At 41.1% G+C, this 238,901-nt stretch overlaps 2 protein-coding genes and 2 long non-coding RNA genes across 6 annotated transcripts; 3 read left to right on the plus strand and 1 right to left on the minus strand.

The window, feature by feature from the left end:
- Positions 1-4,573: 4,573 nt before the first annotated feature.
- On the plus strand, positions 4,574-39,745 carry LOC129179401 (uncharacterized). The gene is made up of 4 exons (XR_008569959.1): positions 4,574-4,596; positions 5,287-5,397; positions 6,966-7,061; positions 39,075-39,745. It is a non-coding gene; the product is annotated as an uncharacterized LOC129179401 (long non-coding RNA).
- On the minus strand, positions 22,255-168,513 carry LOC129179399 (nuclear receptor subfamily 6 group A member 1-A). Of its 3 annotated transcripts, none has more exons than XM_054772602.1 (10): positions 168,206-168,513; positions 144,359-144,406; positions 41,735-41,965; positions 39,330-39,385; positions 38,511-38,671; positions 34,415-34,645; positions 33,568-33,822; positions 31,485-31,600; positions 31,246-31,398; positions 22,255-29,902 (listed from the first exon to the last, which is right to left on the minus strand). In XM_054772602.1, the coding sequence occupies exons 1-10, from the start codon at positions 168,270-168,272 to the stop codon at positions 29,772-29,774; spliced, it is 1,449 nt and encodes a 482-aa protein (XP_054628577.1). In that variant the 5' UTR covers positions 168,273-168,513; the 3' UTR covers positions 22,255-29,771. The 3 variants fall into 3 exon arrangements, with proteins under 3 accessions (XP_054628577.1, XP_054628576.1, XP_054628578.1); XM_054772601.1 differs by having other exon boundaries at positions 22,500-29,902; positions 31,485-31,606; positions 168,206-168,510; XM_054772603.1 differs by lacking the exons at positions 144,359-144,406; positions 168,206-168,513 and adding an exon at positions 56,907-57,143 and having other exon boundaries at positions 22,500-29,902; positions 31,485-31,606.
- On the plus strand, positions 118,113-131,811 carry LOC129179400 (uncharacterized). Its single transcript, XR_008569958.1, has 3 exons — positions 118,113-118,593; positions 130,763-130,950; positions 131,692-131,811. It is a non-coding gene; the product is annotated as an uncharacterized LOC129179400 (long non-coding RNA).
- Positions 168,514-178,068: 9,555 nt separating the features above from the next.
- On the plus strand, positions 178,069-218,521 carry olfml2a (olfactomedin-like 2A). The gene is made up of 8 exons (XM_054774599.1): positions 178,069-178,306; positions 198,437-198,700; positions 201,024-201,131; positions 201,200-201,376; positions 202,622-202,865; positions 208,381-208,674; positions 210,858-211,043; positions 215,440-218,521. The coding sequence occupies exons 1-8, from the start codon at positions 178,238-178,240 to the stop codon at positions 216,042-216,044; spliced, it is 1,947 nt and encodes a 648-aa protein (XP_054630574.1). The 5' UTR covers positions 178,069-178,237; the 3' UTR covers positions 216,045-218,521.
- The last annotated feature ends 20,380 nt before the right edge of the window (positions 218,522-238,901 follow it).

A 238,901-nucleotide genomic window follows, 5' to 3' on the forward strand; every position in this document is an offset into this window, starting at 1 on the left:
ACATGCAAAGCTGTTAAATATATTTCAATAATTATTGTTTAGTATGCGATATCTTGTTCAAACAGTTGATTCGCGCTAATCCTCCTTCGTTGTGTCGTATATTTCATTGTATGTATGTAGAATATTCCCCTGGCGCCAATAAAAATCAAGCTGCGGTCTGCGAAAGGGCCCCCAGGCTACACTTTGGACACCCCTGGTGTCGCCTCCATACTGTACGTTCACATTAAACGCAAAAATGAAATTCAATGTACGTGGCGCATTCATTTATAATTGAGTGTTTAAACCACAATAACAAAAATAAATAAATAAAAAGTGTTAAGAAGATTAAATCAAAATATTTTTTAAAGTAACCAAAATACAAATAAATAATACAAATAATTAAAATAATAATAACATAAATTACATTACAATAAAGAGATTATTAAATGAACAAATAAATAAAAGCAGACAGACTCAATGTATAATGTGCAGGAAATAGGCTAAGCAATGACTTATTAAATCATAAAAATGAAGGATAAATTATAGCTTGAAAAATCCACGTTTCTTCCGTGTGAACATATATATCTCAATAATATTTGAATGAGCTTGATATAAATCATGAGGGTGACAGGGCCTTTTGAAAGGGTGCAGATATCTATTGTTGAGGGGCAGGAAGTGCTGCTGCTGAGAATCTGTTGGCTGCTGAGGGTCATTGTGTGGACAGTGGAAGCATGGACAAAGCTGAAGGTCCTCAACAACCGACCCTGTTAACATATTTCGGGGACTCTTAAATTGCATATGGAAAATAACAAAACATGTATGAGAAAGGAAGATTCAGTAGTCACAGTCATCACAATCGGTGTCATTTATTTGAGTAATGAAAATGCCTCAATAATTGTTTTACTTTACTATATCTGTTTGTGCAGACTTTTACTTTGACTTTACTATATTTAAAAAAAAAAAAGACTTTTGCTCCTATACCTTCCCAGTGTACATTGTTACGACTCGTTGCTGTTCGTTTCTTTTCGGCAGCCAATGGCTGTGACAAACACTCTGATGCCGCTCGCCAATCAATCCAAGGAAGACCAAGAAGACGCTGTGGGATTGGTTGGTTCTGTGAGGCGCCAATATAAACAGGAAGTGACGGCCCGATTTGCAGGCACTATTCACGCGACACGGACAGCATCGCTCCACGGTGTGACATTTTAATTTTGATTCGATTTTATTCGACAAAACATATTTTGTTGGTTGAGTATTGTCAACTAGTTGTTAGAGAGCCAGCTTAAACGTGTTGTGTTGTTTTCCAAAACAGGCTGCTAGAAGCGCAGTGAAGGCACTTTATGTTTATCATCCTCATCTATATTATTTTATGTTGACCTAAGGCTACTTAAATAAACAACCACTTTTTAAAAGGTCAACTTGACTGTTCTTTAATGACAGATTTACATGTATGTTTATTTTTGTTTATTAGAGGTGGTTGATACCACAAATGTTGGTATTGATCCAATACCAAGTAAATATTGGACGAGTTTCGCTGACATCTCTAAATTTTACATTTTTCAGGATCATTGAATGATTTTAGACATCAACACATTTGTAAACAATTTAATATATACCTCCAACAATGTAACATAATGTGACAATATATATATTTTTTTTAAATCATGAAATTATTCCATTCGACTGCACACGATTACAAAATAAGTCAACTCCAGCAACAAGTTCCATTGACTCCATGGATGAAATTTTGATTTCAGAGGCGGGGGTTTGTGTCAAAGAGCGCACAATTTGGACGAGCACACAGACTGAAATGTTACGTTAAATATATTGTTAAATGAAATTCAAATCAGTTTAGCTGGTGTGTCCCAGGCAGAACAAAAGTCCAACATGTTAACAACTTACAGTGGCAGATGAACACGAGCTATTGCTAACCCACTGGCGTGCAGAGCCAGGCGCTCATGGAGTGACAGCGGGGACGGCCAATCACACGCTGGCAAAAAAACGAAAACAGCTGAGCCAATTGATGAAGGCCCTTCTCTCTTCAATATGCCTCGCAGTTATTAAACACATTTAAAGTACAGAAAATAGTATGGAACAATACATACATACATCTCTTGTTTCTTGTGGTTAATTGGTTCCACACTTGGCCACTATAAGTGAATTTCCACCAAGTAGGATTCCTTATTTATACATTGAAGATTTTTGTAATGAGAGGATAAAAACTGTTTATAAGCTTCTAAATATTTTTTTAAACATTATTAGAGCCCTCTAGGCATGAAATAGCACCCCTATAGGCACCTTTACACTCTTATTGCCCAATATAGTAGACATAATAAGAGTAAATAAGACATAAATAAGACTCATGCTTGTGTGTGTTGCTGTCAGTGGGTTCCGATGCTAGGGGAGGAATTGACGTCGGGGATTCAGAGTTGAGTTTTAGCTTGGTGTGGGTTACAGCCACAACAGTAGGTGTTAGGGATGATTGTGCCTGTTGTGAGATCATTCGAAGCTGCAATTAAAAGCCTGTTGATCCAGAGATCGAGTCCGGTGTTTGTGTGTCTCGCCAAACATTACAGTAACATTACTGACACCTAGTGACCAGTGGAGAATACTACATATCATCATAATGTCTTTGAATGAGTCTTTGGAATGCCTAATATTTTGATTTTACTTCATATAGCTTGAAAATGCTTAATTAGGCAAAAAATATGTAAAATTTGCTTTAATATGCACATTTTTGGCTAATAATAGGCCATATTCAACCACAAAACAGAATGATTCATGATTCATTTATTTTTGTAAAACTGTATTAGAATTCCAAGCCCGAAGTGGCGAGGGATTACTGTACTATTTTATGATTTTATTATCAGGTGTGAATGCTGAGTCGTGAATATGCGGGCATCCGCTGGAGTGTCTTCTCATGAAATTATTCATGACATATGCTGGTCTCTGACTTGACTTAATTTGGACTTTTGCCCATTGAAGTGCTTGCGGTTTGACTTGTTTGTTTTGTTTTTTTCTAAAAATGGTTTGGGTTGAGCTTTTAGTTGAGGTTCTTCTGGTGAGGAGGACGCATAGTTCACACAACGCATAATAACAGATAGACCTGACGACATGATTTCAATATTGAAGACGTCTCATATCCCGCCCACAGTCGGGATGGGCCTGCCTCTTAAGAAAGTTGCCGCCAGACTGTTTGCTCAGCAGAAGTTGCAAAGACGGAACGAGGGAGAGAAGTATATCTAGCAATCTGTCTCACCCCTGACCTCCCGGAGTCACGGCAAGGTCCTCAATTAGTCTAAATGTGTACCCTCGGCTAATGGGAGAAAATAAGAGGAGGGGGTCCCCATCACTCGGGCCAAGAAAAATGGCCTATCTGCTGTTTGTCTCTAGCATGATTTTGTTTTGCGAGTGTGCTGTGGCTACAGGTCAGTGGAGCTCCAGCGTCAGACAAGCTCTGTCTCTGTCTCAGAGATATATTTGTACAATAAATAAAGGGGTAGGGATAAGGCCAGGCTCATGTTTTGACTTCATCATATTTTTTCTTTATTGTATACCAACCACCCCGCCAACTCTCCTCTCCGCCCCCTTTTTTAAAACACTCAATGACATATCAACATCCACATCAACCCAGTCCAACATTCACATTGAAAATGAGTGAATACGTCACATTGTTCAATTGATTCAAGCCATTGTAACATTCAGAACATTCGGACGAGCAGTTGCCCACGTCCCAAAAATCCCCACTTTACCCAAAATCCCAGATTTCATCAACACAAATGCCCTTTGATTTGAAAAATTCTTACAACTTCCACATTTCTCAAATGATTCGAACCATTCTATGTCAAAACATTCAGCTCATTCAAAACAGCCAGGCTATCCCTCACCACTTAATGCTTTGAAGTTTGCAGCTTCACTCCATCAGGTTTTCCAAAAGTATATTAATAAATCATGCTCTTTTGTTGTGGAATACAGTCTATTATTAGTAAAAAAAAAAAATGCATATTTAACAAAATTTTACATATTTTTTCCTATATAAGCATTTTCAAGCGTGAAAGTGGTTATATGAAATCAAATATCAAGTAAAATATAAATATAAGACATTCAGAAGATCCACGTGATGACCTTTGATAAATATCAGTCCAATATTGGCATAAAAATATGATATCGGCCAACATTGGTAACGCTTTTTTCCTACTTTGTAAGTAGGAATAGAACTTTAACATTATCACCTGCAATATTGCTGCACCACGTAGTTAATACTGTGCTGCTGACAAACCTGAGGGAAAGAACTAACTCTTTATTTAGTAAGGAGAGTAAACGCAAAGAAATCGCGGGGGAGTTACCATTCCACATACCATTCTTACTCACGGTGTCTTCAAAGGAAGAGCTAAAAAACCATCACACAGCAATGCAATAGGTAGATAACACCACTACCAACGAATAATGCAGAATAACCCACAACATGCAACTTAGCAGCCATTTACAACAACAGTACAGCAAAGCACGCTGGGAAACAGGAAGCGCTGTTGTCAAAACCCACATACGTGGACGCCGCATCGAGCGTCGAGCCTTACGTCAACGTCACCGCCGTATTCGATGTGGCGAGGCTGCGCTGTAAGTCAATACAAACAAATGTACTTACTTTTATAAAGCGACTTTCTACAAAGACATTTAAGTCAATGCCTCTCGTTTATACAGTCACACGCGCACTAATATACTTGGGAAACAGGTAGGCACCAAAAACAATGTATTTCATCGTCTCAGATGGCTAAGATAAGAACTAGCACACAGGTAGTAATTGACATTACTACATCAGCTATATAGCAAGTATTGCTGAAAAACCATACACAGTGTATATATATATACATATATACACAATATAGCTATATATACAATGCTATCTCTACAGAATTTGCTTTCTGGAGTGAATATTATTGCTTCCATTTTGTTTGTAAGTTTGTCTGCATAGAGTTGGCGGGCTAGTGTGATTTTAACATAAAGTGAGTGGTACTTCGGGATATCAATACATACGTGCTTCTTCTATAACTCCAAGTGTTGTCAGTACATTTCTTCTTCATAACAAACACTACCTTAACTGCACACTGTGTGTGACTCGCTGATCTCACCTATGAGAAGATATCTTCCACCTCTGATGCACAGTCATAACCTTAGCATCACTGAAGTACTTTGTTAATGTATACCAAGAGAGAGCAATAGCAAGCGTGGAAAGAACTGGAATAAAGGTGAAATATTGCGCTACACTGCCTGCATTCACTGTCGTTGCGTCTGTCCTTGACCAAACAGGGCCTCAAAGATGACAAACCACTTGGAGAAAGGAAATTACGTAGAATGCCCCACGATAGCATGGAGAGAAAGCAGGCATAGCAGGGGTTTTCCTTACAGTCATTGAACAAGGTAAAAAAAAAAATACACTAATCTATCTCTCTGCTACTTAGAACGCACAAGCTGCGTTTCTAATTCAGGGGGAATTGTTTTATCAATGATTTTTATTTGTGCTGCACTGTAAGCTGGACGGACCAAGCAGGGTAATAAATCAAAGCTTGTCTGACTCATGCCCCCTGCTGGTAGAAAGTGGGGGAAATAATCTTCTGATAACCCCTGTTATTTTGTAAGTTTACCAGCTCTAATTTGTATTTAATTGAGTGACTCAAGCATACGATGCAGCAAGAATTCTAGCCCCCACAACACAAGTTTTGGGAAAATTACTTTTAAAAAGTAATTATAAATACAGTGGTGTGAAAAAATGTTTGCTCCCTTCTGGATTTCTTTTTTTTTTTGCATGTTTGTCACACTTAAATGTTTCACATCATCAATGACAACACAACTGAACACAAAATGCAGTGTCTAAATGAAACTTTTTATTATTAATGGAGAAAAAAAATGCAAACCTACATGGCCGTGTGTGAAATAGTGATTGCCCCCTAAACCTAATAACTGGTTGGGCCACCCTTAGCAGCAACAACTGCAATCAAGTGTTTGCGATAACTTGCAATAAGTCTCTTACAGCGCTGTGGAGGAATTCTGGCCCACTCATCTTTGGAGAATTGTTGTCATTCAGCCACAATGGAGGGTTTTCCAGCATGAACCGCCTTTTTAAGGTCATGGCACAGCATCTCAATAGGATTCAGCTCAGGACTTTGACTAGGCCACTCCAAACTCTTTATTTTGTTTATCTTCAGCCATTCAGAGGTGGACTTGCTGGTGTGTTTTGGATCATTGTCCTGCTGCAGAACCCAAGTTGGTTTCAGCTTGAGGTCACAAACAGATGGCCGGACATTCTCCTTCAGGATTTGTTGGTAGACAGCAGAATTCATGGTTCCATTTATCACAGCAAGTCTTTCAGTCAGACCCAGACCATCACACTACCACCACCATATTTTACTCTTGGTATGATGTTCTTTTTCTGAAAAGTGGCGTTACTTTCACGCCAGATGTAATGGGACACACACCTTCCAAAAAGTGTTGTTGTGGGGTCTTTGGTGACCTCTTGGATGAGTCATTGCTGAGCTCTTGGGGTCATTTTGGTTGGCCATGTTTTTGCCATTTGTGGATAATGGCTCTCACTGTTGTTCGCTGGAGTCCCAAAGCTTTAGAAATGGCTTTATAACCTTTTCCATAATGATAAAGCTCAATTAATCTCAGTTATGTTTTAAGGTTTTTTTTTTTGGGGGGGGGGAGGGGGGGGGGCAATCACTCTTTCCTCCCTTAGTAAAAAAAGTTTCATTTAAAAACAGCATTTGTGTTCAGTTGTGTTGTCATTGACTAATATTGAAATTTGTTTGATGATCTGAAACATTTAAGTGTGACTGTACTACTTTTAATTGATTATATAGTCAATTCAAATCAATTACTGTAGAGTAATACATTTTGCAATGGAAATATTCCTTTGTAAATGTAATTAGCTACCATGGGAAGTAATTCATGCATTAATATTGTCACGATTCGGCGTTATGGATCTCAAGATGCAGAGGCAACACACTCAGATGCAGGCAAGGAGCAAGGAACAATCTGGCACCGATGTGTTCAATATGTTCAGACGCCCTGCATAAGAAGGCCAGGTGAGTGATTATTTGCAGGTGTGCACCAGTGGCTCCGCCTCAGCAGGACAGCTTGCACTGCAACAACATGGCAGATAGGCGGCAGCACAGCGACAAACACGGAACATGACAAATATGTTGAAAAACCTTCAAATAAAGTGGAACCCCGGTTAGCATGTTCTTTCAAAAATGTACGCAAAAATTTTACCTCAGTTTGCTTACAATTTCTGGTTAGAGTACAACATAGCGCGCATTTTGTTGTGTTATTAATACACGAGTCTATCTGTGGTCCTAATGTACAGTATGTTGTCACCCAACACAACATAACCTTGTTAGGATCCTATTAGCTTGCTAAGACATGGATGACCACCGGAAGTCAGTGCCGTCGCCCCGTCTATGATGTCATCAGAGGTTGACTCTGTAGTTCTTTGCAAACTAACACAGTTACGCCACAAGTCTCAGCTTTTCTTATAATCACAGTTGCAAAATAACCCACATAGCAAAACATGAAGGTGGTGTCCTTGTTGAGCTCGCTGCCACATCGTGTCTTTGGCAACAATCACATCTTTAATGAAGGTAAAAGTAACCTTAAACGTTCGTTAATGAAAGGGATAAATTAGCATGATCCCGTTCATTATCTTTTCTATGTATTTTTGTTGTTTTCTGCATTTAAAACCAAAATTGTAAACCTATAAAAACGTGTTTTAACATTCAGGAATAGATTAATTGGATTTCCATTATTTCTTATGGGAAAATGTATTTGGTTAGAGTATGTATCAGTTAGAGACCCTTTGGAACAAATGAATGACGCTATCCGTTGCACTGTATGTCAAAGAATTTTAATTTAAATAAAATAAATATTAAATATGCATTTTTTTTACTAATAATTGGACGTATTTAACCATGAAACAACAGAATTTAATAATTAATATATTTAAAAAAACGTAATGGAGTGAAGCTGCAAAATCTGAAGCGCGAAGTGGCGAGAGACAACTGTATCCCATTGAAACTGCTGGACGGAAGCTGAAACAAACATATATCCTTGCTACTAGTCTTCAGTATTCATTCATTCATTGGCTAACTCAAACCCAGCTGATTTTGAGCGAGAGGCGGTGTAAATGTATTAGTCCTGTGGCAGTCCTTCATCTTCAAGGGTGCTTGACAAAGACTTGAGTTTTACAGACTCACAGGTGCTTGGCAAAGACTCAAGTTTCACTGACTCACTGGTACTCGGGAAGACTCGAGTTTCACTGACCCATGCGTGCTTGACAAAGACTCGAGTTTCACAGACTCACAGACATTTGACACAGACTTGAGTTTCACTGACTCCCGGACATTTGAAGACGACTCGAGTTTCACAGACTTATGGGTGCTTATCAAAGACTGGAGTTTCACTGACTCACGGGAGCATGATGAAGGCTGGAGTTTCACTGACTCACGGGCATTTGAAGAGGATTCCAGTTTCACAGACTCAAGAGTGCTTGACGAAGACTCGAGTTTCACTGACTCAGGGGAGCTTGATGAAGACTTGAGTTTCACTGACTCACAGGCATTTGAAAAAGACTCGAGTCTCACAGACTAAAGGGTACTTGACGACGACTCGAGTTTCAATGACTCACGGTAGCTTGACGAAGACTCGAGTTTCACTGACTCACGGCAGCTTGATAAAGACTTGAGTTTTACTGACTCACAGGCATTTGAAGAAGACTTGAGTTTCACAGACTCACGGGTGCTTGACAAAGACTCGAGTTTCACTGACTCACAGGAGGTTGATAAAGACTTGAGTTTCACATACTCATGGGGGCTTGACGAAGATTTGAGTTTCACTGACTCACGGGCATTTGAAAAAGACTCGAGTTTCACAGACTAAAGGGTACTTGACGACGACTCGAGTTTCAATGACTCACAGTAGCTTGATAAAGACTTGAGTTTCACAGACTCACGGGGGCTTGACGAAGATTTGAGTTTCACTGACTCATGGGCATTTGAAGAAGACTTGAGTTTCACAGACTCACGGGGGCTTGGCGAAGACTTCACTACCCGAGTACCAAAATTCACACAAGCATAGGGAGAACAAGTCTGAGCCATGCACCCAAAGTCTGCTAACAATGAAGAGGTCTTTCAGCACTTGCCAATGTTTATTTCTCCATTGTTGAAACAGGAAGGGTAATATACTGTAGTAGACTGCTTGCCGTACTATCATTGCAAACTGTGCCAAACATCCAACTCCCACAAAAAAGTCCTTGACTGTCACGCAAAATTTGGGAGGAGATCTTACAAATACTTCAATACATTTCATAACAATTAAAAAAAAAATCTTCTCCCTGCCAGGCTTATCACCATTTATGCCTGATAGAAATTTGTTAGGGCGCGATTCTGGTGTTGAGGCTTTTTTATTGCACGGACACCAGATGTTCAAGTATAGATTTATGCCAAAATCCCATTCACTCTCAAGGCTACTGCAGGCTTGTTGATAATTAAGTATTTTAAAAGGAGCCTTTACCAGACAAGAGAATGAGAGGATAAAGGCAACGCTGAACACATTAACTTTCAAAACATAGTGACAAAATGTGGAATTAATTAAATCCTTGCTAATCAAATCTGTGAGCAGCTGTAGGCCCAACAATGAATGTGTTGTCATGTGAATGTCAGTGATAACCATAATCCCAGGATCTTTTATTACAAAGAATGTTTTCACCTGCGTAAAAGATCTATGGAAATCTATGTTGCGTTGCTGTTTTTTTAACTTAAGCAAATAGAGTGGCGCTTCGGTTTTAGTTATTAATTTGCTCCAAAAGTTCAGACAAAAACTGACGCAATTTTGCCCATAGGACATCACCATCACGTAAATCTAATTTATCAATTTGAGATACCCAAAAATATGAACAAAAGATACATTTTATAGACAACAATTATATTTTACATGCACAAATTATAAATGGGGAATGAAATGGATAAATTAACATTTAACATTGAGAAGGGTTCTTTCTTGAATTCAAGCCTTGAACGTTTCTCAACTTTATCAAATTGCTGGCACTCGCTAGGTCCTTTGGCTCCACGGTGGGTTGTTTCGCAGTCGCAGTCAATAAATGCACAGACAGCGGGTCAGCAACACATAGGGTGCTTTTTTGGGCAGACAATTCTACGGAATGATACGGCGCAGGATAAACGGACCAGTTTGTTATGCGCATTACTGTACGGCAACGGAGACAGTGTAGAAAAACCGAGGCCAAATTTTGGTGAACATTTTTTGTGGAAAACCGAATCATACAGAAATTATGCTGTTTGAAAAATGAAGTTTGACTGTAAATAGTGAATACTTTGTGACTGGTGTTTTTTATGGACAAACTGTGGTTAGCACAGAAGTCCTGTAACATAAAACCACACGGGTTTGGATCGAAACTGTCATTGCCTACGCGGGACTACAGGGGAGATTTTGCCTGGCTTTTTCGGGCTGGGCCCAGTCAGGCTGCACGAGTGAAGGCCCGACAACCAACCCAGCCCCCCACCTCAGGTCTGGCTTCAGGGTGAGGCGCGGTCTTTCCTTTCAGCTTTTTTCAAGGGTCTTCTGAATCACTCTTTGTCTGGCAGGTCACCTCCGACCTGCTGGCCTTGGGAGACCCTAGCAGGAGTATATAGCCCTGGACAACATACAGGAGCTCTTGGGATCACTCGGACACTTCTAAACCTAAACCTCCGAAACTCCTCAACATCAATAAGGTGGTGATTTGCGAAGAAGGTTTGCAGTAGATGCAAATCCTCATTCCTCAGTACACGGACTGCCACTCAAAAGTTCCCGGGCAAGACCTAAATGTAACTAGGAACATTTCGGGGGAAAGTAAGTTTGGGTAATTTTAGTGTAAACGGTACAAGGTTTTTCAAAATCCCAGGTAAATAGAAAAGTTCCTGCAGTGGAAAAGGGGCTATTTTGATTTCTATATAGTCAATCATTCAGATATGCTGGCCTCTACATGTGACAACATACCAAATACAACAATTTTCAAACAAATAACACCATTTAAATGCCTTGGCGTGTCCAATACAAAAGTATGCTGCCTCTACAAAGCACATCTAGTTGTTCAAATCCATTTGTAAATGTTACTCTAGACCTGCCCTTTGTGGACTCGGACAAGACTTTCAGTTGTACAGCACTTTTCTACCTTCAAGGTACTCAAAGCACTTTGACACCACATTTACCGACTGATAACACAGCATTAGGAGCAACAAGGGATTCAGTATCTTGCCCAAGGATACAGCCAGATGGAGGATCGAACCAGCGACCTTTAGGTTGCTCGGCCACTCTACCGCATGAGCCATGCCGACACTGTGCCGTGCTTCTAGACTCGTTTACAGCAGTCTTCATGTCTCTGCCAAAACTAATCAGAATGTTTTAAGGACGTCTGATAATATCGGCCACTGATCATTATCAGCCTGATATTGGCACATAAATGTGAGATTCAAAATTCAACATTGGTATCGTTTTTTTCCCCTACATTGAAAGCCAATACACTAGGTCCCCAACTTACAAACACAATTGGTTCCAGATGACCGTTCGCAGGTCGATTTGTTTGTAAGTCGAACAAAAGGTAATACTACCAATGATATAGGTACTACATGTACGTGTATACATATACAGTATATGCGTATGTATGTAAATATGAGTTTGGATGCAGTAGTAATATTAAACGAGGATAATTAATGAAAAAACAATAATAAAAATGATATAATAATACGTAATGATAAATGTTATTTACCTTTCAAGAGGAGTGGTCGAGCATACGTCGTTGTGGTGGAGTTGGAGGAGGAGTTATTGAAAAAGGACAAATGGTCGTCGTTGTTAGACTCTTCTAAAAGAGGTAGTGTTCTGTGGGTGGTGTAGAATTAAGCAGGCCTATTAACTCTTCATAAACTTTAATCACACGCTCTGTCCGGGTTGCATATTACAGCTACAATTTAGCTTTCCATTTAGCTTTCTCTCCCCAGCGTCTTACTCGACCTGATGGTCCCATTAGCAGTGTCACAGTGCCCTCTACTGGTCAAGCCTGTAGCAGTATAAATACTGATGGAGCGACTAGAAGGCAAAATAAAATAAAATATAGACCAGTCGGCTTGTGTTCGTAGCCGCGAATGTTCGCAAGTCGGATGTACGTAAGATGGGGACCTAGTGTATAGAGATTTTAGCACCACTGTCGCAAAATTTCAACATTGCTGAGCCATGTCGTAATATTGTTTCGCTCACACGTCTGTGAGGAAAAAGTAACTCTTTCTGTAGCAAGCAGAGTAACAACAGAGCTCACGATGAACTTACCAGCTCCATAGAAATCTTTTTTCTCATAACAAGCTAAAAAGTTCATTTTGATTATTCTTCAGCAACAGATTATTCTATATTTGCCTTAAATTAAGACCAAAACCTGCTTACCTAACTTTCTAAATTTAAGAACAAACTCACACTCAGAAAATATACCTAAATCTCAAGATTTGCTGATTTCGGAACAACACTGCAATTTTTATTCGAGAAAAATAATCTTATATTAAGAAAGTATAGCTAGCCAATTCTTATGAATATATTTTTTGCCAGAAATGTAGCTTGCTATTTTTTTAATAACAAACTAAAAACTTTATTTTGATTATTCTTCAACAACACTTTCTACATTTAAGGACTCACACACATAAAATAAATGTAATAAAGGTGTAAAAGTATTAAACTTGATTCAAGAAAATATTACTCTCTTTTTTATCTAGTTTATAAATGTAAAAACTAGTGAATTTACATGCAAATCATCCCAAGAATTCTGATAGTTTTTATGACAATAGGTTTTCCTGAATTAAGTGGATCTTAGATACAATTACACTCTTTCTATCATTTGCTTCCTGCTTGTTGAAAAGAAGTAAGCAACATAACTAACATGCCAACAAGGAAAGCTGTTAGCTCCACGGTGGCCGAGTGGTTAGTATGTTCAAATCCCTGTTGGAACACATCTCTGTGGAACTCACGCTCCCCTGTGGACTGGCTTTCTTCCATAAGCATGATAGGTTCATTGGCGACTCGAAATACACTCCGGATCAAAATCTTAAGACCAGTTGAAAAGATCTTTCAACTGGTTGAGAATTTGCATTTTGCACATTTGGATCTTAATGAGGTTTTATGTAGAGCTACAATATGCAAAAACAAGAAGGGGGAGTGAGACAAAAAGCACTTTGAAAAAGTAATTTATTGAAAACAACAATTAAACTGAAATAGACTGTTTATCAGCTGATCAAAAGTTTAAGACCATCACTCAAAAAATAACAAAAAACTCTCCAAACCAGAACAAAAAATGTTCTCAGTAGGACTCAGTAATGAGTAGCTCTACTGTTCTTGTTAATCACTTCAAAAATGTGTTTGGGCATGCTTGATGCGCGTGTTTCCAGGAGGCTAGTGGGAACATTGCTCCAAGTGGTGAAGATGGCTTCACCAAGGGCATCAACTGTCTGGAACTGATGGTCATTTTTATAAACTTCCCTTGCCATCCATCCCCAAATGTTCTCTATGGGATTTAAATGAGGGGAACATGCAGGATGGTCCAAAAGAGTGATGTTATTCTCCCTGAAGAAGTCCTTGGTCAAGCCAGCATTGTGAACTGCAGCGTTGTCCTGTTGAAAAACCCAGCTGCTACCACACAGACGAGGGCCCTCAGTCATGAGGGATGCCCGCTGCAACATCTGCACGTAAGCAGACGCTGTTTGACGACCCTGCACGGTGTTCCACTGAATGAAAAAGCACCCCAGACCATGATGGACCCCCCTCCACTGTGCCGGGTAGAAAACATCTCAGGTGGGATCTCCTTGTCATGCCAGTAACGTTGGAAGCCATCTGGACCGTCAAGGTTACATTTTTTCTCATCAGAGAATAAAACTTTTTTCCACCTTTCAATGTCCCATGTTTGATGCTCCCTGGTAAAGTCTAAACGGGAAGTTTTGTGGCGTTGAAGAAAACGAGGTCTTTGAATTTGTTTTTTGTTTTTTAAACCCTTTTCCCGCAGATGCCGTCTGATGGTTATTGTGCTGCAGTTGGCACCAGTAAGGGCCTTAATGTGGGTCCAAGACCGCCCTGTGTCTTGATGGACAGCCAATCAAAAAATGTAGAATGACTGATTTACTGCACCCAACCTCAGCAGCAATGGCACGCTGCGAGAGGCCTTGCTTATGCAGCTCCACAATCTGACCACGTTCAAAAAGAGAAAGCTTCTTAGCTTTAGCCATCAGGAGGGCATGACAGTGTGAATGCCTGACAGAAAATGAACATTTTGACCAGATTTTGGCTTTTAGAGCCTGTGGTCTTAAACTTTTGATCAGCTGGTAAACAACCTAATTCAGTTTTATTGTTGTTTTCAATAAATTACTTTGTCAAAATGCTTTTTGTCTCACTCCCCCTTCTTGTTTTTGCATATTGTAGCTCTACTTAAAACCTCATTAAGATCCAAATGTGCAAAATGCTAATTCTAGCAATTTTTCAACTGGTCTTAAGATTTTGATCAGGAGTATATTGTAAAAAAAAATAGAATAGTACTCCTACATCTAGAATATGCAAAGACATTTTTTGCTTAAATGTAGCCTAATAAAAGTAAATGTCTCAATTTAAGAATCTTATAAGATGTGTTAAGAAGTGTTAAGAACATTTTACTTAAATTTAGCTATGTGATTAAGAACAACTTGCTTATTTTAGGACTTATTTTAGGACAGAAAAATATTGTAGTTATAAGACTTCTAGCCAAGCAACTTTTGCTTTCCCCATTGGCAGAATGTTTTGCTTGAAATCAGAAAAGTTGTTTCATTTGAATATCATAGGCTTCTTTCATGTATTGCTGTTTTTGCAGTGTAGCCTCATTCAAATATTTGTTGGACTCCTGTAGTACAACTGTACACAACTCCAAATGTTACCACTTCCTGTCTGATTTGAGTGGTCTGGGTAGTGTAATTGTAGTTTGTTTTGCTTTTTGTTAACGTGTTTTGCACAACATTAACCGGAACAGGAAAGTACCAACTCCCCGGAGCTGATTGGGCCAAACGTTATCACTTCCTAGAACTCTGGGATTTGGTACATTTCCCTTCCAGGTGGTGTAATTGTCATTTGTTTTGCTTTTTTTTTTTGTTTAGTGTGTTTTGCACATCTCTGCCACCAAATAGGCCGGTGACCGAGCTGACCTCCACTTCCTGTTTCCAAGTATTAGCAAGCTAATAAGATGCTAACGAGGACGTTTTGTGATGAAAATACATGAAGAGCACAGCTGGGCTGACGCCGTATTAACAACACGTCAAGCTGCTAACTGGAAAATGTACGCAAACAGAGGCAAGAATTTTGTACATTTTCAATGTTAACTGAAAACCACGCTAGCTGGGGTGTGCGCTAACCGAGGTTCCATTGTAATTGAGAACCACTGACTTAGGGTAAATGAGATGTGTTTTGGAAAAAAAAATTAAATTTTTTTTTAGCAAAACTCACAAATTTTTAGGACCGTCAATGTTGAAACGCGAATGTTTGTTTTTTTTTGTTTAAAAAACAAAACAAAAGCCGATTATAATAACTGCTTTGATTGTATGGAAGAATAATGTAAATAGTGAATTAGTGCATACAGGAAGTGAACATATGTATCAGCTATTGATGTGATATGGAGAGGGGGTAGGATTAAATAAGCTCTGCTTCTTCCTACTCCTTTTCGGACATGTGGAACTGTGAATTGTGAATTGTAATTGTCTGCATGTTCGAAATAAATGAAACCATTACCAATGTGCGGGGATCCACTGCATTGACCTACACTGGATTGGTTTTAAAACCATGAATGTGAAAAATGCATCAAAGTAGCCCCCACAGGCTGTCATTTTTCTGTGTGCCGCCCTTGCTTGACATCGTCTGGACACCCCTGTTTTACAGTGAACACATTTTCACTTGTTGTGTGTGTGTGCTGGACACGTTGCTTGGATCTCATTTCGAGGAGATTGAGTTCAGGAAGCAAAGGCAGGGGTTTTGCGAACATGAACGTATTTAAAATGTTTGTGTTTAAAGTTTTGAGAAAAGTGGAGAGTTTATTGATTGTAACGCGGAGTGGACTTTTGTACTGTAACACATCATGTGATGGCAATTAAAAGTGAGCTGAAGCAGGCCGAGAGAGTCAAGGGGAGAAAGAGCAGAAAAATGGCAGAAGAGGCATCATAGAAATGTAAGGGAACAAGGTCTTTTCACTCTGGAAGTGTGTCAGTTGGCGAGGGTGAGGAATGGTGGGCCGGTTATCAGCGGCGAGGTCACAGCGTGTCAGGGTCAAGGGGAACGAGATGAGAGGGATGAGAAGCGGAAGAGGCGGGGGTGTCGGAGGGGAGGAGGACCACACCTGGTGAAGGCACACTTCTGGAGCGTGCTGGACTGCATTCTCTTGCAAACACCAGCCAAGAGAAGCTTAAGAGGAAGGGATGAGGCGGACTGCACCGCCAACGTGTCCTTGACAGATGTCCCAGCTGACGTTAGCACAGTAGGTCCAAACCAAACCAAGGAGTGTTTACACGACTGTGGGTGGTGGGAGATGATGGGGGAAGGACATCAAGAATACTTGTTTAGTGGATCAGCTGCATAACCCAATAGTGCGTGCAGCATTTAAATCTTCACGGTTCCAAGGCAACACAGCAAATACAAGATATGAATCATGCAAAGACACACTAGCTTGTATTTTGGTGGGGAGGTACAAATTATTCTTTAAACAAACCGCTGAACTCCAGTTTTTTTATCTGCTGTCACAAGTTTTTCCATAACACACAATATATTTTTTCTAAACCCACACAAGGTCCTTCCTTGAAACAATAACAAACAATCTTGACAGCCTTTCCCACTTTGTGATGCTGAACAAATAAATGTGTTTATTACCATTCAGTGCAGATATATTGTAATGCAGCGGATCCCCGCACAGTCGCCATTCAGCACATTTACGGCCCTGCGAATTTTCTGATTTTTGCTTAAAAAAAAAAATCTGTTTTGTGTTTATTTTTTGCAGAAAACACATCTCATTCACAGTAAGTAATAATGTATAAAGACATGATAATGTGGTTAGCATGTTGGCCACACGGATCGGGAAGACCTGGGTTCGAATCTCCGCTTGGGCATCTCTGTGCGGAGTTTGCATGTTCTCCCCGTGCGTGTGTGGGTTTTCTTCCGGGTGCTCCGGTTTCCTCCCACATTCCAAAAACATGCATGTTAGGTTAATTGGAGACTCTAAATTGTCCATAGGTATGAATGTGAGTGTGAATGGTTGTTTGTCTATATGTGCCCTGTGACTGGCTGGCGACCAGTCCAGGGTGTACCCCGCCTCTCGCCAGCTGGGATAGGCTCTAGCATACCCCCGTGACTCTAATGAGGACAAAAAAATGGATGGATGGATGCATGATAATACCGGTAAATTGTACAGCATACATGTACCACTGTGGAAAAAGCCCACACATTTCACATGTTTATGCCTTTATGCTTCACGAAATTCTTTTTTTTTTTTTTTCAAACGTTGAGATTTAGTACTTCGTTCGGCCTTGAACACACCGTAGTTGTTTGTTTGGCTACGTTAGCATAGCATCGATAGTCAATCAAGCCTCAAAATTTGCAGTGAGGTGAACACAAGTTAATATTAGGGTTGGTTGTTTCGTATCGGATTAATCACAGTTTTCAAATGAATTAATCATAATTAATCGCCATTTGCAAATTGGTTTTACTGTATTTTATGAACAGAAAGATAAATGACAGGACATCATTTCACATATTTGTACGTATTAACAGCTCCAAATGAACTGGAAATGTAAATCATGCTAAAAGATAGCACACGTCTGAAACTCTATTTGCCGAACAATAGTTGTTGTTTGTTTTAATAGCAGCAGAACATTTGACTCACACTTTAACCGTCTTATTATGAGCCGTGAGCGTTTGCGTTCAAAGTCACCAAGTCATTTTATAAGTTGAATTCACTGTTTTGAGAGTAGATGTATTTTTAAGGGATTTCCTGAAAATACATCTACTCTCAGTGTTTATTTAGACCACACATACACGCATAATAAAAACGTTATTTTGATGTTCAGAGTGCCCCTGAACGCACCTCACTGTGGTCTGGTGACAATGGCGGAGTAAGGCATTTTTCATTGAGGTGGCCAAGGTGAGACCATTACTCACATAGGGGTGGCAATAAGCTGATACCTGAATTGTTTAGATGGTCCATAGAGTGACCAGGGGTGGCCACGGCCACCACTGGCCATCCCGTAGCTCCTCTACTGCTTTTGGACCGTCTATTAGAGCAATTAATACCTGAGCAGTGTGCCGAGGACATGTTTTTAATGTATAGTTTCTGGATTCTGCTCACCATTATTGCGGCCAAACCACGCAGGACATAATACGGAAGTGGATGCCGATGGACACTCCTGGTTTAACTCTGTTCTCCCTGGTTTACATGCCCACTCATGCTGCTACAGAGAGCTTCCATTGTTAACACGAGGAAACGACTGTTAGGCTGAACTAATGTTCCGCAGCACAGAGCCACGTTTGTCTTTTACAGGCAGGTGAGGTATTGTAGCGCTGGATGGCGTGTGGAATAAATGAAGTCCTGTAGCGTTTACTGTGGGAACGGAACTGGAAGAGTCTGTTGGAGAATGAGCTCCACTGCCCTTCTATTGTCTGATAGAGTTGTCCATGATGGAGAGCAGTTTGTCCAGCGTCTTCCTGGATCTGTTTGTCCATCCAGTTTATGCCCTTTTTGCTGGTTAGTAGGGGTTAGAGGTTAGGTTTTGGGTGAGGGTGTAATGTGGCTCCTGTTCATGGTTGCAGGTTGCAGTAGGTGTGTCTCTATTGGGGGGGGGTCTTAGAATAGTCGACTATTCAACGATTAGATTTGGCGGAGTCTTATTTGACTATCAGTCTTGCTTTGGAATCAAATAAAAATGTCCTGCGATCAAGACTGTACCGTTCTGACGACATGGGGGGTGCCCACGGCTGCTGCTGAGCACACATTTTTACACAGAATGTCTTTGTTTTTGTTATAAATAGTCTATTTTGATTCAAAAACGGCCTAATGTGATTGATAAACTCACCCACTTAAGGGGCACAGTCCATAGGAGCTGAGGCGAGCGCTAGCTTGGAATGCTGTGAATGCTAACAGAGTTTTGGCACGTTGCTGTTTCGTGCACTTCCTGATGTGTGCCGGCAGCGACTTTTAAATAAATTAAGGTACCGTTGTTGCACACCTACTTTGTTTAGTGTTTGAACTGTTTTCTTTGAGATGGACAAGTTGCAAATATCTTTTTATTTGTCGGGATTGCCATTAGCTCTGCTCTGAAAAAAAACAACAACAACAACAAAAAGAACACTTGACTGTTAGTTAACTGCAAACAAAATCTAACAGATCGGATTTGACAATGAAAATCTTTAGTCCAAGACGGCCCTAGTTTTTACTGTGACATTTAAATGTGGTCGAAGTGGCCCACTAACACGACTCATTTAGCAAAAGTCTAATAACTTTATATGGTACGACTCATCAGCATGTTTTATCGCAGAGAAAGAGTATGTTGAACATTTGGCGCACGCAGATAACACAAACGAGGCAGTTGGCACTGCTGTGTGCCAAAGTGAGACCGCAGAAACCGACACACCAGACAAATAATCACAGTTCATAAACATGTCGTATCTCCCGCTCGATGCTTATCACTCAGCTGATAGTGGTTCTCAGGTCCTGCACTCTTAAATATATTAACGTGCGAAATCCAGTCTCGGACCGCCCACCCCCTGCCCGTCACGGGTGTTGTTGTTCTCAGGGGGATCCACAGCCTTGACTGGCCCTGATCTGATTAGAGGCTTGTTGGGTGGGGGTTTATAGGATAGCCTGTCAAAAGCCAATCTGTCAACCTTGAGGAAATAAGAGTGATGCATCCTGGACCACTGGCGTGCACCGCAGGCATGATGTAGGTCTGCTGACAACCATCAATCACTGCCAACACGACATGGATGTTAACCTTTTGAAAGCACAGGACCGCGGCGCTAGGGGCAGCTGGGTTGCATCTGTATTCCTCCACGACTCGTGTCAATAAACCCATGCCGTACGTACACGTAACGCCAGCTAAAAGCTCAACAAAAAAACATTTCAGGGCAACGGAAGACAACCCAAACCACAACACATGCCAAAAGAGACCAGCGTGTGTCGTTCCAATTTCCCTGAACGCCTCCGTCAACCCGTTAAATGCCTTGATCAAAACAAAGCGAATTCAAGTTGGTCATTTCCATTGATGCACGTCAACTATGATCCGCTTTGGTGGCAACAACGCCATCTAATTTTTAATGTAGGAATATTTTAGTCATACGTATTACTATGATGATTAGAGAGTATTTCTTTCTAATCGTCTTGCATACGTCGGTGGTTCCTAAACTTTACACACTCACAATAAAACATTTTATGATTATATGATTGATTATTTTGGAGTAAGAAATCTTTGCTGTTTTAGTCCTAACAAGAGTTATGGATAGCTCAAATAGCATGAGATTATGCACCAAATAAAAATGCCCACTAGAACAGCACAGAACAAACTACATTATTCACGCTGCCTTCAATGCACACAGCGTTTGTGAGCACGGACGAGGTGAAAGGAAGAACAGAAAATACACGTCAGGGAAAGTCATACACGAGTCTCAACCTGCGTCACGCAGCACACAACTACGGTGTGTTCAAGGACTGCCATGCAAAGTGGCCGCAGCGTCTGAAAAAGACATGCGGTCCTGTAATATTCGTGATGCATAAAGAAAATAAACATGCAAAATTGTGGGCTTTCTAGCATAGTGAGTGCATTAGTCGCCTCCCATTAAGCACACGAATATTGGAATCTTCAAGATGAAAAAGCCTTATTGCACGTCATCATCATCATCAAACTTATGTTTTCATGTAATTCTTCTGCACCCTGCAGGGTTGTTCATTTGAGGCGTTACACAACTCTACGTGTTAGGACTAATGTAGTCAGTATGTTTTATTCACATACACCAGAATTGATTGGGTTTTTTAGATTTGGACCTGTCCCAAAATCTCATTTTTTCTGGTGACTTCAGCTCCCACGCCCTCATCGGGGGAGAAATGATAGAAAACGTCCCTTTTTAGAGGGCTTGACTTTTTGAAAAAATGTTTTCGGGTTCTCACCTGCTTTTCTTCTTGATCTTGGCTGTACGTTTTGGGTCATTTTCATGCTGGAAGACCCATTGAAACCCATTTTCGGTGTTTTCGGTGTCATCCAAGATGCTATGATATACGGCCCCTCCTTTATCGACCCCTCAATGTGGCGAAGTCTTTCTATGCGCTCAGCAGAGAAGCAGCTGCAAAGTACGATGTTTCTACCGCCACCTTTGACACTTTGGGTGGTGTTGTTGGCTCAGATTCAGCATTTCTCTGCCTTCAAAACACGGTGAGTGGAGGGCTTGCTTTTTTTGGTATACAGTCATTCCTCTCTATATGACGGTTCAAATATCGCTCCCTCACTATATCACAGTTTTTCTAAACATAATTAATTAAGAAATTATGATTGTTTCGTGTTTGACTATGGCCTATCATTGGTCAAGAAACATTGAAAGACAAGTTATATGCAGTATTATAGTCACCAGGCATCAGTAATGTTATGGCACATGATGTTAGATTACATACCGGTACCTTCCACCCTGCATGGAGACTGGATACAGAGTTCTCCTCTCATCCCATGTGGAAGTGGTAAGTTTTTGGCGTCTTTGTCCTTCTTCCCCACTGTTTGAATCATTTTAGATTAAGTAAATTACAGAGGCTAACTACAGGTAGTTAGCTAGCAGCAGGAGTCTTGTCCCTGCAATGATCCCGTAGCCTGCGCAATGTGATGTAAAGAAAGAATAATAGGAGTGTAAAAGTGACTATAGGGGCTCTAATAATGTTAAAACCCATATTTAGAAAGTCATAAATAGGTTTTCCATGCTCTAAATACAAAAATATTCGGTTTATTAATACTGAATGCAACTTCTCATGGTCGCACATTTGTGATTCAGCATTCACAGCCCCGCAAATTTGTGGATTTTTGTGAAAAAAAGTTGCATTTTTTTTCCTGCAGAAAACGCATCTCATTCACCATAAACGGTAATCATTTACAAATGGGTGATAATACAGGTAAGCATACAGCATGCATGTGCAACTGCTGAAAAAGCCCACAATTTTTACGTTTGTCTTTATGCCTCACTGATCATGTTTTTTCATCAAGCGTTGACATTTCACACTTTGTTCAGCGGCCCTTGAACGCGCCGTAGCTGTGTGCTGTGACTCCCATGTACATATGACTCCCATTGCATGTGTCCATGGATCAGCTTACAGTTATCATTCATGAGTGGTGAGCGGATACATTTTACCTAGCAGGAGGGCTTGGAGGGGGAGGAGCGAGCCGTGCGTCGGCGTGGGACGCTGTACTTGGCTCCTTACAGTGTAGCGCTGTCCCTAAATCAACATCGGTTGCACACTTACCGCACTTTGGACACTCCTGATCTAATCAGTTTCTTTTATCATGTTGTGTGACAAAAATAAATGGAACACACTGAAAAGTAAATCAATCAAGGACCGCATGGGTACGCTTGCATAACGTTCACATTTATTAGTTTTTTTTTTATTTTATCTCCTAACACATTCTAAACATGCTTGAAACACATAATGGATCACATTCTTAACAGGTAGTTAAAGTAACAAGAGCAGACAAGATTCCCAAAGAGAAAAAAGACGACGCACTTTCATTTGTCTGTTCACAGTAAACAACAGTGTATAAATCAATGTACTCCCTGAGATGTGTACTCCTCACCTTGTGCTCCGATAGCGTGACATCACCGAGGTTGGACACATTACACAGGCAGCAAACATGAAAACTACATTTACAGAAAATATGACACCTTGAAGTTGAAGAGTGGAGGGGATACCTTTAGCTTTACCGGCATTCAATTCACAATAAATTAAGCAATCCGCAGATATCTCACGACGATGTCATGCAAATGTCTTTATCAATAAGTTAAGCGGCAGCGTGAGTCCAAACCCAGTGATAACGCCGCACGAGTCCGTGGTCTCGTGCCACAGTGACAGGGTCACTCGACCGCAGAGGAAGCACGTCGACGCAAGGCGATGTCAGCGCGACTGCAGTTACATTCCGTGGTTATTGATAATTGATCGGATATGATAGCAGCCTCCACGATAACACTGTCGCTACCTTCAGTGGCAAACTGGTGAACAGCAAATCATGTAACTCAATCAAAAAAAAAAAAAAAAAAACAAGTAGAGGAGAAAAGAAGTAAACAAAACACCGGCATGTCACGATGAGGAGTCACATGTTGCATGTTGCATGTCACATGTTTTCGAAATCAACGGAACATTCGGTTTCCTACACGGTACGCATTTAAAGGGCTGGAAGAAACAAATACAGCGTAGGTCGGCTTTGGCGTCGTCGTGATAGTGCCGAGGAGAAATCCGAGCTTGAAAACCTTCATCCATTGATAATGAACAGGGGCTCAAGCTGCAACCACTGATGCTGCACTGCAGAAGGAGTTTTCATTTCTGAAATAGAAGAAACGCTGCAAAACAGGGGTGTCCAAACTGCGGCACGGGGATTTCTTTTTCTCATTATGAATAAGATGTCATACCAGACAGTACTCTAATATACGGTGATAAAAGTTCTGACACCCCTGTTGTGAACTATTATACTTACGATCCCTGCTTATATGCGATTCAGCATTCACAACCCAACACATTTGCAGATTTTTGATCAAAACATTCTTTTTTTTTATGGGAAAACAAACGCAAACCAACAGGAGTGCACCAAACCAAATGCCTCCCTCTCTCACGGTGCGACCAAAAATAACAAGTAACACACACGCAATGTAACTTCACCACACGGACGATGCAGGCATGGACAGACGCTTACACACTAATACTGTACATGCAAAACACTTCTATTTGACAGTCATCCCTCGCCACTTTGCGCTTGGAGGTTCGTAGCTTCACTCTATCACAGTGTTTCAAAAATATATGAATGAATAAATCATGCTGTTTCATGGTCGAATACGGCCTATTATTATCCAAACAATATGCATAATTAAGCACATTTTACATGGTTTTTTTGCCTAAATAAAACATTTTCAAGCATAAAGGCATTCAGAAGACCCATTGTGCTGATAGGTAGCATTCTACACTGGTCACAAGGTCTCAGTAACGCTACGGTAATGTTGGGTGAGACACACAAGCACCAGACAAGGCTTTTACTGCAGGTTTGTATGCTCTGATCTCAGGCACAATTTATCCCTAACGCGGGCCCTGTTGTGGCCGTAACCCAGGCCAAACCAAAACTCAACTCTCAACCCCTGACGTCACTTCCTGTCCAACCCCCACTCAGCTCCCCAGCACTGGAGCACATTTACAGCACCACACAAGTCTTATTTTGTCTGATTATGTCGACTATATTGGGTCATAGGAGTGTAAAGGTGACTCTAGGGGAGATATTTCATGTCTCGAGGGCTTTCATCATGTTAAAATGCGTATTTAGAAGGTGGTGAACAGCTTTTCTATGCCCTAACTACTAAAATATTTGATTTATAAAGGAGGACCAGTTAACCACGATAAACGAGGGATTGCTGTATGACTAATGTACATCCCGTAAGGCATGCTGGGAAGCCCATGTACTACTTGTTATTTCTGGATGCACCGTGAGGGAGGTGTTCGGTTTGATGAACATCTGTAAATAAGAAGTACTTGCTTATGCAAATTAGTGGACGCAGCAGCACTAGGATCCACCGTTTGTTATTTTCTCTTTTTTCCCACATTTATATGGGAGTTTTCATTTGTTAGACATTTACCTGCCAGAAGTTTGGATTTTGCATTTTTCAAGCTGAGCAGTTTTACGGTATTCAAAATAAACCTCAACACCGAAGTACGGACTAAACAGTGATTGTGGCGTACCGCTACACCCCGGCTAATTCCTCATTTTCATTCTTTCACCCTTGATGTTGGAGTCACATTAACACATGCGGGGGGGGAAGAAATGAAAAAGCATGCGGGTGTGGGGGTGGGGGGGGGGGGGGGGGGGCGCGGATGCCTGCTGCCTGAAAGGAGAAATTAAAAAGTACTTGGTGTGTTCCAGCCGAAGGTCAGAGAAATTTCAAGCTGCTGACAGACATACAGCAGCGAGTCTGAGGTAGAGAGGTACACGAGGCAACATGCTGACTTTGTTTGAAGCACTTTCGGGAATCTGAGAGGTGACGTGACATTAGCGACAAACGAAGAGAAAACCGTGAAACCAATAAATAAGACAACAAAAAACCCCAAACAATTCAGCGATATGTACTGTAGTGTCAGTGAAATGATGACAGAGGTAGTTTCAGCACGTACATTGCAAATGACATTTCCTTTGTGTGGTTGGGAAACAAAATGGACAAATACTCCTGAGAAGACGGCAGTGAGGTAGCTGTGGTGAGTTTTTCAAGCTGATTGCCAGGATATGAAAGGATCTTTCCCTCATTCACCACTGTGTGTCCTGGCCAGCCGTCCTGCTTAAGTCGACGATAGCCGGATGGCGGGTGTGTCGTCTAACTATGCTCTTTTTTATGGGCTCGAGGCATAGTGCCAAAAAAAGGGGAAGAGGCAAAAGGTGTCATGTGAGAGAATTAGTCGGAAATTTTTGCTTGTTTTCCAAAATGAAAAAAATATTTTTGATTTTTCCACAAAATGTATGGGCACCCCTGTTTAACAACCCCCGAGATTGCTAATTCTATTTATTTATTTATTTATTCGGCTAACTTGAGTCCGCACTCGTGTGAGACTCCTGTGGGGAGAAAATGAAAGAAACTGAACCCATAAGAACCCAACACGTCAAATGTGTTCCAAAGGTGCGCTATAGAAGTCGCCCGAAGTCAGCTGGGATAGGCTCCAGCATGCCCCCGCGACCCTAATAAGCAGAAGCGGCATAGAAAATGGATGGATGGATGAATGGGTGTGCTACAGAACTTTGTGCTTGCAATGTATTAGGTAAGCTAGCCCATTTTCAAAAGTGTATTGTTTGCTGTTAAAAAGCCAATTTGAAATCTATTTAACAATGTTAATACTTTAATAGGGTGTCAAATACTACAATTAAACTCTTCTTACTCCAATTTTTCAATAAACAAGCTAGGAATCAATCAGTATCAGTATCAGGCTCCTTCAAATTGCTATGGAAAGCCTGTCAGCGTTTGCTTTTGAAAATAAGGGAAACATTTACAGAAAATATGGCAAATTGTTTGCTGGTGGAAAGACCCGACTGCCGACTGTGGTGTGCCGTTCCCTTTCAGCAACAGCAAGTAAATCCAACGAATGGTTTTGCCTCTGTTTGCCGGATGCCCTCGCAACTGTCACCTTTTATTTGCCGTGCTTTTATTTTGAAGGCCTAACTTTCCCGGCTACAGGATGCATTATACCGATGTTGTGTTGCCCAGCGAACCAGAAGCTTTGCTGCTCAAGCAAAACCGTAAAACAGAAAAATACAAAATTGGTATATTTGTACATTTACCATAAATGCCCAGTGAAACAGAGTATAGAGCCGATACCAATAACTTCCTGCTTCTCAAGACCAATACTCATACCTGATAACTTATTTATGTCCATACTACAAAGCTGGATTTGACAAACTGTACCTGTAGATTTGTTCTTGCTACTATTAACGAAAGATAAAAAATAGTGGCGGCTCCAAAGTACAAAGCGTGGCTCTTTTTCACAATGAAATCACAGATCGTTTTAGCCTTCGAGTCGTCTCTGGTAAACTTTTTTGCACTTTTCAAATGCCGCGGCCATAGGCACAAGCCCTGGGCGTCTTAGCGATGCTGCCGTTTCAGGTGGCTGATAAAGGTTGAGGTGTTGAAGCGCCGTGTTTGTTTTTCCCTCATCACGGGATGTTTGCCGAGCATTTGGCAAAATGTCTTCCTCTGAAACAGTGACAAGTCCCACGCCATCGACGCCAGGTTAGTTTAGTCAACAGAAATGCGTTCTAAGTGTCATTTTACTTGAAGCAGAATTGGGTGTGGGTTCTTATGGGTTAATACCAGTAGGAAACATTGAACATGGTGTATCGAATACTACGTAAAAGATTCCAAGATGTCAGGATCGCCGCATAAAAACGTGTCTGACATCACATCTCCCTTCATAACTCGCCGTGCACAACGGGAATGCCTTTTAAATCAAGTCCACCAAAGGTTAAAACATGTGGGAAATGAGGCTTTATCCTCATGCCAAGAAAAAAAAAAAGACAATGAATACATGAAGTATAACAAAAACCCAAAACATTCACAAAAACTACATAGGTACATGAAAAGGTCTAAAAATCAAAAGATGAAAACAGGCTAACTGAGCGTTTGAAAGAGAAACACCGCGATGAAAAGCAGGTATTCGAGCACTGCGACTGCTTATCACCGAGCTCATCAGAAACTCAACAACTCTCGTCCGTGTTTCGCTTCCAAACTTTCACCTGCATGAAGGGGGCAGGATCACGCAAATCTTTTTTTTTTTTTTTTTTTTTCCCTACAGCGGACCTACGATGTCCTGTCCTACGTCTACTAACACAACAAGCACTTCAGCACGGTCTCTGAGTAACTCCTGAATGCAATACATAACACTCACTTTACCCTGTTTCCATCCAGGCCAGTCGGGACCTGAGAGAGGAACACACCGGGTGGGCAGTGGCCGAGGTCTCTGAACCTCACCGTTGTGTGCAAAAAAGAGAGTCGTTGCAATGACTGCATTTTTGTCTGCTTGCACATAACGAAACGGATAAAAACAAAACAAAAAACTTGAGTAATCAAAGATGATACTTCAAGGGGTTCGACACGATCATCTCGTCACTTCAAAAATAAAGACCGTATTCTCCAACAATGTGCATATTTGTCACAGAGAGCAAGCACCAGAACGCTCTAAACCTATCCATCACTTTGTAGAAATCTTAGCCAGGTTCGACTGATTATCTGCAAACGCGGCAGGACATTACTTGCTAGTCACATTCAACTTTACCTGAGACAGTTCGGGTCAGGTCTCACCTAAATCTGCTTCTCGGTCTGTGCAAAAGCATGATTGGACCTGGTAGGACCTGACCACAGTCTGACATCCCCATGTCTTTACGAGGCCATAGGCATGGAGGGGTCGTCATGACAGTTGATATGAACTGGCTGATCAGTAGGGCTGCAACTAACGATAATTTCCCTAGCCGATTAATCTGAAGCTTGTTGTTCAGATAGATCGAGTAATCGGTCATCTGATCAACTTTTGTTGTCTGTCCCGCCAAGAAAATTAAAAGCTAAAGGTGCCCGAGCCTCTGTGTCCGTGGCTCCCAGTCTGTGGAAGTCTTTGCCCTTTAGCCTGACAACTGCAAACTCTGTCAACTAGGGCTGCAACTTACTATTATTTTCTTAGTCGATTAATCTGAAGCCTGTTGTTTCGATTAATCGAGTAATTGGTTAGGCCCTTGACGGACCAAAACAATCTGAAGTAAACACAAACAGTGGTTTGGTCCACAACATCAGAAAAGAGGTCCATCGCTGTTTTCCAAAATGAAAGCTGATGTGTGTGAATACCTTGTTTTGCCTAAAACACAAAGATAATAGGTCTGCTTTCATGGATGGCGAAAACAAAACAAAAATATTCACATTTAAGAGGCTGAAATCAGAGGATATTTACATTTTTAAATCAAAACCCGATGAATCGAATACCAAAATAGTTGTCCATGTGTTGGATGATTAATCATCGATTCATTGTTGCAGCTCTACTGATCAGTTAGTCGCTTCCCTCCAAAACGCGCCTGTTGAATGTAAAAATGTGTGCAGGTTCAGCAGCATTTCGAAGGAAATCTGGCAACATGTTCATCTGTCCATCAGATTGATTCGTTTCTTATCCTCATCCTTCAACGACAAGATTTTTTGTTTTAGTTGAGCTATCAGCTCCATGCCCATCGATGGGCATTTGAAAAAAAAAGCATTGCATAACACTTTGGTCAAAAACAAGACAACAAACAGCAAAGCTAGCTACCCTCCCTTACCCTTGCATTAAAACCTTACATCCCCAGTCTACGATTGTAAAAAATACCCGTATACTCCTTTTCCGAAGATCACAAAGATCCAAATAGCTGTCACCTTAACTCGTGGAATGTTACCTTGACACGACCGCCTCCCATAAGCAGAATGTCAAAAAAGTCCATGCAGATAAAGTAGCTCTATTTCACATGTTCCGCGGAATAAAACCACATTTGATCTATGTTTGATTTGAATTGAACTCTTGTCAACATTCAGACTGTGACTGAGGCATCCACTGGGATTTCGTATTAGACTGGGCGACTCTTCATCAACACCACAAAAATAGCAATAACATCTTCCTGAGGTAGTCTCAAAACACTTGTCACATGTGTCTATCTGCCCCGATCTGAATAAAATAAACTCTTTTTTTTTTTTAAGTCTAGCTCTAACATTGGCAACACTGACGCATTGAGCAAACTGGATACACACTTGTAAACTCCAAAGACCAATGCATCTATGAGCATTTGTTTTGTACAGAAGCATGTGCACAGTGTAAATCAGCATACATTCAGCTCTGTCGTGTAATAAATATAAAAAGAAAAAAACAAACTAGCTGCTTGTCACATTCACAAGAGGGGCGACCATTCCCTCGCCGTAGGGGGTGGGGGTGGTTGGGGTCAGGGAGGCCTCTAGTTTCCAGAGGAGGCGGTCACACAGGGTGACGGGCCAGTCCTGTAGCTGGTCAGGCTTGATTTGCAGGAGTGCAAGACTGCTTTGAACAAGAGAGGGAGCTGCTCCAGCGGGACGCTGACCAGCTTCCCTGCAGACACACCACATGGGATGACAGTGTTAGCTTACCTTTCACTCACGGCATGGGCACTGATGGAGAACACACTCTCAACTGAAGGCTGCGAAAGGATTTCATAGTGTGCCTCGGCGATTTTGCTCATTTCAGCTCATTCAGCAAACAAGGAAGAGGGATGCTATATGCTAAGTTGCTAACTGCAACCGTGCTTGGGTCCTAACATCTAAAACACGGAATGTTTGGCTAGTGTGAGCGCACAGATGCGTGTCGGAACATGGTTCACTTCCCCTCCTTTGGCACGATCGGAAGGCACGTGCACAAGCACACACGTGATCACTCCCCGCAGGTCATTAATGATAACAGGCACAATTCATAATGGAACCTTGGTTAGCATCATGAATCCATTTCACAAGGTCCGACTCTAACCGAAACGTACTCTAACTAAATACATTTTTTCCATAAAAAAAATTTTAATCCAATTCATTTCTTCAAAACATTTTTTTTTTATATTTTACAATTATAGTTGTAAATGCATAAAACAATTTGAAATGCATACAAATGATGTATGAAAGGGATAGATGAACATTTAAGGTTACTTTTGCCGTCACTGAAGATGTGATGGTTGACAAAGACACGATGTGGCAGCGAGTTCAACAAGGACACCACCTTCATGTTTTGCCAGTTTGCAGTTATTTTTTTAATTCGAGTAGTGTTTCTCACCTCGAGTCTCTGCTTTTCTTTTGATCAGGGCTGCAAAATAAGCCAAAATGGAGCCAAGGAAAGTTGCAAGTGCCACCATTTTGCTATAGAAGATAAGAAAGTATTGAATTCAAGAAATAACTAAGGTGGTGTCCGTGTTGATCTCACTGCCACATCGTGTCTTTGGCAACAATCACGTTTATCCCTTTCATTCATCATTTATATGCATTTTTAGCATTGTTTTATGCATGTGAAACTAGAATTGTAAAACGACAAAAAGGTGTTTTGTGTTAACATTTTTGAGATTTGTGGCGTAACTGTGTTAGTTAGCAAAGAACTACAGAGTCAACCGCTGATGACATCATAGACGGGCGACAGAGCTGACTTTCGCTTCCTGTTGCCATGGATTAGCAAGCTGCTAACAAGGACATTTTGGGATAAAAGTACATAAAGAACACAGTTGGACTCACACAGTGTATTAATATAACGACAACACGCGCACCATATTGTACGCTAACTGGAAAATGTACGCAAACAAAAGCAAAATTTTGGCAGAAATGTTCAACATTAACCCAGGCTTCACTGTACAGTGTTGCATTTGTTCACATGAATTGATGGGGGGGGAAAAGTGTTCATTAATTGAAACATACTAGCCTTACCTGCTATACAGCGAATCTCTGGCAGACACATCATGATCTCAGGGAAGCGTTTGGGCTGGTGTGGGTACTTATACTCAGTATAATCCTGGCACACATACCAGTAGCGCTTGTTCAGCTGCTCAAGCTGAGAGATGTTTGACAGTCCTCTGATATCTGCACAAGTGCAAAAACATAACACCGCAATTAAATTTATGGCGTGGTAAAAATATATAGAGCGATCATAGAGTTTTCCTGGGTACCTTGGTTTAGGAAGTTGATGGCTTTCATGCAGGCGTACTCTTCATTGCTAATCTTCAACTGATGGAACTTGCGAAACAGATATATCAGTCTCTCCATCACCTCCATGCCGTCCTCACTAAAACTGAGCAAGCACACACAGACAGTCCAGTGTCAGGCCTTGTTCCATCCATCCATCCATCCATCCATCCATTTTCTGTGCCGCTTATCCTCATTAGGGTATGTGGAGCCTACTCCAGCTGACTTCGGGTGACAGACGGGGTACATCCTGGACTGTTCGCCAGCCAATGGCAGGGCACATATAGACAAACAAGCATTCACACTCACATTCATACCTATGGACAATTTAGAGTCTCCAATTAACCTAACATGCATGTTTTTGGAATGTGGGAGGAAACCGGAGTACCCACACGCACGGGCACACGAACATGCAAACTCCACACACAGATGCCCAGCGGAGATTCGAACCCAGGTCTGTGTGGCCAACATGCTAACCACGAGGCCACCGTTCGGCACCCCTGGTTCAAACATGAGATGATGTCACACATTACTACTAATACTTACTGTATGACATAAACCCATAAAGCTTTGAGTTTTACGTCATGGCCACAGACGTGTCCCCTTCGGTTCTGATGGGGAAGGTAGCTTCCCTGTTCCTGAAGCGTCTTATTAATCATCCTGCTGAAGAGCCACTTCATCTACCACACTGCAAACATTATTGTTTCTGTCTAGTTCACTTCCCTGAAATAGGAGCCGCCACTATAAATCACACATTCACTCCTAAAACTCCAGAAATCCAAACTAACCGAGGCGTCAAACCTGCGCCGTATATTACGCGGAATTGTGTCACAAGGTTAGATAATTCCAGCCTGATTTACACACATGCAACCCCCCACACATCCTTTCCTACCAATAACCAGATAATAACATCACGTGCCGGATGAACGGTGCTAGCCACAGCTCTGCATTGCAGAGTCCTCCTGTTCATGGACCGCTTCACTGGCCTCCGTCCAGTTCTACTCTTGCGCTCCCCTCCAATGATAGGGGACATTATCAAGCATTTTAAGATACAGAGCTAACAGACCGGAACGTCTGGCTGTCTACCTTCATTCTCTGTAAAATATTAGCTGGCCATTATCCGAAAATCTGAAATCTAATGTTATTTCAGAGATATCTAATAACAGGTGTCGTAAAACATGTCATTTGGGGGCAGTGGATCAAGCTTTCATGAAGCATTAAGTCATATATTTACTTCCAAATCTATTCTGTTTTACAATCATCACTAAAACATCACTAAACGCTTGAGACTTAAGTCGAGCAACGCTAGCCGGTGAGCTAAAGGTGTTGGGGAATGAGGTTTTCACAATGTAGCGTAATCAATCCCTCGTTTATGGCGGTTAATCAGTGAGTTGTGAATTTCCTCAAGAATATTTTTGTACTTAGAGCATAGAAATCCTGTTTACCACCTTCTAAATATGCTTTTTAACATCATTAGAGCCCTCTCGACATGAAATAACACCCCCATGGTCACATTTATTGCCCAATATAGACATAATAAGAGAAAACAAGACATAAATAAGACATAAATCAACATTTGTGCTTGTGTGTGGACAGGAAGTGATGTCGGGGGTTCAGAGTTCAGAGCTTATGGCTACAGCCGTAACAGAAGCCCGCGTTAGGGATTATTGTGCCTGCTAATCAAACCTGCAATAAAGGCCTGTTTTTGTGGCGATCACATCTGGTGCTTGTGTGTCTTACTTGACGTCACAACTGACACTTAGTGACCAGTGTAGGATGCTACCTATCATCAAAAAGTATTTGAGTGTAACTTCTAAATGCCTTATGTTTGTATTTTACTTCATTTAGCCATTTTTATGCTTGAAAATGCTTCATGTGGACATACTTTAATATGCATATTTTTTGACTAATAATGGGCCGCATTCAACCACAAAACAGCATGGTTTATTAATTTATAGATTTTTGAAAACCCGTGATAGTGTGAAGCCACAAAATTCAAAGCGCAAAGTGGCGAGGGATTATTGTACGATCACAATAAGTTCCTGCACGTGTTCTGCAGCCGCTCACCCCTGCAGCTCGTCATCGGATGGTGTGTACTTGGCGGTGACATCAGCCAAGTCGCCAAAGATCTGGGCACTGTAGATGGTGAGGCAGGAGAGCAGGATGAGCTCCTGCCAGGTGGAGCTGAGCAGGCAGGTGTAGTCCTCAATGGAGAGTTCACAGAAGAAAGGCAACTTCTTGATCCACGAGATCTGGCGGAACAGCAGCTCGTCTGCCAGACGACACAGCAGGGCAAACAGCTCCACCTGTGTTACCTTGTAGCTGACACGTGCAGAGAGACCACAAGGTAGAGGCAGTATTAGGAACACGTGGAATGGAGACACTGTTGTTTTGCGTCAAACGTGTGTTCTTATTTGCTGTAGGTCTCCTGGCAGAGCAATAGCAGCCTCTGATGCTGAATGCCAACTGTTAGCATGTTCACATTTTAGCCTTTTGACTCATTGGAAAATGGTGCATAAGTTCAGTAATGATGTGAAATCGTTATAGATATGCCTAATCTCTTTCAGTACTTAGTGCTATCTTGCTGGGCACTGGCTTGCCAACTGTTGGCGTGTTAGCATTTTAGCTATTTTGTGAAAAGACTATACACTGTGTGTACCTAGCAACCCTGATGTAACATGACTACTGTATATACTATCTGCCTTTGCATTTTGGTCCTTTTTGGTCATTTAAGTGCTTGAAGTTTTAATTTAGTCTTCTATTTTCCTAAAATTGTTTTGGTTGAGCTGTTAGCTGATGTTCTTGCGGTTACGTGAACGTATAGCCTACTGTACAGTATGTTGATATAAGCAGTTACCATAGCAACACAAATGCAAACATGTGTTTGTCAATACGTTTCCATTGATGGACTTACCCATCTTCTATGAGCATCGGTGTGGCCAGGGGGGCCAGATCTTCTGCAGCCACCAGCTGCAGCACGAGCGGATGGGACTGTGGGTAAAGGCTGCGGGGCTGGGGGGCCAGCAGGCCAGATTGGGCGGCGTAACTGAAGAGGTGTGGCAGGAGCTGGTAATGTGTGGACATGGAGGTGTTGATGTACTGGTCCCTGAGGGCTGCCGTGTAGCCGTTCATTTCCATGGAGCGACTGGAAGCAGACAAGTTCAAAGGTCAAGTTAAGTCAATGAATGTTCCACTGAAGAAATTTGTATCTTTTGGATTCAGTGCTGCCAAATGCTGGAAGAGTCGCCATTATTCTTGAAGGGTATCCAAGTTTTTATTTAAACTAAATAAATATGTTTTTCCTGTAAATTCATTTTAATATCTTTTTTTATTTTGAAATATTTAAAATATATTCAAATAATTGTTTAATTATTATATTTATATATATATATATATATATATATATATATATATATATATATATATATATATATACTGTATGTATATATATATACAGTATATATACTCACACACACTTTTTTTATTTAAATATATGTTCACATAGAAATATTTTCAATATACTGCATTTCAATATTTCTTGAACTAATGATAGATTTTAAGGGTGTCTGGGCACGTAGGCAAAAGCGCATCCATCCATCTAGGAAAAGGCTTCTTGAGACGTCATCTGTACTTCTGTGTAGAAGGTGTCGGACGTTTCGCTCCTCATCCGAAGAGCTTCGTCAGCAAACTAATAAGTGCTGGTAGCTTAGGCCTTAAATACAGTAAGAGTGGGCGGAATTGGTGTGCCAACACCCTCCTCCTATTGGTTCGTTACACTAAGCCTGCATTCCTCATCTTTACAGTGGTATAATCCTATCCTGTTATTCACACCTACGATAAAAGGGAAGTGTCGCTCCCTGAATTGGGTATGAACGACTCTGATACTGGCTTGTTAGCATCTATTGTTCTGGCTCGGCCCTGCCTTCACCTCATTTGCAAGACTAAGAGCTGTGGGTTTTGGTCTCAGTAACCTGCTGAACACAGGGTCCAAATTGAACCTCAAACCACCATTCCGATTCAATGATGGGTTCTGTTGTTTGACAAAAATAGCTTCCTTTACTCCTCTTTCAAACCATCTGTTTTCTTTGGCCAAAATCTTTACCTCGCTGTCCTGAAAAGAGTGATTGGTAGCTTTCAGGTGTAGATGTACTGCTGATTGAGGACCACTAGCATTGTCCCTGCGATGTTGATAAAGCCTTTTTTGGAGCATTTGCTTAGTTTCCCCAATGTAGTGCTCTTTGCATTCCTCATCTTTACAGTGGATGGAATAGACCACATTGCTCTGTTTCTGGTTTGGAGCCTTGTCTTTAGGATGCACTAATTTTTGTCTCAGGGTATTTACTGGTTTGAAATAGGTAGGAATTTTGTGTTGCCATAAGATCCTCTGGAGTTTTTCGGAGACCCCCGCTACATAAGGGACTACCACTCCTCTCCTTTTAGCTTCTGTGGGCTTTTGGGTTTCTTTCCCTACTCTCTTCTTTTGACATTTGTTAAAAGCCCACCGTGGGTACCCACAGGTTGAGAGCGCTCTCTGGACATGTTGTGTCTCCTTTTTCTTTCCCTCAGCACTAGTTGGTATTTGTTCCGCTCTATGTTGGAGGGTCCTAATAACCCCTAGTTTATGTTGTAGTGGATGGTTTGATTCAAAAAGCAGGTATTGGTCAGTGTGTGTGGCCTTTCTAAAGACCTCTGTAAGTAGCTGTCTGTCCTTTCCTATAATTACCTTGCAGTCTAAGAAGGCTAGTTGGTTTTCTTTAGTGTCCTCGCGAGTAAATTTGATATTGGTGTCCACCGCATTGATGTGATCTGTGAAAGACTGAATTTCTTGTTTTTTGATTATGACAAAGGTGTCATCCACGTATCTAAACCAGTGCCTTGGTTTTGTCCCTGAGAAGGATGTGAGAGCCTGTTTCTCCATCTCTTCCATGTACAGATTCGCCACTATGGGTGAGACTGGTGAGCCCATAGCACAACCATGAATTTGTCTGTAGAATTTCCCTCTAAACTGAAAATATGTGGTGTTAAGGCAAATTTCCAGTAATTGGCAGATGTGGTCAGCACTAAGTTTTGTTCTCCGATGCAGAGTTGAGTCCTCGAGCAGTCTCTTCCTCACCACCGAGACTGCTGCTGAGGTGGGGACAGATGTGAAAAGTGAAGTCACATCATAAGACACCAAAGTTTCCTCTGGCTCCAATCTGAGGTCTTTGATGCTCGCCACAAACCCTTTTGTGTTCTCTATATGATGATCAGTGTTGCCTACCAATGGGGATAAGACTGTTTTTACATATTTCGCTACATTGTACGTGGTAGAGTCAATGCTACAGACAATGGGTCTGAGGGGAAACCCTTCCTTGTGGATTTTTGGAAGGCCATAGATACATGGTGTAGCCTCCCCAGGGTATAACCTATGATACATCTGTCTGTCAATTAGTTCTTCCTTCTCTAACTTTTGGAGACAGTGTATGATTTCTTTCTTATACCTGCTGGATGGGTCCCTTTTAAGTTGCTCATATGTGCTGGCATCACTAATTAGACTTGTTATTTTTTCTTCGTAGTCCAATGTGTTGAGAACCACTGTGCATCTGCCCTTATCAGCTGGTAAGATGGTGATGCTCTCATCTTTCTGCAGAGCCGCTAATGCTTTCCTCTCACCTAACGTGATATTGGACGGTGGTGGTTTGGCACTACTGAGAAGGGCCGATATTCTCAGACGAAGGTCCCCTGCCTCTGTTCTAGAAAGGTTATTGTTCCTGATGGCCGATTCAGCTGCTGTGATATAGTCTACTGTGGGTATCGTTTTAGGAGTCACTGAGAAGTTGAGACCCTTGGTTAATACTGCCTTCTCTGTCTCCGAGAGGCTTCTGTCTGACAGATTTTTGATCCAATTTTCTTTAGTATTGGTCTGATTCCCCCCATCCTTAGTGTTTACGACAAGCTGTGGTCGATTTTCCATCCATCTATTTTGTATGCCGCTTATACTAATTAGGGTCGCGGGGGTATGCTGGAGCCTATCCCAGCTGACTTTGGCCGAGAGGCGGGGTACACCCTGGACTGGTCGCCAGCCAATGGCAGGGCACATATAGACAAACAACCATTCACACTCACATTCATACCTATGGACAATTTAGAGTCACCAATTAAGCTAACATGCATGTTTTTGGAATGTGGGAGGAAACCGGAGTACCCGGAGAAAACCCACACGTGCACGGGGAGAACATGCAAACTCCACACAGAGATGATCAACGGAGATTCAAACCCAGGTCTTCCAAATCTCCTGACTGGGTGGCCAACATGTGAACCACTTATCCACCGTGCGGTCCGAGAAAGTGCACGTATTATACAATTGTAAAAGGTATATTTGTGTATATACTGTAGTATACAGAATCTAAATACATATCCTCTTCTTTTTTAATTTATTTTATTTTAATGTTTTTTTACATTTAGACTTATTTTAAATATTCAAAGTAATTATTTATTTACTTTTAATGAATTAAATTAGAGGGTATGTCCTGTATGTGCAGATTTGAGGGACGCCCCGTAGAAGGGTTTTATGATATGAACAGAATGTACAGAAGTGTGTACTTGCATGCCGGGGCCCCTGTTGCGTTGGCATTTTGTTATTTACTTCATTTTGTCTCGGATTTCGTTCGATGAGACAACTATTCCTCTGATTAGCTATCGGCTGCAGCTGAGGAGATAACGCTATTTATATCAAATCTGAAGTAAATATGCCAGTGCAAATGCCTAGACGTTACTTGTCCTTGCCCAGCACTGATAGACAATGCCATCGTCTCCACTGCGAGAAGAGCAGATAGCGCAGCGAGTTCTTTTTGTTTGATGTCATCAAGACGACGGCAGCGCCACAAACGCAGGCATTCTTGATGCCATGAATACTTTAAGCGGACTCTGGCCCAGATGAATGAGGTATTAGACGGTCAGGGACGGCTCATTATCTCCGCAAAGGGCCGAGAGGCGGTGATATAATCGAGTGGATGAGGCGAGTGACTCACTTGGACGACAGCGTGGAGACAGGTGACGGCTGGTTGCCCTCCGAGGCGCCGTTGCTAGGAGAGCTGTGGTCGCTGTCGCCATTGTTGCCCCACGTGTGCTCCGGAGCGTCCTCTTTGAACTCCTGGCCTGACATGATGCGCTCAATCTCCTCCTCCGTGATCTAAAAACACCGCATGTCCTCGTCACCAAAAGTATTCCTTTAATTGAGTGCTATTCACTCAGATGTTGCGGCGCAAGGACGCCGTTGCACAATGAAAAGGACAGCACGTGGAAGAAACAACACATGTGTTTTGCAATGCGTATCCCAGCCATTAAAAGTGACAGAAGAAATTTAAGAAATGAATATGGCATGTTGCCTCCAGGGTGAATTAACTTCCATTTCATTGCTGAGATTGAAATGGCAATTCATTCCCCGTCATAATGGAACAAATGATGCAGCCTTTGAATGAACCAGCGTGTCAGTTTTTCTCTTTTCGTGAGTGAATTGAGTTGGAATGAATTAAAGCACATCTCTGTTGTGTTTCCCGAGCTACTTAGCCTCATGCCTTGCATTCTCCTTCCAGACCATTTGCTCGCTCGCCAGAGTCAAAACAAAGCCGCCGTGAATGGAGAGGACTAATGTATAGTGACGAGTCAAGGTCAAAGCTTACTATAGTAAGTATACTTCACCAGCCTCATCCTGATTGGAGCAGCATTCTCCAATCACATTTCTCTCAAGGTTTTATATTTATACACTCAACCTCTTCAATCAAACACTGGAAGCCTGACTTGAGTGTTTGTTTACAGGAGAATACATATTTGACTGTCACATGACTTACCTGAACAGGTCCGATGCTTTTGTTCCTCCCCCCTGGCATGCCGTCCTCTCTGATTGCTGCGTGGTACAGGTAAAGCAACCGTTACACGTTTACGTAATCATTCTTTAGTGGTGAGTCGTGTACATATGACACTTGAGATGTGTCTCGTAAGCGTGGGAGACATATTGATGAGAGACACGGAGGATCGTGGCGCTCAATCTAATTTAATAACTCAGGGGTGTCCAAAGTGTGGCCTGGGGCCCATTTGCAGCCCGCTGCTTTTCCATTGTCCTGCAGCACATCCTTAAAACGCAGTGTAACAAACAAAAAAACAATAGTAAAAATGGACAAATCCGCAGTCATTTTACAAGAATAATGTAGAAAACATGAAGAGAAAAAAGTTGAAAAAGAAAAAAAATGAAGACAATAATGTAATATTGGGAGGAAAAATGATATCATTTTAGTTGCATAAAGTTTAAATATGAGACCGATAGATGGGGGGGGTGGGGGGGGGGGGGGGGGGTTGAAGTCGTAATATTGTGAAAAACAACCAAAACAACAAATAAAGTTGCAATTTTTAGAAAATTAGGTTTTGGAAAAAGTTATAATCTTATGAGAATAAAGTCTAAATATTATGGGAATAAAGTCATAATTCTGACAAGAAAATTTACAATGTAGAAAGTTGAAATAGTTGGGAAAGGTCAAACAATAATAAGAAAAAACAACTGCAATTTTAGGAGAATAAAGTCAAAATATAAAAGCCGCATTCTAACAAGAAAAAAGGCACTATTTACAAGAATAAACTCATAATATTATGAGGAGAAATTATATCATTTTAGTAGCACAGAGTTGAAATATTTGAGCAAAAATCTTTCCTTTTTAAAAGTTGTAGTAAGCAACTCATGAGAAACAAACAAGACAAAATCAATTTGAATTTTTTAGAAAATTAGGTTGGGAAAAAAGTTTGAATATTATGACAATGAAGTCAATCTATTATAAGAATAAATTCATAATGTTACAGAAAGAAAATTTACAAGAAATAAAGCGCAATATTTGGAAAATGTAAAAAAACAAACAAACAAAAAAAAAACAGCAAAAATGGGAGAAAAAGGAGCCAAGAGTGAAGTTCATCATAAAATTAATAAAATGCTTTTTCACCTATATCACAAAGCTGAGATGCAGTTTATCTTGAAATACAGTATAGGCTATATAACCTGTTAGCATGGTGGCCCTTGCCTCCTTTCATTTGTCAGTAGTTTGGACCCCCCTGTTAAAAAGGATGAAGCAATTTCACGTGCACGTGAATGCTGACGCTGAAGTGAAATACACAATGAATGTTGAAATGCTTCACTGACGATGTTTTTTCATCAAGCGTTGAGATTTCGCACTTTGTTCAGTGGTCCTTGAACGCATCATAGTCACTATGAGAGCAAAAATGAAAGTTCTACACCGTGACTCCCAATCTGTATGTGTTCATGGATCATCTCCCATTACCATTCATTAGTGGTGAGTAGGTTAGAGGTGTTTAATCAGTGTGTGAACCATATTTAGGGATTAAATCTGGATTGGAGTTGCGAGTGAACAATGGCAATTGAAGAGAGTATCACTTTTATTGCCATTGCTGATCCAAAATCAGAGAACGTCAAGCTAGCGGGAGGGTTTGGAGGCAATGGACATGACCACATCTTGAATGCATTATATTTGTAGTACTTCATTTAGCCACTTTCATGCTTAATTTAGGCAAAGAACACGTAAAACTTGCTTAAATATGCATATGTTTTGACTAATAATACGCCGCACTCAACCATGAAACAGAATGATTTATTAATTCATACGTTTGTGAAAAAAACCTGATAGAGTGAAGCCGCCAAATTTGAAGTGCAAAGTGGCAAGGGATTACTGTCATGTGATTTCATGGTGTTCAAGACAGCGACAAAGCAGTACGGGACCCATTTTAACACACTTAAAGTGTTCTTATGGGTTCAAATAGTTTCCAATCACTGTGATGTTAATTTATGACCAAGCTATCTTCATAATTAATAGCAAAGTGATACGAAGTAATTTAGCTCTACCTCAATACTATCATCAATCCTAGTTTCAGATAAAGTATTGCCATGTGGGATTTCTCCTGGTTTTTAGTCTTTCCTGTTTTAGCTGGCAGGCCGACAGGGTTTGTCTCTCCGCTATATTCATAAAACTTCTTGCAAGATATTTTGTTAAAAATGGGAGTTAAGCCATCAGTTTCATGAGTCGAGGCAAAAACAAATGAAATGCAGCATTATCCCACAAATCAGGCTTGACAGGTGCGACTCACTTGGCCATAGGGGGGCAGTGTAAGACTAAGGAAAACTCTCCTTTGCAGGGCCAGTCAGCTGCAGGCAACATTACAACACACATTCCACAAATCCTGCTGCGTTAGACTTTACCTTTGCGGTTCATCCCCATTTGGAGGCACTTGAGCAGGCGGCAGTACTGGCAGCGATTGCGCTGCTTGCGTGACATCTCGCAGTTCTTGTCCCTGCTGCATCGGTACACGCGCTTGTTGCAGATGCTGCGCTTGAAGAAGCCCTTACAGCCCTCGCAAGAGATGATGCCATAGTGCAGGCCTGTGGCTCGATCTCCACAGATGAGGCAGGTACGCTGCTCAGCTGGATCATCTGGACAAATGGAAACACATAAAAAAACACATGAAGTCACTTCTTGGCACTAAATATTTGCTATGAAAATATCAGTAAATCATAATAATAGGGTGCAGTTTTCAATTGCAATCATGGGGATGGTTGGGGCTTAAGTGCTAGCGAGGCGCTGGCTAATCTAGTGGGAGTTTGTGAAATTGGATTTGGTAAAAGTACATCAAGCTTATGTATATTTTGTTCCAGAGCTCTGCTGAGCAGGCAGCAGGCTCTCTGTGGTCACATGCAATACAAAAATAATAAAATGATTGCATGAATTCGGTTGGAACCAACTATTTAACACCTTAATCAGATGTGTTTGACTTTTTGAAGGTCGGATTAAAACACGTAGACTCCAGAAACCAGATTGCTATTGACTGCACATTCTCCTCCACAGGTATTGGAACACTGAGGTCAATTTCTTGATTTTTTCTGTACACTGAAAACATTTGGATTTGACATCAAAAGATGAGCAATAAATGGCACTGAATGTCTACGCTCACTTTCAGATTGGGTACGATAGGTTTTTCCTGTGTAGGCTGCATTTAAAAGGTGAAAACAAACAAACAAAAGCAGAGAGCTGTCTATGGGTTGAAAACAAAAAGCAATTGTGAATCTGAGAGTAGATGGAAAATCAATCAGGAGCATAGCACAAACATTGGTCATAACCACTACAACCTTCTGGAATGTCCTGAAGAGGTAAGAAACCACTGGTGTACTAAGGAACAAACATGGAACAGGAAGACCAAGGAAAACATCAGCAGTTGATGACAGAAACATTGTGAGAGCTGTAAAGAAAAAGCCTAAAACAACTGTTGGTGACATCAGCAACAAACAGCAGAGGGCAGGAGTGAAGGTATCTACTATCTAGTCTTCTAGAAGACTTCATGAACAAAAGTACAATGGCGACAACAGGAGATGCAAACCACTCATGAGCAACAAGAATAGGAAGGCCAGGCTGGAATTTGCCAAAAAGTACAGAGATGAGCCTCAAAAATGTATCAGTCCTTTTCTCACACAATTACTTCACATAGTTTATACGTACAGTCATGGAAAACATGATTAGAGCACCCTTGTTTCTTCAGTTTATTGATCCATTTTAATGCCTGGTACAACTAAAGGTACATTTGTTTGGACAAATATAATGATGATAACAAATAGAGCTCATAAGGGTTGAATTCAAGAGCTGATATTTAGCAACTTCCATGGTTTTCTTGATAATAACCAGAGTTCTTATGAATAGCTATAGCATTGTACTGCCAATACACGTAACTCTTATGAGCTATTTTTGTTGTCCTTGTTATATTTGTCCAAACAAAGGTACCTTTAGTTGTATCAGGCATTAAAATGAACAAGAAACTGAAGAAGCAAGGGTGGTCTAATCATTCTTTCCATGACTGCATGTATAGCATGTGCTGGCTTGCTGGGCTGATAGATGAACATGGACATCACATGAAGGCAGGCCTCTTGTGCAATTGCTCTCCACACGGGTGGGGCCTTTACCCCCCCCAGGGGACACAGGGGAAAGCCAATAACTGCGGCAGACATGCCTGTTTAATGAGTATCCTTTTTTTCTGCAGAGCATTACTTTACAACAGGGGTGTCCAAACTTCTAGCGAGGGCAGCAAACTGCAAACAATCAAAGGATGTGGTGGCTATTATGACATTTTTTATTTGGTTAACAGGCTCAAACCAATCCTAAGAAGTTCTACATAGCCTCAGTTTTGTGTTACATGTGACATTGCATATTATTAGTCGTATATTTTCTCATTACATTGACATTTTTTACACATTCTTCCATTTTTTTTCCTTCTTCCACTTGTCCGAGGTCGGGTCGTGGGGGGGACAGCAGGGAAACCCAGACTTCCCTCTCGCCGGCTACTTCCGGCGGATCCAGAGGTGTTCCCAGTTCAGCTGACAGACAAACTCTCCAACGTGTCCTGGGTCTTCCTCGAGGACTGCTATCAGTCACACATGCCCTGAAGACCTCCCCAGGGAGGTATCATTACTAGATGCCAGAGCCACCTCATCTGGCTCCTCTCAATGCTCCTTTTGGTAACTATCTGTGGCTCATGACCGTAGGTGGGGGTATGAACATAGCTCGACCAGTAAATTGGGAGGTTTGCCTTTCGGCTCGGCTCCCTCTCCACCACAACGGACCGATGCAGAGCCTGCATCACTTCATACGCTGCACCAATCTGCCTGTCGATCTCGTAATCTACCCTTCCCTCACTCACGAACAAGACACTCGGGGCAGGATCTCATCCCCGACCTGGCCAGGGACCATGTACTCGGGCTTGGAGGTGCTGCTTCTCATCCCTCTCGCTTCACACTGGGCTGCAAACCTATCCGGTGAGATATGCCATATGTGCCATATGAAGCCAGCAGGACCATACCATCTGCAAAAAGCAGAGACCCAATCCTGCAGCCACCAAAACGGAAGCCCTCAACACCCTGGGTGCGCCTAGAAATTCTGTTCATAAAAGCACTGAAAAGAATAGGTGACAAAGGACAGTCCTGGTGCACCCCAACCCTAACTGAAAATGAGTCTGACTTATTGCTGGCAATGCAGACCAAGCTCTGACACAATTAGGCCCGAATTAGGTGGTCCGGTACCCCATACTCCCCGAGTACTCCCCACAGGATTCCTGGAGGAACACGGTCGAATGCCTTCTCCAAGTCCATCAAATGCATGTATACTGGTTGGGCAAACTCCCACACACCCTCAAGGACTCTGCAGAGAGTGTAGAGTTTGTCCCCAGTTCTACAACCAAGACAAAAACCACACTGATCCACCTGAATCTGGATCCTCCTGTCCAGGACCTCTGATAAGACCTCACCAGGAAGGCTGAGGAGTGTGATCCCTCCAGTCCCTTTTCTTAAAAGGGAGACCACCACCCCAGTTTGCCAATCCAGAGGCACCGCCCTCGATGCCCATGCAATGCTACAATACAGCTGCAATTTCTCTGTGGAATATTTCCAGTCTTATTTAAACTGTGGAAGGTGCCGGATGCCTTTAATTTTAGGAGGATCAATTGCATTAATTAAATGACGCACACAAATGTAGTAGTGTGTGAGCTGCAGCTTTGACTTTTGGACTAATTTCAGTCCTGTTTTGAGTCATTTTGTGCCAGTTATCAGGAAGAATTTGCAAGGAGGGATGGCATTTCATGCGCTCGCGTGTGTGCATGGAATCGTGCCAAGGAGAAACGTGCCCGGGCACGAAACAGTGTACTCATACAAGCCAAGCTTGGTGTTAAGCGGGCCGGGGCGCGATACGATTGGCCTAGTGCAAGTATGGCCGTGAAAGTAAGGCAGGGGAAACCTGATATGTGTGACTATCATCAGTCGTTGGACTGGTCAAACAACACGATGCACTGTTTCTCCAACTATCACCCAAATGAACTGGATATTTTAGTTTGAAATGGTTGCACACCAGGAGCACATGCATGAGCAACAAGCTAAAAGGCTTGTGTAAAATTCCCAAATAAATTGAGAATGTCTACCAAATTCCAATTCAATACCATGAAAAAATCATTTTGGTGTACAATAATCCCTCCCCACTTTGTGCCTTGAATTTTGCAGCTTCACTCTGGCATGTTTTTTCCTAAATATATTCATAAATAAATCATGACGTTTTGTGTTTGAACACGGTCTCTTACTGGTCATAAAATATGCATATTTTAGCAAATTTTACGTATTTTTGTGGGCTAAATAAATGACTAAATCAAGTAAAATACATACTGTGTATAAGGCATTCAGAAGACACATTCAAAGACGTTGTGATGATGTAGTATTCTGGTCACTAGGTGTCAGTAATGTTACTGTATGTTGAGTGAGACACACAAGCACCAGACTTGATGGCCGGAACAACAGGCTTTTATTGCAGCTTTGAATGATCTCACAACAAGCGACAGTGACACACATAAAAAATGTGTCTTGTGTGTCTCATTTTATCTAAAGGTGACAATAAAAGTGGTATTTCATGTCTAGAGGGCTCGTGTCATACAAGCACATGTCTTATTTATGTCTTATTTTCTCTTATTATGTCTACTATATTGGGTAATAGGAGTGTAAAGGTGACTATAAGGGTGTTATTTTATGTCTTGAGGGCTCTAATAATGTTGAAAAACCTATTTAGAAGGTTGTAAACAGGTTTTTTATGCTGTAACTACAAAAATATTCCATTTATAAATAAGGAATCCTAGTACACAGCGAAAATGTGCTTACCACTGTCAGGTCCGGAACCAATTAACCACGATAAATGAGAGATTACTGTCCTATGAACCTCACATACACATTCTATTTTGATCATAGCAAATGTTTTTAATTGACAATTACAAAGAAAATCAGCTTCTATGAAACAGATCATTTATTTTGATTAATTATAATGTTCAAATGACACGTTTAATGGAAAAATACTTATTTTACCAGAATATTATAAACTCATAACAATTAGATCCAACAATGTTACCCTGTAAATTAAGAACTGCAATAAATGATTATTGACTTTTTTGTGTCCTTTGTTCATTTTCAAATGAAAAAATATTGCAAATTAGTCCAAATGGAAGGGAATTTGTGTTTAATATTCAATGTTTGTAAAGTATTTTTAGTATTTAAGTCAAAACTTTTGATAAAAGTGACACATTGCTCCTCTTACTTGACTGTAAGGAATTCCTCTGAATTGCAATAAATTTCAAAACACTTCCTGTGATTCCAATTAAAATGAATCAACTGAAATTGAAATTTGGAAAGCTAAATGTTGGTTTATGCTTCTGCGTCAAGGCGACTTACTTCCAAAAATATCTAACCTTGCGTTTGTAAGGGCTGACGGGCTTTCAGCGCATGTTTGCTGCGTGTACATGATTAGTTCAGCGTGTCACTAGAAAACACCACCTCTAGTGTTTCGAAGGAGAATTACACAAATTCATCTTAGAAAAGGTTCAGGGTGGCGTGGGAGGGGACAGTGCGGTGACGACACAAAGACATAAACCAAGCGTAAGCCTCTCTGAGACAGGAGAGAGAGGAGGGTGGGGGTTTCATGGAAAGCTGCAGGGTTCATGTACTTAAAGGTAAGCAGAAGGACACTGGGTGGGGGTTGTTCACTAGGGTAGGGGGACATATGGTATCAAGTCTTTTGATTGGGGAACTGAGGACTTCTAAAAGCCCTGGGATGGATTAGCATTTAAAAGGTGTGAGGTTTAAATTTGCTGCCAGGGCAGCCACTCAATACAACACAATGGGGCATCATACAGCCACGCCATTCTGGGGTTAGAATTCATTTCTTTTACTGATTAGCACCACACAGGGGAGGTTAAGATGTGACATATAGGCCATCTTTCACCTGCAGAATATTAATTCTTACTGCACCTTTACATATAACAAGTATGGTCTTTTGCAGCCTGTGAGTATGACCTTGACAGACCATTCAAGAATTGTAAAATAAAGGTTACAACCCTGCTTGGGCCCACTTATCACCTAAAGGCAGGTAGGTATGGCTCGGTTGGTTCACTGCTCTGATCTGCACTCAAGTTTGTTACACTTCCAATACTACAGAGTCAACCGCAACGCGCAACGGAGGACGCGTCATGATGCTGAGTCATTCAGTAGAAAGACTGGAGCCGTGCCATGCACCGTGCCGTGCACCGTGCCGTGCACCGTGCCATGCACCGCTGATTAATAAACATGTGTGTCTGTTTTCCTAGTCAAACAGGCAAGAAGAGAGTTCACTCTGTGCATTGGTTTCAGCACCTAGACGAAAATGGTAAGCGTTCACAGAGTGGATATTTAATACATCACAAAAGAAATGCAGTTGAAACGCCAGCCTTATCAAGAAATGCTGCAAACGTTTTATAGACAGTATGAATTTCCTGTGAGAAAATACACGTCATCAACGGAAACTCCATAACTTTACAGAGTGAACGATGACATATTAAAGGAGATATTACATTATTATGATATATTATTATCTATTATTATTATTATACATTACCATAACATTAGTGGTTTATTTGGTCTAAAAAATGCATACAATATCCCTTTAGGTGCAACTGGTATAAAACAATCCATACAATAATATCGCTTTAGGTTAAATTTTACAATAAATGTTTCATAATGCACCTGCATTGTTTCCTGACTCAGTTAAATGTAAAAAAGCTTCTGGTCATGCTTTTTCATTGTACTTTCTTAAAATTAATGTTAAACTCTCATCTCATTCTCGTGGACTCATTCTTTTGCATCGTCTCGTCTAATAAGTTGGGTGTCTCCTGACACCCCGAATAAAAATAGGCCATAGCCAACCACGAAACAGCGATCATTTATTCATTCATTTTTGAAAAAACGACTTGAGCGAGGTTTGAACCGCAAAGCGGCGAGGGACGACTGTACTATATAAGAACAAGCCGTACTTACGTATGTATACACAACTGGGAATCAGTTCTCATGGTTCACTTGAAAGAGACGTTCCAAAGACTCAACTCGTTCATGAACGTCGCATCAAGAACATCACACAAGAGAAGCTGCTGCAACAATGGTGAGCCGGGGCGGTGCGTGGAGTTAAAAGTCTGCTTTTCAGGATGTAAGTTCACACACTACTTCAACGTCATCGATGTGAAAGATAAGAACATACATGTGACTGTGTGTACATGTGTGTACATGTGTGTACATGTGTACTTTGTGTACCGCAGCAAAGTGTTTGTTTTAGGGCTGTCAAAAATAACGCGTTAATGCCTGTGATTAATCTGAAAATTTCAACGCGTCAAAAATACTAATGCAATTTAATCTTATGTATCTGTGCTGCCTTTAATTGCAGCACAGTTGAGTTTTATCCTGGTGTGGGTTACATGTTAGGGATTAATGTGCAATAAAAGCCTGCTGTTTTGGCGATCAAGTGTGGTGCTTGTGTGTCTCACCAATAACATTACTGACACCTAGTGACCAGTGTAGAATACTACATATCATCACAAGGTCTTTGAATGCATATGCTTGAAAATACTTCATTTAGGCAAAAAATATGTACATTTGCTTATTTTTGAACTAATAATAGGCCGTATTCAAGCACAAAACAGCATGATTTATGAATTTATATTATTACTATTATTTTTTGTTTAATGTTAGATGTCACACTAAAGGATGATTTGCTTTTGTCACCTCTAACACAAAGCTGAAATGCTTTTTTCTTAAATATATTAAATTACTTCGCATAATTTGACCTGCATTGGAGTTTTCATGCTTAACTGGACACCCCTGGTTGACATGTGTTGGATCTGACATTTATAACAACAATAATTTGTTTTATTGCACGTAAACAGAGTAGTGTATTTTGTTGGGATTTTTTTTAAAGAAACAACACATGTCAGTGGGTATTTTAAAGACGCAAAACAGTTTAAAGTTGGCAGTGGGGTTAAAAATAATATAAAGTCTGATTTTCAGGGTTGCTGGAGACATCAAGGAAGATGAAATCAATGAGGTGATGCATCCTCATTTATGCAGCGAGCCATTTGCCCGCCCATGTGCTCGCGGACCACATGAAAACCATATATTCCACTAACCTCCCTTTGTGAAATTCCTAACTTCTTTCAGCCAGGACAAAAACCCAACAGCTCTAGCGGCCTTCACTCCAGCTTATTTGCCAAATTTATCACCCCTTCTTTCAAGTGCATGGCCACCATATAAAACAGGCCGATTCACACCTTCACACACTTGATCTCAGCGTGCCGGGTCCTGCGACTCCTCCCTTTCCTTCTCAGCACATGACAGTTAAATATTCATGACATTCACTGAATAGCTCCACTTCCTTATCATGCTTTCCGAGCCTTGTGCTATCCGGTGTCTTTCACCTCCCCAGCCGAAATGAACAAAAATGCCCTCAAGCCTTGAGTGTAAGTGCAGTACGTGTGAAGTGAGTTTACAACACAAATACTGTGGATTTTCTTCTACAAGTAGCTTTCCAGATATACAGGCCGTCTGTGGGAATACTGCATTGACAACACTCAAGTGAAGGATTTCCTTCCTTCCTCACAGTGTTGAAAAATGACACCTAAAAAGGAAGGATGCACTTTAGAAAATCTACAGCAAACCTCGCTGACTGTTGAAAGACGTTACACTAATTCACATAAACAGCGTAGCTGGATAAAATCTTCTTTAAATGGAACGAGGGTTAAATTGGTTTCATTTACAGTGGATTCACCGCCCCGCAAACATGCGGATTTTTGGTCCAAAAAAAAATTTCTCTCCGAAAATAGGTATTTATTTATGTATTATGTATTTTACATAGCATCTTATAAACATAAATAAATATATAAATATTAAATATATAAATACACTCAATTACATGCACAAAATGTATTTCACAGGACATTTAAGGGGAATGTAAAATTGTATTATATGTAAAATATGTATTAGAAATAGTATTAAATATTACACAATATTAAATTAATATTATTTCTTATTAGAAAGAAGGAAAATATGCATAATACAGTATGTGTAATTTCAAAAATATATATACACTTCAGCCTATCAGACAGTTGTATTAAATATTTTAATTTATTTGTTCTTGTTGTCCACCACCCACCCAGAATGGGTCTGTGACCCACTTTGGGGTTTGGAACCACAGGTTGAGAAACCCACAGCATACATGTACCACTGTTAAAAAAAAAAAAAAAGCCCACCATTTTTACATGTTTATGTCTATATACTTCACTAATAATGTTTTTTCCTCAAGCGCTGAGATTTCACACTTTATTCTGTGGTCTTTGACCGCACCACAGTTGCTGTAGGACGCAAACGTGAAACTTTGCATATAACCTCTACAGCGTGACTATGATTCCATCTGATCATGGATCATCTTACTTTATCATTAGTGGCCAGTATCTAAACATGTTTTACTTTAAATGCGTTTAATAATCAGTCACGTTTATTGCAAATGTTGATCCAAAATCAGAGGAGAACATCAACATCAAGATAGCAGGAGAGTTTGGAGGGGGAGGAGGAACGAGCCGTGTGTCAAACATAGACATTTTTAAGGAATTATCAATTGCTCATGTCTGTTCACCATTTGCTGGCCGAAAAGGAGTGGAAAAAAGAAGAGCTGAAATAATGCTCAGCATTGGCCTTGGCTACCTGGTTAGGATTGAGAACTACTCTTTTGCTTTCAATAGTTTATACATACTTTATGTTCGCTAATCAAGACACCCAGCCAAAAGTAGACCCAAACACATCTCATCAAGTCAGCCAACGCTGAAGAAGTGTACAGTATACAGTATATTGTATGTATTTACCTTCAATACCCACGAGGAACCTTAACGTGAAACACCACATTTACACACACAACAATTACTTCAAAACAAAAAAAGAATTTAAAAATTATACATATATATATATATGTATATATGTATGGCAGCTGACTTTGGGCGAGAGGCGGGGTACACCCTGGACTGGTCAGGGAACAAGTTATTGCACACCGAAAGGCTTTGGGGGAGAAAAAAGCCAGCAGTTTTTTTATTTTGTTAAGTTATTTTGCACTATTGAGTGTTTTTTGTGTATAATTTTGTTGATATTGGTACCTTGTCTTAAACAGTCTAACAAATACACCTGCAGTGTTTTCTTATAAGGTTTACAATTGATTGATTAACTTCATTGAATGTATTATTTATATTATGAAAATTACGTCATTATATTTACTATTATTATGACTATTAACACATTTATTATTATTAGTTATTATTTAAGTTATTGTTTTAATCATGATGCCGCTTTTATCATTTTTTCACCTGCTATACAACATCCTTGAGTTTTTTAAATAAATCTTATCAATAAAATGCATTATTATTATGATAAAGGCAAAATCACAAAATCTTTCAATGGTCTTGAAAAGCTGCACGTAAAAGATTGCACGTGATTGGCATCAATATCAATTGGTATCAATATTGGCCCTGTATTTACTTGGTATCGGATCTATACTAACATTTGCGGCATCGCCCACCCCTACTATTCTTTTCGCTGCCCGTTATGTAATGGTAGCCTGCTATTTAAACACAGGAAGTGAAGGAAGGGGAGAAAGGGGCAGGATTAAATCAGATCTGCTTCTTCCTACTCCTCGGCTTGTTGTTGAACTGTTCAGTTCCTCCATGTAACTTGTTGAGCATGTTTGGAGCAAATAAACCATGAACAACTAACGGTGACGAGAAGACATATACTGTAGTCAATTCTGTGTCTAAACAACAATAAAGGAGGGAACCTTCACACACACACACACGCACACACACGCACACACACACTTACTACCCCCGAAACCCATTAAAGGCTGCATTGTTTCCCAGGGGTCAGCCTGGGTTTCATTCCAAACTTTTAACACAAACCAGGAAATGGAAATTGAGCATCTTTAAGCTCTTGTCAAGAACAACAGAAAAAACAAACCAACTCTCAGCAAGATTAAATATGTGAAATCAAGGCCAAAAATGTTTATTCATGTAAATGCACTAAAATCTCAAACGGATGAAGTGGTCTGAAAAGAAAAATCTTGTCGACATACAAAAATCGGACTCAAATTCTTGTTTTGGTGTCAGATTACAGCTTAACCTAAAATATGTCTCCATTTTGGCAGGTTTGTCTCCCGTAGAATGTCCTGGTAAAGAACAAACAAAGCATTTTGTCATCCTGATTTCAGATATTTAACAGGAACAGCGCTCTACTTTCCACTGCCAAGCCTAACGAACCATCAAACGAGTTTACGAGCAGAGCTTTAACAATTAATGATTCATCGATTATCCAGTTAATCAACAACTGTTTTGGCATTCGGTTCAGGTTTTTTTGATGTAGAAAAATGTTAAAATCTCTGATTTCAGCCTCTCACATTTAATTTTTTCATTTAATTTCCTCAGTCGTCCATATCTTTGGATATCTTTTGGATATCTTAACTGTGTGCTTCATGGAGATTTGGTCCATCTATGGCCGAACCCATGACTCCATGAATCAAAACAAGCTTCTGATGAATCGATTGTTACTTGCAGCCCGAGCTACAAGTATTGTGTATTATTTCTAAATATAAGTCTTGTACTTTTGTGCACCCTGAACCCCTAACCCTAAAAAGCGTTGCATTCAAGATCGGCATGGGTTTAAGGCGAGAAGTTCCTGGGTGTTTTCACACTGAATAGAGATGCTGCTAAATGTCTATTGTCAAACGGTTGGTTTCTGCAGCTTCTCAAAGCTTCATCATGCTGAGAAGACACAAGTATGGTGGGCAAATCTCTCCATTGTCCACCCGGCGAGCACACAAAGGCTAGTGTATAGTGTAAAGCAGCCTTTTGAGGGGCTGACCGAGCAACAAGGCCTGCTGCTGAAGGGGTTTTGGCTCCAGGTTTTGTTCCGAGCTTTCCATCACAATCATGCCAGGCTGAGACAAGCAGCGGGGGTTGGAGGAATCTTCTGTACTTTTCCACTTCAGGCGCCCCTCCTCCCCCCCCACATTTACAAGATTCTCCGTCCCAACCTTCGTATTTCCTTATTTTCCACATTTCATATCGGTTCCTCCTCCTTGTGTGCTTCTATATGCGACCTGGAGGCGATGGTAGGGGTGGGGTTGAGGAGGGTTGTCTTGCCCCGACTATGACTGGTATGTACATGACATGGACACACATCAAACGCATTCACAGAGGTTAAAGGCATCTGAAGACGCTCTGGGACCAGGATCCAGAATTCTTGGCAGGCCGCAGTGTGATGTTAATCTTCTAAGTTATGTGCATGTGCTTGTAGATTGGGCTCCTCCAAAGAAACAATGGTGACCTGTTGACATGGCCGTCTTGATAATATACAGCCAGGCTTAGAGGCTAAATGATTAGCATTGAGTAATACTACACCAAGCACAGGCTCCATATTAATGATATGTTAATGCAGTCACCTTTGTTAAATAATGTAGGGAGTCTGCCTCATCTTTGTTTGCGTGTCAATGGCTCATTTAAATGTGTGGTTTTATTTAATATCAACTTTAAAATAAGCATTTATCACGGGGTTCATTTTTTATCTTATAGTTTGGGGTATTTTCTGTAGTTGTCCACATTAAAACAATTGCATTCAAAACATCAGAAACAATCTAAGCCAGAGACGACCAATCCAATGGAGGAACAGTTAAATATAATAGCAGACGGTGGATTTCTTTTTATTTATTTTATGTCTTGGAAAATAACACAAATGAACAAATAATTCCTGGATATTTTTTCCCCCAGTCTACAATTAATTTTTTTTTTTTTTTTTTTTTTTTTTTTACATTTTCTAGTCTCCAATTTAAAAAAGAAAAAACAAATTATTCCTAGAAAATGTCTTTTTTTAATGGTTTTCTTGTCTACAAGAATAATAGAAATAATTCCTGGAGTTTCCAGTGTACAATTAAACAACTATTAAAAAACTAATCCAACTAAACCATTTAAAAATAATCATAATAATTCTTGAGTAATATGTTTTTAAAAAAAGTTTTCTAGTTTTCTAAATATATTATTCCTGGAATTTTTCCAAATTAAAAAATAATTCCTGGAAAATGTTTTTAAAAAGTTTTCCAGTCTACCATAAAAAAAACATACAAATAATCCCTGGATAATTGCTTGTGTACAACTCTAAAAAATGGGAGTGTGCCTTGCCTCTTCCCGACGACAGCTGGGGTAGGCTCCAGCATACCCACGATGCTATATTAAATATAATAATTATTACATATTATATATTTAATATGTATATACCGTATTTATTTATATTTCTAAGATGCTATATAAAATACATATATAAATATAAAATACATAAATAAATGCATATTTTCAGAGGAAAACAATTCCTTGACATTTTTTTTTTTTACAATAAAAAAAAAATCCAGTCTAAAATATAAAAAAACATAAGCGATTTCTGGATAATGTGCTTTTTAAAAATACAGTTGCATTTGTAGATGACGGATGGGTACACATTTTTTTTCCAATTATTTTTGTTTACTTTTTTTTTTTTTTTTTAAACATAGCAACAACTCTGGTAACCACCCTGGTAATGTCCTGATGCAGGCTGTGTTTAACGTATTTTTTAAAAATGTCAACAAAAAACAAGCTGCAACTTTGGCACTTTGGAACACCGTTGGTCTAAACTAATAAAACTTATGCTTATATGATAATGCGATACATTAATTATTTTCAAGTGCAGTTTTCCAGTTTACCAGTTGGTATTTTGCAAGATGATTTGTCGTAAGCAAGCAAACGTGTTTGTCATTGGTGAATGTTTGATATTTGTGTTGCTACAGTAATGACAGTGACAACCGTGAATGGAGTCTAAGGAAATTTGCAGACCCAAAGCATGAGGATAACCAAGCAGCCAAGCCACTACTACAGCTCAAGAATAGAACAACCTTGAATTTCTTACTGTACATGCTGCAATATTCCAAACGAGAACGGAATTTGGGCAGCCTTCCGGTGATCTCTCGCTGGGCAGCACGCAAGGACACAAGATTGGTCAGTTTCGCGGTTAGTCTTTCAGTGGAAGTGATTCAAAATGACGTGAATGCAGTAGTGAAATGTTAAATCCTTTTGCAAAACACTCATGGGAACGTCCATTGACCTCAGCATTGTCCATAAAAGCATGCATGATCTTTGCAAAAAAGACATTGATGGGGCATACTAGCAAGTTGAACAGTGAGTTGTTTGTGTGTGTGTGTGTGTGTGTGTTTGTGTTTGCGTGTGTGTCTGTGTGTGTGTGCGCGCGCTGGGGGAAGGGTTCAATCCAGTTGAAATAACACACCTTTGAAAGACAAAGGTCTGCAACATGATTGACTTGACGGTTTGGTTTGACAAGTCAGTGGCCCGAATGACGGCTCCGTTTCACCGAAAGTAAGAAAATGAGTAAGTGGCTGCGGTGAGCGGCCTTCGTCATCTGCTATTTATAGGTGAGTATTACAGAGTCACAGGAATCCCTGACCTCCCCCCACTGTTGCTATTGATCTTCTCACTGCTCCTGTCGCCTGCATCTGCATCACATAAACAACATCCCATGCTCCCTTTCTCCCCGTTCAGCTGCTTCACCTCACATCTCTTCTGGAACACGGCCCACAATTCTGGACAAACGAGGCCCGCCGGCCTATTTAAAGGTAATGCAATGACTCCAAGCAGTAGAAGAAGTGTCTTAGCTGGAGCACACGCGCCATAGCTGCTTGGGTGGGGGATTAACATGGGGGAGGGGATGAATACAGTAGAATGGTTCTTCCACATGCTACACAAAGTCCCTGGAGGACAATATCAAATGGACGATTGGCTTTTTCATAGCAAAACTGGGTGCCGGGTTAGCGATAAGATAAACAATATGGAATCAATCACAGAACAGTTGCAAAACCAAATTAAAACCAGCGTCTTTTATTTCACAATTACGTCATCTCAGGGTGTGAGGATGAGTCGGGGTGGGTGGGAAGTCTAGTAAAACTGTCAAATTCAACTTACTTTTCATGAACATAATCCAATTGAATAAGTGGGAAATAGTGCACATGATCACCAAAGTTCAGGATTGTTCTACTGTAAAGTGTGAAACACCTGAACAAGTAAAAAGGCTAAGTCTCAGGGCTAATATATTAACAGGTAAGCATAGTCACTATCAGCATCCATTAACAACGCTGACTGTGCGCAACCTCTGTGCGTATGTACACTCCACAACTCACCAGCACACGCAATATCCACTAACACACCAGATAGAAGCCCTTCGTGGTTTAGGAATGCTTTGAAGAGCTCCTTAGCTAGGGATAAAAGCTTCAATAACTGACTGGTGGATCTTGTATTAGCAAACATGTAAGTGCACAACAGAAAATGTCTCATTTCAACACATTGGCCTTTCAAAGAGAAACATTCAGCTGAGTACGAAATGGTGCTGGTCACCAAAAACATTCCCACAATATCTTCCAGTGATAGCGCTCACTTACCTTCCCATGTATCCATTTCATGCTTCTCCCAGGTTGCCTGGAACCCATTCAAACATGGACTCTAAATAATTGCTTCATGGCTCTCCTCTCCTTGCCCTCTATTCTCTTCCCCCGGCAACCTCTTTCCTCGACAGCCTGCTCCTCTCTGACCACAGCCGGAGCCGAGCAACACCACTGGTCACTTTACTGCCTGGTCACATGACCAGAGTTCAAGCCCCCGGGGTCGCAGCTTGGCTTGAGGTCCAATGACAGCTAGGGGTTATCTGAGTGGAACTGATAGTCCTATTTTCACTGCCGTCCTACAATACAACCCCTTCACCCCCCACCGCCCTTTTGCCCAAATTAGCCTTCCCTCCCTCCACATCCATGCCTGCAGCAGTTGTGGGGTGGACCAAAGTGCACGTCCAAGCATAAACACAGGTTGAAGCTGACACAACACAGCGGCATTAACTAATTGAAGCGTTTTGTGACACGGGGGAGAAGGTCCACGCTTATGTTTGGTTACAAACCAGCTAGCATACATATGTGTGTATATGATATGTATGATATATACATATCTAAAGTCATGCTGGTGAATACGGCCTATTATTAGGAGTAAAAAACATGCATATTTAAGCAAACGTTACATATTTTTAGTCTATACGAAGCATTTTCAAGCATAAAAATGGCTAAATGAACTCAAATACAAAAATAAAAGACATTTGTTGTGATGTTGTGAAGGTAGTATTCTACACTGGTCAGTAGGTGTCAGTAACTGTCCGGTGAGACAAGCACCATACGAGAACGCCGGAACGACAGGGTTTTATTGCAGGTTGAAATGATCTCACAACAGGCACAACAACTTAAAAATCCTAATAATATCACGGGTTACTGTTGTGCCCTTTACCCAAAGCTGAAACTCAACTCTCAACCCCCCCATGTTACTAACTGTTTGTCCCTCACTCAAGTCACACACAAGCATGAGTCATATTTATTTCTTAAATGGCTTATTTACTCTTATTATGTCTACTACGTTGGGTAATAGGAGTGTAAAGGTGACTCGAGGAGTTATTTCATGTCTAAAGGGCTCTAATCGTGTCTATTTAGAAGGTTGTAAAGGTTGTAAGGTTGGTTTCTATGCTCTACGAGAATATTTAATTGATATATAAGGAATTGAGAAAACACTAAGGGTTTGCAGCACTATCAAAAAAGCAAAGTGCGGCTACTTTTGAGGAATCTAAAATATAAGACATATTGAGTTATTTCACACTTTTTTGTTAAGTACGTAATTCCACATGTGTTCATTCCTAGTTTTGAGAATCTACATTATAAATAGTCATGAAAATAAAGAAAACACATTGATTGAGAAGGTGTGTCCAAACCTTTGTACTGTACTGTACCTTAACGTACCACAAAGAGATTTACATCCCTACTTGTTATTGATAAAAACTTCTTTCTGCAATTAATTATGAGTTAACTCTGGACAAAATGCCATTAATCACGATTAAGTATTGAATAGATTGACAGCCGTAATCATTACATATTACACTCATTTGTCACCTATGGTATAAGACAAAGCGTTTATAGCTTATAGTAGTACATTGTGTAATACTACATACTGAACTACACTGGATTGCTTTTAGCCTCCTTAGTGTACACATCCAAGTGGCCACCACATCTTTCCATTTTTCCTATTTATTTATTTATTTATTTTAGTTATTTGATCATTCCTACAAGTAGATTGTAATTTCCTTTCCATACTTCATTAAAAAAGTTATTTAATAACAATAATAATAATACATAAAGAGACTCTGGCCTAAGTGTTTGTGTATGGACAGGTGAAAGAGATATTTTTGGCTTGTGTTATGAGAAATGTGCGGCATTTCCTCATGTATTTAAAGGTCATGTAACAACAGAACATGAGCGATGAGGTTATTGATGTATGGGCACTGATATCATTTCATTCAGAGGTAGACGTGCGTTCAGTTAAAATGAAACATTCATGTTGTCTTCCGGGCTTTGTGTAAATGACTTTAAAGATAATGTATACATAAACGTACGTCTAATATGTCTAATATACAGTGGAACCCTTTGAAGTCGACATACTTGGGGGGGGGTTGGCGGGTTGAGATCAGTAAATAGGCATGACCACATGGGAATGGATCACTGGGTGAAAAGGGTGAAATGCATAAGGCACACCTTCATGTGGCGCCGTAAACAGACAGACAAAACCACCTCACACACCAAAACCATTGAAGAATGAATGCACGCGCAAAAGGGCCGTCGTCTTCTGCTTGTCCGGCTTGTCTAAACTTATGATGAAGTGGAATTACTTACTTTGGAGTCGCCCCTCGCCAAATTGCGGGTCGAATTTCGCGGCTTCACTCAATCACGATTTTTCAACCATATCAATGAACATGCGTGTTTGTGGTTGAATACAGCCTATTACAGTAGTACCTCACATAACATAAACCTCCTTTTACGTAAACTCCACTGAACGTAAACAATTTATGTAAAGTTTTTGCTTCGTATTACGGAAGAAATTCCATATAACGTAAAGCCTCAAGCCGATGCAAGTTTTTTTTTTTTTTTCCAATCAACTTTATTTATGCCTCTTGTTGGTGCAAGTTCAGACTAACACTTGGTGACGCCTTCTGACGCTTCACGCTCTCATTGGCTGATTTTCGGGGCACCGCCTCCGCTCTCATCTCATTGGCTAATTATCGGGGCACTGCCTATGCTCTCATCTCATTGGCTGAGCTATACAGCACGTACGTGTGAGAGACAGGCTTCTCCCTTCAACTCCTTCCTCTTCGTAGTCCCCCTGAAACTAACTTAAACAATTAAGTTAAGTTACAAATTAACATTTTGCACACAGCATTATCATGTAGTGCGTGTGCGTTTGTCTGTGAGACCAGCTGACTCTTAGACTCTTTAAGGCTAGTCCTCCTCCTCCTTCCTGCCTCCACTTGCGCTCCTGATCAAGACATCTCGTGAATGGTAGGATTGTTTTTGTTTTTCAGTTTTATTCATTTACAGGTATCTTATTTATTACCTTATTTTATATTGGAATGTGACTCTACTATGTTTATGCTAACGTTTTCTTATATTTTCCCACCATATTTGGTGGACTTTGAATATTTTGAAGTGCCAAAGGGGTGCGTTTGGAACGGATTAGGCTATTTACATGTATTTTACACTTCGTATAACATAAAATCCCTATAACATAAAGGTTCTCGGAACGGATTATTTATGTTGTAGGGGCGTCTACTGTATTAGTAAAAATATATATATACATATTGCAGCAAAATTGACATTTTTTATCTAAAGTAAGCATTTTCAAGCTTAAAAATTGCTAAATTAAATAAAACACAAATATACAATAAACTCATTCAGAAGAAGCATTCAAAAGATGTTGTGATGATGTGTAGTATTCTACACTGGTCACTAGGTGTCAGTAATGTTACTGTAATGTTGGTTAAGACACGTATAAACTAGCTTTGGCCTTTAATTATTTATAATTATCATCAATGTATTTCACTCGTGTACTCCAAATGTTTAAACAGCCTTTTTAAAGACTTCCATAAAGCAATTACCTTCCCAGGCCTTAGTGGCCACGAGACAATTTTCTTTCTGAATGTGAAATCCTGTCAAGTTTTAATCTCTCCAGATCTTGTGACACCCCTACTTAATTGTGTTGAAAGTGTAAAAATAAATTAAATCAGGGGTGTCTAAACTTTTTTCCACTGAAGGCCGCATTTTGAAAAATCAGGATGTGGGGGTCCACTTTGATGTGTTTATATGTATTTTTTAATTTTGTAAAAAGTCTAAAGAAAATGATTATATTTAAATTGACAAAGACAAAGCATTGTGTTGTAATCAGCTATTAGCATCAGCATTTCACATTCATCTATTTACATTCTGCCTTTTTGCTCTATTTTCCTCATTATTATTATTATTATTTTTTACAGTGGGCAGCGGACCAATAAAAATGGACCCTGGGCCACAGTGCGGACCCCCCTGAATTAAATATTGTTAATATGAAAACCTAAAAAAATTGACAAAAGCGTCCTGTCATTTTTAAAATCACACTTTATTGTAAAAATGTAAAAAAATAAGTTAACCACTGCTAATATTAAAGCGTAAAAACAATACAAATAGCCAATATAAATTTTTAAACCATTTTTAAGACAATAGACAAATGTGCCACGTCATTTTCTGACGTTGTTAATTGCCATGCAAGTGTAAAAATAAGTTAAATACTGTTCATATGAAAACCTAAAAACAAGACGACGTTTAAGCCAATTGACAAAGGCTTATTTTCATTATTTTAACATACTTAATTTTCATGCACGCGTAAAAAGAAGTTGACCACTGTTAATAATGAAATGTAAAAAACAGTTTGCACTTTCCTCTTCTTCTGAAGCTGTCATAAAATTCAATCAACGCCTGCATGAGCATTAGCATTTTTCTAAAGGCAGAATATGCAGTACTTTGTACCAAAGTATTCTATTCTAGCCTCCTATCTAACAATTTGAAAGTTTACAATTTTAATGATGTTTTATCTGAGTAAGTTTTCATTTTTTTTGTTTTGTGCACATAAAGGCCATAGAATAATGTATTTATAAAATTCATGTTTTAAATATAGACAGTAAAGCTTTATTGTTACATACACCTTAATTATGCATTAGGAGTTTCTTTGAATCTTTCATAGAATTTCAATTCTACTTTATGCAATTTGAATTGCATAAAGTATTGCATAGAAATTCAAGAATTGAATTGGAATTTAGAGGTCATTCTCAATTCAATTCCGAATTTTGTACAGCCCTGGACCGTGATAACAATCATCATAATAATAACATGGGCTACTGCTGCGGCCGTAATCCATCTCTGAAACTCCAATGTCAGTTGCTGTCCTCCACACGCCCGGACCACATTTATTTCAACACACACAAGTGCGAGTTTTATTTATGTCTTAAATGTCTTATTTTTTCTTATTATTATGCCCGCTATATTGGGTAATAGAAGTGCAATAGATTATAAGTGTAAAGGTGACTAAAGTCTAAAGGGCTTTAATAATATTATAAACTGTATTAAGAAGATTGTAAACAGTTTTTTTTATGCTGAACTACGAAAATATTCAATTTATAAATAAGGAATCCTACTTTGCGGAAATTCACTTATCACAGTTGGGTCTGGAACCAATTACCCCAACAAACAAGGGATTACTGTATAAGACAAAAAACATGGGGAGAATGTGGACTGGGAGTCATGCCTGAAAATATTCAGATATTATGCTGACTTTTCAGCAGCAGTACACAACCACTCACTTCTAGTCACATGATGGCGAAGGGGCAGTGACGTCATCGTTCATAGAAAGTAGTGCTTTGCTTGTCCACACGGCAATGACAAGGCGCCGGTATCAGATTTTCCCACTCTGGAAGCTGTTTTCAAAAGAATACCGTTTCAGGGCGCCCAGAACGCTGTTGCTGTGTGGAGGAATACCCACTCCTATTAAAAAAAGGGATGTAGACACCTTAATCCCACTTTGTTCTACTTTTTAAAAGTCGGATGAACACACGCAGACTATTCCACTGGAAAAAACATGCACATACACACTTCCATCATCATCAGATTGGACTTTCTTTGCATGTGCCAGTCTCCATGGAGGATTATCATGCAACCTTAACAACATTCAATTCACAAGAGAAGAAGAAAAAGCCAGAGGGAGAGGGCGTGCTTACACCAACAAAGAGACTGAAGCTACAGAAGGTGAAATAAGCCAATATTTTGAAAGAGTATGGATTCAATAAAAACCCCACTTGTTTAATAAGTGTCAAAACATTCTAAAAAAAACAAAAAACTGTTTTAATACGTGACATGACACCTGAGCCCTGCTGGAAAAAGCAGCACTGACCAGCAAAGACCAGCATGGTCCACCAGCTAAACCAGCACCAAGCCAGCATAGACCAGCAAAGACCAGCATGGTCCACCAGCTAAACCAGCACCAAGCCAGCATAGACCAGCACTGACCAGCAAAGACCAGCATGGTCCACCAGCTAAACCAGCACCAAGCCAGCATAGACCAGCATACACCAGCATAATATCCATGCTGGTCTATGTTGTTCTTTTCCAGCAGGGCTAAAACATATCGGACAGCCATATTTGAACACCAATAAAGTGTTGTTTTCGTCAAAACAAAACCATTTTGTTGACTATGCTTTTTTTTTTTTGTGATGAAAACGAGACGGTGCTCTTTGATGACTAAAAACATGACAAGTTGTGAGTGAGTTTTCGTTGATGAGACTGGACAAAAGTGTTAGTGGGTGGTCTATCAGAAGTGTAAATGCATGACATTTCTGCCTAATGTGTGTGTAATCTTTTAGTTAAAAACTAAACGTACCAATGTGTACTAGCTTAGCATGCAGCGCACTTCCTGCTCAACACGGTGGTGGCCAGTGACGTGTGCAACGGAAGCACTTTTGGTGGGAAACAACACACTGATTTGTGGAGATACTTTAAATGTAATCCATCCGAAACAAAACCTGAGTGCATTGCGCAGAGAGGCCGTGGTAAATGTGGCTGCAATCTTAAGAAGCCAGAAATTTTTCATTGGGGTGGCCAAGGTGAGACCATTACTCACATAGGCGTGGCGATAGGTTGATACCGAAATTGTCTAAATGGCCAGTGGGGTGGCGGGAGAGTGAAAATACTAAGAGGTGAAGCAATTATTCTTTGGTGAACTACACAACATGAGCTGCTGAGCTGCCTGTTGGAGACCCCTGTGATAGCATCACTAAAGCTGGACACACTACGTGTTTCTGTTGAACTTAGACACACATCTAGTGTTTTGAAGACAAGCCAGAAGTATTATAATAACAAGACAGCAAGACTGTTAAGTGACACTTTAAAAAAGTAAGTTAGCATGAAAGTGATAGCCATTTGTAGCTCGCCCGTCACGGGACAAAAACGAGCTTGCCAGCTGAGAGGCAGTGAGAGGCGAAATGTCTAAACAAGGATGCCACCAAGTCAAATGAGATTGAAACGTCAGCGATCACACACGCTTGCTTCACCTGCGAAGGCAAAGTGAACATCAGCACTAGACGTGTACTTTAATGTGGTTAGACATGCGTAAGAGCCAATCGGACAGACCGGCAAATCCGGCGCATATTCATCAAAATAAAGCAGAGTGAAACATTTTTAGGAGATTTTTAATTGTTTTCAAACGAATTGTGGCACATATATCCATTCATGCAATATCTTACATAACATTGTTTTCAAGCTAAATAAAAAAAATCATGTTTATGGTGTGGCGGCTTTTATTATGGAGTAGCGGGCCGCCACAATCAATGACATGTAGCAGAAAACCTGAAGAGGTTAATAAGCTATCAAAACCTATTTTTCTTTTGCTTATTTGATAGTTAAGGCCATTCTATTTTTTTTTACATGTTAATATTTTGTCAAAATGATGTGATTTTTCTGCACATGATGTGCAGAAAAAATATATATATACACGTGTGAAATATATATATAATATGTACACACACACTTTAGTTTATTAAGATATGCAATACACTAGGTCCCAACTTACGAACACAATTGGTTCCAGACGAGCGTTCGCAAGTCGAAAAAAGGTAATATTACCAATGATATAGGTACTACATGTACGTGTATACATATACAGTATATGTGTATGTATGTAAATATGAGTTTGGATGTAGTAGTAATATTAAACGAGGATAATTAATGAAAAAACAATAATAAAAGTGATATAATAATACATAATGATAAATGTTATTTACCTTTGAAGAGGAGTGGTCGAGCATACGTCGTTGTGGAGGAGGAGGAGGAGTTATTGAAAAAAGGACAAATGGTCGTCATCGTTAGACTCTTCTAAAAGAGATAGTGTTCTGTGGGTGGTGTAGAATTAAGCAGGCCTATTAACTTTTCATAAACTTTAATCACAAGCTCTGTCCAGGTTGCATCGTACAGCTAAAACTTAGCTTTTCTTCACTTCTCCCCCCGGTCTTCCGCTACCTGTTGCTCCCATTTGCAGTGCCACAGTGCCCTCTACTGGTCAAGCATGTAGCAGTACAAATATGGATACAAGGCAAAATACATGAAAATATAGACCAGTCAGCTTGCGTTCGTAACTCCGAATGTTCGCAAGTTGGATGTTCGTAAGTTGGGGACCTAGTGTACTAACATTAGATTTTGTATTCTGTCACATTTGCCAGTGGCTGTTCTGTTTGTTGTTGTTGTTGTTTTGGTACCTGCCTTCTCCTGGCCTGTTTCTCCTCTGTTGCAGTTCACCCTTCAGCAGGCGGGGAGGCGGGGAGGCTGGGCACACCTGCGCCTAAGTACTCACTCCCCATTTAAGCTGACAGCCTGCAGCTGGTAGCCGCTGGTTTATTGTTCCGCTACTGCTGGCTACACACACGAGGACTTCTACTACTCATTCTTTGCTCTATGCCAAGTTAGCCCTGCCGCCACCCTGCCGTCCAGCTAACTCCTAAGTTTGTTACTTCTCTTCATGGTGTTACCTTTATTTGCTTTTTTTCTCTATTTTTTGCCAAGACACCATCGCCTTCTGTTTGTGGAACTACATTTTGCATTTTTTGTTATTAAAAGCTCCTGTACTACCACACGAGCTCTCAGCCTCTGCATCTGACCACACAGAAACCACACAGAAAACGTGGTAGAATAAACCAGCCAAGCCATGTACCCCGCGGAGCCCGAGCCTGTGAAGTTGGCACTACGTCACCAAGCGCAACGCCTGGGCAGACAAGAGGAACAGCTAAATGCATTGGGTTCATGCATCAAGAGCCTCGTGGACAAACAAGACGCTTGCATGCAGGCCCTGGAGACACAGTTCAGCGCGTTGGTCTCAACCCTACAGCAGGGCTCCTCCACCACCACACAACCAGCTAACCCTGAGATTACCACAGACCCCTCACCCTCGTCAGACGTCAGCTTACCTGCGTTCGGCCCAGTGCTTTCCAAGCCCGAGAGGTTCTCCGGCGATTCCGGCGAGGTTCACACCTTTCTGACCCAATGCGAGATCCACTTCGAACTGCAGGCGGCTGCCTTCCGATCCGAGCGGGCACAGATCGCCTTCATCATATCACACCTGACGGGTAAAGTGGGGGAGTGGGCCACGGCAGAATGGAGCTGTCGATCTCCCATCTGCTCGTCCTATCCAGCCTTCACCAAAGCCATGGAATGGGTGTTCCAACGGACTCCTCCTGGGCGCGACGCGGCACGCACCCTTCTGCGGATAAGTCAAGGACGCCACGCCGCACTGCCGTCGAGTGCCACGCACTCGCGACAAAAAGTGATTGGAACGCCTCGGCCCTGCTGGATGCATTCTTCACGGGCCTTGCAGACCCCATCAAGGACCAAATGATTCGGCTGGAGGTTCCGGCAACCATCGACGACCTCATCGCCTTGGCAATCCGCATCGAAAAGCGTCTCAGCGACCGGGGACGCGTCACTCCCGGCTACAGCCACGGCAGCTACAAGGTCCAACAGACACTGCCCCGGCCACCCGCCTACATGGATTCCACTCCTGCACCTAGGCTCGACAAACCTATGCAGCTGGCAGAGGGGTCGTCTCACTCCTGCGGAGAGGAACAGACGCAAGCTCCTCCGCTTGTGCATCTACTGCGGCCAGGCAGGCCATTCCCTCTCCCGCTGTCCCATCCGCCCCGACAGCCCACGCACCCAAGCTGCACATCCCAGCCCTCCAAGCGCTTCCGTGGACACGCCCTCCGGGATGACGTCAGCGCCTGACTCGGCGGGTAGACTACAACTCCCAGGTACACTCTCCTGGTCAACTAAACAATTAATTAAACAATTAAACAGTAATCTGTTCATCGACTCAGGGGCAGATGACAATTTTATTGATAAGGGTTTTCTTAGACAATATTGTGTTCCTGTGGTAAAACTATCGGAGGCAAAAGTTGTGCGTTCTCTTGATGGGCGTCACTTTGCTACAGTCACACACCAAACTACTCCACTTCTTCCCCGCATTTCCGGTAACCACTCTGAGACTATGAGCTTCTTAGTCATTCCTTCCCGTTAGGGAATTAGGGCTTACCTGGTTGCTCAAACATAACCCCCACATTGATTGGACTAAATCCACCACTATTAATTGGAGCGTTTTTTCTCGCACCCACTGTCTCAAATCGGCGTGTCCACGCACTCCACCTGCTCAGATAGATTTCCCGGAAAAAATTGATCTCACCTTTGTACCTCCAGTTTACCACGACCTCCGGGAAGCGTTCAGTAAAGAAAAAGCCCAGTCACTTCCTCCTCACAAACCATATGATTGCGCCATTGAGCTACTCCCCGACGCTACCCTCCCATCCTCGCGGCTATTTAATATTTCCAAACCCGAAAGGGAAGCTTTGGAACAATATATTGCCACGTCCCTCACGGCTGGCCTCATTCGTCCTTCATCGTCTCCATTAGCTGCTGTTTTTCTTTTTATGGAGAAAAAGGATAAGTCCCTCCCCGCCCCTGTGTAGACTACCGGGCTCTCAATGATATAACAGTAAAGAATAAATACCCATAACCGCTCATGGATTCCGCATTTAACTCCCTCCATTCCGCCAAGATATTCACTAAGGTCAACCTCCGTTCCGCCTACCATCTAGCTCGTGTCCGAGAGGGTGACGAATGGAAGACCACGTTCAATACCCCTCTCAGACATTTTGAATATCTAGTCATGCCTTTCGGACTCACCAACGCTCCAGCCGTGTTTCAAAGCTTCATCAATGACTGTCTGCGAGATATGCTCGGTCGCTTTATTTTTGTTTATTCGGACGACATTCTCATTTTTTACTTCTCACTCGAGGAGCACATCCAGCACGTTCGGCTGGTCCTCCAAATGTTGCTGGAGAATAAGTTATTTGTTAAGGCAGAGAAATGTTTTTTTCACTCGTCGTCCGTTTCCTTTCTGGGGTTCATTGTGGAGCGGGGCCAACTTAGTCCCGACCCAGTCAAGATCCAGGCTGTGGTTGACTGGCCCGTTCCTACATCAAGGAAGCTTCTTCAGAGGTTCCTGCACTTTGCCAACTTCTATCGTCGATTTATTAGGAACTTTAGCTGGGTCGCAGAACCTATGACGAAACTCACATCTGTTAAAGTACCTTTTATGTTAACCCCAGAGGCAGACGCAGCATTTAGTAAGCTCAAATCTTTATTTACCTCGGTTCCAGTACTCATTCACCCCAATCCCTCCTCTCAATTCATTGTTGAGGTTGACGCTTCTGACACCGGTGTAGGAGCCGTCCTCTCCCAGAGCTCGAACGACGACCACAGGCTCCACTGCTGTGTCTTCTTCTCTCGCCAGCTGACCTCTGCCGAACGCAACTAAGACATTGGCAACAGAGAGTTATTGGCCCTCATCCTGGCGCTGCAGGAGTGGAGGCACTGGCTGGAGGGCTCCGAACTCCCGTTCATTGTTCACATAGACAACAAAAACCTGTCATACCTCCGCTCCGCTCAGCGTCTCAATCCCCGACAGGCACAATGGGCCCTTTTCCTCACCCAGTTCAATTTCACCCTGGCCTACCGCTCGGGCTCCCAAAACAGCAAGCCCTATGCCCTCTGCCGACTACACGCACCGGCCCCCGGAGGAACCCCGCCAGGAATACATTGTTCCCCAGTCCCAGATCCTGGGTACCCTTCAGTGGGATATCGAGCGGCGGATGGCCAACGCTGCAGAGGAAGTCTCCGCCCCTGAGGGATGTCCGGCGGCCCGGCTGTTTGTCGTCCTGGGACTTCGCTCCGAGGTCCTCCGGTAGGCTCATGATTGCAAGGTAGCATGCCACCCCGGAGTTTCCCGCACCGCCTTCCTCCTGGCGCAACGGTTCTGGTGGCCATCATTCCGAGCTGACGTCCAGAGGTTCGTCCAGTCTGCGCGCGGAACAAGCCATCTCATCTGGCTCCAGCGGGTTTCCTGCGACCGCTTCCCATCCCCTCCCGCCCTTGGTCCCACATACCACTGGACTTTGTGACAGGACTTCCACCATCAAATGGAAATACAGTCATCCTCACCATAGTAAATCGCTTTTCAAAAATGGCTCACTTTATCGCACTCCCTAAGCTTCCCTCGTCCCTGGGGACGGCAGACCTACTAGTCTCCCACGCCTTCAGACTGCATGGGATCCCCTGGATGTGGTCTCGAACAGGGGACCACAATTTACTTCAGCTGTCTGGAAGGCTTTCTGCAAGTCCCTCGGAGCATCACCCAGCCTGTCCTGAGAATGTGATAGTATTCACTCGTAGACCTTCACAGGAGGTGTACTTTACAGAGATAGAGCAAATGTATCCTCTCTTTTTTTCCCTCATCCAATTTCCAATACTTAAAATCATTACTATTTTTAGTAAAACTGAACTGTCTAAAACTAGACTAAAACGTTTTTAGTTTTTGTCGACCAAAACTGGACTAAAGCTATCACCTATATAACAGACTAAAATGTCACTAAAACAAGAAGCATTATCACCCAAAAGACTAAAAATAAAATGTCTGCCAAAAACAACACTGCGGCAATACTTCCATTTTTGTATTTAAAATTAAATTAAAGAGCAAAATAATAAATCTGCATTTGGTTAGTCGGTAATAAATAGACAACTATAACAGCAGGAGATAACATGCAAAATTATTCCACATTTCTCCAGTCCAACATTAAAACTTTCAGCTCATTCTGAACATTTGGACTTTCTACATGCCAAAAAAAAATCCCACTTTTCACAAAACTCGACATTTTCCAAACACAAATTCCCTTTCATCTTGAGAATTCTTACTATTTTCACAGTTCTCAACCGTGTCAAACCATTCCAACGTCAGTTTGTGCGGGACTATTTTCCACATTTCCCGGGATTCACAACCCATTCAGAATGCTCCAGCTTTAAAACATCCAGGCTAACACAAGCTTTCCACATTCCAGAAATACCCACTTTTCTAGTAATTCCACATTTTCCGTGCAGCATTTCAGGTCATCTTCAGCAATCACACGCAGTTTCTACACAACTGTCCTTCTCTAGTTTATGTGCATTTCTAGCGAATGATGACTGATGAACGATGAATGGCTCAGGTTGGTGCGGGGCTGGCACATTTAAACCAATCCCAGCAATGAATACTGTACAAAGTGCAACACACATTAGAAGAAATACTCATCTAAACACAAATGTAGTCAACTGGTAGCTCTGTCGGTTGGGCTTTTTCTAAAGAAAGTTTTTGGAGAGATGCCAGTCTGCTTCTTGTCTACTGCCGAGGTGCCCTTGAACAAGGGGGCGCAGTCATCGTTTGTGTGCCCTCTCACTCTGACATCTCTTTGCATGCTTTATGTCTGTGGTCTATATGTATATATACAGCGAGTGCAAACTGAGTGATTACAATCAGTCTAACAAAAGACGCGGCTCTTTACAAGGTTAAGTGGAAACAAGGCCGAAAGCATTTAAATAGTATCAATCACTTGAAAAGACTTGTCAATTTGTATAATACAATTAGAAAACGCTCCCGAATCATGTTAGAGAGGTGTATTTAAAGTAAATTTGTATGCTTAAACAAGCCTCTAGCTAACAATTGTACTGGACGTTCCTTGACCTTCCTGATCAACAAGCAGGCCTATTAATTTCTTATATGGAACGCTACTTGTCTTATAATATCAATACAGATGCTTTTTTTCGTGTCTTGTTTTTAGCATTTCCCTAAACATCAGAGTAACAAAGGGCATCTCTTTTGTTTGAGCTCCCCTCCCCCCGACACACGTCACACACGACAAAACCTCTCTGCTTCTCAGACAAAGAGCTTGCAGATAAACAGGAACAGACCACAGTGCACCCGTCCTCATACACATATGCAAGGACACACTTGAATTCCACGCAGCAGGTTGCAGGACATATCTATTTTCTAGTAATGACTAACTGGGTTTAAGTTACAAGTGGGGGTGTCCAAAGTGTGGCCCAGGGGCAATTTAAAAAAAAAAATTGGAACTCGGCATATTGTTCTGATCCTGTGAGGATGTGATTACGCATGACTGTGTGAATGCTGAGAAGCATTCTCTCACCACACTCACACTTCACTCACTCCTCCCACATTTCTCAACCAATTCAAACTCTTCCTGTAATGTCATATTTTCTGTAACCATTTCCGCACTGAAAATGAATGGGTAATTTATTTTGGCACTCCCCCTTCCTACTGGTGGAAAATCATTTTTACATTTTCAATGACATGTAACATTCTGCTTGTTCTACAGGGTGACATGGCTCTTGTGGTAGATTGGTCGTCTCCCAAACCGATGGGTGCTGGTTCGATCCTCGCTCGGTGAATAGATTTCAACACATTTCAAGGATATCCACATTTGAGTTCAGCTTACGCATTCACACGCAATTTCTACGATACTGTTGCTATCGATTGTATATTGTTGTGTCTATCATGTGATTTTGTAATTATATTTTCTCTATTATTAAGAATGATGTATTATGCATTATGTAAATGGTTTATTCTCCTGAAAGGGGTTACCGAAATTTTATTTTCTAACTAGTTTGCACATTAACACAATGTATAATTTGGTCTGTTTTAGTTTATGAAGAAAAGCTTGCAAGAAAATATCACCTTTTGGTACATTTCATGGCAGCAGGGCACTGTTTACGGACATCTCAATTGTAACATTTACAGTTCAAAAATCCTCTAATTTATTCACTTCTTGTTTTTTAACCTAAACGCTTGATTTGGCACTTTGTATGAGTAAATAAATTGGGTTAAGGCAAAGGTTATGACAAAAAAAAAAACAATTTGGACATTTTTACATGTGTGTCTCAATCAGTTTCCTTAGATTTTCTGTGCATACACAACAGTAATGGAAAAATGATATTGTGCATTTTATTGTTTAATATTTGAACAGGATGGTGTAGGACAATGAGTGAGACCCATGGGAATATTTCCACCAATTTTGGGATGAATTTATGGAATCATCACTGTAAAATTGACATTATTTTGAATCTAACATGGACATCACAACACAAGTATATTAAAAACACATTTAAAGGTATTATAATGAAATTACTTAGATTCATTATTCAATAACCATCATCAAAATTGTTCTGTTTAAGATAATATGTCCCCCCCGTCACAAAACAAAGAAAATTTATGCAACTTATGCAAAGATTTATGCAATTTATAATGCAGAGGCTTTTTCTGCAAAGCTTTTTCCCACAGCTTACCATTTTTGGCGTTGGGCTGACCACGACGTGATGCAATGGAGACGTTCAGTATATTTGACAAGTGAGAGCTAGTGGATGGACGCTGCTGCAAACTCAACACTGTGTTCTTCAAAGCTTTGTTAGCTAGCACAAAAGTAACACACTTCACCTAACGCGTAAACATGATGTAAAACAATAGTTCCCCAAAGAGTATATTGATTAGAAAAAACAGATCAGTAGGAAATCGTCTCATAATGGACGTCTCATAATCATGGACACGCCGTATTTCTGAGTTTGAATCACTTTCTTTATTGTCTGAATTTTGAAGAAAAAACCTGGAAATATTCTGAAGTTCACATTGTGGGTCACATGTGCATAGTCTTCCTCGATTCACTTGTAGTTACACTGTGTGCGGACTACGATGTTTATGTTAACGAGGCGTAATGTTTGGTCAAAGTCTTGGTTGTAGCAAAATGAGTTTGGTGCGCAATGAATTAAATCACAGCAGCTGAACCGTAAGTTCCACCATTTTGTATTTTCATTTCATTGTCTTTGTGACACACTTTTGCATGTCACAAAATGGCGATGCGCAAATGGGCTTAAAATGGACATCAGATGTTTGGGTTTTTTTTACACAACAGACCCAAAGAAAGTATTTGACACTGTCTGCCCTGTTTATCCAATACGTTTGCAGCACATTTTTATATAATTAGAGCTGCAAATCATTGTAGTTTGTGCGTCTTGCCCCTTGAAGTGACGGAACCCTCGCTGGTACCCCTTTCAGGTGAATCACCCAAATATGTTACGGCTTAGGAAAACCTTTTGCTACTTCCTGCTCCTTTTCGCATGCACTCCATGTGATGCTTTTGTTTTTAGTATTGCTATTTTGTTTGAAATGATCTTGATGGAGACTCTTCTATTTTATATTACTAATGGTGTGTTCAAAATAAAATAAGTGAAATGAAATGAAAACATTGTAAACATAAAATCAAATGACATATATTTTTAGATATTACACTTACATTTGCTTTGTCACCTATTCTGTATTTTTTTTTAGATAGTTTAGCATATTATTGAAGTACATTGGATTGGTTTTAGCATCTTTAATAAACATAATGTATTAAAGTGGCATCCTTACATTCTGTAAGTGGCCCTTGCTGGAAAAAGTGTGGACATCCCTGCTGTAAACTATTATATGTTTTATATACTTCATACTATATGGTTTATTTATTGAGAATTTTATTTACTTTGCAGTTTTTTAATGTTAATTTTTTAAATCTTTAAAGCCATTTACATAAAAGTACAGAAGTTTTAAGTTTTGCATTTTGGTCCCTTACTGTGCCGAAATGAACCGAACCGTGATCTTAATTGACCTGAATTGTTGAACTGAAAGGTTCTCATTTATAAAGATTAAGTATACACAAAACAGGGCCTAAAAGTTGTATACATCCTTTGCTACATTGCGGTTCGAATTTCACGGCTTCACTCTATCAGGGTTTTTCAAAACATATATTAATTAATAAATCATCCTGTTTGGTGGTTAAATATAGACTATTATTAGTCCAAAACTATGCATATTGAGGCAAATGTAACGTATGTTTTGGCTAAAGTAAGCATTTTCAGGCATAAAAATGGCTAAACAAGCTAAAATACCAATACAAGGAATTAAGATGATTCAAATTGCGAATGTAGTAGTATTCTACATTGGTTGCTAGGTGTCACTAATTGTTCGGTGAGACAAGCACCAGACTTGATCACCACAACAACAGGCTTTTATTGCAGGTTTAAATGATCTCACAGAACAGACTCAATAATAATAATGAAATAATCATATTAACAATAATGATTGTAATAATAACACGGGCTACAGTTGTGGCGGTAGCTAAATCTCTCTTATTTTCAATGATTCTCTCTACTATGCACTCCTGATCAAAATTTTAAGACCAGTTGAAAACATTGCAAGAATTGACATTTTGCACTGTTGGATCTTAAGGATGTTCTCAGTCGAGCTTCAAAATGAAAAAAGAAAAAATGGGAGTGAGACAAAACAAAACAGAGTAAGCAATTTATTGCAAACAAGCATTAAAGTGAAACAGGCTTTTCATCAGCTGATCAAAAGCTTAAGACCACAGCCTTTAAAAGATAAAATCTTGGCAAAAATGTGGATTCATTGTCATTTTCTGTCAGGTATTCACACTGTCATGATCTCTTGATGGAAAAGTCAAAAAAGCTTTTTCCCGCTGAAAGCGGTCACACTGTTGAGCTGCAAAAACCTCTCGGACATCAGTCCCAGACAGCGGGTGCCCTCCGTGAAGCCATCTTCACCACCTGGAGCAACATTCCCACTAGCCTCCTGGAAACACGGCATCAAGCACGTCCAAACTAATTTTTGACGTGATTAACAAGAATGCTGCAGTTGCTCATTACTGAGTCCTTTTTGAACATGTCTATTTTTTATGTTTATTGTTTATGGGGAGTTTGGGTTTTTTTGAGCTATGGTCTTAAACTTTTGATCAGCTGATGGACAGCCTATTTCACTTTAATGCCTGTTTGCAATAAATCGCTTACTCAAAAAATTATTTTGTCCCTCCCACTCCCATTTCTTCTTTTTGCATTTTGAAGCGGACTTAGAACCTCCTTAAGATCCAACAGTGCAAAATGTAAACAATTTTCAACTAGAAAATTTTGATCATGAGTGTATTGGGTAATAGGAATAAAGGTGACTATAGGGATGTTATTTCATGTCTAGAGGGCGCTAATAATGTTAAAAACCGTATTAAGAAGGTCGTAAACAGGTTTTCTATGCGCTAACTACAAAAAATATTCAATTTACAGTATAAATAAGGAATCCTACTTGGCGGGAATTCACTTATCACAGTTGGGTCTGGAACCAGTTAACCGCGATAAACAAGGGATTACTGTCCACCACTTTTTATGCCAAAGCTGTGATTTATATATAAAAAATAAATCACTTGCCGCAAAAATGTGCGTACCTCTAGAAACACAAACTCTGGAACTGCCATACACATATTTTGGAGGCAGTCGTTACTTAAACACCTTTATTATGGGCCTGCAAGGGAAAGCACAGATCATTGAAGAAGACCTCTCCAATGATCATGGGCAGTGTGCTATTTACAGTATGCAACATTTTGTGTAACCGTGGCAAAGTGGTATTGCTCTTGCCTCTCATTCCGAAGGTTCATTCTTCGATCCCAGACGCGGCCAGATGGGTTACTCTTATGATTTATCCACTTGCACCATGAATAAAAAATTATAAAGTGCAACATTTTGTGTAACTGTCACCGGTAAACATCCCTTCAAAAATAAAAGCATCTTTAAACTTCATAAATCTAAGAATTTAGCAAACTTAAACTACAACTTTGAATGAAACACACCTACAGTATGTAAATGCAACAATTACATGCAGTTTTGAACCTTTTCTTCACTTCACTTCATTGTGAGTTCATTCAGAAATAAACATTATACAGTGCAACATTCTTCAGGCAATGAACCAAACATATTTCTACTGATGAACTTTATAATGCACACAATAAAGCAAAATTAGCTTTAATAACTTGGATAGAGTCATCAGTGAGGAATACAATACTCACTGCGTCCTGCAGACAGCAATCACAAACCATAAAAAAAGGTAGGTGGAACGATCCCATTGTCGACATAACCGATACAATAGGCAAATCAATCAGTGTTGAGGTTGTCATATGGACCTGAAAGAGTAGTGCCGTAGCGGGGGTAATTGCAAGGGCAGGCCCATTCAATATTTCTATTAGATTCTTTTTCTAGTTTATACGTCACCTTTCACACAAAGTGCATGCTTATACAGCTGCTCCTCGGTTACGACGTTACATGTTACGCTTTGCAGTTACGAACGCGCTCCCATAAATCAGTCCATCCATACATCCATCTTCTACGCCGCTTATCCTCACTAGGGTCGTGGGTATGCTGGAGCCTATCCCAGCAGACTTCGGGCGAGAGGCGATTTACACCCTGGACTAGTCGCCAGCCAGTACGTGTAGAAAACCCACGCATGCACGGGGAGAACATGCAAACTCCACACAGAGATGCCCAAGCGGAGATTCGAACCCCATCTCCTGACTGTGTAGCCAAAATGCTAAACACTAGGTCACCGTGCGGCCCCCATAAATCAGTGAAAAATGTCATTTTGGTCCATAAAAGATGACAAATGTGCAAAAGGAGAATGAAGTGTGCACCTCATGCTGGGCGGATAGATGCAGCGTGTGCCTACTCAGCCACACTGAAGAAGGACAACATTGCTTTTTAGTTCACTTTTTACACTTAATTATGTCTCCCCAGCGGCCAACACCATGGAAGTGAAAATGAACATCATAAAAAGCTGTAAGAGAGGAGACATGGCCACCAATATTGGCTGCTCTTTTGGTCCCGACCGCTCGACTGATTGAATGCTAATGAACACTAGGGGGCTCATGAATTCTGTGCTGTTATGACAAGATCTGGGAGGAGAAGAGGAGGTTATCCTTCCAGACTAGCCCGAGACAATATTTTAAGACGGTAGAAAAGCCTGCAAGACAACGAAAGGGATAAAAGTAAGGAGTTGTTATAGCAGTTTTCATTTGATATGTCCTTCATGTGTTCTGTGTACAGTGTGAGTAAATTAGGTATCCTTTAGGTTAAATTAAGTTCCCACTTGTGCTAAAACTCCACACGCATCACAGTCTAGAAATGGAACCCGTTAGTAACCTGCATAGTGTACCGTACGTATTCCACTCCTCTTTCAATTCATTCATTCCAAACAGCATTGTCATTATCAGTCCTCATCAAAATGCAAGGCAAAGTCGACATAACAAAATTGATGCAAAAGAAGCACAACTCTCATATTGAAACCACACCACACCCACACTTACTGTAATTTCATATTTTCTGTCACACGCTTCCCATTGAAAATGAATGGGCAATTTATTTGGCACCCCCTGCTGATGGAAAATCCTTTTACATTTTCTATTACTGTAACATTCTGCTTATTCTACAGCAAGGGTGTCCAGCGAGGGCCGCATACTGAAAAATGAAACACACGTATTTATGCAAAAATGTTATATATATATATTTGAAGAAAGACATGCATCTCAGCTTTGTAATATAGGTGAAAAGGTGTTTTATTAGTATCTCCATTTTTGCTGCTGTTTGTTTTTAAAATTTCCAAATTTTAAATAATCTTTGTTAAGTTACTTCTCATAACATTATCACTAGGGGTGCACGATAATTATCGGGCCGATAATTATTGAGATTATATAATGAGATTACCCATACTGTGCAGGTGAACAAATCAAGCGCTCCTTTTTTCTCCTGACGTTAATGGACTGCCATAACCGCCCGAACTCACGTGATGGATATAAACTTTCACTTTTCGAGAAAGACATTTTGCGTGCTAGTTGTACCAAACGCTGCACGCGATGAAAAAAAACAAACAATTGAGTGCACAAAAAACCTTATCAGCCACCTGAAACGTTTGAAACGTGCAGAAGGTTTGCAGGAGACCTCCGTAGCGGCACACCGGCTGCTCGCAGCATGTGTCCAAATATAGTGCACTTTGCTGAGCCACAGCAGGTGGCTCCCTCCGGTCTACACTCAGGTTCTCCTGCTAGTAGTGATGTGGAAGTAGTAACATCATGATATTTCATTAGGACAAACATTGTTTGAATCCTTCTTACCTCCAGGTGTGCACAAACTACAGTTAAATGTAAACTTTAAAAAGTAGATAGAAAAAAAAGGTTTTCGGTTATCGGTACCATACCGGTATTGTGAAGCAGAAAGTTATCGGTATCAGTTTAAAAAAAAACTCTTTTGCTTACTTTATTCCCATAATATGTTTATTTTTTCCCCCAGCCCAATTTTCCAACATGTTTTGTTTGTTTCTTATTTACTCAATTTAATTGAAATAATAACAATACCAACAATAACAATGAAATAATAACAACAACAACAACAATAATAATAACACCAAACATAATAATAATAATAATATATATATTTTTTAAAATAATACAAATTATTTCAAAAATTAATAACAATTAAATTCTCATTTGTATCTCATTTCTCATTTGTCTCTCATTTCTCATCACAATTGACTTTATTAAGAAAGAGTCATTTTTCTTTAATATTTCATTTCATTATAATTATTATAATTTTAACAATTATAATACTACAAGTTTATTCTCGCAAAATTGTGACTTTTTTCTGTTAATTTGTAGCCTTTATTCTTTTAAAATTACAGGTGTTTGTTCCACTTTCAATTTAAATTCAATTAAATCAATTTTTGCGGTAAAATTCTAGCAACACAATCTGACAGTAGATGCCCGTAAACTCAAATATGCAGTGACATTATTTACTATATTTATTATTTACTATAAAAGATATTTACTATAAAATACCGTACTTATGACTGAAGTAGACCGTATTTCTTTAAGGGAAATTTTTTTCCGTCTTTTACTATAATGCACGGTACATTTCTACAGGTAATATGCACATTTATATATATATAAACATTTATATATAAATGTTTATATATATATATATATATATATATATATATATATATATATATATATATATATATACATATATATATGCCTTTAATTTGTTGTTTTTTTTAAGTCCCCAATAAAGTATATTGTATTTTTCATACTTACTGCTAGTATTATAGATCAAGTGTATATAAACTTAAATAAAGTAGGCTTGGCAACAAATTATGTGAAAAATAAAACCTGAGAACAAACCATTTTTTGACAAAATATGAAATAATAAAACTTGTGGATTGATTCACCTGTTCTTTTCTGTGCATTGTCTTACATGAAGGCCACAAAAGGCGGCCAGTGTTTGAAAGGCAGCATGCAGTACCGCTTAGCCCACAAGGGGGAAGTGTCATACAAACATTGGGCCACCGTGCGCTCATCAAGTAAAGAGCCTAAGAAGCCTGCAAGCTTGATGTATGCTCACAAATGCCAGAAGAAGTGGACCACCATGAGATATTAGGAAATTATGAGATATTATGAGATACCTATACTACCTTTGATATAGAAATATTTCTCAACGAACTTCTCAGATAACAATCAAGCTTTAAGGCTTATCATATTATTATGAAATGAAGGTTATGTGTTTCGCATCTCAAGTCTGCTTTTCTATTGCTCACAGCTGCAAAACATGTTAAAAAGTAACAATAATGGGTAATAAGTGATAATAAGTAATAAAATGTCAATAAATAAATAAAGTGCCAATATTTTTATAAAAAAAATGTGAGAAAGACAATAAATTCAATAAATAACTCATAGCAAAAACACCAAGGTGGTGTCCGTGTTGATCTCGCTGCCACATCCTGTCTTTGGCAACGATCACGTCTTCAGTGAAGGTGAAAGTAACCTTAAATGTACTTTTATCCCTTTCATTCATTTATATGTATTTAGGATTGTTTTATGCATCCATCCAACCGTCCATCCATCTATCCTCTATGCTGCTTCTCCTCATTAGGGTCGCGGGGCTGTGCTGGAGCCTATCCCAGTTCACTTTGGGCGACAGGCAGGGTACACCCTGGACAGGTCGCCAGCCAATCACAGGGTTTTATGCATATAAAACTATAATTGTAAAACTAGAAACGTGTTTTTGAGACTTGTGGCGTAACTGTGTTAGTTAACAAAGAACTACAGGGTCAACCCCTGAGCTAACAAGCTAACAAGGATGTTTTGTGATAAAAATAAAATAAGAACACAGTTGGACTCACGCTCACACGACACGACACAGCCACATTGTGAGCTAACCGGAAAATGTACGCAAACAGAGCCCAAATTTTGTCGTACATTTTTGACACGCTAACTAACTGGAGCATTCGCTAACCGAGGTTCCACCATGTACGGAAAACCATTGTCATTTTGTCTGTGACCAAAGTAAATGTGCAAGGAATGACAGATTTCGATTTTGGTTACGTCGACAACTGTTAATGTCACAGACAGTCCAAGGGGCGTCGACATAAACGGGTTCTACTGTACTGCCTTTTTCCCAGCGGATGCTTTGTACACCAGCCAGATAGAAATCTAAAAGGCATGGGTAAATTCGGTGTGACAGGCGGAAAGCAGCATCTTTGTGGTGTTTGTGGTGTGTCGTGTTGCTAATAACTAGCTAGGTTGACAGCAGGTGTCCACGTTTCCTTTCAAATAACTTGCTGCCGAGGCTCAAGTGGGACTGGAGCTTGTCAAATTATACGGGTCTCCGACTTCACTTAACCCTCCATTTTGTCTGCCATCAAGCTCTTTTCTGACTTTTCAACAAAACAATCAAATCACTTGGACAAACAAACAAATCTCACATTAGAGATTTCATGGATTCATAAGACATGTGAGTCAAGTGTTTATGCTTTTCACCAAGCAGTACAGTTTCGATTGGTTTGCCGTGGTACACTTAAGACGTCAATAGGCGGCCCACGGGCCACATCCTGCTGCTTTTCATTTGGCCCGCCAAACATCACCCAAATAATAGTACTTCATCTACTCTGCAGGGTGTAAATACAGTAATCACTCGTTGTCACTGCAGTTAATTGGTTCCAGACATGATCATGATAAGTGAATTGCCGCAAAGTAGGATTCCTTATTTATAAATAGAATATTTGCATAGTAATAGCATAGAAAACATGTTTCCAACCTTCTAAACATGTTTTTAACATTATTAGAGCCCTCTAGAAATGAAATAACACCCCTACAGTCATCTTTACACTCCTTTTACCCAATATAGTAGACAAAATAAAAGATTTAAGAAATAAGTCATTTAAGACATAGATAAGACTTGTGGTCGTGTGTGTTGCTGTAAATGTGTTCCGGTGCTAGGGGAGCTGAGGGGGGGTCAGACAGGAAGTGGCATCAGGGGTTCAGTGATACGTTTTAGCTTGGCATGGGTTACGGTTGCAACAGTAGCTCGTGTTTGGAATTATTGTGGCTGTTGTGAGATCATTCAAACCTGCAATAAAAGCCTGTTGCTCTAGCGGTCAAGTCTGGTGCTTGTGTATCTCACCCAACATTACAGCAACATTACAGACACCCAGTGACCAGTGTAGAATACTACATATCACAACATCTTTGTGTCTTCTGAATGCCTTATATTTCTATTTTATTTGATTTTGCCATTATTATGCTTGAAAATGCTCAAATTAGGAAAAACAAAATATTTGCTTACTAATTTCGATTAATAATGGACTGTGATAGGTGAAGCTGCAAATATTTGAAGCCAAATTGGCGATGGATTACTATACACTAGGCATGGGGCAGTTACTGGTATACCACAGTATGACCACATGACCATAAAACACAGAAATAGTCAGTCATACGTCCTGCTTTATATGGGTGTGTGTTTTTTTTAACACTTTTAATGATAGACGCTAACGTTACTCGATCTGTGACGTCATCGTCTTCCAGGTATTTGGTGGTCATGGGAGTTGTAGTAGACCTTTGAAATGCAGTTGCTTTGCTTCTTCTTCTTTTGGTCAGTTGATTCACTTCATTCAGTATTCATATTTAAATCATCTGTCCTTTACGGGACTATATGCAAAGTACGGATGTTTTGTTCACCTCCAGATGGTAGTTTACGGTCCAGTAGCAGTGCGTCGTGTCCAGGTCAAACACATGTGCACGCTGCAAAACCTCTGTCAATTGTGTATTCTTGCTTGTAGGAGACAGGTGTTTGGTTTGGTTTGGTTTGGTGGGGAGCACTGTATTTAGTCTGCACGGGGGTAGAGGGGTGTAGTCACGTGGGCACAGGTGGGCGTATACGCTTACGTAAGTGGAAGCAATAAATTGCGCGCACTTGCTTGTGCCGGGCAGGAAGGAGGACAGAGGAAAGGCTGGGAAGCCGTAATGTTTGTTGACCGTTTATTTGTTTTGTCACACATTTACACTCGCGTTTCTGATGTATTCTTCTTCTTCTTCTGCTTACACTGGTGCACGCCATCTGCCATCACTTCACATGCAAAGTATCTGATTGCCCTCCTGGTTTGGGCTCATCATTATCAAAGCTTATTATAATAAACCCACCACACCACGGTATCCTGTTGTGTCTCTAAAGCGCGTCATCAAGACGGAGGACCCATCCCGACCCTCTCAGCGGCAAAAGGTACAAAGAGGCCGCATTACTTGGTAGTTGCTGCACCGTTCTTTCAAATGGCTGCTCCGAGCAGGATTGTCAGCACAAAAAAGCCCCTGCTGCCATCGGCCCGTACAGGTGAGAAAGTTTCAACACCTAATTGAAGAAACCATGCCACATTCATTTGCTGAGGAATTTGCATGACGTCCCCACCTTTGGGTGCAAAGCGCAGGTTTGGATTGCACTATTTAAAGTAAATAATTTATCATGGCAAGCTGTACCACCCTCTGTTCATCCTGATTTTGTATTGCATTTTCAACACGTTTTTGTACTCATTGATAATTTATTCTTAAGTATGTCAGCATTATTTATAATTTATACCTGATTCCTTTACAAAAAAACAACGAGAATCTAGGAAACTTCACCTGCGCTGTCCAGGATCCAGGTATTTATTTCACATTCACACTGGTTGAATTTTTGGCTAAAAAGCTACTGAATCGATTTAAAGTTACTGAATCGTTTGGGATCGTACCATTCTAAATGAACCAATATCATCCTTCAATCGTATCTGCAACCACGGATCGTGATATGAATAGAATTGTTAAAACGCATCATTACACCCCTACTTTGCAGCTATCGAACTAATGTGTAAGCACATAACACTATTTGAGTACATTTTCAACATATTAATGTGAATATCATAACCTAATATGCCACAAATGTCAGCGTTTAATCGCTTGTAGTGTAAAGAAACATGTATTGACACTCCACGTCGCAGCTTAAAATGTATAATAAATGACAAAATACACCAATATCGCATTATTTAAGTGAAAACACTGCACATTCGTGAAAAGGTTTCTTCAAAGGGATGCACATTTAGAAGATGTACTCCATTTACAACATGTTTCCTTGTATATGCAAGCCCAATAGCGCTAGCTGGCAGAACTCAATGAAGGCACGCGTCATCATTCCACCGGTACTGCCGCGCTGTTGTCGTTGTTGGTTGACATTCTCAAGTCGACGGTCGCCAAATGTGGAGATGTGATTCAGAACGAGACAGGAGCTGAGGATAAGTGGTAGAAACCTTTTACTCTCCACCGAACAACAAGCAACAACCACTTAGCAACAATCACATGACCCGGAAACAGAAGTGGAACTTGGTGACGCAAGCATTTAATAAAAACTCAGCCAATAAACCTGAAATTTCCCCTTGTGGGACTAGTAGAAACGTATCTTATCTTATCTTATCAAATATACGATCCTACAATTCCAAAACACTTGTGGACAAGTTGTGACCTGCACATTCACCACACTATGAAATAATAACATAGCATTTAACAAGTTTTTTCATTTATGTTGTGACTTTTTTTGAGCCACTGATTGAGCCAATGATTGCATTTATTTGCATTTTACTTTGTGTTTATTTTTTGTTTTTAAAAAAAAGAAAATATTTTTGGTCTTGTGACATGACTCAGCCACCATAGACTGCATTGCATTGATCATTTAGAAATAACTCAGTTATTTTTTTCTTATTTACTTTAAATACATTTATTCCACTTCCATCGCGTTCTAATACTGCATATATTGTTTAAAACTGACTGTTCAACAATTAGTTTCCTCCTCTTTTCAGTAAAGATATGCCATTTTAGAGCTGTGATTATAATCCTGTAAAACCGTCAAACAGTGATATTTTTGCCCAAGGTTATCATACCGTCAGACTCTCATGCCTAGTGTACATGTCATACTGCTGCGATGCACCTTATTTGTGTGCAGTGCACTTTTGCTGTTCTACTAAACCAGCTTTGTTTAAACCACTGGGTTCAATGATTGTGGAATGCTATGTTTGTCATAAAAAACAAACGCATTCAAAATGTGGTTCTTTCTCAGAAAGTGAGTATAATAGGACAGCGCACGTCCGGCCCTGGGGGCCTTACATTTTTGAAACTGTAACCCTCTTCATTATGTAGTTTAGCGGCCCCGATTTAGAACAATAAAGCTTGAACTGTGAGAGTCCAGGCATGAGAAACATGACAAAGTATCATCACTTACCGTCACTAAAACGACTTGCTGTTATTATCGTGTTTATTCATGCAAAGAAGAAATGTTCAAGTAGTGGAGAATACGGGTGGGCAATACTTCAAATTGTATGTTTTAGTAAATACAGGTGTTGCCAATACTGATACAGATATGTTTTACTTGAAAATCATTGAATGAATGGGACTTTGCCTTTAATTTGTTGGTTATAATCAGAATAAAACTCAGGACAAACATTTTCAGCAAACAAGCAAAACTAAATTATCAACAAACTTATTTGTGAACAAGTTAACAATACAGTAGAATCTAGGTCAGCGTACGCCCCGGTTAACTTTTTTTTCGGTTAACATTGAAAATGTATGCCAAAATTTTGCCTCGGTTTGTGTACATTTTCCGGGTAGCGTACGATATAGCGCGTCTTGTTGTGTTATTAATACACTGAATGAGTCCAACTATGTTCTTAATGTATTTTTATCACAAACTGTTCTTGTTAGAAGCTCGCCAATACATGGAAACAGAAAGTGGAAATTCAGCTCCATCGCCCCTCTGTGATGTCATCAGCGGTTGACTCTGTAGTTCTTTGCTAACTAACACAATTACGCCACAAGTCTCAAAAATGTTAACACCAAACACCTTTTATACACGTTGGTGTTTCTCGTCTTCTTTATCAAAATGTTGGCACTTGCAACATTCTTTGGCTTCATTTTGGGTTACTTTGCAGCTGTGATCAAAAGAAAAGCAGAGGCTTGACGTGAGAAACATTATTGAATTGAAGAAATAACCAAGTTATTGTCCGTGTTGATCTCACTGCCAAATTTTGTCTTTGACAACAATCCAGTCTTCAATGAAATGAAAGCTTTATTTATCCCTTTCTTTCATTATTTATATGCCTGTAGAATTGTTTTCTGCATGTAAAACTACACAAACATGTTTTGAGAATACACTGACCTGGATATTCACAGACATATTATCTTTCTATTTTAGGCAAAACAAGATATTCATACGCATCAGCTTTGACTTTGGAAAACAGTGACGGACATTTTTGCCTCTTTTCTGATACGTTGCGGATCAAACCACAAACTGTTTGTGTTTGTGTCATATTGATTTGGTCCGCCTAGGGTCCAACCAGTTACTAATTAATTGAAACAACAGGCTTCAGATTAATTGACTAAGAAAATAATGGTTCATTGCAGCCCTATGTTCAATGGAATAGCTGCACTCTATATTCAAGATCATTTCACTGAAACCATGTTTGATGTGGTTTGATGTGTGGACAAGCTGAATATTGGTTCTTCTTGTGTCAGCGATAAAAGGCAATGACTCTTTGAGCCCATTGACGCTACAGCCTCTTTCTCCCTTCCCCTCCTTTATTCTCATCCCTTCTTTGTCCATATCTAGCTCATCCTCTATTTCTCGCTCATCCAACATACCCCCTCATATTTTCTCACCCTCAACCCCCACCATGCCACTCTATCTCTTAACACCCCTCGTCCTCTCCTCCTTTTCTGTCCAGCCCTCCTCTTCTTGCTCCAGAACTGTCAGATGGCATTAACGGCTTTCACGCTCATGGCCTGTAGGAATAACAACCGTGAACCTTGCCGAACAGCTCCATTCTCCTGCTCCAGTTAGCGCTCCGGTCGGCACAGGCTGTTGCGCAAATACCAATGTTTTTCGTGTTGTGCCCCTTCACTGATACAGCATGCACCACTAAAGGGCAAAAGTAGGCACACATTAGAGAAGGTCATGGCAAGGAATAAAGATGGGATTGTATTATGCTGTCATACTCCCACACACATCAGCTTGTCCCTCTGACTCAAGGATCGACCCACAGCTTTGCAAAGATCTGGCTCATATGGATAAAAAAATGGATCCACTTCTTATCCACTTATGAAGCCCATGAAGTCTCAGCTGCAGGGCAAGTTGCGGCTGGTATTAAAAGCCCAGTGTGACCTATAAGCTGGAAGATGTGCAGAAGTTACTGTGTTTGGAAACAGGGTGCAATGATTGCGCTGTCCTCCGTTTTAAGGTCACGGTTCTGCTTAGCTGCTTAGCTTAAATGATTTTCACAATTAAAGTGGTTCCAGCTCATAGCCCCGTTCCCCATCTCTACGTAACAATGGCGGCACACTACTTTCATGTTATCCATTTGTCTTTGCCAATTTAAGTGTTTCACCGGGAGGGCCAAGGTGTTCCCAAACAACAGAAGAGGTTCTCGATGCTCTGGATTCCCCTTGACACTATCGCTAGTCAAGACTCCCACGAGCCAAAGGCTGGACTGCACTGAACCAGATTGCGAATGCAGTAATCCCTCGTGATGAGTGAATGTCTTTCTTTATGAATGGAATAGTTTCATAGTTAGAGGATAAAAAACCCGTTTACGACCTCCTAAATACGGTGTTTAACATAATTAGAGCCCTCTAGACAAGAAATAACACCCCTATAGTAACCTTTACACTCCTATTACCCAATATAGTACACATAATAACAGAAAATAAGAGATATAAGACATAAATAAGACTAATGCTTGTGTGTGTTGCTGTAAATGTGTTTCGGTGGTGCGGACAGAAAGTGACGTTGGGAGTTCAGAGTTTAGTTTTAGCTTGGCATGGGTTACGGCCAGCAATCAAGTCTGGTGTTTTTGTGTGTCTCAGCAAACGTTGAAGTAATATTACTGACACGTAGTGACCAGTGTAGAATAATACTACATACAGTGGTGTGAAAGTGTTCTCCCCCTTCCTGATTTGTTTGTCACCTGAAACTTTTTATTACTAAGGGAGGAAAAAAATCCCAACCTACATGGCCCTGTGCAAAATGTGATTGACGCCCCCGCCCCCGTTAAAACATGGCTATTTTCACACACACCTGAGTTCAATTTCTCTAGCTACGCCCAAGCCTGATTGCTACCACACCTGTTCTCAATCAAGAAACCACTTAAGTAGGACTTGCCTCAAAAGCTAGAGAGACATCATGCAGAGATCTAAAGAAATTCAGGAACAAACGAGAAAGGAAGTAATTGAGAGCTATCAATTTGATCTGATTCTGAAACATTTAAGTGTGACAAACGTGCACAAAATAAGAAATCAGGAGGGGGGCAAACACGTTTTCAACACATTGTCTTTGAATGTGTCCTCTGAATGCCTTACATTTGTATTTTACTTCATGTACCAATTTTTATGCTTGAAAATGCTTAATTTAGGAAAAAGTTTGCTTTAATATGCATATGTCTTGACCAATATTAATAGGCCGTATTCAACCACACCAAGTGGCGAGGGATTACTGTACATACATACTACACATGACACCCCACAGAAATCGAGGAAAAGGCTTCTTGAGACGTCATCTGTACTTCTGTGAAGAAGGTGTCGGACGTTTCGCTCCTCATCCGAAGAGCTTCGTCAGCGAAATAAAAAGTGCTGGTAGCTTAGGCCTTAAATACAGTAAGAGTGGGCGGAATTGGTGTGCCAACACCCTCCTCCTATTGGTTCGTTACACTAAGCCTGGGCGGAGTAGTGGTATAATCCTATCCTGTTATTAACACCTCCGATAAAAGGGAAGTGTCGCTCCCTGAATTGGGTATGAACGACTCTGATACTGGCTTGTTAGCATCTATTGTTCTGGCTCGGCCCTGGCTTCACCTCATTTGCAAGACTAAGAGCTGTGGGTTTTGGTCTCAGTAACCTGCTGAACACAGGGTCCAAATTAAACCTCAAACCACCATTCCGATTCAATGATGGGTTCTGTTGTTTGTTTGTCAAACACAGGGCCACTCTTACTGTATTTAAGGCCTAAGCTACCAGCACTTTTTATTTCGCTGACGAAGCTCTTCGGATGAGGAGCGAAACGTCCGACACCTTCTTCACAGAAGTACAGATGACGTCTCAAGAAGCCTTTTCCTCGATGGACAACTCCTGTACGACTGAGAGCCTACACAGACACCCCACAGAAATGATTCACACACACAAGCTAAAGACGCTACAGTAGCTCAAGTATTTCACCCTCGAAAGCATTTAGCAGCTTGTATTTTCCAAGTCAGCATCTGTAATCCCAAACACATGCATTTGAATCCAGACCAGTGTTACCGACTCCATGACGACCACTACACACATACGCAAAAGTAAGGTCAACATCACTTTAGGTTAAAAAAGTCAACACCTGAAACTAGCGGAACACAGCAGCAGAGGACATTTCTATTTGTAGCTGTTGTTACCGTGTCCAAACTGATTATCTCCAAACTTCATCTAATAGTTTGGGGGCTTTTAAAAGCATAACAAAATGATTTATTTGCTTTTGTTTGGTGGTTAGTTTACTTTTGAACATTGTGAGATAGCAAACACTACCTCACAAACACTAGCAAACACTTCACAGCCAGTTACAAAGAATTTTACTTTTCATATATAATTTTATTATTCGCTATGGGATCCAAGGACCATCAACAAATTGGAAGTGGTTAGTAAAAAATCAAAATATTGCATGTGGTTCATTAAAGACACTGAACGATTGCCCCTTCATTTGATTTATGTGAGTGAAATTGATACTTGGGCAAAAAATAGACAGACTAGCACAGATAGTGTAATTTCTGTGGGTTAGGGCTTACTCACACTCAGCCAGTGTTCTCCAACCTTGTTTTGTCTGGCAGAGAGCTCCTCATTTTTGTACCACTTATTTTCATAGATTATTTCAACCATCCACAAGTCACATTTTGTATTAAAACAGAAACAAAAAATGTTTTGTTCAACTGCCTTTTGTATTTCAGTCTGCATTTCCGTCCATTTGCATCTCCGTTGATCATCTCTGTGTGGAGTTTGCATGTTCTCCCCGTGCGTGCGTGTTTTTTCTCCGGGTACTCGGGTTTCCTCCCACATTCCAAAAACATGCATGTTAGCTTCACTGGCGACTCTAAATTGTCCATAGGTATGAATGTGAGTGTGAATGTTTGTTTGTCTATATGTGCCCTGCCATTGGCTGGCAACCAGTCCAGGGTGTACCCTGCCTGTTGCCCAAAGTCAGCTGGGATAGGTTCCAGCATGCCCGTGTCCCTAGTGAGGATGGGCGGCATAGAAAATGGATGGAGTCTGCATTTCTTCAGCGGTCTCCAACTCTCATCACTATTAAAACTATTTTGACAAAAACAAAGGGGAGGTGAGCTATTTGTGTTTTATTCATATGACTGGCAACATTTAAACTGTACTTCATGTGTAAAGCAGAACTCTACTCCCACATGCTAGTCCGTATCAAACGGTCCTAAAAATACTAGAGCGACAACAACAATTAAACAATTAATCGATGACTAATTGATTATCCAATTCATCTGCAACCATTTGTGGTGTTTGTTTAATCAATGTTTTTTTTTTAATTGAAAAATGTTAATATCCTCTGATTTAAGCCTCTCAGATGTGAATATATTTTTATTTCCTCAGTCGTCCGCAGGCAAAACAAGATATTCACACACAGCTTTGACTTTGGAAAACAGTGAGTGAGATATTTGCCTCTTTTCTGATATGTTGCGGAGCAAAACACTGTTTGGTTCATATTGATTTGGTCCGCCAAGGGCAGGGGTCGGGAACCTTTTTGGCTAAGAGAGCCATAAAAGCCAAGTATTTTAAAATGTATTTCCGTCGGAGCCATATGACAATTTTAGAATATAATAAGTCTCTCAATTTATTCTTTTAAATAACATTGTCATACTGAAGCTAACCAATAATATTACTATAATAATAATAAAATACTTAGCATTAATGCAACTTCTGGTGCTGCATGGTACACCTCATCTTTCTTTTCGCCATCTTCTTTGTCGAAAGGGTTTGCACTTCAGAATTAGTTGGCTGACTTGATGAATGGACGGAAGCTTACTTCTTGACCCCTCAATGACTGGGATAGGATACCGCATTTTCCAATAATAATTGGTTTGGTGTCTAACCCTGAAACTATCGGAAGGGCTGCTGGCATTGGCTCTGGCCACCTGCATTGCGGTAGAAAATGAATGGAGTAAAATATATGAAAATGTTTTATATTTTGAACATTTTTTAACAGTGATTTCTATAATGTTCTACTTTAAAAATAGTAAATAAATAAATTTTATTGTGTTAAGAAATGTCTGACAACCAGATGCAGTCATCAAAAGAACCACATCTGATTCTCGAGCCATAGGTTTCCTACCCATGGTCTCGGGCCTAACCGATTACTCGATTAATCAAAACAACAATCTTCTGATTAATCGACTAATAAAATAATGGTTAGTTGCAGCCCTACAAAATACTAAGAGATTAAGCAAATATTTTTTGACCTTTTGGTGAGCTACTAAAAATCAACTAGCGAGCTACTGGTAGCTCCAGATTTACAGGTTGGACACCCCTGCACCAGGCCATTCGTTAAATGAAATGATTTTTGACAGTTTTTTGGGTTTGACTGTCTTTGTAGTTTATTTATATGACCAACTGTGTTTATCACTCGGAACTTGTGAGGAACCATCGCATTAGTTTTGTACGATTGGCCTAGTGCAGCGGTCAAGATTCAAGATTCAAGATTCAAGAGATTTTTATTGTCATGTGCATGGTAAAACAGCAGTTATACCATGCAATGAAAATCTTATTCTGTTCATTCTCCCAAGAAAAGAAAGAAAACACAAGAAAGAATAAGAACATAAGAAACATAAACATATATACCAATAAATTAAGCAACAACAACAGAAAAGACATTAATACAAATAAATAAATAAATAAAGTGCTATGAGTGTGTGCGTGTGTTGCGTGCGGCGTGTGTGAGTGCTTCGTTGAGAAGCCTGATGGCCTGTGGGTAAAAGCTGTTTGCCAGCCTTGTGGTCCTGGACTTCAAACTCCTGTAGCGTCTGCCTGACAGTGGGAGTGTGAATAATGAGTGTTGTGGATGTGTGCTGTCCTTGATGAGGTTGTGTGTTCTTCGTAGGACTCTAGTTTTATAAATGTCTTGCAGTGAGGGGAGGGCTGCCCCAACAATGTTCTGTGAGGTCTTGATCACCCGCTGGAGTGCCTTCCTATCGCGTGTTGTACAGTTACCGTACCAAACAGTGATGGAGGCGGTAAGGACACTTTCGATGGTGCATCTGTAGAAGCAACTCAGGATTGTGGTGGACATGCCAAATTTCCTCAGTCTTCTCAGGAAGTACAGTCTCCTTTGGGACTTCTTCAGAATTTGTTGGGTGTTGTGAGACCAGGTGAGGTCCTCGCTGATGTGTGTGCCAAGGAACTTGAAGGTTTTCACCCTCTCCACCTCAGTCTCATCAATAAACAGGGGTTTATGCGGCTCCTTTTCCCTTGTTCTTGGGTCGATGATCATCTCTTTAGTCTTATCTGTATTGAGAAGGAGATTGTTATCACGACACCAAGCTATGAGGTCCGCCACCTCTCTTCTGTATGATGTTTCAACACCACCAGTGATCAGGCCGATGACTGTAGTGTCATCCGCAAATTTAATGATGCTGGTGTTGTTCTGGGAGGCCACGCAATCGTAGGTGAAGAGCGTGTAGAGGAGCGGACTCAACACACACCCCTGTGGGGTCCCAGTGCTCACAATTCTTGAGCTGGATGTGCGATTGTGGACTCTGACTGACTGGGGCCTGCCTGTTAGAAAGTTAAACACCCAGTTACAGAGGGAGGGAGACAGGCCAAGTGTGAGGAGCTTATTTGTGAGTTTGTGGGGGCTGACTGTGTTAAAAGCAGAGCTATAGTCTATAAATAGCATTCTGACATATGTGTCCAGGCCCTGTAGGTGAGAAAGGGCTGTGTGGATGGCAGTGTTGACTGCATCATCCGTGGACCGGTTCTGGCGATATGCAAACTGTAGAGGGTCCACAGTTGCCGCCGGGATGCTCTTTTTGATGTGGGTCATGACTATTCTTTCAAAGCACTTTATAACAATAGGAGTGAGTGCTATAGGGCGATAGTCATTCAAGCAGGTCACGTTGCTCTTCTTGGGTACGGGCACTATGGTGGTGGACTTAAAGCAGGTTGGTACAGATGCTTGTGCAAGCGACAGGTTAAATATGTCAGCAAGCACATCAGCTAGCTCTGATGAGCAAACCCGAAGTGCACGTCCTGAGATGTTGTCTGGGCCTGCTGCTTTTTGTGGGTTTGTTTTGTTCAGAACCCTGCGCACATCAGCTGATGTCACCATGAGAGGTGAGTCCTGTGTGCTCCCCAAGTCCAGCCACCCTCTCTGCTCATCAAGTGTTTGGGTGTCAAAGCGGGCATAGAACTCATTCAGCTCATCTGGAAGTGCGGTTTGGCTGGACGTGGCTACGCTACTCCGCTGTCGATAGTCTGTGATGTGCTGGAGCCCCGCCCACATGCGCCGGGGGTCTGAGGTGGAATAGTAGCCCTCCAACTTCTGTCTGTACTGTCTTTTGGCCTCGCGTATGGACCTCCTCAGGTCATATCTGGCCCTTTTGTAGTCCTCAGCGGTGCCCATGACAAATGCAGTCGAACAAGCACGTAGCTTAGCCCTTACATCACAGTTCATCCACTGTTTTTGATTAGGGTATTTTCTGTAATACTTGGTGGTGGTAACAGTCTCTATGCATGTGCTAATGTAGCCAGTAACAGCAGAAGCATATTCATCCAAATCAACAGTACAATCTTCCCTCCCCGCTGCAGTTTTAAACACATCCCAGTTTGTGCAGCCAAAGCAGTTCTGAAGTACTTGATCAGTTTCTTCATTCCACACTTTAACTGCTGTACTTACAGGGGGAGCTTGTTTGAGAAGTTGTCTGTATGTTGGATAAAGGAATATGGAGATGTGGTCGGCCTTTGCAAAGTGGGGTCTTGGAACAGCCTTCAAAGCACCTTTCATGTTGCTGTAGACTTGGTCCAGGATGTTATTTTCCCTTGTGGGAAAGCTCACATGCTGGTAATATTTGGGGAGGACAGTCCTGAGGTTTCAGTGGTTGAAATCGCCAGATATAATGAATACAGCGTCTGGGTGTTTGGTCTCGTGTTTATCAATGATGTCATGCAGGAGGCCTAGTGCGTTAGCGGTGTTAGCTCATGGTGGGATGTAAACAGCAGTTAAATACACAGCGCTAAACTCACGAGGCAAATAAAAAGGTCTGCATTTCACCATCAGCAGCTCAATGTCCTGCGAGCAGTGCTTTTCCATCGTCTGTACGTCTGTGCACCACCGTTTGTTTACGTAAACACAGACGCCGCCACCTCTGTGTTTACCAGACGCTAAAGTCCGATCTCCCCGGTAAGCAGCAAATGATTCCAACTGGATCGCCGAGTCCGGTATATCCTCCGTCAGCCAGGTTTCTGTGAAGGTGAGCACACAGCATTCCCTGATCTCACGATGAGCTGTAATCCTTGCTCTTAGTTCGTCCATCTTGTTTTCGAGGGAGCGGACGTTGGCTAGCAGCAGGCTTGGTAGCGGTGGCCTAGTCGCTCTAGCTTTTAGCCTAGCATGCAGCCCGCTTGCCTCGTTTACGCCTCGGATGCTTTGCTCGCCGGGTATTCAGCTCACCAGGCCCGCAGGGTGCTGCGTTCTCCCGACGCAGAAGAAAGGCAAAGTCTGAGAGGCTAAATGAAAGTTCATGGTGAACCCTGCCGATGTTCAAGTGTCTCTCTGTTGTAATGTACTGCGTGAGTGTGTTGAATGTCCAAAATGAACAATAAAACAGCAAAAAATTGAAAAAAACGGGAGAGTGTCACAGAGACGTCTGCCACTGAGGGCGCCATCTTTGATCTTTCGGCAACCTTTATCATCAAAACAGCCATTTGGTCTCTTCCAGTAAAAAAAAAAAAAAAGTCTGGAGCACAGCTGGAGCGCACACTTACGCAGCATGTAAACTTTTAAAAGTTGTAATCTTTTTTTTCAATTTTACAACAGCAAAATTCAACTAATAGAAGTGCAGAGTGCATGTTTATGCCTAGTTTGAAATAATTTAAACACTGAACTATGTAGGCATTTTTGAGTTGTTCCTGTTAAATTAAACCAAACGTAGCCAAGCCCATCATAGTTCACATACAGTCATGGAAAAAAAAATGATTAGACCACCCTTGTTTCTTTAGTTTATTGATCCATTTTAATGCCTGGTACAACTAAAGGGAGATTTGTATGGACAAATATAATGATGATAACAAATATAGCTCATAAGAGTTTAATTTAAGAGCTGATATCTAGCAACTTCCATGGTTTTCTTGATAATAACCAAAATCACTTAAGTTCTTACATGAATAGCTATAGCATTGTACTGCCAATACACGTAACTCTTATGAGCTATTTTTATGAGCTTATGAGCCAAACAAAGGTACCTTTAGTTGTATCAGGCATTCAAATGAACAAGAAACTGAAGAAACAAGGGTTGTCTAATCATTTTTTCCATGACTGTACTGCATCTGTATATCAATGCTGTCTGATCAATACTGTTTACATCACTTGACTCATCACAAGCAATTCAGTATGCTTGCACTGAATTCATGTCATCACTTTGCCTATTTCTGATGTTTGTTGCCATTCTATTGGTCCAGTTCTTAACTGCCTTTGCAGAGCGAAGCATTTTTTTCCAGGTTTGATGAATTTCCTGTTTATTTTTTAATTCAGAGAATAGAAGCTCTGATATTTTTATGAACTATTCTTCCATGTAGTCATCTGTCAATGGCTTCCGCCTCCTTACAATCTCCCGTGCAGCCACAACACTTGCAGCTGTAGCTGACTTAGGAGCATCCATCCACTTCGTGAAAGTATTTTGGGTAAGCGAGGCGCAACAAGGAGGCTGAAAAGCCGCGGGTTGCGAACCCCTGGCCTGGTGTGAGTACGCCATTCGAGGCGAATAATCAAAGTAGCCCCAAGCTCAGATAGATGCTACATCACCATGACTGAGCATCAACTATCAATCATCCAGTCAGTCATACTTCTTTGGCTTCCATTTGCCTCCTGGAGTCTACATTGCTGTAATTTCTCCATGTAAAACAGTAAGTTGTATATTAAGTGTGGTGAGGAAGGATGGGTGGAAACACTGGAGCTTCAGAGCACCAGCGTGACCGTGATCTCTGGCTTGCCTGCCCTGTGATTTAGGCCTTCGAATGACAGGCTTACCCGTCATTGGGATACGGGTGGAGAGCTAATGACATACTGTGTGGGCTAACATGGCTATTAGCCCATTGGAGCTGCAGGAACTGACAGGAACACAATTCTGTCATTACACCCTGACAGGGCAGACCAGAGGAGACCTCTAATCATGGAGGCAGGGCCACAAGACGAGGCGACTAACACTCGTGTGGAACAAAGAGGAAACCGCCTTGTTCCCGTACAAAACAAGCTTAAGCAACAACAACAACAAAAAAACTCATATCGCCATGATGCGCTCTGCAAATACTTATTGTAGTTGCTTCCTCTCACAAATTATACTTAGACGAAGATAACGATTCTCAAAGGGGACTAGGGGACCCCCAGACTTCCGTGAGTCATAGGATGGGGGTCCATGATTTTCTTTTGTAATACTGTGCACATTCGCGATTCAGCATTCATGGCCCCGCAAATGTGTGGCTTTTTGATCAAAAATATGTTTTGTATTTTATTTGGTTTCTTCTAAAAGAGGCTGTTTTCTGCTGAAAACACATCTCATTCTCCCTAAGTCAGCAACAATTCATAAATATGCGATATTACAGGTACAATGTACAGCATACACGTACCACTTAGAAATCCCACAATTTTTACGTTTATATCTTTATGCTTCACTGATAATGTTTTTTCATCAAGCATTGCGATTTCGCACTTTGTCGGTCCTTGAAAGCACCATAGTTGCTGTGAGAGGCTCTTAGTAAGTGATTATTTCATCCCTTACCTTCAAGGACAAATGCTTGGGTCCTACACGATTCCCCTCAGACTAGAGCTGTCCTATCTAGTCAGTGAACATGAACTGATGAAGCCTGCTCGAATGAGAGGCGAAACGTCTAAGACAACTTGAACAGTCCAGTTGCGATCAACTCAATGCACTCAGAACGTACACGACTGTCAATGACATTTGTTGCACCCCGTTATGGACTGTGCTCAAAATGCAATGGAATCCATGCTACATTAAATCCAGATATCCACAGAGTTTTATAATCATGAGACAAATGAATGACTTATGGACAATCAGTAGCCGCTGCAAGCTTTTTCAACCAATCATGTTCTTGTCGGTACCCTAAGGTGCATACCAAATTTTGTGGTGATTCTTGAAATTTCAATCCGACTTATTGGGCCACATTTTGAGGGTAACAACTGTGCCGCCATGCGGTGTATTTGTAAAAAAAATCTCAGCACGGGCAACACAGTATGGGTGCATGTTTTGACAGATTTTTACTCTCTTTCGCGATTCAAGAGTAGAAGAGTTACCACTATGAGGTGTCCTCATTTTTTTCACAAGACTATACCAGTCTCTGTAGAGGGGTGGCAATTGGGGTAAGGAAGACGTCATCTGGATAAAGGTGCAGATCCACTGGCCCACTGTGTGTTGCTGTTTGCACCTGCTTGAGCATTGTTGACATCTATACCTACACGGCTGGAGTAGAAGAGCGTTGCCTAGCCTGTCATGATTCTTCAACAAAACAAGTCAAGCGAACAGGTTGTTTGGCTTTAGCGGAGTGCCTTTTGAGCTACTGCTCGAAGCGGAACATGCATGTCTGTTCTTTCCAGCAACACGGGCCCTCCAGCCTCGGCGTGTCAGAACAAGTGTTAACTTTCCACGTCGACAATGGTAAAGCCTTCTTAAATAAGCACCGACATTCCATCTAGCTTGCTCATGACCAGTCATAGAGGTATGAAGTATAATATCTAATTTAACTAGATGAAGCAGTTGCAGTAAAAATTGTGTGGGAATGCTGAAACTGAACTGAAATGTAGAATGAATGTTGAAATATGCTGGAAATGTGTTGAAATCTATTCACGGACTGAGGATAGGGAGATGAACGCTCTACTGTACGACGGGAGCCATGCCACCGTGCACAGATTCAGCAGAATGTTTCATGCAACGTTAAATGTAAAATGAATTTCCACCAATAGAGGGCGACATTAAAATTGTACAGTGATTTTCAATGGGAAAAATGTCACAGAAAATGTGGGAATTTTTAGAAAGGTCCTGATTAGATAGCCTACATGTCCTGAATGAGCTGAACATTTTGATGAGGTTGAGAAATGAGGAAGTAGTTAGTGGACAAAACAACGGCAGAATTTCAAACATTACAATGTAAAAATGAAGAATAATTGTTGAAATGTAGAAATATGTTGAATCATTACACACGGACTGAGGATCGAACCAGCAACCATTGGGTTGTGAGATAACCACTCTACTAACTCTACTAACCCTGTACAATAAAAGGAATGTTAGTTAGGCGTGTCCCGATACAAATTTTTCACTTCTGATCTAACGATATTGCAGCCTAAAATAACGGTCAATACCAATATGAATCAGATATCAGCATAAATCATACATACTTTCACTACTTATTTTGTGGTGTGGAATGTTAGAAAAGACCTGAAAACAATAGTCAGCAACAGTAGGTATGAGAAAAACTGACCCATTTACTACTTTAGTTTTATTCATATAGCATAATATTGTGAGGTTCTAAGTCAGGGGTCACCAACGTGGTGCCCGCGCGCACCAGGTAGCCCCCCACGACCACATGAGGTGCCCGCAAGCCTGCTTTTCATTCAGGTTCAGTTAATAATGTGAGAACACTAGAGAGAAAAGTATTCTGAAACATAAAATGTGAGTTGTGGATGCCAGCATTTTGTGAATGTTTTGGTAAAAAAAAAAAGCATATTTGATCTGTTTGGGTTGAAATAAGGTATGAAAATCATTTCTACAAAAATGAGTAGCTCGTGGCCATTTTCATTTTCTAAAAGTAGCTCTCGCAAGAAAAAACGTTGGTGACGCCTGTTCTAAGTGTTTAAAGCTAACTTTACTCACCAACGACAGGGCTTTTCTGTTACAGCTAATGACTTCTTGTTGTCACGTGAGAGTTTCCTGTGTAACGCTGCTTGAAATGCACGACGAGTTTGTTCGTATTAAACCTCCCCGGTTCCACGAAATGGGAAACGTGTACATGACAATTGTTGCACTCAGCTGCAATGTCTTTTTTCAGACTTAAAAAATAGACATGGCAGACATAACTCTTATGCCATGCTTAACATATTAGCACACGCTATTGTTGTGATCACGTCGGTTCTATCCAGGATAGACGTGCTGGGGCGGAGTCTCGAATCGACTGCTTGGATTGGTGTGCCAATAGCTGAGCTCTTAGATGCAGGCCGATATAATAATACTTTTTAATTTTTTTTTATATCGGCCTGATATCCGATATCTATGTTACATATCGGGACACCCCGAGTTACAGTAATGAAAATATATTTTTTACCACAAGGGGGCACCATTTAATTTGTCCATTAATTTTTAGCAGACTAAAAGTGACAGAATTTGAGATGTAAAAATGGAGAATGATTGTTGAAATGTATTAATACATTAAACCATTACTCAAAGACTGAGGACTGAACTACCGACCATCGTGTTGGGGAACAACCGCTCCACCTCCTCAGCTAGAATATGCAGAACGTTACAGTAACGGAATATGTAAAATTATTTCCCAACAGTAGGGGGCACCAAATAAATTGCCCATTCATTTTCAATGGGAAAATTGGCACCGAAAATATGAAATTATGAGATGAGAGTTTGATTGTGACCTAAGTCCTGATAGAGTCCTGATAGATAGCCAACGTGTCCTGAATGAGCTGAACATTTTGAAGATGGACTGATATGAATCAAGAGGAAGTAGTAGAGGAATGAAAAATTGTGTTGAATTTTATATATATGTGTGAATGCTGACAAGCATAATTTTTAAGAATTTTAAATAAACAGATACAGACCTTGTCCTTGTCCTGCATTACAGATCTTGCATTTAAAGTCAGGAATCCCTATCATTCAAGGTGAAAATCAAAAATGATGAATCTGGATGGTTTTGGTGCTTCATTCAGATTATGACTACGGTACAGCAGGACCCATCGACACCCCCTCAGACTGGCTGACTCATGTCCACATAACCAAAAACAAAACTAGCCATGGCTTGGACATTCACTTGGGACTTTGTCCAGAGATGCGAGGAGAATAAAGGATCCTTGAACCTATGGCAGTTTGTTGGCATTGTTTCATGCGTACATATTTTGAATTTGATTAGTGTGTTTTCATACATTTTATATTCTTATCCAATAGAGCTGTGGCACTAATTTTGTTGTATGTCTTGACTAAAATGACGTCCAAGAAACTTTTGTACATGCACAATCTTTCTTCGAATCGCTAACAATGTAAAAAAGAGAAAAAGGAAATGAAATGGGAACATTTTGCTAGGGGCTGTGGTAGAATCCAGATGAATTCTGCCTCGCTTTTATTTTTTATCTTACTTTGCACTGAACAGGAAGTCATTGTGTGCATGTTTTAACACTGTGTAACTGAACAGAAGTTGCTGTTGTTGTTTCACGCAGCTTAGTGAAATGACATGTCAACATAAACAGACCCGATTTTCATAGAAATGACCCTTTTCAAATTTTACTGTATGTCGACAAAAGCGGTCGACTGTGGATGTCGACGTTAAGTTGGCACTTGAGAATAAATGAGAACACTGTGGACCAGGACTTGGTCGACATAAAGGGGCTCTACTTTACATACTGAATGTAGGCCAAACATAGCAATGTACAAAACTGTATAAACTGAATAACAGACGGAGTAAAAAGCTCTACAAAATGATACTGTGCGATTTATCAAAAAATCTTAGAGGTTACAGAACACTGTGCCCCTCATCAGCATCTTAACAAAATGCTCCTGACATCCTCACACTGAGCGCCAAGAGCGAGACAGCCTTATGAGGCAGATAGTGACATCACACGAATAACAGCTAAACAAAATAGGCCACAGCTGTTTGGTTCTTTGGGCTACAAATTAGACTCAATATGTCAGCTAGGATTAAATCAGCACCAATGACTGAAGAAATGACTGAACTACACACTGGTGCTCTCCCCCTTCTGCTGGCTTACTTTGTCTATTTAGTGAGCAATGCACATAGCGACAGAGAATGCTAATTTACCCGAGAAGAGAAACGAGCAACGGAAGTTGCATTGTGGGTGATGGATGAATTATGGAGAGATTTAAATAATGAATGGGCCCTTTTCAACAAGACAGGACAGGCTTCTCTTAAGAGATCTAGGGCATATGAATTATACCTTACTGGGTCCATTATCACTTATCAAAGCATCAAATTAATTATTCTACCAGGGCACCAGCGAACGATCACACAGCTTTCAACTGAAGAATAACACAGTATGCTAGTATTTGAAAGCATACGGGATATTTCATCATGAATTGATATTTTCTGGTCCCACCGACTCCTTGATGAAGATACCGTGTAAACAGAAAATTGAGTAGTGAGGAACAACAACAAGGACATATTTGTCAATCGCAGTTGAAATTTATTGGGGAACCCAGAGAGCCTTCGTGCGGCATTATGGCATCTTCGGCTGTCAAATGCAGAGCTTGAATTTGTACGTACAAAACCTACAAAAAGAGCCACAACGTGACATAAGGTTCACGACCCACTGAGTAACATTCCGCTGTATTTATGACTCTTGAACTTGTTGCTCTGGGTCTCTTCGGCAGCCATGCTTGCCAGTTCAGTAGCCATGGTAACACAAAGTCAACTAGCAACCATATAATGCTGGATTGCCTGCAAAAGATAGTCCGATACCAACTATCCGTGGTAGTTCAGGAGTCTCCTTCCTCACAGTAAACATAAACAGTGGGGCAAATCACTATTTGATCCCTTGCTGATATTGTTACGATCACTTACAAATGAATTAAGGTCCTGACACTGGTTTGCCCACTCCAGGATCTTAATACGCTTCTTTTTGAGCCACTCCTTTGTTGCCTTGCCTTGCCTTGTATTGGTCATTTCTGGAAGACTCATCACAACCCGTCTTCAGTGTTCTGGATGAGACCCAAAAGCTCAATTTTAGACTCATCATTCTCCCAACCTGTGTGTGTCATTCAGGTGTTTTCATGTCAAACATTACAGTAAATGTGTCTTCTTGAGCAGGATGTCAATCCATTACTGCGAAATGTGTTACTGATGGTTTTCCTGGTCACTATGCTCCCAGTTCCCTTGAGATCATCAATAAGCTCCTCCCATATAATTCTGGGTTGATCCCTCACTCTTTCTCACAATCATCCTTGCCCCACCTGGTGAGATCTTGCATGGAGCTCCAGAGCGCGGGCTCATTTTCATATTACCGCTCCCTCTGTGGTCACTTTTGCCCAGCTTCTTACTGAAGGGGCAAGACTAATTTGTGAGCTTCACGGACATTTGAGCGTGGGAATTCTTGCTCGGAGTTGCAATAAACATACCATAACAATTCTGGAATGTTCATGTCTTCATAAAGGTGTAAACTTTTAAACTTTCAAAGTACTTCCCCAACTGTATGAGGATGGGTATGACTACTTGGTACTATACTGGCACCGGTGCTGAGGTAAACCTTAGTAACCACACCAAAAAACTGAGTTGATATCGGTGCCTCATACTGGTGCTGATTAATTTACGGTTGGCGTACGATCGCAGATCGGCTGCTACAAAAAGTTAAATGTCATTGATCATTTCTTTATCGTGAGCAGAATGGTCAAGGAAGCTTTCTTTCTTTTTAAACGGTGATGATATCGTAGTTTGCACCAAATTACTCTTTCTATTCGTGCCGTTGTTAAGACTCTGGTGGTGTCACTTTAGATGTATTAGCATGTTTCAGAGTACCGTATTTTCCAGAGTATAAGTAACACATTTTTCATAGTTTGGCTGGCCCTGCAACTTATAGTGGACTTGCTGTATCTATCAAAAAATATACACAGTATAATTTAACTTAATGTGATCAAATTATTACATTTAAGTGAGCTGGTAGTTGTTGTTTTTTTGCTGACACCAATCTCGTGCCCATTTCATTGAGTTGAGCTTGTTGTGACATAGTTAGTTACAGAAATAGATACTAGGCATACCGGATGGTTTTTGTTACAGAATGCTTTCTAATACTTTTCTGCCTTAGAGAATATGTGTCTCTTAGTAACATGAACTATAATTATATGATACCCAAGAGTGTGACAAAATATCAATATAGTGACTGTCAAAGCAGTTCCGAAAAGACAAGGCTTTGATACAAAGCAGAGTGGGGGTTTGTTTACAAAGGGGAGTGTGCCTGTTCTGCAGAGAAGTGATATTTTATTGGATGTTTGTGGGGTTTTTTTTAATCTGTTCTTGTGTTCTCATGATTTTTGTTTGATTGAAAACATGTCAAAAAGATCGTCCAGGAGGTAAACAATAAATAGCCATTTCAAGGGCGGAGGAAACCATCTGAATCCGAGTAAGTAGTAAAGTGAAAAATAAATCACTCCATCCATCGGCTTCTGGCCTGGCCCCTGGACAAATTTTAGAACCCATTTGTCCCGCAAGCGCAAAAGTTTGCCCACCCCTGGGATAGACTGTCAAATATAAATACGGCGTGATTAGTTTTAATAGGATATAGAGCATCACAGTAGTGGATTTTTAATCAGATTAGCAGTAATCTTAAATACACAGCACTAGCACGATAAACACAAAATAAAAAAATGTAACCAATAATGCACACAACCAAATTATGGTGAAGAAAGATTAAGGCTATCTATCACCCAGGGGGCTTTGCTCAGGAGATTGAGTGGTTGTCTCTACAGAATGATTGCGGGTTTGATCGCCCAGTTCACCTGCAGCCCTGGAAAGGTGTTAAGTAAATGACATTGTAAAAGCACTTTGAGCACCTATAAGACGGTGAAGCGCTACATAGTTGAAGTCCATTTCCAACTTTTTTCTGTAAATGTGTTTACACGTCTATGCACAGTGTCGTAATCCCTTTCACGCAAACCCCATACAGAAACCACAATAAGCGTATAATACATTTCAAACAAAATGATAGCACAAAGACAACTTGCGCCTACCCCTCCAAACCCCCTTGACATTGATGTTCTCCTCTGATTTTCAGGGGCGGATTGGCCATCGGGAGTACAAGGAGATTTCCCAGTAAGCCGACCCAAATTGGGGCAATGGACGGGCATTTGTTTATTTATTTATTGCTGCAACTTATAATGTTACGCTATATCATTTGGATATACAAATGTCCAAGTACTTGGACCAAGTGGAGAACGGCCTGCTTCCCCTTTTAGACCGCCCACTAGCTCATCGATTGCCTCTGCTGTTGTTTGCTATCATGTGATTGGCCGTCCCCCATCTCGTCCCCATCATGGTCAGATTTTTGATCGGCGGCAGGTCCAGTACCAACTCTCCTGTGGACATGTTACCACCCATGAATGATTTCGCTATCATTTATTTATTCAAGCCTCCAGAATATAAAAAGGAATATTGTTAGGTATAAAGGTGTTATCAAATGTTTGTATGTAATGGCGCAGTATCTAAGTGTGGATTATAGTGGGCCAGTCTGGACCAAAACGTCCAGGACAAAATTTTTGTCCCAGTTCACCCCTGCTGATTTTAGATCAACATTTGCAAAAAAGGTGGCTCTTGTAACTGTGCGGATGCCCTATTACAATTACATACAAAAAATCACCACCATTTGCATAATTTTTCATCTATTTATTCCTCAGCTTCAAAATTCCGTTTCATTTTTTGTTCGCTAACTCCTTCCACATTTCTAAACAGATTCAAACGTCAAAATCTCCAGCTTATTCAGGGCACATTCGCAATCAGGATTTTTCCCACCTTTACTGTCATTTTATATTTTCTGTGACAATTTTCCATTGAAAATGAATGGGCAATTTATTAATTAAACTAAGAAGTAATATTCTGCTTATTCTGTGCACGGTGGCATGGCTCAGGTCGTAGGTTGGTCGTCTCCCAACCTGATGGTTGCTGGTTTGATGCTCAGTTGGTGAAAAGATTTCAACACATTTCTAGGACATTTCATTCTATATTTCAGTTCAGCTTCTGCATTAACATGCAATTTCTACTGAAATTGCTTCAACTAGTTATTAATTATATTCAGTTCCAGAACCCTCCCTCCCCTTCTCTCTTTGTCGCTGTTCTCTAGCGACAGAAGCTAAGACGTGAAATGCTAAATGCTAGGGGTGTCACAAGATCTCACAAGATTAAAAAGTGGCAAGATTTCTCATTGAGAAAAAAACTCATTATCTCATTATTGCCCAGGACAATAATAAATTAATTAATTAATCACACAATTAATGAAAATTAACCCCATAATTTTGTCTGCCTCAATATGTCGCCATGTGCATGTCTGTTTTCCTCGTCTCTTGCTAGTTCACTCTATGCATTGGTTTCAGCACCTTCGCTCCTTTGTTTCACATAACAACGGCAGGAACAGCCTTTTGTTAGTCATAAAGTCTCAGTGGGCGGAGGCGGGGCCGGTAGCATTCACACAGATGCAGAAGAGTGTAGCCTTGTGAGGAGCAATGCAAGGTAATGTAGTGTAAATTAAATTACTAGATTGCAATATAGTCATTTTGTAATATTTGTCATTGTACTGTTCTTAACAACAATGTTAAAATCGTGTCTTGTCTCGTTCCCGTAGACCCAAACCCGTGTACCGTCTCGTCTTGTGAACTGAGTGTCTCGTGACACCCCTACTAAACGCACAATGCAGATTTAAATCCTAAACATGCCTCACAAACTTATTAAATACATTTAAAGTATAAAATTCATAGGCACTCACCACTAATGAATGATAATGTAAGATGATCCATGATGAGATGGTATCGGAGTCACAGTGTAGCCAGTCACAGCACACAGCTATGGTGTGTTCATGGGCAGCCATAAAAAGTGAGAACTCTCAAGAAAAACCATTATCAGTGAAGAATAAAGACATAAACATGTACAATTTGTGTGCTTTCTTCACAGTGGTACATGTATGCTGTACAATGTACCTATATTATCATCTATTTATAAATTATTACCAACTTAAGGGGAATGAGTGTGTTTTCTGTGGAAAAAATTGCCTCGTTTCTGAGAAAATAAATAAAATACTTTTTTTTTTTTTTAACCAAAGTCTCCAAATTTGCAGGGCCGTGGATGCTGAATCACCAGTGTGCAGGGAGACACTGTACACAATTCAATGGCTTTAAAAAGAAACGTAGCGCAGTGTATGTTTTGCATACACTGTAGTGTCACACTTTACATATTGGGCAGACTATGTTCAGTCGTGTGAAAACAAATCGTGACACTTCTCGGCCACTGCGCTGCACACAAAACGGTGAAATTTCAAGACTCATCATGGAATTTGGTACACATCCTTAGGGTACTGACAAGCCCAATTTGAGCTTTGACTTCAATTGCAGGGGTGGGGGAGTGTGGGACTTCACAGCTAATTTCCTGTATGTCTTTGATCACGTCTAATGATTATAAAACATCCAGTATCTGTATTATGTGTATGGTAGCATGTCGTCCAAAGGTTTTTTGACCACAACCCTTTGACTTTGGTCTGATACTGTAACAGGATCTGAGGCACAGGCTGGGGATGTCACTCCTCAGCTAAACACCCTCGAATGTCCTCCCTGCCCAGGGCTCCCCAGTGTTCTATAAGACCTGGGTCCTATAGAACACTGAGGAGAATAAGGAGGGGGTGCCGGGAGCAGTCAGATCGCCTCAAACTTGATCCTTTTCATCCTTATGCACAACCAGCAGTCTTGTCTGCATACCCAGCCCGTGACTAGCCAGTACACTGGGGGGAAGTCAAAGTGCCTAAATTATCAAAGGCCAGTGATGCGTACATGCAATCTATCCTTCACTAATTATTTTCAACCCATCATGTTTGAAGTTTGAACTAGAGATTGCAAGTGAATGCTGAAGCTAAACCTTTGGAGAAATGCTATATGTACTGTATGTATAGATTGGACTGGACTTCGGGCACATTGGAATTAATTCTGAGTTAATCATGACTGATTTAAAGCCGAGGTCGCAGAGTTTTTTGACCGTTTCCGTACGGCCAACGTGTGTCTTTCGTATGTTTTGCTGGTGTCAGGTTTGGGCAAAATGTAAATTTTTCCGTACGTCACACTTGCAGGCTTCGTATGTGTATCATGTGCCACACGTGCACACCACATACAGTATGTAATTAGTGCAGCCAACGCAGGTTACGGTATTTCCGTAAGTGTTTCATGCGTGTCAAATCAGTCAAGAATGCATCAACTGCACGAAAACCCTGGTGTATAAAGCTGCTCGAGTGCCTATGGCTTTGTTTTCTATGGTTTATTGCACTGTATCTGTGATTGTTTTTGTCAATTGTATATTTGTTTTTCCTCTGTTTGCTATGTCTCTGTTGTAATATATACAGTATATGTCAATACTGTGTATATATTCATATTTGATTCCTGTTGCAATGCGTATTGTTATTTACGTGACCGGATATTACGTATACGCCTGTGGCGCATCTGCACATGTGCTGCATGAGGTCACGGTTGGTGAATAAAGACAGACAATCTACACGCTGACGAAGTCTTTTACTAAGCATCATTAAGGAAAATAACTCCCAATATATTACACATATTACGTATGGTTATTGACAATTTATGTTCCTAAAGTGAAATAAAAAATAAATATCACGGCATGTAACGTATCAGAAGTGCTGTCATAAAAAAATTGCGAACCATCATCTCATCATCATCTTTCTGGTATGGATTTTACATCCTTGGTACAGCTTGTGTGTAGTTCTTGTAACCTTTATACGAAGCCCGCATGAACACAAGGTCATTACTTTAATTGCAGGTTTGATGGACGTTGGTCTTGTGTCGGCTGTACAAATGAAGCGACGGTCGTACATCCTAGCAGTATTTACAGATTGTGCAGTTTGGGTGCACGGTGATCTTGTTCCTTCGTGGTCACCACAACTACGTTCTCCACGAGAAAAAATTAAAAAAACGCAGCGATTTGGAGAAACACCACAAATCGCACGGCCAAAAAAATCGAACATCCGGTTGTGACCTAGGTTGAAGGACATTTTTACTTTTATAATAATAATAAGAAGAATAACAACAATAATAATAATAATAATAATAATAATCATAATAATCATAATAATAATAATAACAACAACAACATATTCTTCACAGCCTGAATGATAATTTCAAGACTAGGCATTTTTACATGCACAGTGCACGTCTTGATATAAGGAATGTACTGTATAATGAAGATAATCTATAGCCAAGTGTGAATGACACCTCCGAAATAGGCCAAATATTTTTCATTTAGCACGAGTTTGTGAGTGTTTCATCAAATTGAGTAAATGACAGCTTTTAATGCGGCATCATTCATAACCACTGCCTCTGACTCCAGCTTCCCTTGATGGAATTTGCCACTGCACAATGGTTGGAAAATACACTTCAAAGGCAAAGACGCATCTAATCTCCTCCACTCTGCACATTGCAAATTTGCTGTGATAATAAGATCCTGCCTTCCAAAGCATTCGAAGGGTTCTGAGCCGAGGATGAGAATTTCATTTCAATCTCTGCCTCTTTGCCTCTCCTTTTCTCACCATCTCCTTGTGTGGAAACATTTAAGGTGTGCACTTCAGTTGGTGATCAGGGTGCAACAGTAGTCATCACGGTTCGCTATGTACCTCAGTTTAAGGTTAATTTTGGATACAGATAAGAACAAAATGCAACGGTTTTGTGTAAACAGCTTTATCAATCCATCCATCTTCTTCCGCTCATCCGAGGTCGGGTCGCGGGGTCAACAGCCTAAGATGAGAAGTCCAGACTTCCCTCTCCCCAGCTATTTCGTCAAGCTCCTCTCGGCAGATCCTGAAGTGTTCCCAGTCCAGCTGAGACATAGTCTCTCCAATGTGTCCTAGGTCTCCCCCGAGGCGTGCCCTGAACACCTTCCTGAGGTGCATCCTGACCAGATGCTCAAGCCTCCTCATCTGGTTCCTCTTAATGCGTAGGAGCAGCAGCTCTACTCCGGGTTCCTCTTCCATCTTATCCACTCGTCCTTGTCCGTTTACACAAGGCCAAGTGTTCCCAAACAATGAAAGAGGATCTTCAGTCTCTACCTCCTCCCTGACACTATGACTCCAGCTAGCCAAAGGCTGGACTGCGCTGTATTTGTTTGGCAAGTAGACGTGTGACACCATGAACATTTCCTTTCCCTAACTTTGTACTGTGTGGGAAAATCGGTACGCCTATGTAGGTACATAAAAATCCTGTTAAGAATACATGTACAGACGTCCCTCGCTCTACTGCGGTTTTTCAAAAATGTATTAATAAATGATCCCTGTTTCATGGCTGACTATGGACTATTATTAGTCAAAAAATGTTGAAAGACAAGCCATGTGTAGTCTCCTGTTCACTAGGCGTCTACGTAATGTAACACCAATGAGACGTTTCTTTACATTACATTACTTTATCTTTCAGCCAGTCCATCATGACAGTGAAAAAAAGTTCAGGGAAGTTTTTGTCTTCTTACTTTTACCTTCTTCCCCATTGAGTTGCGCCTATTCTTAAGTTTAGAATAAATAAATTGAAGGCTAACTAGTTAGCTCGGTGGCTTCCTATTGTTAAAGCGGCTGCCGTCTCTTGTGTCACTTCAGACATCTTGTAGCCCGTGTATAAGTGGTGCGTAATGTGGCGTAAACAAAGCCAGTGGTATTGTTGGAATGTACGTCAGATTAATGTTAGACTGGCTGTCCTGTATATCAATCAAGTGAGAAATGTCATAGTGAGGATGGATGATAGGCTGATGTTGATTTTTTTTTTTTTAAATGCCATGCGATTGACCCACATTATGCTGAAGATACTGCAACAACAAGGAACTGTTGTTTGAAGACAGACGTTGTAAGCACAGATGCCAGATAACAGCTTGTTACAACCCAACCTTAGCCTGCATACAATGCTACAATCCCTCTAGGTTATTTACACATGATGAATATATGTACAGTAGATAATATTCAGAGATGATATCAGATCACACAGCCACAAAGAGGTGTTTCAGAGCAATACCCGCCGGGATGTTTGCTGATTCGTTATACTTCTAGGATTCTGTGAACAATAGGAAATAACGTGCTCATATCAATAGCTGGAGTTTTAAGAGAGGAGATGCCTTTAAAGTCACTTCCATAACAACTTGATTAAGCCTCATCTAATTCTTCCCCATTTTTCCGACATACAGTGTTTTTTTTCCTGCATTTGGGAATTATTTCACTTTTTAAAAGCACAGGACCCAAGTACTGGGAGGATGCTGTGTTGCTGTCAAATGTTTGCAGCATTTCATGAAATCCTGGCTTTTCTACTGTATTAAGGAGCAGCATTTCTTTAGCAATGACTTTCTGTGAACGCACACCATCCTGTGCTGTTCCGTTTTTTTCCTTATTTACTTTGCAGATCAAACGTCTCAGTAAGTGTCCTGTCAGAACAAAGGCTCTGCATCTCCATATGTAGTTTTTTTTTCCTAGAAGGGTAAACTGGGTCAGGTGGATATGTTTGAGGTGGGCAAATTTGTTTTATTGCCTTATAAGTTCCTACCACTTTCGAATAAATTCGGCACACTTAATCATTTTGATCGGCTCAATAATATGCTCATGAATATGCCCACATGGGGGCTTTGGCTTTTTGCTTTGCAAGCATCTTTTCTCCTCCTGATTTCTACAACATGGCTTTGCATTGCTCCTTACGAGGCTCCAGTCTTTTGCCGTGTGTATGCTGGCGGCTTGACTCCTCCACAGAGGCAAAGCGACTGTATGACTGACAAGAGGTGTCACTCTGTTCGCCGTTATTATATGAAGTGTATACAGTACGTGCTGAACCAATGCACAGCATGAAACCTCTTCCTGCCTGTTTGGAGGCGAGAGACGCGGAAAACAGACACGCATGCACATGGCAATATATGAAGGCTGGCAAAATTATTTCATTTTCATTTGTCATGTGATTAATTACTATCTCGACATTTTTTTTCTGAACAAGAAATCACATCACATTTTAATCTTCTGAGATCTAGTAACTAATAACAGTTACATACAGTGGAAAAAGTGAATGCCCCCTTCCTGATTTCTTATTTTTTTGTATGTTTGTCACACTTAAATGTTTCAGATTATGAAACATTAGTCAATGACAACACAACTGAACACAAAATCCATTTTTTAAATGAAACTTTTTATTAAGGGAGAAAAAGAATCCGAACCTACATGGCCCTGCGTGAAAAAGTGATTGCCCCCCCTGTTAAAACATAACTGAGACTGAGTGAGAGCCCTTATCCACAAATGGCAAAAACATGGAACAGTGGTGAACCTTCCTAGGAGTGGCCGGCCAAACAAAATGACTCCAAGCGCGCAGCGACGACTCATCCGAGAGGTCACAAATGACCCCACAACAACATCCAAAAAACTGCAGGCCTCACTTGCCTCAGTTAAGGACAGCGTTCATGACTCCACCATAAAAAAGACACTGGGCAAAAACACCTGCATGGCAAAGTTCCAAGACAAAAACCTCTGCTGAACAAAACATTAAGGCTGTCTTGATGATCCCCAAGACCTTTGGGAAAACACTCTGTGATCTAACAAGACGGTGCGTGTCCCGTTACATCTGGCGTAAAAGTAACGTCGCATTTCAGAAAAAGAACATCATACCAAGAGTCAAATGTAGTGGTGGTAGTGTGATGGTCTCGGGTGGTTCTGTTGCTTCAGGACTGAAAGACTTGCTGGGATAAATGGAACCATTAATTATGCTGTCTACCAACAAATCCTGAAGGATAATGTCCGGCCATCTGTTCTTGACCTCAAGCTGAAACAACTTGGGTTCTGCAACAGGACAATGACCTGAAAAAGGCGCTTCATGCTGGAAAACCTCCAAAGTCGCTGAATTACAACAATTCTGCAAAGATGAGAGGGCAAAAATTCCTCCACAGCGTTATAAGAGACTCACTGTAAGTTATCACAAACACTTGATTGCAGTTGTTGCTGCTAAAAGGGTGGCCCAACCAGGTATTAGGTTTAGGGGTAAATCGTGTGTGTCGCAGTAAATGTGTTCCAGATGTGCAGAAGACACTAAGTGACGTTGGTGGTTCAGGGCTCAGTTTTATCTTAGCCGGAGTTATGGCCGCAACAGTATCCCGTGTTGTTATTATGCAGGCTACTTCCTGTTTCATGGAGGATGGGGTGCCATTTCTTCAATGCCATAGTGACTCACATAGTGACAACTACAGACCCTTTCCAAAAAATTTGAATGTCATGGAAAAGTTGTTTAATTTCCATAATTCCATTCAAAAAGTTAAACTTTCATAGATTATAGATTCAGGGCCCACAATTTAAACGATTTCAAGTATTTATTTGTTTATTTTTACATAATTTGGGCTTCCAGCTCATTAAACCCACAAAAACAGGAATTCAAAAAATTAGAATACTGTGAAGAAATCAGCCCAAATTTTGCAGGGTATGAATGTTTTAAACTGAGTGTCACACACGAATCATCTACTAAACTTAAATCACCTGCATAGGCTTCCCCAGGTGTCATTAAATTGCTTCAGTTTGGTTCAATTGTCTCAGTTGGGTTCAATATGGGGAAGACATCAGACATGACAACTGGCCAGAAGACCATCATTGATACCCTCCATAGGATGGGTAAGCCACAAAAGTTCATAGCTAAGGAGGCTGGTTGTTCACAGAGTGCTGTGTCCAAGCATATCAATGGAAAGTCTAGAGGAAGGGCAAAATGTGGCAGGAGAAGATGCACCAGCAAAAGAGATGACCGTGGGCTTCACCGGATTATCAAACAGGGAAGATTCAAGAATCTGGCAGAGATCCAGAAAGAGTGGAATGAGGCGGGAGTCACAGCTTCAAAAACCACCACATTCAGACGCATCCAGGAGATGGGCTACAACTGTCGGGTTCCTCGGGTCAAGCCACTTCTGAACCTGAGCCAATGTAGGAAGCGTCTCCACTGGGCCAAGGAGAAGAAGGACTGGACTGTTGGCTAGTGGTCCAAGGTCCTCTTTTCCGATGAAAGTAAAGTGTGCCTTTCATTTGGGAATCAAGGTCCAAGGGTTTGGAGGAAGACGGGTGAGGAACAGAACCCAAGCTGCCTGAGGTCCAGTGTGAAATATCCACAGTCCGTCATGATTTGGGGTGCAATGTCCGGTGCAGGTGTTGGTAAACTCTGCTTTCTTAAATCCAAGGTCACTGCAACAGTCTACCAGAATGTTTAGAGGACTTCATGATTCCTTCTGCTGAGGATCTGTATGGAGATGCAGATTTCATCTTCCAGCAGGACCTGGCCCCTGCCCATACCGCCAGAAACACCAAAACCTGGTTTGATGCCCATGCCATCACAGTGCTTGACTGGCCAGCCAACTCACCGGACCTAAACCCCATTGAGAATCTATGGGGTATTCTCAAGAGGAAAATGAGGGGCACCAGACCCAACAACAAAGAAGAGCTGACAGCAAGCATCAAGGAAATCTGGGCTTCCATAACTCCCAGGCAATGCCACAGGCTGATTGCTTCAATGCCACGTGGCATCGAGGCAGTGATTAAGGCAAAGGGATTCCCAATCAAGTATTGAAGATTGACATATCGTTTTGAAAGTACCATATTTTGATTGATTTGATGTGATCCTGATTTCTTTCTTTTTTTTCCTGCAAAAACTGAGAAGTAAATGGTGATTTCTTCACAGTATTCTAATTTTTTGAATTCCTGTTTTCGTGGGTTTTATGAGCTGGAAGCCCAAATTACGTAAAAATGAACAAATAAACACTTGAAATCGTTTAAATTGTGGGCCCTGAATCTATAATCTATGAAAGTTTAACTTTTTGAATGGAATTATGGAAATTAAACAACTTTTCCTTGACATTGTAATTTTTTGGAAAGGGTCTGTATTACTCTATGAAGCAATTTCAGCAGAAATTGCGTGTGAATGCTGAAACTGAAATGTATCATGAATGTTGAAATATCCTAGAAATGTGTGGAAATCTATTCACCAACGAAGGACCGAACCAGCACTCATCATGTTGGGAGATGACCACTTTACGACCTGAGCCATGTCACTGAAAGCCATTCGGGTTTCTCTTACTCAGCTGCCGTATGTTCACTTACGACAGTCCTTTGGTTAGCTCTCCATCTTCGTTTTTCACTTCCCCACAAATGTTGGCGACAACCATTATTATTATTAACCATTATATACCATCGTCTTGGTGGACATGAACGCCACCGTGGTCCCCGATAAGGGTGATGCGGACCATTCGTTTCTGATGTCATGAACATACAACTTGAAGAGCCTGCTGCCACCTGCTGCCTTTCCCTCAACCGCAACACCCTTCCTGGTCGAACCCCTCAGTATGTCTACCAGTACTGCATCAATGTCAAGCTGCCAAAGACACCAGCCTCAGCAGAACTACGCGAACGTCCTCTGCAAGTAGCCTCCTCCAATAGGGCCCAAAGAAATGCGTTTTATTTTTTTCAAAATTGTTTTATGTTTTAAATTCCTTTTTCTTTTTACCTTTTACACTTACTTTACCAGCATAGAGTGTAATGTTTTTTATTTAATGCAAAAATCCTTACATTTATTGACACTTGTCTAACTTGTCTAATGGGATGGCAGTCATTGCTACAAAATCCTCAACAAACTTTAATGCCTGTGCTTGTTGTTAAGGAAGACGTAGTCGTCGATGCAATTCCAATTGCATTATTGATGTAAGATATTTTTTATGACACCCTTATTTTGTTTACACAATTAGACAGTATGTGGTGACCGGCATTTTAAAGTGTGTTGTTTGTGTTGAGAATGGCTGTTGACAGTTAAGACAAGCTGGGTGTAAGAATAACTGCCTCTCGTCCTCAGAACTTGCATGATGTCAGCGGCATTGTAAAACGCTCGTTTGCATTAACAAGCAGTAAAAGACAGACAGTGTGTTAACACACTCACACAGCCTGAGTCGCACACACACACAAAGCTGCACTAGCACGCGCTGCTAAACAAAGCTAACACAGTTAGCTTCCATTAATACAAAGTTTTTCCGCCGGTGTTTCAAGTACATGTTTAGTTCGGGAGGGGGCAGGCTAGTGTTTGTGATAAGATTCCGCCACGATTAAGCGATACATCCATCCATTTTCTTCCGCTTGTAGCGGGAGCAGCAGTCTCTGTAAGAAAGTCCAGACTTCCCGGTCCCTGGCCACCTCTTCCAGTTCCACCCGGAGGACACCAAGGCGTTCCCAGGCCAGCTGTGAGACATAATTCCTCCAGCGTGTCCTCGGTCTGCCCCGGAGCCTTCTCCCAGCTGGGCATGCCCAGAACACCTTGAACCTTCGGTTCACTGGGGATATACTTCCCCACACAAAAGTTCCTTCTCCTCACGATGACAGCATTTCATTCACATTATGTCAATTTCCATGGGATTCCATGTTTAACAGTAGATTCCGTTTTTGTTGACCAATTCCGTGATTCTGTCCGCGATTCCGGAAAACATAGGGCCGTATTCACTGACCTGTACTAATAAATCTGGATACACCATACGTCGCACGCGCCCGTGCAAGCCGCTGAAGCCACAGAGAGGCCATCTTAGCACTCACATCTCGTACGTAGCAGACTACATTGGCACAGCGTACATAGTGTACAAAGCACATGAAGAGGCTTGCAGAACATCTATATTTTACATTAAAAAGCAGGGAGATTCTCCCATTCCTTCAAGTAACGCAACCTTCGTCCCTTAAAAACGATTTGATACATTATTCTCTATCTTTTGGCTATATTAAATGTACTTTTTCCCTTCCAGTTCTCATTGCCTTTGGGACTAAATTCTACTGTGCACCCTGGCTCAGCACTCCCCTATAGCAATGCATAGTTTTACTCCTCTAGAAAGAGATTTTAATTTGAACTGCATATCCCATCCCTTTTTCCACTAAAATCCATGGTCATGATCCTTTACTTTTTTTTTCTTACTTTCATACAATTCACTATGCTCTCGTCTGTACAAAACATGAATCATAAAAGAGAGTGACTTTGGACAGGTTTTTAAATCATTTAACATTTTGCTGATTTTTTTTTGTGATTTTTTTTTGCTTGTGCTATGAAATAGAAATAACCTCTTTTCTGATAAAGAAATATCAGATAGAGAACAAAAACCACAGGAATATGTAGTATAATATTTAATGATATATAAACATTGTCTCCATATGGGGGTTCATTTCAAATTCGGGTAAACCAAAAAAAAACAAAAAACGTATTTTTTTATATTTGCAAGCAACCGCAAATGATTTAGTAGTCTAGTGGCGGTTGTTTGTTTACATATCCCCCACGGCCCCTATGTAAAGCCGTTATGACTCAGGTATGGTATGATATTGACAGAATTTTAAAAAATGATCATACCCGAGTCCTTATGACTAAGCTCAAGCACACCTGTTGCGCGAGGACTAACGTTGCATTTAGTGTGAGTGGGTAACAAACTAACAACAGACTTAACAACTCACAAGTTCTGACATAAGTCATTGTCCGAGAAGTGTTTCTTGTGAGTGGTAATATGGCGGCCGCGTGGCTTCACAAGTCATTGACCAATGGTCTATCCAGATTTATTAGTACAGATCAGTGGCCCTATTCCTACCCCAGACATGCCTGACAGCCATAAGCGCAAAATGGGTACAAAAAAAGGCTTGCAGACTTAGAACAGGAATGTCAATAGGGCCACATACAGAACTAGAAAAGCACTCAGAGAGCGCAGAGCTCCACCAAGCACCATAGTTCCATAAATATTAGTCCTACATTTATTTTATCTACATATTTAATCTAACATTTGCATGCCAACACCTAGCATAATAGTGTTAAGTGTTTATAAAGTAGTAGTCGTAGCAGTTAGAACTCTTTAGATCAAAGGCATTTTGCATTCTGAAAAATGGGAATGTCAAGAAAAGTGGGAATTCCTGGTTTGTGAAAAATGCCATTAATGTCCTCAATTAGTTGAATGCTTTGATGTTGGAACAGACTGAATAAGTTGAGAAAAGTAGAAGTAGCTCGAACTCTTTAAATCAAAGGCATTTTGTGTTACGGAATTTTTTTGTGCTGTGGCTAATAGCATGAGTGTCCTGGCTAGGCCTGTCACGATAATGGATATATTGATTTATCGAACGATAAAAAAAACAAAAACAAGTTGATAATTATGAGCCCTCGATAAATTGACATTTACGTGTACGCGCGTCTGCTCCATCGGTTAGCCTCTCTGTGGTACACAGGCAGGATGACAAGAGGGTTCTGTGTGCATTGGCTCTTTATGAAATGAACACAGAAGAGAACGAGCATCCTCTCAGCTATTAAGCCTCTGTGTCCCAGTAGTGGAGGCGGGTGCTACGTACACGGAGTGCGAGCAGTTGGCAACCAGACGCGAATGAAGGCACAAAAGTAATAGTTTCTAAGCCGCCATCTAGTGGCGCAAATGTGACATGACAAAATGATCATTGAATAATAAGAAACCAAATGATAATATGGCTTAAAAAAAAAGGTCAAAATTATCGATTATCGTCTATATGTGCCCTGCCATTGGCTGGCGACCAGTCCAGGGTGTACCCCGCCTGTCGCCCGAAGGGATAGGCTCCAGCATGCCCCCGCGACCCTAATGAGGAGAAGCGGTGTAGAAAATGAATGGATGGATAGTAGAGGGTAATAACAGTTTTACGGAAAAGTGATTTTTTTTTTCAGTATCAATAGAGGCAGCCTGAATGTCCAGGACGTTTTGAACAGTTTGATGTTGGAATGCCTTGAATTGGCTGAGAAATGTGGCAGTAGTAGCAGGTCATAATAATTAGTTTTAGGAAAAAGGGTGAATTTGGGGAAAATTTTTAATTCTGGATCACCCCCAAAATTGTATCAGTTCTTCCATATCCCATTTCCGAAAATTTCATCAAAATTAATTCAGAACTATTTAGTTATTTTGAACACAGACAAACAAACAGATACAAGCTGGCAAAAACATAACCTCAGCGCTGCTTATGTTTTGCGGAGGTAAAAATTTAAAGATGGGGGCCACTTTGATACATTTTTTTACATTAAAGAAGCTAAAACCAATTCAACGTAGTCGATAGGACCACAAATCAGGCTTCTCAATGAAGCACTCACACACACGCGCCGCACGTAACACACGCACACACTCATAACACGTTATTTATTTATTGATTGGTATTCATGTCTCTTCTGTTGGTGTTGCTTAATTTATTGGTATTCATGTTTCTTTTGTTCTTATTCTTTTTCTTGTGTTTTCTTTCTTTCTTTTTTGGGGGGAGGATGAACAGAACAAGAATTTCATTGCATAGTATAACTGCCTGTTTTACTGTGCATATGACAATAAAACTCTTGAATCTTGGATCTTGAATATTGGCGCTGACTTCAGCCTGCTGTCCCCATGAATTAGCAAGCTGCTAACAAGGACATTTTGTTTTAAAAATACATGAAGAACACAGTTGCACTCACGCAGTGTATTAATAGCACAACAAGACAAGCGCCATATTGTACGCCAACTGAAAAATGTATGCAAACTGAGGCAAAATTTTGCCGGAAATGTTCGCAAAAACCAAAAAAATGATTTTTATGTTATTATTATTATTACTACTATTAAAGACTGATTGAAAGCTTTATTTATGTTTAATATTGAGATCCTCAGAGGTTCCATCACTTCTCTCTCTGGATGCGTTTTTTGTTTTCCCCTTTTGCTTCCTGAGTCACAAAAACTCCACCCACGTTGGCTGCAATTCAACAGAAAAGCCTTCTCCTTTTTAATGGTCCGAGCGCAAACCAATCGCAGCGCCCCCTGCTCCCCCTCCGCTCCCAAGCCTTGAGCCAATATCAGCAGCCCTCGCTCCACACATGACTCGGTGTGCCGCCGTCAATCAACCGCCTCATATATAGTGCATGCAGGAAAATGTGGAGCACTTCAATAACTTGTGTGTGTGTTTGTGTATGTGTGTGCGTGCGTGCGTGTGTTTGTGCATGGGGGCGCGTGCGCAGAGTGGGGGGTTTGGATGCGAGCGGGAATGTCGGTTCTTGTTTATCTATGTGGCCGTGCAGAAGGCGCGAGAGAGAGGGAGGGAGGTATGCAGGGAAAACAAGAGAAGAGAGAGAATAGTGAGGCAAACTCCTGGCCGAGGTCCCACTAGCAGCAGGCAGAACGGACTGAAATGTGTCAGGATTGTCTACGTCTGCGTGTGTGTCAGTGTGTGTGTCTGGGGGAGACGGTGTGCTCAACCCATTTCACCCACAACTTTTCAGTCTATATTTCACCCCCGAATATGGAAGCGTTTCCCCTTTTCTACTATCCAGCCACCTCGTATTCTTGTTGCCAACTTTTTGGTCATGCTGCTGGTAAGTATTTCAACTACTTGACCTACTTTACAAAAACCTCACTGATATTATGCATATCTGTACCGCTTTTGTAGCATGTGTTTCTTTTTTCAGGTTAGTAACTGAAATTTGAACAACCTATAAATGTTTTTGGTTTTCAATACCAAATAAAACAGGTTTTGTGATATTAATATGCATGAAAGCAAACAGTTTGTACGTGGGAGAAGTTTTGAGAAGGATGTATGCGAGAGAGAGAGAGAAGGCAGACGGAGATTGTGTCGGCTGGACAAAGTGTACAGAGTATGAAAAGTGTGTGTGTGTGTGTGTGTGTGTGTGCGTGTGTGTGTTTGCTCTGTGGGAATGTGAACTGCATCAGGCAAGAGCTATGTTTGACTGGGAGGAACTGAGCCAGACCGTAGACAAAAGCAAGTGGGGCAGACCAGACGGGGCAGCCCAGCCATTCGAGACGGCAAGCCAGCCAGCTGCTGCTGCGATGGAAGGGGATGCCTCGACGTTTGTGATCGTCTGAGGTTTAACGGTTGCCCTTTCAAGTGTATAACATTCCAAAACAGGATTTTAAAAAATCTGCAAAAAGCAATTGCATAGATGACAAATTTGCATTTGAGAATGGAGAAATGCAGGATAGGAAGTCTAAATGTGGGTGGTTGTTAAATATAGACAAAGAATAGGAGCGAATGTAGTTTTCACACATCCTGTATCCCCTCGGTTTCCCCCACCAACTCACATGGGGAGTCATTGGGTTTGGAATGTAGCAGGCGATAGCTGTTCCTATGCGGGCTTTTTTTGTGCTGGTCTGCTTTTGTTCAAAGCTCTTAATCCACCACAAAAGGCCGACAACAACGTTGCTGAAGATCACAGATGTACACCAGGCCTGCTGCGTACATAAAAAGGCTTAGCGCTAGCAGAATTAACAGCTATCGTACAAATATGTCCGGCTTAATGGGAAGCGAATCTTTGAAGATGTACTTTTAAAAGCCTCCTTTCCCTGCGGGTGGTGGAAAAATAAGTCATCATATAAGAAGGCAGTAAGTGTGTACAAACCTCCAAGTGACATACCTGTACATGTTGAGTCTTGTCACCCCGATACGCATCTTAGCCCACATTGTCGGTAACGTTAAAGGTCTAACTCAAACTTCAAAGTCTCTGATATCTGAGAGTTGTTTCTGAAAATAGGGGAAAGGTACTAATTCATTCCAAAAGTGGTAAAATACTATCCTAATTATTATTACAGTAGATCCCCCGCTTTTTGTGGGGGTAACGCTTCCAAACTACCAGTGAATGGCGAAAAACCGCGAGTAATTGAGACACCCATAAAAATGTCTATTTTTGACACACGGCTCAATCCCCCTCCCCCATACCCTCCTGTTAACTTGACGTCATCTCTCGGATTAACATTGCAGAACCAGTCTCTCTTCAATATGCTTCACACACATATTAAACACATTTAAAGTATAAAATGTATCTAAGGCTGCGACTAACAATTATTTTCTCAGCCGATTGATCTGGAACTTCTTGTTTTGGTTTATCGATTAATCGGTTAAGCCCTAATCAACATCAACCAAACACAAACAGTCAGTGGTTGTTGTTGTTGATACTGTAAGATGACTGATAAACAGATGGAATGTAAGTCACAGTGTAGAAGTCATATATAAATTTCACTTTTGCGTCTCACAGCAACTATGGTGCGTTCAAGGACCAGTGAACAAAGTGCAAAATCTCTACAGTTGACAAAAAAGCATTATCAGTGAAGCATAAAGACAAACATGTAAAACTTGCGGGCTTTTTTTACTAGTAGTACATGTATGCTGTACATTTTGCCTTATCATTCATTCATTCATTCAGTTTCTATGCCGCTTAATGCCCATTTGGGTCACGGGGACCTGTATTATGTATAAATTATTACTAATTTGGTGCATGAGATGTGTTTTCTGCAGATCCAAACGGCCTAGTTTTGCTGTTGTTTAAGGATTTGGGCTAATCTATTTTGTTGGCAGACGTTTTCAGAGGTAGATTATTTGCATGGACTTCATCTTAGATATGATGACGCGACCTTCCAGCATCTCTTGTAAAGGAGCGTGCTCAGTTCAGAGAGGGCAGCAGTTGTATAAGCAGCTCCTGTGACCCTTCAATTCAGCCCTGCCTCCATTCAGCCGAGTCCTCAAAGAACTTTGGTCCCATGCTTGATGCTCCGTAAGCCACTCTACATGCCTCGTTCCCTCCCAGGCCTGTGTCTACCTGGATTTGAATAGAAACCAGACAGACAGACCCCTCCCTCCCGCCCCCCCAACCACACACACACAAACACAATCGACCGTCTACTCTGTCACCGCTCCTGCGCGGGACAATGAGGATTTGTTAGCGCTCAACTGCAAGCCCACTCATACAAAGCATATAGCTTCCCACCTCAGTCCTCAGACCGAGAGTGGAGCTAGCTGGAGCACAGGCGGGTAGGACAGCAGCAGAGGGGGCCCAGGGTGAGGATTGGGAGTGGGGGTAGTGTGTAGGGGTGGGTTTAGCACACAAGAGCTCTGGGTTGGGGGATGGGGCCTGAAATGAACAGGAAATTACTGTCTTTGATGGGGTTGTGGCAGATTCACAGAGACTGAACTGCTTCAGGGCGTCTTCCCTGCCATAAAAAAACCTGTTTGAGCAGATAATGCCAAAACACTTCAAGGCTCCCATGTGTCACATCCCTCTGTCTGTAATGGACTTATGTTTGTACACAGGTGCCCAGTAAACTCTTGCAAAAGTTTGAACAGCCGACCATGTTTCTCCTTGAACCCTTACTTTTTCTCCCCTTCGGACACCAGACATGGGAATCCTATTAAGATCAAAGTCCATCCAAACTATTTTCACCCGCTGAAAAATTCTGAATACAATCCACGATGACGAAATTACAAACCCTCTGCCTCAACTTTTTCTAAAAACTTATGAAGAGACCGTTAGGAGACAGATATTTTAAGTACAGCAGTTCCCGGCACATTTGCGATTCAGCATTCACAGCCCAGCAGATTCACGGCTTTTAGGTCATGTTTTTTTTTTTCTCCCCAAATTTATAAATTTATTCCCACAGGAAATACATCTTATTTACACAAAATCTAAAATAACTGAAATATGTGATAATACAAGTAAAATGTACAGCATACGTGGACCACTTTCCATGAACGCACCATAGTTGCTGGGAGATGCAGAAGTGAAACTTACATCTAACAGTCCGGACTCAATGCTTGCAGTGAGGTGATGGGAATTAGAGCAGGCAAGCAGTGTGGATTATGTAGACGCAACTTGGAGAAACTCCCTTCTCCAACAGCTAGCCGGGACGACCCAGCGGCCTGCAGAACAGGGGAGCCTCCTACTACCGCTACGTGGGGTGGAGGTGACCGCAAAACAGATGTAAGGGCGGTTGCCATGCTAGGTTTTGACTCATCGTTTCTATTAATCATCATTATTGTTTATTAGAGGTGAGAAGCTATTTGTTTTATGCTTTAAATGTGTTTAATTAGTGTGTGAGGTATATTTAGGGAGTCACGGGTGAACAATGGCAATTGAAGAGAGAAGGGGACGGTTCTAAAGCTGATTCTAATTGAATAATTACAACAGTCACTTTCATTGCAAATGTGGATCCACAATCGGAAGAGAATGTCAACGTCAAGCTAGCGGGTTTGGAGGGGGAGGAGCGAGCCGTGTGTCAAAAATACACATTTTTATCAATGACTCGCAGATTTCACCGTTTGCTGGCAGGGTAGGAACGGAACCGCCGTGAAAAGCAGGGATCGGCTGTATATATTTAAATCTTATAAAAGCATAGGACCCTGGCACAGGGGGCCGCTGGGTTCTGTCTATGTTGCTATGATAATTGTTCAATATCAATAATTCAAAGTACAAATCAAAGCACAAACCCTTAAATGGGGCAAATGTCAAAAATAAGACCAGCATAATAATAATAATTATATAATAATAATAATAATTTCATAAAACAAAAAGACTAACTTGGCCACCTAGCCGTTGCAAGTATCATTCCTCTGCCGCCACAGCTCACTGAAGAATCAGCATTTACACGTACCCAGTGGCAAGGATATCTAGATGGTCATATCTACAGTAAGCATCAAAGTCTTCCTTTTAGTTTGATACCAAGTTCATCCATGCAGACCTTGTAGGTTCACAGAAAAACTTTGCTTTTGTCTTTTATTGAGCAAAATGCCCCAGGGTTTAAGAGATTTAGAGGAAGCAAGATGTTTCAGTTGTCTTATAATTACTATAGGGCTGCTGCTATAGAATATTTTAGTAATCGAGTATTTTACTGAAAATGTTTTCAATTAATCGAGTCATCAGAAAAAACAGATTTTTGCTTGGTTAAAGTGCAATTATAAATACACAAGAGAAAATAAAACATAATGAATGACCAATTGGTTTAATTGTTTAGGTAATCAACCATGTTATTCCTTAAATCCACATTGTGCATAGGAACAAACTGTATTTTCTTTGGTCTGATGGACGACATCAGGGGTCGGGGACCAATGGCTTTTTTCATGTCTGCATCTGGCTCTCACACATTTCTTGACACTGTAAATTTTTTAATTTTTTTTTTTTTCCATTGACATTTTGAAGTAAAACATTACAGAAATCACAGTATTGAAATATAAAATATTATAATGCATTTTAGTCTGTTTTCTATCTCAATGTGGATGGCTAGAGCCAATGCCAATGCCAACAGTCCTTCCAATATTTTCCGGGTCAGATGGCAAAACACAATTGTAACTGGATAAGGTGGTAGCCTACCAGGTCATTGAGAGGTCAAGAAGAAAACGTCCTGCCTTTAGTCATTTCAGCACAAATGGACAGAGGAATTGGCCTTCGTGGAAGAGAGCAGGTTTGGCAGTGTGTCTAATATGCAGTGATAACATTTCATCGATGAAACGGTCAAATATAAAGCGCCACTTTCACACGCCATACTACATTTGCATCTAAATATCACAGCCAGAAGAAGGCATGCCCAGAGCTGCTTTAACTATAGGAGTCCTGAGTGCAAGCTAGTCAGCAAGCAACTCCGTGCATGGAGCCGACAAGCTGACTGTTCTTCCACCAGCTTTGCTGGTTCTTCAGGAATAGTGAGGAACAAAAAGCCATTCACAGATGGCAAATATGCCAAAACATTCATGCTTGATGTGGCGAACTTACTTGTTGGCGACTTTTCGGATAAAGACAAGAAAATGAAATGAATAAAAGACATGCCATAAAAGACAGCAAGAACAGTTCACGATAGCACCATCATGATGGGAAATCAAGTGGAGAAAACGCAAGTGAAGGACATGAAGCTTAACCTCACCACGTACCAACCAGACTACAAAACCATCAGCAAAACCATGCAACACCAGAAGTCTCATTAATGGTAAGAAGTATTTAAATTGATTATTGATTAGCTTCAGCATAGCAATGTTATTAAAAAGAAGAAATGCAGAGATTTATTATATTCTAAAATTGTTGGTCTTGGCATTTTGTTGTATTCAGTGTTAATAAAAAATATTATATGGCTCTTAAGGAAATACATTTTTAAAAAATGTGGCTTTCATGGCTCGCTTAGCCAAAAAGCTTCCTGACCCCTGCACTACATGATGGTGCTTTTGTAGATGAATTTATCCATCCAGACTGTTACCATTTACTGGAAAAGAAGAGATACAATAAGACTAAGACTAAATTACATATTACATTATGTTGATGGCTGTACATTCATAAATCCTAGTCTTAGACAGGCTGACTAGAAATAAGACAAATATTCTTTATAAGATATTGAGTTTTTGCAGTGTTCAAAGTAAAATGAAGACACTTGTAGTGGAACACTTCACTCTCAACTAAGTGAGTGAGAGACACACTTCCTTGTTCCATTGTCTGAAATGAACAGCTACTGGCTAGTGAGCTAAAATGTTTATATTTTCCATTTACCATCATAATAAACTGCCACACATTCGACAGTAGTCATAATTAAGAGAACGCTAGCCCTCCCCATGGCTAACGTTTAGTAAGGTGCATTAACCTATTAACCTAAATCTCACTGATTTGCGCTATGTTCATCTTACCTTGTCTCGGATCTTCCGCTCCATTCGGGAGAAATTGATGCAACATATAAGATGTGCTGTTGTGGTATGTAAGTGCCGCGTTACAACGGATACACGTCACGGTGTTCAACTTGCTCTTTAGCCGCATTTGATGTCAGTTTGTTTTACTTGTGTTTTCCTTCTCGTTCGTTGCCTTGACGCATTCCCTCACCTATTCAATCTTCCCGCGCCATCTGCTTCCTTCTTCGTCGTCTGCGTGTGTGATGTAAGCAATTCTTCGAAGCAGAAAAAAAATCCTATAGATTTTTTTTATTTTTTATTGACGTACTCGAATTACTCGAGGAATCATTGCACCCCTAAATTACTGCATATGATTGTTAGTATGGTATGTATGTACAGTATGTATGTATGTAAGTATGTATGCAAGTGCACTGACCATATCTGAAACAAAATAGCACACAGCTATAATGATATAGTCAATTAAATAATTAAATAGTGATTTCACTTGGTTTTCGGGACTAATCCGTTCCAAAGGGTCCGTCAAAAACCGAATCATAGGAAAACTGAAGCAACTTTTCCCACAGGAAACAATGTAAATCGTGCGTTTTCCATGTCACATGTTAAGTCCTTTCGTGATATAAATGTGTTTGTGTTTTTGAGTATGAGGGGAGATGTTAATATGTGTTCAGTCAATATCAGGGTCGATTAGAGACTTTCATCTGGTCTCGCTACAGCAGATTAGACATTGCCTGTCTCATACAGCAGATACAAGCTGCAGGCCACTCGTCTGGCGCCCTGACCCACATTGCTCTGATGTGCACGTCACTTCCCATTACTTTGACAATTGGATGCCAAATCAGCTGAGTGTGCCATGATCTGCATAGCCTCCCTACGGGTGTAGCCTTGCTGGCCACAACATCGTTGTCATATACTAACCTTGGCTACAGGAAGTGTGGCGTGAGTCACAGTGAGACGATGTCACGGCGGCTGTCAGTCCAAAGTGTTTGTGGTCCACTGGTCACGCAAGCAAAATGTTGACCTTGATGCTAACACACAAAAACATCTAAGCCGTGTCAAGTCGAATAAATCCGAACTTGTGAGCGAGCACCCGTGTACGCTTCTTCTCGTTATATTGTGCCTTTTTCTTAATTTTTCCTATAAAAAATGAGCCACAGGCTGTAAATCGCTCCTGGACCGCACTTTGGCTTCCGTGCTTCTGTCGCTCTTCGTCAGGGTTGAGTGGTTTGCCTAAAACACAAAGATAATAGGTCTGCTCTCATGGATGACTAAGGAAAGAAAAAAATATTCACATTTGAGAGGCTGAAATCAGAGGATATTTACATGTTTAAATAATAAAAACAACAAAAAACAGATTAATTGGATAATCAATTCATCATCGATTCATCATTTAATTGTTGAATCTCTGAGTGTTTGATGTGGCTCAAGTCTCAAAAACGAATGTACAGTAAAATAAATAAACAGCAAATAATTATGTAATCATTTTCAGCGTAATTAACGCATGCACATCACGTCAAGCCACACCTCTCTATTATGATGGTGGACAGGCGCACGTTTAGCTTCCCCACAAATGTACACACTGTCTGACACTCTTTATTTATTGTGATTAATTTGAAATTTGTAAACATTTGACAGCCCTACTATTTAGCTTGTTAGCCTCCAAGCCTCCAACAATGGTAATTAAAGAGAGAAGGGGAGTGTTATTACAGCTGGAAGTCATCGATGCGTTACTACCATAATTTTTATTGCAAATGTTACAACACGGAGGTGGACTGTGTGCCCCCTTAACAAGTCGTGTTAAATGTGGAGTGCTTACCACACAAGCGTATTCAAGGCTGAAAATGCAGTAGAAAGCACGAAAATGTGTACATGTTGGCAGGTTTGTACAAAAAATATTTGAATCATAAATAAGACTAATTATGTCTGCAGTGTCATTTGTGCAGCCATAATTCAGAGTGAGGGTTTTGAATGAAGGCTGGAGATAAAATGCAGATTACTAAGAATACAAAAGACAGAATTAGATATCTCCATCTGTTATCTCAAGAAGTACTTCGACCAAAAATACCTGAAGCCCAGCAGCGTGCATGAATACTTGTATTTATAGAAAATGCAAGACTTCTGCAGCTGTCTGACAGGAGACGAGTCTGTTTGCAGGCAGCCTGAAAGATAATTGGCAGCTATGGAGTGAAAAGCGGGCTCAGCAACAGATAAGGAGCGTGTGGAAAGCTCCATAATCAGCACGGATTAGCAAATGATAAATCATGGGTTCACAGAAGTATGCTGCCACTGCGAGAGGCAGGGGAAAAGCAGAGCGAGTGGGATAGAGCTGGAGCGAGCGAGTAGTAGCGAGGATGTGGATGTTTTTGCTGTAACTCAAAAGAAAGACACAATAATACCATCTAGCAGGTCAGCAGCAGAGACGAGCTGAGAGGGAGGGGGGGAATGAAAAGAGAGAAATTAAAAGCTCTGCCAACACTCTGGCTAATACAATCTTCTGCCTGTCAGATTACCTCCTTTAATCCAGAAAGGTTTAACGCCTCTTAGAAATCTGAAAGAAGACATGAATTCAGCAGAGATTTTCCTCCGCAAAAGAGGAGGAAGGTGCCAGGAAGGAGGGTTAAGTCTCTGAGCAACTCTGCAAAAACACCGGTCTCAACAGTCATCAAAGTGCTCTGCAGAGGATCAGCTCATTTCAACTGTGGCAAAGTTCAAGCGAGCTGACATTCGCTGCCACGGTATTCATTTAATTCGCGCTTTTAGCCCCGCGAAATAATACACAAAAGCCTGTGTGTTTCCATACTGTGGAACAAAAAGATAAGCTTAACTTTAGAAGAGTTGACCGGGTCTCAAGAGCACAATTCACAGTGTAACGCAAGGATATAGTGCGTGATAAAGAAACATACTTTCCTGCTGGGACGGAATACGCCTTTAGTTAAAAAATGTATGAAATAATAAAGCATGTGAAAAGGGGAATACTCACATTTGATCATCATACCGCGCTGCTGAGCATCCATGCTTCAACCCGTTTGCTTGTCCCATCAATTACATAATGCTACATTACTCAAATTAGGCATGGGGCATATAAACGATATACAATAGAAACAATATACATTTAGAAGCACCAATCCATCGGCTCCGATTTGCTTAATCGGCCGATCCTTGCATATGAAACCGATCTTATCCACCGATCTTACCTACCTCTGCGGTGCATGACTTACAGCTAGCAATCGAGCTAAGACTAAAGCTAAAGCTTGCAAGAGCAAAGAGCGAGGCGGCAGCCCATGTTAGCGCTTATGAGCCGTGAAAAGAGCAAAGCTACTACAAGGAAAATGATAGCGTTCATGGCATTGGACGACTAGCCATTTCCGGTTTGCTGTGCACTTTATTTTTGGTAAGACGCTCAAACCTGCTGTGCAGTTTTTGTTAGTTTTTAACGTGAAAAATAAAAGACCACAGAAACTGTTGTCATTTAGTAGTCTGGACAGGAATTTTCTAAACTTTTCAATTCTATTTGAGAGGACTACCTCATGTGCAACGATTTTTTGTTGTCCATGGGGCCGAGAATTCCTGGTTGCACCCCTGCAATTGGCTATATGATATGAAAAAGGGAACCATAAAATCACCTTCATTTAGGCCAAAACATATTTGACTTTGATTTTTTGACTTTTTCAAGAGAACATATATCACTGGTGAAACTTACAGAGGATGAGACACATTCTTTCAGGAAACTTTAGATGTGAGAGTACATAGTTTGATGGCACTCTTGCATAAAGCAGTCGGCAAACCCGGTGTCCTCCACCGCGGAAAGAGGCTGGTCATCTAGCCCGATGAATTCAATTATTCTTCGGGTTATTTGCTTTAGACGGTCACGCACATACGGGCGAGTGTTGGCTACATTAGCTGCCGTTTGACTGATGATCACATCGTGAGCCTCTACAAGTCACCATATTTGGTCAAGTGTTTTGTTTTTCATATGCCGCTTTTTAACGTGATACCCTGACGAGATATTTTTCGTGGCATGTTTTGCAGGATGCAAAATTTATATCTCTCAAGTAAGTTCCACACAGCAGACATGTTCATTTTGGGTTTGGCACGCCTACGTAGTGTGCAGGAAAGTGGGCAGGGGACGATGGCTACAGTTGCTGCAATAGTACGAGCCAGAGGTGATCGGCGTTGTGATCGGCGTTGAAAGGCAATTATCGGCATATGCCAATCACATGCTCTTTCACGGAAATTTGCCGATATTCATCGGTGGCTGATCGATCGGCGCATCCCTAGTACGTAGTGCTGTACCTAGCAGGGCTAAATTATGTGCGTAGGAGCTCCTTTACGTTACTAAGCTTCTGAACAGAAAATTAGAACGTAGATTAATGAGAGTCTGGAGAGAGAATAATACAACGCAGAGCAACTACATTGTGAACACACACGTCCAAAAACTGGAAATGACGCATCACATTACCGCACACGTCGGCAGCCAAAGGAACAGCCTAACGAGTAGCCTGTTGTCTGTTATAATTTATATGACAAAAAATTGTATATACATTATCGCAAAATACAGTATATCACAATATAGATTTTAAGCCATATTGCCCATCCCTAACTCAAATTTACTATTCTATCTATTTTTGTTGTGCAAGGCAGCAGCTGTCATTTATTATGGACATGAATTAAATTAAAAGTGTTTATTTAACTTATAGATCATTTTGAATCGGTGTTTCCATTATGAAGCGTGCATTGCATTGCAGACATTTGATGACTAAGCTACATTGTGTGCGTTGATTTGAGTGAGCCCTAGCCCAGCTCTTCCAAGTGTGCCGAACCTGAGCAGGGATCAGAGCGCACGAGCCAAGCATGACAGACTTTAGGTATGAAGTGGGCCCAAGCACGGTCTAGTGTGAGTACGTGCTTTTCTTTAAAGAGTCCTCAGAAAAAGTTATTTTTCATTATTTTATTATTTTTGGGGGACATTTGCACTATATTTTGGATAAAAAGGTGAAGTGCTTTCTTGAAAAACAACAGTTCACCATTCCACCTGACCGTATACTGTAACTGCTCATTTCGCTCAGCTACAGTATTTTGCCAAAAAAGCTTGCTCGTTTGAGCCACATGTTCTGTCTGGCACTAAGGTATAACAGCCTGCATGTGGGCAGAATAAATCAGTCTGGGTTATCCTTCTGGCACAGACTGATTTAAAAATTACTAAATTACTGATATCAGAATTGGAACGGCTGTTGCTATAAGAAGATGATGTTGCAGAATATTACTTGTAGATTGAATAACTAATAATCTGTAGAGATATGTCACGGTTGAATTCAGATGACACCCACTAAGGGGCTCCCTCATCCCACTCTGATAAAGATTCTCCAAACTGCAGCAAAGAAAAGCACACAATACATATTCATCACCCTCAGCGTTCATAAAATGAGCCGACAAAGATTTGGAGAGGGGCGACGAGGGTGACATGCGGTGTGGTTCTCTCAGGCGTGCTGCATGAGTGGATAAGTCAAGGAGAGCCAGATTGCCATGATCAAGTGCTTCAGTACTGAGTTCAAAAAGGTGCATCGCAGAGAGAGACACAAAATACACGCACAAAAAACAGTAAACAGACGGGCATCTGAGAAAAAGGTGAGAATACTGCCCGCTACAAGGACGAGCTAAGGAAGAGACAAGCAGAGAAAGGTAAGAGAACCTGTGTGGACGGCGTATTCGATGAAAGTGTCAGCGTTGGGAATCATGGGTTAATGGTAAGAAGCAAGCTGGCAGTGGAAAAAGGAGCTAGGTTGGCTACAACCAAGGTTTAAGTGAATGCCTGCAGCCTTGGCAGGATGATCCATGGCACGTGGATGCAGAGTGATTCCGGAAAGGATTGGCAGTCCGCCTGAAGAAGTGTCTTGACTGGAGCAGGGCCGGCTTGGCTGCTAGTCCCTAACTGAGCCCGTAGCTTCAGTTGAGCTTGGGTCTAATGCCTAACGCACAATTCCATTCAGAAAAATGAAAGCCTATGAACTGAATATTGAATTTATATTTTTTCCTTGGATAGTTGAGAGCATGTGTGGCAATTAAATGTTCCGTCTATCCATTTTCTTCTGCTTATCCAGGTTCAGGTCGCATGGGCAGCAATCTCAGTAGAGAAGCCCAGACTTCCCAGACCCCCGTAACATACTCCAATTCGACCGGGCAGGACGTTGAAGCGTTCCCAGGCTTGCTGCGACAGATAAACCCTCCAGCATGTCCGAGGTCTCCTCCCTGAGTCTCCACCCGGTTCAGCATTGCCCAATCACTACGGGTGAGTCCACAATCTTGCTCTTTCGGTCACTATGCAAAGCTTGTGACCATAGGTGAGGGTAGGAACGCAGATCGACTGTTATATTGAGAGCTTTGCCTTCTGGCTCAGCTCTCTCTTGACCATGACGAACATCAACCGCATTTGATGATCCGCCTGTCAATCTCGAGCTCCAACCTTCCCGATGGCAAGATTACTTGAGCTCTTCCACCTGAGGCAAGACCTTTTCCTTTTCCAGTCACAGCCTCATGAAGCCATCTGAACAGAACAAGTGACAGACTGACTGACTTGGCAGAAGCTAACGCTGTGCGTGAATAGGCTCGACTTGCTGCCGGCAATGCAAACCAGGGTTCTGCTGGAACGGTACAAGGACCAAATGGCACAGAGAAGCGTGCTTCCAACCCCGTACTCCTAGACGGAGAGATGCAGTCGAATACCTTTGCGTAAAAAAGTATTTTGATTGTGATTAAGTAAAGCGTCTGTCCCTTCTCCATAATATTGGACAACAGAGTAATGCCTTGTTTACAACTTACGCAGAGGCAAAAGTAACATTGTTTCATGTCTAAAAAGTACTCAGTCTACACTGAAAAAGGCGAGGTAAAATGCATAAACAATGCACAAAAAAATCTTTGGGTTGAGACGCTGTGTTTTTTTGTTTTCTATAGGATGCGGGACTCTATTTGTCATGTATTTGGGACTGTGAAGCGAAAATACAAAATCTTATGAATGCATTTATTTCAACAGGAGGCAGAACAATAGGGTTGTGTGCTGTCAGGTTCTGCACTACAGGAGGAGCAAATGCAGACTGCAGGCTGTGAGGCCAATATTTGAACAGCGCTACAGCAATACTCTCATTAAGGCAAGTATAAATCTTTGTATGGATTATATGCTTATGGTCTATTTTTATTTGCTGTTTAATATATTAACTAAATGCTTGTGTTACCGTTACTTGGTCATTTCAATGCAAGTAATGTCTTGCTTTAAACTGTTGACTTTATTAGAAAAAATATAAAAACATGATTAAAGCACAGTAATAGAAATTATGAATACTTACTTTGTAAATATTAGTAATAGATAGGTAATACTACCTAAAAAGTTATTTACAGTGGGGGAAATAAGTATTTGATCCCCTGCTGATTTTGCAAGTTGACACCCTTACAAAAATATAAAGACAACATTTTTTATTGTAGGTTCAGAGCAATAGAAAGACAGAATGTAAAAGAAAAAACATTAAATAAAAGGTTATACAGTAATCCCTCTTGACTTTGCGCTTCGACTCACACGGCTTCACTCCATCGCAGTTTTTAAATAATATATAAATTCCTAAATCATGCTGTGTTATGGTTGAATAAGGTTTATTATCTGTATAGTCAAAAAATATGCATATATAAGCAAATTTTAGTTTTGGGTTTTTTTGCATAAATTAAGCATTTTCAAGCGTCAAAATACCTAATGATGTAAAATACAAATGTAAGGCATTTACAAGACACATTCAAGGACGTGATGATATGTAGTATTCAACACTGGTCACTTGGTGTCAGTAATGTTACTGCAATGTTGGAGAGACACACAAGCACCAGACTTTTATTGCAGGTTTAAAAGATCTCACAACATGCAAAATAATCCCTAACACAGGCTACTGCTGTGCTGTTGCCACCGTAACCCACACCAAGCTAAAACTCAACTCTGAACCACTGACACCACTTCCTCTCCACCCCCCACTCAGTGCACACACAAGGACAAGTCCTATTTACTGTATATCTTATATTTCTTATTATGTCTACTATATTGAGTAATAGGAGTGTAAGGATGACTGTAGGGGTGTTATTTAATGTCTGGAGGGCTCTAGTAATGTTAAAAAACGTATTTAGAAGGTCGTAAACAGCTTTTCAATGTTGTAACTACAAAAATATAAAATTTATAAATAAGTAATCCTACTTCGCAGAAATTCACTTATCACCGTCAGGTCTATAGAACCAATTAACTGCGATAAACGAGGGATTACTGTACAAGTCTGTCAACAGTAGGGGTTAGAGATTAAAATGTGACTATGGCATGGCTACTATGAATGATAATACAGTAATATGGAAGTGGCAGTGTGCAAGGAATTATTGGAAGCGTACATTAAGTGCTTTAGGCACACCTTGCAATCCAGCCTATCTTGGTGTTTACAGCGTCAGCGTCAGCAAGATCCATGTTGACGGTTGACAATTTGACGACATAGTCGCAAGGGTGCGCATTTAAGTGTTTCTTGCATCATGCATTTATTCGGTAATTAAATACAAACCATCAACAAGGTGAAGCATCTGCTGAGCAGGTGCCGTCTTCATAACGCCGTGCAATGCACGTCTGAAAGCTGTAAAAAAATAAAAATAAAAAAAACTCTATAATGCAACCCAGCTCCTGAACAACAACGCCAAGAAGGCAATGCCTGGACACACTTGCCTTCCAGGCAAAATGCACATACATGTCCAAACTGTGGCACGAGGGCCTTCTGTGGAACGTGGCTCATTGCAGAAAGAAAATAAACAAAAACCCAGCAAAAGTGGAAAAATAGAGCAAAGGCCTTAATGTAACTAGAAGAAGCTAAAATGCTGATACTAATAACTAATGAAAACAAAAAGATTTGTCTTTAAATATATGTATTTTATTAGTTTTATTACAAATAGTTTTTTTTTATTATCTTAAGACAAAGACAAGCAGACAAGATAAACACAGTGTGCTATATTATTATTATTATTATTATTATTACTACTACTATTTTATATTATAACAGTGGTTTATTTGGTCTCAAAAATTGGTTTATTGCGGGACAATAAACATTTCAAAACACACCTGCATTGTTTTTTGATTCGCTTAAATAAAAAAGTTTGTTAGTCCAGTCTTATTATTTTTTCATTGTACTTTTCTTAAAATCCATGTTAAAATCTCGCCTCGTCTCGTTCTTGTGGACCCAAGCTCATCCATCGTCTCATCTCGTCTCGTGAGTTAGGTGTCTCAGGACACCCCGAGTCAACAGTAGGGGTGGGAATCTCTGGCCAACTCACGATTCGATGCGATTACAATTCAGAGGCTTGCGATGCGATGATAAAATGATTATCGATGTATCTTTTTTTTGTGATCAATAGTTTGTCAATTTTTCCAAGCATAATTTTTTTAAATATATTTCTTTTACTCACTCAATTTGTGTGCCTGTGTGTGCGCAAACTCAGTGAAGGCAGCCATGGGTTGATCAGGTCGTTGTGAGTTTTCACGCCACAATATGTCTTTTTATGACGTGGACATGCGCAGTTTATAGTCCGGTAAGGCTTGTGTATGTACAAATCAGTTTTTCTCTCTAAATTTAGTGGGTACGACTTTTAAACACAGTGTGTCTTATCCACCGGAAATTACATATTTCGATCACACCTGTCACATCTGCCTTTGAGTGGCATGACCAGCCAAACGGAAAAAGTGGGACTTATATTCCACAAATTACGGTAATAATATTACGTTGTGACTTGCGATTGACTGGCGACCAGTCCGGGTGTTGTCTGCCTTTTGCCCAAATTAAGCTGGGATAGGCACCAGCTCCCCAGATCCTCAACATGATAAACAAAAAATGGATGGACGCGTTATTGCAATCGTTAATTATTGCTGTTGGATTTTCAGTGTAGGGGGGCGAATGGAATACATCGCAGGTGTTATTGGGAGCATTCAGAGACTGTCCTCACATTTGTTTCATTGCACCTCAGAAAAGTACAGTACAACAGTACTACATCTTGTTAGTGCTGCTCAAACTGACTGAAAATCCCACACAGCCTATCTGAGCTTTAATCCCAGAGTCATGTTTTATAAGGCCACACTGTGTACCTGGCATCTAGTCTAGTTTGTTAGTTAAGTATTTACTTAAACAAATATTCAGTATTATATGATAAAATTGCTGAATGTTGCACTGTCCTTGAATACGGCAGACTGGAAGCTTGGCTGTGGCTCGGCCGACTATGCAGGCAACACGACAGAGTACACTGTGTGCTTCTCATTGTCCAACCCCAGGAATGTGCTGACGATGCAGGGTTCACACTAGTTCAGTTGCACTGTTGCACTCTTCACTCAAGCCCTGTCAGGCTCTCATGCTGGCCCAGCTATATTTACACGCGGCACTTTAACAGCTTTGTCACTCATTCAAAATCGCGTGAGTATTGTATTAAACTTGACTAAGTACTGCCACACCTAACAATTAGCATGCAGCAAGGAAACACACAATTCCAGGCAGACAGACACAGAGGAAGCCTCTATTTGAGAATGGGAGAAAACAGCCAAAGAGTCAAGTGCCAAGGAGGGAAACCACTTTTGCCTGAGCCAGAGCGACTGAAAAAAATGTTAAATTTCAACGTGCCTGTGAATGGAAAGACACAGAGAAAGGAAATGTGGGGGAAGACATGGAGGCATCTAACTGAAGCAACAGAAAAAACATGGCACATTAAAAAATAGCTTTTATGTTCATCTGGGAAACAAGACATTCGTCACCTGCAAAATCCATCCACCCCTTTTCTGTACTGCTTATCCACATTAGGGTTGCGTGTTGCAGCCAATCCCCGCTGACTTCAGGCGAGAGGCGGGGTATACCTGGGTGTGGTCGCCAGAGCACATAACAAAATACAAGCATATTCACGCAACAATTTGGACAATTTACTGTCTCCAATTAGCACATACATGTTTAGGGGATGTGCGAGGAAGCCAGCGTAAACCCACACAAGAAATGTGCAGGAGAACATGCAAACCATTTCATTTTTACAGCTCTTAATGACAAAAGTCTTGGTGTGGACTATTTACATTCACTAGACCCTTACCAACATAACTCCGTAAGCAGGGGTATGCCATGGCCAATGCCATCCTCAAGTGTACACATATGTACACTTGAGGATGTACGTACAGTATATTGTGTGGTGAACACAAACATTAAAGCTGCAGATTGCACTGACTCATATTTCCTCTGAGTGATCAAACGGAGCTGTAACAAATCTCCCCACAACAATGTGCATCGTCTATGCACCTCTATGCTACCTACAAGGTTTCACAGCCTTTATAAAATAAGTTTTTCACAAAATAAGATGGCGAACAGACAGACAATGATAGTCGACTTGTTTCATCTGTGTTGAGGAAAACAGTACACACAGGAAAGAGGAAGACGTGTAGCACAGACATAGACAGCATGAATAAAACATGACCGCATGATTTTCCAACCTCAAAGAAGCGAACACAGGAAGGCGCATTCCCAGAGCAGAAGCTGAGGTTCAGCGCAGGGTAAAGGGAACAGTAATCTCTAACTAGCACAACACTGCAGTGCACGAAGCTGTGGGGCACAGACACATTCTATGATCACACTTACAAGCACTAATTCGCCCGTTTCCACCAGTCAGACTGACGTTTTCTGCCCTTTTTGTCATGTCTTTTTAGATGTTTTCCCCCATTCTTTTCACCCCACTTTTGCTGCAGGCTGAAGGAGACAAATGAGAGTGCTGTTCGTAGTTTTGAAGAACACCACATCTGAAGACCTACAGTATTTCAGGGAAATCCAAGGATCTGTATATGGGCCATTCCACTGAATCGGTGCCATTTGCATCCCTGGGAAATGAAATGGATAAATGCACAATCAAATTAACTGTAAAAAAAAGGTTTTATGAAAAAAAAAAATCACTAAATCATTTGTGTCCCTGAGTTGTCACTCAGTCCTGTTACCCTAACACATTACCCCCTCTGAAAAATGTGGAATCTTCTACAAGTTACATGGTCCACAGGAAGTTGCATCATTCTGATCTTCTGCAGACCATTTGAAAGCCAAAATTATGTTCACTCACTGTATATTCGATTATATTGCAAATATGACTGGAGGGGGGGGTTAAAATCTCAGCAGGGATCAGATTTAGAGTTGAAAAAAAGACAGAAATTAAAGTTGTTTTGAACCATCTCAGGCTCTGAGACGCTTTTCCAGGCTGAAAAGGCTTCTATTCAACTATTTTATATGCACTCCACTTTTAATTCATTTTAATTTGTTCTTATTTCTTGTTGCAATGATTTTAGGGAATTTTATGTAATGATTTTAGATTGATTTTATGTTGTATGGAACAATTTTAAGAAGTGATTTTACCCTTCTTTTCTGTAAAGCACTTTGAATTACCTTGTGTATGCTCTATACATAAACTGGCCTTGCCTTGCCGTATTTTAAGAGTTGCAACAAGCCGATTCAGTAAAATGGCCCATCACCATCTTTCAGTCCATCCTCTCTTGTGGTCTGCCTTTAACTCAACATGAGAACAGATGGCAACACACTTGGACACAGGGCTTCTCCACACAGGCCCTGGGAAATGCAGAACAACAGACGGACGGACACCACGGCAAATAAAATGAAAATACAATATTTTAATTCACCAACAGGGAAGTGTTTTGTGATTGCCACCAACTGAAGAGCTTCAGGAACAATGACAATGAATTTGGTAGCTGTCTCCAGCTGTCTTGGTGTACACGGTGAACATTCAACGCTGTCGGTGAGTTTAAACTCAGCCAAAACCATCGACCGTTGACTGTACCCTGTGAGACCAACAATACACGGATGCCGCTATCTTCTGGTAAATATACATCTGGAAACATCTCAGTTGGAAGAATTAGCACTGACTGGAGGCCTTTTGGATCACTGTACATGCTGCAATAAACATTCATTGCTGTCGGTGGGTTTCCATGAGAATAACCCACTGATCGATGAATGCAGACTGCGGTTGAAATGCCTCAAAGAACCCAACATGGTTGCTGAGATACGAACACTACACAGCAATGAACAATATATTGATAGTCATGGCATCAATAAGTAGAAAGTAGCCAACAAAAATATATAACTTGCAGGGAAATGACAAAGTTAATCAATGTCTGCTTCTAGTGTTGGAAGTTAAGGTGCTGATAAGTGCCCATGCAAGTATACTTTTTTAACGTGATTGAAGGAACTCGAGGGACGATTTCATTGTGATACATTATGCAGTTCAACTGCACGACAACAGCGCAACACATAACACATCTTACTCGTATTCCCCTCCTCCTTGCATTTGGGAAGCACACACACACACACACACACACACACACGCACGCACGCACACATAATTTCAAAGGCACACACAGAATGTTGACAATCAAAGCCTGTGATAGCCAATTTTGGAAATAAGCAGATACTCACTGCCCCACAGAGAGATGATGCGCATGTGTTAATTTTTGCAAAAAAAAAATTCACCTGTTGTGTTTGACAGCCAAAATATGCCACTTTTATATCGCATATGTGACCTGTATCTCATTTTTTCATGGCAGTGTGAAAAGCACAATTCCGATTTTTTCATATGCGACTCAGGCCTCATTCGTATGTGAACATACTGCAATGACCCTTAGGGGTGTTATATGTTGTGTATGTATATGTGTTGCCATGAAACGATGTGTTCCGGGGCTGGGGGCAGTGAAATGGGGAACGGACAGGAAGTCAGGAAGACAGGAAGTCCCCCCCATGCTGAGAGAGCTGTTCGAAGTTAGTTCGGCGTGGGTTGCGGCCGTGACGGTAGCCCGTGTTAGGGATTGTGGTGCTGTGTGGTGATTGTTGGACTTCAATAAAAAGGCTGTTGTTCTGCCTATACGGTCTGGCGTTTGTGTCGCGTGTTACAATACAATACAGGCCAAAAGTTTGGTTACACCTTCTCATTCAATGCGTTTTCTTTATGTTCATGACTATTTACATTGTCGATTCTCAAAATTATGAATGAACACATGTGGAATTATGTACTTAGCAAAAAAGTATGAAATAACTATATTTATAGTTTCCTCAAAGTAGCCACTCTTTGCTTTTGGATAGTGTTGCAAACCCTTGGCGTTCTCTCAATGAGCTTCATGAGGTAGTCACCCGAAATGGTTTTCACATTACAGGTGCCTTGTCAAGGTTACGTTGTAGAATTTCCATGGTTTTGGGACCATCAGTTGTTTTGTGTGTGTACAAACCTTTGGCCTCTACTGTAAATCCGATGTATGCAATGTGACTGCAGGATGAACCGTCAGGTCACATATATCCCATCTACTGCATACGTCATCGAAAGACATGCATTGCCATGCTTACAGAGACTTTGATAAAAGGTACTCACCAATTCAGGCAAAAGCTGTTCTTGTCATCCGAAAATTATTTTAAAAAAGTGTCAGTGAAGTGGATCACGGTTCCTGCCACAAGCACGATCCTCGAAACAGACATCGCAGCAAGTTCTCCACAAACTGCCATAGCCAAAATTCTTGCCCTCTTTCTTCTTAGTCTGCTGCGCAGGATCATTTGGTTCAGAAAATATTGACTCCCGCTGCACAAAATCCTTGAAATTGCCACAAACCCGCCGAGGAGCGCACACACTGCCGTAATTTTTACTTCCGTCTTGCTTTTGCGCATGCACGTCACTTCCCGCACGCTTTGCGTTCACATTGACGAGTCAGTTTTTTGGTAATATGAACGACCACATCAAAAAATCATATTTTAATAAAAAATTCAAATTGGGCATCATATCCTGCAGTGATCAACGTAGTCTTTATGCTTTACTGGTCATGATTTTCTTTTCACCAAGATGGCACCATGTCACACTTTGTTCGGCGGTCCTTGAATGCGCCATAGTTTTGTGAGGCAAAGTAAAGTGAAATTTATGTACAGTATAACTTTCGCCAACGCTGATACAGTGTCATTAATCCATCTGTTTATGAATCATCTTGCATTATCATTCATTAGTGGAGAGTACCAACGAGGCAGGGGTGGTGGGTGGTATGGGGAGGATGCCTTAATGACATCATCGTTGAATAGTAATTGACAATGATGTGCATGTAATAGTAATGAACGCTGTAGAAAGACGAATAAAGCTGTGACGAAACACAGATTTTCTACTGTCGCTTCATTTTTTTTTAATGTCACAAATAAGACTGAGCCAGCCGCCTCTGAGTGCTTTTAGATACGGTAGGGGTTTGAGAAGAGAGATACTTGCTTTCATGTCAGAGTCTCCAAAAGTCTCTTTGCTAGGTTTGTCACTAGTCTTGTTTTTGAAAATTAGGACCTGTAGGGGTCTGAATACTTGGTAAATATAGAAGCAAAGTCCCTGAGTTGGTAACACTGATCCCTCCTGCTATGTCTTCTTATTCTCTGCAGAGCAGATGCGTATGAGGTGTGTTAAGGAGCGGAATTACCATGCAAATTAAGCTAAGTTTCAGCATAAAAATGGCTAAATAGACTAAAATAAAAAATAAAAGGCATTCAGAAGAAACATTCAAACATTTAGTATGATATATGATATGATGAAATGTAGTATTCTCCACTGGTCACCAGGTGTCAGTAATGTCACTCTAATGTTGGGTGAGACATACAAGCACCAGACTTGAACACATTTATAGTAACACACACGAGCACAAGCCCTATATGTCTTATTATGTCAACTATATTGGGTAATATGAGTGTAAAAGTGACTATAGGGGTGTTATTTCATGTATAGAGGGCTCTAACAACGTTAAAAACCGTATTTAGAAGATCTTAAAGGGGTCCTCTATGCTCTCTTTTTGTGAAATTTAACTTGAATAAGTCCTCTATATACCATAGAGGCTCTTTGGAAAGCAATTAATGCTTTATGTGGGTTGACTGTAGAATATTATCGACTGCAAATGGAACTGCAGAAAAATAATGACCAAGTGAAATTGGAACGTGGACGGGTAGGGGAGCGCATTAATGCAAAGAGATGCTGTTGGCAACATACAGTATCTCAAAGCCAAAAGTCTGCTTGGTTATCCCCATGGAGTTTGGGCTTTGTCATCACACACTGTGAAGGTATCGGCACTGACACTGGGAACAGCGTGACCCACTTCTCCCTGACCTCCTCAGGCTGACCCCAAGTCAAACACCAATGTGACGCACACCAAGTAGGCAACAGGGCTGGACCAATCAAATGTAGGCTAATCATGAATTCATAAAGGCTGAAACGATAAGAAAGCCGAGGGCTAACACGCTGACGTCACTAGCCTGTGTCATCTTATGTATGAAAGAGAAGGGAGCTCAAACTCAAGAACTAATTGTTCTCACACAGTGGAATGTACTACTAAAATTCACACACAGAAGAACAAAGAGAATTATCCTCAATGGTGTGAAATGTGTGAGTGTCCTGCTGCATCGCTCACAGTAAATGAAAAGCTGGTGATCTTTTATTACTTTTGGACTCAGACATAAGAAAGTCACGCCCAGTCAGAAGACAAAGGGAAAGCATGAGCTGTGCACCAGCCAAGCACTTCCATATGGATGTTGAGTTCATGGGGTCCAGGTGGCATGTCGGCGCATATGGAACATCCACAATGCATCTAACGCCCCCTGCTGGCCTGCAACGTCAAGTGACACATCAGTCCTAACTTGTTCAAGATCAATAATGCATGTATTGGACCATCATCAGATCGCAATCAAATAAAAACAACAAATCTCACTTTATTACATCATACGGTAATGGTAATGGTTTAATTCATCTTGCACACAAATTACACGGGAGCACATCACTTAACACAATTTACAGTCCCGCATGTCCATAAAGGAGTAGGAAGAAGCAAAGCTTATTTAATCCTACCCCTCATCCGTTTCACATCCGTACAAAATGCAATAATTGTTGATTTTAGGAATAAAAGGGTTTGTATGTTCCCTGTAAGCGGCAATATGGATTATCCTAAATGACCTTTTCTGTAGCATAGTTAATGAGGGTAGTGTACTTTTATAGTTATTGCTCCATATCCTCACACAATAAGTTAGATATGGTAATACCAGAGAGCAGTAGAGAGTATGGAGTGATTTTTAGTCTAGAACAAATTTTGCTTTATTCAGTATTGAGGTATTTCTTGGCACTTTAGGTTGTATATTTTGAATGTGAGATGTCCAGTTCATATTATCATCTATTACCCAGAGAAATTGATTTTCGTTTACTCTGTCAACATCGGCGCCGTTAATTTGTATTTAGGCATGTGTATCCTTTTTGTACTTACCAAATAGCATTATTTTAGTTTTACTTAGGTTTAGCAATAGCCTATTATTATCGAACCATCTTTTTAGTATAGTTAATCCCTCTGTGATTTTTCATATACAATGCAATACGCTTTAACAAGATGCTTTGATAAAGAAATGAATTATTAAGTATGTAAGTTTGTATATTAAGTATATATTATTTTTTTAAGTTGGTATTATTGTTTATATTACGTTTGTGCACACACAGTGGCATGCAGATTTGCATGTAGATTCACTCCAGGACTTCAAGGTTCCACCGTATTTATTTATTGTTGGGTTGTTTAATGAATAAGTTTGTTGATTAAAAATAAAACAATGTTGTTATGTGTTTAATTCTGATTATAATCACGATGAACAAATTAATGGCAAAAATAACAAATTATTCAATCAATTGGTATCGACAGCACTGGCCGATACCAAAATCTGCAGCATCGCCCACCCCTACTGATAACCCCAGTGACGCCCCTCTCTCCAGTTGCACGTCAAGCATGTGTGTGCAAGTATATGTGCAGAGATGAAGCCAACAACATGACTTCAATAATTATGCAAAACTTGCCTCAAGGATGCAAACAACGTCAATCAGTTTGCAAAGCGCCGACTTAGGCGTTGGCTCAGATCGACAAGAGCAGTCACCTCTTTTGAGTAATCTTTAGTTCATTAGAACTTCATCTACAAGATAGTACTGAAAACAGCTGCTGCTAACTCAGCTCTTTGGCCCCTGACCTGGGTTTTTGCTCACTGAATGGGGGTCTCTGAATTCCCACCCCTGTTGGAACATTTACAAGCCTTGCCTCAGCCTCCCTTGACCCAAGCATCACCCTTGCCCGATACGTGCACTGAGGCATCCCGAGCACAGAATAGGGCCAATAGCAGGACAGTGAGTGGTCACTGCCACAAGCCCACCTCGTCAAGTTTACAACCCTATCAGGTTTGGACTCATAAATCCACCGCTCCTCCGGCTCTATGCAACAATGCCGGCTATTCACACCATGTGCAGGTTTAATAGTTCTTCTTGGACTTCCTTCCACTTCTTAACCCCTCCCCCTGGCCATGTCCTCTCAAGCGTTCAGAGGGAGTGGATGAGAAAGGCAGAGGGAGCGCTGCACACAATCGGGGCAGCCGAGTCACGGCGAGGTCAGCGCTTTCTGAACTGTGTTCGACCTCCGACCCTTCCGACATGCCACCTGGTGCTGCAATGGTGAACTTCGCCTGACCCTGGACCTTAACATTGGACCATCACTTCACCCCTGCCTCGTTGATGCAACCCACTTCCTTATAGGGGCACATTCCTTGCCTACTTAGATCCCCTCATGCAGGTTCATGTAGACTATGATCATGCAGCAAATGTTTCCCATATTCGGTTCACATCTTCTAGAACAGCCTTACATGATTACGTTCACGTTTACCATTTGCACACTTCCCTCTTGTGGACGCTATGTGAACGTCATCCTCCATGTCACATTTCACCACTAGGTGGAACTCTCCATCTAATAATGCCAATGGGGAGCCAACCCTTGAAATGAGATTGCACATTTTGGATATTGAGACACAATTTCATGTAAATTAACAAATCAACGTTTGTTTTAGGAACCTAGATCAGGCTGAATCTTCATTTTTGAGCAATACACTTTTGACAATCAAATGGCTGCTGGAACCTTCTGTATTCTTCATATACATCAGTCTTACCCACAAACCATCTGTAAAAACTAAAAACAATGTGATGAAAAGCACATAACAGTGTAGTCAATGTAATGTATCAGGCTCTTTAACCATACGTTTTGTTTGGTAATGCGTCACAGTCATGATTTATTTGTTTGGGACGTGCGTAACATAGTCACATTAAAGGAAACTCTAATTCAAGAGCACTTTTTTGGAATTTTGCCCATCATCTACAATCCTTATATGAGACATGAACACATGTCTTTCTCTTTTCTCTGTGTTCGAAAGATATAAAACAAGGTTTTATATACATGCTGTAACCATGTAGTAACAGGTACATTCATGATAACTGTAATACTTACAGTATTTTGTTGTATTTTGGTTCTTTTCAGCATTACTGGAACTTCCTTCCTGGGCGCATTGATTTCACATAGCAACATAGAAAACAACGCCTACACCTAGCGTTAACTTTTTCAAACTCAAAAACAAAAACACAGCAGCAGCTCAAATATGTAGCTTTACCCCTCAGTAGTCGCCTGAGGCGTTGTGAGCGCCGTGTGACGCACTGCGGGCGAGTGTGTGGTGAAGCTCGTCGCTAGACAGTGTGGCGTGGCAAGGTGTCAATGCGCCAGTAACGATGCGACCATAGAGAACATCATGTTTCACATGTGAGAAAAAATTCATTCTGTGACTTACCCATGCTGTCATTCTGATCAGGTTCCAATGAATGGTCCCCGTAGAAGCCTAGAGGGAACGTTACATGTGGGTTAGCAAAGATATGTATTCATTAGATACACGTCAGATTGTGATCATATTAGTCATTAGTTGCATATCCTAACAAATACCTTTATTAAGATTAGAGTAGAGATGATACAGTATCCTGCAGTACTATAGGAACAGTGAGGTCAGCATTTGAGTTTAACATGAAAAGAAGGATATGAGAGAAAACAGCAACATTTCGGCTTTTATTTCCAGGTTTCTCCATCTGGATCAGATGCACAACTTTGAAAATAGTTCATGAGAGCAAAAGTATTGGAACATGTGACTGACAGGTGTGTTTTGTTGCCCAGCTGTGATGTATTCCATTAATTATTCCATCAATAAATAGCAGTAAATGTCTACGCTCAGTTTCAGATTGAGCAGGATAGGTTTTGCCTGTGTAGACTGTGTAGATGTCTGTGCGTGAAAAACAAGCAATTGTGAATCTCAGAGAAAATGGAAGAGTTATTTCTTGGATTCACGAGGGTTTTTCCCCTTCTTCATCACGTTGCTTGCACTTGCAACTTTCTTTGGCTCCATTTTGGCTTATTTTGCAGCCAAATTATCAAAAGAATAGCAGAGACTTGAGGTGGAGAAAAGTAGAATTCAATATTAATATTTAATAAATATTTAATATTTATAAATTAAATACGATCATAGTAGATAGTATTATGAAAATAACACCCCATAGTTATTTCATAGTATATGAAATAACACCCCATACTCACCTTTACACTCACATTACCCAATATAGTAGACATCCATCCATCCATCCATTTTCTATACCGCTTCATCGTCATTAGGGTCGCGGGGGCATGCTGGAGCCTATCCCAGCTGGCTTCGGGCGAGAGGCGGGGTACACCCTGGACTGGTGGCCAGCCAATCGCAGGGCACATATAGACAATCAACCATTCACACTCACATTCATACCTATGGACAATTTAGAGTCTCCAATTAACCTAACATGCATGTTTTTGGAATGTGGGAGGAAGCCGGAGTACCCGGAGAAAACCCACGCGCACACGGGGAGAACATGCAAACTCCACACAGAAATGCCCAGGGGATAGCTGGACAGCTGTTCCTGTATTGGCCAACGTGCTAACCACTAGACCACCGTGCGGCCCTGTAGTAGACATAATGACAGAAAATAAAACACTGAAGAGATAAATAAGACTCGTGATTGTGTGTATTGCAATAAATGTCTTCCAGACAGTTTTAGCTGGATTACGGCCACAACAGTAGCCCATGTTATTACTATGATTATGATTATAATGATTATTATGTTATTATTGTGCCTTTTGTGAGATACAGTCAACTGAAACTGGCAAAGTAAGGAATATTTTCGTAGCATAGGAAACCTGTTTATGACTTTCTAAATACAGGTTTTAATATTATTAGAGCCCTGTAGACATGAAATAACACCCCAATAGTCACTTTTACGCTGCTCTTACTCTTTGTTTACATCACATTGCGCAGGCTACGGTATCACTCCAATAGCGTTGTGTCGGTCACGAATAAGTCGGCTCTAAGAGCCGTCTCTTTGAAAATGAATGACAGGAGCCAGCTCGCATCACTGGGAGCCAATTGGGAGCCGATTGTTTTTTTCCTAGTTTGTTTTTTCTGTTAAAGGGAAATGTCATTGGTCAATATGTGTGGAGCGTCTCTGTGTCCACACTGAGCAAGGGGAGGGGCGGGGTTTAACACACGCTGTGGTGCTCTTTGAGCCGATTCGTTCGTGAGAAATTTGCATGAAGAGATTTCACCTATTTTGACGTAATTTGTCTATTGAGTGGGTCTTTCTTTTTATATTTTATTTATAATGTAACATTAGTTTTGTAGCTGCTCACTGAGGTTTAAATAAACCCATTTAAATAAACATTTCATATCATATATTTTTTACATTAGTAATTAATTTTACATAATACACATAATTTGGTAATAAATTAATTTAAGACAAAAATATCTGAGGAGCCACTTGGGAGCCGAAAGAGACGTCTCTTTTTAGTGTGCCGAGCTAAAAGAATCGGCTCTCTAAAAAGAGCCAAAATTTCCATCACTACACTGCAAGGACATAACAGATGGCCGTTGCATGCTAGCGAGCTAACTAGTTAGCCTCTCCAGTTTGCTTTTTCTAAACCTAAAATGTTTGAAGCGGAGTGGAGAAGCCAAAAACTTACCGCTTCCACACAGATTGAGAGGATACATTTTTTTTTCCCCCCACTCGATCTCAGCCATGGCAATGTCGGCTTGGCTCTGCTGGCTAAGTAGCCAGTCTCCATGCAGTGTGAAAGGTAATGTAATCTAACATCATGTCTCATAACATTACTGATGCCTCGTGACCAGAATATTCCATATAACTTGTCTTTCAATATTTTTGGATAATAATCGGCCACCTTAAAATGGCAAGGGACAACTGCAATTGAATTTACATTATTTCATATAGAAAAAATGTATTTGGTTAAGAGTACATTTCAGTTAGACTCGGACCTTGTGTGAAGGATTAATGACGCTAACCATGGTTCTACTATACTTGCAAAGGACATTTAAACATACATTAAAACATTACCGACCGCACGTAAAAGATGTAAAAGCTATGTGAGCCGTTTGACCAGCGGGCCAGTAAAAGTTAGCAATTAGCATGTCTGTGTTGACTCCCAATGATCCAGGTCATAGTAATGCAAAAGTTGAATCGCTAAAATTCAGAAGTAAAGAAGCCTTTTGTACAAAAAAAGACAAAGAAGGCTCCAGTTGCCACGATTCAAGCTTTGCGAAAACTTCTCGTTAAGTGATACACCGAACTCCGATAAGCCATCTGACTTTCAAACATGTTCAAAGTGCTGCCCCCTCAACAATCTGTAACCTCAATATTGGTTCTCCTTTTCTGCCTAGAGTTACAATTTTCCCCACTGTGCCTCGACCATCCCATCTGTGCACCCATCGCCTGGAGACTTGAGCATCCACTTCTCACTTACGTGCCCGCCTGGTGAGCTCCATCACTCACATCCAGGCGGTCACTTAGTGTGGACTCTCAAAGCACACTCCCTATCGATGTCAGTGTACCATCCTATCAACAGCTGGAGACCCCTGACCTCGCACATGCCAGCTGCCCCCCGCCACTACCACCACGTCCTTCTCCATCCCCCCGTCCCATAGTCCCCATCGTCAACACGAGCATATGTTTTCCCTGGAGCATAAACCCACACACAAACTCTGTTCGACACACACGTGCCTCAGTCGCCCTCCATGAATAGACGTATTGACGTATGACACACAACAGTGTGCAGACACGTGCGCATGCTTTGTGCTACTAAATCGATTTTTTTTTTCTTTTTTATTTGCTTAGCTGACAAGGCACTCATTGAAATACTTGAAAAGTTTGACCTGAACGATCACTGGTGTCAGTAACAAGATCTGCTTTGATTTTGTGGCTCATTCATTTCTTTATTCTGACCAGTATTTTTCACTACAATTGCAAGTCGGGCACACGCTTATGCTGAAGTCCCGGTCCACCATTTTCTTCTTCTTATGACTAAAAAGTGCCCGTTACTTTAAAAAAAAAAAAAAGTGCTAAAAAGTATTAAAAGTAATGTCAACCGCTTTTCTCAACATAAAATTTGAGACTCAAAGTGATCATTTCTATGAAAACTCTGGTATTGCTGACTTCAACATCCTCGCCAAGCAGCATTAAAATGACAACAGCAACTACAGTAACCCCTCCTTTATCGCAGTTAATTGGTTCCAAACGCGACAAGTGAATTTCCGCAAAGTAAGATTCCTTATTTATTTATGATAGAAAAACTTTCTAAATATGGTTTAACATTATTAGAGCCCTCTAGACATGAAATAGCACTCACCTTTACATTCGTATAACTCATAATAGACATAATAAGAGAAAATAGGACATACAGTATAAGACATAAATAAGTCTGGTGCTCGTGTGTGTTGCTGTAAATGTCTTCCGGTGCTCAGGCGGCTGAGTGAGGGGCAGAAAGTGGACAGAAAGTGATGTCGCAGGTTCAAAGTTGAGTTATAGCTTGGGGTTACGGCCGCAACAGTAGCCCGTGTTAAAGATTATTGTGCCTGTTGTGAGATAATTCAAACCTGCAATAAAAGCCTGTCTGCACAAGTCTGGTGCTTGTGTGTCTCACCCAACATTACAGTAACATTACTGACACCTAGTGACCAGTGTAGAACACTACATATCATCACAAAGTCTTTAAATGCGTCTTCGGAATGCCTTATATTTGTATTTTACTTCATTTATCCATTTTTATGCTTGAAAATGATTCATTTAGTCAATGTAAAATGTGCTTAAATATGCTAACAAGATTTATTTGCATGATTTAATATAAAAAAAATGGTGAAGGGATTACTGTACTGTCTAGTTACATAGCATTAAAACATACACACAGAAAAACACAAAAATACTGAAGTGTTGCTTATCAAAGCAACATAATGAGTCCTCATGCTGATCATCAAACTTGTACTGCTTCTCTTCCTGACATGAGGTTTGAGCCATTTCTTAGCTCATTTTGTGAGGTAGCAGCGTGCTCTCATAATGTGTGGTCTCTGTCACTAATCGTCATGGCATCTTATTGACCATTATAGCCAGAGGCTGAGAAGGCTTTAAAGACACAGCCAATACGTGGTCGGCTGCGGCCCATTGTTTGTTGACAAAGAAAGGTTGCATCTCTAACCTTTCACCTTTAAAACCTACACAACCTCCATCTCTATCAGCTCCCCATCAAAATATAAGCTTATATCTCGCTTGTCTTAAGCGGCGGTCTCAACCCGCCGTACTTGCAAGTGCATGCTGTCTACTTACAAAAACAATTTGGGGATCCATACGTGGTAAGTACAGCCTCAGTGCGGGTTTGGGCGCACGCAGACACAATATAGCACTTCTAGTGTAGGACGGGGTTCGGCAACATTTAGCATCAAAAGAGCCATTTTGTCTCCTCTTGCAGTAAAAAAAAATAAATAGTCTGGAGCCGCAAAACACAGATTACACAGCTTATCAACTTGTCAAAAGTTATAATCTTTTTTAAATGTTACCTGTTACAGCACCAAAATTCAACAAATAAAAGTGCAGCAAGCATGTGTAGGACTACTCTGAAAACATTTTCAGTGATTCCTGTATTTGTTTAAAATGAAAACAAAATGTAGCCAACTTTAACATTAAAAAGCTCATCAGAGTGCACATTTTTGCATATGTGTTGTTTGCTTAATCGCGTTTATGCCTGTGCTGCATTGCCATCAATAACCATTCTATTGAGCCTGTCCTTGACTGTCTTTGCAGAGGGAGGCATTCTTTCATTTTCTGTTGTTTATGTTGTAGTGTAGTTGTTTGGATATTTGAGCTGTCACAAAAGCAAAAAACATTTGTGTCAAAGTGAAAGTTATGCTTGAAATTTATCTTTTCACAAAAAGCTCGTTATCTCCCTTTTCTAGTCAGCAACTGATATTTTCCTGAAACTTACCTATGTTCTACTGCTGATTACCAAAGAATGGAAAAATGTAGAAACAAACTTTTTGTTTCTGATGTACCTTGCTGATGTACCTTTTCTTTGGAAAAATAGCCTGGATTGAATAAGTTAACTATTTTGGAGCTTTCCTGACTACAGATCTTCATAATGGTTTTACTTTGCTTTTCTATTTTCTATTCTAAATATATTTTCTGTTTTAAAAATAAGGTTCACCTTTCACTGAACTATGCAACAGCTGACTCAGGAAGGGCAGCACAGGAAATGTTTTGTGAGATACAAAACATACAGCTGCGGATTCTGACATCAGCACTCGGCTAAATTGATCAATCAATCCTTCAATCAGACCGACCAACTGTAAGATGGATGAGAGGAAACTATCAGCCACAAACGGATCATTGTCTTCACACTGCAGTGGGACAGAATGCATGCTGGTCTTGCTGTGAAGTCATAGTCACGATGTGCTTCTTATCCCTCAGGCACCACTCTATCCAACCCCCCCCCCTGTAGCCGAGACACCCATGCGTGACAGTAGGGAGGTTCAGTTTGCCAAAGAGGGCCTTGAAGGAGCAGATGGGGTCATCACCAAGTGGGAAGATGTTTCCACTGTTTCACAGCCAGTTGGTTGCTGTACTTCTCTTTTTTGTTACTGCAATCACAGCTTTATTGTGTGTGTTCACATTTTTGGTCCAGTTCAAACAAACTCTAGTTCGTTTGCTCCGCTAGTATGGTTTGTTTGGTCTAGTATGAGCACAGTCCACTGAACCCAGCACCAGACCAGACAGGCAGACCGAGACCATCCGAGGAATTGGTCTTTGTTCGCTCTCAAGTGTACTCGCAAGTGCTGAATAAGGCAAGGAACCAAGGAACGTGAACCGCACCAACGCACCAGTATGATGTCACCAAATGAGAGCAAGCGATGGTAAGCAAAACCCAACAGAAAGTTGAGTGAAAACCAGCAGCTCAATGCAAGCCAAGAAGCGCAAATACAATACAGTCAACCTTGTTTGTGTCGACAAGCCATCTGTCCAGCCAGTGCATCTTCAACAAAGCACATTACTCACATTCCGGTGTTGAAAAAAAATCATGGACACCACATTCGTGTTTTGCTATGAGTCATTACTTGAATTCAATAGTGTTTAGTCTTTATTAAATGCTGTCACTTGCAACTTTCGTTGGCTCCATTTTAGCTTATTTTGCAGTCGTGATCAGAAGGAAAGCAGTGACTTGTGGCATAACTGTGTTGAGCCTCGTTTACACTGGCACTCACTTTGTCCCAGCAGTGGTACGCTATTTTGCGTGCCAATGGCGTGCCAATGAGTAAATTCGTCGTTAGCAGGTGTGAAGTACAGTATGTGTAAACTGTGCAGGGCTGCGTGCCAGTGCACAAGAACATTTTGAAATGTTCAAAATTTGTGGCACGCATCATTTCTGTGAACTAGTCATGAATGCAATGTGAACACACCGCTCCCTTTGTGCAAACCGTGTCTCATTCACATGATTGGGTTAACTTTTCCCCCACATCTTGGAGCAATTCGGGGGGAATTCTCAAGTAATTTCTTTAGCGCCTGGGATCTTCCTTGTGATTGTTTGTTAATATCATAATGCCCAAAGCGACGTCTTCTTGTCAACAATTCTTCAGTACCAATTTTTCAGCATTGTCTACCTGCAGCTGCGAGAAAACATAGACTTGCCTGTCTTTACTGCATTCTTCTCTGGAGTTCAACATCTTGTAGGTCCCTTGCAAATAGAGGAATAAATGAAACTAGGGGTGATGCCTGCTGTTGCGTGCCGTTGTGCGGGACACAGCCGGACCAAATAATGCTATGACTGCTTCACGGATGCGGGAAGTGGTGGTGACAATGCATGCTCATGCAGGAACAATACGTGTCACGTGCCCTAGACGTACACAGTACTTGACGAGGTGTAAATAAGTCATGCAGAAGCGTGGTCATTTCATGCCAATGAGCAAAATATTCTGTCACAAATTGCGTGCCAAGTATGTAAAGTCTAGTTGTCATGCTTTGCAGGTGTGCCTTAAATAAACAAATAAATGACACGTATTTCATCAGCTAATTGAGGGACAATGCGGCGGCAAAATGCATGCAAGTTAGCAAAGAACTACAGAGTCAACCACTGTTGACTTCATCGACGCGCGATGGAGATAGTGGACAATGACCTGCTACTCTGTTTCTATGCTAACACACTGCTGACAGACGTTTTGTGATAAAAAATACATTAAGAACAACGTTTAACTCACGCGGTGTTTTAATAACACGACAAGATGCGCCGTACACTCATCCGTCCATCCATTTTCTTCTGCTTATCCTAGTCCTAGTCGAGGGGCAACAGTCTCAGTAGGAAAACCCAGACGTTCCAATATCAGCCAGCTTTCGCTTCCACTTCCATTGGGGGTACACCGAGACATTCCCAGTCCAGCTGTAAGACATAATCCCTCCAGAGTGTCCTAGGTCTGCCCAGGTGCCTCCTCGCAGATGACCGCGCTCCTCACCTTCTCTAATAAGGTGCAGCCGCCCTACAGAGGAACCTGCTTATATTCGCGATCTTACTATTTATTTTGGTCACTAACCAAAGCTCATGACCACAGAGGAGAGTAGGAGCTAAGCTCAATTGATAAATCCAGAGCATTGCCTTCCGGCTCGGCTCTCTCCTCACCACGCGGTACAGCGTCCGCATTATTGCAGACACTGCGCTGCGCCATGTTCTTCATATTACTAAAAAGTGCCCACTTAAATCCATGTTGTCTGTTTTGTCAACATGCATTATCGCTCACGTGTTTGTGGAAAGTAACTGCCATTTACCTTCAAAGCTTCGGCATTGGACCAAAGGTCTTTTTTGGTGGGAAGCCTTTTTCGCAACTAACAAAATGCATCTATTTAAATTTGCTTGTCAATTGATAGCTACTAGAAGAATGAAGAAAGCAAGGTCAACAAAGTGCCATTGATTTCTTTCCATTGGCCTATTCTCCTTATGTCTTTGCCGAAAGTCTCCAGTTAATGTGCAAGCAATGGCTATTTTTGTTTATACCTTTTTGAAGTCTTTATGCAATTTATATCCTTTACATCTCAGCTGGTAAAATCTCAACGGATAAAAATCCCACCATTGAAAAACTAGTGTATGAACCCGCAAGACATCATTCTGTTTTGGATGTATGATGTTTGTTGGCCAATGTACACGTCACATACGTGGTCCAATTAAGGCAAAGTGTGAACTTGAATTATTGGTCCTGACCGGCCTACAAGTGTGAATGCACCCTTACTTTAGATGCCACAATCATGCACAGGTAGACCATCAAACTATAACGGCAGCCCAAAGACAAAGGCTGAATAAGTAAGTCCGATCATGTATTGTCACTAAGATTCATGTATTCTTCAGTTGGGCAGTGGCGAGACCTTGCTAGATGCCGGTCTAGAAAGGAGAAGGTGAGGAAACTCCATCCCACCGCTAGCCTGGGTGTACTACCCTGGGCAGGTGTTAGCACTCCCTTGGCCTCCCTCAGCTGGGGATACGGCCCAGTTCCACCAAGTTTGCAGTCCTGCAAGTCAACTCCAGAATACTATCAGTTCTGTTGCCAATACTGTTTTCCCCAACGACGGAACAGGTAGTAGATAGGCAGCAACAAACAATTCTGTCTGCGAAGGCGGATGAGGGCTGCAGCAAATGGTGACTCCCAATCATCTCGTTCTCGGTGCCATTGGATCTTTGTTAAGCTGTGTGTGGTGGCTGTCTGCAGCAGTCTGCGCAACAATCACAGACAGGTTTTTTCCTATATTTAACAGTCCTGCGGTTTAGTCTGCCAAAGAACTTGAGCCACCTTCAAGTGCTCAAATAGGGAAAAAAAAATCCTCGACTTGAGTGATACCAGGTGATGAATCCTTACAGTAAGTAAGCAACAAGTATGAATTCTCTCACAATGTTAACAAAAGTGAAAGAATGAACTTCCATTGCCCAAATGAATAACCCTTCTGGAGACCAGTTTAGTGCTTTTTGTGTATCCTGCTAACTAACAAGCACAGCCAAAAACTAAATAAAGACCAATAAAAGGGCTCAAGATATCACGACATCCACTGTTTCTTCAAGAGAACAGTCTCATTAGCAGGTTTGGGCTCAGACACACACACCGCTCCTATCTGGATCCCATATGATATATTGTGAAGGAACCTGAGGCTTCATAAGCTGCTCCATTGCCATCCCTTTGACTTCTCCACCTGACCCTTGACCTCAGTGTATAACACAGTTCAGCACAATGTCTACTCTGTCTTCCCCGCTGCTTCTGGCTGACAAAGCACACAGACCCTGCGGTGCTGCATCCCAGGTCCACTCAAGTTCACAGCATCGAGACATCGCTCGCTGCCTGAAAGCGATGAATTCATTGTGTCAAATCACTGCTTCAGCATTTCTCAGCCCATTCAAACCATTCCAACATCAAAATGTTCAGCACATTCAGGACATCTTACATCCTACCTACTGACACATTCCAAAAGTAATTCCACATTTTCCGTGACAACATTCCCATTGAAAATGAATAGACTACAGTTTTTACAAGGTCCACATTTCTCAACCGGTTCAAACCATTCCAAAATGAAAACATTCAGCTCATTCAAACCGTTCAGGCTATTTATTTATCATTCCAAAAGGTCCAGGTTTTCCCAAAACTCCATTCTTTCCACTGACACGAATAAATGGCTTTTTTCCCCCACATTTCTCAACCATGTCAAAGCAGTCCAGCTTCAAAACATTCAGGCTAACAATTTTCCTCATTCCAAAAAGTCTCACTTGTCTTATAATTCCATATTTTCCATACAACATTTAAGTTCACCATTTCTACACAAATTGCCTTTTTCTTCATCAATTAATGTTCTGTGTATTCACTTAAATTTGACTTTATTTACACAGCATCATATTAACAAAACCTATCACAAGGTATTCAGGGTTTCTGCTACATGTAATGGATCGTGGCGGGGCGCCACGGCTCAATAACAGCCGCCACACCTTGAAATGACCTTTTTTTTTTTAAATGTGAAAACAATGTTAAGCAATACAGTGTATGAATGGTCATATTCTATATCAGTGTCAATTATGGCAATCGCAAAGGTAGTGTTGGTTGCGTGTCACCTACATCAGAACCGTCACTTCGTAGATATTGAATTGAATTGTGAATTACTGAACGATAAATTATTTTGATGACCTGTAAACTTTGAAACTGTTAATGTGAAATATTAATCATTAGTATTTAGTATAGTGTTTAGTATAGTATTTGCATAGTTATTCTCTAGAGCCGTACGGTGGCCTAGTGGTTAGCATTTTGGCCGCACACTCAGGAGATCGGGAAGATCTGGGTTCGAATCTCCATTGGGCATTTCTGTGTGGAGTTTGCATGTTCTCCCCGTGCGTGCGTGGGTTTTCTCCGGGTGTTCCGCTTTCATCCCACATTCCAAAAACATGCATGTTAGGTTAATTGGTGACTCTAAATTGTCCATAGGTATGAATGTGAGTGTGAATGGTTGTTTGTCTATATGTGCCCTGCCATTGGCTGGCCACCAGTCCAGGGTGTACCCCGCCTCTCACCCGAAGTCAGCTGTGATAGGCTCCAGCATACCCGCGACCCTATTGAGGAAAAGCAGCATAGAAGATGGATGGATATATTCTCTACGTTTATAGTAGGAGGTAGATCTTTGGGACAAAGTAGCCCACAGGCTGAAAGAGTGTGAGCACCCCTGTGCCCATTGTTTACATCTTGAACACAATTCATTTGAAATAAAATTAAATATCATAAAAACGTTTTACTACACTTTATTTCACCTGCAATCACCTGTCTGCCCTGTTGCCACTTGACAGATAACGAGTGGACGAAAAGTCAGACAGTTTTTTTGCAAGTAAATTAATGCATTTGTTGTTCAAGCCTGTGGAAACGACCCTAATGTTGACATATGTTACCGACAGTAAATTTAAATATTTAAAATATAAAATCGTGTTACAGCGACAAAGCAGCGGCACGACACAGCGACATCAGTCGGCCTCCAATGCAGCCCACCACCACAGCTTCAAAAAAATGCTACGGGAAACCCTGGTATTTATAATGTACAGTGGATCCCAGCACATTCGCGATTCAGCATTTAACGTTACTTTTACCTTCATTGACGACATGACTATTGACAAAGAGAAGATGTGGAAGCGAGATCAAGACGGATACCACCTTGGTGTTTTGCTAGGAGTCATTTCTGAAAATCAGTAGTTTCTCACCTCAAGTCTCTGCTTTTCTTTTGATAACAGCTGCAAAATAAGCCAAGATGTACCTAAAGAAAGTTGCAAGTGTCAGCATTTTCATAAAGAAGGTGAGGAACACTATTGAATTCAAGAAATAACTCATAGCAAAACACCAAGGTGGTGTCTGTGTTGATCTCGCTGCACATCGTGTCTTTGGCAACTATCACAACTTCAGTGAAGGTAAAAGTAACCTTAAATGTCCATTTATCCCTTTCATTCATCATTCATATGTATTAAGAATTGTTTTGTGCATATAAAACTACAATTGTAAAACTATTAAAAAAAAATTGAGACTTAACATTTTTTAGACTTGTGGCTTAACTGTGGTAGTTAGCAAAGAACTGCAGAGTTAACCGCTGATGACATACACAGAGGACGGAGATGACTTCCGCTTCCTGTTTCAATGCATTAGCAAGCTGCTAAAAAGGATGTTTTGTGATAAAAAAAAAAAAAACATTAACACAGCTGGACTCACGCATGTATTAATAACATGACAAGATGCGTGCCATATTGTACTCTAACCGGAAAATGTACACAAACAGAGGCAACATTTTTCACATTAACCGAAAAACATGCTAACCGGGACGTACGCTAACCAAGGTTGCACTGTATACTACTTTGGACAGAGACAGGTTCACTGCGTACTCTGCCATTTAAGGTATACAGTATAACTATTTAAGGTATACAGTACCAATGTGTAATTCAAGGTAACGGCATAAAAGTAAAGCTAAAGTATTGTTATATCTGCTGTATTTTTCAAATCTAAAATATGTAAATCATTGATGAGGAATGTGTCAGAATGTTCACCCCCACTTCAGGTTACAGTTTAGAGTCCCTTTATTCAGTGATGGCCACAGAGCAAATACAATTCCTGCAAGATCAAACAGCGGGATGAAGGCCACTTTAATAGCCCTCAGAGTCACACATTCGGCAGTCATCAGTGAATGTTATGTTAAGCTAATGAATGTATGTCTTTATCTGCTCTAATCCCGGCGGGCGTCCCGGCAAAGGGTCACGCTGTGGTCACAAGGGTGGGGGCTCCTTCACTGCGACTTGACACGCTCAAAGGAGCAACTTCCCTTTCATCATGCCAGGGGTCAGAGTTTTACTACCTCACGGAGTCAGTCAGCATGCTGCACTGTGCAAACTCAAGCTACGGCGACCATGTGATTATAATTATCACTTTATACCCAACAAACCTAACATTAGCCATTCAGGGGAAAGAACAGCAAATCAATTTTATCATATGTGGAGGATTTTTGTCCTGTTACAAGTGCAATATCCGTTTTCCTTTTGCAATGGGCACCTAGTCATGACAGCTCAACTCTTAAGCTTTTGTGGGGGGTTAACCTCTTCAACCCAAGGCTTGAGAGGCTAGAAAAAGACAGATCCAAATTAAGTAACAGTTTTCTCTGCATCTGCAAGATCTGCATAGATGATGTTGGTATTATAGTAAAGATTTACTGTAGATGGGTCATTCCACCGAATCGGTCCCATTTGCATCCCGGGGAAATAAAATGTATGCACATGTATGTATGTATGTATGTAAATGTATGAATGCACAATAAAATATCACTGCATTTATTCATCTATGAATGGGGGGGGCGGGCAGTCAAATCTCACCACCGCCCTGTTAGCTAAATGATTTTTCTTTATTGTTAACATACATATTTTTGTTGAATCACTGTAACGTGCTTAGTGTCAACATGTGAGATCATGTATTTGCTAATTCTATGCTAAAAACGCTCTCCTGTTACTTCAAAGTCCACTTTGCTTAGGAACGTTTTTAAATAAAGTTGAATGAGATGGACCAATACACATTTTGAACATCCAGTCCCTGTAAAAATGTAAATAAAGCATTTAAGATTCACTTATGCACAATATCACAGCATGTGGAATGAACTTTTTATCAAAATAGACAAATGAGACATGTTTTTTTGGCATTTACAAAGTGATCCTCGCTTTTCATGGGAGTTACGTTGCTTAGCCTTTGCAATAAAAGTGACATAATTATTAGATTGGATTCAGCTCCAGAACCCTCCCATTCTCGTCAATGTTCATTGTTCACTTGCAGCACAATCCAGTTTTAATCCCAAAATACGCTTCACATACTTGTTAAAAGCATTAAGAGTGTAGCATAAATATATAAACATGTAAAAATCCCAAAATACGCTTCACATACTTGTTAAAAGCATTAAGAGTGTAGCATAAATATATAAACATGTAAAAATGTTGCTTGTTTTTTTTAACAGTGGTATATTATACAAGCTGTATATTGTACCTGTATTATCACCTATTGATACATTATTACTGACTTAGGGTAAATGAGATGTGTTTTCTGCAGGAAACGCAGCCTCTTTTTGGAAAAATAAATAATAGTTAAAAAAAAATAATTGGGACCAAAATTCTGCAAATTTTGGGACAACGAAGGCTGAATCACGAATGTGCAGGGATCCACTTCCTTTGCCACTTCACGCTTCAAATTTCACTGCTTTACTATCATTGTTTTTCAAAAATACAGGAATAAATAAACCATGCTTATTTGTGGTTGAATACGGCCTATTAGTAGTCAAGCAAAATGCGTATTTAAGAAAATTGTACATATTGGGTGCCTAAATTAAGCCTTTTCAAGCATAAAAGTGGCTAAGCAAAATACAAAGACGTTGTGATATGTAGTATTCTACACTGGTCACTAGGTGTCAGTAATGTTACTGTAATGTTGGGTGAGACACACAAGCACCAGACTTGATCGCCGGGACAACAGGCTATTATTGCAAGTTTGAATGATCTCACAACAGGCACAACAATCCCTAGCACGGGCTACTGTTGAAGCTAAAACTCAACTCTTGACGTCACTTCCTGTCTGCTTCCAACTCAGCTCCCCAAGCACAGGAACACATTTACAGCAACACACGAGTATGACGCTTTTTTATGTCTTAAATGTCTTATTTTATGTCTACTATATTGGGAAATAGGACTGTAAAGGTAACTATAGGGGTGCTATTTCATGTCTCCAGGGCTCTAATAATGTTAAAAAGCGTATTTAGAAGGTCGTAAACAGGTTTTCTTTGCTCTTTGAAAATATTCTATTTATAAATAAGGAATCCTACATCAGGTCTCATACTGATTTAACGCAGATAAACAAGGTGTTACTGTCCTGGCATATATTTAATGCCACATGGTCTTTCAACATTACAGTACACAACACTTAGCTCATAACTGTATGTGTGTTTGTGTGACACAGTAATTAGAGGTGAAATGGCTTTGCAGATTCTTGTAAAGAGTCAATGTGTATTGCTCTGTGTGTCTTTCCTATTAGCTGTGAAATGACTGGGGTGACTCCACTGTGTCTGCCAACCAGTTAGCATCATGGGAGGACATGGTGGCCTTCAACTAGCAAGAAGCGACACCTTTTCAGCAGAGACAGTGAAGCAAAAAGAAAGTCTGCATAAAAGCACATTGACTGCCACAGCGGACTTGTGCATTATAACGCATGTGTTCATCAACAGAGTGATATCCTCTGTACAAGGACGTGTGCATTATCTTTAAAATCAGCACTCACTTACACGAGTTCATGGAGCAAAATGAATGGTTTTTTTTGATTGACCGTGCGTGTTATAAGGCGCACATGTGTCTACAGCTGCACGAAATTAAACCAACACCTGTAGGTCAATAACTTCATGTTCTGCCAAAGCTAGAGTCTTCACTCTGGTCAGAGTTTTCCAAAAGCTCAGGTCAAAAATGTATGTTTGTGTGCGATTGAGAGGTCAAAACGCAAAGAAAGATATCTATATTGGTGTGGACATGACTGTTCCATTATAACCTTGTGACAACTGCATCCTCCCGTGCAGCAACCTTTACAGGAATTCCTAATGCACATACCAAGTTCAGTGTTTTACAGGTGCCTGTGAACTCATCCTGCCCCCCGCCCCCAAATTCAAACCCAAACTGAGGATGTTTATGGCCTCTGGCTAACTTACATGTTGAATATCACAGATGCCTGACAAAGGCACAGCCGGCACCTCACCAGCATTAAATACCAAATGTTCCTGGTAACTTGTGATATGCTAAATATGGTTCCTTCCCATGCAGCTCACTAGCAGGGATTCCAGCGCTATGCCAGCCTCAGGTAGTGCCACGATGCAGCTACAAAACACCTCAAGCAGCTTCACTGCCATGCAGCATGTAGCTCATGGATCAAGTGGAGGCTGTAAATACTTTCCTGGGTTACATGGAGGTCAGCAGAGACCAGGCCATTAATGCTTCAAGAGCAACATCCCACTGACTCCGGTCACTGTTCCCATAGTGCTTGCTGCCACCTCCCCCGCGAGACCATCACAGCTCACACAACAACAAAAACCACAAGCATGGAGCTGCAAGGATGATTAACATCACTCACAAAGAGTTATGAATATTGGGTGAAATTTCAGGATGAATCTAAAATGCACTATGACCTTAGCAGGTGAATTTCCTTTCAGTCTCTCTGAATCTGTTTTGCAACCACTAATTCCCTCTGAGAACACCCTGTGACAAGCAATGACGAGGTGGTGCTGATCCAAATTAGAAAAGTAATGAATTAGAAAGGTAATTCTATATACATACACACACACACACACACACACACACACACACACACATAAATGCATACATACGTACATACATACACACATACATACATACATACATATACAGCTCCTTGCTGGAGAAAAGCAAGTTGTGTAAAAAGTACTTAACCACTGACGAGCTGCTGGACTTGTGCATCTTCACTGATCATTTTCAACCTTTTTCCTCTGTCAGTCATTCTACTGTAGTTTTACTTGAATCACATACACATCAACTCTCGTCAACAACTTATAGACAACAACTTATGCATTTAGACTTGTTTTATTCATATAAAACTATACCTACTATAAAACTATAAAAACGTGTTTTGTGTTAAGATTTTTAAGCGTCAACCTCTGATGACATCATAGATTGGAGACGTAATTTCTTGTTACTGTTGCCATTTTGTGCGCTAGCCAATAGGATATTAACAAGAAAGAATGTTTATATATATACAGTATATATTAAGAATACGGATGGACTCAGGCGGTGTATTAATAATAGCACGACAAGACGTGTGCCAAATTGTACACTAACTGGAGAATGCAAGAAAACAGAGGCAAAATTGTGGCGTAAATTTTCAGCGTTAATCAAAAAAACATGTTAAGTGAGGTTCCACTGTATATTAAAAGCATGCTGTTTCCTGGTTGAATACGACCTATTGTTAGTTTTAAAAAATGCATATTTAAACAAATTTGTACATATTTTTTACCTAAATGAAGCATTTTCAAGCATAAAAATGGTAAAATACAAATATAAGGCATTCAGAAGATGCATTCAAAGACGTTGTGATGATATGTAGTATTCCACACTGGTCACTAGATGTCAGTAATGTTACTGTAATGTTGGGTGAGACACACAAGCACCAGACTTGATTGCCGGAACAACAGGCTTTTATTGCAGGATTGAATGATCTCACAACAGGCACAATACGCTTTATTTCAGGCAGTTAAAACGCAACTCTGAACTAGAGCCCAACCGATTTATCAGCGGGCCTGATTAATCAATATCGGTGAATATATAACCAATTTTACTTTTTTTGCCACATGGCGATTCTGTCGCGCTCTTCCTGTGTGTCTGTGTGCTGCTCCCTGCCTGAGAACCTAGCCCCTCCCCCTCACACACAAGCACAACGAGGCGCAGCTCTACCTGTCTCACTCACTCGACTGCAGCAGAGAATACGAGAGTAACGGCGGAATAAACTGCGTTTTTTTTACACCATGGTAAGCTATGACTTTGTAAAACAATAAAACCAATACACTTTAGTTCCACGCTGTCGGGGCCCATCAGGGACAACATTTTTGTTTTTTTCACACAAGTTTTAGAGCGCATATAACCGTGTTTTAAGGTCATGTACGTTGCATCTCTAAGATAAACAACGATAGATGCAACTGTTACTCTACATGACAAACATATAGAATAATTGTAAACAAATAAAGTTGGCTACTTCGCGGATTTCACTTATTGCGGGCTATTTTGGGAACCTATGCCCCGCGATAAATGAGGGAACACTGTATATAATTGTAGTACTGTAGTCCACGTCCGAAGAAAATTAATATTATTGAATTTTTCTCACCTGCAGAAAAAGTGGAGCTTCTAATACAGTAGTGTCAAATGTGGAATATAACCTAGAACAAAAAGTGGTTTAATAGGCACCTCCCCCGTATTGCTGTTGTTGTGGTCACACCGACATCTGACCCCATTATGGCAAAACACACTAATGTGTTGCCAGGAAACAGACACATAAGATGAAGGGCATTCTACCTCCACACCTCTCGAACAGAAGAAAATCTCTTACTATACAGCACTAACACTGCATTTTATTAACATTTCAATGTCACTTTCCTTTCTCATGGAAGCAGCGGTTCCCATAGGACTGCATTGTGGTAATGTAAATCTAATTAATCCATTCCAGAAAGCCAAAAATGTTTCACAATAGTACAACATAATAGTAAAACAATTGACTTGTCTTCGTCCATTTATGCAGTTCACGGGGAGGGTTGGAAGAAGAAGTGTTATGAATGACATTTATAGTTCATGGCACCACCTGTGACAAACAGCTCACCCTCATTTCCGGAAGTGACGTTATCGGGGCGACGCCTCTCAGCTAAAGCTGAGTTAACGCTTCTCAAGGTATATCTTCAACTTGGTTCAGTATATTTTTCAGCAAAATAGTAGTAGTGCCAAAATGTTGTGTTGCTGCTGGATGTTCACAGAATCAGAGTGATACAGTAAGTTTGTTTTCTTTTCCAAAAGAGGAAGGTTTAAGACAACAATCGACGAAGCAAGTGCAGAGAACGAGAGACAGATGGCCGCCCACCTCGAGTTCTGTTGTTTGCAGTGATCATTTCACTGACAACTACTTCGAAGGAACACCTTTACAAGAAGCCTCAGGCTTGAAAGTACGTTATAAACCAGGGGTGTCAAACTCGTGCCGTGGAGGGCCGAGACAATGCAGGTTTTCTTTCCAGCCGGTCACTAAAGCAGGTGATTTTAATGATCAACACCTCCTTCAATTTGAGAGAAGCAGCTCATTAATTAAATCACCTGCTGAAGAAACTGGTTGGAGAGAAAACATGCAGTGTCTTGGCCCTCCATGGAACGAGTTTGACACCTGTGTTATAAACAAATTTTGAAAAAGGACGCTTTCCGATAGTACACAGGAAAAAAAGAACGACCACTACGTCAAAGTTGGCACAAGAGAGTAGGTCATGTCTTGTTTACATAATGACTTCTAAACACTATTCCATGAGAGCGACAAGGCTGCAAAGCACTGTACATGATATATAAACATCTTGACAGCGCTATGTTTACTGTGGAGAGCGGGGGCGGCATCCACATATCCTCAAAGTGCGGCCACATATTATACAACACGCGCCTCGTGGCAGACAAGAACGTGAGGTGCATTCATGAACATTGGGTCGTCACGTTATTTTAAGACACCACAGCCCACTGAAAACAGCTCTGGGCTCAGGGGACCCACCAGTTGAGAATCACTGGTCTGTTGAAATATTTTAATGAATATTTTTGGTCTAACAAAGCAGCCTGTGAGTCAATACTGTCATATTTTTGCATGCACAATTTAGCATTTGTCCGAAAAGAGTGGTTACAAGATGCAATCTAAAAATCTCTTTACATTTTTTTATGTATGGAGTATATGTTGTTGCTAATTTAAAAAAAGGATGGATCACATCTGTTCTAGCCTCTACCCCCCAACCCTTGTACTGTACTCCTCCTGACTCATCAATTCAAGCACCTCTGTAGGGAGGGAGGATGGTCGCTTCCTGTCCCTGCCCCACCCACTGCCAGCCGTCCACTCCATCCTGCCCCAAGGGACACGACAGATCCTGCAGCCAACTTCTTCGGAGCCAAGGAAAGAGCTGACAAAGCGCTTTCTTTCAGCCTGTCTGCCCCACAATGCCCGTCTGCAAACACCCCAGGGGCCAAACACACCACAAGCCTTCTACCTGGTACTTTTCCTCAGTGAAATTCCTGCAAATATATCAATACAAATCTCATTCATAAATGCGGTTCTGTGGAAAGGCTGCATTGGGAGTTGGATTTTGGGAGGGGGGTTGGTGGGGGTCTGCTTTGTTTGCAAAACAATGTGAGTGACAGGTTAACCAGCTGGACTTTAACATCTGCAGCAATAAGGGAAAAATTATCAGGATCCAATGAAGTATTCAACATACCTAAGAACTCAGATAATCAATTATCTCTGACAAAGTATTGATCAAACTTTTATTTGATTTTTTATTTTTTTTACAAAGAAGAAGAAATCCATATTTTAATATGTACAGTAGCTGTGTAAGCATAGCCGAGGAACGGTCATTTAACAAACTGTAGAACAACAAAGTGTGGACACAAAGGAGTTTAGAGCTGCAACAATTTATCGACGAATCGATGATCCATCAATATTTTCATTTTGGATTAATCGTTTTTTGCATTTAAACTGTAAATATCCTCTGATTTCAGCCTCTCAGTTTTCATTTCTTTCGTCATCCATGAAAGCAGACCCATTATCTTTGTGTTTTAGGCAAAACAAGATATTCACACATACAATGGAAAACAGTGATGGACATTTTTGCCTCTTTTCTGAGATGTTGCGGACCAAACCACTAACCGTTTGTGTTTGGTTCATATTGGCTTGGCCAGTCTAGGGCTTAATCGATTACTCGATGAAACAACCCCAAATGATTCAGATTAATCATAGAAGAAGAAAAGAATGGTTAGTTGCCGTCCTAGCCTGAAATCATCGATCATTATCACAACTTAATTTTTTGTCTCACTTCACAATCATGTTGTTATCATTATAATACTTATGGCTTGTCTTCAAAACCTAGTTGTGTGTCGAAGTTGTGCAAACAGAAACACGTAGTGCGTACAGCTTTAGACAGTGACGCTATCACAGGTAGCTCGTATGCTAGCAGTAGCTCACCAGCTGATGTTGAGTAGTTCACCAAAGAATACTTGCTTCATCTCTTAGCATTTTATAAGTGTTCTATTGAAACATGACACCTCTATTTAATGACAATTGAGCATACTGAGTGGAGGTGTGCTTTGTAAATAAAATGCCATTTAAAATGCTGGCAGCGCTCTCAGCAACTTTGCCATTAAATTAACAGTTTTGCAATGTTCTGGGTTCATGTTCTGTTAGTTGGTGAAATAATTTAAATAAATAGGTTAATAAATAAGTCATACAGAAATTGCTATTTGCCATTTAAAAACAGCGGCGGCAGCTCACCCTCCGATGCAGCCCACCACCGCAGCTTCAAAAAATCCTACGGGAAACCCTGACCCATATAATTAAATACACTTGTCTCAAATACAAATATAAATACATTTGTTGCTTTATTGGTAACAAACTGTGCAATACAGCAAGTGCATTTAGTGTCTACCAAACTAGATCAGTGCAAAGTATTCAGAATTCAATTTGCAGAATTTGTGTTCAGCGCTCATCTCAAGTCAGGATGTGTGGCAGAGGGGCGCCCTCTACAGGCAGGATACAGTATGGGGGGGGTAGGTGGGGTCACGTCACCGGCACCGTAAAAAAAAAAGTTAATTACAAGAGTAAGTGCTCAAAAATAAAACATATTTCGTTATTATGACATTATATCGCAGACCAAGAGTCTCAAACATGTTATTTGACTACTAAAATGTGAAATAAAAAGGAGGGAATTGTGAGATTTTCGGCATTTGTGCACATAACTCCACAAAAAATGGTCAGAACACTTGGTGTGAATAACAATATAGGGGGAACTATGGCACTTGGCAGAGGTCTGCGCTCTGTGCATGCTTTTATTTGTATGTGTGTATGGGGGAGGGGCAGTCAGTGCGTTGTGCGCTCACTGGCAGCGCGTCACACGTATCTGTAGCCTCGACGCAGCCTGCACGCACCGGAAGTTCCTCCTACACTAAAAGTGCTAGGTCGTGTCTGTGTGCTCCCAAATCCGCACCGAGGCTGTACTCGCCACGTACGGATCCCAACATTTTGCAAGTAGACATCACACACACTTGCAAGTACGGCGGGTTGGGACCGCCTCTTTACATTCCTATTAATCAACATAGTCGTCATAGCACAAAATAAGTCATAAATAAGACTCATGCTCGTGTGTTGCTGTAAATGTGTTCCGGTGTTACGGGAGCTGAGTGAGGGTTGGACAGAAAGTGATTTGGGGGTTTAAAGTGGCGTTAGGGTCACAACAGCAGCCCGTGTTAGGGATTATTGTACCTGTTGTGAGATCATTCAAACCTGCAATAAAAGCCTGTTGTTACAGCCATTAAGTCTGGTGCTTGTGTGTCTCACCCAACATTACAGTAACATTACTGACACCTAGTGACCAGTGTAGAATACTACATATCATCACAAGGGCTTTGAATGCGTCTTCTGAATGCCTTATATTTGTCTTTTACTTCATGTATACATTTTTATGTTTGAAAATGCTTCATTTAAAGACAACATAAAATTTGTTTAAATATGCATATTTTTGACTAATAATAGGCCAAAGTCAACCACAAAACAGCGTGATTTATTGATTCATATATTTTTGAAAAACCATGATGGAGTGAATCCGCAAAATTTGACGTGTGAAGTGGTGAGGGATTACCGTATATTTAAACAGTGTTTCCCACAGGACCGCAATCTATTTGTGGAGGTGAGCCGCTGGAAGACGTCATGGTCTAATTTGCATAACTGGCCATGATGCATATTCATGTCAATTTGTATTATTTTCATGCTGTGGGAGACAAAAAGTGAGCAAAAAAACATGAAAAGCAGAACAAATATGTTAAGAAAAATAAATGAACTTTCTTCTGTCGCTTTGTTTTTTTAAGTCACAATAAATGTTATATTAATAAATTATTTGTATTATTTATTTTATTTATTTATTATTATTTTATTATTGTTAAGTACAATATAAAAATAAATAATATAATAACGATTACAATAAAATGTTGCTTTTTTTAAGGCACAAGCAAGACGGAGCCGCCTGTGAGTGCTTTTAGATGGGGGAGCATAACATCACAGGCTGCTCAATGAGAAGAGCATAGTCTCCAAAAGCGGTGAATAAGATTTGCCGCTAGACGCTAGTCTGAATACTCGCTAAACTAGCAACACTGATCCCGTCTTCTTGTTCAGACAGACCAGGAGTGTGTGAGGTGTGTTAAGAAGCAGTTAAAATGCCAAATTACCTATTTTTGTGTTTATGTGTGAGCCACATCTATTAAATAAATAAATAATACTAATATGTAAATAAATGAAAGTATGGGAAACTTGGTTTGAACACTTTGAAGATAGAAACGCACTATACTGTATGTCACCATTTATTTCTTTTAAATGTGCGCGGCTAACAAAAAAACGTGCCCCGGGCTGCACTTTGGCCACCCCTGATTTAGATCCTGACCATCTTGTTTGGCAGCATGCTGGACTGGATTTGAGCACTAATGGCTCCAGTGTTTCTTCCAAGTTCAAAAGTTCACCTTTTACGACCTCCCAGATCCTGACTGACCACCAAATAAAAACATTCCGACCTCTGTTCAGCAACACACGCACATACCGTACGTGCGCCTCGGTCGGGCATACCCGTCACCATTCGCATTTGAAAATAAAAGACATGAATAATGATAACAGTGATGAATAATAATACCATCACCATTGTCACCTGCTTTTTTGATGAAAGTTCAAATACGAGAAATTCACTATTGAACTACTATTTTAAGGGGACAGAATGTCAAAAAGGGTAGTTTCTCGGGGAAAGCGGCAGGGTTGACAGATATGCAACAGATATCAACTATAACACTTAAGTGCATAACAAGACACAGGCTGAGTGTCACATTTTACGATGACGAGCACACGCTCGCTGTAATGCAGATGCGTTCAATGACAGCTATTCTAATGGAGATGTTAGCTTACCGTTAACCGACTTGGCGTTGTTTCTGTCCGGGTAGTCGAACCCATTCGCCCGCTTCTCTACCTCCATCCTCCCGCGCTCCTCTTTATTTTCCTGTTCTTCGATGCCACCTATAGTTGCCAGAAGATGATGAAGGAGAAGGCGGTAAATGCGGCTGCTCGCACTGTTTAGTGTCCGTCCAGAGTCTCCTGGCTACTCAGTGTTCGGCGTCCCATGCTTCACTGCTGCCAGCCAGTCTGGAAGCTCACCATTACACCCCCAGGCGTGCTGCGTTCAAGGCCCATGGGATCGTCGGACTCATCTCATTGCTTCCTGTTGAATGTACACTCTGGCTCACGTTTTTGACCAAGAACCAATTATGACATCTGGTAATCACCAGCTGTCCCCAAGCACCGGGTAAATAATAAATAACGACATGGAATTTTATGTAAATGCACATCAATTTTAGATTTTAGATTTCCATGATAATGAGACAACTCACTCGTGGGTTTGTTTTTGGTTTGGGATAAATTGGTTCTTTCATCTTTTCGGATAAAAATTAAAAGTTAACGAACCAACACTTTCCACAATGACAAAAAACATGATATTGTTGTAGTGATGGTGGGTCAGTATTCATTTTGGGATTTTAAATTGTGCTTTTTTCTTGGTTTGATACATTAGTAAATAACAACAACATTTGATTACTATATTGGATTACTATAATATACTGCTCAAAAAAATTAGAGGAACACTTCAAAAACACATCAGATCTAAACTGGGGGGAAAATGATCTTGAATATCTTTCCTGATAATAAGTGGGTGACGTATTAGTAACAAAATGATGCCACATAATTTGATAGAAATGAAAATGATCACCCTATAGAGGGGGGAAATCAAAGACACCCCAAATATGAAAGTGAAAAAATGATGCAGCACACTGGTCCATTTTGCTAAAATGTCATTGTAGCAACTCAAAATGATTCTCAGTAGTTTGTGTGGCCCCCACGTGCTTGTACGCATGCCTGACAACGTCGGGGCATGCTCCTAATGAGACTACAGATGGTGTCCTGGGGGATCTCCTCCCAGATCTGGACCAGGGCATCAATGAGCTCCTGGACAGTCTGAGGAGCAACCTGGAGGCGCCGGATGGACCTAAACATAATGTCCCAGAGGTGTTCTATTGGGTTTAGGTCAGGTGAACGTGGGGGCCAGTCAATGGTATCAATTCCTTCATCCTCCAGGAACTACCTGCATACGCTAGCCACATGAGGTCGGGCATTGTGGTGGACCAGGAGGAACCCAGGTCCCACTGCACCAGCGTAGGTTCTGACAATGGGTCCAAGGATTTCATCCCGATACCTAATAGCAGTCAGGGTGCCGTTATCTAACCTGTAGAGGTCTGTGCGTCCTTCCAGGGATATGCCTCCCCAGACCATCACTGACCCACCACCAAACCGGTCATGCTGAATGATGTTGCAGGCAGCATAACGTTCTCCACGGCATCTCCAGACCCTTTCACGTCTGTCGCATGTGCTCAGGTTGAACTTGCTCTCATCAGGGAAGAGCACAGGGCACCAGTGGTGTAGTTGCCAATTCTGGTGGTCTATGGCAAATGCCAATCGAGCTCTACGGTGCTGGGCAGGGAGCACAGGGCCCACTACAGGACGTCGGGCCCTCAGGCCACCCTCATGGAGCCTGTTTCTGATTGTTTGGTCAGAAACATTCACACCAGTGGCCTGCTGGAGGTCATTTTGTAGGGCTCTGGCAGTGCTCATCCTGTTCCTCCTTGCACAAAGGAGCAGATATCGATCCTACTGAGGGTTGAAGGACCTTCTACGGCCCTGTCCAGCTCTCCTGGAGTAACTACCTGTCTCCTGGAATCTCCATGTGTCCAGGTACCGCAGCGATGCCCTGGTCCAGATCTGGGAGGAGATCCCCCAGGACACCATCCGTAGTCTCATTAGGAGCATGCCCCGACGTTGTCAGGCATGCGTACAAGCACGTGGGGGCCACACAAACTACTGAGAATCATTTTGAGTTGCTACAATGACATTTTAGCCAAATGGACCAGTGTGCTGCATCATTTTTTCACTTTCATTTTTGGGGTGTCTTTGATTTCCCCCTCTATAGGGTGATCATTTTCATTTCTATCAAATTATGTGGCATCATTTTGTTCCTAATACATCACCCACTTATTATCAGGAAAGATATTCAAGATCACTTTTCCCCCAGTTTAGATCTGATGTGTTTTCGAAGTGTTCCTCTAATTTTTTTGAGCAGTATATATTAGAGGCCTACTATAATATATTATATAATTTAAGTTCATTTTAGTATGAATTTTAGTTGTGGGTCCCTGCAAATTTGAGCGTGTCAACGACATCAAGAGGCTTAACAGCCACCTGTCTGAATTTTGTTTTCTTGAACTTTTTCCCCTTTATGAAGGGCTATCTTAGGAAGTTTGTAATAACTTTTTTTGTTTGAAAAATAACTTTTATGCAGCGCCATGTCAATAACTTAGAATATTTTGCAAAAGGTATTTGATTTCACGACTCAGTTAAGACCTAGGTTCCCAAAGTGGGGTACACGTACCCCCAGGGGTACACCAATTGTAATAAAGGGTACATGATTAAAAATAAAGAACATTTAGTGCCTAACTCTCACAATTACGAGTGCGCCTGAACGCCTCATGGCACAAGGAGCAAAAAGGAGACACAGCATGAAGTTGCTGATTGCTCTGTGTGCATTATATGAACAAATAGTACGGTTGATGACTATTATGTGCAGTCAGAGTGTTTCATCATGAAGAGTTCACTTATATTGGTGTTCCAATCCCTTCATGGCGCAACAGTGAAAACCTGACACTGAGTGGGATCCCTCCGAAAATGAGGCTTTATCATTGGTTGTATGTATTTGTGTACTTTGGATACTGCTTTGTCATGATTGTTAAACTTTCCCCTTCAATTTTCCCCTTCAATTACAGTAAAATTAACGAACCAAGCAATTATGTTCAATAATTCAAGTTAATTAAGCTTTTAAAAAATGTGCAGGAGTAGGGGGTACATGGCTTCAGATCAAATGTGTGAAAGGAAAACGTTTGGGGAACACTGAATTAAGACAAATCGACAAATCAAAGGTTCATGACGTTTTTGCAGTTCATTTTGTTGAATAGCACTCTTTGACTATTTTGAAAATGTATGAGATTGAATGGAACGTCGTGAATCAGAAAGACAGACTCTGACTGAAACGTACAAACTAACCAACTCAATTTTTCTCATAAGAAATCATGGAAACCCAAGTAATCCGTTACAGAAAGCCAGTTTCAGAAGTATAATTTTACAATTAATTAATTTTACATGTATAAAAGAATTCAACATGCATATAAATGATGAATGAAAGGGATAAATGAACATTGAAAGTTATTTTGACCTTCAGACATGATTGTTCCCAAAGACACAATGTGGCATTGGAGCACTGAATTCAGTATTTCTCACTCTGCTTTTCTTTTGATCAAGGCTGCAAAATAAGCCAAAATGGAGCCAAAGAAATTTGCAAGTGCCAGCATTTTGATAAAGAAGGTGAGAAACACTTTTTTAGCTTTCAAAAATATTCTACTTCATTAAGATGCTGGTTTTAGTAACCTGCTGCAGGTTTTTAACTCCACTGATGATGTCACAAAACCAGATTTGGCTGTGGGCCGCCTGTTGGATAGCCCTGTGCCGAGTACAGGGGTCACCAACGCGGTGCTCGCAGGCACCAGGTCGTCCCCTACGACCACATGAGGCACCCTCAAGCCTGCTTTTCATTCATATTTTCACTTAATAATGTTGGAACATGAGACAGAAATGCCTTCTGAAATAGCAAATGTGAGTTGGGGATACCAGCATTTTGTTCATGTTCTTGTAAAAACAAGCATATATTGTTAGGTTCTGTTGTGTTGCCTCTGTTTTGTTTTACCTTGGTGACCTTTTCCCCTTTTGTTTTCCCTTTAGATCCTGTGACATCCCGAGAGGGCGGTGCCACGAGGCGCACCTGTAGATACTGTGCCATAAGGGGTATTTAGCTACGTGGCTACAGGAGGAGGACGTGGGATCTTACCGCTTTGTCCGTATGCTACCTGTGACACACCAGAGTTCTGTCTGCGTCTACTCAGTTGACCACAATAGATGTTTACGTTTTACTTTGTACACTCAAGTGAGATGATTTTGGGTTTTTTTTTAAACAAGTTTGTTCTACTTATTTATCTGTGTTGAGAGTACTATTGGATTTGACAGTGTAGGTATTGTCAGGGTTCACTTCCTGTCTCTGCCACCTGTTCTTCCCTGCCGTTTCAGGAGCCCCTTCTCTGGCTGGAGGCGGGACTACTGGGCGCACCTGCCTCTGATGAGCTCTTACGTCCTTTTAAGCGGATGGACTGCAGACGCAGGATTATTCCACGTGGTTTGTGCCTCATACACGGACAGTAGTTCTCGCCTTTTGGACTTTATTCCTTTTGTTGCAGTTTTGTCGGACCTCTTTTCCCTTTCCTGAGGTCCAACTTGTCCCGGCGTCTCCCAGAAGGTGTGCCCCAGTGCTCACGGCCCTCCAGGCTGGAACTCCTTCGGCTCTCCTCCACGTGTGACTTTCATGGTGCTTTTTCCGCTCAGCCGTCTGACTCACGCACCATCGCCTTTTGTTCTGTTTGTACCAAATTAAAAGACTCACTTACCCGTTCATCTGCCTCCTGCCTCTGCATCTGGGGTCCAACGCTGTTACTGGTTTTTCTACGGTGCCTTTTTGTTTTTTGGTTCCCTATTTTGCACCGTCTACCTCAGTTGATCTTCACAATTTTTCTGCATTGGAAACACCTTGTTTTTTTGTGTCCGTTAAAAGACTTCCATTCTTGCACCCACTCTGTGTGGAGTGGCTCTACGTCTGGGATCCTTACCTGTAAAAACCATAACAGCGATGTTGGAAAACGTCATTTATATGCCACCCGAGTGCTCAAGCTGGTGCCGACTACAGCCGGACATGTATGATGTCACGGACAACCCAGCAATCACCTTCAAGTTTGCATTTAGGTACCAAACTATAGAACTGTTTGATTTGACGTGAATTAGTACTCAATAGTACAGATGGAATTCTGTACCCGTCCCTATTTCTTACTGTATTTTTTTTAAATTAAATCATAGAAAACAAACTTTTGCCGTTAGTCTTCTAGCCTTAAAATTGATATGGGTAGCCTGATGTGATGTATGCGTCATGTTAGCAAAAATATAATAAGCCACTCAATATATGTCACTGTTTCCATTATTTGGAATTAATGTATGTTATACAGTGTAAAAGCTTTCTGTCACAAATACAGTAATTTCCTCGCCACTTAGCGTTTCAAATTTTGAGGCTTCACTCTATCACGGTTTTTCAAGTATCTTTATCTAAAATACAAATATAAGGCATATAAAAGACGTATTCAATGACATTAATGAAATGTAGTACTCTACACTGGTCACTAGGTGTCGTCAGTAATGTGACTTTAGTGTTGGGTGAGACACACAAGCACCAAACTTGACGTGAAAACAAAAGGCTTTTATTGCAGGGTTGAATGATCTCACAACACGCATAATAATTGCTCATAAATAACAACAAAAATAAAAACACACACTACTTTCGCGTCTGTTACCCCAGCAGCGCTAAAAGTCAACTCTGAAACCCCGACATCACTTCCTGTCAGTCCCTCTTTCAGGTCCTGTCGGGAAAACATTTAGTAACACACATGAGCATTACTTTTAAATTTCTTATTTACTCTTATTTTGTCTTCTATATTGGGTAATAGGAGTGTAAAGGTGACTGTAGGCGTGTCATTTCATGTGTAGAGGGCCCTAATAATGTTAAAAACAGTATTTAGAAGGCTGTAAACTGGTTTTCAAAACTACAAAAATATTCCATTCATAAACAAGGACTCCCATGCTGTGTTTGTGGTTAGGATGTCAGTCTGTCAGTCAAGAGATAAAGGGTTCGAATCTCCGTGGGGGCATCTTTTTGAATGTTATGAATGTTTGTGCGTCAGTTTCCTCTGTGTATTCCGAATTCCTCCCACCCAGTGGCGGAGCTACGTGGTGACCAGGGGTACTCTCCGGCCACCCCACCGGCCATATAACATTTCAGGTATCAACTTATTTCCACCCTTATGAGAGTAATGATCTCACCTTGGCCGCCCCAGTGAAAAATTTCTGGCTCCCTGCCAGGAATGAAAGTACTCTTTTATTGACAAGACACAAAAATACTTAACTGCGCTATTTATTTATTTATTTTTTATCCTGCTTTCATCATTGCCGCCCTGTGCGCTCGTGTGTAATGCACATGCCAGAAACCGCCACTGGCTGGATGGCTTTTGTCAAATTGAACAGGGTGTTGTTCTCTTTCTGACCAGCAGATGTCAGTGTTTCCTTCTCCTCCAGCTCATGAAACCGATCAAGCTTGAAGTCAGGCTGATTAACACAAAAATAAATACTAATCAAATGTAGTGCAACAAAAAAAGTAAAACTGATGAAAAGGACATGATAAATATAAATATGGGATGATAAAATAAATAAATCCACAGCACCCCAGGAGTGCACGGCTCCCGGTGGCAGGAATCACTCATGCCACAGATCATCTGGCAGGAATTGCTCACTCCGTCAGGCCTGCCCATTTTTGGTTCCTTGCCCCACCTGGAACAAGCACCTTTTTCCACTGTCTGCAAGCATGTGGTGAAGTCCTCGATATCAAGGAGAGTGGTCACAATCCCACTTCTGACACCAATGTGGCAATCTCGCATCAGAGAGATGATGAGAGGCGCTTCTGCTGCCTTCAAGCCAGTTGCTCTTTGTTTGGAAGGCAATAGTCAGGACAGAACTAGGAATGAAAGAAGAGTAACTACAAAGAATGCTAACCATGGCCACGGTGTCAGACAAAGATAAGAGATAAGCGCTATACAACAACCTTACCACCAACAGATAAGCAGGTACACATGGGGCAACTACAAGTACTACATGGAATTACATAACTTCCGCATGTCCAGCTTGTCTAGACTGAAGATGAAGTAGAATTACTTCTGTGTGTCACTTTGGAGTATAAGACAAAAAAATATCAGGAGAATGTCGACTGGGAGTCATTCCAGTCCCAATATTCAGGAACAGTAATCCCTCGTTTATTGCAGTTAATTGGTTCCAGACCAGATGGTGATAAGTACATTTTTGCTCAGTAGGATTCCTTATTTATAAATGGAATATTTTCATATTTAGAGCACAGACAACCTGTTCAGTACCTTCTAATTATGTTTTTTAACATTATTAGAACCCTCTAGACAAGGACTCAGCACCCCTATAGTGATCTTTACACTCATATTAATTTAATGTTCAATAACTTATATTCGGACCAACTTTGAATGTATGTCGAGTAGAGGTTTATCTTGACATGTTTCGACTGCCATCTGCAGTCTTAATATGCTTAGTCATTTTGCAGTGATCCGATTGTCTGTTTTGAGGTTTCTTGTTCTGCTGTTTGTTGTGAGTCTTCCAGGTGTCTATTGTTCACATTCTTCTGTTCTTTTCACTCCGTGTTAAATGTCCTTCCTGTTTCCAGCAAATTTGCATGGAATTTGGTAGATTATGTTGCATTTTTTTCTCCTGTTCTATTCTGTCCTTTGGGTGTACAAGTGTCTGTCTCGTTTTTATGTGAGGTTTTACTGTTGTGTTTATGTTTCATGATGCGTTGTACTGGTTCTGTTATTCCCCTAATGCAGAGCTGGCCAAGCTTTTTCCAGGGAGGGCCACATGCTGATAAATGAAAGGATACAAGATAGGATACATTTTGCTATTTTATAAATCAACATGTATGCTAATAAGTTTTATATATTTCAAGAAAAAACTGCATCTCAGCATTGTGATATAGGTGAAAGAGCATATTACTGGGAATTTTGCTCTTTGCTTTTTTTTTTTTTTTAATCCAAATATTTCAACTTTCATCTTGAATAATTTTCATAAATTTCTTTTTGTAATATTATGACCTTTTTTTTTTACCACAACATTTGAAAATTGTGACTTTTTTCCCGTTAGAATACCCCTATTTTCTCTTAATATTTTGACTTTCTTTTCATAAAACTACAGCTATTTTTATGTGATTTATTTATTTTATTTTATTTTATTTTATTTTATTTTATTTTATTTTATTTTATTTTTATTTTTATTTTATTTTCTGCTGTTGTTTTTCCCCACTATTTCAACTTTCTGCTTTCTTTTTTTCCGTAATTTTCACTTTATTCCCATAATATTTTGACTTTACTCTTGTAACATTATAACTCTTCTGCCAACCTATTTTTCCAAATATTACAAATTCATTTGTTGTTTTGTTTGTTTTACATAATATTATGACTTCCTATTTTCCTTGTTTTTTACTTGTCCTTATTTTGTGATGGTCCAGGTTGGATATTGGCATGATGTGTCTCTCCTCCTCCTCTTCAGTTGGTCCATTAGCAGACTGTTCTGACAGTTTGTGTGCTGTGGGGTGTTCAGAAGTCCAAAGTAAATATTAGTCTGTGTGTGTCGGCGGGGGGCGCGGTACTAGGCAGTAGATCTGATAAATGCCACATCACAGTGGGCAGCTGACCCTTCTGAAGAAGACTGCAGATGATTTACAAACATTAAAAGGTTTGTCTAAATATGAGAAAGTTAACATATATTTAATAAGATTTAATAAAATGAACGTATTGGAGTTCACTCCTATTACCCACACTCCAACAGATATAATAAGAGAAAATAAGAAATTTAAAACATAAATAAGACTTGTGCTTGTGTGTGTTGCTGTAAATGTGTTCTGGTGCTAGGGGAACTGAGGCGTGGGTGGACAGGAAGTGACATCAGGGGCTCAAAGTTGAGTTTGCCGTGGGTTACAGCAGCAACAGTAGCCCGTGTTCAAGATTTAGGCAAAAAATGTGTACAATTTGCTTCAACATGCATATTTTTTTCCAATAATCGCCCATAATCAACCATGAAACAGCATGATTTATCATTTGTTATACCGTCATCCCTTGCAATATTGCTGGGTTTTTCAGAAATGAATTCATGAATAGCTTGCTAGGTAGCGGCCATGTCGAATCCCTGCAGCATAGTTGCACAATGTGGTGTAAACAATGAATAATAGGAGTGTAAATGTGACTATAGGGATGTTATTTCATGTCTACAGTGCTCTGTTAAAAAAGTTATTCAGAAAGTCATAAATAGGGTTTCCAACTACAAAAATATTCCATTTATTAACAGCGGAGATTCATTTATCGCGGCCTGGAAACAATTAAACGAGGGACGACTGTGTTTATGAAAAACTGTGATGGAATGAAGCCACGGAATTCAAAGTCCAAAGTGGCAAATTATGATGGTATCATGTTGGCTTTTCAGCAGCAGTACACAGCCGCTCACGTTTGTGTCACGTGACGTAATCGTGTCCAGAAAGTAGTGTTTTGCTCGTCCACACCGCAACAAGGCGGCGTTCCATCTGAAAACTGTAATATACAAATATAAATAGGATTTTTTTTTGTCTCTGAAGCTCTGCCTGCCCTGCACACGAGTCACGTGTCTTTTTGAGACCCATTTGAAGAAGCGATGCGATAAATGATCAGATGATGGCGCCAGCGATCTTTACATTTTTGGAATGATGTGCTCCAGTTAAGATGTTTCAGGGCAGCACCGACCCCATCGTATTGCATTATATTGTATTATTGTTGTTGTTGTTGTTGATATCGATGCCTACTAGAAGTGCTCATATAGTGTGTATTGACCAGACAGCGGACACAAATCTGGTGTGTGTCCCTCCCAAGAGGAGGACAACGAATGGTGAATGGTGATGTCCACAAACAGGCGTGGCCCCCCCACCGGCGTGGTGCTGAGGAGCGCTCGGCTCACACACCAAACCTCCATCCACTGCCTGTGTGATCCCCCCTGTCTGAAATAGAGATGAATTAGGTGCGCTTCACTTTATGGACTGAATGCAAAAACCATCACTGCGGATTTAGTTTGAACTTTCACGGCGGGACCCAGAGAGGAAGTATGTGGAGATACACCAACTTGTTTGCGTGCCTGCTGGTTCTGTGTGAAGATGCGGCTTCACAGAGCAAGGTAAGAACCCCCCTAAAGCCTGTTTTTAAGTAATCCATGATTCCACAACAAATATCCAAGATATGTGCTGATGTGCATGTTTTATCTTATGAGAAAATCAATACAAGGAAGAATAGGTGAAACACTTCAACTGTATGGAGACTTGATGCCACTTGTGTGGGTGAAGGATGGCACTTGTAATGTCTGTCTTGCCTTGTTTGGACAGCTGTTGGACTCCGGTAACCTCATTCTCTCACACTCCACCCAAACCCTACACACTAAGCGAGAGAGACAGTTAGCACATGATTCATTGTCATGTAATGCAGATGAATGAAAGCAAAGCATCAATGAACACCGCACAGAAATAACTGAACGTGACAGCAATCACTCCTCTACAGTTTTTAAGCTCCCTTTCCACCAAATGTCCGGGAAATTTGAGTTGATAAATAAGATTTATTTCATAAAATGACATAACATCGGACCTAACTCCTGCCAAAAAGGCCCAAACGTATGAAAACCGAAGCAATTATTCCCATTAGAAGTCATGCAAATCCATAACAGTGGAACCTCGGTTAGTGTACGTCCCAGTTAGTGTGCTTTTTTGTTAATAAATGCATAGAAATGAGGAATGAAGGGGATAAATTAAGGTTACGCTGACCTTCATTGAAGATCTGATGACGTGTTCCCAAAGGCATAATGTGGCAGCGAGCTCAGCACCGACACCACTTTGGTGTTTTGCTATGAGTTATTTCTTGAATTCAGCAGTCTTTCTCACCTTCTTTATTAAAATGCTGGAATTTGCAACTTTCTTTGGCCCCATTTTGGCTTATTTTGCAGCCGCGATGAAAAGACAAGCAGAGACTTGAGGTGAAGAAATAACTCATGACAAAACAGGAAGGTGGTGTCTCTGCTGATCTCGCTGTCACATTGCGTCTTTGGAAACAATCACGTCTTCAATGAAGGTAAAAGTTAGCTTAATTGTTCATTTATCCCTTTCGTCCATCATTTCTATGCATTTACAATTGTTTTATGCAAACTAGAATTGTAAAACTCAAAAAATGTGTTTTGTGTTAACATTTTTGGTTTTCTGGAACAAATTGATTGGATTTACATGATTTCTTTGGGGAAAAATGGATATGCTTCGCATACATTTCGGTTCGAGTCGGCCCTTCTGCAACGGCTTAATGACGCTAACCAAGGTTCCACTGTACATTTAAACTGTGGGAGCATCATGGTCTACAATGATGATGGTGATGGAGGAACAGCTGCAGGACAGAAACAACAAACAGCACCTGCTGTCACACCACAGGCCACATTCTGCTCCTTTAAATGCTCAATATTGGAAATGTTAGCTGGCAATGGTTGGTAAGTGATAAAGCACATGTTTCATGAGCTAAGCAAATTGGAGTTTAGATTCCAAGCAATAGGCTATAATATGTGCTTGGTGGTGTTCCCAAATGTGACCAGGTGGAAAACCTCATGAGGTGTTTCATGCAAGGCAGTGGGCATTCTTTGCATTTTTTAATTGTGACCTACCAAGGGGATAAGTCCCTCTTGTACAATCCAGCAACTGTTTCTGTTTCAAAGGGCTGCACGTTTGTTTAGTTAGCACTGGTGCTACAGATGTTAATGTTTTTGTTTTGTTTTTATCACAGTGTAAAATGTCACTTTCCAGCTCTAAAAACACACAAGTAATGTGATTCATCTCTCAACACACTGGCTAATGATACAGTATTCATGCAGAAAATGTTGAAAACATCCCAAACTGGCCATTCACCATAAAGCAACAGCAGTCTGTCATTGAGCAGAAACATTTCTTGCTCTCCAAAGTACTCCTCCAACCATCAATACATGACATGGAACATCTTATTGTGGAGTTTGCATGTTCTCCCGTGCTTGCGTGTTAGCCTAATAGACACTGTAAATTACCCATTGGTGTGAATGTCAGTATGAATCATTGTCTGTTTGTACAGTGCAGGAAAGAGTTATTTGATCCCTGACTGATTTAGCAAGTTTACCTCCTTATGAAGACATAAACACTGCAGATTATTTGTAATAGGTTTACTTTAAGAAGGAGACAGAATATCAACAAGAAATCCAGAAAAATAACATGATATGCATGTTGTAAACTACAGTAATCCCTTTTTTATCACGGCAAATTATTTCCAGACTCTATCGTGATAAATGAATTTCCGTAAAGTAGGATTCCTTATTTATAAATTGAATATTTTCCTAGTTAAAGCATAGAAAACCTGTTTACAACCTTCTAAATATGCTTTTTAACATTATTAGAGCCCTCTAGAGAAAAATGAACAGCGTTACAGTCACCTTTACACTCCTATTACCCAATATAGTTGCCATAATAAGAGAAAATAATCCATTTAAAACATAAATTAGACTTGTGCTGGTGTGTGTTGCTGTAAATGTGTTCCGGTGCTACAGTAGGTGAGCTGAGTGGGGGGAAGACAGGAAGTGACATCGGTTGTTCAGTGTTGAGTTTTATGTTGGCATGGAGTACGGCCACAATGATGACTGTATATTCTCATTATATTCTCATTGGTTGAGTGAAATAAGTATCTGATTGACTTGATAATAAGAAAATGAAAGAAATACTGTACCCTTAATCTGGCGCTCCATGTTCCGTTATTTGATGGGGTTTAGATGATCTGGTGAGGGATTGGTCTAGGATTACAAGGGAGGAGCTGGTTAATGAAGTCAAGGGAGTTGGGAGCACAGTCACCAAAGTGTGTCAACTTTTAGTAACACACTTTGTTGGAATGGATTGAGATCCTGCAGTGTATATAAGGCATTCAAAAGACGCATTCAAAGATGTTGTGATCCACCATTGTTGTTGTACACTATATAGACTATGCGTTGGGCTAGAACCCTTAGTTCCTTCATTCTTCATTTTGCCGAAACATTTTGGATAATTCTATTCTTCCAAATTTGTAGGAACACTTTGAGAAATCAGGTTTTTTGTTCAAATCTGACTCCACCCTTGTGCACAAACCAAGGTCCATAAGGTTTCTCTGTTTGAATGAGTTTGAATTTGCATATCGCTACAAGATATAGATGCTGTATCAGACGGGGGTGGAAGGAACTCACACTATAAGGACTTGAGCTTTTGAGAGTCCCAGTTTGAGTCCCACTGTGGTCGAAAGTATGGCAACAAGTTGTTGTGGAGATGCTATTCTGTTTCCTGACTATTCCTGATTATTAAGGTATCTTGAGCAAGGCACCGAAACCATGGTTTTTGTGCGCCCCCTCACCCTGACATCTCTTCTTGCATGCCTGCGTGTGTGTGATCTGCTTTAATTGGCCCGACTCCACCTCCCAACTAACCCATCACCAGCACTTAAGTCCGCTGTAGTGGAAAAGAGGTATGTGTGGTGTGCAACACAATATATACCAGAGGGTAGACCAAATTTCCCTTTCAGGGATTATAACCAGTACGAAATGTACAATGTACTGTATCGCTTCCAAGATACACTCCAGTGTTGTGTTTCAAGCTACACTGGTACCACTGCCAGTAACAAGAAACAAAGCCCATGGGCGGCACCGGAGAGTACCGTGGGAACCAGTGCGGGCACCTGCTTCGTGGTTCGGCCATAAACAAACCCAAAGACAATCAGTGCCAGGTTGGGGGTGAGTGGCTACAAAAAAGAGGCAGTTGCACAGTCTGCTGGGTCCAATGTTTGGCACAGCAGCAGCCACTTGGCTTGATTAAACGTGTGAACTGAGACGTTCTTCAATGTTCTTTTCTGCTTTAGATCCGTGCCAAAACGTGCATGAAAGGACATTTTGTATTTGTGTTATTTGTCAAGGGGTGTGACACACGGCTTGATGTATTGTCAGCAATGTGAAATACGTGTTTCCCATACAGTAATCCCGCAACACTTTGTGCTTCAAATTTCACAGCTTCACTCTGTCACCGTTTTTCAAAAATATATTAGGGTCAGTTTCCTGAAAGAGGTACCAGAGAGGCTGCCGTCACTTCGAAGGGCGTGATGCAGACGCAACAGTGATTTGAAGCTATAACCATCCAAATATATGTTGCAAACACATTGAATACGCAGGGGAAACAGTGTTGACTACTACTTTCTTTGTAGCTGTTGTGTATAAAACACAATCTGATTTTGCCATTTTGTGACATGCAAAACTGTGTCACGGAAACGACAAAATAAATAAAACCAACAGGTGGAACTCATTGTGCACCAAATGCATTTTTCTGCATCCAAAACGTGTACTTTGACCAAGCTCCAGTAAAACTCGCACAATGTACAGGAACTAAAGCTGAATCGAGGAAGACTGTAGGCAAAGGAGCTGACCTCTGACTTGACACACAACGTTAACTTCAGAGAATTTCTGGCTTATTTTTCAGGTTTTTTTGTGAAAATTCAGACAATAACAAAAGTGACACTCATATGGCATAATGACCAGGATTTGTGTTACATTCAGGATTTCTACTGATCTACAGTGGTGTGAAAACGTGTTTGTCCCCTTCCTGATTTCTTATTTTTTTTGCATGTTTGTCGCATTTAAATGTTGAAGATCATCAAACAAATGTAAATATTAGTCAATGGCAACACAACTGAACATAAAATACAGTTTTTAAATGAAACCTTTTGTTATTAAGGGAGAAAATAAAATCCAAACCCACATGGCCCTGTCTGAAAAAGTGATTGCCCCCCCTGTTAAAACATAAGATTCATTGATTAATTGAGATCTATCAGTCTGAGAAAGGTTATAAAGTCATTTCTAAAGCTTTGGTACTCCATCAAACCACATGAGAGCCATATATCCACAAATGGCGAACCAAAATTACTCTCAGACCTTAGCGTCTCTTCCAAGAGGTCACAAAAGGCCCCACAACAACATCCAAAGAACTGCCGGCCTCACTTGCCTCAGTTATGGTCAGCGTTCATGAATCCACCACAATAAAGACACTGGGCAAAAACGGCCTGCATGGCAGAGTTCCAAGACGAAAGGCACTGCTGAACAAAAAGAACATTATGCTCGTCTCAAATTTGCCAGAAAACATCTTGATGATCCCCAAGACCTTTGGAAAATACTCTGAAGTTGAACTTTTTGGAAGCTGTGTGTCCCATTTGATCTGGCGTAAAAGTAACTCCGCATTTCAGAAAAAGATAATCACACCAACAATAAAATATGGTGGTGGTAGTGTGATGGTCTGGGACTGTTTTACTACTTTAGGACATGGAAGACCTGATGTGATAAATGGAACCATTAATTATGCTGTCTACCAAAAAATCCTGAAGGAGAATGTCCGGCCATCTGTTGGTGACCTCAAGCTGAAACCAACTTGGGTTCTGCAGCAGGACAATGATCCAAAACACACCAGCAAGTCCACCCGAAGAAAAATGCTTGGTGGCCAGTTATTAGCTTTAGGTTTTACTTTTTCACACAGGGCCATGTAGGTTGTTTTTTTTTCTCCCTTAATAATAAAAAAGCTTCATTTAAAAACTGCATTTTGCATTGTTTTGTTGTCATTGACGAATATTTAAATATATTTGATGATCTGAAACATTTAAGTGTGACACCATTTTGGAGCATGTTTGTGACAATTTAAAGTAGGTTTGAAGCATTTATAGCGATACATACAGATGATATAGCAATGTATTTAAGCCATATTGTATTTTAATATGCAAATTGGCTAGAAAATAAATTTTGCTTGCTATGTCACGCTTTCAGGAGACTGACACAAAAATGTCAAAATTGTTTTTTTCAAAACCTTTGACGTAGAGCTCTTTTATTTGCTCATATAAAGTGCAAATCAAGTAAATGAATTTAGTGTAAATGGTACAACTGAGATTTCATTAAACATTTCCCGGCTGCCATGAAATATACCAAAATGTGATATCTTCTTTCAAATTTTTCTTCATAACAAAAAAAACTTTAATTTTGCTTGTTATTTTATGTTTTTGGGCCCCCTTTCAGGAGAATGATCATGCTCATGCCGTTTCGTAGTTGAATACAGTCTATTACTAGTAAAAAATATATGCATATTTCAGTCAATTTCATTCATTCATACAATACATTTTTTTGTGGCCTGCAGCAAATAAATTTGGACCTCCACAAAGAGATTTGACGGTACCTGTTTGCCCTCGCTCATGAGCACATTGCAATGGGCTGCCTGTGAATGTGGTGTGTTGTTACTACTTCGTACAGTAGGTGGCGGTGTGCGTCGTAAATCTGCTTCATAACACACCTGGTCTGTCAGAAAATAAGAAGATGTAGCAGAAGGGGTCATTGTCGCCAAAGTAGCGACTTTGCCATATTTAGCAAAACCTCTCAATGCTTTTCATGTTTTTTACTGACTTCTTATTTTTTCTACAAGGTTAATCCTCTCTCCTGCGTCGTCCATTGCAATTTTTGTAAATCAGGTGATGATGTCATCTGGCCCTTCCACCACAATCAGATTGCAGTCCTGTGGGAAATACTGGAAATATTGGAAACTATTGAGGATAGCAATGTCTGAGTTACTGTTCACATGAGTTTTTTGACGTTGCTTTGCTTTGCCACTGCGATGGTATGTACCGGGTGTCCATAAAGTCTCTTTACAATTTAACACATTCATCAGAAAAACATATGAATAGACAAAAGTGTGGAAAGTGTTATAAAATGAGGAGTAGATACTGAAGTTTTCTCATTTAATACACCTCTATATGGGCACCAGTTAGCACATGTTGACAGATGTGATGGGGGATGACTTCTATTTTTAACCCTGTAGTTTTTCTGAGTTGGCGTATAACATATGGCGTTAACATATCTTATCAATTGCTTATGTAGTCCATTTTTGTTCATTTTAAAGACACTCTGTGGCCACGCTGTATGCATCATAATACTTCAATCCCTTGAAATCTCTCCCAGGCATCATCTGTGTGGACCTTGGAAGCAGGCCTTTGGGCTCTGCTTTGTAATTGGAGAAAAGTATGTGCGTGAGAAACTTTAGGTCAACATTAGATCATCGACATAGCAGTGTATAGGATTTTTGTTTGGCCACAACTTTCTTGAGTGTGTGTTTTGGTCATGGACTGGACAAGAAAAAGATGAGGCCACTGGTGTATTGTGATGTCATAGATTATTAGACTGTGAAACTTGAGTAGCTACATTCCCACACAAAAGTGAGTACACCCCCTCACATCCATCCATCCATCCATCCATCCATCTATCCATCTTCTATGCCGCTTATCCTCACTACACCCCTCACATTTCTGCAAATATTTGTATTTCTTTTCATGGGACAACACGAAAGAAAGGACACCTAAATACAATGTAAGAGGTCAGTGTACAGCTTGGATAACAGTGTAGATGTACTGTCCCCTCAAAATAACTCAGCATACAACAATTAACGTCGATACCGCTGGCAACAAATCTCAGTGCACCCTTAAGTGAAAATGTCCACATTGGGGCCCAAATAGCCACTTTCCCTCCCCGGTGTCATGTGACTTGCTAGTGTTACAAGGTCTTAGAGGGGTCCCCTAGGATGGGCTGCTGCCACTGCTGCCAATTGTCGTCAATATGTAAATAATAGGCTGTACATATACTGTATCTATATAGCATGGGGGTGCTTACACTGTTTCAGCCTGTGGGTCAAACTCATTTTCAAGGTGTGGCGGCTGTTATCCATTACATTTAGCGGAAACCAGGGAGCAGGTGTGTTCAATTTGGAGCTCTCACACTGTCTCATACTGGTCACTGGAAGTTCATAATGGCACCTCATGCAAAGAACTCTCTGAGGATGTGAAAAAAACAATTGTTGTACTAGCCTATGGAAGATTGCCAACACCCTGCAACCTGCAGCACTTTTGGGAATATTTAGTGTGGTTGGCATTTTCCAACACTGCCTTAACTCTCTTGGGTATGGAATTGACTGTATCAGTGGTCTCCAGCATTTTTTGTCGTGAGAGCTACTTGTACAAAATGAAAATGGCAGAGAGATCCTCATTTTTGTGACATTTTCATAGCTTATTTTAACCCAAACAAACTGAATATGCTTGCGTTACCAGAACATTAACACAATGTTGGTATCCGCAACTGACATTTTGTATTTCACAATATGCATTTCTTTCATTATTAACTGAAAACCTGAATGAAAAGCAGGCTTGCAGGCGACTCATGTGGTCGTGGGGGGCTACCTGGTACACGTTGGTGACCCCTGGACTCATCAGAGCACAGGACATGCTTCCACCAATCCATGTCACCCCTTCCTAGACCTGCAGCTATTTCTAAGCATAGCGTTACTTGTGAGCTCTGTTGTCGGTCCTCGTCGCTGCTTGCTGAAAGACTCAACAAGCTTATGAAGATTCTACTATTTGGTGAATCTAATTGTTGGATTGTACCACAGTTTATTTACGAAAGTATTTATGCCGTGCTGCGCCAAGCCTCTGTTTGTGCAGAAAACAATTCATTAATCATCCAGTGACCCGACTGGCAACTGCCAATGCGCTGCAAAATTGTTCTTGTGGATTGCTTTGGCTCAAACGGGAATACCGTCACCATGATCACCTGCACGATGAAAGTGATGAAATCCAGGAAATTTCCAATTTTTTTAAAGAAAATTAGCTATTCAAACAAGATAGCAATAGTATAATAATAATAATAATAAATGGGCGGGTGGCCAGGTATCCACTGAGCTGTGTTACCTATTTGGTTTATACACTCCTGATCAAAATTTTAGAAAAAGTAGAAACATCGCAAGAATTTATAATATGCACTGTTGGATCTTAAGGAGGTTCTAAGTAGAGCTTCAAAATGCAAAAAGAAGAAAAAAAAGTAAGCAATTTATTGCAAACTCCCCCCCAAACGCCCCTATAATCTAAAGAAAATTTTAAAAAAAACGACTCGGCAATGAGTAGCTGCGCCGTTCTTGGTAATCACTCCAAAAATTTGTTTGGGCATGCTTGATGCCAGTGTTTCCAGGAGGCTAGTGGGAATGTTGCTCCAGGGGGTGAAGATGGCTTCACGTAGAGTGTCCACTGTCTGGAACTGATGTCCATTTTTGTACACACCCCTTGCCATCCATCCTAAATGTTCTCAATCGGGTTTAGATCAAGGGAACTCACAAGATGGTCCAAAAGAGTGAGGTTATTCCTCTGGAAGAAGTCCTTTGCCAGGCAGGTATTGTGAACTGCAGCTGTCCTGTTGAAAAAGCCAGTCAGATGAGGGCCTTCAGTTATGTGGGGTGACCTCTGCAACATCTCAGCATAGTTGTTGTTTGACGCCCCTGCACAACCTGAAGCTCCATTGTTCCATTGAAGGAAGAAGCACCCCAGATCATGATGGACCCCCTCCACTGTCCCGTGTGGAAAACATCTCAGGTGGGATCTCTTTGTCATGCCAGTAACGTTGGAAGACATCAGGACCGTCAAAGTTCCATTTTTTCTCATCAGAGAATAAAACTTTCTTCTACCTTTCAATGTCCCATGTTTGATGCTCTCGTGCAAATTCCAAACAGTCAATTTTGTGGCGTTGAAGGAGAGGCCTTTGAAGATGTTTTTTGTTCTTAAAACCCTTCTCTCGCAGATGCCATCAGATGGTTATGCTTCTGCACTTGGCACCAGTAACAACCTTCATTTGGGCCAAGAATTACCCCATGTCGTGACGGACAGCCAATCGGATCCTCCGACTCAGGGTCGGTGAAATTTTTTGGGGTCCACCGCTTCACTTTATTGTTCCATAACCCTCAGGATCTTCTCAGAAAATTAAAATGACTGTCTTCAGTGCCTCAGCAGCAGTGGCGTGCTATGAGAGACCTTCAGCAATCCGACGCCGTTCAAAGAGCGACAGCTTTTTTGCCATGAAGAGATCATGACAGTGTGAACACCTGACACCTTGGTGTTTTGCGATGAGTTATTTCTTGAATTTAATAGTGTTTCTCACCTCAAGTCTTTGCTGCTCTTTTGATCTTGGATGCAAAATAAGAGAAAATGGAGCCAAAGAAATTTGCAATTGTCAGCATTTTGATAAAGAAGGTGAAAAACACGATTGAGTTTTGAAGGTTTTGTTTGTATTGATCTCGCTGTCACATCGTGTCTTTGGCAGCAATCACGTCTTCAGTGAAGGTAAAAGTAAGTTCAAGTTCATTTATCCCTTTCATTCATCATTGATATGCATTTAGAATTGTTTTATGCATGTAAAACTAGAATTGGAAAGTATAAAAACGTGTTTTGTGTTGACATTTTTGAGACTTGTGGCATAGCTGTGTTTAGGTAGCAAAGAACTACAAAGTTAACCGCTGATGACATCACAGATAGGCGACGGAATATAACATGTCAAGACGCACACCATATTGTCCGCTAACCGGAAAGTGCACGCAAACCGAGGCAAAATTTCGTCGGACATTTTCAACTTTAACCAAAAACCACGCTAACCGGGGCGAATGCTAATCGAGGTTCCACTGTACTCTCCATGCCTTCATTGATATCATTAGTGTCGTACTCACAAGCCAACCGGCTTTTGAAGCATAAACATGTTTTGTGAAAGGAATACGCTGCATTATCTGAGTGTCTCGGCAAACTGTCACACGTCAGTGCAACGTTTTTATAAGTCATTCATGGCATGAGCAAATAGTGTGGACAAGCAAGCTTTAGCTTTAATCTGCAATGAATAAAAAGTTAACAGCACATAAGGAGACCGAGCAGGAATGTAGATGTGTACTCTGAAATGCAACAAGGGCTTGATATGCTTTGTGTTGCGCTAATTAGCATCCCAGCGTCAATGACTGAATTTGAGTTCCTCGTCTTCGCAGCTGATCCTGCGATTCACGGCAGAATAGTGGTTCCTACAGAATATGTTCATAAATGCCTTTTCAGGTTATTTATTGAACAAGCTGTTCATTAGATGTCAAGTGAGGGAGAAACTTTGGGCTGGAATGTCTCTGTCAGAAGTTTTAAAGTTGTAATTCTTAGCTTGAAGCAATGCGCCAAAAAGTTATCATATTTGTTTTTTATGGTGACTTTTATGGGGATAAACATGGTCATAACAGGAAGCTCTTGTGCTCAACCCAGCTGAGCGTTTGAGCTTTGTCACAGGACAACAGCAGCGCCAGTGCGGCTTTTTACCGTACAATTGTCCTCCTAATTACTTGTTGGCAAAGCACCAAAGGCTGGATGCGCTTGTTTACACGACCACAGTTGTACATACAAAGGCCCACGCTATTGAAATCCTGACTCGTGAACGCACCATGCATTATATAACACATCTCGTCTTTTATTGGAAGTTCACATCATCGCTGTCACAAATGGTTAAAGGTATAAAGCTGCAGCAGTTGATCTCATGGCGCTCTCTGTGGCGCGCACAGTCTTTTCCTCCCATTGTGCAGTTCATGCTTGAGCCTTGTTCCGTTTCACCTCATACTTGACAGCACTTTAGAGGTCAAAGTCAAAGACTCAGAGGGTGTGTTAAATACACCACGCTCTTCATTGCTATAATCTTCATGCTGCTAGGTCAGCCTGGTTGGAGATATTCAGTTAACCTCTTCAACCAGGGGTCTCAAACCTACGGTCCGCGGGCCATTTGCAGCCCACTGCGTCATATTTTGCGGCCCACGACTCCACATAGAAGAATAGTGCCCGCTAAGTCTGATCTAGACCAACGGTGCTCATAAAAAGCAAGTATAAGACATCACTGAACTAAGCTTGTCACGTAGACAAATGAACACGGGGGTCACTTGACAGAACACTGCCTACAAACGCGGTGCTAACACACAAAAAAAAGACAGCATAACATGCAACAGGTAAGTATACACACATACAGTAGGGCAACCACTACTATGGGGAAATTAGCAACCCAAAACACATAACTTCAGCAACTTTTTATTGTTATTATTACAATAAAGCCGCTATAAACTTCAACTGTATCAACAGTATCAACTGTTCGAGTGAGCATTTACATGTCATCTACTGTAGGAGGAGCTCTGCGCGACAGCGGCAGAAAGTTGGGCGGAAACCACAGAAGAATAAGAAATGAAAGCAGAAAATAAATAAAACAGAAAATAAAATAAGCAAAAAAAGACAGGTAATACACTGGCGAAGAATGGAAAGACACGCCAGCATCGTTAACGACAGCTCAGCCATTTAGCTCACTTGGACTTTTCAAGCGTGGACGAGACAACGCCGGATAAGGACTTTGCAGTGTGGAAGAAGTGTCTGACGGAAATGCGACAGACCTGCATCGCCACCTCGTTTGTCACCACGCTCGCAGAGAAAACTGTGTCTAGTAGGAGAAATACTCATCTTTCCATTCAGATGCTAAATGTTTTGTTCAATCAAGAGATGCGTGTGTTTTACGCCGTCGTGCTGTTCAAACTTATCCAGTAATTCTCCGTCTCGTTGCGGTGAATACGTCACTACTGCCATACTACACTAAGTATTTATTTTTGATATGCTTCTACGTTGTAGAGTTGATCTACTTGAGCGGGTAAGCTGGAGCCTATCCCAACAGGCTGTTTTTTTTTCACCGTGTTGAGATATTATCGTTATCATGAGCCATGCGTCACATATCGTACCATATCGTGAGGTACCCTGAGATTCCCAGCCCTACCACCAAAACTTCATGCGACCCAGCCTCACCCAGACCCTATCTCCAGCGGCCCCCAGGTAAATTGAGTTTGAGACCACTGTCTTAAACCATGGGCCGGTCATAAATAAGCTTTTTCTCCGCAAATACAAGGTCTGCATAGATGATCTTGGTCTTCTGTTTTTCTAAATTTAATTATCTATAAATCTTTGGTTGAGCTTTAAGCTGATGTTGCTCCAGCGATGTGGATGCATAGCATGTGCATATCGATTAGGGCTGCAACTGCCGATTATTTTCGTAGTTGCTTAATCTGAAGCATGGTGTCTCGATTCATTGAGTCATCGGTTACGGCAGGGGTTGGCATCAAAAGAGCCATTTGGGCCAGTTTCCACCAAATGAAAACCCCCTTGGAACCACAAAAAATATTTTACCGCTAAATTGAAGGTAACATTCCATATATACAGTAGTATATACAGTAGTATATACAGTAGTAGTAGTAGTATATACAGTAGTTTCCTTAATCGTATTATTACGTACCTTTTCGGTCCTGCTGTTCCTCCTGGTGGAGTGACGAGCCACACTGGTTACCACCTGGCAATTAGTCATGTTTGTTAAACCTTTTTGTTAAGACTTTCGGTGCAACATTCACAATAAAAGTTTAAAAAGATTAGTTACGGTTCCACTCCACACTGTTCATTAGCCACAAAGGAAGGTAACAAGTGAAATAGTTGACCAGCGTCATGGTTTCTCACCAGAAAACACTGTCCCTTGCACTTCGGAGAACTTTGAAAGGTTCACGACGACATCAAAAGATCTAATGACTATACAGAACCACTAACCAGCTGGAGCCATAAAAAGAGCCGCAGGTTGCACACCCCTGGGTTGGACCCCAGACGGACCAAATCAATATGAAGCAAACGCAGTTAGTGGTTTGGTCCGCAACATCAGAAAAGAGGCAAAAATGTGCATCACTGTTTTCCAAAGTCGGAGCTGATGCGTGTGAATATCTTGTTTTGCCTAAAACACAAACATAATAGGTCCGCTTTGATGGATGACCAAGAAAATTAAAAAATATTCACATGTGAGACGCTGAAATCAGAGGGTATTGACATGTTTAAATCAAAACATGATTATTGAAATACCAACATAGTTGTGGATTAACCAGATAATCGATCAATCATCGGTTCATCAATTCATTTTTCCAGTTATAATACTGTGTTGCGGAGCAGTTTCCATAGCAACACACACATAGGCCACCATGCTGCCCCCTGGACTGGGATCCAGACACTTTAAAAGGTTAAAGGCAGAATTGTGCTACAGCATAGTCAATAGCTCTTCAGCTCTGGAGCTGCTGACGAGGTATTTAGCTTCCTGTGTAGGACTGAACAATGCTGACTGAAGCCACATCCACATTGTTGTTGGAGCTGGAACTCACTCACTTTTTTTGTACATGTTACTCATCTTCATATACACTGGTACCTCAGTTTTAGTTATTAGTTTGCTCCAAAAGGACAGCCGGAAACCGAAATGTATGAAAACCAAAGCATAGTAGTTAACAGACAAAACACGTTGGAATATAAATTGTTGGAGAATGATTATTAAAATGTTTAAATATGTTGAACCATCACACAAGGACCGAGGATCAAACCAGCAACAATCGGGGCTGGGAGACAACTAATCTACCACCTGAGCCATGTCAATCTGCAGAATAACTGGAATGGAAAATGGAAAATAATTTTTCACCAGTAGGGGGCACAATTGAATTTGTCCAGTCATTTCTATCAGACTGAAACATGTTGGAGAGTAAAATTGCAGACTGAATGTTGAAATGTATAAATATGTTGAATGATTAGAGTGGGCTCAAGGATCGAAACAGCAACCATCGGGTTGGGAAACGACCGGTCTGCCTCCTGAGTCATGTCACCCAGTAGAATAAGTAGAGTGTTACAGTATGTGTGAATGCTTATAGTTTTACATGCAGAAAAATATGCAAAGTCCTTATAAATGATGGACGAAATTGATAAATAAACAATACATTTTTACTTGTATTGAAGGCTCTTGTTGATGGTGAAGAGCGGAGACAGGGAAAAGGAAGGGACATCGTCTTCTTACTTTGCAATGAGTTCTTTCTTGAAGTCAATAATGTTTCTCACCTTCTTGATCAAAATTGCTGGCACTTGCAACATTTTTTGTCCCCGTGGTGGGTTATTTAACAGTCAAACTCCATTAAAAAAAATGCACAGACAGCAAGTCAGCAACGTGTAGGTTGCAGTCACACAGAATAATACAGTCCAGGGCAAACAGACCAGGTCGTCACACGTAATATTGTACAATAACCGTACTAGCAGTGGATGACAACTAGGAGAAAAATATCATTGAAAACCAAATCGTACAAAAAGTGGGGTGTTTGAAAACCGAGGTTTGGCTGTTACTGCTGCTATCTTTTGTTTCGGCTGACTATTTGACACTGGAAATTATGTATTCCAAAAAAGCCAACCAATCATAGCTCTGCGGTCCGCGTCACCCTTGACACAAGGTTAGATTTCTTTCGAGGCTACGGTTAGGATTAGGGTTAGCAGGGTTAGGGAGGAGCGAGCTGGTCTGTGCCGCAGTAAATATAAGTGAGTGTTTGTCACGGAGACAAAATGTGAAGTACTTAAGTAAGCCTGGTTGGATTTCGTCCACATGAAAACAAGTTGAACAGGTGCTGTGGGGCAGTCCATGTTTGTCTAGGGTAAAACAATACAGCTCAGCGGGGCCGTGGGCATTACCTCTGCAAAAGAAGAGTAATCTGCTAATCCACTCTGTTTTCATGTGGTTGTAGCGTTTGTCAACCTGCTGTGGTTTCACTTGACACGGGTCAGGTTGGGTCTGGTTAGCACAGTCCTGCTTTGCATCACATATACCTCGAGCTCCAGTATTTGTGCAGGAATGGAGGAAAGGCAAGGCACCCGCACTCCACACCTTCCCCCATCATTCAGCCTGCATTCTTTCACTAATGAGCCCCCAACACCACTTTTCCCCCTGACCTCCACTAAGCCTGCTGCTGCACTGCAAATACAGAATGATTGGAGAGAGAAAGATTTCACAATAGAAGCTGAAGTCTTTTTTGACTGTCTTTGTATAAATGGCTTATACAGTAGATGTACAGCAAGGGAACAAAATGCAAAACATAAAACTTCTAAGCTTTTGTGTCAACAGATTTAATGACTTTTAAACAGCTTAGCAGGTAATTCTCCAATAAATAAAATATCAAATATAATATATGAAGTAATGCAGTATACAGGTGTAGTCCCCCCCCCCCTTCCTGATTGCTTATTTTTTGCATGTTTGTCACACTTAAATGTTTCGGATCTTGAAGCCAATTTAAATATTAGTCAATGACAACACAACTGAACACAAAATGCAGTTTTTAAACGAAACTGGAGAAAGAATCCAGACCTACATGGCCCTGTGTGGAAAAGTGATTGCCCGCCTGTTAAAACATAACTTAACTCAGATGAACTGAGATCTATTAGTCTGGAAAAGGTTATAAAATAGGTTATAAAATAGGTTATAGGTTATAAAATATAACGCCTTGGGACTCCAGCAAACCACAGTGAGAGACATTATCCATAAATGGCGAAAATATGGAACAGTGGCGAACGTTCCCAGGAGTGGCCGGCCAACCACGATTACCCCAAGAGAGCAGTGGTGACTCATCCAATATATTAGAACAAATCATCAAAATCTTAGCTTTGTGTTATGACACATCCCTAGTATTTATCTGCAGTATATTTACGGTCCTGTATCAAAATGAGCTGGAAATTGGCAGCTTTTATAATGTGTTGTGCTTCTTTTATAGAATAATTCATTATGTCAGCCGTTGGTGCGCCTGTATTTGGTTTGATAACTCTCCAGTTCAAACAATCCCCATCTTAAGGATCATGTTTTGCCCTCATGCTGTGCGGTCAGTGGCATATTTGCCACAATGTTCACTGCTAACGATGAAAACAAGCAAGACAGACGGGCCTTTTTTGATGTAGGCGTGTGCTCTTTTGGCTAGGCGGCCGTACTATGCTTGCTGTTTTTCAGCAGGCCATATATGGCATGCCAAAGTCCAGCTAACACCATTGACGTGCTGTGAGGGTCATGGCTGGTGAGGCTCTGACTCCTTAGGCATCAGACCACCTCACCTGGTAACAAAAGGAACAACACGGCAGTCCAAACAATGGTGAACAGTAGCAACCAACAAACCGTAACAAACGGCAAACAACGACTGAACATGATAACAATTTAGCATGGAAGTTAGTACCAAGCAACAACGGAGCATGGATGTAGTGGCACACAACAGGAAGTAGTGTGGATGCATGGCTTATGAATGATCTTAATTGCTGATTGCATCCACCTGCCCTTGGCTCCGCCCCCAGCCACCAGATCAAGCTGCCTGTAAACGGAGTAGAGGACAGGAAGACACCAGACAGAAAACAGAAACTGGCCTAATGAAGCATTTATTGGGATCCAGACTGGATCGATGCTGATTATCCAGGACTGAAATCGTCCGATACCGCTCACATGGATTAATTATGCATTTTTCAATTTATTTATGATGAGTGCTATTGGCCAGGGGTGTCATATAAAGGGGAAAGTCAGGACAATTCCAAGGTCCCTTGACTGCTAGGGGGCCAAAAAAATAGGTAATTACTGATAAAATTAGTAATTAATGAATGGGGGTGGGGGCAACGTGATTTTTTTCATGGGACCCAGAATTCCTGGCTGCACCCATGCTAACGGCTATATGATATGAAAAAAGGAACCATAAAATCCCCTTAATTTAGACAAAAACCTATTTGACTTACTTTTTGAAGACAACTTGTGAAACTTCCAGAGGATGAGACACCTTCTTTAAAGAGACTTTGGCGAACTTCCACCGCTGAGAAAGGCTGCTCTCTTATTTTTCGTGTTATTAGCTTAGCCGTCTGACTGTGTTAGCCAAATGGCTTAGCTGTCGTTTGACGTAAGCTGCCGTGAGCCTCCAAACTCACCATACTCCAAGTGTTGTTCTTCAAATGCCGTAGTAAAGCTTTTTACCCCCGCAAGAGAGTTTTCGTGGAATGTGTTAGCAGTTAGGTTCCACACGGCAGAGATGATGGCTTTTGTTTTGAGGGAAAGTGGGAGAATGACACTGCCAAAGACGTGAGTTAGGTCAAGACACTACACTGCACGAAAGGGTCGCTGCGGCTGCAATAGTGCTAGCCACAGGTGATCAGCTTTGCCGTTTTATCGGCCGATGCCGATCACACAATTTTTTTTTACAGAAATCGTTCGATGCTGATCGGTGGCTGATCTATCAGAGCATCCCTAATGCAGACCATTACAAATTCAGCCATTTTGACTGAAGGAAATGTTGAAAATGATCGGAATCATCCCCCCAAGCACGTCACTGCAGCTCACACACGACATGACCACTCAAGCCAAACCGGTCCTGCATTGTGCTCTATTATCGCTCGAGGCTTTCCTCAGTTGATTGAATTTTCCAAAAAAAGGAAATGCGTGCTTTTTTCCCCCCTCGGTATGACTTTGTTTTCTTTCAATAAAGTATGGATTATTATTCATGAGAGTAGATGGTTGTGATAAGACACTGCTGGAAGAAGGAGCAGCACACACTACATGCGTAAAGCTGACATATTTGTAAGATAGCATATGTGGTGCATACCGTTACTATGAGCTTTAATCAGAAACATTTTGGCTTCAGGTTTTTCTGTCTATAATGATAAACAGGGTTTATTTTTTCCAGGAACCTAAAGCTTTGAATGTAATGTAGCGAGGGACAAATGTATTTCAATAAAACAATATAAGAAAATGTAACAATATCAACAATATAATCAGATTATTCCCTTTAATTTCTATAATCTCTCATTTATGGCGGTTAAGTGGTTCCAGAACCTATCGAAGAATCTGACGTGGCGAAGGGCGTCTTTTGGAAGTGTGAACAGCACCACAATAATATGAAACCAATAAGTGACGTCGTGAGATTGGTTGCAGTGACGAAAAGTGTAAAAGAGGGTGACTGTGTCAACATTGGAGCACACATCTAACACAGGAAATATGCCTGTCAAGATTAACATGTGTGTTGGTGTCGTGAGCACTTTACATCATGTTTAAAAGTTGACATCAAAAGCATCAGCAGTATTGCATCAACATTTACATGCAGGTATCAAATTGGTATCAGTAGTGGCAGATATACAATCAGTATGTTTACATGCAGTCAAATAACCCAATCATAACCGGAATATTGACCCGGTTGTGTCACGATCTTCGGAGCTGTCGAGTGCTTGACCCCCCCCAGTATGCAGAGCCAGGCGGTGGTGGTGAAAAATAAAAATACTTTAATGAAGCAGGCGCAGTCCAATCAACAGACTTGGGCTGTAGCAACAGGTGAGGGAACCGTATAGGTGGCAGCACAGGTACACACAGGCAGTGAGCAAAGGTACACTGAACCAGCACCGTACCTGAGCCAGCGCTGGGCTTTTAAACCCCACTAATTGCGATTGTGGCCAGCTGTGCAACATACCACTGGGGTGACACGGCTGCAGCTTCCCCACAGCAGGAAGTACAGCGCACCAAAATAAGAGAGCATGACCGGAAGTGCTCACTCCTGTCCTGCGGAACATGACAGGTTGCTCACTGCCATGTAAACACCAATAACCTTTTTGAAAAAGCGGAATATGCTCATATTCAGGTTTTTAAAGACAGGAATATTACCCCTGGGTTACTCCGTTTTTAACCCGAAAATCGGGTCATGTATACGCCTCTCGGGATATCCCACAAACATTAATTTGTGTTCTGCGCATGTTCTAATCAAAAGGAATCTTGTGTCTTTGGCAGGAATTACTTGTAAACAGGACGACGCGTAAAACGCCACACTTTGGAGTGAGGGGGAAACAAGCCACTTGTTAGTGTGATGAAAGTATTGACAGTAGAAAGTACCGCAATAATGCAATCTACTAAGTTACACAAGGTAGGCTTTGTACGAACGCATCTTCAAAAGTGTGCGGGGGCCTTTGGGGTTATAGCATGGATGTGGATGGCACAGCTCCTGCTCCGTTTCCTACTTCTTCACATTCTCGTGAGACGGAATGGTGTCAAGTACTGGTGGTGGGTCAGTACCAGCACCAAAACGCAAACAAAAGCGTTCATTATCCGCCGTGCTGGTGTTGTTGTTGTTTTTGTTTGTGGATGCAGGAAGAAGAAGCGGAAATGACGCGCATTGCGTCATGACGTTTACCATGCGTCGAAACATTTACTCCGAATGTTGTGTTATGTTTCAGAAACTGGAATATTGACTTTAACCCGAATATTAACTGCATGTAAGCATACTCAGTGTTGCAGTGTCAGCCATGAAAAGTGGTATGGGGCCATCCCTATTGACAACAGAGCTGATGTGCACAAGATGAATGTCATTCCTAAGTGATGAATCCAGTATTTTTGTGAAATCTCTTAACTGAGAGAAGAAACTACACACTTTCATCACATGCATTGCAAATCCATTTTGATGAAATGCATCTGTGTTCATTAAATGAAAATACACATTTGGATTGACTGTGGACTGCTGATCATTGACATTTTCAGATCTTTGGGGAGACTGAGCCTGTTCGAATGGTGTCAGAGGGCTCAGACTGCCGCTGTAAGTGCATCATGCGACCGCTCAGCAGGGATGCGTGCCTGCGGCTGCGCAGTGGCAGCGTGCGCGTGGAGGACTTCTACACGGTAGAAACGGTCAGCTCTGGTTCTGACTGCAAATGCTCCTGCACCGCGCCACCATCCTCCCTCAACCCCTGTGAGAACGAGTGGAAGATGGAGAAGCTTAAGAAACAGGCCCCCGAGTTGGTAAAGGTGAGAAGATGAAAGTTGTCAAGCAAATGATCAACAAAGTGGAGCTTGGAAGTCAAGATGTATCACACCTGGCAACACAGAGGAAAAGATTCCAAAAAGATACTTTGGATTTTGGCGTTTTCATGAATGGGTTGCACATGGGGTTGCTAGGCAAGATACCCTTTTTTAAAGTGTAAACTTAGTCATCTGTTACTACCAAAGGCTAAAAGGAGAGTGGAACTCCCTCCGTCATTTGCCCAATACAGCATATCAGTGACACACAACATACTTGGGGCACACTTTGTTTTTTAACAAGCAGAAGTACAACTCCAGATGTTTGACCTGACTCCACCAAGAACTACGGAGCAGCTTAATAAATCTCTATGGGCTCCGAATGAACCCGACTGGACGTCAGTAGTTATAATCCTAGCAAATGTCATGCTCAAGGATTGCAGTGCACTTAACCTCATGTGCTCAAAATACCAATGGTGGCTGTTTTTTTTATTGGCCTGCAGTGCAATCTAAGGATATAATTGAATAAGAAAACGAAATAAAAAACCAACATCAGCAGCAAAAATACAAAAACCAACAGTAATTTTACAAGAATAAAGTCAAAATATTAAAAGGTTGTAATTTTATTAGAATAACGTAAAATTCTGAGGAAAATAACATTATTTTAGTAGCATAAAGTTGAAATATTAGAGGAAGACATTTTTTTTAAGTCGTAATATTATGAAAAACAAAACACCAAATAATGCTGTCATTTTTGGAAAATTAGGTTTGCATAAATATAATGTTATGACAATAAAGTCAAAATATTATGGTAATAAAATCATAACTACAAGGAGAAAATTTACAAAAAGAAAGCTGTCAGACAATAGCAGAAACTAAAAAAAAACAGCTGTAATTTTTAGAATAAAGTAATTATGAGGAAAAATAATGTGATTTTATATGAGTTGAAATATATTGTTTTTAAGTCATAATAGGAATAACAAACTAAAGTTGCATTATTTTGGAAAATTAGATTGGGAAAAATATAATAATAATAAAAATAATAATAATAATAGTAATAATATTATGAGAAGAAAATGTGCGAAAATTGTTTAAGAAAAAAGTTGAAATATTTGGAAAATTATAAAAAACAACAGCAAATATGGGAAAAAAAAGAGCAAAGACCGAAGTTCACACTAATAATAGTCTTTTTCACCTATATCACAAAGCTGAGATGTAGTTTTTTCTTGAAATATTGATAACTTCTTAGCATAAGCTTTACAAAATATCAAAGTGGCCCTTGCATCCTTTCATTTTTCAGTATGTGGCCCTCATAGGAAAAACTTTATAAACGCCCCTGCTTTATGCCCTGATACCAAGTAATGGGGCAGACTCACATGGCTAGACACCCAAGCTATTTGAATCAGGTGAAAAGCATGTGGAGGACTTTTTTGGGACAAGAGGGCTCTACCCTCGAGCAGATAGTCATAGCGAGTCAGTGTGACATTCATGTTCATATTAGCAGAAATACATACAGTATGTATGTTAGTGCAGTGGGTTGGGGTTCGTATAGTATAGCGATCTAATTTACCTTATCTCTGGAGATTATTACATCGCTGTCTGACGTGTGTGGTAAAAGGCAGTGCGCTAGCATGAATTAACTTGAGACAAATGTGCACATTAGCACTCAATAAGTCATCAAAACTTACTTTTATGCATTCCCACATAGTATCAGCATTTGACACCAAATATGAGGTGAAAGAAAAATGCTAAAAATACAGTAGTAGTCTATCTGTACGCCGAGAGAAAGTTAGCACACGCACAATGGACATGCGTCAAGTGAGACGGATGTAACAAAGAGAATCCGGCCGCTTTTCAAAATAAAACATCATGTAAATAATTTTTTTTTTCTGTGCGGCCCGGTACCAAATGACCCACGGCCCGGGGGTTGGGGATCACTGTGTCAGTGCATAGCTATAACTAATACAGTATTAGTCAAATCGAATGGAATAATGAACACATAACATTTTATAAGTGGAATAACAAGCCGTAGTTTCCTGACAGCCACTCAGAACTGTGCAAGTGTATTTCTCTGCTCCTAAAAGTCACTGGACATGAAGCCTAAACAGTGCAAAAGTGGGCGTTTATGATGATTAATCTCTGATTAATCTCTCATATGAATGAAGCTCCAGTTTTTATGTTGTCCATTGTTTGGGGTTACACTGAAATGATTCCGACCAGGAACTATTATGTTTTCTTTATGATAGTGTTCTGCTCATGTATAAAGCTATCAGATTTTATCTTTGAAGAAAATGATTAATAGTTACGCTCCCTTTATGGCACCAACCACCAGCTCCAATCTATGGTGGACCTCCTCGAGGGAACACTTTACAGCATGGATCTGATGAAAGTCCACTCATACATCAACAAGGTGGTCTCTCAGATGAACACCCTGGAGGAGGTAGGAAAAAACACTCATCCGGTTTGTGAGCTGATTCTAAAAGAATAACAATGTGTTTACCTTTGCAGACAATCAAGACAAACCTAACGCGAGACAATGAATTTGTCCGAAACAGTATGGCAACGCTAACCAACCAGTTTAAGAGATATGAGAACTACTCCAACATTATGATGAGCATAAAGAAGGAGATCTCCGGTCTCAGTCTGCAGCTGCTTCAAAAAGATTCCTCTGAGACAAAAGTGCAGGTTAGAAACACAAAATGGAAAGGTCACGTATTCCTAATCAGATTTTTGTTCATTTTTGTTCCCTTACGTCACCAAACATTAACCAAACGGTGACCCAGACCGAGGTATAGTATGTCCCAGCTTTGCGCGGGGTTGACCGTCCGGGATCACTAGCCAATGGCGAAAATCCGTGAGCAATTCAGTCGTCCATAAAAATGTCTAGTTTTGACACACGGCTCGCTCCTACCTCCCCGTTCAAACCCTTCTGCTAGTTCCTATTTCGGATCAATATTTGCAATAAAAGTGACTGTTGTAATTGTTAGATTAGATTCAGCTCCAGAACCCTCCTCTTCTCTAGACCATATGGCTCACACACATGAAACACATTTAACGTATAAAATGTACAGGTACTTACATGTAAGATGATCCATCAACACATGGAATGGGAGTCACGGTGTACAAGTTTTATCTAAGTTTCACTTTTGCATCTCACAGCAGCTATGGTGCGTTCAAGGACTGCCGAACAAAGTGCAAAATCTCAACGCTTGACACATTAGAGTGGAATATCGGTTATCACACGCCCCGGTTATTGTGTTTTTTGGTTAACATCAAAATTTACACCACAGTGTCTCCGTTTGTGTACATTTTCCCGTTAGCATACAATATGGTGCGCGTCTTGTCATGTATGAAGGTAAAAGTAGCCTCAAATGTTCATTTACCCTTTTCACTCACCATTTATATGCATTTAAATTGTTTTATGCATTTAAATCTATTATAAAAACTTGTTTTGTGTTGACATTTTTGGCTCTCTAGAACGGATTAATTAGATTTACATTAGTTCTTATGGGAAGAATGGATTTGGTTAGAGTACATTTCAGTTATAGTCGGACATTCATGACTCTAACCAAGGTTCCACTGCATTTATAAATTGGATGTGAAAGAGCGGCACAAGGACGCAGTTCATTAGACACTTGACCTACGCGTATGAATGCTACTCAGGGACTTGTGATTAGCAGTGATTGGTTGAATTTGCACGAATTGGTGCAATTGCAACATTGTGAAATCCTGAGTGTTCTGATTAAGAGGCCAAATAAGTATGCTAACAACTCTGGCTCACCATCCTCCATAAACGTGTGTCATATCCAAGGCATTATGGAAGTTAAGACTCAATCAGGAGTGGCTTCGTGCCTCGTAGTTGCGACGTGTGATTTGTGTTAATGAAAAGTTCACTGCGATTGCTGACATGACCTAACTGTTCATTTTCAGGTTACTAACGATGAGAGGACCAAGGCGGCCTTGAAACCACCTAACAAAAAGCCCCCAGCAGCCAAGCCCCCTCCCAAACCCAAAGAAAAAGTCATCAAGCCCAAGAAGGAGGTCATTAAACCTGAAAAACCGCTGAAGCCCAATCCTACTGCCAAAAGCAAGGTGGTTGGCCACCAGCCAGGTGTGGTAAGGGGCATCACTTACTACAAGGCTGCCAAGACGGACAAGGATGAGGTCAGAGGAGGTGAGTGTTTATCCTGAGCGGCTCAGTTGATTGAAACCAAGCCTTTCTGAGCTAAAACAAACATTGTGCTTGTAATTTAGCTTTGTTTTCCCTGCCACTCTTGTCGCAGCTGGATTGCGTCTTTGTTGCCACGCGACGCGATGTATCAGTATGCACATGCCATACATCCACGTAACCCTTAGAATGTCATCTAAAGGTTCAACTAAACCAGGAGAGACAGTTCAAACTATGAGCACTTAAATGGGTCAGTCCAATACTAGCATGCCATGAAGAATTTCATAAAACAAAAGACTAATACCACAAATTTAGCCCTGTTTCAAAGCAACACATGTAACACATGGAACTGAGGATGTGTGGAAAGACACATTTGATAGGAGAAAACTGAATGGTCAAAATTGGTTGAATTTGCATGAATTTGGGCAGCGCAATCCTGGGGGATTTGATTATAGTTAGCTCAAAGCTCAACAAACCCCACTCTTGGTATAAAGCCACAACCACTTAAATGAAGTAAACATGTAAATGACGTAATTTGGCACCATTAGAAACAGCGATGTGCAGTGAGGTTGATCACTGGTGAGGCACTGACCCACACAGGTTGATCAGTAGGAGGATTTTGAATGTATTTAATTGGTTTAATTCACTGAAAACATTTGTGTTGTCCTCCAACTGAGTGCTTACTAAAACGAACTAAAGAGGCAGCATTTACGCTTACACAGATGCTTATAAATGTAAAATACGGACAAAGAAACCCTGTATTTCACGCTATTTGCACTGGGGTAATGGATGTAAGTTTTTGTCAACTTAGTCCTCAATATGACCTCCATTCCTTTGGATTCACATCCTCCGCATCTCCTGCACTGCTCGCCTGATCATTCCTCTGTCCCTGATTCGCTGTTCAATGTCGTCGAAGTCATGTGGTGGTGTCACATACAGAGCTTGATACAGAGCAATAACATGGTCACCAAAAAGCTCTGTCAGCCGATCAGTTACAGTCTTGGGCCCACCAAGCACGTGCCAACCGACCATTTCCTTGAAGACGAAAACGCGGCATTCCTCTGAGAGTACGAACGACATGCTTGTTCAACATTCAGAGATAATAGTCAGCGTTGATGTTGTTGCGGAACAAGTACGACCCAACAGTTAAACCATTTCCGACAAGACCAATCTTGACGGAATAATCTGGGTGTCGCAGCGTAGAAGAACAAAAATTCTCATTTATGACTTTTCCTTACATTTCCCAATAACACTCCCAATAAATGAATAAATAAAAATAATAAATAAATATATTTTGTGTGATTTTGTTGTCAGCACATTCAACTATGTAAAGAACAAAGTATTTAATAAGAATATTTCATTCGTTCAGATCTAGGTTGGGGTATTGTAGTGATCCCTTCTTTTTTTTGAGCAGTGTCGTAAACTCGACACGCAAACACAAGGCAACAAAACTAAGATCCACCCATCACAAGAGCCCATCAGTTTTTTGTGCACTAACTAGTGGAGTCAGGGCAGGTTTGGATTGCTGCTGTGTGTTCAGAAATCCAAATCTTTTATTGACAAAATAAATGGAGCAAATGGAATGCTGTGTCAATGGAGTGCTGCCATGGCCATGACATGCCTCAGCTTCCCTGTTCACAACAATGCGAGAGCGACCCTCCACTATGCAGAGAAAACATTTCCTGACTCCTTCCAGCCCCCTTTAAGTCTAGTTGAGTGAATAGGTATGCTGCGTTTGCACAGGGCACACGCACATGATGCTGTCAGAGCGGGTGTTCTGCCATGTATATGAAGCTCAAAGTGCTCAGCCATCTCTGTCAAATCAGTGAAGCGTTTGCCTGCATGTCCATAATCTCTAGCAAAGAGCAAAAAAAATCTTTATTTGTCCTTGGGGGTTGGAAGCACTTTAGGGCAGAAGCTATTTCAGACACTTAGTCGCAGAGCTGCCAAGTGCTACCAAAGTTATCTGTTGTTAACCACGCTTCCACCACAACAGCTGGGGCTCAGAGGCGTTGCTGGAAGTAGTTTTTGCATACTTTATACGTCAGGGGTGTCCAAACCTTTTCCAACAAGGGACAAAACATTTGGAGGAGGCGGGAGGCAACGGTGATCCATTTTGTGCATTAGAGATGCTAGAACCAATCCAACGCTAAGCAATCTGAACATCATAGCTTTGTCTTACAGGTGACAAAGCAAATTTGTGTAACATCTAATAATCTATCTCACTAATAATGAATTCATTTTCATTTTAGATTATGCCAAGGGCTGATAATAAATGAGCTGCGGGCCAAAAATAGACCCCAGGCCGCACTTTGGACATTACGTTTTTATTGAAGGGGTTTGACAGAGGTGTTTATTTACGTTAGTGGCAATGGAGGCTGTAATTTGTGGTGCTATATTTATATATATCTACCTATCTATGTAAAAACATCATGACCACAAATTATAGCCGCCCACGAATGGGATCATCATCGGTCAAAATCCAGCTGGGACAGATGTCCCATGTTCCCGGTCTGTCCCTCCCTCGCTGTCTCTTTCAAAAAAAAGCTGTAACGGAGCAACTTGGGACAAATGTATGCACTTAAGTCGTATACAGTACTTTACTGTCATCATTTTGTTCTTTCATTCATCCATGGCTCCTTAAAATACTTGAATCACTCAAATTTATGATGATGACGCTGTTCATGTCATGGACAGGAGCGATTGCTTCCTGTCCTGCGTCCTTATTTTGGTGATCTATACTTCCGGCGTGGTGGATGAGACAGCCGCTTCACGCCTTCAATTTTCATTAGCGGCAGTTAAAAGGCCAAAAGCTGGTTCATTGTCTTCGTGACTCATGTGTCTCGTGTTGTAACTTAAACAATTGACTTACCTGGACTACTTGCACCTTTTTGTCACAGAGCCTTTTCTCTGTCGCCTTTTGTTTCTCCTGTTGATATTATTAAAGCACCCTTACTTTTGCACTCCATGGCTTCGTCTCTGCATATTGGGGGTCAAGCACTCGACAGCTTCTACTCGTGCCTGACGGCCCGTGACAGTTCATTTTGACAGCACTTTTTCATTTCATTTTAGCTATAGCTTTTGATTGCATAATTGATTTAGTTTTAGTCCACTTTTATTTGGCTATACAGTAGATGCCCCTACAACGTAAATAATCCGTTCCAAGAACCTTTATTTTATAGGGATTTTATGTTATACGAAGTGTAAAATACATGTAAATAGCCTAATCTGTTCCAAGATCTTCCCAAACTCACACCTTTGGGCCTTCAAAATATTCAAAGTCCACCAAATATGGTGGGAAAATATAAGAAAACAGCATAAACATAGTAGAGTAACATTCCAATATAAAACAAGGTAAATAATGTATAATGGTCGATGGGGAACGGCCGTATAGTCTAGCAGCATAACTTAATTTCAAACCACCGTCATGCTTCTGGATCGTTTCCTGCTTTGTTTCGATTGACAACTTTTCCCTTTTTTTTCCTTCTCACTTACACTTGGTTTAGGGCCCATGACTCCGGTAATTTTAACACAAAGAAAAGTAAACAAATTAAAAAGAGATTTCAATGCGTGCGAACTAGTTTAAGGGCGACTAAGATGAGGAAGGGAGCTCACAAACTTGGACACGCTGGATAAATTAGCCAATGAGATAAGAGCGTAGGCGGTGCCCCGATCATCAGCCAATGAGATGAGAGCGTAGGCGGTGCCCCGATAATCAGCCAATGAGATGAGAGCGTAGGCGGTGCCCCGATAATCAGCTAATGAGAGCGTGAAGCCAGAAGGCGTCACCAAGTGTAATCTGTTAGTCTCTCTGTCACTTGCACGGACTTGACGCTTTACGTCAGGGGTCACCAACGTGGTGCCCGCGGGCACCAGGTAGCCCCCCACGACCACATGAGGTGCCCGCAAGCCTGCTTTTCATTCAGGTTTTTAGTTAATAATGAAAGAACAGTAGAAAGAAATGCATTGTGAAATACAAAATGTGAGTTGTGGACACCAGTATTTTGTTCATGTTCTGGTAAAACAAGCATATTCGCTTTGTTTGGGTTTAAAATAAGCTCTGAAAATAAATGTTACAAAAATGAGTAGCTCTTGACCATTTTCATTTTGTCAAAGTAGCTCTCACAAGGAAAAACGTTGGTGACCCCTGCTTTACGTTATATGGAATTCCTTACGTAATACGATGCGAAAAATGCACATAAACTCTTTACGTTCAGTGGAATTTACGTAAAAGGAGGTTTACGTTATGCGAGGTACTACTGTATTTCAAAAATATGAAGTATCAAAGTTAAGACATCTTTGAAGTTTCCTTGATCGCCCCTTCATTGAGGCTACCTGCAGAGCATCTCAATAATAAAATTCACAACAAAAAGTAAACCTGGTCACACCAACCCTCGTGTTATGTTATTTTAAATGTTGTTATTGTAAATGTAATTTAGAAATATTAAAGTATTATTTCAGATGTTGAATAATATGAGACAATATAACGACTGTATGAAGTACTATGTCAGGTTGTTGGCAACCGGAAGAAAAATGGCCTCATGTACGAAAGCTTTATTATGGGCCTGTAATCAAAGCACAGCAGCCCCACACGTCATAACACTGGAATATCACATTGTAGGTAGAATGCTATTTATACTACGTCACATTCTGTCTAACAATGGTGACGTCATTGACCAACAAAACTGAAAACAAGCCACGTGATGAGGTACTCCTCTTCAGCTCATACCGTGCAATGAGTTGGTTTGTGTTAGTGTCTAAATGGACATTTCTTTGGGCTTGTCAATTACTTTTGTAATTTTGCCATTAATGGGTTCTCTCAGATTGCAAAATATGCACAAATGGAGGGAAAACCATGTCAGCAAACTGCCATTTGTTGAAAAAAACATCGTGTCTGTGGTGAATGTCACAAGTCAATGTGCAAGCAATGGTTGGTTTCGATTTGGGCTGTGTCGACAACTGCTCAACCGCACGTTGGCGGAGTGGTTTGCATGTTGGCCACACAGTCAGGAGATCGTGAAATCTGGGTTCGAATCTCTGTTGGTCATCTCTTTGTGGAGTGTGCATGTTCTCCCCGTGCGTGTGTGGGTTTTCTCCGGGTACTCCGGTTTCCTCCCACATTCCAAAAACATGCATGTTAGGTTAATTGGCGACTCTAAATTGTCCATAGGTATGAATGTGAGTGTGAATGGTTGTTTGTCTATATGTGCCCTGCGATTGGCTGGCGACCAGTTCAGGGTGTACCCCGCCTCTCGCCCGAAGTCAACTGGGATAGGCTCCAGCATAGTGAAGATAAGCGGGGAAAAAATGATTGAATTTGCGTGAATTGGTGGGACTGCAACCAATACGAGAAAGAAAGACGTTGTTACAGTTGTCTCTAAAGTAAATGGTGTCTTCGTACTACATGGACGTTTCTCTGACCTTACTTGACCATCGCCTCTGTTTTAAAAATATGTTTTTACTCGCCCTCATCTTTTTATATCACCAAGGCTGACTCACCAATGTTTCTGCTCCTTGCCAGACAACCCAGCCAAAACATACGCACGTCATCACATCACCGAAACCCAGTCTGAGGATGGTGGAGCGGAAATGGTTCTCGAAACCGCGGAAGCTACGGTTGCCGAACCTACCGCGCCCGCTGCATTCCATACCACCGTAGCGCCTACCGCCACTACGAGCGCTGTCACGGGACCATCTACCACCACTGCACGGACGACGAGCCAAAGTACAGCAGCTGCGGAGAAGCCGGCCCCTACTATTGTGCTGCTGCTGGACAACAGCAATAACAACAGTCGGCCCACTCTTCACAGAGCAGGTTACGTGAATGTACACAGAACAACCACATCTAATGCTTGCACCATATAAGACAGTGTTTCCCAGCCTTTATTGAGCCTTTACCTGCACATTTCAAGTTACTTTTACCTTTAGTAAAGACATGATTGGTGCCGAAGATACAATGTGACAACGAGATCAACAAGGACACCACCTTGGTGTTTTGCCATGAGTTATTTCTTGAATTCAGTCGTATTTCTCACCTCTAGTCTCTGCTTTTCTTTTGATCACGGCTGCAAAATAAGCCAAAATGGAGCCAAACGAAGTTGCAAGTGCTAGCAGTTTGATGAAGAAGGTGAGAAACACGATTAAATTCAAGAAATAACCCATAGCAAAACACCAAGGCGGTGTCCGTGTTGATCTCGCTGTTACATTGTGTCTTTGGCAACAATCACGTCTTCAGTGAAGGTAAAAGTAACCTTAAATGTTCATTTATCCCTTACATTCATCATTTATATGCTTTTATAAGTGCTTTATGCATTGACTCGATCGCAACTGCACTGTTCAGGTTGTCTTAGACATTTTCACTCTCATCCAAGCAGGCTTCATCAGTTTATGCTCAATGACTAGATAGGACAGCTCTAGTCTGAGAAATTGGTGCAAGAGCCAATGTATTGATCCCTGCTTAGAGGATAAATACATTGGATCATGCAAACTGACCTGGATGAATGACAATATTCACACGCGTGTTTTGTGTTAACATTTTTGAGACTTGTTGCGTAACTGTGTTCGTTAGCAAGGAACTATAGAGTCAACCGCTGATGACATCATAAATGGTTGACGGAGCTGACTTCCGCTTCCTGTTTCCATGTATTAGCAAGCTGCTAACAAGGACGTTTTGTCATAAAATACGCTAAGAACCAGTGTTGCCACAATTATCTTGAAAAAGTAATGTGATTACTGATTACTCCTTTAAAAACTAACTAAGTTACAGTATTGATCACTTTATTTTTAAAAGTAGCTCAGTTAGATTACTTTATTACTGAAGTTACATTCAGCAGCTGCCGACAACACCCCACCCACGGTCAACATAAAAATGACAACTGAGCTTGCCAACACTCATTTTATTGGCAGTGCCTTTTTAACAGTCATGTCAACAATATATTTCCTGGCATTGAAAGTTGAACTTATGATAAAGATTTAAAGACGAAGCTTTGTGTTATTGTTTTTTTTAGGCGTCGACATTTCACCTTTTTCTCATTATGCCTTTTGTCCTATTTTTAAAATTTTAGCTGTTTTTTTGTTTAGTTTTGTTTCTGCCGTGTGCCTTGGGCCAATGACAAATGAGCCACAGATGGCCCCTGGGCCGCAACTTCGGCACCCCCTGCTTTTGCGGCTCTTCGTCAGAGCGTTGCATCAGCTCTGTGTGCAAACCACAACTCTATATGGCTTGATGGCTTACTGTTTTGGGCGAGGGATGGTGCTTGAGGGGGGGTGGCTTGTTGCAGCTGGAGCAGATTGATGCGTAACAACAGTCAGGCTTAACGATCCGTGTCACCACAACTCAAAGATTTTTTTGGAGGCGCAACACTTGTTGCTTGCACGGCGAGGCGAGGCGAGAGCGTGGCGGTGTGAGCTCAGGGCTGGAGCTGGCAGAGGGCGTGCCTGTTCAGTGGTCAACATGCGTATTTGTTGGTCAGTCTCCGGGAGGGGAGGGCACTGGTGCGATCATGCGTTCATTTTTCCTAATATCGCGATTCACCGGTCCCAAATTCCCAAAGATCAATATATTGGCGACCCCTGTTCAAAATAATGGCTGTTCCCTCTGGGAAATGCCCATCTCTCCCCTCCTGGCATTGTGTCGCTTGCTGTGTGTTGTCCTCGTGGTGAAAACATGACTTGCTGCATGGATGACATCGCTCCCCGAGACGCAAGAAGAAAGCAAATAAAGTATAACTTTTTGCTAAGCAAACCGAGAACAACAGTAACACACAGTAGCTTGGATAAGTAACTTGAATCTACTCGTTACTGAAAACCGTAGTCATTGCAGAATAACGCCGTTAAGCACGTATTAATAACACGACAAGACGCGCACAATATTGCACATTAACCGGAAAATATACGCAAACCGAAGCAAAATTTTGGCGTAACTGTCCGACGCTAACCGTGGTGAACGTGAACCGCGTATTTGTTCAATTTTAAACAAACCTTTGTTTAATTTCACAGGTAAAATTCTTAGCTGCGAAGGGACTCTGGCGTCAATCGAGCAGCCGGAGAAGCAGCACAGTTACGGACGCAACGAGGGAGCTTGGATGAAGGATCCACTGGCTAAAGACTCCAAGATCTATGTCACAAACTATTACTATGGCAACAATCTTGTGGAGTTCCGCAACCTGGACAACTTCAAGCAAGGTGTGCTTGGTTTGCTCTTTTATCACAGTGTCTGCACCTGAGTAGCAACCATGCAGGTGTGATGACCAAAACATGACAAAATGGAGTTGATGTATTTCTTAGTGGTAATTCTACTATTATATATATTTATTAAATGATATGTATTTATCATATTTAGTTAGATATTTATTATATTATTATAAGTATGGTGCTTCAGCGCATTCACGCTTACAGTAAGTCACAGTTATTCAGGAGCAGATTCTTCCTATTATTATTTACACTTTTTTAACGCTGAACTACGTCCACAATTTTCCACCACAAAATTCAGTTTTCCCAAAACGCCACATTTCCTGGCCCCAAAAAATCCCATAACAATGAAAGGAGATATTTTCCTAATTCCACATTTCTCAGTCGATTCCAACCATTTTCATGTTGAAGCAAAAATTTCCATGTTGCCAAAATTCCACTTTTCCCACCTTTTCTGTAACAAATTCACTTTGAAGAGGGGAATTATTTCATCTTCCACATTTTCCAACTGCTCGAATCATTCCGAAGTCAAAATGTTAAGGTCATGATAACTATCCACATTGCAAAAATTCAAGGTTTTCCCAATACACCACATTTCCTGGCACGAAAATTCCCATTGAAAACAATGGAGAGCTTTTCCTAATCGTACAAGTGATTCAAACCATTCTAGTTCAGACCGTTCCACTCATTCAGGACATCAGGCTAACAATTTTCCACATTCCAAAAAGTCCCAGATTTCCAGAATTCCACAGGAATGTGCACATTTACAGTAATTTCATATTTTCTGTGACACTTGTCACACTGGAATTGAACGGGCAATTTATTTGGCACATGGCTCAGGAGGCAAAGTGCTTGTTTTCCAACCCGAAGGTTGCTGGTTCAATCCACAATCTCGCTGTAATCATTTGACTTTTTTAGACATTTCAGCATTCAATCTGTATTTTTGCTTTCCAGCATTTCAAAGTGTGCCATTTTTAGTCTGCTAAAACAATGCACAAATGAAATGGTGCCCCTACTGGTGAAAAATAGTTTTACATTTTCCATCACTGTAGCATTCCACTTATTCTAGAGGGTGACATGGCTCAGGTGGTAGATTGGTCACCTCCCAACCCGATGGTTGCTGGTTCGATCCTCGGTTCTTGTGTAATGGTTCAACATATTTATACAATCGTTCTCTATTTTTGCATTCCAACATTTCAAATTCTGCTGTTTTTTTGTCCGCTAACTCCACCCACATTTCTCACTCAGGTTCAACCCATTCCAATATCAAATATTTAGCTCATGCAGGACATGTAGCCGAGCCATAATTCTATAATTCAATGTTTTCTGTGACATTTTTCCCATTGAAAATGAATGGACAAGTTCAACGTCATTCATTTTACATTTAACATTACATGTAACACTGTGTTATTCTGTGCACAGTGGCATGGCTCACATCACAGAGTCGTCATCTCCCAACCTGATGGATGCTGGTTCCATCCTCAGTTGGTGAATACATTGGAGCACATTTCTAGGATATTTCAATGTTCATTCTTCAGTTCGGCTTCAATATTTCAGCTGTCACACGCCATTTGTACTTAAATTGCTTCTTCTAGTTCTACAAAGCATCCTTTGGGTCTAAAGAAAGTGACAAGAAGAAATAGATGTGCATTGAGTAAAAGAAAGAAATGATGGAAAAACATGAACAAGTTGTGCGAGTACTGGCGTAGCACTTCTACAATCTGCAACATACGGAAGCAGAAGGAGTCGATAAAGTCTGTAATGTTAAAAAAAAAATTCTAAACCGGAGACATCTATCCATGAAAATATGGAAAAGTCAGTTCAGCCTTTCTCCTCCACCTCAGTTAGCACCATCAAGTCATGTGATGGCCAAGGTAAATGCTGTACATTTTACATTTTAAACCAGATTATTGCAGTACATTCTAATGGCATGTTTTTCTTTTGAAATAAAATATTCGTTAATTATAAGAAAAACTGCCCGAACAGATGATTGACATTCCAGTTCATTCCACTGGGGAAAACTGATTTGACATACGAGTAATTTGAGTTACGAGCTCCGTCATGGAAGAAATGAAACTGGTCAGTCAGGGTTACCACGTCAAGACAGATATACTAGTTGGTATCTGCACTTTACACACCAATGTAGCATCCAAATCATGTTAAAATGTTTGTTTCAAAGGAGACATTTTTGCAGATAAGGCACACTAACGATCCAACAGGCAACCAAATTGCCTGGTTGGATGGTTAATGCCATTAAGCTTTCTCTGGGCTGGCGCTATATGAAAGTGGTGGCATCAGAGGAATTCAGAGGGCAGGAAATCAACTCCTTTTCCATCTACAACAACTGAGGAATTGGATTATACCCTTTAAAAGACTTAAAGATGATCTGCTTTTGTGGGATTTGCCTTGTTGATGTATATCTGTTTGGACAATCTGCTCTCTAAATTCACTTCCATGCAAAAGCGTCCTGCAGTGAGGAGGGCTCACAGTTGTGTGCGGATGACTAGCTATCTTTACGAGTGGCGGTGATGCCCGCTGTTCTCTGACGTGGTCTGGCCTCCCCTTTGAACGAGGCTCAGTGGGAAGGGATTAGGAGTGTGGTTTGGCTTTGGTGATGTGGGTGGTGGGGGTCTTCTACTGCACTATTTTTTCTATTGTTATTAGCTAGGTGCAACTTCCTGATGCTGAAAGATAGGATGTGATTCAAAAATGTCAGCAGAGGTATGGTGGGAAACAAACTCCGGCAGTGTCACATGATACTACCGTTACATAAAAGTGTAAACAGTGTCAGACGTTTAGTGTAAACAGCTTGAGTTTAAAAATGAAGCATAAAAACTGCCAGCAGGTAATTTTCCTATCAAAAAATCTAAATATGATGCAGTGGAACCTGGTTAAGTCACTCTTGTTCCACCGTGTTCTTCTTCTGACTACACAGTGCTATCTAAAGGGTCTGATTACTTGACAAAGTCGGTAAGATGGCAGCACCAATCTCTCCTGCTCCGGCAGACCAGGGGTGTTGTAATGTGCTTATAAGCGAAAGAAAACAGTGCCAAACCAAACCAAATTTACTGTCCAGTGATTCCCAACCAAACTCTGGTGTGGTTTGGTTGTACTGCCAATGAGCTGCGACCTTCATATGATTCAACTGGCAAAACAAGTACCCTAAACAACATAATGATAGATAATCTCATAGTCATACAGGAGCCACGTGAAAAGGTATGGGCGTCTCAGCTATTGTATTGTATGGTGTAGCCTGGTGTCAATTGTTATTTTTTATTAACAGTGCCGTTTGTCTCTACAGTTCGCACATCAAACCTTCATGACCTTGCTTTACCTTAAAAATAAAAAGAGCAATTTTGGTTTGTTACGGCCCAGTTGGTTTAAGTGTTTAACAAACCAAACGCTCATATTTACAAACCCATGAACCGCATACTTTTTTCCCCAAAACTCCAGTATTTTCCCCTTCTTTCCTGGTTTATTGATGGCAATATTGATGGCAGTTTCCCCTTTCTTGAAACCTTTTCTGCTATTCATTTTCAATTCCATGGTGATGGCTTTCCTTTTCTTTTGAGAAGAAGAGAAGAGCCAGACTGGCGGGTGGGAAAACACCCACTCTAAAACCTGAGTCATGTCACCCTGTAGAGTAAGAAGAATGTTGCATCCATCCATTTTGGATTTTTTCTATCTATGCCTCATTAGGGTTGCGGGGATGCTGGAGTCTATCCCAGCTGACTTCGGGCGACAGGCGGGGTACACCCTGGACTGGTCGCCAGCCAATGGCAGGGCACATAAAGACAAACAACCATTCACACTCACATTCATACCTATGGACAATTTAGAGTGAACCCCAATGAACCTCACATGCAAGGGAGAATCGAACCCTTCCCGATCTCCAGACTGTGACTGTGTGGCCAGCATGCTAACCACTAGATCACCGTGCGGCCAGAATGTTACCGTAATGGAAAATGTAAAATGATTTTTTCCACCAGAAGGGGAAACAGAAAATGTGAAATGACAGTAAATGTGGGAATTTTTTTTGAATGCTTCTCAGCACTCAGTTATCCCTCCTGAGTGTAGCTGCGCGTGAGGCACATACTGTATTCTTCCACACACCGCACCCCCGCCCTACCCTGCTGGTGGGAATTGTGAGGAAAGACCAGAATTTTCCTTGTTTTCCCTCATTTTCCAAAACATTTCCCTTACTTTGCAGCTGTTGAAAGGTATGATGAACTGATTGGGCCCAGAGAGGTGTGAAAGCTGCCTCCAAGTTTGTGAAATAGTTTGAAACACGTATGAGACGCATCCATAATCCATAACTTGAGTGTGATTTTGAAATCTTGCATTTCGTGCATGAAGTGTTCACCCATTCTAACATGTTGCCCTATCCTAGGCCGATGGAGCAACCTTTTCAAACTCCCTTACAACTGGATTGGCACAGGTCATGTGGTTTATAACGGAGCCTTCTACTACAACCGAGCCTTCACCAAGAACATAATCAAGTACGATCTGAAGATGCGATATGTGGCAGCCTGGACACTGTTACATGATGTGGTGTATGAGGACACCACCCCGTGGAAGTGGAGGGGTCACTCTGACATGGACTTTGCAGTGGATGAAACTGGACTGTGGGTGATCTATCCCTCAGTCGACTACGACTATCACCAGCAGGAAGTGATCGTCATCAGTAAATTGGATCCCGGAGACCTGTCCTTGAAAAAGGAAACCACCTGGAGGACAGGTCTCAAGAGGAACTCTTATGGCAACTGCTTCATCATCTGCGGTGTCTTGTATGCCGTCAATGTGTACAACCAGAAGGAAGGCGAGGTCCACTATGCTTACGACACGCACACAAACACAGAAGCCGTCCCACGCCTGGCCTTCACCAATGAGTACTCTTTCATCACACAGCTTGATTACAACCCCAAGGAGAAGCTTTTGTATGCTTGGGACAATGGCCATCAGGTCACCTATCGACTCAACTTTGTTGACCAGTGAGAAGAGCTCCAACAAGCTCACAGTAGTCCTGCTGGTATGGACCCAAGGTGCTGACTGTTTTACGACTTGTTTGACCTGAAAACACTAGGAATGTGCCATAACTCTCAGTACCAGTACTCATTATTCATGGACATAATCTTACTGGTTGATAGGTGGAGTTCATGTTGATAAATCTTCATTCATGAAATGTCAGCAGGCTGGCACACTGTTTGCATGCATAAAGGACAGGTAATAAATATAACAGCAACATAAGCGTTGTGACATGAGCTACTTGAAGGGAATTCCAGGCTTGGATTTTATAAATCAACCACTAAAGGCCGTTTCAGCAGTTTCTGTGGTCTGACAAGCGGTCCAGAGGAGGGTGGAGAGTGAGAAGCTAAGAAGCAGGACGAACCCAAGCTACGACTCATTTAGGAAAGACCTTCACAAACATGAGCTAAAAGAAAACCCAGCTGTTTCTCCTTGAACACAACACTATGCATGCACGGTACATTTACATGAAAACAACCAAGTAAAAACTAGGGGTGGGCCAAATCTTTGAACCAATCCAAGGTTAGTGCCGATACCGATACGTTTTATTTGCAACATTTCAAGACCGTTGAATGATTGAGTGATTTTACCTTCAATTTGTTGATCATGATTATAATCAAAACACAGGGCAAACATTTTAGGCAAACAAAAAAAGTGTCGAGCATCATGTTTACAATTATGCGGCTTCACTCCATCACCGTTTGTCAAAAATATAATAAATCATGCAATCATAAATCATGTTTTGTTTGAACACCACCTTTTATTAGTCCAAAAATATGCATATTTCAGCACATTTTATGGGTTTTTTTGCCTTTCCAATAAGAAAATGTCTAAATGAAGTAAAGTACAATTATAAGGCATTCAGAAGATGCATTCAAAGACATTGTGATGATATGTAGTATTCTACACTGGTCAGTAGGTGTCAGTAATTTTACTGTAATGTTGGGTGAGACACACAAGCACCAGACCAGGCTTTTATTGCAGGTTTCAGTGATCTCACAACAGGCACAGTAATCCCTAACACGGGCTACACCAAGCCAAGCTTCCTGTCCGGCCACCAGCTCTCCTAGCACCGGAACACATTTACAGCAACACATACGAGCACATGTCTTAATTATGTTTTATGTCTTATTTTGTCTTATTACGTCTATTATATGGGGTAATATGAGCGTAAAGGTGACTATAGGGTTGCAATTTAATGTCTAGAGGGCTCTAATAATGTTACAAAAAGCATTTAGAAGGTTGTAAACAGTTTTGCTATGCTCGAACTACAAAAATATTCCATTTATGGCTTAAATTCACTTATCATGGTCGGGTCTGGAACCAGTTAACTGCGATAAAGGAGGGATTACTGTATGTAGACTACATTTCTGATGTTTTTTGTGAAATGCTACTAATATCAAAGATGTGTCATATTACATGCAGTATATGTTACATTGTAAATGTATTTTTTATTTGAAAAGAACTCATCTTGACACATTTCATGACCGTCACATGACAACCACTCCAAAATGCTTCCTGCACATCACTTAGGGACTTGATGAGTTCAAGTCAAGCACAAAGCTGCACAGGACACATTTGAACATATTTGAAGTGTGGATGACACGTGTCACCAAGCGATTTCATGGCTTCATGATGAAAAGCAGTAATGTGGGGACAGCGGTCAGTTCAGGTCACTTTCCAGATGAGGTGTAGCCAGAATCTATTTAGAGGAATTCCATTTCTTGCTGTTGGTCAGGCCTACTAGCCACTCTAGTAGCAATGTTGCGGAATTGCAGCTGTGTTGTTAATCTCCCTTTGAAACGGGCGCCAACATTTCACACAGCTAAAATGCTTTGGGTCGAAACCCTGCAATTGAACTCAACCAATAAGATTATGCCTTCAAATTTGCCATACGTCGGAGAAATGTTTGACGAAGTAATCTTCCCATGAAGTCCAACCCATCACCGAGCGGTTTGTTCATCATTGTGTTACGTCATCATTCCTTTTTGTCTTTTTTCACTCGATGTGCTTTGATGAATGTGTTCAATAAAATATTAACTAAAATGAAAAAAACAAAGAAAAATCTGTACAGGTATGTTTTTTGTTTATATTTGTTTTCTATAACCTGAATTCATATGACGATTACTATTCTTTTCTTGAACATTTAGTATGACAGCATTTATGGCATTATACTGTATATACACAAGCTGACTTGGCGGAATATTTAATTTTTGACTGTGTAAGCCTTAAAGGATCAGTGTGTAGGATGGACAGTGTTACCATCGACTCATTCCCGTTCTACTCCCTCAAAAGAACATACCGTGACCTGCAGGATCAGGGACAAAGAAGAGTTTTTCCACTGTCACTCAGATACATCCTGAATGTTACACACTGGACCGCTAAGGCTGCCAGCAATGTTGTTTTGCTACCTTTTCAGAATTTACTCAGAAATCATTTTAATAAAGTTTGCAACAAATGACGTCTCATCCTCGCAATGAATGAACTTGACATTTACACCCTTACTCACACAACACAAACCAATAAAAACGCCTCCCTCACTTACGGTGCAACCAAAAATAACAGGTAACGCGTGGGACACACGGACCATGCTGTTATTGAAATAAACGCTGACACACTAACAGAGGGGGGTACTCCGGCAGTATGGGTATGTATCAACAGGTTTATTGGTGCGACGTCCGCAGTGATGTGGACTCGGCATCAGTCCGTCGTGGTGAAGACGGAGCTGAGCCGAAATCCATCTACGTTCCTACCATCACCTACTGTATGGTCATGAGTTTTGGGTAGTGACCGAAAGGACAAGATCACAGGTACAAGTGGCTGAAATGAGTTTTCTCCGTAGGGTCGCTTAGCTCTCCAGTAAAAGCTCTGTCATCCCAGAGAAATTTGGAGTAGAGCATTGAGCAGAGCCAGATCAGGTGACTCAGGCATCTGGTCAGAATGCCTCCTGGACGCCTACCTGGGGAGGTGTTCAGGGCACATCCACCCGGCAGGAGGCTTCGAGGAAGACCCAGGACATCTTACAGAAACTATGTCTCTCAACTGGCCTGGGAATGCTCTGCATTCTCCGGGAGCAACTGGACGAAGTAGTCGGGAAGTTTGGACTTCTTGTCTTAGACTGCTGCCCCCGTGACCCAACCTCAGATAAATGGAAAAAAAATGGATGGGTGGACATTAATATAGATGCAAAACAATATTATTTCATTGTAATTTATAACCTGCAAGGCATGCAGCGTAACTTCCTGTTACGGAAGTGTGCACGCGGGCTTCCCAGAATGCGGTGATCCACTGTAGCAGAGCTCACATGAAGCTCATCTTGATCTTGGTTCCAAACTGCACTGCAGGAGCCCTTGCAGTCGGGTATTAAAGGCATGGCTCTGTGATTTCTTGGCAGAGGATTTGAAGATCCCAAAGTGGAACTCCCATTCCATGCAACTCAGGAGAGAGGCGCAAAACAAGCCAAGAGCTGAATGGTACAGGGTGTGGTGACTCCATCCATGTGGCCTCATTTATGAAAATCAGCACACTATTTAACCTCTAAAACTCTGTATTCATTGTGCTCAAAAGAGGGATACCCAAAATAAATATATTTAAATTACAGTGGTGTGAAAAAGTGTGTTTACCCCCTTCCTGATTTCTTATTTGTTTTGCATGTTTGTGTAACGGGTGCCAGCCTGTGAGGCTGTGCGAGTGCACGTTGGTAAACCTCACTCCCTCTGCCTTAAGAGCTGCGCTGAACCCGCGGTCGACAGTCTGGGCTTTTGGCCGTGTGGTCAGCTCTCTCTCCTCCCATTGCGAAGGACCTGTGTTCGAGACCTGGTGCGGGCGGTGCGAAACAGGGCGGGTTACATTTGTCACATGTAAATGTTTCAGATCATCAAACAAATGTAAATATTAGTCAATGACAACACAACTGAACACAAAACGCTGTTTTTAAATGAAACTCTTCATTATTAAGGGAGAAAAAAAATCAAAACCTACATGACCCTTATGAAAAGTGATTGCCCCCTAAACCGGAGAGTGTGTTCCCCCTATAGTTGGAACACACCCTCCGGTCACCCTTCTTCAAGAACTTTGGGCATTTTCAACACATTTCCGACAGCCAGCTTTGGATAGCGATTGGCGGTCCTCATATGTTACTTTGGGTTGTTTTTTTTTGGTGTTTTCATCGTTACATCGTTACTTTATCTACAATAAATGGTTAATGGTTATCGTTTAATTTATTTCAAACATGCATACAGTTTACATTGAATGCTTCATGTTACAATTCACGAAAAATGTGACAGTCCACATGTCCGAAAAGGAGTAGGAAGAAGCAGAGTTGATTTAATCCTACCCCCGCTTTGTATATAGGAATGTAAAGGTGACTATAGTGGCGTTATTTCATGCCCAGAGGGCTTCGACAATGTTAAAAAACGTATTAGAAAGTGGTAAACAGGTTTTCTATGCTTTAACTATGAAAATATTCCATTTATAAATAATGAATCCTACTTCGCAGAAATTCGGGTCTGGAACCAATTAAGCGCAATAAAGGAGGGATTAGTGTATTCCAAGTGATAGTTATCCAAATATAATTTCAAAAATACAAACTGTTTCAAAAACGACAACTGTTTCGATGAGGCTATTTGTGGTTTAAATGTCTTCTGATTTTTTTAAATTGGTTTGGTTGAGCTTTGATCTGACGTTCTTGCGGTTACGTGGATGTGTCAGGTGTATATTGATACAAGCATCACACAGCAGTTACCATAGCAACACAAATGCCCCCTGTACCGGGGTTAAACGCCACATTGCTGTCTTCCTTCCACACACTGTTGATGGAACCCATTCATTACCGTGAGGAAAGAATTTAAACTTGATGAGCATAACACTAACGGTGCGGCCATTCATGAACTCCGTCACGAATGTTGACATGCTGTTGTCATGAAACAATGGTGTCCATACCAGCTGGAATGATGAACACTGACAATTCACATGACCTATGTTACCTCAGGCCCAGCGCCTCACTTCAACACAAAGGCTCTCCTGTTGCTTAACACGATTCAACTTGATTTGCTTGTTCATCATCATGTACTCATCACGTCCTCACCGTGGCAGAAACTAAAGCCTTTATTCTGATACAACTTGGAGATACTTTCAAGCTAAAAGCCCACAACATAAAGTGTAATAAGGCTGGTATTCTTTTATGGGAACAATTTCTTAATCAACACTCAACATATTCTACTTTTCCCGTCTCTCAAATTGTATTCTTCAATTTCTACATCAATAATACTGGAAAATAATAGAATAGAATCATCCATCATGAGCATCCTCTGAGCGTATCTCTCACTTCCCAGGTACAATAATCCGTCATATATGTCGGTTAATTGCTTCCAATGATAAGTGAATTTCCGCAAAGTAGGATTCCTTATTTATAAATGGAATAATTTTGTAGTTAGAGCATAGAAAACCTGTTTACAACCGTTTTTTAAGATTATTAGAGCCCTCTAGACATGAAATTTCACCCCTATAGTTACCTTTATGCTCGTATTACACAATTTAGTGGACATAATAAAAGAAAATAAGATATTTAAGACTTGTGCTTGTGTGTGTTGCTGTAAATGTGTTCCGGTGCTAGGGGAGCTGAGTGGACAGGAAGTGACGTTGGGGGTTCACAGTTTAGTTTTAGCTTGGTGTGAGTTACGGCCGCAACAGTAGCCCATGTTAGGAATTATTGTTCCTTTTGTGGGATCATTCAAACCTGCAATAAAAGCCTGTTGTGCTGGCCATCAAGTCTGGTGCTTGTGTGTCTCACCCAACATTACAGTAACATTACTGACCTAGTGGCCAGTGTAGAGTACAACATATCATCACAACATCTTTCAATGCAGCTTCTGAATGCCTTATATTTGTATTTTATCTTCATCTTTAAAAAACACGTAAACATTGCCAAAATATGCATATTTTTTCATTAAAAATGGGATGTAGTCAACCACAAAACAGAATCATTTATTCATTAATATCATTTTGAAAACAGTGATAGAGTGAAGTTTTTTTTTTGCTTGTCACACATAAATGTTTCCGATCATCAAACAAATGAAAATATGAGTCAATGACAGCACAACTGAACACAAAATACAGGTTTTAAATGAAACTTTTTATTATTAAGGGAGAAAATAAATCCAAACCTACATGGCCCTGTGTGAAAAGGTGATTGCTCCCCCCCTGTATAAAACCATTTCTAAAGCTCTGGGATTCCAGCAAACCACAGTGAGAGCCATTATCCACAAATGGCGAAAACATGGAACGGTGGTGAACGTTCCAAGGAGTGGCCGGCCAACCAAAATGACCCCAAGAGTCAGTGATGACTCATTCAAGGCCTCACTTGCCTCAGTTAAGGTCAGTGTTCATGACAAAAAGACAAAACACGAAAACCAATGCTGAACAAAAAGAACATTAAGGCTCATCTAAATTTTTTCAGAAAACATCTTGATGATCCCCAAGACCTTTTGGAAAATACTCTTTGGTCTGACAAGATAAAAGTTTAACTTTCTGGAATGTGTGTGTCCCATTACATCTGGCGTAAAAGTAACACCGCATTTCAGAAAAACAACATCATACCAACAGTAAAATGTGGTGGTGGTAGTGTGATGGCCTGGGACTGTTTTGCTGCTCAGGGACCTAGAAGACTTGCTGTGATAAATGGAACCATGAATTCTTCTGTCTACCAAAAAATCCTGAAGGAGAATGTCCGCCAACTGATCGTGACCTCAAGCTGAAACCAACTTGGGTTCTGCAGCAGGACAATGATCCAAAACACACCAGCAAGTCCACCTCTGAATGGCTGAACAAAAACAAAATAAAGACACTGGACTGGCCTAGTCAAATCCTGACCTGAATCTCACTGAGATGCTGAGGCTTGACCTTAAAAAGCGTGACAAACATGCAAGAAAATAAGAAATCAGAGCAAACAATTTTTACAAAATATTATATACTGTACTGTATAAGAAAACTAAGTTTGATGTTGGCTCTCCCTCAGAGATAAGGTGAGAAGCACTGTCATCTGGGAGAGAGTCGAAGTAGAACCGCTACTCTTCCGCATTGAGAGGAGCCAGATGAGGTGGCTTGGGCATCTGGTCAGGATGCCTCCCGGACGCCTCCCTGGGGAGGTGTTCAGGGCAAGTCCAACCGGTAGAAGGCCTTGGGGAAGACCCAGGACACGTTGGAGAGACTGTGTTTCCCAAATGGCCTGGGAACTCCTCGGGATCCGCTGGGAGGAGCTGGACGAAGTGGCCGGGGAGAGGAAAATCTGGGCCTCCCTGCTTCGGCTGCTGCCCCCGCGACCCGATCTTGGATAAGCGGTAGAAGATGGATGGATGGATGGAAGTTTGATATTGCCAGCAAATTTAAGTATTTCAATATGAGCTTCAACTGAATGCTCCATGTTGTCAGGAAGGATAAATTGATGGTCCCCAAATGCCAAATGCAGTCATTTGTTTTATATTTAGAAAGGTGGGTGGGTGGTAACATGTACAGTCAGAGCCAGAAGTATTTGTACAGTGACAGAGCTATTACATTTTTTGGATCAATACATGGAATATTTCACAAGCCGACAGATCTGTCACGCATGGTCTATACACCTTATCCGTTGCATGGTATAACTGCTGTTTTACTATGCACATGACAATAAAACTCTCTTGAATCTTGAATCTCTCTTGAATGGAGCATGGCCAACTCACTAACTTGTTAGCCAATCACATGCCCCCAGCGCTGTCCCCCTGTGTTTAAATCCCAGTGCCCCTCTGCTCAGTGACACCCCACCCTAAACTCCACGGAGTCTGTTTCTGTCAGATGATAATGTGGCTCCATTTAAACTAATAAACAAACTGTACGATATATTTTGGGTCAGAATTTTAGACACACCTTTTCTTTGAAAGCATGCATAAATTCCCAAAACTTCTCTTTTAAATCGTATAAAAGTGTTTGCCAACTTTTGGTACTGTATTTCTGACAGTGTAGAGTGAAATTCAGTATTTTTTGTGCAGCTAAAATGGCATTAACCTCCTTAAATGATGCATTGCAAAGAAAGCGCTCTCAAAAAAAGCAGCTGAAAGAGTGTTCTATCAAGAACACCCATGCGACTTGAATTGCGACGCTGTGATGAACTTCCTTCGTTGGTCTTAAAAGAGAAGGACGTAAGAGCAGGCAAGGACAACAACTCTGCGGTACCATCCTGTCTAATTCACTCTGGAAAACTACGCTTGGTCGACCATCTGTGAATCTCTTCATCTTAATGCAATGTTTTGTGAAAAATACTGAACAGAAAAAAACCCAAAAAGACAAAAAAAAACTAGAGAGCGTATAACTCAATAATAATCCAATGTACTTTCATCCAAAATTATTTTCTTAGTCTTATGTGAGCTGGCTCGCATTCAATAATGCTGCCTATTGACAGCACAGGGGTTTTTCCTGACTAAGAGCACACCAAAGAAAGCCTTTGTACAAAATACAATGAAGGCCTTTACAGATTAGGGTGTAGGAATGGTTCTGTCAGGACCTCACATTAACATTTTACAGCAGAGATAATGATAGTGACGACTAAAAACACCCACATTTTTGGCATGTAATAGAAAAAAACAGCTCACACAAGTTCTTTCACTCTAATCTGTGTCAAAGACGTCAATGTGAGATAAAAATGCAATATTTGGTATCATTGGTGGTGGAGCATGATGTAGCAGCACGGTACAGTACAGTATATTATATATGCCCCCTAGCGGCAGTGAGCGGGACAAGGCCTGTCCACACAAGAACGTTCTATCGTTTCAGCCTTTCATCCACATGGCAGTGGTGAGAAACGTTGTTTCGTTTTTTTAAACAGCTTCCAGAGTGGGAAAATCTGATAACGCCACCTTGTGGACAAGCAAGTGGCTACTTTCTAAAAACATTGATGTCATCACATGACCTGAAGTGAGCGGTTGTGTCTTCTGCATGAAATCCTTTTCACCCAGTGATCCGTTTCTGTGTGGACGTGACTAATTACTGACACTGTGTGGAAGGCATTTTTTTCCAACCCGCTAAAAAACAAAACCCCAGGAGCGTTCCCATGTGGACCGGGCCTGAAAAACTCAATCCCACAGCTGCGCCGGGTCACTTCGGAAACTACCACACTACACAAAGGTCTGCCCTCCATCACAACGCCTCTCCCAATGCCAGACAGCAACTCTTGAGTGGCCAAGCATCAACACCTCCTTCCAGCTGTTGGAGGTTGAGTGACTGCTGAGGTTTCACCTCTTTGGAAAGAAGACCGATTTGTTCTGAGTGTCAAGCAAGTAGACACAGCTGTTTGTGTCTAGAATTTGAGAAACACTGCACAACACCTTCAGCTACCTTTATTTTGGAAAGCCGAAGTTCAACCAAAATAATAAATTCTAGTCACTCGGCAAAACACTGTTGTCCAATTAGTGAAGACTGGTATGCTGGAATGCCAGAGAGACAAACATTCTGAAAGATAATTTTTTTTAAATCACCACCGATCACCTGTCCACGTATTTCAACAAATTTTACGTCATTTCTTTGTCTAAATGAAGCATTTTCAAGCATACAAATGGCTAAATTAAATAAAATAGAAATACAGTCATCCCTCGTTTATAGAGGCTAATTGGTTCCAGACCCAACAAAAATGAGTATAAATGAATTATATAGAATTCAATGTTTAGAAATGGAATATTTTCATAGTTAGAGCAGAAAAAACTTGTTTGACTTTCTAAATAGGGTGTTTTTACATTATTAGAGCCCTGTGGACATGAAATAACACCCCTATAGTCATTACACTCGTATTATTCATCGTTTACAACGGATTGGCCAACTATTGTGCTACAGGGACTCTAGACGGCTTTATGGTTTTACAATTACAGTTTTACATACCAGAAGCAATTCCAAATACATATAAATACATATAAATGATGAACAAAAGGGGCTAAATGAATGTTTCAGGTTACTTTTACCTTTATTAAATACGTTATTGTGGACAAAGACACGATGCGGCAGCGAGATCAACACACACACCACCTCGGTGTTTTGCTATGAGTTATTTCTTGAATTCAATAGGAGTTCACAGAGTCAACTGAGTCAACCGCTGCTGACATCAAAGACGGGCGACGGAGCTGACTTCCAGTTCCTATTTCCATTTATTAGCAAGCTAATGGGATGCTAACAAAGACAATTTGTGATAAAAATACATTGAGAACATAGTTGGACTCACGCAGTGTATTCATAACACGACAAGACAGGGGCCACATTGTCTGCTAATTGGAAAATGTATGCAAGCCGAGGCAACATTTTGGCGTCAATTTTAGACATGAACCGAAAAACATGCTAACCAGGGGGTACGCTAACCGAGGTTCCACTGTATATTGATTATGAGTTTGAATTTCAAGATACTTCTTACTATAACAACCCTGCTGTCAGAAGTTAGCATAAATGCTGCTCAGGATACTTACTGTACTGTGCTTTGCCTCAGCAGTTGCATTTGCTAATATGTTTGTATTACAATGACTGGTAAAAGTGACTCTTCTTGTAAAAAACATTCTGTGGAAGTTGCCACAACAGCACAATGCAGTCAGAAAATGACCTGTAAGGCACTGGAAATGTATTCCAACTGAACGCAGTATACCAGTTGGTATACGGTATACGAAGTTTCATCTATTCCGCACCTGAATGATTTGGCAATGTCAGAGGCAGGAAACGTGGCCTGAAATAATTCCCCTTTTTTTCCTTCCTCACACTACAGCGCTGGTGTCTAGTCGCCGTGTGGAGGAACCAGAGCACCTCCGGTCAGAGTCTTGGCTGGGATCCAAACACGTCGCTTACATGTTTGTCTGGATGACACAGCGTGGAAGTGCTGTTGTTGGAGCAGCAGCTGGAGAAAAATTGGTGAATGGTCGTCATATGCCAAACTGGGACTCCAATGTAACTACTTCTTTTGGCTTCAAGAGTGATATTCGACAGGGCGCTGCCATGTTGAATAAACGTGGGTTTTCACGCCAATTTATCAAGCCCAAAGATCTAATAAAAGAAAACAAGCTTCATATGGGCGTAATATAGGCTGAGTCTCAAATCAAGTACAGTCATCCCTCGCGACATCGCGGTTCAAACATCGCTTCCTTACTCTAAAAATGAATGAATTCATAAATGATTGCTGTTTTGTGGTTGACTATGACCTATTAGTGGCAAAAATATTGTAAGACAAGTTATACAGTATGTATTATTCTGATCACTAGGCATCAGTAATGACATAAAAACACACAAACATCACACTGCATGGAGTCAGCCATGGAATATCCGACATGGTAGAATGAAAAAAAGTTCTCCTCCCATTCCGTGTGGAAGTGGTAGGTTTTTTGGCTTCTAATTTGTCCTTCTTCCACACTCCCTTTCTCACGTTTAGAATAAATACATTTTAAATCAAATGAAATAAACTGTGCATGTAGTCTTCCATCAAAGCCTTTTGGATCATTTCGTGTGAGCACAGACGTACTTGACATTCTGCACAAAGCTGGCACAAAGCCCAGCTTTGAGGAATGCTGGCCGGGTGACAGCAGCCGCAATCTCAGCACATAAAGACTATAGCCACTGTGGTGACGCTTAAATCTTCTTTTTCTGTCTAGTGCCACCGCTCCACGGACCACAGACAGCTGCTGTCTGGAGGCTAAAAGCCGCAGCACATTTCTTCTACAATCACGCGTCGTCACTCACACAAGTCCCATTCATTCTGGCGCACCAGCACAGACTTCTGAAAGCGACGGAGGATGCTTTTTCAATGACGAATGGAAACGCTCTAAGAGAACAAAAAGCTTGTTTCCTCAAATCAGATGAGTCTTTGCACTCTACTTGTGGCAACAACAAGGCCACACTGGAGTTTGGCAGAAAACGACACTTCTCCGATGTCACTTTTCAGTGTTTTTTCCATGTTGGCGGCTGTCGCTTCAACTGCACGTTCCGGTTCGGGAGATGGGGGAAACCTCCCGCACACTCATCGGTGGCAGAAAATGCCACCTTTCCAAGAGGTCAATTTTCGGCACTTTTTTCAATCTCACAGCTGTGGGGCGAGGACGGCGGCCAGGAAGGGAGGGGTGAGGTCAGCGCCCAGTGAAGAAATGTTCCGCTTCCGCTTTACCTACAGCACCATATGCGACATACCATTTTCCTGTTTTTTTGTTTATTTAACACAGTACAGTAATCCCTCGTTTATCACGCCTAATTTGTTCATGACCCGACTGTGATAAGTGAATTTCCACAAAGTAGGGTTCCTTAGTTAGGTTGAGTTTATTTCAAACATGCATACAATGTTACATTGAAATACATCACATGTTCACACAGTCACTCATTGAATTATAGATTTGTTCACTCTCTGTGTCCATGTTCACTAATCACAAAAAGGTGGGGACATCGGGCCCCCGGGCCAGACCCCAGGACGAAGCCAGAGCACATCATCACCTCTCCAGGCCAACACACCACGACACCACCAAAGCTAAACCCACAAGGGTGTATGATCCTTATTTATAAATGGAATATTTTCATAGTTAGAAAACCTGTTTACGACCTTCTAAATACGCTTTTAACATAATCAGAGCCCGAGGACCTATACAATGTAGAAAGACAGACAAAATACTGCAATAACAGAACAAATGGAAGCATGCAAGGATAAGTACCAGCATAAATAGTGAAAGGCAGAGAAGAAGAATGAACGAGCAAAGGAAACAGTCCAGCCTCGTGTCTTAGGAAGCCGTGACTGAAGAGTGCAAACAGGTGCGCTCACGTGTCCATCCCAACTCCAAACATGGTCATAAGGAGAGCAAACGGAGACTGAACACAGCGTCATGACACAAACAATTCCAATTAAATTATTACTGGCATTTGTGTTGTGTCATTCTTTTTTGTAGAACAATAAACATATTTGAAAATGTTTGATTATATTGTATGACAACATGAATCATATGATTCTGTCATCATGTTAGGGTCAGAAGTGACTGCTCACAATCTCCGCTCGCTTCTAGCAGAGGAAAAGGGAAGGAAGCCCTTGCAGGAAGGAGGACTTTTTGTGTGCTCAAACAAAAACAATAGGGAGCGTGGAGCAAAATATTGGCTGCTTTGGATGAATACCACCCATCCATCCATTTTCTGTACGGCTTGTTCTCACTAGGGTTGCTGGTATGCTGTGGAGCCTATCCCAGCTGTCTTTGGGGAGAGGCGGGGCACACCCTGGAAGGGTCGCCAGCCAATCACAGGGCGCAAATAGACAAACAGCCATTCACACTGCTTTGGATGAATACATGGTGTTGGTGCTTGCCTCACACATATCAATTTTGAAAACAAGGACTATTATTTGATTGGAAAAATAATATACTGTTAGAAAGCCCACCATTTGTGCATGTTTATGTTGTTTTGTTTCAAGCACTTATTCCCACTTTGTTCGGCGCTCTTTCAGTTGCGTGTTCCAAGTGAAAGTTGTGTACAGTAAACCCTCCTTGATTGTGATTAATTGGTTCCGGACCCGACCGTGATAAGTGAATTTCCTCGAAGTAGGATTCCTGGGTTCGAATCTCCGTTGGGCATCTCTGAGTTTGCATGTTCTCCCCGTGCGTGTGTGGGTTTTCTCCGGGTACTCCGGTTTCCTCCCACATTCCAAAAACATGCATGTTAGGTTAATTGGAGACTCTAAATTGTCCATAGGTATGAATGTGAGTGTGAATGGTTGTTTGTCTATATGTGCCCTGCCATTGGCTGGCGACCAGTCCAGGGTGTACCCCGCCTCTTGCCCGAAGTCAGCTGGGATAGGCTCCAGCATACCTGCGCGACTCTAATGAGGATAAGAGGCATAGAAAATGGATGGATGGACGGATGGGTTTAAGATGAAAGCCTGGACATAACCTGCTCCCGACCTGGCTATGAGTTTATCCTACGTTACCATGGCGATACAGCAGCTTTAAAAGAGCGCTACCTTCGCTGAACACTTAAGTCCCGCTTTCCATTCAACACAGCTCGCTAACCCATTAAAGTCGCTCTGCGGAATACCTCCTAAGACATTTGTTATCATTATTGTGCCTGTTGTGAGATCATTGTTGTTCCCCTAATCAAGTCTGGTGTTCTCACCGAACAATTACTGACATCTAGTGACCAAGGCAGAATACTACATTCACAATTTGGATCGTCTTCTTAATGGCTTATACACTAAGTCCCCAACTAACGAACACAATTGGTTCCAGCCGACCGTTCTTAAGTCGAATCGTTCTTAAGTCGGGGAAAAGGTAATATTACCAATGATATAGGTACTACATGTACGTGTATACATATACAGTACATGCGTATGTATGTAAATATGAGTTTGGATGCAGTAGTAATATTAAACGAGGATAATTAATGAAAAAAACAATAATAATAGTGATATAATAATACGTAATGATAAATGTTATTTACCTTTGAAGAGGAGTGGTCGAGCATACGTCGTTGTGGAGGAGGAGGAGGAGTTATTGAAAAAGGACAAATGGTCGTCGTTGTTAGACTCTTCTAAAAGAGGTAGTGTTCTGTGGGTGGTGTAGAATTAAGCAGGCCTATTAACTCTTTATAAACTTTAATCACACGCTCTGTCTGGGTTGTATCATACAACTCTTAGCCTTCCTCTCTAGTCTTCCTCGTCTTCCTGTATCTGTTGGTCCCATTAGCAGTGTCACAGTGCCCTCTGCTGGTCAAGCATGTACCAGTATAAATATGGACTTATAAGGCAAAACACATGAAAATATAGTCCGGCTTGTGTTCGTATCTCCGAATGTTCCCACGTCGGATGTTCGTTAGTAGGGGACTTAGTGTATTATTATATATATGAAAAACTATCATTGTAAAGGTATAAAAATGTGTTTTGTGTTAACATTTTTGAGACTTGTGGCATAACTGCGTTAGTTAGCAAAGAACTACAGTCAACTGCTGATGACATCATAGACAGGCTAGGGCTAGGACTTCTGCTTCCTGCTTACATGTATCAATAAGCTAATAGCATGCTAACAAGGACGTTTTGTTCTAAAAATACATTAACAACACAGTTGGACTCACGTAGTGTATTAATAACATGACAAGACACGTGTCATATTGTTTGGAAAATATACGTAAACTAAGGCAAAATTTTGGCATGCATTTTTTACAGTAACAGAAAAACACGCTAACCGAGGTTCCACTGTATTTTCCTCACATAGTTTTTCATAGTATAGTTAGTAAATGAAATGTTTAGGGGTTTATAATTATACATTTTTATAGTGATTTGTCCAATAATTCAATGTTCTATTTGATGATGTTCCATGAACAGTGAAGCCTGTGAAGTGATATGTGGTCCCGTTATAGCATTAGCGATGCTAATCATTTACAATAGATTTCTCCTGCTACAACACTGCCACTAACCCTGAGGGTAGATTTATAATGAATAAACCAGCTTTCATTACCTGTTCTTTGCACTTTCAACACCCTCGCACAGGCCATCAGTAGGTTGCAACAGTGATACCGAGAGACTGGAAGAGTTCAAATTTTAAATAAATTCACCTGGTGAATGAATTTTTACGGCAAAGGTCAGTCCTAATGGGCAGAATAACGTCACACTCAAGATACGTGGGAAAAAAGGACATGACCCCTTAAATCAGAATTGGACAAAAAACAGGTCTTGGAAACAGCGTGTGCCCCCTCTCAAAAAGAACATTTAATTCATTAGAAAAACAAGCAAAGCTGAGCATTTGAGATGGCAATCTCAATAGATGAACTCCGTGAGGTACTCCAACAAATGCTAACGGCCAAAAGCACCAAGACCAGATGGTTTACAACAGAATTTCCCAAACAATTGTGGACTATACTGACACCTGTTTTCTGTAGAATGGCCACAGACATTCAGGACACCTCCCATGAAACATGAACTGTGCTAACATCATCCTGTAACTCCAAACTGCCCCGCTCTCCCATGTCGTTATCACCCAATATCACTCCTAAACATACCTGCAAAGCTTGATATGAAGAAGTTATAAATTAATTTTGAGTTGACTGATTGAAATGAATACTGTATTTGATACCCAAGCTAGCGGAGAAACCCTTGCCACACACAGAGAACACATCCCAGGAGGGATTTTAGTCGAGTCCAATACTCTCCAAATCCTGAAGGTTTCAAGGCTGTTGCTTGGCAAGATGAAATTTCAGCTCCTTCCACAGATTTTCGATGGGATTAAGGTCTTCTTTTGGAGCCTCTCCTTTGTTGTTGTTGTAGAAGCTTCATTAAATGTGTGGTAAGATCTAATATAACTTTTCAACATTCTTAATTGTAGTAAAGCCACAGTGTAACAACACTGAAATAAAGACACAAATATATACATATGTACATATCTGCTCCGTTGGCTGAAGGTGGCTCAACTTTGTGTGTCATGTATATTAATATTTGTCCACTGAAATGTATTGTAAATGTATTTTCTGTATGATTGCATTTTTTTTTTTTTTAGATTTTAAAAACGGCTGAATTTGCACATTTCCTGAAGACACCAGGAAGGTGAGGCCACCATGAGACTGGCTTCTCAGTTTGGTGTGCAAGCCCCGCCAACCGTCTGAGTGCACACTGAGTGGGATCATGGCGCCTGCCAGGTTCTGTTTGCCAGCATGTGGCCAATAATATAATGTTGCAGAAACATTTATTATACACCGTGACTTTCTACAGCCTGTGTAATGTCTTTAATGTGCGTGTGACATCATTGTTCTTGATCATCAGACAATAAAATACATAGAAATAGGGGCATGCGTGAGCTGCAAGGTGCTTGTCACTGCCATCCTTCCACAGAGGAAGGTTTACGTTTTGGTTTTGTTTTTTCTCTCTGCTAGCAATTGCTGGCAGTAAATCAAACGCATTTATTCAGCTGAATGAATGAATGAATGAATTTGCCTGCCAAGATGGAGGATTATACACTCAAACTCACTAGGAGGAGATCAGACAACAAAGTATCAGAACTTTTCCTGGAGAAGGAAAGGCTGCATGTACTTCATGTACAAATAAAAGGTAAGAACACAAATGTTTTTCAGTTTATAACAAAACATATGTGGGTACAAGAAAGATCTGAAAACATTTTGAAAACATTTTTGGACCAAAGAGCCAACAAACAAACTCAGACATGTTATGTTCTTTGTTGTCACTCTGCTGCCGCCTGTCTGCCAAGCCGTTGCAGTGCACCGGTTCACATTTGGCCTTCTCTCTATCCTTGCCAGATTGTCCCTCATGCTTTTCACGCTCTCCGTTAAGCCTGGCTCCCTGCCCGCTTAACTTACGCAGCGGTGATTTTTGTTGCTTAAGTTCGTTTTTCCTGGACGGGTTTTTTGAGTTTTCTTACCTCTCGCCTATTCTTCCTGCCTGCTAGTTCCAAGTAGTGATTTTCTGTTCATATTTTTGGATGGCGTTGCTCTCTTTTGGTTTGGACATTTTTTCATTGTTTTTCTCATTGTTTGTACTTTTACAAAGAGGACACACTTTGTTCAAATAAATATTTTTCTGTCATGCGGATCCTGTCTCTGCATCTCGGCAGATGTCAAACAGGCTCTTACGGTTTTTTTCAGGTTGCAAGACAAACTCGCGCAGTTCGTGCATCTTTGTGCGTCATCCGTGCAAGGTGTGTCTTTCGTACGTTTTGCTGGTGTCAGGTTAGGGTCAATTTTTGGGTAAATTTTTTTCATACATCACACTTGACTCCTATGTGTGTCGTGCGTCACACGTTCACCCCACATACGGAAAAAGAGTGCAGCCAACGCACATTCACATACGGTATTTCATACATCCTCCATGCGTGTCAAGATCTTACTCCTTCATTGTCACTACAACTACATTCTCCATGAACAAAGACAAAAAACACACGGACAAAAAACTGTACGTCTGGTTGTGAAGCAGGCTTTACGGTCACACTTCACAAGAAGACACAGAAAAATACAGTCGTTACTGAGGAACTAATGAAGGACTAATGACGAAAACACATACATTTAGACCAGTTACTGAGGAACTAATGAGGAACTAATGAGTAGAGTGGTGTCTGAGGAACTAAGGCACATAAATTTAAAGTAGTTACTGAGGAACTAATGAAGAACTAATGACGAAAATACATACATTTAGACCAGTTACTGAGGAACTAATTAGTAGAGTGGTGTCTGAGGAACTAAGGCACATAAATTTAAAGTAGTTACTGAGGAACTAATGAAGAACTAATGACAAAAACACATACATTTCGACCAGTTACTGAGGAACTAATGAGAAGAGTAGTGTCTGAGGAACTAAGGCACATAAATTTAAAGTAGTTACTGAGGAACTAATGAAGAACTAATGACGAAAACACATACATTTAGACCAGTTACTGAGGAACTAATGAGAAGAGTAGTGTCTGAGGAACTAAGGCACATAAATTTCAAGTAGTTACTGAGGAACTAATGAGTAGTTAGGGTTAGGTAAGTTCGTTCCTCATTAACTACTGTAATTTTGTGCACCTGATTGTTTATCATTCCTTCTTTGCACTTGTCCACAAATGCCAGAAAAGTCATTCTGCATTAAATGAATGGTTATGATGGTCTCTTATTTGCACGCACACTCACATAACATCACTATCACTATTTTGAAATGCAATTTTAAAAATGATCTCACCGGTAACGCAACACACGACAGCAACAGCTGCACTTTGTCTACTGAAGGATGCAAAGACCCCATTTTTGAATTTAAAGCAGGAGTGTTAATCTCATTTTCATTGAGGGCCACACAACCTCAACCTTAAGAACCACGAGAGTTGACAGTCCAGGTTTGTAGGTCCACGCCCAGCACTCTTGGCTCTCATTCCAAAGGACCTTGGTTCGAGCCCACTGAAGTATGCGGGGCTGGCACCTTCATGGACTACAGTATATCCCCTACTTGCAATCGTTAGTCAGTTAATATAGTATTTCAATGACTGTACATAAATACAGTATGTCATGAATAATGGCAATTATTAATAATATAGACATGGGTAGAGGCTATGAATAGTGTCTATGAGGGAACACAATGCATAAATGTTACTATGAAGTGTTGTTTCTCTCCAACAACTGTGTAATGAAACGCCTCATCAATGCTCCGCAGGTGCAAGCGAGAAGGGCGGGAGTACTAACCCAATGAAGTAACTTTGCCTCCCACCCACGGAGAGCAATTTAGATTCCGACCGCTGAGTCTGAGAGCCATGATGATGTCATTGGGAAAACCCCTAAAACTACACGGCCTGCAACACACAGCAGTAAAAATATTCTATAGGCAAGGCAGAAGTGTGTTGGAATGGGTGGACGTTCACACACACCAGCACTCATTGGCCGCTTTTCACAAGGCGGGGGCTCTTTAGCAAGGAGAGATTTGTGGACGGACCTACTTGAAGTGTTCAAAAGTTCTTGAGCATTTCAATGCTTTTGTTTGTGAACGAACGTTTTTAGTACGTCTACTTTGGGTAGCTACGATCAAGAAAATCAGTCATCATTTTTTCCGTGTGGAAAGGTCATCTTTGCTGCATACATACTTTCATTAAGGTCAAACAATACTCCATCCATCCATCTTCTTCCGCTTATCCGAGGTTGGGTCATGGGGGCAGCAGCCTGAGCAGAGAAGCCCAGACTTCCCTCTTTCTAGCTGCTTCGTCCAGCTCCTCCCGGCGGATGCTGAGGAGCTCCCAGGCCAGTTGAGAGACATAGTCTCTCCAACATGTCCTGGGTTTTACCTGAGGCCTCCTATAGAGTACATGCTCCCTCCCCAGGGAGGTGTCCGGGAGGCATCCTGACCAGATGCCCAAGCCACTTCATCTGGCTCTGCTCAATGCAGAGAGAGGAGCAGCTGCTTTGCTTCTAAGTTCTCCCAGATGACAGTGGAGAGCCCAGCCACCCCACAGAGGAAACTTATTTCGGTCTGCAGTTAACCTGCCGACAAAGCATAAATCACGTAAAGTGAATGCAGAGTATGAGATTGTAGATATTGTGCAAGGAAATGTGCTAAGTGGTACCACGGCTGAAGAGCTAGGGCTAATTGTCCGAACTGGCAAGCTACAAGCTGCTCCAACCAAGGCTAACAAGAATAAGTGTCACATCCTCTCATGTTGTTCCAGCTGGCCTGAGTGAGTTTCCAGAACTAACTCGCACCACCGGAACCCTTCCAGGCACCTACACAATGAAAATTGATCCGGATGCCAAGGGTGTGGTCCATCCTGTCCACCGACAGCCAGCGGCAGTAAGAGAGCAGATAATAGACGAGTTAAAAGAAATGGAGAACGACGGTTACATCACAAAAGTTGATCATCCAACAGAGTGGGTGAGTCCCATGGTTGCTGCAGTGCGCAATGGCGAAATAAGAATCTGCATTGATCCTAGCGACCTGAATAAAGCTATAAAAGGAGAACACCACCCCTTGTGCACCACAGAAGAAGTTAACTGATCCCTGGTGCAAAAATCTTCACTGTACTGGATGCAAAGTCAGGTTTTCTACAGATCAAGCTGGATGAAGCATCATCTTACCTCACGACATTCAACACTCCAAATGGGCGATACAGATGGCTGAGTCTACCTTTTGGCCTCAAGTGTGCACCAGAAATAATCCAGCGCATCATGGATGGAATGCTGGAAGGCATAACTGAGAAGTAGACTAAGTGAATAACTGTAGAAGAACTGTAGAAGAACATGATGCTATCCTGCTATCCTGCACAAAGTGGTTGAGAATGCTACGAGCTACAATCTGAAGCTCACCTTCAACAAGTGTCATGTTAGACAAGCTTCAGTGCCATACAGTATGTAGGTCACCTAATAACGGCAGACGGTTTAAAGCCAGACCCCGGAAAAGTGGAAGCTGTGCACCACATGTCACCCCCGTCAGACAAGGATGGTGTTCGTCGCTTCCTTGGATTTGTGACCTGCCTGTCAAAATTCATTCCAAACCTGAGTCAAGTGGATGCACCTTTGCGGCAGCTTCTAAAAATTGATGTGGGGTTTGCATGGATTCCAGAACGACAGCAGGCCTTCAACACCTTGAAGGAACTCTGCACGAAATATTTCAACCCTGACAAACCCGTGGAAATATTCTGTGACGCAAGCAGCAGTGGGCTCGGCGCAGTCCTGCTGCAGGAAGGCCAACTTGTAGCGTACTCCTCAAGATCACTGACTGATGCTGAAACACGCTATGCGCAAATTGCAAAGGAAATGCTCTCTATTCTTCATGCCTGTATCAAATTCCACAACTACATATTTGGTACACATGTCACAGTTCACAACGACCACAAGCCACTTGAAGACAACCGCTTCTGGCGACCCCCATGCGCATACAGAGGATGCGTTTGCGTCTACAGTGGTATGATCTCACAGTCAGGTACAGAAAAGGAAAACATATGGAACTCCCAGATACACTGTCCAGAGCGCAGCTTTCAGAGAGCTCGAATGTGCGTCCGTGCACAGCTTCATTGCAGTCAGCAATCAGAAGTGCGCAGAGCAGCAGAAGTGCACGAGGGAGGAGCTACACTGTCTTCGCCAAGTAATTGAGCGCGGTTGGCCAGACCACAGGCGTGAAGTGGCCAGTCCAGCACAGCCATACTGGGACTCACGTAGCCAACTAGTGGCGAGCGATGGAATCATCTACAAGGGTCTCCGCATAGTCGTACCCCCACCATGCAAGATCACATGCTCAAGCTGCTACATAAGTCTCATCTGGGGATGGTGACTCATCTAGCAAACAGCCAGCCGGAGAAGTTTTATGCTGGCCAGGTATGAGCGCACAAATTGAAGAGGTGATCAGCTTCTCCCTTCAACTCCTTCCTCTTCGTAGTCGCCCTTAAACTAACTTAAACAATTAAGTTAAGTTACAAATTAACATTTTGCACACAGCATTATCGTGTAGTGCATGTGCGTTTGTCTGTGAGACCAGCTGACTCTTAGACTCTTTGAGTCGTGTTTAGACTCAGGCTAGTCCTCCTCCTCCTTCCTGCCTCCACTTGTGTGCTGCTCCTGATCAAGACATCTCGTGAACGGTAAGATTGTTTTTGTTTTTCAGTTTTATTCCTTTACAATAATCTTATTTATTACCTCATTTTATATTGGAATGTTACTATATAATGTTTATGCTAACATTTTCTTATATTTTCCCACCGTATTTGGTGGACTTTGGGGTGAGTTTGGGAAGATCTTGGAACGAATTAGGCTATTTACATGTATTTTACGTTTCGTATGACATAAACACCCTAGAACATAAAGGTTCTCGGAACGGATTATTTACGTTGGAGGGGCGTCTGCTGTACGTTGCAGTAGATGAGCTCAAAGATCAGCGAAGCCGCACCACTACAGTATAGACAACCTGAAGCCGCAGCTCAGCAGGCACAGCATTCCCACCACTCTTTGAACAGACAACGGCCCGCAATACTCCTGAGAGGAATTCAAAGAGTTCTGCCAATGTTACGGCATCGCACGTAAAACATCATCACCACACACACCTCACTCTAATGGTGAAGCGGAGCGAGCAGTGCAGACGGTGAAGAGGCTGTGGAGTAAAGCATCGGACAAACACCTTGCCCTGTTGGACCACAGGACTACTCCATTGGAAGCAGTAGGCCTCTCACCAGCCCAGCCCTGGTAAACTCTCCTCCCGAGTTCAGAGTTTAAATGTTTGAACATTCATTGATCACTTATGTAAAGTTGAGTAATTAAAAATAAAATTGAATGTGAATGTTAAGTGGTAAAGTTACCAGCTGTAGTTTCATCCGAGGGGAGATGTAATGTACTACGTAAGTTGTGTGCAAGAAGCGGTGATTCTGTAATGTC

The sequence above is a fragment of the Dunckerocampus dactyliophorus genome, chromosome 4, assembly GCF_027744805.1.
Source record: "Dunckerocampus dactyliophorus isolate RoL2022-P2 chromosome 4, RoL_Ddac_1.1, whole genome shotgun sequence".
Taxonomy (NCBI): domain Eukaryota; kingdom Metazoa; phylum Chordata; class Actinopteri; order Syngnathiformes; family Syngnathidae; genus Dunckerocampus; species Dunckerocampus dactyliophorus.

What these genes read in the sequence shown, in the direction of transcription:
- olfml2a (XM_054774599.1), top strand. Translation starts at nt 178,238, where the DNA reads ATGTGGAGATACACCAACTTGTTTGCGTGCCTGCTGGTTCTGTGTGAA. An exon ending in CCTCTGAGACAAAAGTGCAG is followed by an intron (nt 201,377 to 202,621) that starts GTTAGAAACACA and finishes GTTCATTTTCAG; the next exon opens with GTTACTAACGATGAGAGGAC. An exon ending in GCCCACTCTTCACAGAGCAG is followed by an intron (nt 208,675 to 210,857) that starts GTTACGTGAATG and finishes TTAATTTCACAG; the next exon opens with GTAAAATTCTTAGCTGCGAA.
- LOC129179399 (XM_054772601.1), bottom strand. Translation starts at nt 168,272, where the DNA reads ATGGAGGTAGAGAAGCGGGCGAATGGGTTCGACTACCCGGACAGAAAC. An exon ending in GTCTCCACGCTGTCGTCCAA is followed by an intron (nt 34,646 to 38,510) that starts GTGAGTCACTCG and finishes GTCTGCTTCCAG; the next exon opens with TCGCTCCATGGAAATGAACG. An exon ending in CATCAACTTCCTAAACCAAG is followed by an intron (nt 31,399 to 31,484) that starts GTACCCAGGAAA and finishes GCACTTGTGCAG; the next exon opens with ATATCAGAGGACTGTCAAAC.